Raw genomic sequence first — 288,358 nt, forward strand, 5'->3', positions numbered from 1 at the left:
TGAATGGGGTCATTGGTCAATGTGATTAAGCCATCACTATTTGCTACCTGTGTTTATCTAAATTATAGTCCTATCCTCAGAGACTGGGAGAAAGAGGCTCAATCTAAATAGATGATTACATTTCAAAAGGTCTTTGAAAAATGTAGTCTTGGGTAGTAAAACTGGCAAGAAGCTTGGATAAGATTTAACTACATTTCAAAGGGGCAGAGAAAGAATTTGTAATTACAAGCTATCTAAGGTAAATGCTCTAAGAAGAAGGAGATCAGAAGCCTATAGTCAGCAAGAAACCTGTCTAAAGTTTAGTGAAGCTGAGAGGAACATTAAGGTGATTAAGTCCATCTTGGTCAAGGCCATTCTAGTTTCATATTATAAAACTCTACTAGTATAGTGACAATGATTTATTCCTGGTAGTGCCTTGCACAGTATTTTACAAAAGGAAAAGTTGAATATATATTCATCAAATAGAATTGTTCATTATTGCATTTTCTGTTTTACGAGCAGATTGATTAGAAGGAGCTCTTCCTCAGTTCCTCAAGAATCATGCATTCTGGCCAATGTTTTTAAAAGTTATTATCCACTGGATAATATTATTTGAAATATTATTATTTTTCTGAAAGATTTAAAGCTGTTGCCTATTAGGCTTATTTCCCCCATAGTCTGTGAGTGCTCAGCTGCAGAGTTTGGCCTGTGTGGTGCTGAGGCATGCTCAATCGTGCATACCTCACGATTATGCCTGAGTGCTGTGCTTAGACTGTGGAGTATGGTATGCGCAGTACTGAAGCATAATCAGCTCACAGCATGCAACCCCTGCTCTACCCATAGCCTGCACTTCGAGCAGTATCAGGGAGAGGCACAAGGTGCAGCACCCAGGCCTCCCAGGTCCCACTTTGCTCCCCTTGTGGTGTGAATTGTGGCCATGGCATATCCCCCACAGCTGACTCTCTGGGCCCACTCTCTCCCCTGAGAGGCGGATGTGCCTCCTATTTGATCTCCTCCTGAGAGGCAGAGGTGACCCGCATTTGATCCCCTTGACTGTTGAGATATCGGGAGGAGTGCCCGGAGACCTGAGACTTCCATTGCTAGAGCCATAAAACTGCACAGTCATAAAGCTGAAACTGTAAAGCCCAAACAGCAAACCCCACCCACCAATGTGACTGAGGCCCTGCCAACATCAATACCACAGCAATGTCACAGTGGAGCTCTGTCCAAGAATTTCACAGAGCTAAAACATGCAGCACAGTGACATTCAATGGAAAAGAAAAAGTAACCACTCAAAATTGAAAAAAATTTTCTCATTTTTTTTATTTTTCTGCTTTCTCTTTTTCCCATTTAAATTTAATTATCCTTAGCTTTTATATTTTTTATTCTTATTTTTGTGAGGGTTTTATTTTTGATACTCTTTCTTTTACTCTTTTTTATATTCCCTTTTCTTTTTTTATATGAACTTCATTTTTCTTCAAATTATCATATTTTTCTAATTATTTTTAGAATTTTTATTTTTTCATTATATTTTTTAACTTTAATTTTTCAGTTGTCTCTTGTTAGAGTTATTAATAATACCATTCTCAAATGCCACCAAGGAAGAAGAAATCAAATAGCATGGATACACAAGACAGATTTAGCTCAGATAGGTGATGAAAAATCTCCAGAAAAATATGATATCTCAATAACATGGAAAACTTAAAGTTAAATTACAGAGTATTCAAAATGGAAGTTATAAAAGTACTCAATGAGACACAAGAAAACACAGGCAATTTAGTGAGCTCAAAAAATGAATTAATGAACAAAAAGAGTACTTCACTAAGGAGATTGAAACTATAAAAAAACCAAACAGAAGTGAAGAACTCAACACATGAACTGAAAAATGAGGTAGCTTGCTTAGCTAATAGAATAGGCCAGATAGAGGAGAGAATCAATGACACTAAAGACAGGCAACTAGAGATACTACAGAGAGAAAAAGAGAGAGACTCACATATTTAAAAAAAATGAGAGAGCTCTACAAGAACTGCCTGCCTTCATCAGAAAAAGCAATATAAGAATAATGGGTATATCAGAAGAAGAGTGGGAAATGGGAATGGAGAGCTTATTGAAACAAATAATTGAGAAATTCCCAAGCCTGTGAAGAGTTAGAACCTTGAATCCAAAAAGCAAATAAAACACCAAGTTACCTCAACCCAAACAGACCTACTGCAAGGCACATTGTAATGAAATTGTCACAAATCAATGTCAAAGAAAATTCTCAAGGCAATTAGAGTAAAGAAGAATATAACATATAAAGGAAGGCCCATTAAGTTATCAGATTTCTCAACAGAAACTCTACCAGCCAGAAGAGAGTGGACCCAAACATTTAAAGTGCTGAAAGAGAAGAATTACCAGCCAAGAATACTAGATCCACCAAAGCTGTCCTTCAAATATGAAGAAAAAATAACATTTATAGACATAGAGAAGCTGAGGGAATTTATCATCAGAAAAACACCACTGCAGGAAATGCTAAAGGGGGTTATCTGACCAGATACAAAAAACAAAACAAAACTACAAGTAAAAGCTCCAACAATGTTACAATAAAAACAAGAATAATCTGTGACAATAACAAATGTGGAGAGGATAAAGATCAGCAGTAGAAAGAAGGATGGAGTGCAGAAGCACTCATGAAATAATGAACTCTTGTAAATATGACAATTTTTCTTTTGATAACCTAATGGTAACCATCCATGAATATGCCACTACTAAAATACGTAGCTTTAAAAGAGAAGAAATGGGGAAGAAGTATGTAATATCACCAAACAAAACAACTGACAAAAAACAATAGAGAAGAACCAAATGAGACACAGAGCTATCAGAAAGCAATATACAAAATGGCTAGAGGAAATCTTCAAGTGTCAATAATTACTCTAAATGTAAATAGATTGAACTCACCATTAAAGAGACGTAGAGAAGAAGATTGGATCAAAAAGCAAAACTTAACCAAATTCTACCTTTAAGAGACACATCTAAGCTGCAAGGACGAAAATAGATTCAAAGTAAAGAGTTAGAAAATGATTCTCCAAGCAAATAATATACAAAGAAAAGCAGGTGTAGCCATACTCGTATCTTCCAATGCTGACTTTAACACAGCAAAAGTAACCAGAGACAAAAATGGTCATTTTATAATGTTAAAGGGGAAATTGTATCAAGAAGACATAACAATTCTTAATATATATGCATCAAACCAGGGAGCACCAAAATATATAAGACATGTACTAACTGATTTACAAATAGAAACAGACAGAAACACAATCCTACTTGGAGATCTCAATACACCATTGATGGTTCTAGACCATTCATCCAAACAGAAAATCGATAAAGAAATAGCCTTAAGGGAAACACTAGACAAATGAACATAATAGACATTTATAGGAAATTTCATCCAAGAACTTCAGAGTATACATTTTCTTCAGTGTCCATGGAATATTCTAAAAAATTGAACATAATATTGGGCCACAAAACTAACATCAACAAATTCAGAATGATTGAAATTATACCAAGCATATTCTCTGACCATAAGGCTATGAAATTAGAAATCAACTGCAAAAAAGAAGTAAAATACCCCACAAAAATATAGAAATTAATCAACATACTTCTAAAAAACGAGGTCAGCCTGACCAGGCAGTGGCACAGTGGATGGGACATTGGACTGGGACATAAAGAACCCAGGTTCAGAACCTTGAGGTCGCCAGCTTGAGCATGGGCTCATCTGGTTTGAGCAAGGCTCACCAGCTTGAGCCCAAGGTCACTTGCTTTGCTGTAACCACCCGCCCTGCCCCCCCATCAAGGCACATATGAGAAAAATCAATGAACAACTAAGGTGCCGCAATGAAGAATTGATGTTTCTCATCTCTTTCCCTTCCTGTCTGTCTGTCCCTATCTGTCCCTCTCTCTGACTCTCTGTCTCTGTTTGAGAGAGAGTCAAAATAAATAAATAAAATAAAAAATGACTGTGTCAATGAGGAAATAAAAACAGAGATCTAAAGATATATACAAACAAAATTTACAACATGGCATATCAAAATTTCTGGGATGCAGCAAAAGCAATAGTAAAAGGGGAGTTCATATCATTACAAACTAATATCAAGAAATAAGAGAGAGCCCAAATAAACAACATCACATCTTAAGAAACTAGAAAAAGAAGAATAAAGGAAACCCAATACCAGCAGAAGAAAGGAAATTGTAAAAATTAGAGTAGAAATAAATGAAAAAGATAACAGAAAAAGTATAGAAAAATTAATACAACAAAGAGCTGTTTCTTTGAAAAGATTAGTAAAATTGACAAGCTCCTGATAAGACTAACTAAGGAAAATAGAAGAAGGACTAAAATAAATCCAAAATGAAAGAGGAGAAATTACCACAGATACCATAGATATACAAAGGATCATTGTAGAGTACTGAAAAATGTATGAAAAATAATATGCCACCAAATTTAATAATCTAGAAGAAATGGATAAATTTATATAACTGTACAATGTTCCTAGACTGAGTCACAAAGAAGTGGAAAACCTAAATAGACCCATAAACAGGAAGGAAATAGAAACAACTGTCAAAAACCTCCCCCAAAATAAAAGTCCAGTATCAGATGGCTACACTAGTGAATTCTACCAAACATTCATAGAAGATTTGGTTTCTGTCATTCTCGAAGTCTTTCAAAAAATTGAAGAAGAAGCAATACTTCTGAACACATTTTATTAGAGCAACACAATTCTCATGCCAAAAACTGAAAAGGACAATATTTTAAAAAAAGCTACAGACCAACACATTAAAAAAATAACACATCATGATCAATTGGAATTCATCTCAGGAACACAAAGATGGTTCACCATACACAAATTGATTAACATAATCATATTAACAAAACAAAGAATAAAAATCATATAATACTATCAATAGATGCAGAGAAGGCATTCAATAAGATATAACATCCCTTTATGTTCAAAACACTCAATAAAATGGGTATAGAAGGAAAATAACAATAAAGGCCATATATGACAAACTGTCAACTAATGTCATACTAAATGGTGAAAAACTAAAATCTTTTCCTCTAAAATTAGGAATAAGATGAGGTTGGCCACTCTAGCCATTCCTATTCAACATAGTGCTGAAAGTTTTAGCCAGAGCAATCATGCAGGAGAAAGGAATAAAAGACATCCACTTTGGGAAAGAAGAAGTAAAGGTTTCACTTTTTACAGATGACATGGTCCTGTGTATAGTAAACCCCAAAGACTCCACAGGAAGACTATTAGAAACAATAAACCAATACAGTAAGGTCACAAGATACAAAATTAATATACAGAATTCTTTTGCTTTTATATATGCCAAAAATGAAACTTTGGAATATAAACTCAAAAAAAATTCTTCTTACAGTTGCAAAAAACCCGAAACAAACCTAGGAATAAACGTCAGAAAAAAATATAAGAGATCTATATACTGAAAAGTACAAAGCATTATTAAAGAAAATCGAAAAATACAATGAAGTGGAAAAATATCTCATGTTCTTAGATAGGAAGAATATAGTTAAAATGTCCATATTACCCAAAGCAGTGTATAAATTTAATGCAATTCTCATCAAAATTCCAATATCATTTAAAAAAAAAATGGAACAGAAAATCACCAGATTTGTATGGAACCATAAAAAACCTCAAATAGCCAAAGAAATCCTGAGGAAAAAGAATAAAACTGGATGCATTACAATACCTGACTTCAAATCATACTACAGAGCCACAATAATCAAAATAGCATGGTTTTGGCAGAAAAATAGACACTGACCAATGGAACAGAATAGAGAGCCCAGAAATAAAACCATGTATATATGGGCAAATCATCTTTGACAAAGGAGCCAAAAACACACAATGGACAAAAGAAAGCCTCTTTAATAAATGGTACTGGGAAATTTAGAAAGCCACATGCAAAAGAATGAAACTTGACTACAGTTGGTTTCCTTGCACAGAAATTAATTCAAAATGAATCAAAGACCTAAATATAAGATCTGATACAATAAATTACATAGATGAAAAAATAGGTGCTAAGCTCATGGACCTTGGCTGTAGAGAATATTTTATGAATTTGACCCCAAAGGCAAGAGAATCAAAGGCAAAAATAAATGAATGAGACTATATCAAACTAAGGACCTTCTGCACAGGAAAGGAAACTGACAACAAAACAAATAGGCAGTCAACTAAATGGGAGATGGTATCTGAAAACAACATCTCCTCTAAGGGGTTAATATCCAAAATATATAAAGAACTCACAAAGCTCAACAACAAACAAACAAACAATTCAAGTAAAAAAATGGGAAGAGGACATGAACAGACATGTCTCCCAAGAAGAAATACATATGGTCAACAGATATATTAAAAAATGCTCAATGCCTTGACCAGCTAGCTCAGTGGGAGAGCGTTGGTCTGGTGTGTGGAAGTCCCAGGTTTGGTTTTCAGCCAGGGCACACAGGAGAAGGACCCATCTACTTCTCTACCTTTTCCCCTCTCCTTTCTATCTGTCTCTTCCTCTCCTGCAGCCAAGGCTCCACTAGAGCAAGGTTGGCCCCAGGTACTGAGGATGACTCCATGGCCTCTGCCTCAGGCGCTAGAATGGGTCTGGTCGCAATAGAGCAACGCCCCAGATGGGCAGAGCATCGCCCCCTGGTGGGCATGCTGGATGGATCCCGGTTGGGCGCATGTGGTAGTCTGTCTGACTGCCTCCCCATTTCCAACGTCAGAAAAATAAAGTTTGGTAAGATATCATAATATATGCCTTCCCAACATAAAGAAATCCAGGGCTCTGGCCGGTTGGCCCAGTGGTAGAGCGTCGGCCTGGCATGCAGAAGTCCTGAGTTCGATTCCCGGCCAGGGCACACAGGAGAAGCACCCATTTGCTTCTCCACTCCTCCCCCTCTCCTTCCTCTCTGTCCCTCTCTTCCCCTTCCGCAGCCGAGGCTCCATTGGAGCAAAGATGGCCCGGGCGCTGGGGATGGCTCCTTGGCCTCTGCCCCAGGCGCTAGAGTGGCTCTGGTCGCAACAGAGCGACGCCTCAGAAGGGCAGAGCATCGCTCCCTGGTGGGCAGAGCGTCGCCCCTGGTGGGCGTGCCGGGTGGATCCCGGTCGGGCGCATGCGGGAGTCTGTCTGACTGTCTCTCCCCGTTTCCAGCTTCAGAAAAATACAAAAAAAAAAAAAAGAAAAAAAAGAAATCCGGTAATCCAGGTGTAGGATGTGATAATATTTTCCATTATCACTGATGAAAAAAGAACTAAAATCCAGAAATCATAAGGAGAGATGAAAGGAACATTTATTTAGAAGTTTTCTTACCTCCTGATGAGTCATAGTGCTCAAGGCAGAATCCATTCTTAGAATATGAAATAGAGATTCTTAGAATCTCATTTATCCAAAGAGAATTTATAAAACTTCAAAACCATAAAACCAGCTGCCAATGAATGAACAATTTCAGTTAGGAGAGAAATATGTAATTGGAAATTTTCTCATTTCTATATTTATATAAGGACTTGAGAAAGAAGAGTTAGTTAAGAAAAGGAAATTGCATTTACTTTAGAAAATAGAGACATTAGAATTTGATAATAATTGGCCCTGTCTGGTTGGCTCAGTGGTAGAGAGTCATCCCAGCATGTGTATATCCCCGGTTTGATTCCCAGTCAAGGCACACAGCAGAAACGCCCATCTGCTTGTTCATCCTCTCCCCTCTTCTCTCTCTCTCTCTCTCTCCCCTCCTGTAGCCATGGCTCAATTGGAGTGAGTTAGCCCTCGGTGCTGAGGATGCCTCCATGGCCTCTACCTCAGGTGGTAGAAAGAGCTCAGTTGCTGAGCAACAGAGCAATTCCTCAGATGGGCAAGGTATTACCCCCTCTTGGGCTTGCTGGTGGGTCCCTGTTAAGATGCATGTGTCTGTCTCACTGTCTCCCCTCTTTTCACTGAATTAAAAAAAAATTGGATAATTATGGTGGCTAATGAAGCTAAAATATATCACCAATTATTTGTAACAATTATGAGATCTCAATATTATTTTATGATACTGGGGTTAAAAAATATTATTGAACCGTTTTCAACGTAAATATTAGATATGGAATGAAGATCAAAAAAGATTTTTAAGTTTTTTCTCTTGTCATTCTATATAAGTACACAGATGATTTATGCATACTCATTCTCATGGTATTTATTAGGTTGCTGGAAATCCTCTGGTTTATATACATATTGTGGCGGAAGAGCTATTTTCACCTGTTTTTATTCTTACTAAACAACTATACTTAAGTAAACAGGCAAGATTATATGAAAGACAATTTTGTTGTTGTTATTGAAGTTTGATAGTAGAGGAAAATAAACTGGTAGTAAAATATAAGAGATATAAAAACACAACACTGAATACAAAAGAGATAGTAATTTTAGACCCTTTTGCAAATATCTCTTCTGAAAATTAGGAATTTGAATTGTCATGTTTATTACATGCTTTATATGCTAAGTGTGAATTTTAAATTGTGACTTTAAGAATCAGTGTAATTATTTTTATGTTTACCTAACTTTACATTATAGAATTTGCTAAAATCTAATTATCCAGATATTTTTCAGGATTTATATAATTTACTTTCTTAAGAGTTTAAATTCTGGCCCTGGCCAGTTGGCTCAGTGGTAGAGCATCAGCCTGGCGTGCAGGAGTCCCGGTTTCGATTCCCGGCCAGGGCACACAGGAGAAGCGCCCATCTGCTTCTCCACCCCTCCCCCTCTCCTTCTTCTCTGTCTCTCTCTTCACCTCCCGCAGCCAAGGCTCCATTGGAGCAAAGTTGGCCCGGGTGCTGAGGATGGCTCTGTGGCCTCTGCCTCAAGCACTAGAATGGCTCTGATTGTGGCAGAGCGACGCCCCAAGATGGGCAGAGCATCGCCCCCTGGTGGGCATGCCGGGTGGATCCCAGTCGGGCGCATGCAGGAGTCTGTCTGACTGCCTCCCCATTTCCAACTTTGGAAAATACAAACAAACAAACAAAAAAGAGTTTAAATTCTGTACTTTGTATGGTTTCTGTCCTTAATTTTGTTTGTTTGTTTTATAAGCAGAATATGGTTTGTCTTGGTCAGTTTTTCCATGAACTTGGAAGCAAAATGTGTATTCTGAGGTTCTTAGACAAAAGGTACATAACATTTAAGTTTGGTCAAGTTGATTGACAGTGCAGGTCTTCTAAATTACTGATTTTTCTCTCTTCCTATCTTGATTACTAAATGAGAAGTCACCAAGAATACTTGTGGATTTTTCTAGTTCTCCTTTTAGTTTAACAATATTTATTTCATGTTAATTTGATGTGCTGTTGAAAGGTGATATGTATTAGAACTGTTGTGTTTTTTTAATGATTCGAATACTTTAAAATTATTTGATGTTCCTTTGTACCTTTAGCAGTATTTCTAATTCTGAAATATATATTTTTCTGGTATTATACCAGCTTTTTTTGATTAATGTTGCATGGCGTATTTCCTCCAAATCTTTTACATTTAACTACTTAAAGTTGGTTTCTTATATATATGATATAATTTGGTCTTTTAATTTGATAATATGTTTTTTAAATTGGAGTGTTTTAATCATTTATATTTAATCATTAATATGGTTTGATTTAAATACTATCTTGTTAGATTTTTTTGTGTCTCATATATTTTATGCTCTTTGTTTTTTGTTTGTTCTTCATATTGAATATTTTTTTATTCCAATTTTTATTGGGAAGTTTTTTATATCTTTCTTTAATTATTTTAGTTAATTGGCCTAGATTTTATAAAATGCATCTTTAACACCATAATCTTTCAAATAATATTACACTAGTCTATATAATGTATGTGAAACTTAGAACAGTATGCTCCCAAATTTTTCCTCTTATTTTTGTATTATTTTTTTAATTTTTTAATTTTTAATTTTTAATTTTTGTATTTTTCTGAAGCTGGAAACAGGGAGAGACAGTCAGACAGACTCCCGCATGCGCCTGGCCGGGATCCACCCGGCACGCCCACCAGGGGCCATGCTCTGCCCACCAGGGGGTGATGCTCTGCCCCTCCGGGGCGTCACTCTGTTGCAACCAGAGCCACTCTAGCGCCTGGGGCAGAGGCCAAGGGCCATCTTCGCTCCAATGGAGCCTCGGCTGCGGGAGGGGAAGAGAGAGACAGGGAGGAAGGAGAGGGGGAGGGGTGGAGAAGCAGATGGGCGCTTCTCCTGTGTGCCCTGGCTGGGACTTGAACCCAGGACTTCTGCATGCCAGGCCAACGCTCTACCACTGAGCCAACCGGCCAGGGCCTATTTTTGTATTATTTTTAAAGTACTTTTTTTTTTACTATAGTTTATAAATCTCAATTTATAGTATTAGTAATTTTTTCTTGGTTAGTTATCTTATAAAGTGATATAAAATAATACAAAATTGTTTATATTTACCTCCAGTTTTGCAATTTCTGTTTTTTGTATTTGGTTTTGTGATAACAAACTTCTATCATCATAGAACTTCCTATTCTACTTATTGTAAAGCAAGTCTCCTGGCAATAAATTCTTAGCCTTTGTTTTCTGAAATGCTGTTCATTTTTTGAAATATAACTCAGTGAATGTAGAATTCTCAGTTTGTTTTTTCCCCAGTGTTTTTAATTGTTTCTCAGAAGTATGCTTTAAGTATTCTTTTTTCTCTTTATGTATTTTTTGGCTGCCTTCAAGTTTTTTTTTTTTTTTTTTTTTTTAGTTAAAATTTTTTTTTACAATGTGTGCTTTTCTTGTGGTTGCTGTCTTGGTAGGGTTTCTGAGTGCTACTGTTACCTGTATTTTGTTGTCTGTATCTTTTAGAAAGTTCTCAGCCATAATCTCCTCAAATATTTCTTCTGTCCCTTTTTTCTTCTTTCCACATTCTAGAATATCATTTATATGTGATTCAGCCCATTTGATTAATTTTGCAGCTCCTGGATGCTTTTATATTTTCATTTTGAATCACTATCCTTATTATGTTGAGTTTGGATGAAATCTATTGACTGAGTACATCAAAGGAGTTATCACTGATGTTTCATTTCTAACAATTTTCATATAGATACAATTGTCCACTGTATTTCTTTCATATAGATACAACTATTCACTAAAATCTGTTAATGTATATTAATCAAACTTTTCCTCTCAAATCTTTCATATATTAATTATAGTTGGTTTTCATTTCCTGTTTGATGACTATAGTATTGGGATCACTTCTGAGGCTGGGTCTGTTTATTGTTTTCTCTCTTTAAAAAGGGTTATTTTCCCCCACCCTCTTCCTTTTCTTTATGTGACTTGCAACTTTTAATTTAATAACAGAAATTTTGTGTAGAATAATAGTGGAGACTGAGGTAAATTCTACTTCACTGAGAAAACACTTGTGCCTCTTTTTCTCTCAGGCCTGCATATAGGTGATTGATTCAGTTTATTTAGGAGTTGGGCTGTGTTTGGCTTTAGTTGTTGCTAGTATTATCTTCTTGGCACTGTATTCCTCATATTCCTCTAGGAGAGAAATCTAGATATCTTGTGTTTTAATATAGGACCTGGGGAGCTACAGGGTTTTTCTTAGTGTTTTTACTCTTCCCTAAGCTTTCTGTTATCCTGACTAACTTGCTCTGCAGAGTGAGTCTCTATCCATGTTTTTTGCTCCCCCAACAGTACACTACTGCTGTTTGTTATTTGTTTGTAGCTTTATGATAAAGGTGGGGGCAGATCTCTGTTGCCTTTGCATACTTAAATCTTAGACAAACCATGTGTTACTGGGCATCAGGATGAGGTATTCTTAGGAAACTGCCATTATTTCTTATATCTTAGATAGAAGAAAATTTAACAATTCTGTCCTGAGGTTATAAACTTCCACTTGCAACCAGTCTAAGATCCTATGCCCAGCATGCTTCCCTGACCCTCTACCTGGGCCAGAAAGTTTTTTAGTCTATTTCACACCTAGCACCAAGGTGGTAGGGCTAGAGTCTAGGACATGAGTCGTTGCCCTATATCTTCCTCTGGGGTATAAATTAAAAATATAAATAAATCAAAAATATAATTTTTATTGACTGAAAGACTCAATATTATCTTGATGTCATTTCTTTCTAAATTAATCTGTAGATTTGACAATAACTATAATGTATAATAAACAAGTTTTTGAGGGAATTGATAAACTAATTCTAAACTTTGTGTAAAAATTCAAAAAACTTGGAGGAGCCAAAACAATCCTACTGTTGTAGGCTACATATTTTTCCCCTACCACCTCCCAAAAAATTCATATGGTGAAATCCTAGTCTGCAATGAGATGGTATTTAGAGGTAAGAATTTTTTTTTAAGATAATTGGTGTCTAGCCCTCATAATGGGATTAATCTTATTACAAAAAGAGGAAGAAAAGAACAGCTTTCTTTTCTCTCTGTATGTAGGGACTCAGTGAGAAGGTAGCTGTCTGTAAACTAGAAAGAGACCCCTTACCAAGAACTTGACTATATTGGTACCTTGATCTCAGACATCTAGCCTCTGGAACTTGGAGAAATAAATGTTTGTTATTTTAGCCACTCAGTCTAATGTATTTTATTATGGCAGTCCAAATTAAGATAAATAAAAAGGAAAAAATTTGGAGAGTTTATATTATTTGATTTTTTTTTTTTTGTATTCTTCCAAAGTGAGAAGCGGCGTGGCGTGGGGTGGGGTTGGGAGGCAGACAGACAAGACTCCCACATGCACCCTACCAGGACCCAGCATGCCCACCATGGGGTGATTCTTAGGCCCTCTGGGGCGTTGCTCAGCTGCAAACAGAGCCATTCTAGCACCTGAGGCAGAGGCCATAGAGCCATCCTCAGTGCCCAGGCCAACTTTGTTTCAATGGAGCTTTGGCTGTGTGAGGGGAACAGAGAAGCAGAGAGAAAGGAGAGGGGGAAGGGTAGAGAAGCAGATGGGTGGTTCTCCTGTGTGGCTGGAAATCAAACCCGGGACTTCCATATGCTGGGCCAATACTCTATATTATTTGATTTTGAGACAACACAAAATCTAAACTATTCAGGAAAATGCAGAACTGGTATGAGTATTGGTGAATATATCAATAAAACACCGTAAAGAATCCTGAAAAACCCAATACTATAAAATAATTTTTAAATTTATTGATTGATTCTAGAGAGACAGAGGAAGGGAAAGAGCGAGGAGGCAGTATTCATTTGTTGTTCCATTTAGTTCTTCATCCATTGGTTGCTTCTATTCTGTGCCTTGATCAGAGATCAAACCCACAACTTTGGTGTTTCTTGTGATACTTTGACTGAGGCAATTGACCAGAGCCCCTGTAAAATTATTTTTGACAAAGGTGCCAAGTTAATACAATGGGATAAGTCTTTTACAAAATTATAACAGAACAACTGGATATCTATATAAATACAAAAAATTAAAAGTAAGCAAACAATGTCAACAAAAATTGAAGATCATTCTTAGACACAAACATAGAAACTAGAACCATAAAACTTTAGAAGACAATATAGAATTTGGATTTCATCTAAACCTATAATTCTTATCATTAAAAGAAACCAATTAAAAAATATATAGGCAAGCCCTAGTCTAGGACTTGTTTTTGCCATACATATATTTCACAAAGCATTATATTCCAATGCTGTAGAAATCAAAATAAAACTGGAGCATTAAGAAATAGGGAAAAGAGTAAAACAGCTGCCATCATGGCCAACTTTTGGCATTTGTAGTGAGAAGGGGTTGGGAAAAATACCTAATCCTCACCCATCCCTTAGGCCAGTGGATCTCAAACATTTTGAAGTCGGGGAGCTTTAAAATCCTACAAATAGATCGAGAAGACAAGATGGCGATAGAGTAGGTGGACATACCAACCTCCACCTCCCAGAAACAAAGTGGACTACAAACTAATTTTAGGAACCATCAACTGGAAAAACCAACTTTGGATTAACTAAGAGGACTCTTCAACCAAGGAATACTGAAGAAGCCACACTGAGACTGGTAGGAAAAGTGAAAATGCAGAGAGGGCTGCCCAGCTCCCTGGAGCGAACGGCAACCGGGAGAGACTCGCATGGTGGGAAGTGAGTTTAGCAGAGAGGGGAGGGTCCTGAGTCCCAGGAACAAAGCCTCAGCCATTTTGAGAGACAGCCACCCTAACTCCTGGGATGAGTCACTCCCTAAATCTGAAGTGAATATTTCCCCTGGAAACAACAATACCAGCAAAGGGAAGCAGGACACCAGCCAAACAAGCTCTCCCACAGCACTCAAAGCAGAGTCGCTTAGAAGGAGGGAGCTTTTGGGACTACAGTAGTGAGTGTTCGGGTCTGAGCTGCAGCGCCCCCACCCACACGTCTGAGGGCTCACCTGAGGGCAGGTGGTGGTGGGACACATAAGGACTGTTCTCTCAGCAAAGGAGGAGGCCAGGTGGCCATCACTGAGGCCCAGGTGTGAGCTCAGACTTACCTGGCTGGGGAGGAGGGGATATGCAAAAGTGGTCAAGCCCAGCTGCGGGCCGCCTGCAGTCCAGCCTACGGAGGAAGGAAAGGAGCCCCAGATGGGGCGGAGACCCGCCCTTGAGAAAGGGCGCAGGAGCACAGCCTTGCCCCACCTGAGGAAACGAGGCTTGTGGCCTAACTTGGGAGCCAGCTCCTCCCGCGGGGGTAGAGCCAAAAGCCCAGAACAGGTGGAGTCCTGCTACTGAGTGTGGGCATGCAGTCCCATTTGGCCCATGGAGCCAAGGCTTGCAGCCATCTCATGAGCAGGCTCCTCCTGCAGGGGCGGGGCAAAAGCCCAAAATCAGGTGGAGACCCACAGCTGAGCAAAGTGCTCACCTCTACCCTCAGGGCCAAGCATAACACCACCTGCGAGGGCGGGGCAAAGGCCAAGGCCACCAAGGCTTGTACACTCGAGCAGGTGACCACAGCCACTTCCATGAAGGAGAGGCAGAAACCACAGGAACAGCCCTAGTGGGCAGGCACTGGCAACGCCCATACCCAAACGCCCTAAGCAGCAACAGCAGAAGGGGTGCAGGGCCTGCAGACAGACCACACCTTGGGAACACAGAGGCCACACCTAGTGGACTCCAGTGGCCAAAACCGTCTTTTACACAGACAAAATGAGAAATCAGAGAAATGCAACACAAATGAATCAAGAGAAATCCCCAGAAAAGGACCTGAATGAGTCGGATATAACCAAATTACCAGATGCAGAGTTTAAAATAATGATTGTTAGGATGCTCGAAGATTTTAGAACAACAATAGATGGTCATTACAAACACCTACATAAAGAGATAGCAAATATAAAAAAAGACATTGAAATAATAAACCTCGGGTAGCAATACTTATATCAAACAAAATGGACTTTAAAACAAAGAGATAAAGAAGGTCACTACATAAAGATAAAAGGAGCAATCCAACAGAAAGATATAACCATTATAAATATCTCCGCACCAAATATAGGAGCACCTAAATATATAAAGCAGACTTTGATGGATTTAAAGGGCTAGATCAACAGTAATACTATAATAGTAGGAGATTTCAATACCACACTAACATCACTAGATAGATCTTCAAGAAAAAAAATTAACAAAGAAACAGCAGACTTAAAGGACATACTAGATCAACTTGATTTAATAGATATCTTCAGAACATTTCACCCTAAACCAGCAGAATATACATTCTTTTCAAGTGTTCATGGTACATTCTCTAGGATAGACCACATGTTAGGGCACAAAAGTGGTCTCAACATATTTAAAAAGATTGAAATCATATCGAGCACTTTCTCTGATTACAATGGCATGAAACTAGAAATCAACCACAAAAGAAAAACTGAAAAATACTCAAACACTTGGAAACTAAATAGCATGTTATTAAATAACAAATGGGTTAACAATGAGATCAAAGAAGAAATTTAAAAATTCCTAGAAATGAATAATAACGAGCATACATCAACTCAAAATTTATGGAACACAGCAAAAACAGTCCTGAGAGGGAACTTCATAGCATTACAAGCATACCTTAGAAAACTCAAATAAACAAGCTCAAATAAACAACTTGACCCTGCATCTAAAAGAACTAGAAAAAGAGCAGCAAGTAAAGTCCAGAGGTAGTAGAAGGAAGGAAATAATAAAGATCAAAGCAGAAATAAATGACATAGAGGCTAAAGAAACAATACAGAGGATCAATGAAACCAGGAGCTGGTTCTTTGAAAAGGTGAACAAGATCGATGAACCTTTAACCAGACTCACCAAGAAAAAAAGAGAGAGGACTCAAATAAATAAAATTAGAAATGAGATTGGAGAAATAACTGACACAACAGAAATACAAAATATTTTAAGAAAATACTATGAAGAACTGTATGCCAAAAAACTAGACAACCTAGATGAAATGGACAAATTCCTTGAAACATATAATCTTCCAAAAATTAATTTGGAAGAATCAGAAAATCTAAACAGACCAATTACAACAAATGAGATTGAAACAGTTATCCAAAAACTCCCCAAAAAGAAAAGTCCTTGGCCTGATGGCTTCACAAGTGAATTCTACCAAATATTCAAAGAAGAACTAACTCCTATCCTTCTCAAGCTACTTCAAAAAATTCAAGATGAAGGAAGACTTCCAAGCTCCTTTTATATGAGGCGAGTATAATTCTGATTCCAAAACCAGGCAAAGACAACACAAAGAAAGAAAATTATAGGCCAATATCCCTGATGAATTTAGATGCTAAAATCCTCAACAAAATATTAGCAAACCAGATCCAGCAATAAAAAAAAAAAAATCATACACCATGATCAAGTGGGATTTATTCTGGGGAGACAAGGCTAGTAGAATATTCGCAAATCAATCAATGTGATTCATCACATAAACAAATGGAAGGAGAAAATCCACATGATAAATTCAATAGATGCAGAAAAAGCATTTGATAAAATCCAGCACCCATTCATGATCAAAACTCTCAGCAAAGTGGGAATACATGGAACATACCTCAACATGATAAAGGCCATCTATGACAAACCCACAGCCAACATCATACTCAATGGGCAAAAATTAAAAGCAATTCCCTTAAGATCAAGAACAAGGCAGGGGTGCCCCCTTTCACCACTCATATTCAACATAGTTCTGGAAATCCTAGCCACAGCAATCATACAAGAAAAAGAAATAAAAGGTATCCAAATTAGAAAAGAAGAAGTTAAACTATCATTATTTACAGATGATATAATGGTCTATATAGAAAACCCTAAAGTCTCAGTCAAAAAACTGCTGGACCTGATAAATGAATTCAGCAAGGTGGCAGGATATAAAATTAATAATCAGAAATCAGAGGCATTTTTATACACTAACAATGAACTGTCAGAAAGAGAAATTAAGGAAGCAATCCCCTTCACCATTGCAACCAAAAAAAATAAAGTACCTAGGAATCTATATTTTTTTCTTTTACAGGGGCAGAGAGAGAGTCAGAGAGAGGAATAGACAGGGACAGACAGACAGTAACAAAGAGAGATGAGAAGCATCAATCATCAGTTTTTTGTTGCAAGACCTGAGTTGTTCACTGATTGCTTTTTCATATGTGCCTTGACCACGGGCCTTCAGTAGACAAAGTAACCCTTTGCTCAAGCCAGTGACCTTGGTCCAAGCTGATGAGCTTTTGCTCAAATTAGATTAGCCCACGCTCAAGCTGGCAACCTCAGGGTCTTGAACCTGGGTCCTCTGCATCCCAATTTGACACTCTATCCACTGCGCCACCGTCTGGTCAGGCCCTTGGAATAATTTTAACCAGGAATATTAAAGACTTGTACTCGGAAAATTATAAAATATTGATAAAAGAAATCAGGGAAGATACAAACAAGTGGAAGCATGTATCGTGCTCATGGTTAGGAAGAATAAACATCATTAAAATGTCTATATTACCTAAAGCAATTTATAAATTCAATGCAATACTGATTAAAATACCAATGACATACTTCAAAGATATAGAACACATATTCCAAAATTTTATGTGGAACCAAAAGAGAACACGAATAGCCTCAACAATCTTGAGAAGGAGGAATAAAGTGGGAGGTATCACACTTCCCAATATCAAGATATACTATAATGCCATTGTACTCAAAACAGCCTGGTATTGGCATAAGAACAGGCATATAGATCAATGGAACAGAACTGAGAACCCAGAAATAAACCCACAGTTCTATGGACAACTGATATTTGACAAAGGAGATAAAAGCATACATTGGAGTAAAGACAGCCTCTTCAACAAATGGAGTTTGGAAAATTGGACAACTACCTGCAAAAAAATGAATCTGAACCACCAACTTACACCATTCACAAAAATATACTCAAAATGGATAAAAGACTTAAATGTAAGCCTTAAAACTGTGAGCATCTTAGAAGAAAACATAGGCAGTAAGCTCTCCGACATCTCTCGCAGCAATATATTTGCTGATTTATCTCCACGGGCAAGTGAAATAAAAGACAGGATAAACAAATGGGACTATATCAAACTAAAAAGCTTTTGCACAACTAAAGACAAATAAGAACAGAATTAAAAGACAAACTATGCAATGGGAGAATATATTTGACAATTTGTCTGATAAGGGGTTAATAACCAAAATTTATAAAGAACTTGTAAAACTCAATACCAGGAAGACAAACAATCCAATCAAAAATGGGCGATAGAAATGAATAGATACTTTTCCAAAGAGGCATACAGATGGCCAATATGAAAAAATGCTAAACATCACTAGTCATTAGAGATATGCAAATTAAAACCACAATGAGGTATCACCTCACACCAGTCAGAATGACACTCATCAACAAAACAACAGAGAATAAGTGCTGGCGAGGATGTGGAGAAAAGGGAACCCTCCTGCACTGCCAGTGGGAATGCAGACTGGTGCAGCCACTGTGGAAAACAGTATGGAGATTCCTCAAGAAATTAAAAATCGAACTGCCTTTTGACTCAGCTATACCAGTTTTAGGAATATACCCCAAGAACACCATAGCACGGTTTGAAAAGAAGAAATGCACCCCCATGTTATGGCAGCATTGTTCACAATAGTGAAGATCTGGAAACAGCCCAAGTGTCTGTCAGTGGACGAGTTGATTAAAAAGTTTTGGGTACATATATACTATGGAATACTACTCAGCCATAAGAAATGATGACATTGGATCATTTACAATAATTTGGATGGCTCTTGATAACATTATACTGTGCGAAATAAGTAAATAAATAAACTAAGAACTATGATTTCATACATAGGTGGGACATAAAAATGAGACTCAGAGACATGAACAAGAGTGTGGGGGTTACGGGGTGGGGGGAGAGAGGAAGGGGGTTGGGGGAGGGGAGGGACACAAAGAAAACCAGTTAGAAGGTGATGGAAAACAATTGGACTTTGGGTGATGGGAATGCAGCATAATCAAATGTTAAAATACCTAGTGATATTTTCTCTGAACATATGTACCCTGATTTATCAATGTCACCCCATTAAAAGTAATTTAAAAAATGGGGAAAAAATTTTGTACACTTAAATGAAAATAAAAATAGTTAATAAATGACTTCTAATGTGTTCAACATTCTTTGTCTTCAGGATAATGCAAATTAGAACTGTAATAAGATATAATTTTATAGAAAATTGATGAAACCACAGAGATTATTCATCGATAATACCAAATATTGGCAATATTTTTGAGCAACAGAGAATTCTCATACATGTTGATAGAAATATAAAATGGTACAATCCGCTTGCAAAATCTTTTGTTTCTTGGAAGGTTAATTGTGCATCTATCCTATGACCCAAAGTTCCATTCTTACTAATGAGAGATATGAAGACTTAAGTCCACAAAGTGACTTATATAAGGATATTTATACAAGCCATTTTGATAGATTTTCAATATTGGAGATCATGAAACTGTCCACTAAAAGAAAAGTGGATGAGCAAATTGTGCTTTAGTCAAACAATGAAATATTCTAAATGAAAGAGGAATGAGCTACTAACATACACATGAAATATGCATGAATCTCAAAATGTGATATGTTGAGCAAAAAGAAAACATGCTCTGTAGAATGATATTTATATGAATTATAACTATAAGAATAATTAGTCTAATAATAGAAATCAAGAGTGGTTGCCTCTGGTTGGGTTGGGATTGAATAGAAAAAGGCATGAGGTAACTTTCTGGGGAGATGGAAATCTTATATATCTTACTCTGAGGACAGCCACATGTAATTGCAGGAAGTCATCACATCAAACACTTTAGCTTTGTTTATTATAAGGTGTATAAATTTTAGCTCAATTTTTAAAAAAGAAGCTTAAAAAGATTTTGTGAAAATTATATTAATTTTTTATTATTACAGAAAACATTAAAATTTAGTAAGCATATTTCCACATTTGTAAACAAAAGTATACATGCAAATAATCATAGAAAAATAGTAAAGCAATAAACCCAAAATAAAGGTATAAATTTTCTTTGGATAGTGGAATTAACAGTTTTATATATATTTTTTGCTTTTCTATGTTTTTAATCTTTTCTATAATATAACAGTATTGAATTGCTAAGATTTTTTTCTGTAATTTGTCAGAATTTTCTTTATATATGAGGATGCTTTCATTCAGGAAAAGTTTGCATTTGCTGCTACCTACATGAAAATGGACCTACTAAATTAATAGCACTTTAGCCTTTTTCTGTTACCTGGCTTTGCAAAGAAGTCTTTAAGTATCTTAATCTGCTGCTGGCCCAAATCATCTCCTGAACTGACTTGCTTGGTGAAGGAGTAGAAACAGTTTTTTCCCATGGACCATATACTTAAGAGAACAATCTAATGACTCAGCAAATGATTGAAGTGTCCTGACTTTATGTTATAAACTTTCTCTGGCGCAAAAATGGTGGCCGACGATAGTGTACTCACAATCTCCTCATGGTCTAAATCCATTAAATCCTCACAATGTTAGAGTCTCTTCTGACTTGAGACAAAGAAGCAATATTCTTCTAAATAGATTAGATAGGTTGACCTACTGAAAGAATTACTGAGAGGGTTCTAGAAGTAGAACTTTATATAAATTATGCATTTTTTCTTTTTAATGTGTGTTCAGTCTTAAAAGAAAAAGGTGCAGTGGCTTTGAGTTCCTTTGATTAAAAAAGCAAGGGTCATAATATGTAAATCTCATTCTGACTAAAAGGAAAAATAAATATTGTGGTTTCAGTTTCATGATTCTTTTCAAGTTTTCTCTTACCAGATTTGTGGGCCTGAATGCACACATTCCTCCCATAATTTATTTTTAAAGTTACACAAGTAATATATGAATACATTTTCATGTGTAACCTTAAAAAACCCCAGATAACCTCCGACCTCTGTTTCTCCACCATTATCCAATCTCGCTCCTCTCATCAGGAAGGAACACTGTTTTGAATTTAAAATACAAACCTAAGCCATTGCCTTTCCCCCCACCTACCTTTATACTTATTGTAATTTTATTGAGTTATATGTGTCTTGGCATTTGCTATAATTCCTTTGTAATTTTTTAAATATAAAAGACATTATACTGAAATTTTTGTTCTCCAAATTTTATCTTTTCTAAAAATCTTCTTTGACTGTCATTTCTGGCTCACCAACTTGCTCTTCAGTGATAATCATTCTGTTACATAATTTAGTCCTTCTTTAGAGATGTACGTTTTAATAATATTTCTAAATTATCAAATTTTTTTTTTTCATTTTTCTGAAGCTGGAAACGGGGAGAGACAGTCAGACTCCCGCATGCGCCCGACCGGGATCCACCTGGCACGCCCACCATGGGGCGACGCTCTGCCCACCAGGGGGCGATGCTCTGCCCCTCCGGGGCGTCGCTCTGCCATGACCAGAGCCACTCTAGTGCCTGGGGTAGAGGCCAAGGAGCCATCCCCAGCGCCCGGGCCATCTTTGCTCCAATGGAGCCTTGGCTGCGGGAGGAGAAGAGAGAGACAGAGAGGAAGGAGGAGGGGGTGGAGAAGCAAATGTGCGCTTCTCCTATGTGCCCTGGCCGGGAATCGAACCCGGGTCCCCCGCACGCCCGGCCGATGCTCTACCGCTGAGCCAACTGGCCAGGGCCTAAATTATCTATTATATAAATCTAAATTCTAGACCAATATCTTTTTGCTCACTATTTGTATAAAAACTTTTATATACATACAAGCCATTCTTTACTAGCAACACACTATTGGTCAGCATAAACCCTGTGTTGGGCAACCTTAACCACCCTGAATATTTTGCAAGATCTCAGGCAGAAGCTGACAGAGAACCTATAATAAGTGTAGGAACTTGTGAGAATGCAGAGTGAGAGATTTTCTTCCAAAATGTCTCAACCACTGTAACTCAGTTCACAAACTAACAAAATCCTCAGCTCTCTAAATGGATGTTTGATATGTGAGGAAAAATGAAATAATATTAAAAGTGCTGCATTGTTTTTTTAACATTATTTCTTATCATTTTTAATTTTCATTATTTTTATTGTTATAGTTTTTAAGAATTTCCAATAGATGGAAGTGGAGATCCAGAATATCCATTAAGAAACTTCTTTTTCTGAAATGAAAACCATCTGCGTAGTGAACAGATCTGACTTTTTACACTATTTGCAAGCACAGATGGTCCCACTACGACTACAACCACTGATACTCTGTAGTTTTTTCTTCCTGGGCATGTTATGGCAAGTACAGTATTAGCAGGTGCCTTGCAACTCAATTACAGTAATGAGGATGTGTTCAGTGTAATCTGCCAGGAAAGTAGAATTTTCCAAAGTTGGATACTGATTTACGGGTTATCAAATACTTTTCTCTTTTAGGTTTAAAAATGTTTCAGTTTTTACATTTTATGATTAAATTTTCTGTTCCTTCTCTGCCAACCAGTTTTCTAGAAATACAAAAAATATAAAAATATTTGGCAAGGCAGGTGATGAAATCAGGGTCTGGTTGCTAATACTGTTATTGTGTTGTGTTACATCATATGAAAGAATTTGTTCAACTGCTACAGAGAGATAAACTATCCTTTTAGGGTCTGGCCCAATTTCTGCATTCTTTAATTGCTGACATTTAAGCACTCACATTTTCAATTTTAGCAAAATCCCTATCATGTCAAATTTCTAAGCTATGTAATATAATTATGGATTTGGATCACGGGGGGCCAAACAAATTCTATTATCTGGATTCAGAATTTAAGGGAATATGTACTAATGATTCTGTGCTGCTTTCTTTCTTATTCCCTAGTTTTTGTTGTATTTGAACTGATGTCACATATACTGGACTTCTTTTTTTTATCACATGAATTAAGGGTCCTGCAATTTTTATTTTTAATATCTCACACTTTTACTGCTAGTGATATAGTATGTTGCTCATAGTTTTTAATGCTCATTGGACTTTTCCTATCTATTCAGACTACCATTCCTGCTATTTCTTACTTGTCCTTTTCTGTCATCTGTCAATATGTAAAGGTGAAATTAGAGAAACAACTAGAATAAAAAAAGGAAAAAGAAGCAAGATTTAGAACTCACAAGAGGAAATGATGGACTGGTAAATGTTGTCAAACACCAAGGTTTACTTTTCAGATAAACCTTATGTTTAGTCATTCCAGAGCCAAAGAAGACAACAGGGAGTATCTCAAATGAGTTTTGTCTGAACAGTTAAGATTTAAAGAAAATTTCCCACAGATTTCTTATGTTAGTAATACTGCCCCAGAATATTACTTTGGAAATACCATGAGATAATCAGCCATGCTTAACAGCCTCAGTGGTGTTCAGGTAGGGTTCCCCCAGTCAGCCCCTCGTGCAGCCATTTGGATGTAAGTCATTTACTGGGAGCAGCTCTCAGGAAGCACTAACAGCCTCAGTGGTGTTCAGGTAGGGTTCCCCCAGTCAGCCCCTCGTGCAGCTATTTGGATGTAAGTCATTTACTGGGAGCAGCTCTCAGGAAGCACTAAGAGACAGTGACAGCAGAGTGAACACAGTGTGTTACTGAGTGGGCAGCTGAGGTCAGTCTTCTCTGAAACTTTGAAAGAATATGTGGGAAAAAAGCTTTAGAATTGTCCTAATGAGGGATGACTAACTTACAGTCAAGAGTTACGTCCCTCACTGTGTGAGGACTATTTTGGGGCATTATTTTGGTATGTCTGACCTGCTTCATGGGCAGAAATGCTACTAAATCCAGAGAACAGAGGTTGTTTCTGTGTGGTATTTGGGGACAGGTAAAGAGCTGTGAGCAGGGTACCAAGAGCATTTGCTTCATAGCATATATACAAAAATAGTTTTATTATGCATTTAGGTGCTCCCTTTTCTTCCATGAAAATAAAAATCTTGGAATCTTTTAAAATTAGTAGACAAAATTTAACCAATTTTTAAAAATAAGTATCAATCCTAAAATCAATCTAGCTGGCTTATTAAGGTAGTTTATAATATTATTACACTCACTGTACAGTGATGTTCACATACCTTTTTGCAGAGAAAAAGGCACTAGAAAGGTCACTCTTTTAGTGTGATGGCTTGAGACATCTCTTTTATAATTTTCAGGCAATGATTAGCACTAACTGACTAGACATAAAAGGTTCTATTAAAATATTATCAAGAAAAAGTGATCTATATGGTCCAACACTACTATTTCTAACCCTAGAATCAATGTTTGTGAAGATTTTGGGAGTACTTGTAAACAAATTGCCCTTCTATTTTTCAAATTTGTATAGTCCTATTGCTATAACTAAAAGAAGGGAAGGTTTGGTCCTAACTAGGAAAAAACAATCTTTGTACATGCGGTATACCTGCTAGGTGGCTTTTCTGCCACATCAAAACATTTCTGAAACTCTCCTTATCTTTTCAAGTATTGTTATTAGGCTCAGAAGGAAAGCATGACCTCTCCAACCATTTCCTGTGTTATGGATAGTAGCCAGTTGGGGTAAGAAAATTCCTTCATCAGGCATTTGTGAGTTATTGGTCAAACTTGAACTAGCACAGGATTTTCTGATTTGACTCATCATTTCAATATTTACAGAAATTAAGATGGGGTCATGCCTAAGTAGAACAAAACCACAGTTGCTTCTTTTGCCTTTGCTTTCAGAGTCATTTCTGGGAAAAAATCCAAACTTCTACCATCTGTGGTTCTTTAGCAATATGGAAAAGAAGAGGATCTGATTAATAATTGAGCTAGAGGGAGAAGCCCACCAGAGATTTGCATTCCAATAACCACCCATGGGACCAATTGGCTTCCTTGTTTTATCCCTGGTGAAGAAGGAGCCTGAATTGTTTAACTATTTCAGACTATTCAATTGCCTTTCCTCTAGTAATCACAGTGGCTATAAACTTACAGTGCAGCACAGAATCTTACTAAGTGGAATTTCACATGATTATGAGTTTTGTTGTTTTGCTTTTTGGCAAGGCAGATAATGAGATCAAGTTAACTTAGAGTTCAGCAATTCAACAAGAAAATAGGAACATACATTACACTCTATTCTCAGACAGCTGCATTAATGATGTATAACATTAATTTGATTCCTAGCCATTAAGGAAAAAAAAATTGTAGATAAATATAACATGATCCATTCTCAGGAAACTGCACATGACCAAACTGCTGTTTTAAACTACTGTCTTCAGTGAACATAAATAATTTTTTGAATTCTTCTTTTTGAATAATTTATTTGAAAAATTGAGGTTTTCAAATAATTCCTTAGTCTTTTCTTTTTGATGCTAACCCCTATTTTACACTTGTTCATAATGTATTTTGTATTGTGGTTGTTCTGTTATGAGTTTGTATTTTTTCTTTATAAGACTTTTACCAAATACATTTTCTATTTATGTAGAGGTTAAAATAAGGTAAATAAGTCTAATCCTTGAAGTCAAGTTTGTTATTGTAAAGGTTTTGAAATAGGAAATATTATCAAAATCTAAATATTTTTATCAGGTTACATGCAGTATAATATATACAATTCTATTAATTTTACTTCTTATCATCTTGACCTACAAAAATGCTTTTTATGTTTTCCATGTGTGATATAGTCTCATAAATAGATTATAAATTAATTTTTGGACGTGATTCTCTTTGCATACTGCAAGCTGCTCTTCTCTCTTCCTTTGTCTCTCTGTGTTTCTGTCTGCTCAGGGCCCTCCATGTTCTTGTCTCGGCATCATCTCCAGACTTGTCCTTGCCTTCTCTACCCTCTTGCAGAGCTTTGAATATAGCTTGCTCTTTTTGCTGCTGGGCTTCTAATGCTTTTCAAAATGGCCTTTCCCCATCATTTTCTAGTTAAATGTTATTAATTCTGTAAATTTCATCATAAACATTTCCTTTCTTTGAGTTTTCCCTGACTCTAAAGTACATTCCCATTGCACCTACCATTGTCATTTGCTTTTTTATTTTTAATGCTAATTATACTGGTAGTAACTTATGTGTTGTTCGTCTTTCCCACTAGTTGGTAAGTTTCACAGGGCAGGGATCATGTCTTTCTTACTCACTGATGAATCTTGAGTGTCTAGCAAAAATTCTCTGGCGCATAGTAGCTGCTGAATAAAAATTCATTGAATTATGTTGTTTGACTTTTACTGACATTAGGAAGAATTTCATCCTAGGAGGGAAGACTAATGGACAGTGCAAACAATGAGAAAAACATAGCTTCTACATTTGCAGTGCAATATAATACAAACTTGCACACCTTGGTTTGTAGACATGAACCTGTAAACAAAAGGACTTACACATCTTCTTTCAAGATCCAGCTGTGAGTTCTATTTGATCACTTTCTGGCTATCCAGTAAAATATGGAAGTGGATTGAGTGAGTGTGGTATTTGTAGGTAGAATGGAGCAAATAATGTATTTTCATAAATTATGATTAACATACAAAGAATAAGTTATTTCCAGATGCAGAAGAGCCCATAAGTCACATGTAGTTTAAATTATTTTAATATGAAATGTAATTTGAATATTTTGTATAAATTTACTGCTTAGAAATGTCTGTATTTTATATTGTTAAAAAATATTTCCAGCATTTTCTAATGACCTCTAAATTTTGAAGGCCTCATTTCCTATTAAACATATATTTCAAACATTGCAAAATTCTTTGAATGTCTAAGAGGTTAATGAAGTGGATGAGCTTTTATTTTTCTTCTGAAATATCATTACTATCATCATTAGTTATCTACTATAATTATTTGTTGCTTAAAAAGTAATTCTATCAAGGAGAGCATGAAAAAAAAAATGACCAGGAATAAATAAAGGAAGGTGGGTGATTTTTATGCAATTGTAAGATTTGAAACTGTGGCAAATATATTAATTTATTATGTAAAAAGATATCACTGTAATTAATTTGATATATTATCAAAAAATATGTCGGTAAACTATTTAAAAGTTTGATTGCTCTAGCATATAAACTGCTCCCAGACAGTAAATTTGGGGCTTCTATAACTGTACTAACTCTTTAAGATCACATAGAATATACTGGAGCAGTTACTCATCAGTGTGCCTCCAGTATTAAAAAATGACTTTTAATCTTTTCCTCAAAATGTGTTTCAAAATCAGAGTCACATTCATTAAATTGTAAGTTTTTCTTGGACATTTAGTAATAACAATACTTCTTAAAGATTTTAAGAGTTATATCATATTTAAAATTGTTTTTTTTACTGATATATTGGGACAGTTACTTCCTATATACAAATCCATATTCTATCACTTTATTTATTTTTACAGACACAGAGAGAGAGTTGGAGATAGGGATGGATAGGGACAGACAGTCAGGAATGGAGAGAGATGAGAAGCATCAATCATCAGTTTTTCATTGCGACACTTTAGTTGTTCATTGATTGCTTTCTCACATGTGCCTTGACCGTGGGCCTTCAGCAGACCGAGTAACCCCTTGCTCAAGCCAGCGACCTTGGGTTCAAGCTGGTGAGCTTTGCTCAAACCAAATGAGTCCGCACTCAAGCTGGCAACCTCAGGGTCTCATACCTGGGTCCTCGGCATCCCAGTCCAACGCTCTATCCACTGCACCACCGCCTGGTCAGGCCATCACTTTATTTTCATCCTTTTGCCATTATACATATATTTAAAGGATAGATGATAAAAAGTGCCTTAGTTCAGAATACTATTTCCCACCCATCAGAGACCACACCTGCTGTTAGAACAGGACCATGCAAAGGGGTTTTCATCAATCTCTGTCTTGGAGTCTTAAGATTGTTTATGTCCATAAAAACTGTGAATTTAATTATTTTATTAGACTAAATCAAAGAAATTGGGCCCATTCCTAATTCTTCCAGTATCTCTGCAGTACTGTGTAACTCCCTGAACTTAGCCCAGTCTTATTTTTACTTTAAATTAGTCAATTTTATTTGCTTTGTACTGTGCTAGGTCTGGACTATCCATTGGTTCTTTTCACAAGTATTTGTTGAGCATCTACAGTGTGAAGGCTCTGGGAATATAGTGGTAAATAGGTCATAAATAGTTTCTGCCCTCATGAGTATTAAAGTCTAATTGGAAATATGATATTTGATCTATTTTCCATTTTCTTTATTCTTTCTATACATATTACATATTTATTATTATAACATTGATTTTATAAAAGTAGTGCTTGCTCTTTGTAAGTAACTCAAATTTTAGGAAAGTTTAAGCCACTATTTCTGGCTTAATTATTGAGAAGAACCTCCCAGATATTTTGTGTACTTGTGGGCATACTTTTTCATAAATATAACACAGTAATGCTATTTTTTCAATGTTTTTCTCCTCAGGGAATAACTTTTTAAATATATTGCTTAAGATTTTATATAAAAATCTCATACATTATTATTTTCTAATATATCTATATCTTGACACTCCAAAATTTCCTTGTAATCTGAGGTACTGCAGGTTAAAATAGGATTCAGGCAGTTCCCGGGTTATGAATGAGATAGGTTCTGTAGGTTTGTGCTTAAGTTGAATTTGTGTGTAAGTTGGAACATGTGCATTTACCTATTAAATGCAATTTAGAAAGATGCTTGACTTAACATAGACTCTATTTCTACCTTTCTGTACATATAAGTACTTAAACATTTTCAAATATAACTTTAAACAGTCTTGGATGATGCAGAAGATGATGGACTTATTGGAGAGGATGAGACTGGTGTGAGAGAGACTTCAACTCATCTTAATAACCTCCTTAAAGGCATATCTCTAAATACAGTCAAGCACTGCATAATAACATTTTGGTCAAGTATGGAATGCCTATATGACAGTGCTCCCATAAGATTACAATAAAACTGAAAAATTCCTGTCTCCTAGTGATGTAGCTGTGATGACTTTCTAGGTGCAGGGCATTATTCACTTGTTTGTGGTAATGCTGGTGTAAACAATCCTCCTGTTGTGCTGCCATGTGTGCTAAAAGTATAGCACGTGCAATTATGGACATTACACCATACTTGACAAGACAACAAATGACTATGTTCCTACTTAGTTTACTAACTCTACCTTTGTCGTTAGTCTGGAGTATACTCTTTGCACTGAGAAAGAAGTTAACTATATAACAGTATGCCATGTTACACCTTTAGTAGTGTCTTACATCTCCTATTGACCTTTGTCTCTGGTTCACATCATTTTCTCTGGTGCCTGGTTTAATCGCCATGGCCCCTGAGTGTTTGCACGATGATAAAATCATCTAACAAGACATTTATCAGATTGAATACCCATTATTATGAGACTCATGCCTATACAGTCAGTCACATTTGGGAGGGGACACAGCTCAGTCCATACCAATAAATTATAAGGCACGGCAGCATATTCTCTCAACAGCAGTAAGAGGGATGTGATAGGAATCGCGGAGTCTGTGGTAAAGCCATGCCTCAACTAAGGGGATACCCACATAATCAGTTATTGACAAGAAGAAATGCCAGCTCTTTGTTTTTATGCAAAATTATGTGCTTTTTTTAAAGTTTGGCAAATCTAAAGTTTTCCAAACAATATGCCACCTAAGCACCCTGTGGACCAATTTTGGTCCTTAGCCTGTCAAATTATGAACACTGATAGAGTAAAAGGAGCATAATTGTGTCACTGTATAAAACTAGGTTCGAATGCTGGTTCAGCCAGTCATTTATAATATAATGTAGCAAATGCTCCCCTTTTGCACCCCACCCCCAAAATCTATTTCTAATGACTATTATGATACTAAAATTATGTGTATATTTACAAATTATTGGATGATGTTGCATTTCTCTGGTCCCTAAGATGTCTTGTATTCTCTGAATCAAATTTTCTTTTTTCTTTTAAGTGGGAATCATGGAGGCAGAGAAACAAACTTTTGCATGCACCCCAACTGGGATCTACTCCGCAAGCCCTCTATGAGGCGATGCTCTGCCCACCTGGTGCATTACTCCATTGCTTGGCAACAGAGCTATTTTAGGTCTATTGGATGTGACACTATGGAGACATCGCCAGCACCTAGGGCTAACTTGCTTGGTTCATTTGAGCCATGGCTGCAGGGTTGGGGGGGGGGAGAGGGAGATAGAGAGAGAGAAGGGGGAGAGATGGAGAAGCAGATGTTCACTTCTCCTGTGTGCCCTGACCAGGAATCAATCCAAACCCAGGACTTTCACATGCCAGGCCAATACTCTACTGCTGAGCCAACCAGTAAGGGCCTAGAATTTTCTAATTGAACAATTTAATTCTCCATAAATAAAAACAGAGTTGCCAACCCTTCCCTTTTCTGAAACATATTATCTCTGTAAATATATAAAGAGCAGTCATGCTTTGTTATTAAATCAGCTGTTTCTCAAAACTTCTATGGAAACTAAACAGGAAATACCATTTCTTCTCCTTATTTCCATAGCAGCTTTGCTGCTTTGTTACTCAAAGGTTATGACAAGCCAGTATAGCAGCTGCAAATATTTTTATTTTCAAGGCAATAATAAGCCCTTTTCTCAACCTAGACCCTGTTGAAAATAATAATCTATTCTGAGCATACAACTTAGTCTGATGAAAACTTAATAACATTTGGATGAAAGCAAGGATGAAGTATTTTAATTGTGATGTGAAAACTGGCATGCATGGGTTTAACTACTCCTGAATCCTTCAGAAGATTTACAAACTGAAGACAGACCTATTTTATGCAGTGGTATTTTATTCTTACAATTACTTATGCTGAATAGATCATTATTAGGAGTCAACTTTTTACTTTCAAGAACTAATTCAATGAAACTACTATCATACTCTGAATTTCTCTGTCAGTTATTGAGTTAACATAGTTCCTGAGGTCACAGCTATGGTGGCTTTCTGTTTGTAGTAAAATTAAACTGCTTTGCTATGAGAAAACAAGTCAGATAATTTATTTCAAAAAGAGTCAGAAATTCTGCACACATTTTTTTAATCATTAATATAGTCCATTTGATTAGTTACAGTGAAATTGTTTTTATATTCAATTTAGTGATAATTTTCATGAATAAATACATTTATATTTTTGAAAATACTTATGAGTAAAAATTCAGATTAAAGCAGGACTCTGTACCCTTCTGAACTGGTAAAGATTTTGTCTTAAAAAGTTTGTCTGAATACAGTACTAAATTGCTAGCATTCTGTGAGCTTACAAAGATGACCATAGAATTCAACAGGCATGGTAATTACCAGGGGCTGGGGGAAAGGAAGAATGGGGAGTTGTTGCTCAATGGGTATAAGTTTCATTTTGGCAAGATGAGGAAGTTCTAGAGATTTGTTGCATGATAATGTGAATATAATTAACAGTACTGAACTGTACACTTAAAAGCTAAGATGGTAAATGTAAAGCCAGTAGCCACGGTCATCATCACAACTGCCTGGCCCGTGCAGGTTCGCATTTGATTAGGACAGATGGTAATGAAACAACGGAGCCAAGAACTGGTGGGCCATTACCTTTAATCCTAGCTTGCACCCAATGGGCAAGAAATACACACAGTGGGAAAACACTTCCCTTTCCATTCAGGGCTCCCAAAGCCACTGACTCATCCAAGTTTCCTAGAATCAAAGGATTCTACCTCACCAACCTTATTCACCTCTGTTCCCCATCTCCTTCTCTCTGCACAAACTGGCTTCTTCAGCATTCCTCCATCTTGGCTGCCTCTCTTCTCCACGTGGCCTTACTCTCTGCTCTCCTCCCTGCTCTCTGCCCTCCTCCTAGAACATAATCACTCTTCTCTTAGAATGTAATCCCTCTTCTTCACGAACAATGTGATCTCTCTTCCTTTTACAACCTTTTGGTGCGAAAGCCCTCTCCCAACACATATTAACATAACCACGCCCATCCCAAGCAATCACCTGGGCGATGGGCTTCCACGCGGGCAGCACCATCTTTAACAAAGTGAGCATAATATATTTTATCTGCCCAACAGTAAATTTTATAGTATGTTATAGATTTATTTTATTTTGTTTACTATGATTGGAAAAAAAATAAAGATCTTGACTCGGTACGTGGGGCAAGAGTAGACACAAATTTATTGTTAATATTTAAATTTTGTAATTTTAAGTATAAATGTTATTTTCTGAGAGTCTTGCAAACTTATTCTGGGAGAAAAGAATGGAGGTAGAGAGAAATGGAGGAGAGGACTATAGAGTAAGGTCTTTTTTTTTTTTTTAATATCTTTTAATCCAGGTCATGAGTCAAGGAAAAGATTTGGATTAAAATTTTGAAAATTATTTACTGTGTTAAATTGGATTATATTATAGAATTTAGTCAAACTAGTTTATGAAAACATAAAACAAGAAACAATTGATCAGATTAGACAAGAAAAGAAAACACAAGGCAGAATGGTTGCTACAAAGCAAGTATATATCGAACTTTAAGAATGAGTAATTTAGGGCTTTTGTTCAGATGTTTTTTTCTCTTTTCAGCCCAGAAAAAGATTTCCATGAATAGTTCAAAGCTTTTAATTAACAATCTATAAGAAGAAATAGCCAGCATAAAAATAGTTAGAATTGCTTGGAGTTGTGCTATTTACAGTACAGACCTTAAATATTCCGTTAACCAAAGTGATTACAATGCACTCTATGTAAAGTGGTGTGCAAACACCGTTTGAGTTTGATCTTTTCCTTGATATTCAGTAGGAAATGGCTACTATGTGGTGGGCATAGGCCCAAGAGGGGGAATTGAAATGGTGAGGGCAAGCTCACTGGCAACATCATGCATTTTTCCAAAAGTGAGCACAGCTTAGTTTAGGGGCAGACACCAAAGTGATGATCTAATAATATATTAAATTTACATTTATAGTTTATTTTGTTCTTATAAAAATTGTTAGATTTTTGTTGGTGAGAAGCATCTTGTAAAACCAGTTGGGAACACTTAGAAACATTGATGTTGAAATTCACAGGAAAAAGGTAAGAAATTATTTCTCACTGGAATTAAGTCAAAGTATTATACTAACCTCTCTGGATTGGAGCTTCTAGGAGCAATATATTCTGATCCATGTCATACAGTGGGTATATATTTTTTCTAGTTTTGCAGTTGCCTATTTTGAAAATCATAGATATTCAGATATGTACTTCATAGGATGTTAAAACAGTATTAAATACAGTGTGTCCATAAAGTCATGGTGCACTTTTGACCGGTCACAGGAAAGCAACAAAAGACAATAGAAATGTGAAATCTGTACCAAATAAAAGAAAAACCCTCCCACTTTCTGTAGGATGATGTGGTAGCATGTGCACATGCGCAGATGATGACGTAACACCGTGTTTACAGTGGAGCAGCCCACGGCCATGCCAGTCGAGATGTGGACGGTACAGAGGAACGTTCAGTGTGTTTTGTGGCTTGATAAATTCGAATCTGTGACCAAAGTGCAATGTAAATATCGGCATGTTTATAACGAAGTGCCACCACATAGGAATAACATTACTCGGTGGGATAAGCAGTTGAAGGAAACCGGCAGTTTGGTGGAGAAACCCCGTTCTGGTAGGCCATCAGTCAGTGACGAGTCTGTAGAGGCTATACGGGATAGCTACCTAAGGAGCCCTAAAGAATCTGTGCATAAGCCCACATCAAACTGCACTGAAAAGGTATGAAACTGGGAGAGTTTTCCTTTTATTTGGTGCAGATTTCACATTTCTATCATCTTTTGTTGCTTTCCTGTGACCGGTCAAAAGTGCACCATGACTTTACGGACACCCTGTATAAAGTAATAGTGGGCCAGCAAATCAAACGATTCTTTTATATGGTGGAGTTTGTATCACTGAGGTGAAGTGACTGATTCTCTGGAGAGCCATCTCTAACAGGAATATGGAAAGCTAAAGGCAGGTGTTAGGATCCTTGGGGAAGGGGGTGAATAAACAGTCCAAAGAAAGCCTCTGCTTTCCTCTCTTTAAACTTTGTCTAGCTCCCCTACCATACATCCCTCACACTGGCAGATTTTTATAATAGTAGGTAGTAAAAACTGTGTGAAATAAAGATTTTAGGTGTGTGGTAAGTTTGAAAGTAAAAATTAACATAAAATGAAGGATATAAAGATGATTTAGAAGATAACATTTCACACATACAAAAGCAACTAAACCAAAACATTGTTTTATTTATATTTTTGGAGGGAGGGAGAGAGGGAGAGAGAGAGAGAAAGAGAGAGAGAGAAGCATCAACTCATTGTTTCACTTAATTGTGCATCCATTGATTGCTTCTCATACCTGCTGTGACTGGAGCTCCAGCCAGCAACCTTGGTGTCGAGCTGGTAACCCCAGGATCGAACCAGTGACCCTGGAGCTCTGGGACAATGCTCTATCTCAGGGGTTGGGAACCATTTTGGCTGAGAGAGCCATGAATGCCACATATTTTAAAATGTAATTCCTGAGAGCCATACAACGACCCGTGTACGTTATGCATTATCCAATAAAAATTTGGTGTTGTCCTGGAGGACAGCTGTGATTGGCTCCAGCCACCCGCAACCATGAACATGAGCGGTAGGAAATGAATGGACTGTAATACATGAGAATGTTTTATATTTTTTTTTTATTAAAGATTTGTCTGCTAGCCAGATACAGCCATCAAAAGAACCACATCTGGCTCACGAGCCATAGGTTCCCAACCCCTGCTCTATCTACTAGGCCACCAGCCGGGGCCAAAAAAGCATTGTTTTAGAATGAGAGAAGACTTATGATAGAAGATATTTAAAAACAAATACTGACTGAATCTAACAAAGGGGGGAAATTTAAAAACGTTATTTAAATAATGGAAAATAAGGGGAAAAGAGTTATTTGAAACTAACAAATGAAGTACATGACTTAAAGTAAAAAAATAGCATACATCCCCTGGTAACTTGTCAGAAATACAAATGTGGGGACCTACCAAGTCAGAAGCTCTGAAGGTGCAGCCCAGCAACGTGTGTCTGAACCGTCTCAGGGAGACTGGGATGCCAGCTACAGACGCAGCGAACTCTCCGAGGATGAGCAGCACGTGGATCTTGCTCCCCACCGGCACAGAGCCCAGTACTGTGCTTGGTGTACCGCCAGGACATGGCAATTTATAAATATATGCTTACATAAACACAATTCCATTAAAATATAGGTTTAGTAGTTAGGAATTAAAGGTCCCCAGGGTTTTTCTTGAAGTTAGTCTTATGTCCCTGTAAATCCCGCACTGCTGAGAAAGCAGGAATTTCTTTATCTGTAAGAAAACTGAAAAACAAAAAGGTGTAAACTGTTATTTTTCTACTTCTATTTGAGACCTGAAGCTCATGCCATTTTGGAGTCATTTTTGCCCCACTACCATAGAAAACCAAACGCATAGGACTTTCATTGCTTATACCCTTGCTGGTACTGCAAGTGCGATACTGACCACAGAGAGGGTGGTCAGTGTTGGGAGTCTTTCTCTGGTATTTCAAGATACAGTACTACTTATTATGGAATCAAAGTTTTTTCTAAAAGTTGAAAGAAGTCTTTAACATACAATAAAACTACAAAAAAATAATAGAATGAATACTCATGTAACACTAGTCATATTAATGTTTTATCATGTTTGCTGGTTGAAATACCTATTCCCTGTGCTTTTTCCATGAAAATTGTTTATCATCTAAATTAACAAAGAGATTGGAAAATATTGCTAATAATTTAAAAGTTTTCAAAATGCTAAGTATTCTTTAGTGATTGATGTCTCTTTAATAACAAAAATAACTTTAATTACTCAATTGCAACATTAAATACATAGGAGTGATGTTGATCATATAATTTCTTTCTTCCTTAACAACGCTCCACTTTGAGTCCTAGTGTAAAAGATTACTCTAGTCCATGACAAAGTTATGAACAGTGTTTCCTATAGTAATTAGTCTCAGAATTATAGCTTGACTTCATGTATCCCCCTTTTTCCCATCATGAAAAGACCCAGAAATACACAATAAAAAAAAAGTTATCTCCTAATAAGATATTGGCATATTGAAAGGGATTACCAGCTCTTCTTGGAAGGAGAGTTTAAATTTCAAGATAGTTCTACAACGAGGTAATATTGACTGCTAGAAAATGAACTTTGTTTTTGCCTTTGCCTTATTCCCAATGGAAATAAAATATATAGAAAGTATATATTTATATACATGGGAGGGTAGGTTTACTGTTATATGTGAAACACAGAGTTTAATAAATAAATAATAATGCAAAAACATTGTATTATTTTCCATAGGAATAACTATAAACCTACTTTTGCCACACCCTGTATATAATTTTTCAAATTCTATAGGCTTACTTCAGGATATCTCAAACCTCTACTTTCATATAATTTTTCTGTTTGCTAAATCATAACTGGTCTCTCCTTTTACATTTTTGAATTGATAATATAGTTGGATAGTCTGCTAGATGTATTTTTCCATTTCTCACCAGATTCCTCCTTTTCTCACACCATATGAGAGGCCACTCTTGATGTGTTCAGGGTTGTGCCAAATCACTCAGAACACAATCCCAGCCTGGCCCAGCATTCTGTCTTTCTTTTTCCTATAGGGTGACATTTATCTGGAAGAAAGAACATGACATAGATGAGATTAGTCTTTGTGGTGGGAAGAAATTATTTTAAATGTGAGGTTGAAAAAAAATTCTCTATGTAATTAAGGAAATTGAAATCTAAGTCTTGGGGAACCAGGACTCAGAAGTAGTTGTTTTTGATCAAAAGAAGTCTGAACTGTGCCATATCCTAGCAGAGTAGAAAGATTATTATAATAGGAGAAGGGAGACCGTCTATACCATCTAAAGCAAATAAAAAGGGCTCAGAATAAGAAAGTTCATAAAATTTGAGGAAAAAGATACTGGCTTTTCAGAGACATAATTATATGAATAATTAAAAATGTGTGTTCCACTTTGATTTCAACAGAAAATATCATAACATTTTTACATAATTTGCACCTTTCTTATCCCTTAACTCAGGCTCTGTCTTTTTAGCTACTCTAGACAAGGAAGACAGATTCATAGTTATAGGAAGGAGAAGGATATCTACTATCAGGGACAGGTGTGGGGAAGAGTGGGGGCGAGGGCTAATTTCAGGTGGACTGCTGCTTGTGTAACTATCTAGCTGTCTGAAGGACACTGAATGATTATGTCAGAAAAGCACTGTGATAAGAGAGCCCTGCAGAGAGGGAGGATCCTAGAATGGAGGTGAAAGATGGATGGGGAGAAGCAAGAGAGGAGATGAAGTAGAGAATGGGGGAAAGAATGCACCATTTACTGTTTAGAGCTAAGAGAATATGGCTTTAGTGTTTTGTTCTGTTTTGGTATCTTCTTTTTGCTGTGATAAAAAAGGAAGGCATTTACCAAGCAAACTTAAGATTTCTAACTGAACATTTCAGGTACATGACTCAGAGAGGCTATGTACTACAAAAAAAAAAAACAAAAAAAAAAAACAAAAAAACAAAAAAACTCTAACCACTTGGGAGATAGTCAGAAATATATATTTATATTCTTGTTTACATACTGTTCTTTTATCATTTTGGTTAGCCTTACTTAACACCTGAGAGCCTAGTGGAAATGAATATAAATATCGAATTGAAATGTTGGACCATAAAAGCTGAGGGTCCAGCAATGACTATAGCAGTCATTCCCAAGGCAGACCATCCTGTAAGTCTTCCATCTGGGTGTGCAGTGTTACTGCAGCGGATGTTATTTAGTCTCCTTTTCTAGTATGTTTTATGCTGTCACTCTTTAACTGCATGAGCCTGTGGGCTGCAAAAATATAAAAACAATTATTGCAGCAGGGCTGCTTTAATCTGATTATATCCTATATCTAAAAAAAGCAAAAATCAATGTATATGTAGATATTCAAACTATGAATGAATTAATGTGCATATATCAGCGGTTCTCAACCTGTGGGTCACGACCCCGGCTTTGGGCGACCCCTGTGTTTTGGTCGTTTGACCCCTGCCGGGGATGCGACCCACAGGTTGAGAACCACTGGCATATATGCTTAATTTAATGCTGTGTTGTAAGTTAATACTGGTTGTTTAAAACCTCACAACTTGATAATCATTTTTCCAATGTGAGCTAATATATTCACATTGTACTATTTACAAGCAGCTGCCTCATTACAGAAGTGCTGACCTCCCCTTACTGTATTGATGCTGATTAGTGGGTAGGAACTAGCTCACTGCATTCCATAATATAGGAAGTTAGTTATTCCTAATGGTATTGTGTCACTACACGCAAACTTAACATTCTTTTAAAATGAGGGGTTCAACTACTAATATATCCTCTCCATCAGACTTTAAATTTTGAAGCCTTAGGGAGAAATATTACAATGAAATAAAATTTGAACCTATTCTCAAGAATGCTTTTCACATTAAAGAATTGCTATAAATTTCAAATCCACTTTTGGAAATGCATCCATCATGTCCTCTATTCCATATGTAACCAGTTTGATGAGCATTGTTGTATTCTAAGCACTCAGCTCATAGCTGAAGCCATAGTGATGAAATATGTAATATTTTTCCTTAATAACCCATAACAGGAAAACACATCTGTAAACAGACAGTTATAACTGTGTGCTAAATATTCAGTAACAGAAAGCTGGAACTAAGTAGAAAGTTGTAGAACTAGTAAAAAGCACAGAGTAATTGCGCATTTGGAGGGAAGAATGGAAGACCTTTCTAGAGGAGGTACCATGTGAAAAAACTTGCAAGATTGATTAGGAGTTTATTAAATAGACAAGGATGGAGAAACATTCCCACCAGTGTATATTGCCCCTGCAGTCCATTCCTACAGAGGCCACAACTATGGGCAACTCAGAGCTATTCAGTAAGATTGGATTAGGAATGTTGAGAGCAAGTGTTGGGAGCTGAGGCTGGAGAGGTAAGAAGTTACCAGCTTATAAAGAGTGTTTTCTGCCTTGCTAAGGAACTTAGACTTCATCCTATAATTAATGAGAAACCACTAATTGGTTTGAAGCAGGGTGATGCTATCTTTATGTTTCTGTTGTGGCAAAATCACTCTAATGGCAGGTCTGGCAGTGAACGAGGGAGAGAAAGCTTGGAGCCAGGAAGCAACAGTCCATGCGTGTGATGATGAGGGTATATATTTAGATAGTAGCCGTGCATAAGAAGAGAATTTAAAAGTTATTTTGGAGGTAAAAATATACAGGAAACTATGAAAGTTCTACAAGCAGAATTGCAAATAAGACTCACATTTAGAGCATGGATAGAAAAAAAGAACCAGCATAGGAGACTGAGCTCTGTTGAAAAGGAAAACAAGGAGCATAAATCCATTGTCTTCTCCTCTTCAGATTATTTTCCTATTTTCTTACTGTTGCTCATTTTCACTCAATTGACCTGAAGTAATTTCTAATTATTCATGTTGCAACACAGTCCCAGGTCATGTCATATTTGGGCAACCTATTTTCTGTCACTTGTACATTAGCCTGAATATATTCTTATTGAGTTCTTTCTTTATCTTCTGTTTTTTAATTATAATATATTAAGGCATAATTTTATTTAGTAAAGGATATGGGAGACTCTGGCAAGATATAAAACCTCTTAATAAAATATTTCACCTTTGAATTATTGCTAACGTGAACCATAGTTTCTTATGTATTAATGGTTTTGACTTAGAACTGCTTTCTATAACTGAATATTAAAACTCAATTTATCATAATTGGCACAAATAAAGAAGTCTGAAAAAATCAAGTATTAACTCTAGCCAACCCTTTGGTGAGGATGTAGATCCAAGTAGAACTTTTGAAAAGCATTTGTGAGAGTGAGATTCCCACTGAAGTTAAAATTGTTTTTAATTACAGACATGAGGAGAGAAAATTAAGTAAAACATTAAATAATAATATTCAAAGAAAAAACTTTAAAAACATGAAATAAATTGTATGTTTGGTCATATTACTATAAAAAACAATGGTTGCATGAAGGCATATTTTAGTCTGCTCAAATATAATTAGTTAATGGTTCAAAGACAAATTTCCCAATTTTTTTGTTTCTTGTCTTTTGTCCTAGATCAAACGGGAATTACAATCAGTAAATACCCATTTTGCAAGAGTGAAAAATTTTTCATTTTTTTCAGATGAGAGAATTTTTAGAAAAGGCTTAATTTTTCTTAATATATTGGAAATTTTCCCACTGTAGGGTTTTTTAACTCTAACTGTTGTTGCTTTGTCAATGTGTTTATAGAAAGAAAGTTCTGGTAAGTTACTACATATCTCTGATGTGTAGAGGAATAGCAGCCATAGGGCACTGGGACATTAACCACTTATAATTACTCATCGATAAAAGAGCTGGTTCCTTAAGAGTAGCCAATTCTTCATCATTGCCTTATAGACTATAAAATTCATTCCAGCATTGACATATATTATTTATCGATGGTTTTATTCCTGATTTGGCAGGAAATACTTCATAAATGTTGGAGATTGTTGCTCCTACTCCATATTCAAGGTATTCTTTTTATTGCTTATGTTTCTTAAAGTGGCCCTCTTTTTAAAGTAAATTTGCAGAACCCAGAGATAAAATTAGATTTTAAAAACACAGGTGTTCATAGTTTATAATATTAGTAATATTTATCAAATTTTAGTAGATACTGTTGCTTTCTATTAATAAACCATATTTATGGTTAAGAAAGAATTTCAATATATATTCTTTTAGGCAAAAGAGATATTATATATTAAAACTATTTTAGTAGGAACAGTTTTTCAGGTACTGTACATTATTTATTCTAAGACAAATATTTTATTCTAATTTTTGTATCTCTGTTACATCAGAATGCAACTTATCTTGCTTACACTTACTGTAATATGTCATCTAATATACCAGTCATGACTTCTCAGGTTATCAGAAAGTGAGAGAAAGGGAATGTGATTCATGTTATGGGAAGCCACGTTTTTCAGTGTACGTACTGCCTGAGTTGGGGCACTCTGGGGATCCTCATATGGTAATCAACATTTTGCTTTTTAAGAACAAAACTTACAATCATTTTTTAAAAGCCTGTACCATCTATCTTTGCCTTTTATTTATAATAGGCAGGCATCATTATTCTCCTAGTAAAATGGGCTATAGGCATTATGTATGGTATGACAGTATGTGTTTTAAATTTCACTAATCAGCCGAACATCTTTTACCTATTTCTGGATGTAAGTATCTGCTGGTTTCTTATGTCTTGTTTCTGCAATGAAGTCTCTCATTTACATATCAGACTTATTATTCATCTTTACACAGTATATATACTAACCCTCCCATCAAAAAATATAGCTTCTGCAAGTGCTAAGATGTTAATTCTGTGGATCAGAAACAGGTGGTTTCCAGGAAGTTTTCTGACTCTGGAACATGGAGAGTTTTCAGCTGTCCTCCACCATACCCATCTGACATTTGAGAAAAACAGGGCGCAGGATGATTAATTAACTTGTCTATGATTGCACAGCTAGTGAATCACAAATATTCTGTTGAAAACCCATGCTCTTAATCATAAGTATTTATTTTAATTCTTTAATATTTAACCAAAATAACATATGTATTCTATATAATTAAAATGACTTCCCATTTACTAGTTTTTTAAATAAAACCTCAATTTTTGTCTTAAGAACACTGTCATATTACTTATTTTCCACACATGGTAATTGTTAGCTCTTATTAAAATGCTAAGAATTTTAAATATAATAATGAAATGGCAAACCCCTCATACATTAAAATATTATCAAAGACCAATTTTGGTATGTTGCACATGTAGAGCATATCCATTCATTGAACTCCTACACCTTTTATTTTTCATTTAAAAAGTAACTCTGATTTCACTTTGCCTCATATACTTCCTTGAGAATTAAGTTCAATCAGCTAATAGCTTGAGCAAAGAAACTGATAAATCAGAATTGCAATTACTAGAGACAGATAAAACCAAGCAGGGGAAAAAATGTATAAAGTTGCCATCTCCTGAGAAATAAGTGGCAATTTTCCTTGGAAAAGTAAAGCTCCATTCATTTGAGGAAAAGGATTAGAGAAGTTCCTTTAATTAGAAAGTTCACATGCGCAAAGCAAGGAGAATGATTTTCCCTCAGCTGAAGGATGTTCAGAGGTGCAAAGATTCAAACTGTTAATCCAGCTCCTCTTATGTGTTGATCTAGAGTCAAGGCTGTCATCGTGTGATGGGTAGCACCTATAAGGTCCTCAGTCTGTGCGCCAGTCCTGTGTGCAATGAGGAGACATATGCATAAATCCTAATAGAGAGGGTGGATGGTAGATTGGTTCTTAAGGCAGTCAGTAGCTAACAAATTACCATCCCTGGGTGAAAAATGAGGTCATGAAGATTTAAATGTGGCAAGAAAGAAGAAGGTGCTGTCTGTGCAGGAAAGATACTTAGTGTGAACCCATCTGTGGTAATAGATTAATTGCCTTCATTAGCAAAGATGTATATCTTACACCAACCATCAATAAATGTTTCAGGTCTACTCAGGAGTGATTGCTCTGTTGATAAAAAAGATAAAACTTATCACCCTCTAAAAATTCTCAAAAAATTTTATAATCTGAAAGAGTTTTATAACAAAGAATATTATATATCAAATAAAAAATAAGGGTGAGAGAAGAAGTGCTTTAATAAATTTCATTACTTCTGATGAATAGTTTTATAAAACTTGATAATAGTTTTCTCTAGTCAGAAATACCTCTCAGACTATCTTTACTGGGCTTGTTTTTGTTTTGGTCTTTAAGATAATTAGACTATTTCAGAAATCATTTAATTTAGTTATGTTTTCTCTTAGCTCATTGTTGTGTATGATGTACAGTGGAGAAAAATGCCAGTTAGAAAATATTCAGAATTATTCATTTCTTTAAAAGATAGGTTATATGAAAGGAGAATTAAAAAAATCTTAGACGTGTTACTTCATTCTTTTTTTTTTTTTTTTTTTTTTTTTTTTTTTTACATTGACAGAGAGAGAGTAAGAGAGAGATAGATAGGGACAGACAGACAGGAACAGAGAGAGATGAGAAGCATCAATCATCAATTTTTCATTGTGGCACTTTAGTTGTTCATTGATTGCTTTCTTATATGTGCCTTGACCATGGGGCTACAGCAGACCGAATAACCCCTTGCTCAAGTACCAGCGACCTTGGGTCCAAGCTGGTGAGCTTTGCTCAAACCAGATGAGCCCGTGCTCAAGCCGGTGACCTCAGGGTCTCGAACCTGAGTCCTCCGTATCCCAGTCCCACTCTCTATCCACTGTGCCACCGCCTGGTTAGGCTTAACTTCATTCTTAACATTAATATTTTCTTATGAATTAAGTAAAATTTGATTTTTATGGGCTGCTTTTATAGCTCTACAAACTGCATTTTGCATGGATGTTTCTAACCAGCTAGATAATAAGCACCTGGATTTCTAAGAGTTTACTGGAAATATCTGAATTTTTAATGGTTGTCCCCCAACCGTAAAGACAAGTTGTTACTAAATAAATATTAGTTGAACTAATAAACAAAAACATAACTGAACAAATGAATATGTGCTGTTAGTGGGCACATACCTTTATACCAGGGGTCTCAAACTCGCGGCCCGCCCACCAATTTTGTGCGGCCGCAGACTAATCAAACTTCATGGATTAGTCTGTGGGACACTCTGCAGGCCGCACAAAATTGGTGGGCGGGCCGCGAGTTTGAGACCCCTGCTTTATACTATCTACCTTAAGTGTTGGCAAGGATGTGAAGTAAAGGAAATCCGCATGCACTGTTTCAGGGAATGCAGATTGGTACAGCTGATAGAGGTTCTGAAGCATGTTCTGGTGGAGTCATGTACACTGTTATATATAAAGAATTTTATAAAACACATACTTGGAGAAGCTTAGACTTTTGCAGCAAGATTCATTTGGAGCTGGCATAGGCATTGAGAACCTGTGAGCAACTTTATTTTTCCTTGGCAAGACAGAAGGAAATATGTCCAATCTAGTCTTCAGTTAGCCCAGTATAAAAATCCAGGTATTCTATGCCATGGTTTAGCCCGTATCAAAGCTTGATTTCCCAAGTACAGGCTTTGAGCAGTGCCTGGACTGGACTGTCGGCTGCCAGCCCACACAGCATAGCTGCAGACGTGGTGAGCACATTTCTCTCAGCGGGAGGCAGAGAAGAGACGTGCAAAAAACACAAAAAGGCAAAAGAGGCAGATCTCTCTGATAAGCTAGTCCTACCCAGACAAAAAATCTAAACACAAGCTTTCCTCCAAGCTAACTGATCAGTTTCTGGACCTCCCAGTGTTTTATGTCCCTTGTCCGATTTGACTTCCATTGTGCATGTTCTAAAATGGAAGAATTTCCCCCTTGCCTCCCCGAGCTCTGGACCAGCAGTGCCTTGGGGAGATCCTTCCCAAACCTGAGTCTGGAGGGCTGGCACAATGGTCTCTGAAGACACAGTGGATTCCCAAAATGTACTATTAGACCTATGAATACTTTTAACTTTCTAGCAATTTAAGCTAAACGGAGATGTTGCAGTTTCCCACTGAAGCAGGCTTTCTAAACTTTAATTAATATAATGTCCAATTCCCTTTGTGCTCTTTTTCCTGCTAATATCTAGCAACCTGCCTATGCTAACACAGCCACTGTGGAAAGCAATATAGAGTTACGTCAAAAAATTAAAAATGGAACTGCCTTATAACCCAGTGATTCCACATCTGGGAATATATCCAAAGAAACCTGAAACACTAATTCGAAAGAATATATGCACCCCTGTGCTCATTGCAGCATTATTTACAATTGGATGCAGCCCAAGTGCCCACCAGTAGATGAGTGTATAAAAAAACTGTGGTACGTTTACACAGTGGAGCACTACTTAGCCATATGTAAGGTCAGTGGCTGCCACCATGGCCATACAGATTCCCATTGGATTCAGGCAGACGGTAACAGATCTGTGGAGCCAGAAAATGGTGGGCCATTTAAAGTCTTGTAATGGCAGATGAGCAAGCAGGCAGGGAAAACTGTTTCCCTTTTTCTTTCCAGACTCTCCTGGACTCACAACACAAAACAGGCCCCCACCAGCCTCAGTACACCCCAGCCAAACAGGCTCAGGGCTCACACGCCCCTCAGCATTCCCCTATTCCTCTGGATTCTTCAGTCAGAACAGGTTGGAGAAAAAAACTCTTCTCCTCCAAACAATAGCAAATAATCGCCCCTCTCCAAAAGCAATCTGCAATTTGCAATCTGCCGCCCTGAGGGCAAGCACCGCAGCCTTTCACAGACTGCACACACATGGCACTACCCGTGCCAATGCAACAATTAGGTAATATATAAAGCAAGCAAACCTGTTACAAACTTGTTTGCTCAACACCATATAAAAGAAGGAAACATTACCCTTTGTAATAGCATGGATGGACCTGGAGAGCATTATGCTAAGTGAAATAAGCCAATCAGAGAAAGGTAAGTACCATATAATCTCACTCATATGTGGAATCTATTTCTATTTTGTTTATTAGTTTATTTTGTTCATTAGAATCATAGGTAGAGAACAGACTGACAGCTGTCCTAGGGTCATGGATATTGGGGGGCTGGGTAAAAAAATGAAGTGATTAAGCAAAAACCAAAACTATGGACACAGACAACAGCATAGTCATTACCATAGGGAAGGGGGTGGGAGAAGGTAGAAGAGGGTAAAGGGGCAATAAATGGTGATGGAAGGACCTTGAGTTGGGAGGGAAACACACACTAATACAGTGGTCCCCAACCCCTGGGCCATGGACTGGTAACAGTCCATGGGCCATTTGGTACCAGTCCGCAGAGAAAGAATAAATAACTTACATTATTTCCATTTTATTTATATTTAAGTCTGAACGATGTTTTATTTTTTAAAAAATGACCAGATTCCCTCTGTTACATCCGTCTAAGACTCACTCTTGACACTTGTCTCATAAATTCGACAATTATATTTAAAAATACCACAGTTTTTACGCCAGTCGCATAATTTTATTTTGTGCATTTATCGGTCCCACCCTAAAGACCAGTCCGTGAAAATATTTTCTGACATTAAACTGGTCCGTGGCCCAAAAAGGTTGGGGACCACTACACTAACAGATGATATATTATAGAATTGTATATCAATGTCACCCCAGTAAATTCAATAAAAATAAATACATATCATCTACCTTAAGTGTCCTTCTTAGAATTAGGATATTTTAAAGAAATAATTGTTTTCCATTGTACTAAAGCAGACATGCTGATCAATAAAAATGTTTCCACTGTATATTTAAATGCAGAAAACATGACTTTCTCAGGAACATTCATTTGTGAAACCTCAAAATTACATCTAAAGTTATTATAACTTGCTCAGGTTTTATAGTCATACCCACAGTGTAGCAGTTGGAAGAACACTCAATCATCTAGGTTCAGACTGTGACTAAAAAGTCTGGTCCATTTACCAAGCAACAAGTCAATTAAGCCTTTAATGATTGAGAAGATCTGTACAAAAGATAAGTCAGTCTTGCAAATTAATCAAGGATTGGTAATAGGCACTTAAATTCTTCAAGATAAAAGCTCAGCCATTAGAACACAAGCTATTCTCTCTCACAGTAAACAAGTTAACATTAATTCAAGTTTTGTCTATGAAGCATATATAACCCTAACTGAGTTCAAGTAATCATTCAACAAGAAGAGATGATGTAGACAAAAAATATATACTTTCTCTCCCAGATAATCAGCTTTTCTTTTTTTTTTAATTAATGGAATTGTAAAAGAGAAAGATAGTGATGCATTTATGTACCTTTGGCCAGATCACACTGTAGTTATACAATTCTAAAGTTACTTGGTGACAGGCTGCTAGAGAGCAAGGTGGAGGGGAGAGGAGTTTTTATATATTTCCCAGGAGTCACAAGCCACTAGATTTTCTTTCCTTTTTTTTAAAAAAATTTTTTTTTATTAATTTGAGGGGGTGAAGGAAGGGAAAGAGAGAGAGAGAGAGAGAGAGAGAGAGAGAAGCATCAACTTATCGTTCCACTTAGCTGTATATTCATTGATTGCTTCTCATCAGTGCCCTGAACAGGGGTTAAAACCATGACCTCTGGTGAGCAGGGTTGATGCTTTATCCACTGCGCCACACAGCCAGGGCCACCACTTGATTTTCTGTACTTACCATGGAGGGTCCAAAATATCTCAACAATGGTTTTCTGAAGAACAAACCACTATTGAGAATGTATTTAAACTACTTAGTTCCTTCAAAATAAATAAAATAATTATTATTTGAATAATTGTGTATGCATAAATTTTAGTTCACCTTGAGATTTCTTGACGGTTTTAAAACTTTTTCATCTAATGCAATAGCAGTTACTTGGTAAATATATTTTTAGCTTTAATCAACAATAAGAACTAGAAAATATATTTAAACATTAAACAGAAATCTTTCTCCATGTTGGATACTAAGTCTTTTCTTATGCTATAGACTATTATTTTATCAAAGCCTGATGGATTGAACACAAGCAGGAGCGAATAAGTTTGCATCTGTAATATACATGTAACCTCAGGTTATATCAGAAGATACATTTTTATCCTCACTAATATTTAATATTCAACATATAAAGTACTAAAAAACCTTATTTTTAAGTTAGTTATTTTAAATATTGTATGCAAGGGTTGGACTTAGGCAGGCTCAGTGAAATTATGTCTTCTGATTTTACTGTTTCCAGTGAATTGAATGATATTATTATAGAGTGCTTCTGCACTGGAGGCCAGCTGTGCGGTTTGGGAGCTTTCCCATGTCAGGCGACCTCCTGTCTTGAAATTTTTTCTGCACGAGTCTAGGTGAAAGTGAGAGTAAGTGTTTCAAATCTTGAGACAGTGAGGCAAAGGAAGGGCCCCAGAGGGTAAGCCCCCAATGAGCTGCAACTGCCCATGGCTCCCCTGGGTGCAATCGTGTCAGGACCTAGAGCTTAGGATAGAAGAAGCAAAGTAGAGGCCTATAAAAGGGAGTCTGGCCATGCTCACAGAAGAGTGCAAGCTGGGGTTCTCTGTCCTGAAGGTTTGACCTATATTCTTCAGGTGAGAATTTTAGGGGAAGTCCCAGGGGAGGATGTCAACAGAATATTCATTAGATTTCTTGGTGTGTCAGTGAGTATGCTGATATATTAAAATGAGCATATAATGGGGTCTAGGAGCATTCTCTGGTTGGTTTCACCTCTATCTTTGATTAGTCTGGCTCTAATTGTTTTGTTGTTGTTGTTTTTATCTATGTTCCTAACTAAGGTGATTTAAACGGCTTGCTCTTAGATACCTTTGGTTAGGGAGGATAGGGGCTTGTAATTGTTTTTAGCTGGCTGTTAACTACTCAGTTGTTCTGTCCATTTGTTCAACCATTTGTCTCAGTTTCCTCATTCCATTTGCAAGGGAATTTTCCTGTGTCCTAATAAGCTGCCTCAATATTAGTTTCCAAAGTGCTTACAAAAATGATTTAATTAAAACATAATTGAACCATAGCTGTGCTATATATCCCAATCAAAATTAAATCTAGTATTTTAATGGAAAATGGTCCAAGGGATAGTTTTTTAGCTTAGATTGATAGGAACCAGGGTTCCTTGTCCACGACTTTCCTGGGACACAGGAGCAGAACTTTCACTCTTTACAGACAACAGAGAGGGTCTGGAGAGAGCGGAGAGTTCCTGGGTGCTTCAAAATTATCACAGAAAGGATGGTATGTGGCTACTCAGTTATGCAACATTGTACGTGGGTCTACTATAGCTGGCCATGTGTTTTGGTTTTGTTCCATTTTGTTTTTTTATCACTTCCCAGGACTTATTAAAATCAGGTTACATTTTAATTATGTACTTTTTATTATATTGCTTTTGAGAAGATTAAATTTTATGGAAATACAGTGTACATATAGAAAAGATGACAAATCCTAAAACATAGCTTGATAAATATTTAGCAGGTCAAGCCACCATCTTACCAAATAGTCATTCATTCATGCAGCAGATACTTGAGTACCTACCAGGTACCTGACACTGTGCTACATATTAGACATAACACTAGTGTGGTAAACAAGAAAGTCATTACATTCTGTCTCTTTAACTTGAATATAAATGCCACAAATGGCAGAGCAAAACATACAAACAAATTATTACTGATAATAATAAATAACAGTCCGGATACTGTGATAACGATTGACTACAAATATTTAAAGTGTAAGTCTTGTCAGTTAAAGAAGAGAAACCTGCCTGTGAGGAGTATGGAAAGACAAAGAAAATGAGAGCACTGGTATCCTTCTCAATTCCTACCATACCCACTCCCTTTGACCACTATGTGCCAGCCGCACTGGCTCCTTGCTAACTCTCAATCCCATACATCCCAAGCAAGCCCCAGGGAAGGACTTTGCATTTGGTTTTCCTTCTTCTGAGAAGGCTCCAGAGACCTGTATGGTTCAGCTCATTCACTTCCTTAGGGTTTTAATAATTATTATCTACATAATAATGATTTATTCTTTAAAATTTCTATTGATAAAGTTCATTTTTTTTTACTTCCTATACCATGCTTTAACAAGATGGCTTTATTATTCCACATCATAAACATGGTCACAACTCAGTAAAATTCATGATTTCATGGCCAAAAGGCTATAAATGTCCTACTATGCAATCATAAATTGGGTATTGTAAATGTGCATCAAAGTCATCAATAGGATTTTGTTTTTAATATGGAAGAATAAACCTAACCCTATACATCCATAGTTGTTTTGATTTCTTAGGAGTTTATAAAAGACTTTTAAAAGACATATCACTTCTTCACATCAGTATTGTTTTAGCAAATAATATATGATCAATAATTGATGAAAATCACTCTAATCACATGAAGAGTTAATTATATTTCCAAAATAGCTTTTATTTAAAGCAGTTTATAAAAATGTACTGAGGCATTGCAAAGGATAAGAAAGAAAGAGTTGTCATATTCTTTGGGAAAATATAGTCTTTAAACATCTGAAAAAGCTAGAGTTTCTTTAATTTCTTCAGAGGCTCAAGTTCAAAATATTTTTGTAATACTTTAAGTTTAGAGGACAATTTTGTAAAAGTTCTAACTCTCATAAGGAAAAGTCCCATATGTGTTCTCTAACTAATTATGTACTAAATTGTATATTCTTAACTGAAATGAAAGATACAGTTGGAAGAAATTCAATAAAAAGTCACTACTAATTGATAGTACCTTCAGCCACTTTGGTGAAATACAGCATGTATATTAAATTATTTCATCCTTTTCTGAAATATTAGCCAGAATCAAGCCCACAGGAATAACAATATATTTCATTTTGAAGGCCAATTTAATCAACTATATTTTGTTTTTAAAGGAAAGATGCTTGAATTTGCTAATAACAAGAAAAGGGAATAAAAGGGGTGCCTCTATCTTTACCTAAAGTCCTATCATGGGCCAGAAATTATACTAGGCAGTTTAAATATGCAACCTCATTTAATCATGAAGAGGAAAAACTCTCCCATGTCTCCCTTTAACTCTGTTCTCAATACTTCACTTCTGATTACCAAATGTGTGGGGTGTGTCTCACACCCACCCAATCTCCAACACCAGCTGGGTGTCAGACCATTCCATTCAATTCTGATTAAGAGCTCAGTTCCATAAAACTGTTTTTTCCTCCTCCCACTTTGGAGGTGGACCACAAGTCCAGATTGTCATCTATACTTCTGAATGACCAACTATTCAGACTCTCATAATTTGCTAGAGCAGCTCACTGAATTGAGGAAGTAACTATATTGCTGATATATTATAGAAGAAAATAGTAGAAATGGCTATAGAGAATAGATACATAGGTCAAGGTGTGTGGGAAGGGGTGTGGAGTGTCCATGTCCTCTCCAAGTATACCACTCTTCCAGGACTTCTAGGTGTTGGTTGATCAAGTCAGAAGCTCTCCAAACCTGGATTTCCATGGAAGCTTCATTATATAATTGATTGATTGGCTTGACTAAATCATTGGTCAGCAGTGATTAATTTAACCTTCAGTCCCTCTCTGCTTCATGGAGGTCAGAGAGTGAGTAGGATGAAGTTTCAACCCGCTAGTCACAGGTCAGTTTTCCTAATACCCAGCCCATATCCTGTGGTTATCTAAAGCTATCCAAAAATTACCTCATTGACATGTATTTGGTTGTGGTTGAAAGAGTTATTTGTGAATAATGATACTTTTTTTTCCAATTTTATAACTGAGGGACTGATGAGAAAAAGCCAAATACTATAATAGACGCTCCCATCACTTTGGAAATTACAAGGATTTTAGGAGGATTGTGCCAGAAATGGGACAAATAGCAAATATGTATTTCTTTTTATAAATCACAATATCTTAATCATATCAAGATGAGGTATATAATATTATCTGTATTTTACAGGTAAGAAACTGATCAGACTTATAACCTTAGCAAAATAACACTGATATAGTTCATGTTGTTTTATTATAAAAATGTTATCTTCTGGATTCCTTTTACTGAAAGTCTGATAGCCATCCTACAAAATAAAACTTGTTGTAATTAACACATTTGAAAAATTTTAAAGAGAGTGAATAATCTTTATACTATTAGAGCCCTGTTCTCCTTTCACAGAAATATTAAGAAAATTATTTTATTTGGCTTTCTCCGGCCTTTGCAGAATGACTTGTTTTGAAAAAGTATAAGATGGAGGGAGAGGATTGAAGCAGGGAAGGCCATTTCTGGACCATTAATCAGCTTATGGTGAACTGCAGAAGCCTAACAACCATACTAAGAGAAAAATGCTATAGAAAAATCTACATCTATGCTAAAGAGCTGGGGTGGAATTAGTTTTATTGATCTTCTATCTCCATATTTTTATGTAGGAGAGAGGTGTTTATAATTTTTCTATTAATAGTATTTTAGTCTATTCTTTTTATATAAAAATGATTTTTTTCTGTTTGATTCTTTTTTTCAAATTAGAAATATGTACAGTATGAATAAATAGAAAACTGAACTTTCAGTGTTATAAAGAAACATGGTTTTAGTGACTTCAGGTTTATAGAGTAAATGTTTCAGATGGCTGGAATCCATAAAATCTCCCTTTCAAAAGAAATTTTATGTGAAGACGAAATGTAAAGTTGAAAATTCAGGAGTTCCCAACCATGTATTCTATTTGTCCCAATCCTCTCAACCTTACACATGAATCTCTACAGAAGTATTCAACTCCACAATGTATAAAAAATGATCAAAGTATTGTTATTTTGAAAGCATCCATTTCCCCTGATAGCTGCAAGAAGAAGCTAAAAGAAACAGGATACTGTAACCAGGGAACATTGTTACAATGGGCATCACAGTGAGTCTTTAGCCAATTGAGCAAGAAAAATCAATGAGTACATCCATGGCAGAGGACATAAGTTACATAGCAACCATCCATTAAAAAGGACTGTTCTCCATGCTCTATACAAAGGACTTTGTTCTACCAGTAGTTTCCTTGCTTAGATGCCACAGAAACTTAGTGCTCATTTTTCCACAGAAATCCCATCTGAAATCCTGCCAACTCAGGGATACTGTGCAGGAAGTTCTTTCAGCTTTATTCCACTTCTGTGATATTATAAACTTTCCTACTCTTTATATGAGTGGACCTAGCTACAGAAGCTACTGCCCTCATCATCTAGAAATGTAAGTCTTCATCATCATCTCCCCTTTTTTCATTGTCCTAGTCCTCCCAAATCAAAGGCTTATTAATAGCATGATTTTCAGGGTGCCTCATCCCTAGTTGTAACAACTCTTATTCAGAAAGAAAGAATGTCACCTCCTTTTTCTCTTTAGCAAAGGGAATACCAGAAACTCTAAATAAGAAAGGCTTGGACAAATATATGTCTCAATAGTTTTCTCCCAAAATAATGTCACTGTTAAATGTTTCTGTGTGTATTATTTTCTTCTTAATATCACAGCCAAAGCATCTGAACAAGTTGAGATACTATAGTTTTAGTTGCTGTACCAACTGACTTTCCTCCCCAGATCTCTTGGGTATAAACCCACAGGTCTGTCGGCTTAAAGATGCTCCAGTTGTCAGAACTGTGCTATTACGGGCCCTGCTAGCAGAGCGAATGCCTGAAAAATATGTTTCCACTAGGCTGGGCTGCCATGGACTCTGGCAAGTCATGTGATAACAACAGTTATTTATCCTCTCCCACCCAAGAAATGCTGTAATTCCTGAAAATCAATGTACATTATTTGGGTTTGTAGCCAGTTTCTTGCCCAGTTCTCATGAGAATGGGCATATAGGTAATTCACTAAGAAATTCTGATGAAGCTCAGAATTACTGAATGCCATTTTCTAGTTTATGTATGACTAAGAACAGCTTTCTCTAAAGCAAAGATGAAGATGTATATCACTGGGTACATGGAAAATATTTAAGGGCCTTTTTTTTCACCTAAGTACTACATGTTCAAGAACTAGAAATTTTGCTCTATTTTTGGTTGTGGTCAACATTTGACTTTTTAAAAAAGTTTTAAAATTTGAGTTTAGAGAGACAGAAGAAAGGGGATGGGGGTGAAAGAGAAGTAGAGGAAGGAAAAGGAAACATTCATTTGTTGTTCCACTTTAGTTGTGCATTCATTGGTTGCTTCCTTATGTGCCCTGACGGAGGATTGAACTTGCAACCTTGGTGTTCAGGACGATGCTCCAACAGACTGAGCTAACTGGCAGGGCCTCTACCTTTGACTTTTATCTCAGTTCTATAAATTAGACCTCTATCTTAATATGTCACATATTGGTCCTTACCTTGTTTTCTGACTATTTTAGAGCCTCGGGAAATCAAAGTTTTCTTTTGTTTATGGAATTTGTCAATGTAATTCTCCATGGGGACTAGAATACAATCTCTGAACTTTATTTCCTGTGACTAGAATAATTCTAGACCTTCCAGGTATGGAAGCTCTAGCTTTGTTTCCTGACCTGGCTGACAGATTTTCGTTTGATAGAGATCTATACCATGGACATGAAAAATTTAGCTCGGTTCTCTGTCTTTCCTGGTTTAGACTGTACTAATATCAGCCAGGTGCCATTTCTGATGATCTGGATGAAACATGAGACCTATACATCTCTGTTGGCAGGAACCTCTGTTCAGAAGAATCTAAATCTTCAAGTTGAGGATAGGAAAAGAGATGGGAGCTAATATAGGGGCTCTTTTTATGTATTGGGTTTATGCTAGGTAGTGTGTATGTGCTATCCCTTGGACCAAATTCTTTGGAAGCTGGAAATATCCTTTTTTAAACACAGAGTCTAGCAGAGAGCCTGGCACATCATGAAGAAATACTTTATAATAAATTATCACTTTTCTTTTCACATAAGGCTTATAAAAGAGATAGTCCAGCATGAGGTTAGAGGGGGGAATAGAGGGTGATGGAGGGAGACTGGGCAACTTTCCCAATGACATTTTCATTGACAGTTTTTATAATTGTGACCATATTACAGATAATAAATTTGACACTAAGAAAAAAAATTAACAAATCTGTGCTTTTTACCCTATTTGTCTATAACTATCTGTTTTTACTTTGTATATAAATTATAAAAACTTTCAAAAACAAGTTGAGGCAACTTAAATATTAACAGATATATAACAAGTAGATTTTTTTAATTTCAGAAACTTTCTAGGATAAAGGAGATAACTAGTTTTATATTAAAGAAAACTTAAAATAAGCTATGTGTTTCCATTAAGTGATACAGTAAGACATGAGCTCTCTAGGAGACCAGGAAAGGTAACACAAAATGGGTTATAGTGTATGGCTTATTTTCTAACAAATGAAAAATTCAAGTGCTTTTGCTAGCACAAATTTTCTTTACAATAAACATAAAATGAAACAAGTTAGACTTAACTGTCCCTAAAACTAGAAGGAAGACTAAAACTAATGAAAATGATTAGAAAATTATGAGAAAAAAAAAGGTTGGGTTAGTTTTAGCTTATGATTCCTTTGATAAACCAATAGAATTATCCAAGTATACCAATAACAATGCTGAGACCTCATTTGACCTCTGAATCTGTATAGTTTGTGATATGTATATCATAAATTTATATATATAAAATCTTCAGTGATACTTTGGTGTGTGGGTTCCTGATGATAGTGATCAATGTGGGGGTGGTTCTTTGCAACTTTGAATTTATGTGTTTGATTTTCTCCAGACATTATTTGATGGTATTAGTGTAAATAAGTTCATCAAATTTTTAAAAAACTCAAGATCCTAAAATGTTATGAACAGCTGTTTAAAGTAATATCAGATGTGAAAAATACCCAGTAAAGTAATAATTGTCGCAAACACATAGAGTGTCTACTTAGTGTTATATATATACTGCAAATGCTAAATACTTCATGGTAATACATTCTGTGAATCTCACAACAACCTGATGAATTAAGTACTATTATTATCCTCACTTTCCACATGAGTAAACTTATATAATAGATTCAGTAATTTTCCCAGAATCATAGCTGTTAGTTCGTAGAACTAGGGTTTGAATGCAGGGAATCCACAAAGAGTTTACAAACTTAACTACTCTACCATCTTGAAAGAATCTAAATCTTTGTTTGAAGAAGAGAAAGGAGAAGTACTAATTTTGCAAGTATTTACTGAACATCTACAATGAAGCAAGCACTAATCTAGCATTTGGAATAAATCAGAGAATAAAACAGATACTATTATGTCTGTGGGATTTTTTTTTAATATTCAATTTCTTTATTAATTATTATTCTCATATAACCTCACTGGTAAATTTTTCTGAATGATAGGGCATGACTATAAAGACTATACAATATTTATCCTCCCTAATACTTAGTGTTATGTTCCTGAAAACCTTCACCTAAAATTTTCACCTTAAAAAAATTTCTTATAAGGTTTTTATGTTGGCCTGACCTGTGGTGGTGCAGTGGGATAAAGCGTCGAGCTGGAACACTGAGGTCGCCGGTTCGAAACCTTGGGCTTGCCTGGTCAAGGCACATATGGGAGTTGATGCTTCCTGCTCCTCCCCCTTCTCTCTCTCTGTCTCTCTCTCTCACTCCTCTCTCTCTAAAAAATCAATAAATAAAATATTTTTTTTAAAAAAGGTTTTTATGTTAGTCAAGTGAGAAGTTATAAGGCTTTTATGTTTGTCACATGAAAAGTAAGTTAAAATGCTTAAGGTCAGAAGTGAATTTTAAAACCCTGCATTAAAATAAAACAAAAATTCACTTAACTTTTATTTATAATCTCTTGAGATATTTGTTCTCCACAATATTAATAAGGTGCTTGAGAATATGTTTTGCCTTGTTTAAATAATATGCATATGAGAGACTTTTATCCCCTATGCATAATCCTCATGAATTTAGTTTTGATTTTACAGCTTAAAACTTTTGACTTTGATTTCAGAACACCCAAATGAGGATTTTGGAGTTCAGAATATCTTCATAGCTAAACAATAATGGTCAGAAACTTTAACAGCGGCTCAAATCAACAGAACCAAGAAATTATGTTGAAACTCTCCTCCCATATGCACAATAACAGAGCCTTATTTTTATCCATTTTAACTTAATTCCAGCACACAATAGTCTGAAGATGCACTTAATCACTCTGACTTGACTTTTTCCAATAACTATTTCATTCATTTATTTGTTTGTTTATATAAAATTTCACAAACTGAACACTCGCATTTAAACAGTGCCTAGATGAAGAAATGGAATAATACCAACACCCTGGATCTCCTCCTCCTCCCCCCATCCCCTACAAGAGGAACCAGATCCAGATTTCTTACTCTGGAGATTAGCTTTACCTACTTGGTGCTTTAGATAAATGGAATCACATGGTACTTAACTTTCTCTCTGTCTTCTTTCTCTCAGCAAATCATGTATATATTCAATTTCAATTGATATTGTCACATACTTTTTTAAAGTGACTACCAATTTTCAATATCAAAGGTAGTTTAGGAAAAGTTTTATTGCTTTAAGTCCTCACCAATGCTTTGTATTTTTGGTCTTTTAAAATGTGTTTTTACCATGTACTTCTCTGATGACTAAGTTGCTCAATTTTATGTATTTTCTGATAATTTGCATATCTTTTGTTGTTGTTGTTAAGTATTTGCTACACTCTGCCAATTCCTTTATTAAAATATATATATACATATATATATATGAGAAAGGATTCATGTCCAGAATATAAGTATTGCAAATACATTCTCTCTATTCGTTGCTTTTTCATTATTTTAATGTCATCTTTTGATGAGTATAAGTCCCTAGTTTTAATGTATTCAATTTATTTATTTTATTTCTGTGGTTAGTATTTTATTTGTGTCTTGTTTTTTAAAAAATGTGTCTAGCTCAAGATCATTCTCTTTATTTTCTCCCAAAAGCTTTTTTGCTTTGCCTGTAACACATTTATATCTTCAATTCATCTGAGATTGATTTTTATACCTGGTATAAGTAGGGGTCAAAATAAAATTTTATTTTCATTGTAGATAGAAATAACTGGCCCAGTACCATTTATTGAAAATACTGTCCTTTCCCCACTGACACTGTGACTTAGCTAGATCTTTTCTTTTCTTCCTGGCAAACAAGCCTTTCCATTTTATATACTTATTCTTTCCTCAGACTTTCCTTTCTTTGTTTCATTACAAATACATGTGGCTTAAAACCAATTTATCTCCAGTTTTAAGAAAAATATATACACACATAAATCTTGCATAAACACTTGACTTTTTAAAAAATGGAACTTTATTGTCAGAGAGGAAGAGCGCTATGTTAATAATGACCATGATTATTGGACAATTGGCTCACAACTCCCAGCATGGGCAGGTCTGTAATAGGTAGGTGGGGGGTGGCAAATAGGCAATCATGTCTGTTCAGTTCTCCTCTTTGCATGCTTTCCTGTATTGAGGAGTCTGGAAGTGTAGGCACTAAATAAAACAACAACTTTTTCCCCTAGTCCCCTTAGAGCTTGGATTCTACATGTTAATTAGCTGTGCTCGCACAAGATTTGAAAGACTGAAGACAGCAGAGCACATCTTCCTATAGCTTTAGCTATTTCTATTCCTAAATTCCAATGTGCAGAAGCTCACAACAGCTAAAGCAGTGCTCAGCATTCTGTCTCAATTTGAGGTATTGTGAAGTAATTATGTCTATTTTCTGATTCCTAAATCGAAGCTCTATCAGTTGTCTTTACAGACTGAAGTTCTGTTTTCCATTTTGCATTTGTGACAGTGGTTTTAGTTTCTTGAAATGACTACATGCAACTTATTCTGGGGGCTTTGACTGGAAATCTAGTCTAAAGCCCACCTTTTCAATATTTCTAACACTTATATAAGAATCTGATTGCCTATAATACATCCTTTGTTCCCTAAATAATGAGAGCAGCTTATTTCTTGCAGTTGTATCCTATTGAATAAAGAAGGGATTGCAAAATTTAACTGAAGCATGATGTCCATGGAGAGCAAATTGCAAGCTACCAACAACCAACGCCAAAATGGAGTTCAGACTCAGAAGTAGGGTTAAATAATTGAAACATGTATTGAGGGTTCTCTAGGCAACGCTACAACAGTGCTGGTAGTAGAGAAATGGTGCCATTAAAACAAAATATGCTCATTGATTAATCATGTAATATGATTTGTTAAAGGTTTTCAATGAAGAGAAGCAAGCTTTAGCTGACTGTCAACTTCATTCATGTATTTACTAATTGCTTTTTCCTATTTGTCATTGACCAATTCAGGATTAGCTCATAATAAATTGAGAACTCTGATTATCATCTTTGCTGTATGACCAGTTTTATTGACCCAAATTTCCAGTTTTTATTATTTGTAGTAAGGATTTCCTGGAGGAAGCAAAAAGAAGTAAGTAGATCCCTTTCCTTTGTTATTATTCATAACTCACCTAAATACATGAAGGATCTGAAGTACTTTATATAAGAAATTATCAAACTAAAGCTAACAATGAGGATTCATATCAAATCAAATATAATACTTGTGCAAAACAGGCTAGAAACAGCAACTGAGTATAGAATTTGATTTTAAGTTTCCTAGAAGCTAAGATAAAATAGAAAATACTTTTTCTATTTTCAAAGCTTATTATCTAAGAAAAGACACAATTGTAGGCTACCAGAGTAAAGATTTTTCAGATATAAACTATGAGAAAAATTTAGAGAAAGAGTTGCCAAACTCTGTGAAAAATATAGCAAATTTTAAAATTGTAATACAGTTTGATTAAGCTTTATTTTATTACTTTTTAAACGCATATCACTATTTGAGAAAGATTAATGATATACACACAATATTTCATATAGTAAATGCCATTCTGGTTTTCCAATCATATTCACTATTAATCATTATTTAAAATATAGTAGACTATAAGAACTAAACTCAATATTTAAAAAAAATTAAGTTATAATATGTCCAGAAACTTAATAAAATGTGATTTATTCAATTTTTTCATAAGGAATCTTGTCATTTTACTGACATACAGTGATTTATGTGAAAACAAATATGTTTTGAAAATACAAAATGCAGAGATAAAGTGAGAAATAAGTATAAACAAATTCTTCATTAGTTTTTAATTTTCTTAGCTATTCCTTAATCCTTACTGAGGACCTTTTTTGTTTGGGGGCAATAGAAGATATGACTAATATCAAGACATGAAAACATGGCAGTTTCAGGATTCAGTTTTTCTTTACATGCTCTGATTACTCTTTCACACGGATGAGCAGAACAAATTAAACACAGTTCTAGCATTTCTATTTCCCTAGTCTGAGCCATCATTTCCCCCCCAGCTTCCAACAGTCATTTGAGCAATGTTTTTGACCTGTATCCTGGGTTTCCTACCAGGTTCTTAGAGTTTACTTTAGGAGACTACTTCCATATTGATAGAGCTCTGAGAACATAAAACATAAAATTGATAAGTTAGATTCCAGCTCTAGACACGTTCTCTCTATTCTTATCAGTACCTGTTGTCTAGGTCTTGCGACTTCTTTGATGTATACTTTCTCTTTTTTCACTGTGAAACTGAGCTGAATTTAGTGGTATTTACCCCTTATTATTTGTTGGATTGTCAGGAGGTGGTTATTTTATTAAGTGTCTGTCTCACACGAGGCCTTGGGTTTGTCTTCAGGGATGAGGAATTATATATCATATAATCTGGTGACACCAGAGATTAAAGGGCCACATCAGCAAACCCAGTGGGTTCAGGGGAATGTAGGATTTCAGGTGTCAGAACTGTACTTAACCAGACTTCCTCATCTCAACATGAGGTTCCTAGTTCTTTCCTGTTGTGACCTTGCCCTTGGCGTAGAAGACCTTCTGAGAATGAGAATTCAACATTTTCTGAAGCTTCTCTACTATAATTGAATTCTAAACCTGGTCCTCTGCTCAGTCTGCCTTTTAGATAAATATGATTAGGGTTTCCATAAATGTTGCCAAGGAGACACTGGGTTTTCACATTGTGCCTTGAATTGGTGATTAATCATCCTAACCCTGTCATTACCTATCTTCTACAAATCAATGGAAGTCACAGCAATACTTAATTCTATGGCATTTATGATTGATTAACTGCCCTGTCATACTTCTCTAGTAGCAAAGATATTATCCTAGCCAGTTACCCTTCAGTGCTATCCAATTCCAGTTAATCTTTGGTGGAGTTTTTAAGAATTGCATTGTCATAACAGAGACTATTCATACTCCACTTACTACCAATTATGGCTTCTCAGTGCAAGCTAGCTGGCAAGTGACCATTTCAAAAAACCTATGTTAGAGTGTGCTTTCTAGAACTACCTTTGCCAGTGGCTGTCTGAAACTGTGTTCTTAGATAAAATTCTCAGACAGAGAGTTGTACCAGAAGATTACTGAAGAGTAGTCTTGGGTGAAAACACTTGTAAGAAACTGTGGAAGACACAATCAGAGAAAGAGCCTAGTTATCCCACAATGTGGTTGGAAGTAAGCTTTCAACCACTTTTAAGGGGAGCTCTGGAGCTGGTTGGTCTTTCAAAATTATCCTGAATTAAGGCAATGGAGCTGGAACTTGTATCCCTGTATAGGCCAATCACTGGCTTCAGCCTGAATATTGTGCAAGGCATTAATTTTAGGTAAGGATGTTTCCTGTGGCCAGTGGTAATTCCCAGTGAAGGGCACAAAATATGAGCCATCTGGGAGATAGATGGGTGCATTTATCTTGGGGGAGGGGAGAGATCTAGGCATTCATTGCAACCTGAAAAAGTATATAACACAATTTACTGTCCCCAGGAGATTTATAAGCCATTGGAGAGAGGAAGCTAACATTTTTGAAACAATGAAAATGACATTTATGTGTTTAATTATGTTATGAGGTATTTTCTGTAAGTCTATCAATCTATACACGTGGAACCAATTGTGGAAGATTCTAGCAAATAAATATAAGCTGATGTTCATTGGACCTTGCATTTTCTTAATGCTTGTACTCATAAATAGGAACTCTGCCATTTCTGCCCTCTCTTAGAAGTACTGGTAACACCATTTCTACCATTGTCTTAAGGTCTTTTTTTCACTTGTTCTTATGGATAAATGATGTATTTTCTGATTGAGAACTTGGCATCAATTGGGTTCTGGCAGCCTATTGGGCATGATGGGTTTTGCTTCTGCCAACCAGGACTCTTGTCACTTGTGTTTTCTTTCACAGCTCTCTGTCTCAGATAGGTATGATCTATTCACTTCCTTCCTTACTCATCAGCTCCTTGAGAGAGCCGAAGCAAATAGCATATACCTCACAGAAGCCATCATTGGGTGTTCCAAGTTCTAATCTGGCTGCCGACAGCCTTCTGTTTCTTCTCACACAGATGATCACATTTTCTTCTTGCTTCCATAGTACTTTATGTATAGCTCTTACCTCCTTGCATTAAAATGATTAATTTTCCTGTCTTATACCAGTTGTTTTCCTCTTCCGTGCCACATGCATCCTGAAGAATGATGACCACATCTTACTCATTTTTTTCATTCATTCATCAAATGATCATTATACTGAAAAACCACTAAGAGATACTCAGATACTCAAGACAAACCACTACTCTCAGTGATATCACAATCTATTAAAGGAAACCCAACTACAACAAATAATTTATGATCTTGAATTATAAAATTCTTTTTCACTTTTATATCTTTACATGTTAAGTACTGAGTCTGATACATTTTGAACTTTTTAGTGATCCCTAAACCTTTACTTATATGCACATGCCATTCCTTATGCCGGAATCTCTCCTACATATAACTAAATCCTGTTCTGCCTTCAATATTCAACTAAAGTGGGTGATCCTACTTTGAGAGGGTCTCAAGGGACTCAACCCAATATCTTTAAGTCTGGTCTGACTGGACCTCCTCTATAATTACCTATCAAAAATAAAATTCTATTATACCCCTTATTAACTAATGCTATTGGAATAATAGTTGCTATTATTTATTAATAGCTACTATTTATTGACCATCTACTATGTGCTAGCCTCCATCCTACATTCTTTGTATTTTTACATTAATTTTCCATACAGTATGAGAAAGTAAACTACATGATAATAAAATTATTGTGACTCAAAAGCAGCTCCTTGTAGCCTCAGAATGATATAACTATTGTTTAAACCCATGAAATTATTTTTTTCTTCCTCCTGAGAAAAACTGAAAATTTCTTACACCTTATCTCTTGATACACATTTCCTGTGGAAGTTGGATATATTATTATTTTTCTAGGACACCCTTAGATTCTCAGAGAGAGTGCTATTTTTCCAAACAGTAACCTTATATCCCTGGCCACTTAGATTGTCTCACTTTTTGATGTTGATTTTTACAGGAACATTGTCAATTTCACAGAAGTAGTCATTAGGACAGAGATGGTATTGCAAGATTTTAGAAACATAGCTTTAGAGAAAAAAATGCAGTAAGCCTGAGTAAATAATTCCCTCTTATTTATAAATCACTTTCTAAACTATTTCCATCTTATCTTTCTGGAAGTATCATCCTTAGCCCTGAGGTAATTTCAGTCTCTTACAGATGTCCACCTGCCTTATTTAATTTACTGACAAAGATAGAAAATAAAAGTTGCCTAAGGGTTAAGCTTCTTCTGACAAGATGAAAATATTTTGTTAAAATTCTGTGATTTATTATTCAGATTTATAGAACATCAAATATGCCTATAAATATCAAATATGAATCCAAACAAGATAAAATGTGTCTATATACATGTGCACACACACACATATATAATAGAAAATGTATAGCATATGGAAGATATACATGTATGGTAAACAAATGTTTTTTAAGTTTACTTGCTTGTATTGGGGCAGTAACTTGCGTGCATAGTCTTGGGTACTTGCACTCAGGAGGGTAGTTTGCAAATTGCAGACTGCCTTTCTGCTTAGGAGGGGTGATTGTTGCTATTGTTTGCTGGAGAAGGTTTTTTTCCCCTGCCAGCCTGTTTTTCTAGAGAAAGCAGAGAAACAGTCTGGAGGGTGAGTCCAGAGGGTCAGTCTGGGTTATGGAATTGGAGACCGAGTCTGGCTTGGGAGCCCTGATTTCCGCCCGGCCTTTTTGGCCGGGGACTGCTGAGACTGGTGGGGTCCTGAGATGGGAGAAGGGGAAGCGGTCTTCCCTGCCTATTTGCTCATCTGCCGTTAGGAGACTTTATTAAATGACATGGCCCAACATTTTCTGGCTCTGCTGTTCCTTTACCATCTGCCCAAATCTAATGAGAACCTGAACCTGTTTGGCCACGGCGGTGCCCGCTGGCCTTAGAATATACTACAAATCTTTTGTGTGTACATATATGCTTATATGTATGTGTGTGTATATCTGTGTGTATGAGTGTGTATACACATGTGAAAAATAACCTGGAAATGGATGGCTGTCAAACAAGAGGTACTCTATTTTAAAGCAATGTTTGCAAAATGCAGGCCTTAAAATGTTTCTCCAGTTAAGACATAAAAATTCAGATTCAAGATCTAAAAGTTTCTTATCTCATTTCCTTTTATGATCATTTTTGTAGCTGTTCTTTTTAAAAAATATTATATTTGTGTATGTATGTATTTATATATAAAGGTTTTCATCATAGTGACTAATATAAATAATTTCATGATCACTCTAACAGACCAAATGCATTGCTCTCATTACAGTCTTTTAATAGCACAAGGTTCTTTTTCCCAAATTTTAAATAAATATGGCTATTAGGTGATGGAAATGATTTCATGGTCAATGAAAAGCAAAATACACTTAATGCTCAAAGAAGTCAAAAGAACTACTGAAAATAGATCTCAATTTGCCATTACAGCATCCATTTTTCTTTGTGAGTCAAAGAAATCACACTGGGAGAGAAACAGGTGCTGGAAGGCTGCTCTTATAGGAGAACATTAGCCTCGAGAAATGATAAGTCTTGAGAAACATTTTCTTTTCCCCGATTTATATTCAGGTGCAAGTTTCTCTCCATTTAGTTTGTCACATCCTATCTCTCTTCCTGATTTCTTGTAATTGAAAGACTGATAACGAAAGGCTAGTATGCTATGTGCTATAGTTCAAGATTTTTTAAGAAAGAAAACTTGAGGTTGGTATGCTACTTTACTTCTGAAGCATTATAATTTTGTGAAAAGCAAATATGTTTTTACAAGTCATTAGTTTTAAGTAACATAGTATTTAACATAACGATCACTTCTTTGTAAAATTAGAACAAATACTGTGTTAAATCATTGCTTAGTTTGAAGAGACATGAACAGAACTTTGTTGAAACTTTTTTTTATAAGAATAGTAGAGAAAGAATGAAGAAAGTATATATGGTTTTCCTATCATATTTTTGTCACACTAATCTTAAAGTGGCATTTTTATAGGGAAAGGTCAATCTGCCTATAAATATCAAATATCCCATGAAGCCATAATTATATATCATATAGGTATATTTAAAATATAAAAAACTCTAGTGATGTAAACCCAAGAAAAATCTGTCATTAAAAAGAATATTTTTTTTATCTTTTTACCAGAAATCAAAGAGCTTTTTGAAACAATATATATGTATGCCTCCAGCTTTAAAACAGAGCAAAGAAAGGCTCTCAGATCATTTGTCCAGCAGATATTTTCTTGTTCCTGACTCTGTTTGAAGGAGCTGAACAGCACTAGCTGGTGGGGAAAAAACCCAAAAACCTATTATAGAGTTGCAACTCTTTTGGATAGTTCTTCAAAACCCATTTTATTTTTAAAATATTTCCATTTTAGGTTGATGATTCATAATAATGTATGGAAAATAATGTTTGTAGCTTATTTGTTCTATAATGTGCCAATTTTCCAAAAGAACTGCCTCTAAGTGTGCCATCAGGTCTGATTTACTAAGTTGTGACTGCTTATAAAACCTGTAATTGGATCTAAAGAGCTAAACAGTCATGTACATAGAACAACTAGATTTAAAGATCAAGCTCCTGTCTCTATCTGCCTTGCATTAGCTTCTCCACTATAAATACATAATCCATGCCTAAACTAATATTTGTAATTATTGTTACTTTTAGTACTTTATTCTTTACTCCTAATAATTATGTTTACTGTAGAGAGATTATTTTAATCTCCCTCCATTTCACTCAAAATATCAGGGCAAAGAAAGATGTTGGATTAGTTGTTATAAAACCTATACTCAAGGTTAGTCACAATAATCTGTCTTTTAATCTCTTTGGGGTTCAGTTTTTCTCTTGTGGAACCAAAGAAATATCCAGTGTTACTCATTTTCAGTCTAGGTGTAAAACAAGTGATTGAGGTTTTAATGCTTATATTTCATCCTATTTAGTAATGTTAAAATAAAACAGAGAGACTATCTTTTTTACTCTCTCCCCATAATTTTGGTTTTCTTTAAAGGCAGTTCATTTAACTTCAATTGGAAGTCTCCAAATCCACTTGTTTTCTATAATTTCCAAAATAATATAATAACAACAACAATAATAATAATAATAATAAATTCTGCCTCTCACTGAGGATCTTGGGAATTTAAGGAAGCAAAAATAAAAGTAATATAATCATTCAACAGAGCAAATTTAACCTAGACAGATAGATGTTTCTTAAGTAAGTATGCCTTTCCCTTAACTGCCAGGTTGTTACTTTATATAATTAATAAATAATAATAATCAATAATCATTGAGTTCTTTGTTATAGAAAGTAGACATTATTGTAATAATAAAAAGTCTCTGAAGAAATTGATTTTTGACTGTTTTATTTTGCAAAAACAATTGCTCATCTTTATGAAATGTTAAAACTTTTTTATACTTATTTATTTGGTTTTTAAAAAGTAATATGTTTATTATTTTTAAATTTAAATAATTATTGACTCATCATCTTGGGCAATAATATTTGCAAAATCATGTATTTTATAGTTAAAGTTTTTCTAGTAAACGGTAACATAAATTTAAAACTTTTGAAATAAAAAATGACCATATTAACTATGGACAGTCTTCTGAGATGATCCCAGAGGTGCATGTACCACACTGAAGAAACTCTGTAATGATACTTAAAAATATCAAACTCTGTAATGATACTTAAAAATATATCAGGATATTTTTTTTAATTTTTGGTAATAAAAATGAGCTCTGTCACAAAGGATGAGAACTTTATGTCCTTTTAACTTTCAGAGATTCTGTATTGTATTTTTTAATCACATTGAAAAACAAATCTTTCCTCACTTCCATGGGTGTGAAATTTAGTAGGCTTCCCTACCCTGACTTAGACATGCATTAAAAAAATGTGACAGAAAATATTAAGTACTATAAATATTTCAATTCCAGAAAGAATTGAAAAGAGGAGATAAATATTATTTCAAGCAAATGAAAAAGATTTCAGAGTTATCTCAATTGGAACATACTGAAGAGCTAAATGGAGAACAAGGAGTATTTTATGCACAGAGTAGAGTTTACTTATCAGACAAATACACCCACAGAAACCAAAGCTCTTTCTCAGTAGAAAGAATACTTCCCAAGCAAGATATTGAGTTATGATATTGAACAAAAAATATAACCAATGCCCAAGAAAAATTTATCAGAATAGGCTGATAATTCTAACTACTAAGTTTCATGTTTTTTTTTTTTAAATTTAGCCTTCAAAATATACCTTTCAATTCAAAGCATCAACTTTAATTATTCTTATTTTTGTCCCGCTATTTTCAGATTTGTATTAAATTTCTAATTCTAGAAGCAGTGATTTTATTATGTTTATAACAATTAAAACAATATAAGCAGTCCTTATTGAATTTTATATCTTCTATAAATTTACCTACCAGACACATTTATTCATATTTTTTAGAAAAATAATATATTCAGGTTTCCAAATAGTTTGGAATATTTGCATGGTATAGGCAAATGTAATCTGATTTTCTATGTTTATTATTTGTAATTAAAATTGTAATATCTGCTTATGAAATACAAGAAGAGAATTCTTAATGAAATAGATATGCCTCCCAGTTCTTGTGCTTCCCTCTGAGAGTCTAACTCATCAAACTCTCTTATTATAAGTATCACAATTTATAGAACATTGAAATTTTATTTCCTCTTTGTTACATTCATTTTTTTTTACTTGTACTCTGATAATTATTGGTTTCCTCTGCTCCTATTTCTTCATATTATATTCATAGCCTCTTCCAGAATCATTTTAAACCTTTGTAAACCTTATCCTACCCATGAATGTAGAAGCTATTGTTGGTTTTCCTTGTCTTATGTTGCCATAAAATTATGTTCATATCCAGCAATTGCAATTATTTTGTGTTATGACTTTTCTGTTTACATTTCTGGGTCTCTTGCTTGTGCAGACTGAGGTTGAGATAACATCCTATTTACCTTGTATCATCTGTGTCTCTCATAATTTCTAGCTTTTAATATGCATTATTCAAATGTGTTGAAAGGATAATCAAGTAGTTCATATCTACATGATACTTCAGAGAGCAGTCACCATATTCACTGAAAACGGAAGTTAGACATATGGTGTTGATTAAATGTTTGCTTTGCAGTTTAATATTTGGACACCTTAAAGAAACTGCATTTGAGAAAAGAAATTACCGGGTCCAGTGAAATGTTTTATTGTTTTTTTTTTTTTTTTTTTTTTTTTTTTTTTTTTTTTTTTTTTCTTTTTTCATTTTTCTGAAGCTGGAAACAGGGAGAGACAGTCAGACAGACTCCCGCATGCGCCCGACCGGGATCCACCCGGCACGCCCACCATGGGGCGACGCTCTGCCCACCAGGGGGCGATGCTCTGCCCATCCTGGGCGTCGCCATGTTGCGACCAGAGCCACTCTAGCGCCTGAGGCAGAGGCCACAGAGCCATCCCCAGCGCCCGGGCCATCTTTGCTCCAATGGAGCCTTGGCTGCGGGAGGGGAAGAGAGAGACAGAGAGGAAAGCGCGGCGGAGGGGTGGAGAAGCAAATGGGCGCTTCTCCTGTGTGCCCTGGCCGGGAATCGAACCCGGGTCCTCCGCACGCTAGGCCGACGCTCTACCGCTGAGCCAACCGGCCAGGGCCAAAATGTTTTATTGTTTAGAAAGATTTATCTTGCAGTACTATGAAGAATAAACTAGAAGGAAAGGATTGACATAAAAAACAAGCAAAGAATTTATTACAATAATACAATTACCAAATGATGCTGAAGAGCTGAACTTAGGCAAAGACAGAGTTAAGAAAATACAAAATCTTTTAGAGATAAAAAAAGTTTGTCAATAATTGGCTATGTTCAAAATTGTGATATAGAGAGAGGGTGACTCAGTTACAAGGTTATTGTTTGAATGACATTCATAAAAATATGAAATGAAAGAGAATAAATTTTTTTTATCCTGTTTATAGTTTGGGAGATGAAAGTGAGAAATATCTTAGTTTCAATCTTTAATCTTAGTTTTAAATATATTTTCATTGGAATACTAAAGGGTAGTTTAGGTAGAGATTTCTTGATGGTAAAAATAATGTCTAGGGATTAAGAAAGATTACTGAACAAAAGATAAGGTCTTGGAGATCATAATCAGAAAGATGACTGTTTAAAGCAACATTTACCCATGAGATCATGCAGAATTAATGTTCTCTGTTCATTTCTCATATAAGGAGAGAGAAGGAGGATAAATTTATACAAAGGGAACTGAGAAGAAAAAAAATCCAGTAGAGAATTGCTGGTATCAAAAAGCAAAGGAGACAATGCTTTTGAGGAAGAGAAATGACAAAGTGGAAAGATAGAGCAAAAATGGACAAAAAACCCTCGTGGACACACACAACAGGGTGGTGATTGCCAGGAGAAGGGAAGGTGAAAGTGGGCATAAGGGGGATAAATGGTGATGGATGAAGACTTGACTTAGGGGATGAACACACCATATGGTGTACAGAGATGTGTTGTAGAATTGGGTACCGGAAACCTGTATAAAGTGTCACCCTAATAATTTTAATAAAAAAAGTAATGGGGATCAGCAGCAAATCTATGCAGATTAGAATAAGCTAAAATTAATTTTTAGAAATATTAGTCTTTTATCAGAAATTTCAGATTATACCCCCCAAAAAGATATATTTGGTGTGTATTTTGTGTTGTGAAAAATTAACAATAAACAGCAAAAAGCATTTCATATACAAAAACACATGTAAAAAGAACATTCATTCAAATTATGAATAATAAATTGTTACCCATCCTAACAAGAGGAATAGAAAACAGCTACTGTGAAATGATAAAAAATTCTAATGTCAAAATCAAAGAATGTACTAAGAAAACTAAGTGATACATTCTCATGGAGGGGTGTGGTCAGTATACCCAAGAGAAAGATGTACTTCGTGTTTAATGTAAAATTACATTGATGTGCTGTTACATATTTAGTATTATACTACTTGAAATTCAAAGCTTAAAAATACATTCTACCAAACTTAAAATATGAAAAATATTGTTGAAATTCTAAATTCTACACCAACTAGGTTTTAAAATAAACTGATTAATTCACAAATTCTCAAGACATAATAAAACCTATAGGCTCATTTGGTATGTGACAAATAAGTTGTGATGTATTAGCAACCATTATGAAGAAAAAAAATAAATTTACTCCCTACACCAAATAGACCAATAAGATTCCAGATGAGTTAGATATTTCAAATTGTTGTTTAGTCTCATTTTAAAGATGCTAAGAGTAAATCTAAGAAAGAATGTGCAGTGCCAATAAAAGTGTAAATGGATTGTATTTTTCTTGCAAAGAATTTTACTTATTCAATCATTCATTCCATAACTCTTCTTGGTAGCCTACTATGTGACAGGAGTTTGGTTAAGAGATGGGGATATAATAATAAAACTCATAATGTCCATAATTCTCTAGGAGTACAGAAGATACCTATTACATATTGGAAAACTTTGGGAAGGTAGAGAATAATAGATTATATTCCAGAGAAAGTAATTCATTAGATGAGGCTTGTAAGATGATTTATTAGAGAAGTAGGGTAAATTGAAGGGAATAAAACTTTAGAAATATCAGAAACAACATGTGGAATGTTACAGATGTAAAAGGCATATTGGAGGAAATTAAAGTTCTTGAGTATAGTTGAATGAGAAGGTAATAAGAATATGTTAGAAGAATTAAGGGCTTTGAATAACTTGCTAAGGAGCTTGGACTACATTTTAAGGCTAACAAGAATTACTGATTGATTAAAGTAGAGGAGCAATACAATCATAAATAAGAAATTATATCAATGAAGATGAATAGATGAGGATGGATGAAAACTATTTTGATGTTGAATTAGATGACTCGATGATTTACTGGGTGGGGAGGATAAAGGAAAGGGAAGAATGACAATAACATATTTGGGCTTGAGATGTGGCAGACCTGCAGTATAACATATTTGGGGGGGGGGTACAGCGTGTTAACTTGATACATTTATTTATTATGATTTGATTATTTATTATTATGATTGCCATTGTAGATTAGTACCTTCATTATAATTGGCATCTCTATCAACTTACATAGTTATCTTTTTTTTAATGGCTGAAATAATTAATTTCTAATCTCTTAGGAAGTTTAATGATTATAATGCAATCCTGTTGTCTATATTCACTATACTGTGCATTAGCTCCCTAAACTTATTTACTATTGGTTGTAAGTTTGTACCCTCTTACTCCCTAATGATACCTTTTTACTCTCTGCATTTACAAGTTTGGCCTTTTTAGATATCATGTATAGGAGATATTTATATATTGCTTTCCACTCTCTGACTTATCTTACTTAGCATAATGTACTCAAGTTTCATTCATTTTGAATGTCATAAGGTGAGAAACAGAATGTTTTTTTCTCACTGCTGAATCATATTCCATTGTATGTATACATACTACATCTTCTTTGTTTATTCATCCCTTAGTGAGCATTTGGGTTGTGTCCATATCTTGGCTATTACAAATAATGCTGCAATGAACATGGGAGTGCATGTTGATATTCCATTTAAATTACTTTTGAGTATACAGCCAGAGGTAGAATTGCTGGATCATGTGATAGATCTATTTTTAATTTTTATAAGAACCTCCATATTATTTTCCATAATGGCTGAACCAATTTACATTACCACCAACAGTATACAATTATTTCTTTTTCTCCATATTCTTGCTAATACTTTTATTTTTTTAGTTTTGCTAATACTTATCTGGTTTTTTTTTTTTTGATGATAGCCATTCCAATAGGTATATGGTAATGTTTCATTGTGCTTTTAATTTCCATTTTCCTGATGATTAGTGTTGAGCATCTTTTCATGGTGGCCCTATGGATATCCTTTCTTTCTTTTATTTCCAAAATGTTTATTTTTCTTAAAGTATTTAAATATGTTTATTGTCTTTATTTAAAATAATTTCTTTATTGATTTTAATTTATTGTGTTTATATAGATTCCAGTGTTGCCCCAAATGCATTCATCCCTCACCCATATTCCCCTCAACATCTCCTTTGTCCCCCTCCCCATAGTGCACTCCTCCCTTCCCTCCAGGATTATCCCATCCTATCATCCCCCTTCACTCTGTTCTCTTTTCTTCTGGTCCCTTTGATCCCTCCTCTGTCTCAATTCCGTTCCTCAGTTCACATTGTTCATTGGATTCTTCAAATGAGTGAGGTCATATGATACTTTTCTTTTTCTGCCTGGCTTATTTCACTTAACATAATAGTTTCTAGGTCCATCCAAGTTGTCGCAAAAGGTAAGATTTCCTTCCTTTCCATGGCCCAATAGTATTCCATTGTGTATATGTACCACTGCTTTTTAATCCATTCATCCACTGACAGACACTTGGGCTGTTTACAGATCTTTGCTATTGTGAAAAATGCTGCAATAAACATGGTGGTGCATTTCTCCTTTTGAATCAGTGATATGGTGTCCTTGGGATATATTTCTAAAAGTAGGATGGCTGGGTCAAAAAATGTTCCATTTTTAATTTTTAGAGGAATCTCCATACTGTTTTCCACAGAGGCTGCACCAGTCTACATTCCCACCAGCAGTGCAGGAGGGTTTCCTTGTCTCCACATCCTCACCAGCACTTACTCTGTGTTGTTTTGTTGATGAGTGCCATTCTGACTGGTGTGAGGTGATATCTCATTGCAGCTTTATTTTGTATTTCTCTAAATGCAAAATAGTGATGTTGAGCATTTTTTCATATGCCTATTGGCCATCGGTATGCCCTCTTTGGAGAAGTGTCTATTCATTTCTTTTGCCCATTTTTGATTGGATTATTTGACTTCCTGGTGTTGAGTTTTACAAATTCTTTATAAAATTTGGTTATTAACTCCTTATCAAGACGTATTGTAGAATATGTTCTTGCACAGTGTAGCTTCTCTTTTTATTCTGTTCTTATTGTCTTTTGCTATGCAAAAGCTTTTTAGTTTGATATAGTCCCATTTGTTTATTCTGTCTTTTATTATACTTTCCCATAGAGATAAATAACCAAATATATTGCTGTGAGAGATGTCAGTGAGCTTACTGCCTATGTTTTCTTCTAAGATGCTTATGGTTTCACGGCTTACATTCAAGTCTTTTATACATTTTGAGTATATTTTTGTGAATTGTGTAAGTTGATGGTCTAGTTTCAGTTTTTTGCAGGTAGCTGTCCAATTTTCCCAACACCTTTTGTTGAGGAGGCTGTCTTTACCCATTGTATGCTCTTACCTCCTTTGTCAAATATCAGTTGTCCATAAAGGTGTGAGTTTATTTCTGGGTTCTCTGTTCTGTTCCATTGATCTATATGCCTGTTCTTATGCCAGTACCAAGCTATTTTGAGTACAATGGCCTTGTAGTATAACTTGACGTCTGTAAGTGTGATACCACCCATTTTATTCTTGTTTTTCAAGATTGCTGAGGCTATTTGTGTTCCTTTTGGTTCCATATTAATTTTTGGAATATGTATTCTATATCTTTGAAGTATGTCATTGGTATTTTAATTGGTATTGCATTGAACTTATAAATTACTTTGGGTAATATAGACATTTTAATGATATTTATTCTTCTTAACCATGAACACGTTATATGCCTCCATTTGTTTGTATCTTCCTTGATTTTTTTTTATCAATGTTTTATTATTTTCTGAGTACAAGTCTTTAACCTTCTTGGTTAAATTTACTCTTAGGTACTTTATTATTTTTGTTGCAATAGTGAAGGGGATTGTTTTCTTAATTTCTCTTTCTGACAATTCATTGTTGGTATATAAAAATGCCTCTGATTTCTGTGTATCAATTTTATACAGTATCATATCATAAGCAAATACTGATAATTTTAATTTCTCTTTTCCAATTTGGATGCCTTTTATTTCTTCTTGTCTGATTGCTGTGGCTAGGTCTTCCAGTACTATGTTGAAGAAGAGTGGTGAAAGGGGGCACCCCTGCCTTGTTCCTGATCTTAAGGGGATTGCTTTTAATATTTGCCCATTAATTATGATGTTGGCTGTGGGTTTGTCATAGATGGCCTTTATTATGTTGAGGTATGTTCCCTGTATTCCCATTTTGCTGAGAGTTTTGATCATATATGGGTGCTGATATTTATCAAATGCTTTTTCTGCATCTATTAAAATTATCATGTGGTTTTTCTCCTTCCTCTTTTTTTTATGTGATGAATCACATTGATTGATTTGTGAATAGTGTACAATCCTTGCCTCCCCAGAATAAATCCCACTTGATCATTATGTATGATTTTTTTGTATTTTGCTAGATCCAGTTTGCTAATAGTTTGTTGAGGATTTTAGCATCTAAATTCATTAGGTATATTGGCCTATAATTTTCTTTCTTTGTGTTGTCTTTGCCGGGTTTTGGAATCAGAATTATGCTTGCCCCATAAAAGGAGCTTGGAAGTCCTCCTTCCTCTTGAATTTTTTGAAATAACTTGAGAAGGATAGGAGTTAGTTCTTCTTGAATATTTGGTAGAATTCACCAGAGAAGCCATCTGACACAGGGCTCTTGTTTGTTGGGAGTTTTTTAATAACTGTTTTGATCATATTTGTTGTAATTGGTTTGTTTAGATTTTCTGATTCTTCTCAATTGATATTTGGAAGATTATATGTTTCAAGGAATTTGTCCATTTCACCTAGGTTGTTTAATTTTTTGGCATACAGTTCTTTATATTGTTTTCTTACAATATTTTGTATTTCTGTTGTGTCTGTTGTTTTTCTCCACTCTCACTTTTAATTTTATTTATTTGAGTCCTCTCTGTTTTTTTATTGGTGAGTATGGTTAAAGGTTCATCAATCTTGTTTACCCTTTCAAAGAACCAGCTCTTGTTTTCATTGATCCTCTATATTGTTTCTTTAGCCTCTATATCATTTATTTCCACTCTAATCTTTATTATTTCCTTCCTTCTACTACCTCTAAGCTTTACTTGCTGTTCTTTTTCTAGTTCTTTTAGATGTAGGGTCAAGTTATTTATTTGAGCTTTTTCTAGCTTCTTGAGGTATGCCTGTAATGTTATGAACTTCCCTCTCAGGACTGCTTTTGCTGTGTCCATAAATTGTGAGTTGTTGTATGCTCATTATCATTCATTTCTAGGAATTTTTAAGAATTTCTTCTTTGATCTCATTATTAACCATTTGTTATTTAATAACATGCTATTTAGTTTCCAAGTGTTTGAGTATTTTTCAGTTTTTCTCTTGTGGTTGATTTCTAGTTTCATGCCATTGTGATCAGAAAAAATGCTTGATATGATTTCAATCTTATTAAATTTGTTGAGACCACTTTTGTGCCCTAACATGTGGTTTATCCTAGAGAATGTACCATGAGCACTTGAAAAGAATGTATATTCTGCTGCTTTAGGGTGAAAGGTTCTGAAGTTATTTATTAAATCCAGTTGATCTAGTGTGTCCTTTAAGTCTGCTATTTCTTTGTTAATTTTCTTTCCTGAGGATCTATCCCATGATGTTAGTGGGATATTGAAATCCCCTACTAATATAGTATTGCTGTTGATCTCACCCTTTATATCCATCAAAGTCTGCTTTATATATTTAGGTGCTCCTATATTTGGTGCATAGATATTTATAATGGTTATATCTTCCTTTTGGATTGCTCCTTTTATCATTATATAGTGACCTTCTTTATGTCTTATGATAGCCTTTGTTTTAAAGTCCATTTTGTTAGATATAAGTATTGCTATACCAGCTTTTTTTTCATTTCCATTTGTGTAAAATATTTTTTTCCATCTTTTTACCTTTAGTCTATGTGTATATATTTTTTTGAAGTGTGTCTCTTGCAGACAGCATATGTATGGGTCCTGTTTTCTTATCCACACAGCTACTCTATGTGTTTTGGTGGGATCATTTAATCCATTTACATTTATGGTTATTATTGATATGTAGTTGTTTATTGCTATTTTATTATTTAAATCTATATTCCTCTTTACTATATTCTTTCCCCCTTTGATCTGTTTACAACAGGCCCCTTAACATTTCTTTCAGCATTTGTTTGGTTGTAATGAATTCCTTGAGTTTTGTTTTGTTTTTTGTCCAGGATGTTTTTTATTTCTCCTTCAATTTTAAGCTTTTTTTTTTTTTTCAGAGACAGAGAGAGAGTCAGAGAGAGGGATAGATAGGGACAGACAGACAGGAATGGAGAGAGATGAGAAGCATCAATCATTAGTTTTTCGTTGCGACACCTTAGTTGTTCATTGATTGCTTTCTCATATGTGCCTTGACCGTGGGCCTTCAGCAGACCGAGTAACCCCTTGCTCGAGCCAGCGACCTTGGGTCCAAGCTGGTGAGCTGTGTTCAAACTAGATGAGCCTGCGCTCAAGCTGGCGACCTCGGGGTCTCAAACCTGGGTCCTCCGCATCCCAGTCCGACGCTCTATCCACTGCACCACCACCTGGTCAGGCTCTCCTTCAATTTTAAACAATAGCCTTCCTGGATAAATTAGTCTTGGTTGTACGCTGTTGTTCTGCATTACTTTGGGTATTTCTTGCCATTCCCCTCTGGCCTCAAGAGTTTCTGTTGAGAAGTCGGATGTCATCTTTATGGGGGCTCCTTTGTAAGTGATAGCCTTTTTTCTCTAGCAGCTTTTAATATTCTCTTTTTATCTTTTAGCTTTTGTATTTTAATTATGTGTATCGGTGTAGATTTCTTTTTAATGGAATTCTCTGTGTTTCTTGAACTTTTGTAAATTTTCCTGCATCAGTTTAGGGAATTTTTCAGCTATGATTTGATTGGACAAGGTCTCTATTTCTTGTTCTTTCTCTTCTTCTTCAGAAACCCCTATGATGCAGATGTTATTTCTGTTCATGTTGTCACAGAGCTTTCTTAGAATTCCTCAGAGTTTTTGAGTCTCTTTTCTTTTTGCTACTCTTCTTCTGTGCCTTCATTTATTTTGTCTTCTAACTTGTTGATTTGATCCTCAGCTTCATTCATCCTGCTTTTTATTTCTTCTATTGTGGTCTTCATTTCTGATATTGTATTTGTCATTCGTGACTGATTCTTTTTTATTTCAATGTTTTTTTTTATACCTGCTCTCTCTTTATTTAGGTGTTTGTTATGTCCATCTATTGTTGTTCTAAGATCTTTAAGCATCCTAACAATCATTATTTTAAACTCTGTATCTGGTAATTTGGTTATACCTGACTCATTCAAGTTCTTTTCTGTGGATTTCTCTTGATTCATTTGGGTTGCATTTCTCTGCCTTCTCATTTTGTCTGTGTATAAGAAGGGTGTGGCCACTGGAATCCAATGGATGTGGCCTTTGTACTCCCTAGGTGTGGTTTGTCTGCAGGCCTGCCACATCCTTAGCTGCTGCCTCAGGTGTTTGGTTATGGGCATTGCTGGCACAGGCACACTGTAGTTTCCGTCTGTCCTCCACCGGAGGAGCTGTGTTCATGTGCTGGGTCTACAAGCCCCTGCCAGCCTTGCCCTTTGCCCCACCCCCACAGGTGGGGCTGCATGCCATGCCAGGGGCTGCAAGCCTTGGCACCATTGATAGGGCTGCACACCTTTGTTCAGCAGGGAGTCTCTGCCTGTTCCCCAGCTTTCACCTTTCTTTGTGGGTGGGATTGCAGGTGGGATCACTCTTGCTCACCTGGCCCTGCAGCCAGGTTGAACCACTTTCCTGCACCCCTTCTGCTTCCATCAGTCAGAACTGAGCTCACACTGGGCCTCAGTCGTGGCCAGCCTGGCTTCCACCCCTGCTGACGTGACTGCGCATCCATGTTCTGCAGTTCCCCCTCCAGGGAGCCCTCAGAGGTGTAGGTGGGGGCAATGCACTTCAGACCTTAGCACTCAATACTGTATTCCTGAAGGCTCCCTCCTTCTAAGCTACTGTGCTCTGAGTGCCGTTGGAGAGCTTGTTCAGCTGCTGTCCTGCTTCTCTTTGCTGGTATTGCTGGTTACAAGGGAAATATTCACTTTAGATTTGGGTGGTGACTCAGCCCAGGTGTTAGGGTGGTATCCCTCAAAGTGTTTCTCTCTGTGCCTCCTAGATTACACTCTCTTCCTGCCACTCTGCTCCTCTCAATTCTCCCAGTTTCCCAGAGTCCCAGGTGAATGGTTGTGAAAGAGGTTTTCTGCGCGGTCCCTTTAAGAAGAATCCTGGGTCTGAGACATCAGTCTTTTCCTCACAAACAGTATCCTGGCTTGTTTTGCAGCTAAATACTGTCCACACACCTCTTCTAGGCTCTGGGGCTGCAGGTTGAGACTTTGTTCCTGGGGACCAGGACCCTCCCCTCTCTGCTAAACTCACTTCCCGCCACGCGAGTCCTTCCAGGCAGCTGTTCGCTCCTGGGAGCTGTACAGCCCTCTCCCCATTTCTGCTTTTCCTACCAGTCTCAGTGTGGCTTCTTCAGTGTTCCTTGGTTAAAGAGTACTCTTAGTTTAGTCCAAAGTTCTGGATATCCTTTTTGAGATATATTGAATTAGTTTCTCTGTCCATTTTTAATTGAATTTTTTTTTTGTTATTGAGATGTATGAGTTATCTATATATTTCATATATTAAACCAGTGGTTCTCAAACTTTTTGAAGTTGGGGCGCATTTAAAACCCTACAAATAATTGTAGGCACACTATATACAAATTTCTGAGAAATATGTTATAATAAATAAGTCAAATATTCAAGGAAAAAATATAAAGTCCAAGCATGCTTTTATGGTAATTAAATGAAATAAATATGACAAAATTAAATTTATTCTGACATTCAAAAGCATTTTTGTGTTACATTTTTTGTTATGCTTTTAGAATTCATAAAAAAGGGGGTTAAAAATAAAAAAACAATAAAAAAGTTATCTTTTTATATATATAGATACATTTATAGTAAGATTTAGTAAATTTGGCAGGTCCCGGCATGAATGTGTTAAGAGTTTTCATTCTTGTGTTTATGAGAAACATGAGCCTGATGTGTCCTAGTGATTTCCTCAATGTTTGGGCATATATTTGAAAGGCTAATTCTCATTTTCTCGTCAATACATTGAAGAATTTCTCTTTATTCTTAATTCTGTTGAGTGCAGAAAACCCTCACCATACATATCATCTTAACATTACACCAAACAAAGAATAGAAGAAACTTGCCTCCAGACTTTCTGGGGGAACATGGGGGGTAGTATAAACAATCCAGCACCACAGCTTAACAGCCTTTTGCAACCTAATCAGGCAAGTGAGGTGGGGGTTGGGCAGCCTGTCAGTTTACCGCCAATTCCTCACACCTCTGTCCCCCAAAAATCTAAACTCCAAAAACCCTGTTGGTGTTTTGGTCCCCAACAGGCACATATTTCTCTGGAATACCATAGGGCACACCTGGAAATCTTCTAGAGTGCACCAGTGTACCCTGTCGCACACTTTGAGAACCACTGTATTAAACCATTATCTGAGATATGCTATAGAGTTATTTTCTCCCATTTTGTAGATTGCATTTTCATTTTGTTGAATGTCTCTGCAGAGCAAAAACAAACAACTAAGTTTGATATATAGTCCAACTTGTCTAACTTTGCTTTTGTTGTCTGTGCTTTTGAAGTTATATTCATAAAATCATTGGTAAGGCCAATGTCATGAAGTGTTACCTACATTTTCTTTTAGGAATTTTACAGTTTCAAGTAATACCTTGAACTTTTAATTCATATTTAGTTGATTTCTGTGCATGGTAAAAAATAGGTGTCAAGTTTTATTCTTCAGCATGTCGATAAGCAGTTTTCCTAGCACCATTCCTCACTGTGCATTCTTGGTACCCTGTGAAGATTAGATGACTGTGTACATGTGGGGTTTCTTTTTGGGCTTCCTATTCTGTTCCACCACTCTATGTTTCTTATTTTCATGGTTGTACCATATGTTTTGTATGTATATTTTTTAACTCAGAAAGTATTCCGTCTCTGGCTTTGCTTATCTTTCTCAAGTTTGATATAGCTATTCATGGTTTTATATGGTTCCATATAAATTACATAGTTATTTTTTTATTCTGTAAAATGTGCCATTGGGATTTTGATAAAGATTGCATTAAATCTGTAGATTGCTTTGCATAGTAGGATCATTTAATAATATTAACTCTTCCAACCCATAAACATACTACGTCTATTTGTGTTTTGTTTAATTTCTTTCATAAGTGTTTTGTAGTTTTCAGTATATAAGTCTTTTATGTCGGTAGTTATATTTCTAAGTATTTTATTTTATTGGTACTATTGTAAATGGTTTTTTCTACCTAATTTACTTTACAGAGAGTGCATTATTAATATATAAAAACATAACTAATTTTTGTAGCTTGATTCTGTATCTGGCAAATTTACTGAATTTTTTTTTAGTTCCAACAGTTTATTGATGGAGTTTTTAGGGTTTTCTACATATAAGACCATGTTACTGACAAACAAGGACACTTCCTTTCCAATTTGGATTACTTTTATATCTTGTTCTTGCTTAATTTCTTTGGGTAGGACTTCCTGTACTATGTTGAATAAAAGTGGTGAGCTTAAGAAAATCTTATAGAAAAGCTTTTATTTTATTTTTTTCCATCATTGAGAATAATGTTAGCTGTGCATTTGTTATATATGACCTTTACTTTACTAAGCTATGTTCCATTTAAGATGCATTTTAAAAATCCAAGGCATTATGTCAAATAGGAAGTTGGATACAAGTTAAAAATAAACATTAGAGTTACAAAGTTTGGCAGTATCAGCATATAGTTGAATGAGACTAGATGAGGTCACCCACAAAAGAGAAGTGATAAGAGAAAAAAAAAGGGGTCCACTCCTGATAATGGAGAATTAAGTAATTTAAGTCAAACTGCCTGTTATGATCAATTTGAAAGGGTAGAAAAAATATTTGTAAAATGCTGCTTGAAGTCAGGGGAGAGCTACTAAGTAAATTAAAAATTATGGGGGCATGGTCAAAATTAAATGAAAATGTAAATGCAATAAATCATTAATTGTAAAATATAGCTAAATTGGTACTTGAAAGATAATTTATAACACTAATTTCCTATAATAGAAAAGAAGAAAGGTTTCAAGTTAATTACCTCAACTTCTAATAAAAGAAACTAAAAAAAAAAAAAGAAATAAAATTAAACCTAAAGGAAATAATAAAAATCAAAGTGGAAATTAATAAAACAGGAAACTGTAAAAATGAAATACTCAATTTTTGTGTGTGTGTGTGACAGAGACAGAGAGAGACAGAGAGAGGGACAGATAGGGACAGACAGACAGGAAGGGAGAGATGAGACGCATCAATTCTTCACTGCGGCACCTTAGTTGTTCATTGATTGCTTCCTCATATGTGGCGTGAGCAGACTGAATAACCCCTTGCTGAAGCCAGTGACCTTGAGCTTAAGCCTTGCTCAAACCAGGTGAGCCTGTGCTCAAGCTGGCGACCTCATGGTTTCAAACCTGGGTTCTTCATGTCCCAGTCTGACGCTCTATCTACTATACCACCACCGGGTCAGGCGAAATACTCATTTTTTAAAAAAAATTCTTAAAGCTGACTCTCTGCAAATATATATATATAAATCAATATACAGTACCTGAATGTAACAGGTGACTTCACTGCCAATTCAAGAATTTAAAAGGATAAAAAGGGAAGACACTAACATTGTGCCAATTATTTTGACAACATAGATAAAATTCATAAATGATTTGAATGACAAAACTCATTCAAGAAGAAATAGATAGACTTAATAGTCCCATAATAAATACAATTTTATTTATAGTTAAAATTTTCCCACTATAAAATGTTCTGTCACATTACTAATGCTATATAATGGTGATTTAAAGGAAATATTTGGGTTGTCAACTGATCCTAAGTGGCAGCAAGCTTTGGAAGCAGGCCATTGTGACTAGTATGGAAACTAATCTGTCTCAGGGTAAGTGTGAAAAACAACTTTATCTTTATACACTAAGATACTGCCCTATTCTGTCTGTGACTATGGAATAGAATCTACCTTTTGCAAAAATAGGAAGTATCACAGGTGATAGCAATCCTAAATTGGCTGTATGATGGTAAGGTAAGACACCTAAAGCTATGTCATTGACACAGACTATGGTAGCTTCTGTGATACAGTCAGTTCCCTGCTTCTGCACCAATTTTGGGATTCTTGAATAACCTTGCCGCCAATTGCCAAGAAAATATTTAAGAGGCAATGATAATTTGCTAGTTGAATTTCTCTGTCTGAAAAAACAAAATGGTGGTAGGTGATGGGATTGATTACAGTTTAGCCATTGGAGATGATAGATAACTATTGAAAATTACAATAAAAGGGTAAAATAATTGTATTGCCAATAGAAAACATATTATCAAAATTAGAAGAAACCTTTTCCCATGTCCCTAACTCCAACTGACTTAAGTCTGACAGTTATAACAAATTAAAATAGACTGGGTGTCTTAAGACAAGAAAGATTTACTTTTCATATTCTGGAGGCTGGAAAGTCCAAGATCAAGATTCCTGGGAAAGGCTTTCTGCCTGGTTTGCAGCTGGTTTTGTTCTTGTTGTATCGTCAAAAAGTGGAAAGAAAGAGGAATCAAATTCTTGTGTTCTTATAAGGGCACTAATCCCATCAGTAGGACTCTACTCTCTGATCTAATTACCTCCCAGAGGCCCCGTCTTTAAATACCATTATATTGGGGGTTAAGGTTTCAATGTATGAATTTGAAAGGGATATAAATATTCAGTCCATAATAGTCCACCTATGTCCCCCCCAAATAATACACACTTCTTAAACTGACCCACTAATTTACTTTATATAATCAAACTTATATAAACTTAAATTCTATTTTAAGAATTTTAATTTAGTACAGAAAATACTAGAACATGGTGCTGAATTGGTAAATTTACTCAGTAATTTTATATTCTATTTCTTTATCTGACAGACAGAGGGTTATGACCTGATCACTCAACCTTCAGAAGAGACACAAAGCCTTTCACAATTGCAAGAGCAAGATGCTGTGGAGTAGTGTGTAAAATTTCTTGGGATTACTAGTTAGCAATGATCCCACCTGAAAGAGAGGTAATTTCTACAGGTCTAGTTGTCAAACCTAGATGCAGATAGAGGGTGAAAGGTACATATGACTGAGGTACAGTTAGTAAAATAAGAGTGGAGAATATATTCCAAGATTCTGTTGCCTTTATTTGATTGCAAAATTGTAATTGTAATTATGTGTGAAACAGAAGCTATTTGGTTTTAATCGGGCTTGCTGAATGGGAACCTTTGTATTGCCCAAGCATTTTTTCTAAAGTAAAATGAAAGAATATAGAGTTCTGAAAGTATGAGATCATTGTTCTCATTAAGGAAATGATTGAAGTGGGAGCATTAAATCCCATTCACTCATGGAATTTGACAATAGCCATTTGAGGCTACAGCAAGGTGATTCTCCTCATTACTAAAACCATGAGCAATATAGTAAAGACTCTGCAGAAAGTGTCAGAGGTGATTGGTGTGCCATAAAAGACTTAACTAATGCTTTCTTTTTTTATACCTATTTGGAATCTAGTATAAGACTATTTATATGTTTTTTGTGAAATAATTTTCAGTATATACTTATCATTTTTTCCATCAAGATATTTAAATACATTGGTATACATTATAATTTAATGTAGTGACATGTTTTTCCATAGGGATATTTAAGTATATTGCATATATTATAATTTAAAGTAATGGCATGTGAATTTGATACCCATTAGGAATAAGTTGGTTCCTTGCATTGCTGATATCATAATAACTGCCTCCTTGGAGGAGGAAATGCAGAAGAATTTGTCTTCATGTAAGGTGACCCTCGAAAAATGTCCTCCTACATGTCCTTCTTTTTAATATTGGAAGACTAATCTGTAAATTTCCGTATTTGATTGATGAGGAGTCGATCCACTGTGTGTGATGTGACGTATTTGTATATAAATGAGTACTTTTTTCTTACAATTATTATTGAAAGTTAATAGGCATGTAAGCATAATTATAATATAAAATATTACAAATGTTTTTATTATGCATTCAGCATATTATAGTGTATTATTGTTACAATGAATAAAATGTTTTTTTTTAATTTATGATATTGTTCAATTTATTTTTGTCCTCCTTTTCATTGTAAAAAATTTGGTCACCTTAATAATGACAAGTAGTAGCTGGCTGATAAACATAGCTGAATATATATGGTTGCCCCAGTGTGTTAAATTTTGAGGCATTGTAAAGCCAGTAGCCACGGCCACCATCACAGCCGCCTGGTCCATGCAGGTTCACATTTGATTCAGAGAGATGGTAATGAAACAATGGAGTCAAGAACTGGTGGGCCATTAGCTTTGATCCTAGCTTGCACCCGGCGGGCAAGAAATACACACAGTGGGAAAACACTTCCCTTTCCATTCAGGGCTCCCAAAGCCACTGAGTTATCTGAGTTTCCTAGAATCAAAGGTTTATACCTCATCAGCCTTATTCACCCCTGATCCCCATCTCCTTCTCTCTGCACAAACTGGCTTCTCCTTCAGCACTCCGCCATTTTTGCTGCTCCTCCTCTCCTCCATATGGCCTTTCTCTGCTCTCCTCTAGCATGGGTTCCTCTGCCCCATTTTATAGTGTAGAAAACAAAACCTTTAATCCAATATACAAACAAGGAAGTCTCGATACAAAGTCAGGGTGGAAAAGGCTTAGTCTTAAAACTAAGCCTTAGGCTATAACGACCCTGCCGGCTTACAGCCTGTCCCCCACACTCAATGCAAACTATAAGTGAGCAAACCTGTGTATCATATTTACAAATTTATTTGACCAACAGGCATTATATCACCTGAAGAAACCCAAGATATCCTTCAAACTGTGGGAAATAAATGACTATTTTTACTGACCTTGTCACTAAACAGGAAGTCTAAAGACAGGTGAATCTTTTGGTTTTCTGTGAAATTACATTCCTCTTAAGAATTTTGTTCATCCTAATTCACAAAGACAACAGAAAGAAACAGAATTTGAATAGGTCCCTGTATGGCCAGTGGCCGCCACCATTGTGGTCATGCAGATTCTTATTGGATTTAGGCTGAATGTAAAGAAACAGTGGAACTAAAAAATGGTGGGCCATTTCTTTATTGTCTCATACCGGTTGAGGAACAAACACAAAGGGAGGACCACTTCCCCCTCACTCAGGGCTTCCAAAGCCCTGACACATTCTTAGGTTCTACAACCAGAAGAATCTTTTCTGGTTCCTCCTAGAATCAAAGGCCCCACCAATCTCAGCAAAGCTCGCAAAACCCCTTAGCTCTGGTTCCCCATCTGTACACCCTCTCTCCCTCTGCCAACATGGTATCTTTCTGCCTGTTCTACTTCTATTCTGCACAAACTGGCTGGGCCCACAAAGACCTTTCCTCCAGCAAACATTAGCAAAACAATAGCCCCTCCCAAGTAGGAATGCAATCAATTTCCCCGCTCTAAGGGCAAGCACACACATGGCTGCCCAGTGCCATTTTAACAATAAAAGTGAGCAAACTCAAAAAATACAAATTCTACAAACTCATTTGCCCAACAGTCCCTCAACAAAAACAAGTATAAAAGACCCACTTGAATCTTTTCGCCTGATTGCCAGCTGGTTTAATACTGTCTGCAAGTCATATGTAGTGACTGGAAGCCTTTAGAAGAATTTAATATGGTACTTGATAGAGATCACTGGGAATTTGGACTCAAAAACTGCAGAGCATCTCAAAAGATGCAGAGGCACTTTTTAGACCTGTTGAAAGAAATTGCTAGCTTCTTGTTGAGGGCATGTATGAAAAATAACCAAAACATGAAAGGCATTTCTAGTCCTAGGACTATCTGCTGTCATTTATTGTTAGGGTTAATGTCAGAGAAAGGTCCACAAGCAGTAGTTCAAGAGAAGTCATTGATAAAATGGAAATATTATATTCCACTGCATGTGATAATAAAATTCAGGTGATGTAACCACATACATGAATAGCTTACTACGTCACTCAGTTTAAGGACAATGATGGATCTCTCAGTGGATCTCCCTATCTCTCCATCTACCTTTTACCTGTTACTCTATGCATTGATGCTAAGATGTAGTTTGTTAGTCAACCCTGGATTTGGAAATTCCCATCTAAGCAGTTGGAAATTGTCCAGAATACATCCTACAGATGGTAAAATTCTGGTGAAATTTGCAAAACAGGCAGAACTGAGAACTGTTTAAGACTACAAATGGGTATTGACTGGAAATGAATTATGTATTCTAGGTTTTTTTTCTCAAAAAGAAGTAATTGCAATACAAGGAAAACTTAGAAACAAGTAATTGATCATTTTGTTCTACATGAATATATTTCTTCCGGAAAGGTTTAAAATTCACTGCCACTAACGTTCAAAAATGAAGTAGGAAACACACTGTAACAAAAACACATCACATACCTTCTAACCCTCAGAACAGTATTCATATTGGAAATTGGAATCTACAATTAAAATATCTCCTACTTAAAGGTTAGGATGGAAATTTTGATGTTGATAAGTCTATAGATCAACATAATCTCTCAAAAACCATTGAGGAGTTTTAAATTTGCCCAACTGAAAGAAGAGAAACTAGAAGAGTGCAGAGGAGAGGGGGGCCTGCAATGTTTGGGGTCTTACACTCCAGCCTGTGACCTCAGTGTTCTTGACTGAGGGAACAAGGCCAGACAGAAATGTGAAAAATAACAAACCATGGGTGTAGACCTTGCTGTTATCAGTTCCTTGAAATGAACTGCAGCTCTAGTAAGAAGAATGAGTGATAGGATTATCAAGGACAGACCCTCTGGCTACCTCTCCCCTGCCCCTCCCTAAGACATGAAAGTCAGGTAGGCTTGCAAACAAAGAAGTCATAGAAATCAAGCATTTGTCATGTGAAAGCTAAAGCTGTAAAGGTATATAAGGTGTAAGAAATCTAACTTTGGGGAGCATGTGCTTGGTTGCTTCCTTTGAGGGTCACGCTAATCTGCCAGCTAAATAAATCCTAATTCTTAATCAAGTTGTATGTAAGGTTAAATATCAACATATCCACTGAATCAGGGATATTATTCTAATAGAAGTGCATGCATACATGATACTGTATATGTTAGGTTGTGCATCAGAGTATATTATTCATAAAGTGGAAATCTCCTTTCCTTCCAGTTTTGAACTTACAGTAGAGTGAATAAATAAATTGTATATAGGCATAATTGAATTCAATAAAACATTGAACAAAGACAACTGCAACTCTGTAGGATAAAATAGATGTCTCAAAATATGGAGTGAGGGAAGCCCAAAACAAAATAATACATATTATGTGAAATCTGTGTAAACAAAATTTAGAAAGAGACAAAGCAAATTTGTATTGTTACAATTTATGTTGGGTAAATAAGTTTGTAAAATTCGTGTTATTTAATTATGCTCACTTTTATTGTTAAAAATGGCTGCCCAGATACGTGATCTGTGAAACTGCTAATTACCTTCCTGCTTGGGAAGAGGCTTTGTTATGCTAATGTTTGCTGGAGGAGGGGTTTTCATGCCAAAATGTTTTAAGAAGAAAGGAGAAGGATGATGCCATGTTTTTGCAGAGTGAGAGCAGGGAGGAAGAATGCTGGAGAGAAGGCAGCTGTAAGGCCAGGAGCCACGGCCAGGGCCACCACCACAGCAGCCTGGCTCATGCAGGTTCACATTGGATTCTGACAGTCGGTAAAGAAACAACGGAGCCAAAAACTGGTGGGCCATAGTCTTTAATCCTAGCTTGCACCTGGTGGGCAAGTAAAAAACACACACTGGGCTCCAAAACCCACTCACATTCAGTGCTCACAAAGCTACTGACTTATCCGAGTTTCCTAGAATCAAAGGTTTCTAGCTCACCAGACTTATTCACCTCTGTTCCCCATCTCCTTCCTTCACTCTGCACAAACTGCACAAACTGGCCTCTCACTCAACACCGCCATCTTGGATGCTTCTCCTGGCCTACTCCACGTGGCCTCCTTCTGCTCTCTGCTCTGCTCTCTCCTCTCATGATAATCTCAGGAACCAAGAGCGCAAGCTCTCGTTCTGCCCCCATTTTATAGTGTAGATTCAAAACCTTTAATCCAATATACAAAATAGGGAAGCCTCTAATACAAAGCCACTTTCTGAGGCATGATTGGATTGTACCACCCCACATCAAAAAGGGTGGGAAAGGCTTAATCCCAAAACCAAGCCCCAGGCTACAAGGATTCTGCCTGCTCACAGCCCGCCCCCAACACACATTAATATCACCTGGGCAACGGCCTCCATGTGGGCAGCGCCATCTTTAACAAAGTGTGCATAATATATTTTATCTGCCCAACAGCAGCCAAGATGGCAGGGTGCTGAAAGAGAAGCCAGTTTGTGTGCAGATGAGGAACAGAAGTGAGGGCTCTAGCAAGTTCCACTGAGACTGGTAGGGGCCTTTGATTCTAGGAAAATCCAGATGAATCAGAAAGGCTTTGGGAGCCCTGAATGGAAAGGGAAGTGTTTTCTGTTAGATTCAGGGAGTACTGGGGCTGCCAAAGAGTGTAACTATTGAAGGAACAGTAAGTGCTGATATGGCTCCTGTGAGGCTGGGAACAAGGAAGGTCAGAGACCCTTATCAGAAGTTTAGGTTTGAAATTCGCCACTAAGCTAAAACCGGCCCCTCTTGCTATGCCGGCCCCTGTTGCTATGCTGCGTGTGACCTCCCTAGCCAATAGCTAAACTGCCACATCTGCTTCTGCACTATGCTTGCTCACTTAGGATATATAAGGGCCTGGCTGTAAGCTCCAGGTGCGGCTCCCATTTGCAGCTCCTTGTGGGCACGGTGTCTCCGGACATCTCGGGAGTTTGCCCCTGCGCAGGTTAAACTGGCCAATAAAGTAACATCTTAACTCCTGAAAGTCTCCGACGTTTGTTTTCATACCGGGTGGATGCAACATTTTGGGGGCTCGTCCAGGATTCTCCCTTGGCGGAGTTTTGGGTCGGAGACCGGAAGGACAGCTCGAGCTGAGTAAGTATTCATGGAGGATCCTCATTTGGTTTGGTTTTGGGCTCCGGAGCACACAATCCTGAGGTGGTAGGTGGGATGCTGCCGGTAATCCACCCAGGGCTTTCAGAAGTGAGATGCCGCTCTCTGAAATTTGGATATTTGGATTTGTTAACATTGGGAGTGACCGGTCACATTAGGAATCCGTTTTGCGCTGCGCTGCGTTTTGTCTGAGCTCAAATGACTGAGTTGAGTGTGAGAGAGACAAGTGTGTTCCTTGTGTTAATAGTGTGTGTTGCTTTTTTCATTATTCCTGAGTCATCTAGGATGGGACAACAGGAGTCTGTGCCGGGATCCCTGCTCGAGTGCCTGTTGAAGAATTTTTCTGATTTCCAGAAGAGGGCTCAGGGGTACGGAGGTCCGCAGCCAAGTCCAGGTTTCCTCCGGACCTTGAGCCAGCCGGAATGGCCTGCATTTAATGTAGGACGGCCCACAGAGGGCACTTTTGACCTTCCAATTTTGTTTGCTGTCAGAGCCACAGTCTATAGGGCTCCCCACCCAGACCAATACCTGAATATGGATATGTGGGTAGATACAGCCATTTTGCCTCCTCCTCCGGGAGGCGCAGCCATTTTTGTCTCCTCCTCCGGGAGGCGCAGCCATTTTTCCTCTCCGGGAGGCGCCGCCAGCACCAGATGCTGGCCCATGGGCACCTCGCCTCATCTATGTGCCTTTCTCCACTAGTGATTTATACAATTGGAAACATCAGAATCCCCCATTTTCCAAGAAACCTCAGGGACTAATAGCTCTCCTTGAGACCATTTTTAGGACCCATCAGCCCACATGGGATGATTGTCAGCAGATTTTACAAACCCTCTTCACTTCTGAAGAAAGGGACAGAATGAGAGAAGCTGCTAAGGCGGTATTAGGAAAAGAAAAGGAAACTTGGGAGGGAAGAAAGGAAATAGAAGATGTTCTCCGTCTCAACCTCCTACCTGGGACCCTAATACCGCTAGGGGAAGGGACGCGCTCCTCCAGTATTGCCGGGCTCTGTTGAAGGGGCTCAAGGCAGCAGCTAGAAAGCCAAACAACTTCAGTAAGGTTAGTGAAGTCATCCAGAGAAGAGAGGAATCCCCAGCAGCCTTTCTAGAGAGACTCATAGAGGCTTATAGAGTATATACCCCTCTAGATCCTGAGGCAGAAGAGAACAGGAGACTAGTAAATATAGCCTTTGTGACTCAGGCCGCTTCAGATATTAGGAAAAAGCTTCAGAAGATAGAGGGATTTAAAGGAGAGAATAGAAGCAAGCTATTAGAGATAGTCCAGAAGGTGTATGTCAATAGGGATGATCCGGAGGTTGGCAGGGCGAAGGAAGTTGCCAAAATTCTGATTGCTGCCACTGCCCAGAAACCTCCTCCCAAAGGAAAAGGGGGACAGAGGAAGAGCCAAGGGATCTTTGCCTTTGAATAGAATGATCCAGATAATAGACTGGTAGGGCAGTTCACTTGGACCAGACTACCACAAAGATTTAAGAATTCCCCCACCATTTTTAATGAGGCCCTCAGCAAAGATCTGCAGGCTTTCTGCTCCTCCCATCCATTGATCGTACTGCTCCAGTATGTGGATAACATCCTCATAGCTGCCAAGGACGAAGGAGAGTGTGAGGAAGCCACCTCGGACCTGCTACAAGATCTCGGGCGAATGGGGTATCGAGTCTCCACCAAGAAGGCCCAGATTGTGATGCAAACTGTAAGTTATTTGGGTTATAACTTACAGGGAGGGCAAAGGACATTATCCAGCCAGCGAATTCAGACGGTCTTGCAGATCCCCGAGCCTACTAACAAGAGACAGGTACGAGAATTCCTGGGTGCAGTAGGATATTGCCGATTGTGGATATTAGGCTTTGCAGAACTAGCTAAACCCTTGCACGAACTAACCAGGGGTAAGGAAGAGCAGTTCACATGGACAGATAAGAAGAAGCAAGCGTTCCAAGCGCTGAAAGAGGCCCTGGCGGCTGCCCCATCTTTGGCCCTGCCAGATCTGGCCAAACCCTTTCAGCTATTTATAGCAGAAAAGGGAGGCGTAGCCTTAGGGGTACTGAGCCAGGAACTTGGGCCGTAGAAGAGGCCTGTCACCTATCTGTCCAAGAGACTTGATCCTGTAGCCTCGGGATGGCCAACATGTCTGAGGGCACTTACTGCCACCTCCATACTAGTCAAGGAGGCTAGTAAATTAACTTTAGGGCAGGACATCAAAGTCATTGAGGAACACTACATAGCCGTAGAGCAAGTGCTGCGAGCACCTCCTGACAGGTGGCTATCTAATGTGCGGGTAATGCAGTATCAGGCTCAGCTGCTGAACCCTCCATCTGTTCAGTTCCTCAAAACTGTGGCCCTGAACCCAGCAACTCTGTTACCAATACCGGAGTCCACTTTGGTCCACAGTTGCAAACAAATCCTTGACACAGTGACTGGCTCCCACCCGGACTTAAGGGATCAAGCATACGGGAAGGCAGACCTGACCCTCTTTACTGACGGGAGCAGTTTTATTAAGGATAGACAGTGACATGCAGGGGCAGTAGTGGCCATGAAAAATAAGGTTCTGTAGCAGAAAGCACTGCCCGCAGGAACATCTGCACAAAGGGCAGAGCTAATAGGACTAACCTGAGCCTTACAGATAGCGGAGGGAAAAGTTGCTAGCATCTACATTGACAGCTGGTATGCATTCGCCACTGCCCATGTCCACGGAGCCATATACAAGGAGAGAGGCTTACTGACAGCAGGGGGGAAAGACATTAAAAATTGCAATGAAATTCTTGCTCCCCTAAACGCCATTTGGCTACCTACCAAAGTTGCCATCATCCACTGCAAAGGACACCAGAGAGGGGCAGCCACTAGCCCACAAGAAAGCCTTCTGCCATTGCTGCCTAAGCCAACACTACCTCCGGATCCTAGATATTCCCCAGAAGAAGAGCAGGAAGGGATGCAGTTGAAAGGGAAGAAAAATCAACAGGGACAGATAGAGCTTCCTGACTCCCGGCTCTATTTACCCCAGGGAATAGTAAGAGAAATAGTAGGAGATATTCATACTAGTACCCATCTAGGACAAAACAAGCTAGAACAACTTATCAGGAAGTATTATGTAGGGCCCAACATCAGGGACATTGTCCATTCCATTATCTCGAGGTGCAGCATCTGTGCCAGAGTAAATGCGCAGAATAAGAAGCTACCCCCCTTTGTGAGGTATCGGGGGAAAGCTCCAAGAGAACTGTAGGAAATAGATTTCGCAGAGATGACCCCTAGGAAGTCAGGTTATAAGTATCTATTAATATTATTAGACACCTTCTCAGGATAAGTGAAAGCATTCCCCACGCAAGGAGAGGCTGCTTCCACAGTCTGCAAAGTCTTATTAAGGGAAATCATACCTAGATATGGCATTCCCCTAGCCCTAGGATCAGACAATGGACTTGCATTCATATCCAGGATATCTCAAGAATTAGCCACTAAGTTAGGTATCAATTGGAAATTGCATTGCATTTATAGACCCCACACAGGTAGAAAGAATAAACAGGATTTTGAAGGAAACTATAATTAAGCTGAGAGGGGAGACCGGCGAAAACTAGGTTGAGCTCCTCCCTTTCGCCCTTTTTAGAACCAGATGTACCCCCTATCTCAATAAATAGACCCCCTATGAAATCTTATTTGGGCAACCTGTGCCCCTTGTACCTCGATTGACCAGAGGGGAACTAGAGATTTCTAATCATAATTTCCTCAAGTCCTTGCAGGCCCTGCTCCAGAGTAGAAAGAAAGGTCATTGAACTGAAAGCCTGCCAGGCTTCCCGGCCCCATCAAGGGACACGTCTGTGCTGTGGAAAGTAGGACATGAGAAGGTTTTACAGGTTACTCAGCAAACTGTTCAAAGACTGTCCAAGAGGCACTTCTAGCAGTACACCACCCAAGGACTGACTCCCACGTAGACGGGTCCACACACTATGATCCTGAGCACCCCCACTACTGCCAAGATAGAAGGCATACCCACCTGGGTCCACCGCAGCCGGCTGAAGCTTGCAGTCCCAGCAGAGACACCTTTGCGGACAGCGAAGACTGACCTCGCCAACCCTTGTAAGCTGACCCTGAGAAGGACAGCATGCCCTGCTTCAGCCACAAGCCAGAAGTTAACTGGTCCATGCATGGCTAATGCCTAGAGGAACTAACTAAGGACTCTTTTAGTCAGGCTTTAGGAAAAGGGAAACTAGGATAAAAAGAAAGTCAACTTAATTGTCACTAAAGTTTAAAGATTTTTAAATCAAGAGTTTTGACTAGAAAGGAATTGTATGGTTTTGATAATAGAAAGTACGAAGTGTAGAGGTACTTTTGAAAAGAAAAGGGAAAAGCAAGTTGTTATGAAGGCCAGTTATTTCTAGATAAGAAAGTGCATAAAAGTTGAAGGTTTATGTAAGTTGCAAAAGGTTTGTGTAAGTTGCAGAAGGTTTGTACAAGTTGTAAGAAGTTAGTACAGAGAAGAAAAATACAAGGCAGGACATGTTCCTTGTGTATCAGCCCTGCAGATATTGCAGGAAAGTAGTTTATTATCTTAAAACAGTGTGTGCTTGTGTACTTTTGCAAAGATATTGTACAGATGTGCTGAAAACATTGTAACCTTGTAGGTTTCGCCTATAAATACCCCTCTCCCCCTGAGCTCATCGCTGACCATTGTGAGAGGTGTAATAGGCTAATCACTAGCCAGTGTATAAGACCCAATTAGCTTATAGCTACAGCTAAAGTAGAAATTCTCATGAGCCCCAGCCTTATACCATTCTCCCCAATGATGAAGAATCAAGGGTTTGATTTATGCCCATAAGAGATGGGGGAATGTTAGATTCAGGGAGTACTGGGGCTGCCAAAGAGTGTAACTATTGAAGGAACAGTAAGTGCTGATATGGCTCCTGTGAGGCTGGGAACAAGGAAGGTCAGAGACCCTTATCAGAAGTTTAGGTTTGAAATTCGCCACTAAGCTAAAACCGGCCCCTCTTGCTATGCCGGCCCCTGTTGCTATGCTGCGTGTGACCTCCCTAGCCAATAGCTAAACTGCCACATCTGCTTCTGCACTATGCTTGCTCACTTAGGATATATAAGGGCCTGGCTGTAAGCTCCAGGTGCGGCTCCCATTTGCAGCTCCTTGTGGGCACGGTGTCTCCGGACATCTCGGGAGTTCGCCCCTGCGCAGGTTAAACTGGCCAATAAAGTAACATCTTAACTCCTGAAAGTCTCCGATGTTTGTTCTCATACCCGGTGGATGCTACATTTTCCCTCTGTGTGTGTTTTACTTGCTGGCTGGGTGCGAGCTAAAACAAAGGTCTGGCCCAACAGTTTTCGGCTCTACAGTTTCTTTACCATCTGACTGAATTCAATGGGAACGTGCACCTTCATGGCCGTAATGCCGTGACTACTGGCTATATAGTTTAGGATACTGTTGGGCAAATAAGTTTGTAAAATATTATTTTTATGCTCACTTTGTTTAAAATGGCACTGCCCATGTGAATGATGCTGCCCAGGTGAAACTGCTAATTACCTTCCTGCTTGGGAAGGAGCTATGTTATGCTAATGTGTGCTGGAGGATGGGTTTCATGCCAAAAGGTTTTAAGAGAAGGAGGCCGTGTGTATGGCCAGGAGCTGCCATTGTGGCCATGGCCCACCATCTTGCCAACTATGCCAGATGTATGGGCAGGAGCTGTCATTGTGGCCATTCATATGCAGGTTCCATTGGATTTGGGCAGACAGTAAAGAAATGGCAGAGTCCGAGGATGGTGGGCCATTCTGTTTATTGGTGTCTCACCAAGACAGGCAAGCCACAAGAGAAGACAAGGGAAAAGCAGAAAACCAGCTTTTCCCATGAAGGGCAAGGGATCAGGGAAGCCCCTGCAATGGTGATAGCAGGAACCAAGAGAGCAAGCCCCTGAGTCTGTCCCCATTTTATAGTATAGAAATCAAAACCTTGAATCCAATATACAAATAAGGAAGTCTCTGATACAAAGTCACTTATCTGAGGCATAAATGGGATTCCTCATGAGAGTGCACCACCACCTATTATGCAATCAGTCAAGGTGTGGACAAAAGCTTAGTTTTAAAACTAAGCCTTAGGCTATAACTTTTTCAGCTTACAGCCTGTCTTTCACACCCAAAGCGAGCAAACATACATGTCATATTTTAAAACTTATTTTTTTATATATTTTTTGTTGTTGTTCTTTAATTTTTTTTATTTATTTATTTTAGAGAGGAGAGGGAGAGACAGAGGGAGGGACAGAGAGAGAGAAGGGGGGAGGAGCTGGAAGCATCAACTCCCATATGTGCCTTGACCAGGCAAGCCCAGGGTTTCGAACCGGTGACCTCAGCATTTCCAGGTCGATGCTTTATCCACAGGTCAGACTTTTAAAACTTATTTTACCAACATTAATGTAAAGCCAGTAGCACGGCCAAGATCACAGCTGCCTGGTCCATGTAGGTTCGCATTAGATTTGGACAGACGGTAATGAAACAACGGAGCCAAAAACTGGTGGGCCATTAGCTTTAATCCTATCTTGCACCTGGCGGGCAAGTAAAAACACACATTGGGCTCCAAAACCCACTCATTCAGTGCTCACAAAGCTACTGACATATTCGAGTTTCCTAGAATCAAAGGTTTCTAGCTCACTAGCCTTATTCACCTCTGTTTCCCATCTCATTCTCTCTGCACAAACTCTTTACCAACTGGCTTCTCCTTCAGCACTCACCATCTTGGCTTCTTATCTCCTCCACATGGCCTTTATCTGCTCTCCTCCTAGAACGTAATACCTCTTCTCCAGAACAATGTGATCTCTTTTAAAACCTTTTGGCGCAAAGCCCTTTCCAACACACATTAATATAACCATGCCCATCTTAAGCAAGAAGGGCAACAAATATTATCACCTGGGTGACGGGCTTCCACATGGGCAGCACCATCATTAAAAAAGTGAGCATAATATATTTTATCTGCCCAACTCCATGTTTTTTGCAGAGTGAGACAAGGAAGAAGTGTGCTGAGGAGAAGCAGCCGCTAAGATGTCAGAGTGCTGAAGAAGAAGCCAGTTTGTGCAGAGAGAAAGAGATGGGGAACAAAGGGGACTGAGACTGGCGGGGCACCTTTGATTCTAGGAAAAACCAGAAAAGATTCTCCTAGTTGTGGAACCAGAGAATGTGTGAGTGGGTTTTGGTGCCCTGTGTGTTTTTACTCAGCTGTCGAGTATGAGGCTAGAATAAAGGAATAGCCCATCAGTTTTTGACTCCACTGTTTCTTTACCATCTGTCCATATCTATTGTGAACCTGCATGTGAATGCCATTACGGCCGCAACTACTGGCCATACAGATACGCTTTAACTTTTGATAGACTTGAGGGTATAACTAAGAGAGTGTATGTGTAAAGCCAGTTGCCGCTGCCACCATCACAGCTGCCTGGCCCGTGCAGGTTCCCATTTGACTCTGTTGGGCAGATAAAATATATTATGCTCACTTTGTTAAAGATGATGCTGCCCACATGGAAGCCTGTCACCCAGGTGATATTAATGTGTGTTGGGGGCGGGCTGTGGGCAGGCAGAATCCTTGTAGCCTGGGGCTTGGTTTTATGACTAAGCCTTTCCCACCCTTTTTGATGCGGGTGGTACAATCCCATCATGCCCCAGATAAGTGATTTTGTATTAGAGACTTCCCTATTTTGTATATTGGATTAAAGATTTGATTTCTATACTATAAAATGGGGGCAGAATGGGAACTTGCTCTCTTGGTTCCTGAGATTAGCATTAGAGAGCAGAGAGCAGAAAAAGGCCACATGGAGGAGGCCAGGAGAAGCAGCCAAGATGGCAGAGTGTTGAGTGAGAAGCCAGTTTGTGCAGAGTTTGTGCAGGGAGAAGGAAGGAGATGGGGAACAGAGGTCAATAAGTCTGGTGTGCTAGAAATCTTTGATTCTAGGAAACTTGGATAAGTCCGTAGCTTTGTGAGCATTGAATAAGTGGGTTTTGGAGCCCAGTGTTTGTTTTTACTTGCCCGCCGGGTGCAAGCTAGGATTAAAGATGATGGCCCATCAGTTTTTGGCTCCATTGTTTCTTTACTGACTGTCTGAATCCAATGCGAACCTGCATGAGCCAGGCTGCTGTGATGGTGGCCGCGTATACTGGCTTTACAGACTCCGACAGACGGTAATGAAACAATGGAGCCAAGAACCTTTAATCTTAGCTTGCATTCAGTGGGCAAGAAATATACACAGTGGGAAAACACTTCCCTTTACATTCAGGGCTCCCAAAGCCACTGACTTATTAGAGTTTTCCTAGAATCAAAGGTTTCTACCACACCAGCTTTATTCATCTCTTTTCCCCATCTCCTTCTCTTTGAACAAACTCTGCACAAACTGGCTTCTCCTTCAACACTCCGCTATCTTGGCTGCCTCTCCTTGCAATGCTAATTTCAGGAACCGAGTAAGAGCGAGCCCCCGGTCTGCCCCATTTTATAGTGTAGAGATCAAAACCTTTAAGCCAATATACAAATAAGGAAGTCTCCAATACAAAGTCATTTATCTGAGGCATAAATGGGATTTCTCATAAGAGTGAATGACCTCACATCATGCAATAGTCAAGAGTGTAGGAAAAAACTTAGTTTTGAAAAGATCTTTGTATTAAAAGAGTGGGAAAGGCTTAGTCTTAAAACTAAGCCTTAGGCTATAATGACTTTGCTGGCTTAGAGCCTGTCTCCCACTCCCAATGCAAACTATAAGTGAGCAAACATATACATCAGGGGTAGTTCACCTTTTTATACCTACCGCCCACTTTTGTATCTCTGTTAGTAGTAAAATTTTCTAACTAGCCACCAGTTCCACAATAATGGTGATTTATACAGTAGGGAAGTAACTTTACTTTATAAAATTTATAAAGCAGAGTTATAGCAAGTTAAAGCATATAATAATAATTACTTACTGTTGGGCAGATAAAATGTATTATGCTCACTTTGTAAAAGATAATGTTGCTCACGTGGAGGCCGTTGCCCAGGTGATATTAATGTGTGCTAGGGGCAGGCAGGATCGTTGTAGCCTGGGGCTTGGTTTTGGGATTAAGCCTTTCCTACCCTTTTGATGTGGGGCGGTACAATCCAATCATGCCTCAGAAAAGTGACTTTGAATTAGAGACTTCCCTATTTTTGTATATTGGATTAAGAGTTTGGATTTCTACACTATAAAATGGGGACGGAGCGGGAACTTGCACTCTTGGTTCCTGAGATTATCATTAGAGGAGAGAGCAGAGCAGAGAGGAGAAGGAGCCAAGATGGTGGAGTATTGAGTGAGAGGCCAGTTTGTGCAGTTTGACGCTGGAGAAGGAAGGAGATGGGGAACAGAGGTGAATAAGGCTGGTGAGCTAGAAACCTTTGATTCTAGGAAACTCGGATAAGTCAGTGGCTTTGTGAGCACTGAATGTGATTGGGTTTTGGAGCCCAGTGTGTATTTTTACTTGCCCGCCGGGTGCAAGCTAGAATTAAAGACAATGGCCTATCAGTTTTTGGCTCCATTGTTTCTTTACCGACTGTCCGAATCCAATACGAACCTGCATGGGCTGGGCTGCTCTGATAGTGGCCCTGGCCATGGCTGCTGGCTTTACACTTACCAAGTACTTCATGTCAAATTTTCGCTAAATTTGACAGAATAAATCTTTATAAAACAACTTACTATAGTTAAATCTTTTTATTTATACTTTGGTTGCTCCACTACTGCTCACCATGAAAGCTAGAACGCCCACTAGTGGGCGGTAGGGACCAGGTTGACTACCACTGATATACATCATATTTACAAACTTATTTGACCAACAATATGGATGGATGACTAGATATTAATATATTTTATTTCTCATCCAATTTTAATAGCTGGTGAGTGGCAGAGTGGTGATTTGGACTTGAGTCAACTAATTATAAAAAATACATTTTATCTACTGCACAAAATATTTCCACATTAAAAATCTTTCTTGTATCATTAAATTTGTCAGTTTTATGTTTCCAGACTGCCATATATTCACAACATAAGTAATCTAGTCTTAGATTTTACAGCATTTGGGAGTATTTATATATTTCTTCATTCAGACTCTCAGCCTAGCTAATTTGATCTTCTTGACATTACCACAGTCTGAGAAATAAGGGTCAGGTTGGGTTTCCATAGCTGTACATTTTTTTAAATGTTGCAAAAATTCTGTCCTGATTGAATCTGCCCATTGGTTCTTATTCTGTAGTGAATGATAAGCTAATTTATTTTTTTTCCCAAATTTTGTTAGCCAAAACAAAAGTGTATCCCAGATATATATTTAGTTTAACAAATCATTTTAAAATGTAATGGTATAGCCTGACCAGGCGGTGGTGCAGTGGATAGAGCGTTGGACTGGGATGTGGATGACCCAGGTTTGAGACCCCGAGGTCACCAGCTTGAGTGCCGGTTCATCTGGTTTGAGCAGAGCTCACCATCTTGGACCCAAGGTCACTGGCTTGAGCAAAGGGTTACTTGGTCTGCTGTAGCCCCACGGCCAAGGCACATATGAGAAAGCAATCAATGAACAACTAGGGTGTTGCAGCGAAAAACTAATGATTGATGCTTCTCATCTCTCTCCGTTTCTGTCTGTCCCTATCTTTGACTCTCTCTCTGTATCTGAAAAAAAAAATGTAATGATATAAAGCAAAAATATATCATCATCTCTTATGATTTTGTGGTCTGACTGGGTTCAGGTGAGCTGTGTTTTTGCTGCGAGACCGATGAATGTTTCAGACAAAAGATGAGTGGAGTTGGAATAATCTGAATGTTTAATTAGATAATTGAAATGCTTTCTTTCCTTGTTGGTCTGGTGACCGGGCAGGGAAAATATATACCTTTCTTAATTTATAAAACCCTACATGATACATACAACCCATTTGAAAGGTTTTATTTTACACCAACAGTTAAGTGTAGTATTTTTTTGTTGTTATAGCATAATAATGAAGTATAGTTTGAGTATTTAATCAACTAGCCTTGCAAATTGTAGTTTTAGATGCAAAAGAAAACAAATTATGTTATTTGTAAAAAGTTCACTTACCTTACAGGTTGATTTTCTATTGTTCAGACAATTTCTTTTCCAGCATTGATATGTCTGATCTTTAGATTAAAGGTAACTTTTGGCTTTTTGCCTACTGTTGGTCAAATAAGTTTGTAAATATGATATATAGGTTTGCTTGCTTATAGTTTGCATTGGTTGTGGAAGACAGGCTATAAGCAGGCAGGGTTGTTATACCCTAGGGAAGGTGTCCCCAAACTTTTTACACAGAGGGCCAGTTCACTGTCCCTCAGACCATTGGAGGGCCTGACTATAAAAATAAACAACAACTATGAACAAATCCCTATGCACACTGCACATATCTTATTTAAAAAAAAAAACCAAAATGGGAATAAATACAATATTTAAAATAAAGAACAAGTAAATTTAAATCAACAAACTGACCAGTATTTCAATGGGAATTATGCTCCTCTCCCTGACCATCAATGAAAGAGGTGCCCCTTCCGGAGGGGGCCGGATAAATGGCCTCAGGGGGCCTCATGCGGCCCACAAGCTGTAGTTTGGGGACCCCTGCCCTAAGGCTTAGTTTTAAGACTAAGCCTTTCTCACCCTAAGTGACTTTGTATCAGAGACTTCCTTGTTTGTATATTGGATTACAGGTTTTTATTTCTACACTATAAGAATGGGCAGACCGGGAGCTTGCACTCTCTCGGTTCTGGAGATTAGCATTAGAGGAGAGAGCAGAGAAAGAAGAGCAGAGAGGAGAAGCAGCCAAGATGGTAGAGTGCTGTAGGATAAGCCAGTTTGTGCAGAGAGAAGGAGATGGGGAACAGTGGTGAATAAGGCTCTGTGAGGTAGAAAACTTTGATTCTAGGTAACTCAGATAACTCAGTGGCTTTGGGAGCCCTGAATGGAAAGGAAAGTGTTTTCCTACTGTGTGTATTTCTTGCTCGCCGGGTGCAAGCTAGGATAATGATGATGGCCTGCCAGTTCTTGGCTCTGTTGTTTCATTACCGTCTGTTCGAATCAAATGCGAACCTGCAGGTGCCAGGTGGCTGTGATGGTGGCCATGGCTACTGGCTTTACACCTACATTGTTTCACTAATAGCTTTAAAAGTAAAATAGAAGCATATTGTAGAAGCTGCATTTAGAGAACTGTAGCAATACAAAAGTAATGTACAAAATACAGGAGAAAGAAAAATAGATAATGTACTGCTACAGTTTCTAAATGATTTCTGTTGGCAGAAACATAAAAACAAAGCTTACTGATTGTTTCTTCCTGATCCTTATTTGTGTTCATAATCTTGTGGAATTTTGTTTGTGTGTGGGGTTTTTGCATATGAACTGCAGTGTTTTAAAAACCCTTGAGAGGGAAAGAAAGGCGAGAGGAGAATCTGTGCATAGTTGCTGCTGTATGCAGGTAGTAATTCCTGCCTCATAAGTGTGAGAATCACGTCAGAATTCTAGATAGACACATTTCACAAATCTCAATTTTTATGAAAGGAAGAAGAGCAGTGGCTAACATTTACTAAGAGACAAATGTCAGCACAAATAACAGACACAAAACTAAATAAATAAAACAGGCATTAATGAGTAGATTTTGAACCACTAAAACAAACAAACAAACAGAAAAAGAACACCACACACACACACACACACAACTTTATGAAAGCTTGACCTCTGAAAGAACTAATGAAAGGTTGATATGAAAAAGCAAATATATGGGTTATAAAAGTTTTGGTCTGAAAATACTAGTATCAAAATAAAAAAAATACAAACAAAAGTTGCTTCTTTATTTATAGCCATTGTCTTCAAATCATTATATCTTTATATTGTTGTGTAACAAATTGCCCCCAAACTTAGTATCTTTAAAAAACAAACATCTATTATGTCACACCCTCTGTGAGACAGAAATATGAGAATAGCCTAGCTGAGAACCTGAGATCTAGCTCAGGATCTCTTACAGAGTTTAGTCAGGATTTTGGTCAGGGCTGAAGTCATCTGAAGACTTAACTGGGCTCACTCACATGGTTACTGGCAGAGGTTTTGATTCTTCATCACATGGGCCTCTCCACAGAGTAACAGCACCTGGCCTTTTCCAGAGGAAGTGAGGCAAGGTGGGGGTAGGGGAGGGGAGGAGAAAGAACACATGAAAGGAAAGCTGCAGTGTCTCATATAACCTAATTCAGAAGTGACATACCATCACTTTTGCTATTTCACACTAGTGACACACACAGACCCAAAATAATGCAACGTGGGAGAAGATATGAACAAGAGGAGACTAGGTCATTGGGAGCTCTCTTGAGATTAACTACAACAATCCCAAAAGAGATATTTAAAACAAAATACAGTTATTTCAGGCTTTCTAAAATCCCTATATTATTCAATTTCCGTATAGAAATATAAATAAAGATATCTTGTAATGTTAAGGGTAAACGGAATATATGAATGTTTTATAGGTCTATATAATATATGCATAATATATGTACATATGAGTGTGTGTATTATTTGCTATTTATCTTATTTTTATTATATGTTTTCCTGTTTCATTTTGTTCAGGAACAAAAGGAAAGGGAAGTTGTTGCTGTATAAGCTTTTACATTTCAATAGAAAAACTATTACTTGCTCAATACTTACACTTAGTGATAATTATTCCTTAAAATTAGGTTGTTTTTAAAAAATAATATAATATTATTTTTGAGTAGGTTAAAATAATAAATAGTGGCTTGAATTTTTCTCTGACATGCATAAAAATATTGTAACCAAGTAAAATGACCTGCAGTTTCTGCTGCGTACCATTACACAAAAAGCCAATATTCATGACACAGGAGCTGGTGAAAAGAAAGGTTTATTCAAGTAGTGGCTACCTCAGAAGATGGGGGGACTACTGTCCTCAGAAATCCAGATTATATAGGGGAGGGGGAGAACTTCCAGGGGGAAGGGGACATGCAGTTTCTCTAGAGGCAGGGAGGTTCTCATCTTCATGACTGACTGAACTTCAGTTGTCCTCTTGGCTTTATTGCAAGCGAAAGCGAGGTGGGAGAGGGAAGGGGCCTGAGACTCATTCTTCTCATCCTGAAGTTTACTCTTGATGTGCATCAGCCGGGTGTCTGTGATTCATCACCAGTTTCATCATTCCTATTCCAGGTGGGAGCAGGTTGTATTCTCGATCTTAAGCAAGAATGAGAACTGCAAGCCTCAGTGTGGTGAAAGCAGGAGAAGGAGCGGGAGGCTGAGGACAGGTGACTTCTGCTTATGTTTATTCTTTCTCAGATGTTAACCCTTGATGTAAGTCACCTGGAGGGGAACAGGGCTTTTAACTGAAATGAGAGGTTGTCCAGCAGTGAAAGTTATATGTTTTCCTGTTTCATTTTTTTTTTCTTTGCACTTTTCTGAAGCTGGAAACTGGGAGAGACAGTCAGACAGACTCCCGCATGCACCCGACCGGGATCCACCCGGCACGCCCACCAGGGGCGATGCTTTGCCCACCAGGGGGCGATGCTCTGCCCCTCCGGGGCGTTGCCCTGCCGTGACCAGAGCCACTCCAGCGCCTGGGGCAGAGGCCAAGGAGCCATCCCCAGCGCCCGGGCCATCCTCGCTCCAATGGAGCCCCGGCTGTGGGAGGGGAAGAGAGAGACAGAGAGGAAGGAGGGGGGGAGTAGAGAAGCAAATGGGCGCCCCTCCCATGTGCCCTGGCCGGGAATCGAACCCGGGTCCCCCACACGCCAGGCCGACGCTCCACCGCTGAGCCAACCGGCCAGGGCCTCCTGTTTCATTTTCGAAAGAAAATTATATACCATATGTCCCCATGTATAAGACGCACCTTAATTTTGGGGCCCAAAATTTAAAAGACAACAAGTGCAAAAAAGCGGGAAATGCAAGTAAAAAACCCTACAACCACTGTATAAGACGCACCTGGTTTTTAGACCCCAAATTTTTCAAAAAAAATGTGCATCTTATACATGGGGAAATGTACTTTTGATTTGTTGCAGCCATATTTTGTGATAATTTTCTCATATTAAACCAAACAATGATTGTTCACAGGATATTTGGCATGGACAGACACATGTGATTTTCAGGCCCTCTTCAATAATTAACTATTTAATAATTCCTCTTAATTTAAAAATATCACGGAGTTAAATACACTGAAGCATGATTCTGTGCAACTTTGTTGAATCGAAGGGCATGGCAAATTAATTTTAAGCTAGCATATATCTGTATTGACTAACTTGTACATCATTGATTTTTAAGCATTTTAATAGTCATAAGTTGCCAATAACTCACAGATTTCCTAAATTTTGAGACATTTTTACAGAAATGGTTTTAAATATATCTTTTTTTTTTTTTTTTTTTTTTTTTTTTTTTTTTCTTAAGTGAGAAGCAGGGAGGCAGAGAGACAGACTCCCACATGCACCCGACCAGGATCCACCCAACAAGCCCACCAGGGGGCGATACTCTGCCCATCTGGGGCCGTTGCTCCATTGCATCTGGTGCCATTCTAGTGCCTGAGGCAGATGCAAGGAGCCATCCTCAGCACCCAGGCCAATGTGCTCCAGTGGAGCCTTGGCTGTGGGAGGGGAAGAGAGAGACAGAGAGAAAGAAGAGGGGGAAGGGTAGAGAAATAGATGGTTGCTTCTCCTGTGTGTCCTGACTGGGTAATTAAAACTGGGGTATACATATGCTGGGCCAATGCTCTACCACTGAGCCAAACAGCCAGGGCCTAAAAATATGTTAATGATATTATTATTATTATTATTATTTGCATGAAATCAGTTCATGGGCATTTTTTGTCACATTATCCTATAACTATAATTTAAATATTTAAATTCTAGCAAGAAAATTATGACTTAGCTATATTAAGTATTATTTAGGTTTCATTACACATATTGTCTTTCCTCAAATTTTATTCCTTTTTTATTTTTATTTTTTTATTTTTTTATGAGAGACAGAGAGAAAAGGATGGTGGTAGGAGAGGGAAACATCAACTCATAGTAGCCACTTCCCACATGTGCCCTGACCTGGCAAGCCACAGTTTTCAAATTGGTGACCTCAGCGTTCCAGGTTTCCAGGTCAACACTTGACCAGCACAGATCAGGTACCTTTCCTCAAATTTGATAAGAAATTTTAACTAGGATTAGGTGTTCTCTGTCTTTACTGAGAGAATCATTGCTGAAATAGACTCTGGGATCAGTTTCCATGAGCTGCTTTGTTCTCCTCTCATATTAAGGACAATTTTATGGCAATAAGAAGACATTAGTACTACTGAGTCATAATCTTCATTTGTAATAAAATAGTACTAAGTTTTCTATTTGTGTGTAAATGTATTATGAGTTAGAATTTTACTTAGTTGCATATATTTTCATTTAAGAAATAAAAATTATAGTAAAACTGCATTAAATAAAACCCATTGTCATTTTTAGAATTTTTATTTTCTCCAAAATATTTCTTTAAGAAAATTGATATGTTTACAGAAATACCATTAATCATTTGAATGTTATTGGATGGCACCAAAAAATGTTTAATGATAATTACATAATTTTTCATCAAAATGTATAAAATTCTGTCTGAATAAGCCATATTGAAATGAATTCATTTAAATAAAGAAATGTATTTATTTGAAGAACTTTATTATTAGCCACTTGCAAAATTATCTTTTATCCACTAAAAGAAAATTCTGAGGTAAATAATAAAAATTTTTTTTTCATTGATTCAGAAAGAGGAGGGGGAAGGGAGAGAAAGAGAAAGAAGCATCAACTCTTTGTTTCAGTTATTTGTTCTATTTTGTTGTGTGGTCCTTGATTGTTTCTCATTCATGCCCTGACCCTAGCCCATGACCTAACCCATGAATTCGGTGCAATTCCCCATTCATTGAGACACCTGGCCAGAGCCAAAATATATTTTTTTAATGCATGAGGAAACAAGAATAGACAAATCCAGTGACTTACTCAAGGTCATGCTGGTGCAGAAAACAGAAGCGGACAAAGGTGCTCAGACAGGTGCTAGAGGAAGGGGGTTTATTTTAGCCAGCAGAGCAGCGTGACACAGAAAAGGCAATAAAACACGAGCTCCCTGAAGTCAGTTTTTCTGGGTTTTATATACTTTACAGATTTAGCTTTCACGTGACAAGTGCCTGATTTCTTTGACCTCTTTGTGTGTAGCCCTACCTGAGTTTCAAGTCTCCCCTCCAGGAGGGGAGGGGTAAGAGGGGAGGTTCGAACCGTTTGTCTTTTACTGTTCACATATCCCGTTTTTCTTGCCTGTGTTGCAAGTTATTTCAGGGAGCTGAGAAAGGGCTGTGTAGCTGTGATTTGTTACTTTTCTAACTAACTCAGTCGCCTTTTGAGTCCCCAATGCAAGAAAGGAGTGGTATAGAGATGCAAACGGCTGTTCTAACTTTCAGGAGAGGTTTTAAAACATCTGAAACATTTATTTCAGAATTGTCTCCATTGGGGAAAAATAAATGTATTTCCCAGTTTAAAATTCCTTCCCCTTATACCACCCCATGAAAACCGTTCTCACAAACATCAAATAGGCCTTTCTCAGTCTTTATTTTATCATATATAAGCTTTTGGTCACCAAAGCTGCCTTCCTTTTTGAGACACTCTCTTCTCTTGTCTTCTCTGAAGTCTTTTACCCATCTTACTCAGCTTTGCTTTTACAAGTTGTACTTTTTCTGAGCCAAGGCCTATGTCAGTTTCTCTTATAAGAGAACTGGCTTTTTTGTGAACTTCTAATTTTTCCTTACTGTCCTATTAGTCTTGCTTTCTGATCCTTTCTGCTTAGAAATGAAAAAAAAAAAAAAAAAAAAAAGCTTGCCTCATGCTCTCTCAAATGTAACAGGACTTTAAAGATAATCTATTTTTGGTTATTTTCTAGTTTTTTTGGAGACAGTGATACATACGAGTGAGGCTATGGTAGTCCTGCAAGCGTCTGTCTCCTTCGCTGGTCTCTCCGGGCTGCCCCGTAATCTTCTACCTCTGAGTTTATCAGAGCCCTTACCTCTCTAGGAAGCTCTCATGCACAGAGTACAAGATAACCCTCTGCTGTTTCTCTCCTGTATTCACAGGAAGTGCTCAAGCAGCTTTGCTTCTACCAACTCTGGGAGTGGAATAATTCTCTGGCTGTGGCCTTTTTTCTGATACCACCAGTTGCTTCTTCAGCTAGCACTTTGCCCTTTAGACTCTTCTGTCATGATTTAGACCCCTCTCCAAACAAAGATAAACATATTAAATCCTCCAAGTAATAGGATTAGAGCCCCTTTCTCTTGAATTCTCTGCAGAGGGCAGCACTCCCTTCCCGTTTCCCTAGGAGGCCCAGGCTCATAGTCAAGTTCGCTCTAAAGAAATATTCTTTTTTTTTTTTTTTTTTATAAATTTTTATTAATGTTAATGGGATGACATTAATAATTCAGGGTACATATATTCAAAGAAAAACATGTCTAAGTTATCTTGTCATTAAATTATGTTGCATACCCCTCGCCCAGAGTCAGATTGTCCTCCGTCACCCTCTATCTAGTTTTCTCTGTGCCCCTCCCCCTCCCCCTAAATCTCTCCCTCCCTCCCTCCTGCGTCCTCCCTCCCCCCACCCCTGGTAACCACCACACTCTTGTCCATGTCTCTTAGTCTCGTTTTTATGTTCCACCAATGTATGGAATCATGTAGTTCTTGTTTTTTTCTGATTTACTTATTTCACTCCGTATAATGTTATCAAGATCCCACCATTTTGCTATAAATGATCTAATGTCATCATTTCTTATGGCTGAGTAGTATTCCATAGTGTATATGTGCCACATCTTCTTTATCCAGTCTTCTATTGAAGGGCTTTTTGGTTGTTTCCATGTCTTGGCCACTGTGAACAATGCTGCTATGAACATGGGGCTACATGTGTCTTTATGTATCAATGATTCTGAGGTTTTGGGGTATATACCCAGTAGAGGGATTGCTGGGTCATAAGGTAGTTCTATTTGCAGTTTTTTGAGGAACCACCATACTTTCCTCCATAGTGGTTGTACTACTTTACAGTCCCACCAACAGTGTATGAGGGTTCCTTTTTCTCCACAGCCTCTCCAACATTTGTTATTACCCGACTTGTTGATAATAGCTAATCTAACAGGGGTGAGGTGGTATCTCATTGTAGTTTTGATTTGCATTTCTCTAATAACTAATGAAGCTGAGCATCTTTTCATATATCTGTTGGCCATTTGTATTTCTTCCTGGGAGAAGTGTCTGTTCATGTCCTCTTCCCACCTTTTTATTGGATTGTTTGTTTGTTTGTTGTTGAGTTTTATGAGTTCTTTGTAAATTTTGGATATTAGGCCCTTATCTGAGCTGTCGTTTGAAAATATCAGTTCCCATTTAGTTGGCTGTCTGTTTATTTTGATATCAGTTTCTCTTGCTGAGCAAAAGCTTCTTAGTCTGATGTAGTCCCATTCATTTATCTTTGCCTTCACTTCTCTTGCCATTGGAGTCAAGTTCATAAAATGTTCTTTAAAACCCAGATCCATGAGTTTAGTACCTATGTCTTCTTCTATGTACTTTATTGTTTCAGATCTTATATTTAGGTCTTTGATCCATTTTGAATTAATTTTAGTACACGGGGACAGGCTGTAGTCGAGTTTCATTCTTTTGCATGTGGCTTTCCAGTTTTCCCAACACCATTTGTTGAAGAGGCTTTCTTTTCTCCATTTTGTGTTGTTGGCCCCTTTATCAAAGATTATTTGACCATATATATGTGGTTTTATTTCTGGGCTTTCTATTCTGTTCCATTGGTCTGAGTGTCTATTTTTCTGCCAATACCATGCAGTTTTGATTATTATGGCCCTATAATATAGTTTAAAGTCAGGTATTGTAATGCCCCCAGCTTCATTCTTTTTCCTTAGGATTGCTTTGGCTATTCGGGGTTTTTTATAGTTCCATATAAATCTGATGATTTTTTGTTCCATTTCTTTAAAAAAAGTCATAGGAATTTTGATGGGAATTGCGTTAAATTTATATATTACTTTGGGTAATATGGCCATTTTAATTATATTTATTCTTCCTATCCAAGAACAAGGAATATTTTTCCATCTCATTGTGTCTTTTTCTATTTCTCTTAGCAATGCCTTGTAGTTTTAAAGAAATATTCTTTAAAGATAATCTCTCAGATTCCATTCTCCTATCTCTTTCATACCTTTTGGGAGTAAGAGGTTTCGAGAGTTGTTTACCCTCTAATTTAGCTTCTCTTGGAGATTTTTATATTTTACAATACAAATTGGTTTGGAATATGTATGGTTCATCTGGTATCTCTATTTTAGTATTTGATTATAATAATTGAAAAAAATTATGAATAAAGAAAATTTCTGAGTTTACTTCCTAATTTTTTTCTTTTGTGAATGTTCTTTTAACCTTAATGTTCATGAGGCAATACAGAAAAGGATTTTCTGTTAGTGCTACGGTTTTTCAGAATTTGCTAATCTCCTTTAAATGTAAGACAAAACTGCAGCAGCAAAATTTAAGGAACTCACTGGGAGCAAGGTTTGAAGTGGGGCTGTGTATAAGGAGTGAGGCACCCACCTGTCAAAATTTAGGAATCCCTGAGCTGACATGGAAGGACACAGAATTTATATTCATAGAGTGGCCTATTTTTCACCTTCTCACAATACTAACCTAGTCTGTGAGATAAAAATACTTCAAGAAAATGCAGAAAAAATATTTTTACATGTCAATGAACAATTTTAAAGTCAATGTAAACATTAATGAAGTATATATAACGGTTATAAATAAATATAGGTAATTAAGCAATTAATCTCTGATGTTATTAACATATTATCTTTATCCCAATTTCAATTAGGCATGTAAATATTATAACATATCAGATACAACAATAGAGTTAATGTATCAGGAAAAGACAACTTTTTATTTAGTTCTGACTCTAGTAGCAGTGTTAGAATACTTCAGTTCAATCGTACCTTCCTTTATTCAGTCAGTTTTTTAAAGAAAATATTTTTAACTACTATAATTTGGGTCAATTGCCTTATTAATACAACCATGTGTTTAAATAAAAATAATAAAAAGAAGGGTCCCATTACTGGTCTCATGTCAGTCACTCACCTAAGTGCTTTGTTTGCATAAACTCATGTAATACCAGAAATGTATATGACAGTTACTGGTAATATTTCCATTCTACATGAGAAAACAGACTTAACGAGTTTAGTAAATAGCCAAAAGTCACACGTATAGTCAAGTAGTTAAGCAAGATCTACTGCCTGCTTTATATGATCATAAAGCACACACTCTTAAAGACTCTGATACTCTGAATAAAATAATTTCCTATGACATTTGTGGTTCAAACCCTGCATAGTAATGTCAGGGTACTTTAAGGATATTTTTAAAACTGAGTTTATACTAAGTAATTTTATGAAATAACAGATAATTTTTACTTTTTTAGCATCAGAATTTGTTATCAGCCATCTATCTATATATATCTGTACACAAACATATAGGAAAATATGCCCTGACAGAGAATTTTATTTATTCATTCTTTTAAAAATGCAAGATATTGATTTAGAGACACTGGAGCTGTTCCTTTCAAAAATTATAATACATATATTGATTAATCAAATGCTCAGATGGTCCTGCAATTATGTATACATTGGTTCCATGAACATTAACAAGAAGTGCAAGTCTGGGGAAATGCGATTTGGTGAAGACAGTACAAATGAAAAATTAGGGTCTGTTTCAGTTACTTGGGCTAAAGGAGTTTACCAGAGTTCTAATGTTACCAGCAACATTTACATCTAATCTGAATCATTTTTAGTTCTGATGTCTAATGCTGGGAAGCTGACGTGATATTACAGAGAATAAGTCCATGTAATTAGTGAACAAAGGCCTAAAGGGCTCCTATTATTTGCCTCAGGTTTCATTTTACCTCTCATTTATTTGTAGCAATGAGGTGTGAACATTGTGCTTTGGTTGTCTTAAGTATCAGTAGACTGCATTATACCACACTTCTTTACAATTTAATGGAAATGGGTGAGGTTCACTTTATAATTAATTCCTGCATTTAAATTAATGAGGGAATACCAAAATAGTGTTGTGCTTCCTGCTCAGGTGAGGTTTGCCAGTGACTGATTCATCAGCTCTTTCAAGTCTAGTTAACAACTCCTCTTTTGTAAGATCTTTCTTACATTGATGAACTTTACAAGTCATTACTTTTTTACACAAATTATACTCAATGAAGGATAAATTAGCTAATGAAATATATTTTCACTGGAGTGATAGGTAGCCAGACCTATATCCAGTGATGACATCTGTAATATTTAGTTTAGGGGAATGTTAATTTTTTATCCAACAAAGGACTAAACAAGTGCTATTTTAATGTTTCTATCACTAAATATATTTCAAATCTTTCCCATGTCTAAATCCCTAGAATTTAAAGGTTTTTAAAAATGTGAAATTTATTGACTCTTTCAGTCCAAAGGGGTACATTTAATATATTTTTGCTGAATTATTGAGTCCTTTAATCTAAGGAAGGATTTTAAGCCCCTTATAAGCGGTCAGTGTCCAGGGCTGCATATTGTTCCCATCCCCCAAATTCATTTGTTAAAACCTTAATCCAGCCCTGGCCGGTTGGCTCAGTGGTAGAGCGTCGGCCTGGCATGCGGAAGTCCCGGGTTCGATTCCCGGCCAGGCCACACAGGAGAGGCGCCCATCTGCTTCTCCACCCCTCCCCCTCTCCTTCCTCTCTGTCTCTCTCTTCCCCTCCCGCAGCCAAGGCTCCATTGGAGCAAAAGATGGCCCGGGCGCTGGGGATGGCTCCTTGGCCTCTGCCCCAGGTGCTAGAGTGGCTCTGGTTGCAACAGAGTGACGCCCTGGATGGGCAGAGCATCGCCCCCTGGTGGGCATGCTGGGTGGATCCCGGTCGGGCGCATGCGGGAGTCTGTCTGACTGTCTCCCCATTTCCAGCTTCAGAAAAAATACAAAAACAAACAAAAAAACCTTAATCCTCAATGTGATTGTGTTTTGAGATGGAGTCTATAGAAGGTGGTTAGGTTTAGATGAGATCATGAGGGTAGAACCCCCATAATGGGATTAGTGCCCTAATAAAAATAGGATGAGAATAGAGATTGCACTCTGGCCATGTGAGGATACATCTGTAACAGTCCACAAGCCAGCAAGTGGGCTTTGGACATTGGATCTGCTGATACCTTGATATTGGACTTCCCAGTCTTGAGAACTTTGATAAAGAAATGTTTCTCTATGATATATTTTTGTATAGCAGTTCGAAGTGGCAAAGAGTTCACTTCTTTTTACTCTGTAACTACATTGCTTTCTCAACTTTCTGCTCTTCTGGCAAATATTGAATTAGGCCTTAAAGTCTGCATAATAGCTAATGGGTACTATAATTTCTTTTAAAGAAATTCAAAGATATCAGTGCAGAAGTAATACAGAATATTGTCTCTTTTTCCAAAAAGACCTTTCTGTTTATTCATTCACACAAAAACGTTTTGAAATCATATTTTAACCAGGTGCTGCCTACTCTTTATGACTGAGATGTCCCCCCCAAATTAAATTCTAACCATAAAATGACAACAGCGTTATCCCTACTAGCAGTATTATTAATAATTTCATTTCTATTCTTGCTCCCTTACCTTCTATTCCTCACTGTATGACTAAAGCTAAATATTGCACATTATTTTGTATAATGCTAATAGGGGCATATTGTTTAAGACACAGATTTGCCAGAGGCTGAAACAGGGCTTCTTTTGTAGTCATCTGAGCTTAAAAGTGTAATCAGAAATGTTTATAAGTCTTTAAAGTGATAACATAAACTTAATTGATGCTCTGAAATTTCTGTCTTTTTCCTCCCACTGCTCCAAATCTTCTTGTGATTAGGCCAAAATTAGAACTACTTGGATAAAGAGAATATTTTCCTTGTTAAAGAAGTGGGGCCTTTACTGTGGTATCAAAAAATGAATTATTGGCTCTGGCTAGTTGGCTCAGTGGTAGAGTCCTGGGTTCAATTCCTGACCAGGGCATGCAGGAGAAGCACCCATCTGCTTCTCCACCCTTCCTTCTCTCCTTCCTCTCTATCTGTCTCTTTCCCTCCCACAGCCAAGATTCCATTGGAGTAAAGTTGGCCCGGGCTCTGAGGACAGCTCCATGGCCTCCACCTCAGGCACTAGAATGGTTCTGGCTACAAAGGAGCAACACACCAGATGGGCAGAGCATCGCCTCCTTGTGGGCATGCTGGGTGAATCTCAGTCAGGTGCATGCAGGAGTCTGTCTGACTGCCTCCCCGTTTCTAGCTTTGGAAAAATACAAAAGAAAAAAAGGTGAATTATTTGTAAATTTCCCTCCCCTGCAAGATTTTTTAGTCTCCTAGTCCTAAATTCCATAAAATGTTCTTAATTGTTCTTGCTTTAAACATGTGGGGTCCCATCTTTAAAAAAGCCTGAAGACTCTAACAAAAGAAAAAATATATATTTGAACCATCCTCACTAATACCGACTCATCATATTTTGATTAACTTACTGGCCAAATAAAAAGTCATTATAAACCCAACCCAATGAATAAGGAGTATAATCAGGCTGGTGAGAACTATATGTGGACAGAAATGTGAAATGGTAATAAAAAGTTATTTTTTCTCAATTGCACCATGAAATAAAAAATTGCAGTTCTCAAATGCCATGCAGAATGATTTAGATTTGGTGTGATAAGAAATATAGAAATGTTGAAAGTATAATGGGAATTGGATTTTTAGTGTAATATGCATTTATATATGCTAATGGAGAAGCATTACCCTTCAACCAGCCAGCCAAACATTATTAAATATCACTTATCTTCTGTTTGGCTTTTGGGTTTCCATGGGAGTCTCTGATTCAGTGCATTTCAGATGTTTGCCTGTTCCTCCTGTGTCCTTCTGAACCAGCCTGGAAATTAGGAGGGAGCCTGGTGAACAGTGTGTGATCTACTAGTGTGCTTCCTTGCTTATGGATAATCTTCATTTGCATCCCTACTCCACTTCTGCTGTGGAAACTACCCAACGTTGCTAGTTTTATCATTTATTTAAACTTGATTTTTGCTACTCAACAATTCCATCAGGCAAGTAAGTTACATTTTTGATTAGTAAAGACTCTTGGGAACTCTTCACACTTCACATTCAGAGAAGGAATATTTGAACCTTTTAAATCATGACTATTCTACATGGCTGACAAACCAAGCAGAAGATTTACTTTATTGCAATCTATCTTAGTTTCTATTGCAGACATAATATTTAAGGCACAGATCACTATGGGGTGGTCTGTGCTGGTGGGAGAGGGAAAGAGCCCATACAACAGCCAACCAAGTGTCAGCATGAGGCTTATGCAGGGAATATGACTGAGGGGGAAATTAGGTGCCTATTTCAAAGAAATGTGGATTCTATTATTTTTCATTATATCTATCCTAATATAAAAAATAGTGGTTTTCTTTTTGCAAGTAAAATGCTGTTGTCTTACATCTAAAAGGCAGTGAGTTTCATATGAGGTGGTTCTGCAAAATACTCCTAAGCAATTATTATATAGAAAACTTACCCAAGCGTGTACTCCTTTACAGTATCAAGACCTAAGTTATGTAAACTTCCAGATATTTTTTTGAATTTTAGGTTGGCTCTTGTGTGTATGATTTTCTAGTTTGACTAGAGTGTGACATAATCTTCTTCAATGTCAAATATATTTTGCGAATCCTTTAGGCTATGCCATGCTCGTCACAACTTTTAATAACCTGAGATTCTCATTTATTTGTCTGGGTATATGCTTCAAATGATATGTATATAATCCTGGATCCAGAGCTATATTTAAAAATATGTTTTAGGTAGTATAACATTTTAGAAAGTTGATAAACCATAATAAAAATCTCAAAAATTGGGTATTTCAGGATTCTTTTTCCCTAAAAGTTATAACAATAATAAAATATACATTTCTGAAGTATTTGATAGAAAAAAAATTTGTTAGAAAATTCACTAATTTCATGTAATATTTAATGCTTTAACAAGACTACCAGACAAATTGAAATAGAGGAGTGTGCCACCGACCCTTAGGAGATACATGGCCTATCTCAAAATGTCACACGGGGAGTATGAGGCAGAATGCAGACAGGAGAGGGTGGCAATACCTGGGGCAAATGCCTTTATCAGAGTTTGTGGTTGGAATGCTTTGAGGTTCCTGAGCTAAGGCCAGATTGGTCTATTCAAACAAAAAAAGACTAGGGTTTTGATAAGCTTCTTGGGAGCACAAGGGAAAGTCAGTGGGAGGCATGAGAGACTTACTCACATTAGCTATTGGAAAAACAATTCAGAAACTTATTATTTGCTTGTGATTCTGTAGGTTGTTTTCTAGGGCTTGCAATCATGGTGAGGCTAGTAATACTTCAAGGCCCCAACAAGACAATTGTTCACATGAAATAGATGCTGATGTTGAGACAGCAATATTAAGGAGTAGTTCAGCTAAACCCTTAACACACACACACTAGATTAGTGTAAGTAAAACTGGAATAACTTGAATTTAATTGGTGGTGGAATGTATAGATGTCAATATTTTGTTTGTGATATTACAATATAGTTTCACAAATTTCATTAATGAAACTATGTACATACAAGATATCTTTGTATTACTTCTTACAACTTCATGTAAATCGACAATTGTGACAATAAAAATTTCAATTAAAATATTTTAAAAATACATATTTATGATAAAATACTTAGAAAATATAAATAAACCAAAAAAAGAAACATTTCTCAGTATAGATATTTGTGGCCACTCTTTTTCCACCTCAATTTCTTCATATTTCTAATCAAATTTTGCCTTATTGAAAAGTACTATGTTGGCCATTCTATGTAAAATATAACACCCTCTAACTATCCTGTACTGTGTGACCTAATAACTTGTATCATCTTCATTTATTTCACTTATTATCCACTGACCTAGGATTTTTAAAACTTTTAATTGATATTTTTGTATCATTTTTGAAAGACTCAAGAGGATGGGATCTTTTATTTATTTTTGTATTGCCAATACTAGTAAGATATCTGATATTATAGGAATTTGATAGTATTAGACACTCAAGTATTTCTTAATGGATGTGCACCATCTTTTAGTCCTTGAATTTTATTGATCTTTCCTATGAAATAAATCTCTATAAGAACAATGAAGTGTTAAATTTAGAAATAATACAAAAATAACTTTTAACATTCCATAAAGTCAATAACTTTTCATACTTGCTCTGTCTTCTCCTTCTATGAGTCAAGTGTTCCATGCAGTGCTCGACTAAGTTGTGCTTTCTTTGACAACTCCTCTACAAGATTCAGTGGGCAGAAGGTTTGAAGTCTTCCTCTGGTATTGGCAACTGTCACTCAATGTGCTACTCCCTTGGGATTAATAACTAGTTTATAATACTCTGGTCAACAAAACTGGAATATTTTTCTTTTGAGGAAATGAATGCTTAGAAGAGTAAAGTTTGGTGTAGGGTAAGGTCAACAATTTAGATTTGAGCATGTTGAACTCAAGTATGGAGATGTATATTTCTCAGAGAAGAACCAGGAAAAATCTGACATTTATCAGTAAGCCAAAAGTTTTTAATGTCAGGAGAATGAGATCATGTACAGAACAAGCATGGAGAGACAAGGTGGGGCAAAGACCAAGTTTCATTAAGTGACATTTTGATGTTTGGCTATCATGGAGAATTTGCAGAGCTGAGTGTGAAGTTAGAAGGTGAGAATTAGGTAGTAGTTTAAAATTATTTGTTCTCATAGTATTTAAGAGAAAAGCAATTGATAACGCAGAGAGTCACCTGTTTCAGTGCAGCTATGTTGTTAAATAAAGTAAATATATGGAAGTACAGATTGTCTTTGAAGAAATAAACGTTGTTAGTAACCTCTGTTGAGGCAGATCCATTGATGTGGTCGGAGGAAAGGGGTGAGTGGAAGTCAGGTTGTAGCGGTGTGAGGACTGATGTGATGTCAGAAAGTGGAGGCAAGTAATGTAAGCAATTTCCTGGAGAATTTTGTGGAAAATTTTTGCTGGTTTGGAATATGAAGTCAAAGGACACTACAATTACTGAACCTGAGAAACAAGAGCGTAGCTTTATATGTTGATGAGTATACTCTAATAGGAAGATATTGATAAACCAAGAGAGAAAGACTGAGAAAATAAAATCCTTTGAGGAGTGGAGGAAAATGTTTGCCTGTGATAAAACAAACAAAAGAGCAAAACAAAAAAAAAACATTTGGTTCCTTGGAAAGGAAGAAGTGGAAGCTAAAAGCAGACATTGGTAGGTTGGCAGATGTCATATGGAGATGAATGAGCACTACAAAATCTTGTCTTTTCTAGAAAGCAAAGTTAATGGCAGAAAGTAAGAGGGAGGTAGATTCAGAGAAATGAGATGCTAAGGGAGAGCTCATTAAATAAATTTGAGTTTACAATGACATTAGTCAGATAATGCCCAGTATTATAATATTCTCTAACATTTGTCTGCACAGGTTGTTAGTCATCTTGACCAAATTATCTCATCAAAGTGGATAGTAGATGCATACTTGTTGTAAGGTCAGGGGCCACTGCCATCATGGCCATTCACATGCAGGTTCTCATTAGATTTGGGCAGACCGTAAAGAAACAGTGGAGCCAAAAAACGGTGGGCCATTCCTTTATTCTAGCCTCGCAACGCCCGCGAGTAAAAACATACAGCAGGAAAACACTTTTCTTTACATTCAGGGCTCCCAAAGCCACTGACTCATCCAGTTTTTCCTAGAATCAAAGGTCCTCACCAGTCTCAGTCACCTCTCATTCCCCATCTGCCAACATGGCTTCTTACTCTGCAAAACTGGTTGGCTTCTCTCTCCTTCCTTTCCATCTTGGCTTCTTTTTTCTTCTTCTTCCTCTAAAAATTTTTTTAGAATGAAAAACCTCTCCTCCAGCAACATTAGCATAACAATGGCCATTCCCAAGCAGGAAGGTAATTAGCTGTTTCACCTGGGCAGGGCCATTCATGTATTCTTTACTAAAGCCAGATGGCTCCCATTGCATAGATTCAATATATTCACATATTTGAGAATATAAATTGTGGCATTTCTCCATGAGTTTCCTCTTTTTTCTTTGGGTATTATAACTTGATAGAGAAATGTTGATTCTTAACCTTCCCCTTGACAATCTTATGAACACTTTGTAACTTTTCTATTATCCTACATATGAAGTTTAGAAAATAATCCCAGCTTCCATTTGCCAGAGATGATGTAATAATCACATGGGGACACTTTCACAAAATGTTTAAATTCACCCTAGTTCTTGTGTTCCCCTACTTATGTTCTCCCATAGGCCCTGCTTCTCTGTGCTTGAAAACTTTCTGGGCTCTGCTGAAACTGGAAGCATGTTTCTTCTATCAGTCTGGTCCTAATTGAATTTTATCTTCCAGAAAGTCTATCCCTTTAATCTATTCTACTTAATGCAATAATTATCTTTTTTTTTTACAAATTGGTAGGTAAAGAGAAATTAACATAGTTTTGTAATTATCTATAGATTTCATTTTGATTTTCTAATATGTTTGAAAAGATTGGAGCTACCTTTCAAAATTTGGCTACTAAAAATACCAATAGTTTTTTGTTGTTGTTGTTTAGATTGTACTAGTACACATAAAGTATACTAGCTGAGGTAATGATTATTATATTCTACTTTCGCAGGGATGATATATTTGCAACACTGAGTTTTGTTGGATGTGATTTGTAAAAAGAACATTGACAAATTAGGCTATCTAAAAGTTGTTTTTTGGAACATATAAGATCAGGCTGTCAATACTTGTGAAGAATTAAAGAAAGTGGAAAGATCTGAGCTAGTTATTTGAGTGTGTGATCAGAATAACAACTAGGATGAGAGGCTGAAAATTACTTGGAAGCTGAATTTGTCTTAATAGATGAAAACAGACGATAAACATTAGAACACCCCAACATTAAAAATGGGCTGTCTCAGAATGGTGAGCTACTTGTACTGGAGGAGGCATTCACTCAGGGCTGTATGTGTATTTGTCAAGGATGATGTAGGAGTAATTATTTCCCTAGGAAGGTGATTGGATTGATGTTTCTTCCAAATCTAATAGTCTATGATTTTTTGATGGTCAAAGTGAAAATACTATCTCTTAAAGGATAATCTGATATTTCTGAAATATGTATGAAATATTTTTTCAGTTGGCTCAGTGGTAGAGTGTTGGCCCCACATGCGGAAGTCCTGGGTTTGATTCCCGGCCATGGGACACAGGAGAAGCAACCATCTGCTTCTCCACCCTTCCCCCTCTTCTTTCTCTCTGTCTCTTTCTTCCCCTCCCACAGCCAAGGCTCCATGGGAACAAAGTTGGCCTGAGGATGGCTCCATGGCCTCTGCCTCAGGTGCTAGAATGGCTCTGATTGCAATCGAGCAATGTCCCAGATGGGCAGAGCATTGCCCTCTGGTGGGCATGCCGAGTGGATCCTGGTTGGGCACATTTGGGAGACTGTCTCTCTGCCTCCCCATTTCTCACTTCAGAAAAATACAAAAAAAATTTTTTTTTCAATATTTGCTATTTTATACATAGAAAAATAGAAATATATTGGACCAGAAGAATATGGTAGATAGTAAATATGTAAACTGTGTATTAAAAAAAATAGTATATTCAATAATATGTAATACATAATTTGCTAATATCAGAAGAACTTAATTCACTTCTCTCAATGAATTACAATTTAGGTAGACAAAAAGTAAAAATATAAAAGACATGAATAGTAATGTAACACTAATTACAGGGGGGAACAATTTTTTTTTTATTTTTCTATTGCATGAGGTTTTAGAACTGTTTTGATATATTTCTGCATTGCTGATTCCAAATCTGAAATCCATTTTTTGGTGCATGCTCTAGTTTTTATGCAACTTTTATTTCTTTTTGTTATAGTTAATGGCATGCATTAGTTTTTAAATTGGAGTTAAAGGCCAATGACTCTTGGATTGAACATAATCACAAGGCAATAAATGTTTTATAAACATCACTTTTACATAATTGTAGTTGTTTTTAAATGTAAAAAAGTATTATCTGATAAAAGCACCCTCTTATTTTGTTTTAAGATTGAATCATGGCTTCTTTGAGTAGGCATAAGTGTAAGAATAGTCCTGACACCTTCTGTTATATATGTGGCTGTTACACACTTCAATGTTAAAGGCGCAATATTTCATCATTTGTGATACATGCATATATTGCCTATTTTCAAGTTCCCCTTGGTTATCAAGATAAGAATTGGGCTCCTCATATTGTGTGTCATAATTGTGAGGAAATGCTTTGTGACTAGACAAAATGAAAATGCAATGGAATGCCTTTCAGTATTCCCATGGTTTGGCGTAAACCTAAGGACCATAGCAGTGGCTGTTATTTCTGTCTGATCCATACAAAGGGCATCAGCAAGAAAAAACGGAATATGATTGCATACCCTAATATTCCTTCAGCAATATGACCTATCCCACACTCTGAGACACTCCCTGTTCCAGTTTTCAATGGTTTTATTTCTTCTAAGGATGAAGAAAGTGAACATGGTGATCAAGTATATTTTGATAAGATGCATGAGGAAATGGTTGTAGAATCTGAAGGGTCTTCTGATGCCAAGCAGTCAATAACCCCTCAGAAGTTTAGCCAACCTGAATTTAATGACTTAGTAAAAGATTTGGGCCTATCATAGAAAGCAGCTTGAAGCCTCCAGGCTTCAAGAAAAGAATGTACTTTATTGGTCAGCTAAAGTATCCCATTTCAGGAAGCGTGAACAAATTTTTGTGAACTTTATTCCAAAGACAAACACTTTGTTCACTGTCATGATATCAGTAGTCTTCTCAGCCAGGTAGGTGTTACCACTTACAGTCCAACAGAATGGAGGCTATTTCTTGACAGCTCTAAATGGAGTCTGAAATGTGTTCTCTTACACAACGGTAATGTTTATACAGCAGTTCCAATTGGTTATTCAACTCATATGCAAGAAGATTATAATGACATAAAATTGTCCTCAACTTTCTAAAGTATGAGAAGCATAACTAGATCATTTGTGTGGATCTTAAAGTGGTAAATTTCCTGCTAGGTTAACAGATTTCATGAAGTATCTTTGCTTTCTATATTTGTGGGACAACTGAGCTCGGGAGAAACACTGGACATAGAAAGAGTGGCTGAAACATGAAGCTCTGGAAGTAGGGATGCAAAATGTTGTGAATGAACCTGTAGTTAATTGAGACAGGATCATTTTTTCCCCACTTCACATCAAACTTGACTTAATGAAGCAGTTTGTTCAGGCTTTGAATAGAGAAAGTGAATGCTTTCAACATATTATTTCTGCTTTTCCTGCCTTGTCTTTCAAGAAGATAAAAGCAGGTGTATTCAATGGACCTCAAATTCTAACCCTCATACATGATGAAGAATTTGCCAGGAAGATGAATAAGGAGGAGAAAGCAGCATGGCAGTCTTTTGTGGCAGTTACAAAGAACTTCCTTGGCAACAAAAAAGCAGAAAACTATGAACTTCTGGTTCAAAGGATGCTGTTGGCTTTCCACATCATTGGATGTAACATGAGCATTAAGATTCACTTCCTGAATAGTCACCTGGATAAGTTTTCTGAAAATCTTGGAGCTGTTAGTGATGAGCAGACTACTGCTGGAGCATTAAACGAGATTGTCCTCAACAAATACACAATTCAAGAGCTACAAATGCAAATTTTTGCCTAAATAGAATTTAAATAAGTTTTGCACAAATTTTATGATTAAAGTAAGTGTTTTAATATGTTCTATTTCAAAATTTTAGACAAATTCTGATACAATCATATTTTTAGTGTATTAGTGTATTTACTGCATTATATAAATTATTATATTTTCACAAAGATGATGTCCAAGAAGACATTCTACTTCATTATGTTAAACTAAATGTTGAAAATTTTACAATAAGATGAAAACCTAAAATCTTGAATTGCAAAAAAACTGTAACTTACAGAGAAAAACTGTCAGATTTGAGATCAGCACACTCGAATTAGGTAAAAACAAGTGTTTTTGTGGATACAACAAAAATTTTGTTCCCCAGTGTTTTATATATATATATATATATATATATGAATATATGAATATATATATATTCAATTCTATATTCTGAAGGCAGAGAATAAAACAGATAAAATATTTGAAAAACACATAACTGATACAAGATTGGTATCCAAAAAATATTTAAAAAAACTTTCAACTCAATAAGACAGAAATAACCTAGTAAAAAAAATGAGTTAAAGATTTAAACTTTTTATGAAAACAGAGATATAGATGGTAAACATAGGAAATGTTGCACAGTATTATTTGTCATGGTGTCATTAATGTAATGCAAATCGAAACCAGTTGAGATGCCACTCCATAACTATCAGAAAAGCTTTGAAGAGTAAAATTCACTCTACCAAGTGCTGAAAACAATTAGAAGCAACTGTAACTCTGATTGCTAATAGGCATAAAAAATACTAGAGCCATTTAGAAAAACATTGACATTAAAAAAAAATTAATCATACATTATCATTAATCCAAGAAATCACCCCATTAGGTTTTCAGCCAAAGGAAAATAGTTATGTCTGTCAAATACCTGTATATAAACATTCATAGTAGATTTATTCTTAATCACTAAAAGTAAAAAAAAAAATCTAAATATCCATCAACTGTTTATAAAATGAATAAAAATTATGGTATATCACACAATAAAACAGGAAAAATCAACTAATACATGAAACAGCACAGACATCTTAAAAAAAATCATGCTAGGCCTTGGCTGGTTGGCTTAGTGGTAGAGCGTCGGCCTGGCGTGCGGGGGACCCGGGTTCGATTCCTGGCCAGGGCACATAGGAGAGGCGCCCATTTGCTTCTCCACCCCCCCCTTCCTCTCTGTCTCTCTCTTCCCCTCCCGCAGCCAGGGCTCCATTGGATCAGAGATGGCCCAGGCACTGGGGATGGCTCCTTGGCCTCTGCCCCAGGCACTAGAGTGGCTCTGGTCCCGGCAGAGTGACGCCCTGGAGGGGCAGAGCATCACCTCCTGGTGGGCAGAGCGTTGCCCCTGGTGGGCGTGCTGGGTGGATCCCAGTCGGGCGCATGCGGGAGTCTGTCTGACTGTCTCTCTCCGTTTCCAGCTTCAGAAAAATACAAAAAAAAAAATCATGCTAAATGAAAGACAACAGGCATAAAAGGCTGTCTACTATATGGTTCAGTTTATGACATTCTGGAAAATACAAACTTATAGGAACCAAAATCAGATCAGTAGTTTCCGGGGACTGGTGATGGGGGAGGGGAGTAACTACAAAGTGGCACAAAAAACATTTTGGAGCAATAAAAATGTTTCATATCTTGACTGTAGTGGTGATTATACAACTTTATACATATTAAAAACCCATATAACAGAATCAGAAAATTCAAAGTGTGAATTGTAAGTTAATAAATATGATTTAAAACATTCTCCATCAAATTTAAAAAAATGAAAGTTACTTTTACTTATCAAGTTGGCAGATATCCAATCATTAGATCCTTGTTTGTTGCAAGTGCTTAGAAAAAGCAGTGCTCTCAGAGATACTTAGTTGGTAAAATATAAATTGAAATTACATTTATGTAGAAAAACTTGGTGATTATTATAATGTATATGTCACTTGACCCATCAACTCTCCTTCTAGGAATTTATATTAGAAATATAACTTTGCATATGCACAAATAGTTTGTACAATAATACTCACTGAAGTATATTTGTAAGTTTGAAACAAATTAAATGTCTATTGGTAAAAGACTGGTTAAATAAATTATGAAGCCCTGTCTGGTTGGCTCAGCCGTAGAACATGAGCCCCGTGTGTGGAAGTCCTGGGTTCAATTCCCAGTCAGGGCACACAAGAAAAGTGACCATCTACTTCTCTACTCTGCCTTTCTCTCTCTCTCTTCTTTTCTCTCTCTCTTCCCCTCCCACAGTCATGGCTTGAATGATTCAAGCAAGTTAACCCCGGGTGCTGAGGATGGCTCCATGGCCTCACCTAAGGTGCTAAAATAGCTTGGTTGCCAAGCAACAGAACAGTGGCTCCAGATGGACAGAGCATGTGTGAGTCTGTCACTACCTCCCTGCCTCTCACTTAATTAAAATAACTAACTAACTAACTAACTAAATAAATAAATAAATAAAGGAACATTCATACAATTGGATACGTACTATATAGCTGTTTTAAAAATGGGTCAGTTTTACAGATATGAATGGTAACCTGATACATTAAATAGGAAAAAGTCAAGGGCCTGATAACTGAGAGTGATATACTAAGCGGTTGTGAATCAAAGTTTATACATATGTACTTAGATGAATAGGATGACTCTGGAAGTATAGAACTATTAATAGCATTAGTATGTGATGAGTGTGCTCTGGAGGATGAAGGATATGTGTGGAAGCAAAACATTGTTTCATAGATTATTTTTCACGATCTTTTTGTGATTTTATTTACATGCACCTAAGACTATAGTCACTATTTTAAAAGAAAGGAAATGAAAATTATTTAAGAAAAAATGTACTTTGATCACATCTGATTCTCTCTCTCTTCAATTTTTCTGTGTTGGTGCCAGGTGTTAGATGGTGGAGTCAGATGGGACCTTGGTTCAGCAACCTGGGTACTTGAGTTCTGGCTAAGAAGAATTCAGATCAAAGACTGAAACTATAAGAGAAAGTTTATTTAGAACATCAAGAGGTAGAAGAAGTGAGCTATAGAATAAATGGGCTCAGGATACAAGTTGCAGAGGTAAAAGAAAGGCCCTTAGAGCTCAGAAAAAAGGGAGAAGGTAAACATACCTGATAGAAGGGAGTGGGGAAAGGCGTGGGTGTGCTCTCTAGAGAGAGCTGCACTGGGTCTTCTGTCTTGAAAACATTTATCTGGAGGCCTCAGGGGAGGATCCCAATAGAATATTCATCGGTTTTCCAACTGTGTTCTTTCAGGGTCGTGGTATCTACTGTCTAGTTAGTGCCAGGGCAAGGGGACACTGAGGCTTAGATGTATTTGATGTGAGTCAGAGCCTCATTGTCCTGGGGGATTAATGGTTAAGAGCCATTCTTTGGCCCCCTTGTTTGTTCTACTCTAAAGGGGTCTAACTTGCATGAGTAGCAACATGCCAGGAAGGGAAAGTCAGGAGAGGGTTTGATTCACAAGACCAGTGATATGAAAAGTCGGGACATTTAAACGGCATGACCAGTGATGTGCTAGCAGAGGAAAAGGTACTCTGGGGAGTGTGCCCTTGTTTTCCTAGTTTCACCCATTGCTGGGTACCAGGGAATTTCCACTCTTGCAATCTTCTGTACTTGGCCCATCATCTTTGCTCTGTTCATGCCTAACTGCCTACCATACCTGGAATAAGAATAAATAGCCAGGGCAGGGAAACTAATTCCGGAGCATGCAAGTATCAGATTTAGTTAACTCTTTCCAGATCTGGGAGCTCTTACTCCTTGAAGCTGGAAGAAAGGCAAAATAAAAACAGCCAGCCATTGATAGGACTTGCCTTGCCTCCCTGCTTGAGGTGAAAATCAGCCAACTAACCAAAAAAAAAAAAATGCCTAGACAAAGAAACAAGTAAATGAAACCAAATCATCTTGAAATGCCTCGTTTTTCTCAGTGATAGTCCTGATAGAAGTGGATGGAATTGCAGTGTGGCTGGGTGAGCACTACCACTCGTGGGCTGGGAATCTGGGAGCTCAGATGCCCCCTCCTTGTCCCACAGCACAGAAAGCAGATGGCTGGTTTTTTTCTGTTTTGTTACTACCAACCTTCTAGAGCAGAGACTGATGTACTTTCATGTTCTCTTTCCCACTTCTTGATTATTTTTATTTATTTATTCATTTTAGAGGAGAGAAAGAGAGAGAGAGAGAGAGAGAGAGAGAGAGAGGAGCAGGAAGCTTCAACTCCCATATATGCCTTGACCGGGCAAGTCCAGGGTTTTGAACCAGCAACCTCAGCATTCCAAGTCAACGCTTTTATCCACTGCGCCACCACAAGTCAGGCTTTCCCACTTCCTGAGAAATAAACCAACCTTGTGTTGAAGAAATAAAAAATCATGACAAGAGCATGAAAATAAAAACTCACTTTTCAATGTTATAGCATCATAGGGAAGAAGAGAAAACAAAAATATTGAAGTTGGCTTTTATTTTAGTTAAAGGAGACCTTTGTGATTTCTGCTTTAGGTATCTCAAAGAAAAGCAAATAGAGTAGCAAATAAAGTGCAAAATATTTTCTAATTCTAAGCTAAAAATCTTTGAGGTAAAAATTCAATATATATCCTGTGAGGAAAGATTGCCAAGGATAACCTAGCCAAGTTGTTTCTATTAAGTTTTAAGAAAAATTATTAAATGAATAAAAAATTTAAAATCTGATAAGAAATTGAATTAAGAATAAAATATCGCCAAATTTTCTTAAATTCCGATGGCTTGACAGTGTACTCTACCAAACTGGCAACTTTCAAGATAACCCTATTTAATATAAACACTTCCAGAAAATGGAAATGGAAGGAAATGCTACAAAATCTATTTCTGAATTTAAAGTAATCATCTTTTAAAACCAGATAAAAAGCAGTATAAGTAAAACAGTTATAGGGCCATTTCACCTACAAAAACATTTTGGTTTTTTTTAGAAATATGAAATAAATCCAAACTCACAACAAAATTGCAATGAAAATAATCATACATCATGATCAAGTAGAAGTAAAGATGTTTTAGTATCAGATATTCTGTTGATATAATCTATCATAATGATAGGCTAAAAGAGAAATAAAATCATATTATTTAAGGTAAAACAGAAAAGATAAAAATCAATCATAGTTATGATAAAAAAGTCTCATAATATTAGAAATAAAATAAAAATGTCATAGTTGGTTAAAGTCTGTCTGAACTAAATAGCTAAAATTGGCCCTGGCTGGTTGGTTCTGTGGTAGGGCCTTGGCCTGGCATATGGAAGTCCCACTTCTCCACCCCTCTCCCTGCTCTCTCTCTCCTTCTTTTCTTCTCCTACAGCCAAGGTTTGTGGTTCAAGCATGTTGGCCCTGAGTGCTGAGGATGGCTCCATGGCCTTGCCTCAGATGCTAAAATAGCTTGGTTGCAGAGCAATGGAGCAAGCCCAAGATGGGAAGAGTATGCCTCATAGAGGGCTTGCCAGGTGAATCCCAGTTTGAGCACTAGCGGGAGTCTGTATGCCTCTTCACCTTCCACTTAATAAAAATAAATAAATAGCTAAAATTAACTATCATACTTTTAAGGGAAACATGCTAATTCATTTGGCAGTAAGAAAAGAATACCTGGTATTACTTCTGGTTTATAAGTGAAAAAATTTGAAAGCCCTAATTTTTCAAATAAATAAAGAACAAATAAGAACAAATAAATTTTTGAGATGTGAAAGGATAAGGACAATACTTTTCAATATCTGTGGTTGAAATGAGATGCTACATATAATAGTCACTTTGATGAGGTGCAGCATAGAATAGTCACTGTACCAGAAAAAGTAGACCTAATAAAATTTTACAGCAAGTTTGTCAGATAGAAGAGCAACATAAGAATCAATAATGGCCTGGCCAGGCGGTGGTGCAGTGGATAGAGTGTTGGACTGGGATGTGGAAGACCCAGGTTCGAGACCCTGAAGTTGCCAGCTTGAGCACGAGCTCATCTGGGTTGAGCAAAAAAAGCTCAGCAGCTCGGATCTAAGGTCCCTGAGCAAGGGGTCACTCGGTCTGCTGAAGGCCCATGGTCAAGGCACATATGAGAAAGCAATCAATGAACAACTAAGGTGTCACAACAAGAAACTGATGATTGATGCTTCTCATCTCTCTCCGTTCCTGTCTGTCTGTCCCTCTCTCTGACTCTCTCTCTGTCCCTGTAAAAAAAAAGAATCAATAATGGTCCTAGAAAATAGCAGAGAATAGGATGTATGTTTATAAATCTTGTTAATACACCAGCAATTCGACCCTTGACTACAGACATAGAGCAGATCTAAAATTGATCTATAAAAAGATCTATTAAAGGATAAATGCATATAGTATACAGTAGTCAAAAGTAAAAAACAAAACAAAACTAGGTGTACCTTGGTATGATCAATAAATCTTTTTTTTTAAAATTCAAGGAGAGGAGGGGAAGCAGAGAAACTCCTGCATGTGCCCCAACCGGGATCCACCTGGCAAGCCCATTAGGGTGTGATGCTCTACCCATCTGAGGCATTGCTCTGTTTCTCAGCAACTGAGCTTCTTCTTAGCACCTGAGGCAGAGAACATGGAGCCATCCTCAGTACCCAGGGCCAACTCCCTCCAACTGAGTCATGGCATGGGGTGGGGGGGAGAGGAGCAAAAGGGGGATGGTGGAAAAGCAGATGGTGCTTCTCTTATGTGTACTGATGTTAATCGAACCCAGGACATCCACATGCCAGACCGACACTACTGCTGAGCCAACCGTCCACAGCATCATTAATAAATCTTAAAAAAAAATTCCTATGGGCAAAGTAGTAAGATATAAACCAAGATCAATAGTACAGTATCATTTACAAAAATGCACATTTATAGATTTCTACTATAAAGTGGAGATATTCATGATTTATAGCTGTTCCTGACAAAATAAAAAAATAAATCCCAACCTTATGTTAGAAAAGATTAGAATTCTGCAGAAGTAAGTAAGGCAAATGAGGAGCTTTAAGATTCTAGAGTGTGTTTGACCTGATAATTCATAGCCACTTTTTGCTAGGACATTCCTAATTCCGGAGGCCATCAGGAAACTGAGAGTTTTGCCTTTTTCCTGGGAGATAGGACCACAGTTAAAGTAATAGAAACAAGCAGAGGTTTTGTTGTTGCTTGTTTTCATAGTTTTGCATGTTTGGAGTGAGCCTATGGATGTGAGAGTCATGAAACATGACAGGTTTATTCCTGAGGACATTTGTCAGTGTTTGAAGCTTCCTGGGGAGGGCTTATAGATCACAAACTCGGCAAGAATTTGTAATGGCAGAAATAGAAAATTAAATACAGGATGTTTTATTGATAAATTCTGTGAGAAATCTACATTTGTGCATTCTTTAGAATGACTACATTTCATGTATCTCCTGGATCATGATATTGATAATTTATCTGAATAAGTGACTGCTATGTTGTGTATTAAAAGAAGGTAGAAATGAGTTTGTTTCACAAAAAGTAGGATAGTCAAATTTATGCAGTTTTTATGAAAAAATATATTTTTAACACATTCTTTGTGTCTAAATTGATGCTAATATATGTAGAATACCCTCAATTTCCAAGAACAAAGAATGAAAAAAGTTTTGTGAAAAACAATGTTCCTTATTTTTATATACAAAATTATTGGCAATGATCTATTCTGTGAAAGTACAAAGAATACTTTAATCATGCATAATTTTGATGCCAGTTGTAAATCTGCAAGAATAGCATATACTTTTAATGAGGAAAAAAAGGGAAAAGAGAAATTCTAAACTTTTCATTTTGTATCACTCAGACCCTGAAAAAAGGAAGTTAATTGTTAATCAACACAAATTTAATGCCTATCATGTTGAGTCTGACTAGACAGTTATTTTAATGACTGTCATTATCATTATCACAATATCTCTCTGTAACAGGCAATATCACTCTCTTTAAATTAATGTGATGCTTCAAAGAGTGAGTGCATATATAGATTTAAATTTCTGATGAAATCATTTAAATGGTGGCTCACAGTACTTAATAATGTTTCTTTTTGTATTTAACATGTACTAGAAAGCACCATTCTTATAAAGGTCACTTATTTCTGACTGTATCTATTTTACTTCTTGTCAAACTGTCTCTTCATACCCTATATAGTTCATAATGCTTTACTCCACTGTCTGCACTTAATATACTAAATGCCCTAGTGATCTGAAAGAGTTGATGTGGCTCCCTAAGCACCTAATTTAATTCCTGAGAGCCACATGAATACTGATGATAAGCTAACTCAATATATGTTAAAGATTCAGTCATCCTATGAAAGTAGTGGTTAAATACACTTTAATTGAGATTTTTGTTACAAGTGGGAAATTTTAAAAGTGCTGATGAATTAAAAATTTCACTTAGAGTTAGAGTTCATGTTTGTCTGTAGGGCTAATGTCTAGGGCAGGGGTCCCCAAACTTTTTACACAGGGGGCCAGTTCACTGTCCTTCAGACAGTTGGAGGGCCAGACTATAAAAAAAAACTATGAACAAATCCCTATGCACACTGCACATATCTTATTTTAAAGTAAAAAAACAAAATGGGAACAAATACAATATTTAAAATAAAGAACAAGTAAATTTAAATCAACAAACTGACCAGTATTTCAATGGGAACTATGCTCCCCTCACTGACCACCAATGAAAGAGGTGCCCCTTCTGGAAGTGCGGCGGGGGCCGGATAAATGGCCTCAGGGGGCAGCATGTGGCCCGCGGGCCGTAGTTTGGGGACCCCTGGTCTAGGGTATATTTAAGGCACCATGAGAGCAGATATAGACATAAGTAGGAATAATTCATGCATCTGATGGATGATTGAGCTAGATGACTTTAAGGTCCTTTTTAACTCTGCAAGTGCATGATTCTACGCGTATTAGAAATATAGTCCTGGAACAAATATGCATGAGCAATCATACCATAAAACAGAACATAAAGAGGAAACTATAAAAATAGCCAGAGAGTGGGGGAAGATGGACAGTTAAAACAAGAGCCCTGCTTTGAATTGGCAATTTGAAGTAGCTTTAAAATGCTTCAGTTTGAGTGTCTTTTGAAAAGTGGTTTTTAAGGAAAAATCATGTTTTCAAATGATTGTAGATGCTGTTAATACTTGTGTGTGCTACGTTGTTTCTGTAATCAGCAGACCAGGATGAGTGTACATATGGTTTTATAAAAGTAATCCTGGGCTCCCCAGGGGTCCAGGACCAGAGTTTGCAAATGATTTCTTTAAAATAATAGTTCTTAGAATATGATTTCTTAAGACTTGACAGTGGTTCCTTAGTGGAAATTTAGAAGGTGAGTCTCAAATCCTTAGGGACCACACATGTAATGAACATTATTAAACCAAAAACACCCCCTTCAAGAGGAGAAAGTAACTACTCTGCTATGTTTTTTTTATAACCCATTTGCTAGGAATAGTGTGAAGAGTTTCATACTGAAAGTCACAAAAATATTAATAATAAAAATTATTTTGTGAATGCCAAAAAATAAAACTCAGGTGTTAGATTATTTGTTAAAGATAAAAAAAATTTAAACCTGAGTCTGTTGCTATATACTTGGTTCCTTTCACTAAATGATGCTCATAACATATAGTGCATTATAACTGATATTACTGAAAGTTGCCAAATGAAACTCCATATGTTTGCAAATAAGATTATATCTCAATATATTATGTTGATTTTCTAATATTTCTAGTAATATGAGAGTTTTGACTCTTTCACAGATTCTTCACATAGAATACCAGATGGTGTAAATATTTTCTCTTTTTCTGTCAAGTAGTTTCTATAACACTTTGAATGTGTCACTGGGGATTATACTACACATTTTAACACATTAAATTATCACAGCAACACCCTAAGTTGCATACCAGTTTTATCTTCATTTTATATATGAGGATTCAGAGACATGAGAGGTTAAAGGACATCTCTTAGCTTTATGGGTAGAAAGTAGCAGAACCTAGAATTTGAGCTGACCTAATTCAAGATTCTGTTCTCTTAATTCTTGACTCATTTCTTTAAGTTATCATGACTGTTTGAGCAAATACCAAATATATGCATAAGAAGACACCTGGGAAACAATGGGAGGACCTGGTTTCCAAGAAATTTTATTTACTACCATCTGGCTGAGTGATCAAGGACAACATAAAGATCTTTCATTGGAAGGGAATTTTGTAATTCTCGAGTGATTTAATATATATATTATAACATTTAGTTGCAACTTTTGAGAGTGCTAGAATAGTTATTGTCTCTATTTTAGAAATGTCTAACCATATTTAAAAAAGGCGAAGTCTGACTTTAACGAGTAGCAGACATTTTCTGTGAACAGGATTAGTTTGTTCCTACTCAAGTCCTGTAGAAGTTACCAAATATTACCTTAATTTATTATTCTTTTTGAGATCTCTTGGGCTGGCACTTCTGGCTGTAGAGATATTTGAAAAAGAAAACTTCTGGAAGAATGGATTTGATTAAACATATCTAGACAACAAGAGTCCCAAAGTAAAAATAGAGGGAAAATTAGTGGCTTAAGGAAAAAATATTAACTCAAGTGTAACTACCTCATAAGAACTTGGTCTTCAATCATAAATTTGATGAAATAAAAGACCTTTATGTGTGCATATATATAGAGATATGACAAAAACAAAAACTATATTGTAGTGTAAGTTCTCACATATTTATTTTGCCCCTCTTCTGGCCAATTACACATATATAACTACCTTCTAAGGAAAATTATTTATCTCTCTAATGAGGCTTTGTTTAGTTAATGATATAATGAATGGAGATATGGAGTTAGGGAAGCCAAGATGGGTAATGTGTCTGGAAAAAAAATGAAGCAACCTGAAAGGAAAGAACTTAAGATGGGAGAATACCAGAGACAGGCACTGGAGAGGATGTGAGGGGAGAAAAATTGTTTAGTGGTTTTCAACTGCCAGTCTGTGGACTGGTGCTTGTCTGCCAGAAATTTTGTGCCGGTTCACGAGAGAGTTAGCCGCCCTGATGTATGAAGATTGTAACCCAAAGATTAGAGACTTTATAATCTTCACAAAACATCCGAGTGGTTAACTCTTCCATGGACAGGCATAAAATTTCTGAATAGCAGGCACCTGAAAACCACTGGTCTAGTTGATATAGAGAAAATTTAGAGATACAGGAGAAAAAGAAAAGAAAAGAAGAAATATAAGCTCTCTTTTGAGAAGTAATTTTAAAGAAAGAAAGAGGATTCCAGTCCAGTGAATTTTTCATACTGTTCATCAATGCTTGGAGATTTAAATGTGTGAAAGGCCACACTGTTTCATATGAATTTATGTGCTTGTATAGTATTTGAAAAATTGGCCCTGGCTGTTGGCTCAGTGGTAGAATGTCTCCAGCGTGTGGATGTCTTGGGTTCCATTCCCAGTCAGGGCACACAGGAGAAGTGCCTTTCTGCTTCTCCACCCCTCTGCCTTTTCTGTCTTTCCCTCCCCTCTACCTCTCCCCCTCTTCTCTCTCTCTTTCTCTTTCTCCCTCTCTCTTCCTCACCTGCAGCCATGGCTCAGTTGGAGCAAGTTGGCCCGGGACCTTGAGGATGGCTCCAGGGCTTCACCACAGGGGCTCCAGGGCTTCACCTCAGGGGCTGAAATAGCTCGGTTGCAGAGCAGTGGAGGAATGAACAATTCCAGATGGGCAGAGCATCGCCCCATAGTATAGTGGGCTTGCCAGGTGGATCCCAGTAGGGGCACATTGCAGGGTCTGTCACTCTGCCTCCCTGCTTCTCACAAAATTTTTTTTTTTTAATTAAGGGCTTAGGAGTGATGTCATGGAAATGGCGCCGTGAGCAGCGCGTCCGACAGATCTCCCCAAAATCACAACAAATTTATCAACTAGAAACAGAAAAATTTATCCTCGGAGCATTCCGGAGTTCCACACAAACTGAAAACGAAAGGACTGTTATCACTTGAATCTGAGAGACGAGGGTGTGGAGAAAGCTAACTACCGCAGGGACGTTCATTCAAGCCGCGGAGGGAGTTCGCCTGTGTGTTATCAACAAGACCACCCTCAGATGCCAATAAGAAAGAGGAAATCGAATATTATGGATACAAAAGAAAGAGAGGTAACACAAATAGATGTGGAAAAATCTATGGAGAAAAGACTTAACATATTGGAAGCCTTGGAGCTAAATGACAGAGAATTTAAAATAGAAATCTTAAAAATATTCAGAGATATACAAGAAAACACAGAAAGGCAATTTAGGGAGATCAGAAAACAACTCAATGAACACAAAGAATATATGTCCAAGGAAATTGAAACTATAAAAACAAATCAAACAGAAATGAAAAACTCAATTCATGAGCTGAAAAATGAGGTAACAAGCTTAGTTAACAGAACAGCCCAGATAGAAGATAGGGTTAGTGAAATAGAAGACAAACAACTTGAGGCACAACAGAGAGAAGAAGAAAGAGACTCAAAAATAATAAAAAATGAGAAAGCCCTACAGGAATTGTCTGACTCCATCAGAAAGAATAACATAAGAATAATAGGTATATCAGAGGGAGAAGAGAAAGAAAATGGAATGGAGAATATACTCAAACAAATAATAGACGAGAACTTCCCAAGCCTGTGGAAAGAACTAAAGCCTCAAATTCAAGAAGCAAACAGAACACCAAGTTTTCTTAACCCCAACAAACCCACTCCAAGGCACATCATAATAAAGATGACACAAACCAATGACAAAGAAAAAATTCTCAAGGCAGCCAGGGAAAAGAAGAGTACAAAATATAAAGGAAGGCCTATTAGATTATCATCAGATTTCTCAGCAGAAACTCTACAAGCTAGAAGAGAGTGGACCCCAATATTTAAAGCCCTGAAAGAGACGAACTTTCAGCCAAGAATACTATACCCATCAAAGCTATCCTTCAAGTACGAAGGAGATATAAAAACATTCACAAATACAGAAAAGATGAGAGAATTTATCAGCAGAAAGCCCCCACTCCAGGAAATACTAAAGGGGGTTTTACAACCAGATTCAAAGAACAAAAGAAAACAACACCACAAGTAACAGCTCCACCAAGAACACAATAAAACCAAACTTAAACTGTGACAACAAAGGAAAAAAAGGGGGGAGAAGATGGAGATTAACAGTAGCAAAGGATGATGAAGTGCAGAAATACTCATAAGATAGGGTACTACAATGAATATGGTAGGTACCCTTTTCATTACTTAATGGGAACCACCCTTGAAAAAAACACCACAAAAACACTTGACTTAAAAAAGGTAGCAACAGAAGAAAGAAGTATGGAACACAAACAAACAAAAACAAATGATAGAAAAACAAAAGCGAAGAATCAAACAAGATACAAAACTAACAGAAAGCAATTTATAAAATGGCAGTAGGGAACCAACAAGTGTCAATAATTACACTAAATGTAAATGGATTAAACTTACCAATAAAAAGACACAGAGTAGCAGAATGGATTAAAAAAGAAAATCCAACTATATGCTGCCTACAAGAAACACATCTAAGCAACAAGGATAAAAACAAATTCAAAGTGAAAGGCTGGAAAACAATACTCCAAGCAAACAACACCCAAAAAACAGGTGTAGCAATACTCATATCTAATAATGCTGACTACAAGACAGAAAAAGTACTCAGAGACAAAAATGGTCATTTCATAGTGATTAAGGGGAAGTTGAATCAAGAAGACATAACAATCCTTAATATATATGCACCAAACCAAGGAGCACCAAAATATATAAGACAGCTACTTATTGACCTTAAAACAAAAACTAACAAAAATACAATCATACTTGGAGACCTCAATACACCGCTGACGGCTCTAGATTGGTCATCCAAACAGTGAATCAATAAAGATATAGTGGCCTTAAACGAAATACTAGAACACCTGGATATGATAGACATCTACAGGACACTTCATCCCAAAGCGACAGAGTATACATTTTTCTCTAGTGTACATGGAACATTCTCAAGAATTGACCATATGTTGGGCCACAAAGACAATATCAGCAAATTTAGAAAAATTGAAATTGTACCAAGCATATTTTCTGATCATAAAGCCTTGAAACTAGAATTCAACTGCAAAAAAGAGGGAAAAAACCCACAAAAATGTGGAAACTAAACAACATACTTCTAAAAAATGAATGGGTCAAAGAAGAAATAAGCACAGAGATCAAAAGATATATACAGACAAATGAAAATGAAAATAGGACATATCAGAATCTCTGGGATGCAGCAAAAGCAGTAATAAGAGGAAAGTTCATATCACTTCAGGCCTATATGAACAAACAAGAGAGAGCCGAAGTAAACCACTTAACTTCACACCTTAAGGAACTAGAAAAAGAAGAACAAAGACAACCCAAAACCAGCCGAAGAAAGGAGATAATAAAAATCAGAGCAGAAATAAATGAAATAGAGAACAGAAAAACTATAGAAAAAATCAATAAAACAAGGAGCTGGTTCTTTGAAAAGATCAACAAAATCGACAAACCCTTGGCAAGACTCACCAAGGAAAAAAGACACAGGACTCAAATAAATAAAATCCAAAATGAAAGAGGAGAGATCACCACAGACATCATAGATATACAAAGAATTATTGTAGAATACTATGAAAAATTATATGCCACCAAATACAACAATCTAGAAGAAATGGATAAATTCCTAGAACAATACAACCTTCCTAGACTGAGTCATGAAGAAGCGGAAAGCCTAAACAGACCAATCAGCAGGGAAGAAATAGAAAAAACTATTAAAATCCTCCCCAAAAATAAAAGTCCAGGCCCAGACGGTTATACTAGTGAATTCTATCAAACATTCAAAGAAGACTTGGTTCCTATTCTACTCAAAGTCTTCCAAAAAATTGAAGAAGAAGCAATACTTCCAAACACATTTTATGAGGCCAACATAACCCTCATACCAAAACCTGGCAAGGATGGCACAAAGAAAGAAAACTACAGACCAATATCTCTAATGAATACAGATGCTAAAATTCTAAACAAAATACTGGCAAACCGAATACAACAACATATTAAAAAAATAATACATCATGATCAAGTGGGATTCATCCCAGAATCTCAAGGATGGTTCAACATACGCAAAACGGTTAACGTAATACACCATATCAACAAAACAAAGAACAAAAACCACATGATCTTATCAATAGATGCAGAAAAGGCTTTTGATAAAATACAACACAATTTTATGTTTAAGACTCTCAACAAAATGGGTATAGAAGGAAAATATCTCAACATAATAAAGGCCATATATGATAAACCATCAGCCAACATCATATTAAACGGCATAAAACTGAAGACTTCCTACCTTAAATCAGGAACAAGACAGGGTTGTCCACTCTCTCCACTCTTATTTAACGTGGTGCTAGATAGAAGTTCTGGCCAGAGCAATCAGACAAGACAAAGAAATAAAAGGCATCCATATCGGAAAAGAAGAAGTAAAGGTATCACTTTTTGCTGATGATATGATCCTATACATCGAAAACCCGAAGGACTCCACAAAAAGATTATTAGAAACAATAAACCAATACAGTAAGGGCGCAGGATACAAAATTAACATACAAAAGTCCATAGCCTTTCTATATGCCAACAATGAAATATTAGAAAACGAACTCAAAAAAATAATCCCCTTCACGATTGCAACAAAAAAAATAAAATACCTAGGAATAAACATAACAAAGAATGTAAAGGACCTATATAACGAAAACTACAAGGCATTATTAAGAGAAATAGAAAAAGACACAATGAGATGGAAAAATATTCCTTGTTCTTGGATAGGAAGAATAAATATAATTAAAATGGCCATATTACCCAAAGCAATATATAAATTTAATGCAATTCCCATCAAAATTCCTATGAGATTTTTTAAAGAAATGGAACAAAAAATCATCAGATTTATATGGAACTATAAAAAACCCCGAATAGCCAAAACAATCCTAAGGAAAAAGAATGAAGCTGGGGGCATTACAATACCTGACTTTAAACTATATTATAGGGCCACAATAATCAAAACAGCATGGTATTGGCAGAAAAATAGACACTCAGACCAATGGAACAGAATAGAAAGCCCAGAAATAAAACCACATATATATGGTCAAATAATCTTTGATAAAGGGGCCAACAACACACAATGGAGAAAAGAAAGCCTCTTCAACAAATGGTGTTGGGAAAACTGGAAAGCCACATGCAAAAGAATGAAACTCGACTATAGCCTGTCCCCGTGTACTAAAATTAATTCAAAATGGATCAAAGACCTAAATATAAGACCTGAAACAATAAAGTACATAGAAGAAGACATAGGTACTAAAATCATGGACCTGGGTTTTAAAGAACATTTTATGAACTTGACTCCAATGGCAAGAGAAGTGAAGGCAAAGATAAATGAATGGGACTACATCAGAATAAAAAGTTTTTGCTCAGCAAGAGAAACTGATATCAAAACAGACAGCCAACTAAATGGGAAATGATATTTTCAAACAACAGCTCAGATAAGGGCCTAATATCTAAAATTTACAAAGAACTCATAAAACTCAACAACAAACAAATAAACAATCCAATAAAAAATAGGAAGAGGACATGAACAGACACTTCTCCCAGGAAGAAATACAAAGGGCCAACAGATATATGAAAAGATGCTCAGCTTCATTAGTTATTAGAGAAATGCAAATCAAAACTACAATGAGATACCACCTCACCCCTGTTAGATTAGCTATTATCAACAAGACGGGTAATAGCAAAAGTTGGAGAGGCTGCGGAGAAAAGGGAACTCTCATTCACTGTTGGTGGGACTGTAAAGTAGTACAACCATTATGGAGGAAAGTATGGTGGTTCCTCAAAAAACTGAAAATAGAACTACCTTATGACCCAGCAATCCCTCTACTGGGTATATACCCCAAAACCTCAGAAACATTGATACGTAAAGACACATGTAGCCCCATGTTCATTGCAGCACTGTTCACAGTGGCCAAGACATGGAAACAACCAAAAAGCCCTTCAATAGAAGACTGGATAAAGAAGATGTGGCACATATACACTATGGAATACTACTCAGCTATAAGAAATGATGACATCATATCATTTACAGCAAAATGGTGGGATCTTGATAACATTATAAGGAGTGAAATAAGTAAATCAGAAAAAAACAAGAACTACATGATTCCATACATTGGTGGAATATAAAAACGAGACTAAGAGACATGGACAAGAGTGTGGTGGTTACGAGGGGTGGGGGGAGGGAGGACATAGGAGGGAGGGAGGGAGAGAGTTAGGGGGAGGAGGAGGGGCACAGAGAACTAGATAGAGGAAGGCAGAGGACAATCTGACTTTGGGCGAGGGGTATGCAACATAATTTAATGACAAAATAACCTAGACATGTTTTCTTTGAATATATGTACCCTGATTTATTAATGTCATCCCATTATCATTAATAAAAATTTATTTAAAAAAAATTAAGGGCTTATCTTAAACTGAAATCTAGAAGGGCTTATTTTATTTCAGTTGAAAATAGAATGATTATGACAATAGAAGATATATAAGGCTTGTTCTCACTTTTTCTGTCATCTGTGTCCACGTATCTTTGTGCCTTTGCTTCCCTATTGAATGGTAGAAGAATTACCATCTCTTTCTTTCCTTAATATACCATGGAGATGAATTAATTCCTCTCAAATGATATTCTAGCTTTCAAAGTATATTGCTCTATGATTAGAATACTGCTCCATATTTCCATTCAGCTGAACAATGTATTTTTATCTGCAAGGATTGTTAAAAAAAAGATGCTAACCTGATTCCATTCTCTAGTGACAGAAAGGCAGGGACACGACTTTGTCTCCTTTGGATAAAGAAGATGTAATAGCTTGTGTACAGAGAACAAATTGACCTTGTGAAAACTATAGTTAATTGAATGAATACCATAATTGAATGCCAGTTTGCACTAAAAAATGGTCTGCCACCTTCGGAGATTCATCTAAGAGCAATTGAGACAATCAATGTGTAAGTGTTTATGAGCTCTACACTAGGTCATTGCAAGTGTTCTATTAACAATTATTGCCTTTATTATCATACTTATAAAGAATTTTAAGCTTTTTTTTGCTGAATATGCATAGTATTTAATATCATAGAAGGTATGCTGAGCACTGATTTAAATGTTACTTTGGCTACAAGTGACCTGTGACAACTAAGTGATTGATTTTAGGATGGATTATGAAAAAATCTATGCATCTTACAATTTGGGGCATATTTTTTTTTGGCCACTTGCCATAAGCATTGTTTCCTACTAATAAAATAGTGGTCATTTATAATATAATTGTTTGTCCTAAGGAACATTTGCCAGAGGTTGCTGCAGTTTTGTTTTGAAAGATGTTTATTAACTTCAAATAAGGATAAATAATTTATACTATTTTGTTTAGAAACCTGCTTTCTCTCCCAATGGCATGTACATCTTTATGGTCTATTTAGATAAGAGGACAGCTTTTCATTTCATTTAAAAGCCATTAAACTTGTCCTTGTTTATGGAGATTTTGTCACCAACCACATACAACAGCCTACCATTTGTATCAGTTAGTTGTTACAGTTTTGGAGGTTAGATGGTCTAAAAATTCTGGTACATGTTCAGCTGTGGTTGTTGGTAAGCAAACTCCATACCCAGGTCCCATTATAACCCCAAACATGAGCAATGAGGTAACACTTTGGGTTCCCTGATACTTAGAAATGATATTATCAATTGTTATACAGAGACTGAAAACAATGTCAATATATTTACATCTAATTTGTAAATTGTGGGGATGTCAAAAAGATGTTCAAAATCCTTTGACCAAGTTCTATCATTTGTTTTTTTTTTTACAGCATTTCTATTATGCATCACATTTTAATTAAAATAATCAAAATGTCATCTAGCCTGGGTTGTTAGCTAAAAATGGCTTAGCCTAATCTAACTATCAAATAATCCCTGAAATATTAATGGCGTAAATTAATTTCTGCTGGGGAGCTCCCTTCCAAGTGATTCTTTAAGATCCCTACCTTGTGGTTTTGCAATAAACATAGATTCCGGAGCTGCTGTCATGGTTCAAACAAGCTGGAGAGTAGACCATGTGCTTTTCAATATCTTAGCCAGAAGTGACACCAGGGACTTTTGTTTATATTCCACCAACTGTAACTAGTCACATTACTCTAATTGTAAACAGGCTGGAAATTTTTGTCTTCTGCTGTCGAGAAGGAAAGGAGAAATAGATGGTGATAAGAGTTGGTAATTTTTTACCACACCTAGAAAGGCATCATTTCTGATTATAAATGGATCCCAGTATAACTGCTTATGATTTTTGCTGTTTCCTAAGTTTACTGGTCTTCTGAGCCTTTGGGCCTATAGAACTAAAGTCCATAGAACTGGGACATCTTGGTTGTCTCATGAACTTAGATCTACTTTAGGTCTTGTTACCATATTTCCCCATGTATAAGATGTACTCTTTTTTGAAAAATTTGGGGTCTAAAACTGGATTCGTCTTACACAGTGATTGTAGATTGTTTTTACTTGCATTTTTTTCTTTTTTCATGTGGATGAGGAGTTGTATGAATTTTATGATGAATAAAACTTGAATTCAATAACTTTATGTAATACATTTCTTTTTCAAATTTTGGGCCCCCAAATTAAGGTGCGCCACATACATGGGAGCATCTTATACATGGGGAAATATGGTAATTTCTACTTATTGTAAGGTTGAATCAACCTCTAATAATATTTGTTTTCAATATCACAGTAAACAGGATATGTGGCTTAACAGTTCAGGCAGAAAATTCACAAGATAAATAATTTTAAGTTATTACATAGATAAAGAGAGGTAACAGATGTTTGTTATTATCAATCATCAACCACTCACATTTGATGATCACCTACTGGGTGCTTCTTATTCCAAAAAGCCTTATTCAGAAAAGCCTCTGAGCTGATTGTTTTAGGCCAGGGGTTCTTAACTTGGGTACATGAAACCATGTAGAATCCAGATGGCCTTTGCTGGGATAATTAAAATTTTGTAGATATAGGTATATGAGTATTTCCTCTGCATTCTCAAAAGGATCAGTGTTCCAAAAAAGGGTTAGAAGTGACTGATTAGAACAGAGTATCTTCATTATCTTCATTTTGCATTTAGGGTCACAGGGGAAACAAAGCACAGGATTTGAATAAGAAAAAATAATGCTTTGCAAACATCTTAGGTCACTAACTTTTATGTCTGGCATATTATTATTATTATTATTATTTTTGTATTTCTCCAAAGTTAGAAGTGGAGAGGCAGTCAGACCCCCCCATGCACCCAACTGGGATCCACCCAGCATACCCACCAGGGGGCGATATTTAGCCCATCCGGGGCATTGCTCGTTGCCGCCAGAGCCATTCTAGCGCCTGAGGTGGAGGCCATGGAGCCATCCTCAGTGCCCGGGCCAACTTTGGTCCAGTGGAGCCTTGGCTGCAGGAGGGGAAGAGAGAGACAGAGAGAAAGGAGAGGGGGGGGGGAAGGGTGGAGAAGCAGATGGGCACTTCTCCTGTGTGCCCTGGCCGGAAATCAAATTTGGGACTTCCACATGCGGGGCCGATGCTCTACCACTGAGCCAACTGGCCAGGGCTCTATTTTTTTTTTTTAATTTTAAATAAGATTAATATATACTCAGGATACCATCTTGAAGCTTAAGTCTTGGCATTCTCAATTGTGGCTCTCATTTTTGTTTTTTGAACCCAGTGTAAACTGTTCACTTCTGGATTAAACTATTCCATGGTTTTTACTCTGAGTGGCTGAGTTACATCCTCAGTATTAATGTAGCAGCACTGAGGTTGTGCATACATTTAATAAAATAAGGGAAAATACATTCATAAATATTTTAGGTGCCTTAAAAATAAAATATTTTAATACTTTTTTGGGTACTTTTTAAAATAAAGAGTTCCACATTTCTACTAGCAAGTTGTGAATAAAATATATGTAACGATCCATATGACTTCCTTAGACCTGAATAAGATAACATTTGTGAATCTGTAATAGTGAATTAGCTTTGGGGTCTTCTAAGAACCTAGAAATGGAGTTTAAAAAAATCCTTTGGCTAATAGGTACAAATAGAAATTTGAACACATTTTTTTTTTTCTACCATTGATATCTTTATTATAACTTCTGTATTTTAGTTCTTGCAACTTTATCTCAGTCTAGGATTACTTTTCTGTGACCAGTTCCTTTAAAGAATAGAAAAGCTTGATTTTTATTGTAACATTCATATTTTTGTCTTTAGTGTGCTACTACTTTTAAAATCTTGCCTTTTGCAAAATAAGTATGGCAGTTAGAGATGGCTTTTATTCAAATTGACTAGTTTGTGTAAATCTACATTACATGTGTGAAAAGCAAAGACAATACATTAGGAAACTGTTAAAGGCACAGACTTATTCATGAATAAATAATGAATAAAAATTGAGAGGGAAAATAGAGAAAAAATAAAAATAAAATTTATTTTAATTGAGTTTTTAACTTCTCCCACAGTTGTTATTTCTGAAAAATAAAAACAAAACCCTTACCAATATAAAGATAATATTTAGATATGTGTCTATAATTTTAATTTAGTAATAAGAAAACTAAGCCTTAATGTTGTATTTTAATAAGTTTTTGTTTTCTAATTATAAAACTAGACAATATTTCTTCTGGACATGGGATAGAAGATCTACATCTAAATTAAAAATTAATTCTGATACTGTATACAGTGGTACCTTGAGATACAAACAGACCAACATACAAACTTTTTTTAAGATATGAGCTGTGACTCAGTCTGTATTTTTGTTCGAGATCCGAGGGAAATTCTGAGATACGAGTCGTGATCTGGGAAGCTGCCGCTAGTTGGTGCATTGGCACATGGGTCCAGTATCGGCAGTTTGATATACGAGTTGACTGACTTACAAGCTCAGTTACAGAACAAATTAAATTTGTATCTCCAGGTACCACTGTATTTACATTTAGAATGCTTCCATTGATGACACTTTATATAACATGATGCCCTAAATATCTGTGATAAAAGCCATAATTTTTTATATTACTTGTAAGGTTTTGTTTTTCATGTTTAAAATAGAATTATTTGGGGGAAACAACATTTAGGTTTTATTTAGTAGGCCTTATTCAATATTAGCACCTGGGTAAATTGCAGTATTCATTTCAGCAAAATAATTTTCCGATAGCTTTAGGCGACCCCTGTGTTTTGGTCGTTCGACCCCCGCCGGGTTGCGACCCACAGGTTGAGAACCGCTGATTCATTTACAGTTAGAATCTTCTAGTAGTTTCTTTTTAGTTTCTGTCCTGTGAGAATCATCTTTAGATATTGCATCCAATATCTCTGCTTCTGTTTCCTTTCAACATATTTGTGCCACACATAAGACAGGTTTGACAGCAGCAGCAGTAGATTTGGGACATCCACTTGAAAGAGCTGTTATACATTGAACTTTTCTCTGTAGGATCTTGAAGCACAGAACAGCACATTTTGGGTAGAAATTTCACTTTTTTTTTTCAGTACCCTTACTTTCTTTATGTAGATCTGAGTTTCGGACCAGTTCTTTTCCTTCTCTCTAAAGAACTTCTTTTAACATCTTTTTGCAAGGCTGTCTACTGGTAACAAGTCATCTCAAATTTGGCTTGTCTGAGAAAGTATTTCTCCTCTTCTGAAAGATAATTTTGCAAGATACAGCATTATAGATTTTTTTTCTTTCAACATTTAAATATTTACCTCTAGTCTTTTCGCGCTTGCATGGTTTCTGAGGATAAGTGCAATGTTATTCTTATCTTGGTTTTTCTACAAGTAAGATTTTTCCCCCTCTGGTTTCTTTCCAAAATTTTTTTGTTTTTATCTTTAATTTCTATAGTTTGAAAAGATATTACAAGGTAGGTTTTTTATTTGTTAGTTTTTTGGCATTTATCTTGCTTGCTGTTGTCTGAGCTACCTGGATCTGTGGTTTGGTGTCTAAATTCTCAGTCATTTCTTCTCTTCCTTTCTCAATTTTTTCTTTTGGTAATTCCCATTACATATATATTACACCTTTTATACTTGTCACACTGCCCTTCAATATTGGTCTCTTTTTTCTTTCTTTCTGGTTTTTTATTCTCTTGTTCTGTTTTGGAGCTTTCTATTGAAATAGGTTGCACCTCATAAATTCTTTCCACAGCCATCTACAGTCTACTAGTAAGGGCACTAAAGCATTCCTCATCTGTAGTTTTTGATCTCTAGTATTTCTTTTTGTTTCTTTCTTAGGATTTCTGCTTACATTGCCCATCTGTTCTTGCATGTTCTCTACTTATCCATTAGAGCCATTAGTATATTAATCATAGTTGTTTCAAATTCTTAGTCTAAGAGTTACAACCCAATCATTAATGTTAGTATTCTTTCACTTTGAGTATACAATATTAAGTAAGCACTGAAAACATGTATTCCTTGATTTCTGTACTGTGATTCTTGATCACACTGAATGTAAGTTTCTATATGAAGATACTTAGGAAGAAAAATAAGTAATAAAAAAGTTCAGAAAATATAAGAGAAATTTATTACTTATCACATTAGAAATTTTAGTGAGTAGGAATTGAAGAGGAAAACTATTAAAACTCTTTTGACTAGGCTGCTATAATGGCATTCATTACCCATAGACTTCTCTGTATAAGATCAAGGTATTAACATTTGTAGTAACATTTTAATTTTTATTTTCTTTAAATATATTATTTTAACAGCATCCTGTCTCTACTTTTTAAATTTTTTAATTTATTTAATTTAATAGGTATTAAACTTACAAGTTTCTAAAAACTCAAAATATAAAATTATATAAAATGAAGTTTTCTTGTTACTTAACACTCCTACTGCTGGTTCACAGCATCCCTTATACCAGTGATCCCCAAACTTTTTTGGGCCACAGACCAGTTTAATGTCAGAAACTATTTTCATGACCAGCCTTTAGGGTGGGACGGATAAATGTATCATGTGACCGAGAAAAGCATCAAGAGTGAGTCTTAGATGGATGTAACAGAAGGAATATGGTCATTTTTTAAAAATAAAGCATCATTCAGACTTAAATATAAATAAAACAAAATAATGTAAGTTATTTATTCTTTCTCTGTGGACCAGTACCAAATGGCCCACAGACCGATACTGGTCTGCGGCCCTGGGGTTGGGGACCACTGCCTTATACTATTATTTATTTCTTATATATCATTTCCAGAGGCTTTATGATAGACAATTTTAGGCAGTTTTTATAATAATTTATAAGAAGCTTTAATTCAAAGTATATATTTTTCTCTCAAGTGTGAAAGAAATTTATTGAGTAGATAAAAAAAATAAAATTATTTTCAAAAGTTTTATATTAAACACAACCCAAGATAGAGTACATCAAGGAATTTTAATTTCTGACTCTATCTGTAAATTAAGATGTAACTATCATATATAATCATCAACATTCAACTCAATGCTTCTTAATTAAGAAGAGATTTATTATCTTGACCAGCAAGAAGTCTGGATATAAGAAAATTCCAATGCTATTTAATTCAAGGTTTAATAATATCCTCAGACTTCTAGATTATTTCCATCTTTCTGCTATATTATCTCAATATATCAGTTTTGGCCTAATGTGTGCACAATATACTTGCAAGGAGCTAAAGTAATTCCAGATTTTATAATCCATAGGCAATAATGTCTAGGCCAGGCCAAGGCTACTCATTCACATATTTTCCCTTTAACAATACAACCCTTCTTCTTTTTTTTTTTCCTTTTTTCTGAAGCTGGAAACAGGGAGAGACAGTCAGACAGACTTCCGCATGCGCCCGACCGGGATCCACCCGGCATGCCCACCATGGGGCTATGCTCTGCCCACCAGGGGGCGATGCTCTGCCCATCCTGGGCTTCGCTATGTTGCGACCAGAGCCACTCTGGCGCCTGAGGCAGAGGCCACAGAGCCATCCCCAGCGCCCGGGCCATCTTTGCTCCAATGGAGCCTTAGCTGCGGGAGGGGAAGAGAGAGACAGAGAGGAAAGGGGGTGGGGGTGGAGAAGCAAATGGGCGCTTCTCCTGTGTGCCCTGGCCAGGAATCGAACCCGGGTCCTCCGCACGCTAGGTCGACGCTCTACCGCTGAGCCAACCGGCCAGGGCCAATACAACCCTTTTAGTGGAGTATTTTTCTCCCTAGCACATTTACCATTGTATGTCATTGATCAGATGCCAATAAACCAGTAAGAGTAAAGGTATCATTCTGAGTGGTTTAAAACAAACACAATTTTACCACAGAATAATGTTGTAGGGGAGCAAACAATAGGATAAATTTGAATCTCTTCTAATAAAAAGGAAGTATACAGAATGATAACCAACAGTATTTTCTATGCTGGTTCTGGTCACTCATTTAAGATTTTGGGGAAGACATAAATGTGTAGCAATTGGATATATTTTCATTAACCATTTAGTAGATACATGTATTATATATATCTGCAATAACAAAATACCATAAATCAGGTGGCTGAAACTGCAGAATTATATTTTCTCACAGTTCTGGAAGCTGGAAGTCCAAGATCCATTTGATCTCTGGTGAGGACTCTTTTCCTGGCTTGCAGATGGCTGCCTTCTCCCTAAAGCCTCACACAGCCAGTTTCCTGTGCTCATGCAAGGACTAAAAGAGTGAACTCTCTGGTGGCTCTTTTTATAAGGGCACTAATTCTATTGGATCAGGGTCCAACTCTTATGATCTCATTTAATTTTAATTATCTTCTAATAGGCCCTATCTCCAAATACAGTACCTCTAGCATTTATGGTCTCAACATATGAATTTAGGAATGACATAATTCAATCTATAGCAATATACCCTATTAACAGGAATGTATAATTTTAGCATATAATGATTGACATATAGATTAGTGTATAGAGGAAAGCAATGACTGCAAAACTTATCTTTCCAAAACTTAGGTATAGAAAACTCCACTCTTTTTTTTTTTTTTTTTTTTTTTTTAATAGAGACAGAGAGAATCAGAGAGAGGGATAGACAGGGACAGACAGACAGGAACGGAGAGATGAGAAGCATCAATCATTAGTTTTTCATTGTGCATTGCGACACCTTAGTTGTTCACTGATTGCTTTCTCATATGTGTCTAGACCACAAGCCTTCAGCAGACTGAGTGACCCCTTGCTCTAGTCAGAGACCTTGGGTCCAAGCTGGTGAGCTTTTGCTCAAACCAGATGAGCCTGCGCTCAAGCTGGTGACCTCAGGGTCTCGAACCTGGGTCCTTGGCATCCCAGTTCAACGCTCTATCCACTGTGCCACTGCCTGGTCAGGCAGAAACTCCACTCTTGAATTAATGTCTAAAAGGTGATTTTATAAACCTCCAATGTACAAAGATTACCATAACGTCTTTGATAATGATGATTTGGTGCTTCCAGCACAGTATATGATTTAGATAGTGAATTAGTAATACTTTTAATTTATCCTTTGACTGGTTTTATCACCCACACACAAACAGGGCATGCTGCCCTGGAGCAGAGTTATTTGCTTTTGATTCTATAGACTTTTAATGCTGTAATTCTTAGACACCAGGTCAGGAAGAGAAGAGGCCCTGTGAGGATTTCTAGATTGTTGCCTTTTTCTGCAGGAGCAGGCCTTTAATTTCTGATCAATTCAGTTTAGAAAGAATGACTCCTTTGGGACATAACTCACAATGCTCTTTGCTTTTGTGTTTGATTTGTGTTCTTCTTTAAAATATGTAAGAATAGAAACCATTTTGCCAAAGGCTAAGACAATGACATATGGGGAACCAATTCCCAAGGTAATATTGCTTTTCCATAGTGATTTCAAAATTTGGAGCATTAGAAAGGGCAGTTGGTAGATAATACTATTTTTTTTTTTACAGTGCTTATTTACATTATAGTTTCTAATGAGGTTGTGAAAATGTCATCTTGGAGTTATATACCATGAATCATAATGGGAAAAACATGAGCATTTAAATGTCATAAATAAAATTAAAAAATAAAATTAGGAAAAATGTTATTAAAACAGCTGATGAAAACTCATGCTACTGAAAACATCACTTTTATAACCCTGGCAGAGGTAGAGGCTAAGGCTGGGGCTGGTTAGCAGGTCCTGTGAATCAGAGCTTTTTCATGGCAGGGTGCAGGCTTCAGTTTTAGGAACATAAAGTTTTGGGCATTTAAAGTATAATACATGAGAAACTGAATTCTGACTCACAATATTTGTATTACCATTCAACAGAATTAAATCTTTTTTTTTTTATTTATTCATTTTAGAGAGGGGGGGGGGAGAGACAGAGAGAGAGACAGGGGAGGAGCTGGAAGCATCAACTCCCATATGTGCCTTGACCAGGCAAGCCCAGGGTTTTGAACCAGCGACCTCAGCATTTCCAGGTCGACGCTTTATCCACTGCGCCACCACAGGTCAGGCCCATTCAACAGAATTAAGAACAAAATAAATATTTTGACTGAAAAACAAAAAACCGCAGCCGATTCAAAGGTTACTAATTTTCACTTTTGAAAATGACATAGCATTTTATTTCTTACACTGAAAAAGCCTTGAGTTATTTCCTTATTTTTCCCACTCTCCCTCCCTTCCTTTCTCTCTCTCTCTCTCTTTTTCTTTCTCTTTTCCCATCAGCCTTAACTCTCTCACATTAGGTGAATATCTCAACACAAAGGGGAAAATAATATGAAGCACATATTATTATCACATAATTTATATGAAAATTAGCCTTAGGAATAGGAGATGAATGGAACTTTATTAGATAACAGCCTAAAGAATGTTATTAAAATTCTGGAAAATCTTTGCTTCTTAAGTAAGTAATGTTATGGTTTTCATAAATACAACCTCAAACATTGATAAAAATTAAGAAAATGGAATATTATTTGAAAAATTCATGAACTGCATTTGAATTGTTTCTTTGGAAACTATAGTAACAGGAAATTAGCCCACATCTGGCAAAACAAATGTCCCCTCATATGTAATTTTTAATTTCAGCAAGCAGGCATTTCTGCAAAGCATTGAAATATTATTAGCATATGGTACACTTTCTTGTAGAGATTTGATTGTCATAGTATGATATGATTAGTATGAAAATACATCAACTTTAAAAACCTCAGACATATTAATATTAAGGAACTTTAACAATTTATAGCATATAAATACAACGAGCCGTTACTTAGTTGCTTTAGCCTAAGTAATTTTTATCTAACACTTCTCGCTGTTCCAGTTGCCCATCCAGGATACCACATCACATTTATTTTTCATGTCTCCTTAGGACCATATTGACTGAACAGTTTCTCAGACTTTTCTGTTTTTTTAATGCTCTTTTAGTTTTGAGGAGTGCTGGTCAGATAGTTTTTAGAATGTTTTTCTACTTTCTACTAGAATTTGTCTGCTTTTCTCATGATTAGTTTGTAGCTATGGGTTATTGGTAAGAATAATACCACAAGGCCAAAAGCCACTTTCACTACATCATATCAAGTGTACAGACTATCAACATAATTTGTCACTGTTGTTATTGACGTGGTCACCTGGCTGAGGTAGGTTTGCCAGGTTTCTCCACTGTGAAGTTACTGTTTTGCCCCTTTTCATAATGTGCTCTTTGCAAGAACTCAGTAGGCACAGCTCACTCTTAAGTAACAGTGATTTATACTCCTCCCCCTCAAGGAGAGAGTAGCTACATAAATTATTTGAAATTCTTTAGAAGACATATTTATCTCCTTTCCCCCTTTTGTTTATTTCTTCAACTGCTTATTTATATAATGATGAACTCATAGATATTTGTCTTACACCTTAGATTATAATCTGATATTTCTTTCTTTCTTTATTTTTTTGTTAGAATACATCAAACATTGGCTTTTGGCAACTCTTTCAGTTGGCATCTATGTTCATTTGATACAACCCTATCAAGGTAGGATTCTTTTTTCTTTTTTCAATCATGTTGTTACTGCTGAGAATCATTTCTTTGGCTTACTAATAGTATCAGAAACCAACAACTGAATGCTAGGTGTACTCTTTACTACTAGGGTGTCATTGCTTCTGAGCCCTCTGAATGGCAGAGCAAAGAATATATGTGTTTACACTGACTCATGTAGATACACATATGTATAAATATTCATATATGTAAAGATCTATATATATGTTAAACTAACATGAACTTATACTAATGTCTCTTAACTTTACCATATTCCCTCATCTATCATGGGAGTTAGGTTCTAGAATCCTCCATGATAGGCAAAAATAGGTGAAGTAGAGACCTTATATTTATTTTATTATTTATATATATTTTAAGGCTTTATAAACCCTCCCCACAGTCTTATAAACCTTTCCCACACTCTTATAAATACTTCCTATGCTCTCAAACACTTTCTACACTCTTAAACCTACGTAATTTTAACAACATATAAGATTCTAGCCCTGGCCGGTTGGCTCAGCGGTAGAGCGTCGGCCTAGCGTGCGGAGGACCCGGGTTCGATTCCCGGCCAGGGCACACAGGAGAAGCGCCCATTTGCTTCTCCACCCCTCCGCCGCACTTTCCTCTCTGTCTCTCTCTTCCCCTCCCGCAGCCAAGGCTCCATTGGAGCAAAGATGGCCCGGGCGCTGGGGATGGCTCTGTGGCCTCTGCCCCAGGCGCTAGAGTGGCTCTGGTCGCAATATGGCGACGCCCAGGATGGGCAGAGCATCGCCCCCTGGTGGGCAGAGCGTCGCCCCATGGTGGGCGTGCCGGGTGGATCCCGGTCGGGCGCATGCGGGAGTCTGTCTGACTGTCTCTCCCCGTTTCCAGCTTCAGAAAAAAAAAAAAAAAAAAAAAAAAAAAAAAAAAAAAAAAGATTCTATACGGGTACTCAGCAGTGAATATACTAAAACTTGAATGATGAAGATGATGATGAATTAGCTGTGCAGTACTGATGACGTGGAAGCAGCCATAACTGTGTTTTCCATACGTGTGATTCTTTGTTTACTCATCTGCTGTATGTTATGTGTTTTATTTTGATTTAATATTCTTTTAATGTTTTAATTAATATATTTTATATTTTTTATATTGCTTTCCATTTTTTAGGCTAGAAAATGCTTATTTTACCACAAAAATTAAAATAATAAATATATAAAAATACTTATATACCACAAAATCCAGCAATATAGCAAAAAATCTGTGATACAAAATTAGATATATTGCCTGACCTGTGGTAGCACAGGGGATAAAGCGTCGACCTGGAAATGCTGAGGTTGCCGGTTCGAAACCCTGGGCTTGCCTGGTCAAGGCACATATGGGAGTTGATGCTTCCAGCTCCTCCCCCCTTCTCTCTCTCTCCTCTCTATCCCTCTCTGTCTCTCTCTCTCCCTCTCTCTCCTCTCTAAAAAATGAATAAATAAAATAAAATAAAAAACAAAACAAAAAAACAACAACAAAATTAGATATATACAATTTAAAAATCTGCAATACAGTGAAACCGCAAAAAGTGAACTGCAATATGGTGAGGGACAATTGTAACCCATTTATCACATGAGCCATTCTCGACTTTCTCTCTTATCTGTACATTCCCACTCCAAGCATGAGAAGCCTGATTCATATTATTCATCATTCATTCAATTGTTCACTTGCAATATATTTGTATAGTAGTATTAAATTTTTTACATATTCCACTTTGGAACACAACTTTATCAGCTATAGTACAATGTTTATGTGCAATTCCTTCTGCCTTTAGTTTCAGACTTCATTCATTTCCAAAAGTACTTAGGTAAGTACCTTTTCCCATCCCCTTTCCTGAAGGTATTCTATACATTTGCAGTACAATTAGATTCCCATGTCACAATCTGAATTCTTTCCCAGGATTTGTAACTTCCTAATTGAGATCTTTCTTATTTTTTATACATTAAGGTTCACTGTTTGGGCTATAAATTTTTGAGTTTGAAGAATGTGTGTTGAAGAATATATTATATCAAGTCATTATCCACCATTACAATATTATACAAAACAGTTTCACTGTCCTAAAAATCATCTGTGCTTTATGTGCTTAACACTCCCCCTGTACCCCCAAATCCTTGGCTACTACTGATTGTTTTTCCTGTCTACTGAAAATAATACCATGCATAGTCTTTTCAGATTGGCGCTTTTTTTTTTATGTGAGAGGAGGGGAGACAGTGAGGTAGACAGGGAGATTCCTGCATGTGCCTGACTGGGATCCACCTGGCAAGCCCATCAGGGACCCATGCTCAAGTACTAAGCTATTCTTAGCACCTGAGGCTGATGTACTTCCCCCTGGCTGAGCTATCCTCAGTGCCTGGGCCATGCTCAAACCAATTGAGCCATCAGCTATGGGAGGGTAAGAAGAAAAAAAAGGGGGAAGAGGGAGAGGGGAAAGGCAGCTGGTCACTTCTCCTGTCTGCCCTGAATGGGAATCAAACCCAGGATGTCCATATGTTGGGCCAACAGTAAATCTACTAAGCCACTGGCCAGGGCTGAACTGGCTTCTTTCATTTAGTAATATCCATTTAAGGTTTATATGTATATTTTTAGTGGCATTATAGCTTTTATTTTTCCTGAATGACATTCTGTTGTATGGATGTATCACAGTACCACAGTTTATCTACTAACCTTTTGACAAATATCTTGGTTGATTCTTGTTTGGGAAATTATAAATAGGGATTCTACAAACATTTGTATATGTTTGAACATAAGTTTTCAGATTAGTTGGCTATATACCTAGAAATCCTGTTGGTGGATCTGTGGTGAGATTGTGTTTAGCTTTGTAAGAGACTGCTAAACTTTCTTCCAATGTGGTTGTACTATTTTACTTTCAAACCAGTAAGAGCTACAGAATTTCTGGGCTAATTGCATACCCATTAGTGGATTGTGTAGACAGATTTAGAACATAAGAGGTTACTATATGACTATGAAACAAGACATAAAGGCAAGGTCTAAATAATGAAAGCTTAAGGGTCACATTCAAACTACCGAAGAGGGTAGTAGCATCACTAAAACAATTTTATCAGTTGAGGGATATAATTATAGTCCTATATTAAAATGATCACTTTTGTTGCAGCATTAAAAATAAAAATGTGAGAAGAAAGCTAGAATAAGAAAAACCATGACAGTGTCGGACAAAGATGTATAAGTCATAAATGATTGATAGAAATAGTGATGAAAAATAAAAAATGGAGATGAAAAGGTAGGCATGCTTTCTACACTTATTATGGTAATGTAATTGATAGTGATGTGTTGGATGTGGAATGTAAATGAGGCAAATCTGACTAGGAATTTCAGGTTTCTCATTGGGTTACTGGCACCATTAACTAGGATGCTGAACAGAGGAGTAAAGTTTGGCATAATATTACACAATGAGAGCAGATGGAGATGGAGATATATTGAATTTAAGCAGCCTGTAAGATATCCAGGTATAGATATTATAAAGACAATTCATATAAAGATTTAAAAATTAGAAGACAAATCTGGACTACAGTGACAGATTAGTAAAGTATTTCTTCACAAGTGGTGGCTGGAGTCATGGATTATAAAGGATCCCAAATATGAAGTTAAACGAGGCCAACAGAGTAGCTGTAGCTTTATAAGCAACACATAAGAAGGAAACACATGAAGACAAACACATGTAGATTAAGAAATTGTAACAAATACAAATGAAAATATTCATACTTGAGGACAAGAATTAGAACCACAGCACAGTGCTTATAAAACAAAAACAAAACACCAAACCATTGGGTTCAATTACAGATTTACCAAATCAAAATTTTATTCTGGGGTTTGGGAAAATTGTATTTAAAAATTTCGGTAAAAAAATATAGTCTACTGTGATGGGCTATTGAGACTAGATTATTTTGCAATGAATTAAGGGTGTGTGGAGTGAGGAAATGGGGCATTGAGTAAAATTAACATACTCATTTTAAAATTTGGCAAAGGAAGAAATAGAAATAGTATTAGATGAGTGGAGAATAAATATAAGTTAAACATAAAGAGTGAAAAAATGGAAGAAAACAAAATATATTTCTAATTTTAAAAGTTTAGGAATTGAAATTTAGAAATTGAAAATATCCAATGTCAAAAATGCATTTAATATACCTAACCTACTGAACATTACAGCTTAGCCTAACCAGTTTCTCTTGAATGCAAATCGATTTTACACCATCGTAAAGTAAAAAAATTGTAAGTGAGCCATCATATATTGGGTACCATCTGTATTCATGTTTAATATATATGCATACATACATACACACACATATGTGTGCAAGAGTTTAAGAATGTAGGCTGAAGAGTCATAGTTCTGGGAATCACCAACCACATCCTAAGCAAGTTGCTTTATTTGTCTTTTTCACTGTGTTTATTTGTATAAGAGAGAATTATAAAACCTGCTTTCTGGGAAAGTTTGGAAAAATTAAATAAAATAATCTAGAAAAGATTTGGTGCAGTGTTTGTGACATGAGAAGGACCAAGTAAAAATCAGTTAGTGATATGTCTTCAGTTTCTAAAACAGATCTAGGATAGGGTAAGAAATTCAAAAGTCAACACACATCCTTTGTGTATTTTAAACATACGCTAACTAGAAAGAAAATGCATTTACAAATAAGTAAATCTGTACCTTTATCTTTTTTTCAATAGAAATCTATTCTCAGTAGTACATACTATAAAGGCCTTGAGAACAACAAATCCAACATTTCTCAGCTTGTATTTCCAGAAGAACATCCCTAGCAGTAGTATCAATAGCTCTTAAATTTAGAAGACAAGTTTTACTTACATTTGAAGGAAAACATGCTCTTTTCATATTCTCCAAATATGCCTTGTTGGTAGAAATGTCCCACTTTTCAGTAGTTAACTTTGTAGAGATCAGTTGATTTCTAGAAATGCAAATGTTTAAACATCTGGGTTTGCATTGTTCCATTTTGTTAGTCAGATCTATACAAGCCCCTGTGGGGAAACTCACTGTGAGAGTTTCTCAATTATAATTAAGACAAAGCATGTGAGAGTAGTTATAGTTACCTCTGTGAGTTTACCTCAGTAGACAGATATTTAACTCTTGAGTGAATCAGGGGTAAGATTATGCTTGGAAATTAGTAAACCGATTCCAGTAATAACATTACAAAACTTTTTTTTTCCTTTCCTGATGCTCTGTCTTTGGTTAATACCTGCCTAGCAGGGATATATTTATAAATGCACAGTATGTGCATAACATCCAGGAGTGGCAACAAATCTCTAATCCTTACCAGTGAGCATTCTAGATAAGCACACACTCTAATTTATACTTGGGTTTGTTTACTCTCTCATAAATAATATTTAATGAGTTTTTATGTAAATAAAATATATTAGTTCTTTCCAAACACCTCAGATACATGGTATTCACTTAATGATAAACTCTTGGATGGTTTTAAAATAATATTTGACTGTATTTGCATGGATGTATGTGCTTTAAACACAAATATAACAGCATTGTGCTGTACAATGTTAGTATACAGTTATAAAACAATTCCTTGTGATTTAAATTTAAAAATAGCAACAATAAAGAAGCCTAAACCTTTTACTACAATGAACTATTATGATTACATATTGAGCACATAAGTGATTTTAAAATACTTTGTGATCTCTAACATTTAGGAAAATATACATTTTAAAGAACGTAGTGTGTCAACAAACTTTTACAATTCAACAATCATTTTCAATTTAAGACTAAAATGTAGTCACTTCCCCACAAAATGTCTGTTTTTAATGACAAATGACAAATGAGACTGGATTTGATTATGTTCACAGTATTTACATAGGCAGTACTTTTTCATGTTCTTAGAATGTCTTATACACATTGAAATTCTAGACTTGATATTGTAATTTTAAATAATAGGAGTTCCATAATTCCTCAGACCCAAATAAGCTTGCAGCAGATAATTATCAAGAATTTTAAGAATTGAGACAATTTTAATACTATAGTAATGGAAGCAAGGAACTTAACTAGCTTGGTGTGTGTGTGTCTGTGTTAAAACAAAAATGGTCAAAATGTTGTGTGTAAGAGTAAAATTTAGTGACATTAAGTACATTTACATTATTGTGCTTGGTTGGGTTTTAATATGAAGTCGAACTAACACTACTATTCAAAATTACTTTTTGCTTCTCAGAGCACATATGCTATTAAGAAAGGATAATCTTACTGGGTTAGAGATAAGCATTTTAAAGCTTAAAAAGGATTGTAACAGATATTGCTTGCTAAGCAAGAAGACTTGCTTCTATTACTGCATTGAAAGTAGGGATCCTGTCCACAATGCCATATGTACCCATTAGAAGGCATGCTATTTTAGTTGTCTGTCAATAGTTTTATCTTCTTTCTTAATTGTTTCTAAACTTGGGAAAAACAGGTGTTGCTATTTATTACCATTTCTACTTTCAATATTATAACCCTTATTAAACCTTTTAAAGTGGATAAGGAGTCAATTGTTATATTATCAAATTGAAAACATGCATGGTAACACTGACCTCCATTACTGCTTACATGAAAGTTTGGTCTTCCATCTTCAGCTGTTTCAGAAAAACAATGACGTAGCTAAAATAAATGACAAAAAAGTTTTTTTAATTAGTGAACATTTCTATCAAAGATATTTAAGAATATTCATTATTAATTTTGAAATCCAATCCATGTGCCCACTAAGGATTGATGTAAAATATTACTGTTGATTCTTTTTTTTTTAATTATTAATTTTTTTTTATTTTAGAGGGGAAGAGAGAGAGAGAAGGGAAGAGGGAGAGCAAGAAGCATCCACTCCCATATGTGCCTTTACCAGGCGAGCTCAGGTTTTCGAACCAGCAATCTCAATGTTCCAGGTCAATGTTTTATCCACTGCGCCACCACAGATCAGGTTTTACTGTTGATTCTTTAAAAGAGAAACATTAAAGAGAGTGACATAAGCAGTATGTTTTAGAATACTATATCTACAATCATTGCTTTCTAAAAAAATATTTTACGTATCAGACATATTTTGTAGTTGCAATTCCTGGCAGGATAGAAATCTCATCATATCATGACTTAAATGGTTTTCTCTTTCTTCTATATTCATAGCAATGCATCAAATTAATAATTTGTTTTATTCTTAAAAATGACTATTCATCTACTATTAAGGAAATCAGGTCATACACACACATATACACATGTATATATGTATATAAGGTATGTATATGTATATAAAGTAATGTGATGGGAATTTGTATTACTGTTTAATTTACTGCAGTAGTCCTAGAATTCTTTTAACACAACCGTTCATGGCAGGCTGAACTAAATGCCCATTTTCTCACTGGTCCCTTTGAGATTTTGGCACATACGTTTTTTTTTTTCAGTCTACTAACAACATTTTTTAATTTCCCACTGTGTGAGTAATCTTTAGAAAAATGACTCTATCTTTAGGTAGAACATATTAAAATTGGCAACCATATTAAACATATTAACCGCAGAATGAATTTCTACTGTTACTGCTAAACACATCTGCACATGATATTTCCTTAGAGGGAACTTGTTGAAAGATTGTCTGAATCTGATCCATATTTAGGCTGACATTCTTATTATTCCTATTAGAAAAATGTCAGCAATTATAGTTCAGTCACTGAGTGGCAGGCACTGTTGATATTTATAGATTTTCTTTCTTAGCATCTTTATTGGCTCATCCTTTACAGTTTTCTTTTTGTTGTTGTTGTTATGATTTTAAACAGAGTCTATGTCTGAAACCCAAAAATTTCTATTGTAATTCCTAAGGCCAATAGGAAGCAGTATGGTCAAGAAGGATGACAAGACTTATAAAAGAGGGATATTATTATTATTATTATTATTATTATTACTACTAGTTAGCAGTAATACCACTGATGTCAAAAATAGCTGACATTTTTTTTTAATATTTTCTTTATTGATTTTTAGAGAGAGAGGAGTGAGAAAGAGAGAGAGAGAGAGAGAAGGGGGAGGAGCAGGAAGCTTCAACTCCCATATGTGCCTTGACCAGGCAAGCCCAAGGTTTCGAACCGGCGACCTCAGTGTTCCAGGTCGATGCTTTATCCCACTGTGCCACCACAGGTCAAACCAATAGCTGACATTTGACACTAGGCCTTCTCTTCTCCTTTTATTAAGTTTGTGAGATACAGGGACACTGGACTGCAATGCCATCTCATCTTTTCTGGAGAAAGGTTTTTTACATTCATCTCTTTCCTTGCTCCTTTCAAAAATAATGATAATTATATCCTTACATTTTACTGTGGCTAATCAGCTAATGTGAATTATTTAATGTGGGTGCATTAATTTGAAGTAATACGATTTACCACAGTATGGTGATATTATCATGCTTCTCCCCTCTGGCAAAAGGACTTTCACCCAGACCTTACCAGAAATTGAGTCCAACATATTCATCTGTTGTGTCACTCACTGCTCAGTTCCTTTCTATTTTTAGTGTTGGTGCCTTAGTTCAGATTTGTAATTCTTGCTTGATTTTTGTAATCTTGTAACTTGTCTTGTTGTGTCTGGTATCTACATGCTTCAGCCTTTCAATCAGTTGAGACATTCTAAATGCTGCCTGAAACTTGTCAGTCCACCTTTGCAGCATTCGGTGGCAATTTTAATTAAATTAATTTATTTATTTTAGTGAGGAGAGAGAAAAGGAAGGGAGGAACAGGAAGCATAGACTCCCATATGTGCCTAGACCAGATAAGCCCAGGGTTTCAAACCAGTGACCTGAGCATTCCAGGACAACACTTTATCCACTGTGCCACCACAGGTCAGCATTGGTGGAAATTTTAAAGGCAATATGACTGACTACATAGTAAACAAAATTATTTACAGTATAGCTACTAAAAATACTAAGTAAAGTAATTTTTTGAAGTTATTTATTTATTTATTTATTTTGACAGAGACAGAGAGAGAGTCAGAGAGGGGGACAGATAGGCACAGACAGACAAGAAGGTAGAGAGATGAGAAGCATCAATTCTTTGTTGCAGCTGCTTAGTTGTTCATTGATTGCATTCTCATATATGCCTTGACCTGGGGGCTACAGCAGAGCAGGTAACCCCTGGCTCAAGCCAGCAACTTGACCTTTAAGCCAGTGACCTTTGGGATCAAGCCAGTGACCATGGGGTCATGTCTGTGATCCACCTTGTGCTAAAGCTGATGAGCCCGCGCTCAAGACAGTGACATTGGGGTTTTGAACCTGGGTTCTCTGCATCCCAGTCGATGCTCTATTCACTGTGCCACTGCCTGTGAATAGATAATTTGGTGGTAAAATAATTTTTAAGTAAACTTTATTGATCTATAACTTACCTAATACAAAATGTTCTCAATTTAAATGTATAATTTAATGACTTTTGAATATGTATTTCAATATATACTTATGTAGTATGTTTATATTCATACACACACACACACACACATGTACACACACGCACACCCATAACCCCAAACCACAATTAATATATAGAGAATTCTCATCAAAATCCTTGGCTTTAGGTAACCACTGGTGGATAAATTATTTTTAAACTTATTTTTAATGAATTGTTGAACTGCGTGGGTAAATCAGAAAAATCTTCCCAGTCTATAACAACCAGAAAGTGGAAAACCAGGAAGGTAGAAAAGTACTGGAACAGCACTGCTGTGATGTGGGCAAGGTCCCAGGAGGTCCACAGTCTCAGTTTTTGGTTTTTGTTTTGTTTGTATTTTTCTGAAGTGAGAAGTAGGGAGGTAGAGAGACAGACTCTCGCATGTGCCTGACTAGGATTCACCCGGCATGCCCACTGGGGTGATGCTGTGCCCCTCTGTGCTGTTGCTCCATTGCAACTGGAGCCATTCTAGTGCCTGAGGCAGAGGCCACAGAGCCATCCTCAGCACTCGGGCCAACTTTGCTCCAGTGGAGCCATGGCTGTGGGAGGGGAAGATAGAAATAGAGGGGAAGGAGAAGGGGAAGGGTGGAGAAACAGAAGGGCACTTCTCCTGTGTCCCTGACCGGGAATCAAACCTGGGACTTCCACATGCTGTGCTAATGCTCTACCACTGAGCTAATCGTCCAGGGCCTGTTGGAATATTTGCAAAAATTGCGAGGTCATAAAGGAAGCCTCAATAAATCCCAAATAATAAAACTCCTACAGACCGTGTCCTCTGTATGCAAAGGTAAGTTAGAAATAAATAAAAATGTATTTCTAAGGAACTCAAGGATCAAAGAAGAAATTATAATGAAAATAAAAATATTTAGCATTAAATTATTTGTTTAAAAATCCTCATAATTAAATGAATGGGACATAGTTAAATAATATTAGGGAGGAAGACTATAGTTCTAAATACTCATGTTTAAAAGGAAAAAAGTCTGAATATATAACCTGAATTTCTGAAATTAAGAAATTAAAAAAAGGCCCTAGCTGGTTGGCTCAGTGGTAGAGCATCAACCCAGCATATGGACATCCCAGGTTCGACTCCCACCAGGGCACACAAGAGAAGCAACTATATGCTTCTCTTTCCCTCCCTTTCCCCTTTTCTCCATCTTCCCCTCCTGGAGCCAGTGGCTCCATTAGTTCAAGTGTCCACAGCAGGTTGGGTTTGCCAGGTCGATCCCAGTGGGGGCACATGTGGAAGTCTGTTTCTCTATCTACTCTCCTATGACTAAAAAAAAAAAGGGAAAGGAAATTAGAAAAAGATCAATATATTACTTTGAGCATAGTCTGCCCCAGGTGCTCAAGGTGATGTGACCTTGAGCCAGTTAAGATGTACGTTCCTGAAGGAAGAAGATCAGGGAAGTTCATCATGATATCTACCCATGAACTATCCTAAAAATCCTTTGTAATTTTTTCCTCCATCTTATCTAAGCTTGGGAAAATCCTCTCAATAGCTTTTAACTCTGATAGAGACTGTGACTTAAAATAAACCATGCGGGATTTCTTCCTTTAGTGAATGTCAGCTATAAAGGGCCAGCTGAGCTTTGAGTTTCTATTTGACTTGAGTGGAAGAGAGAAGGTCAGAAAGAAGAGGGAAAGGAGAGAACAATAAAGATGTACAGGAAATTTAGGATAAAGATAGGTTCAATTTGTAATTTAGAGTAATCCAAAATCAACATAGCCTTAAATTTTCCATATTATTTATTTGCCTTGATCAAGGAATCCTTAAGGAGGCAATTTTGCAATCTGAGTTCTTTCTTGCAGTCTTCCTCAGACCAATCAGAAGTTCATGCCATTGAATGTTTGGAAATTTGACTTGTTTATTTTTCTAAGAATACTTTTATTTTCCCCCTAAATTTTGACCACAGAGATTTCCATGTGATGGGTTGGTATTTTTCCCATCAGGATAGTCCCTAGCTGAAGTATTTCTCATAGCATTCTAGTCTGTGACCATGGCCCACTTGGAGGTTCTGGAGAAACTTACATCCCTTTGTGCTTAACTGCTAACGTACATTCTTACATCTATAACTAATATCATAAACAGATGATAGTACTCCAAGAAAAGGGAACTAGAAATGTAAAACGAGAGTCCTCTATAAACTATTTGGGCATATAGACAGTATTCTCAAACAATATGTACTCTTACTGAAATATAATCCGTACACCATACAATTCACTCATTTAAAATTAATGACTCAATGTTTTTCTTAGTATATTCAGAGATATGAAATCATCACCAAAATATAATTTTAGAACATTTTATCACTCCACAAAGAAGCCCTGTCTGAACCCATTAGCAGACATTTTTCATTCCTCCTTTCCTTCCCAGGTATAAGCCACTGCTAATTTGTTTTCTGTATCTATAGATTTGTCTACTATGGACTTCTGTATAAATGGAATCATACAGTATGTGGCCTTTGTGTCTCCACCTGGAGTAGAGCTCTGTCATACTGGGCTCTGGGTAGGGTAGGAAAAAGCCAACTCCCAACTCTCTCACTGTTTTTATTGAGATGTATATTTCTTGAATAAAGTTATTTTTTTCCTTTTGCAGTATAACCTTAGGACAATTTCCGGAGACTTAATACATTTTTATCTATTTTTTAATGTTTTAGCAGTTAAGCAGTTGTGTCACTAAGGAGAAATTCCACTGAGCTCCTCAAACTGCTGTTCCCAATTCTCACTTCTGTAAGAAGCTTTCTAAATGAACTTTTTAAATTTACTGAAAATTCCCTAATGTGAACATTTTATTGTAACTTATACTTTACTATATTTTGCTTTTTAGAAATACAAGTACAAAAATTGGTGCTATAATAAGAGTCATATAACAGGCAAAAGTCTGGTCCAGAAGAGATGTGTACATAGACTGATACAAACTCATGAAAATATATTTGATTAAGTATGTTGTATGACTACTGTGATCTCAGGATCCCAAACATATAATCAGTCCTTTCCAATTGAAATACTGACAAAATGCGGACTCTGGTAATAGAAAGCATGTTGAGCAAACCTTTGCTAAACCCATGCTTCCATGGACAAAAAATGACACTGAGGGAAGCATTCCAACTGTTTCAGTGACGACTCAAAGGAGAGTGTGATCTTTAAGGACATTAGTCTGTTGCATCCTGTCACTTGTTATTCCTTGTTGTTGTCTTAAAAAGACAAACCCAGCAGGTCTGTATTAGTCCTTTGTTCTGTGAACTTCCTTTTATCAACTAACAAAGAAAGAGATGAGGGCAGATGGAAACACAGTGTCATTAATAAGAATACAGAATTTGACAAAGAATGTGAATTTTCAAAATTAATCAGTTTATCAAAAGGATTCTAAAAACATGGATATAAATTCCTAAAACAAACACTGAGTCTGTTGTGTAAGATTTCAGTGAATAGGAGTCTATCTATACTCAACATAGAACACGGCTCACCAGTGTAGAAGGAGGGCTCAAGAGACCCGAGAGGAAAGGTCTGATTCTGAGGGAATGATCTTGTTCTAGGATAGCAAGGTAGTTTCTCAGGGATCTTGTCGTCATCTTCAGAAACTCTGAACCTTCCCCTCTACCACAGTCATCAGGAAAATCTGTTGATCAAGCACAGTTAAATGTATTAAACTTAATACAGCAAAGGAGAACAAGAACTTGGCAGAGCCGTACTTATGCCTCAAAAGAGTGAAGCGAGGGAAGTTATTTAAAGAGGTTTAAGACCTGGATTTGGAGATTTGTCTGAATTTTAAAAGTAAAGAACAGACTGGAATTAAGCAGAGTTTATGATATAATTGCTTTGGTTTGGTGGACACAAAACAGTAGTGGTTCTTAAATAAGTCTTGATGATCTAGATTTAGTTTTGACTGGCAGGCTGATTTTGTTGGTTACACAACTTGTTTTTTGAAAGAAAATATCTCCTAGAGCAACTGATCAGTTATTTTTCTTTGGTCTCAAAATTGTTTAAGGACCTAAAAATATGCCTGGCTTCATTTCACACACAAGGACAGGTAATCCTGTTGGCTTCACTTCTCACCATCTACATCCTATTTTAGAGAAGAAATGTGAAGAAAATACTACCAGAAAAAACCAGCTAGATATTGCACATTTAGAACTTGATTACCTTTGGGTTTTGAACTTTCTATGTGTAATAAATATATCTTAATAAACTCTGCTAAAGCAAGCTCCTTTTCTACTGAAGTTACATATAAGATTTTACTCAGATAAAAAATATAAGGTCATAGATCATCTTAGGTTTCTCTGAAATATGGATCTTTATTTAAAATATATTCTCAATATATTTGTCTAAGTTTATTTTTTGGTTCTAATACTTTGACTTAAGTCTGTGATATTTTTGTACACTCTACTCTTTTTTCCCCTCTATTACTCTTGGTAATGATATTAAAATAAAGTGTGCAAGAGCCAGTTTGTGTCAAATACAAAATGAATAGGATTTGCATTGTAATGACTAAATAAATATTGCTTAATACAGAGCCAAAGGATGTGCTATAATGCATATCTTTCTTCATGCCACAATTGCCTCTACTGTTCTATCTTCAAAATTACTTATCACTGCCTATATTTTTATTTTCTTTTTTATAACATACACTTAAATTGTGTCAATGTCTCAAATTTATTTGTTGATTTATTGGATCTATGCTGAGAAGAGAGGCATAAGCATTTATACCTTCCCCTTCACCCTCCTGTATCTATCCTCACCATTCAGAACTAATAATTTTCAGGTCTTCTGCACAAATGTCATCCTCTAACTTCTCTTTCTCTGTACAACGTTTATTTGTTTTAATCTTCTTAGTTTAATCCCTCATTTTTTTCTGAAGCAATCCTCCAATTACTTCCTAATATATGATATGTGGGCAGTAAAATTTCTGGATGTTTTTATGTCTAAATAGCATTTCTTCTGCTCTCACTTGACAGCTCTGTTGTGTAAAATTTGTACCTGAATTTTTTTCCCTCAGAATATTTTCTTCTAGCAGCTAGTTTGATCTAATCTGATTCACATGCTCTGTGGCTTTGTTTTTTTTTGTTGTTGTTGTTGTTTCCTCTCCTCTCTCTCTCTCTCTTTTTTTTCACAGAGACAGAGAGAGAGTCAGAGAGAGGGATAGATACGGACAGACAGACAGGAATGGAGAGAGATAAGCATCAATCATCAGTTTTTTTTGTTGCGACACCTTAGTTGTTCATTGATTGCTTTCTCATATGTGCCTTGACCGTGGGCCTTCAGCAGACTGAGTAACCCCTTGCTCGAGCCAGCGACCTTGGGTCCAAGCTGGTGAGCTTTTTTATTTTGCTCAAACCAGATGAGCCCATGCTCAAGCTGGTGACCTCGGGGTCTCGAACCTGGGTCCTTCGCATCCCAGTCCGATGCTCTATCCACTGCGCCACTGCCTGGTCAGGATCATCTCTTCTCCTTAGAAATATTAGAATCCTTGCTTTATCCTTAGTGCTCTGAAATTTCACTACAATATGTTGAACTGTACAGTGTGTCCATAAAGTCATGGTGCACTTTTGACCAGTCACAGGAAAGCAACAAAAGACAATAGAAATGTGAAATCTGAACCAAATAAAAGGAAAACTCTCCCAGTTTCTGTAGGGTGATGTGGCAGCATGCGCACATGCACAGATGATGACGTAACACCGTGTTTACAGTGGAGCAGCCCACGGCCATGCCAGTCGAGATGTGGACGGTACAGAGGAAAGTGCAGTGTGTTCTGTGGCTCGCTAAATTCGAATCCGTGACCAAAGTGCAACGTGAATATCAACATGTTTATAACGAAGCGCCACCACATAGGAATAACATTACTCGGTGGGATAAGCTGTTGAAGGAAACCGGCAGTTTGGTGGAGAAATCCCGATATGGTAGGCCATCAGTCAGTGATGCGTCTGTAGAGCAGGGATTCCCAAACATTTTACACAGGGGGCCAGTTCACTGTCCCTCAGACTGTTGGAGGGCTGGACTATAAAAAAAAAACTATGAACAAATCCCTATACACACTGCATATATCTTATTTTAAAGTAAAAAAAACGGGAACAAATATAATATTTAAAATAAAGAACAAGTAAATTTAAATCAGCAAATTGACCAGTATTTCAATGGGAACTATGCTCCTCTCACTGACCACCAATGAAAGAGGTGCCCCTTCTGGAAGTGCGGCGGGGACCGGATAAATGACCTCAGGGGACCGCATGTGGCCCGCAGGCCGTAGTTTGGGGACCCCTGCTGTAGAGGCTATTATGGGATAGCTACCTAAGGAGCCCTAAAAAATATGTGCGTGAGCTCACATTGAACTGCACTGAATAGGTTTGAAACTGGGAGAGTTTTCCTTTTATTTGGTGCAGATTTCACATTTCTATCGTCTTTTGTTGCTTTCCTATGACCGGTCAAAAGTGCACCGTGACTTTACGGACATACTATATTTCCTTTGCAGAGTGAAGGGCAATTTTAAAGAAATCTGTGTCTCTTAAAATCCAAAAATTCATGCAAATATTTTAGTAATCAACCTGTCTGCATTTGAAATTGTTTAAACATTCTACATGTTTGAATTTTTTCCCATTTTGGTTTGTAATCTCTTTGCTGCTTTTTCATTTTTTTGCAGTTATATTTTTAATTTCCAAGAGATCTTCTAATTTCAAACAGATAACTCCTATTTCATAGTGTTTCTTGTTCTTATTTTATTATTATAATAGCTTCTGTAATTTATCCAAGACTGCTAAATTAAAGTTGAGCTTTAAATGTTTTATTGATTATCTCTACTTAGCCTAAGAGCAGATTATGTATTTTACTATTTTATATTTTTTCTTTCCTGCTGCAATTTTCCTCAAACTTTGAGTGACTTTTGTATTTCCTTTGATATTTAAGAAAAAGACAGAAATACTCAGAAGCTCTGTATACATAGCTTCTCTTCTCAACATATTCAATACCAAGCTGCATATTTAATCTGTTGTTAAAAAAAATGTTTAAAAACTGTATTTACCTGTGATTGGAAAATTCATGCATGGTGATGGTTTTTGCAGGAAGGACTAGAAAAGTATACAGGGAAGTTTGACTTTTTTCTACTTAGCCTTTTAATTAATGGCTACCTCTCTTGTTCCTGCCCTCCATAGATGGTACATTCATTGAATCCATGTCTCTCAAATATACAATAAGCCAATTACTCAGCTCACTTCTCTAGCCACCTTTTGTGTGGCATACCAGTCCACTATTCCCTCTGTTGTCCATCTTTTGAGAAATGTGTAAACATCTGGAATGCTGAGGGCATGGTAAGAATTTCTGTTCCATTTTCCTTGTGCTTTAGGTTTATGCACTTTGAAAAATACTTTTTCATATTATTCTGTTGGGTTTTTAAAAAGACAGAAAATGCTCACCTTGACATGCTTAACCTTATGTTTTAATAATAGTGTGTGTATTCCTCTATTTCAACGCATTTGAAACCACTTTTCACCGATTACATAAGCTAAGGTTAGAATGAGTAAATTGTATTGCTGTTGAGAGAGCCAAGTTCATAGACTTCTCAGAGCAATCTACATTGGTGTAACATTTCTGGAAAGATATTTGCCTATGTGCATGGAGATACTAAAAGATGTAATACCTGGTACATGAAACAATCTGTCCTAAGGAAAAACCTAGAGACTTATTTGAAGAACTCTACACAGGGCTGTCCATAGCCGTTTAAATTAATGAGAAATTTGAAATAACTGAAATGCTAAAAGATTAATAAATTTCAAAATAAGTCATGCTATCATTCATGCAAAGAATATTTAAGGAAGGGAAAATGAGATTATATTTAAATGATAATATATTAAATGAGAAAGCACAATAGAATACTATGTTTTAAGTATAATACAGATTTTTTTTCTTCTTTTCCAAGTGAGAGGAGAGGACACAAAGAGACAGACTCCCACATATGCCTCAACCGGGATCCACCCCGAAACCCCCATCTGGGGCCATGCTTGCAACTGAGCTATTTCTAGTGCCTGAGGCAGAGGCTCCACAGAGCCATCCTTAGTGCTCGGGCCAATCTGCTCGAACCAATCAAGCTATGGCTGTGGGAGGGGAAGAGTGAAAGAGAAGGAGGAGCGAGAAGGGTAGTAAAACAGATGGTCACTTCTCCTGTATGCCCTGACTGGGAATCAAACCCAGGACATCCACATGCTGGGCTGTCACTCTACCACTGAGCCAATCAGCCAGGGCCAATATACAGATTTTAACTCAAACCATACAGAATTATCATTTTTATTAGTAGAAACAATACAATTTTAGAAATTTTAAAGTATTCATATTAAGTAATTAAATTAATTTAATTATATACATTATATAATTAAATAAGTTAAAATAAATTATATATAGTATAAATAGTTAAAGAAAAAATAATCACATTGTAAACAAATTTTAAATTCTAAAATGCCTTGATTACTAAATATTTACTGGAATGAGTAATAGAGGTAGAAAAAAATATTCTAGCTCTGTTCATTATAGTGTTCCTTTAATTTGCATGAACTTTATCATTCAATATTCTGGATATTTATGCTGCTATATCAGTCTATGTAGAACAAGTGTATTGCTCTAAGGCAGAATTTAAATTTAATATTACAGATTCATGAATAGCTGAGTCCCTATCCTAATGAGACAATTTGACTTTACTGTTATTTGGCTTATTTTTTGCTACTGTAGGCACTTTTTATCTTCTGCATAGAAAGCACCTTTTCTCTGTTAAAGTTCAGTGCCATTCACAAAGATACTGGTTTAGAAGGGTTTGGGAAAGCAAGATAAGAGCCTTTTAAATTAATCCATTAGCAAACAAGTCTGCACTAACCCATCTTATATGCTTGCTGAAGAAAAAATTCAAGTGACTAAATGTTTCTACTCATTGGTTGTATAAGAAGCTGCATTCATCTTCAATTGGTCTAAATTTTGATGGATCTATAGTTTGTGTGTTTTTAAAACATGTAAGAAGGTGAAAGGATTAAGCAAAAATAAACATATGTATATAAAACGTAGACACAGACAACAATTGATCATAGCCAGAGGGAAAGGGAATGGGGAACGGTGGAGGCGGGCAAAGGTGTGGGGTGGGGGGGGCGCGGTGGAGGCGGGCAGAGGTGTGGGGTGGGGGGCGGAGGGGGGTCGGCGGAGGCGGGCAGAGGTGTGGGGTGGGGGGCGGAGGGGGGTCCGCGGAGGCGGGCAGAGGTGTGGGGTGGGGGGCGGAGGGGGGTCGGCGGAGGCGGGCAGAGGTGTGGGTGGGGGGCGGCGGAGGCGGGCAGAGGTGTGGGTGGGGGGCGGAGGCGGGCAGAGGTGTGGGTGGGGGGCGGCGGAGGCGGGCAGAGGTGTGGGTGGGGGGCGGGGGGGGGGTCGGCAGAGGCGGGCAGAGGTGTGGGGCGGGGGGGGGGGGCGGCGGAGGCGGGCAGAGGTGTGGGGGGGCGGGGGGGGGGCGGGGGGGGGCGGGGGGGGCGGCGGAGGCGGGCAGAGGTGTGGGTGGGGGGTGGGGGCGGCGGTGGAGGAGGGCAGAGGTGTGGGTGGGGGGCGGGGGGGGCGGTGGAGGCGGGCAGAGGTGTGGGTGGGGGGCGGTGGGGGGCGGTGGAGGCGGGCAGAGGTGTGGGTGGGGGTGGGGGGCGGTGGAGGAGGGCAGAGGTGTGGGTGGGGGTGGGGTATGGGGAGCAAGAGACTGGGGAGATGTGCACATGCAGTATGCAGATGATGATGTCTTATTGACTTTCACAGCTGACCCTATACCTCAATAAATTAAATTTAAAAAGTAAACTAAAAATATATTAAAAAATAAAACATGTAAGATATTTTATCATTCTCAGAAAACTTATTTTTGTAATGAGTGTCTATTAAATTTTCAGGCCCTGCCCACTCTGTCTGTGTTATGACACTACTTGTGGATTTAAAGCACACTTTATGTCAATCAGTTGCAGAAAATAATTTTAGGCAGTAATACAGGAAGATCTATTCTGAAGTTTTTATAACAACTTTATAAATTCTTAGCTAGGAGACTGTAATTCTAACCTTTAAAATTAATTGCTATTCAGTACAGCTGGCTAAGTTTGTCCACATGCATATGTCTCTTAATTCTGAATTTAAATTACATCAGGTTTTTCTCTATAGAGCCCGAATGTTGTGCTAAGTTTTCCAAGTTAGCATTACGTTTTGCAAAATCCCCTTAAAAAAAGTCAGACTTTTTTGCATTCAAGTTGATAGGATTCAGATAAATATAAAGAGAGACATCTCTGTTTGACTTAATAAGAGGATTACCTCATTTTCAATATACATGATCCAAACAGAAACCAAATGGCTAAACACAACAATTCATTTTTATTAATTAGATTTATTTTTTTGTTTTTCAATGAATATCTCAATTTGCAGTTATATATGTTTAAAACCTAGGGCAACAACTTTAACCATGGTATAAAAAGAGAAGAAGGATGGGGAGTGTCTCATATGTTGTGGGCAATGTACAACTTTCACTATTACAAATAATAATGTGTTACCCAGTATATCTCACAGACTGTTTTCCTTTAAATAAATAAATAAATTACCTGGCCGGGCGGTGGCACAGTGAATGGAGCATCGGACTGGGATGCGGAGCACTCAGGTTCGAGACCCCGAAGTTGCCAGCTTGAGTGCGGGCTCATTTGGTTTGAGCAAAGCTCACCAGCTTGAGCCCAAGGTCCCTGGCTTGAGCAAAGGGTTACTCGGTCTGCTGAAGGCCCACGGTCAAGATGCATATGAGGAAGCAATCAATGAACAACTAAGGTGTCGCAACAAAAAACTGATGGTTGATGCTTCTCTTCTTTCTCTGTTTCTGTCTGTCTGTCCCTGTCTCTCCCTCTCTCTCTCTCCCTGTTTCTGTAAAAAACAAAACAAAAATAAATAAATAAATTCCTCTTTGGATTCGCTACATTCAGGAAGACCAAAAATAAACAAAACAGAAACCCCAAAGAAACAAAAAACAAGACTCATTATATTTGATAAATATATGTCAAAGAGAAGGGAAATAAAAGAATATAAAGAAAGATAAAATAAAAGCCAGCAAGAGACTAGCTCTTTCCTATATATAATTTCATATAGTTATTCTACCTCCTGTTTCAAAGAATAAAATGCAATTTGTATTACATTTGAGATTCAGTATTATTTTATCATGCCAATATATTTAAATTTTTAATACAAACCTCAGCACATAGCTTGAAACACTGAAAGAAAAGTATACTATTAACTCCAAAGCAAAGCATTCTATTCCTATTTTTAACTCTTGTATAAGAGCTAAATGGAAGAAATTGCATTAAACAAAATTACATATTTCCCCTTTTTATTAAAAATTTCAACACATGGGGCAAAAATGTCTGTGTTCCAAATGCATCCAATGTCATGATGTGAAAACTAACAGAGCAACACTAGCTTGCAAAATCCATCAAGGAAAAACTTCACACTGACCTGGATAAGGCTGCTAATTTAATTTTATCGTTTCAAGTGAAAGTGACTTGAAACCAAGGGAGACTAATCTGAACAGTAAACCTAATTGCACATGCCTCAGTACATTATGCAGATAATAACAGCTCCCATGTGGATAATAGAAGTTAGACAAGTACTGAAAATTACACTTTCTTTTGCCATAGTGAAAATGAACTAATATTGCATCTTATCTCTTGATCCACATACTAAAATGAAAACTGCTTTCTAGGTTTTACTAATTTTACTGACAGGATATTATGTGAAGCTCTTTTTTTTTTAATACATTTATTCTGATTAAATGTAAAATACACTCTGTAGCAATACTTGAAAATGACAAACAAATCAGAAAAGGGAAATTCTAGTCCTCTGTGTGTCTATGATTTCATATGGCTTTATCATCAGCGTTCATTCCAATATCTAAAATAAACTGAGATGATTTATGTTTCAAATCAGTCCACATTAAGCACATTCTGCTGTCTATGTGTCTATAAATCTGAATGTATCTCAAATTAGCACGAGTTGCTAAACCATGCACACAAGCCTTACACTATTTACTTATACACCAGAAATGCCATGATAAATCAACATTGAGATGTTTATTATTGGCATATAAATTTAAGTAATTTCAGTAAATTATTTCACAAATAAAAATAATTTTCATACCTCCATTATAGGGATTCGAACCTGAGTCAGGCACTGGGAGGATTATAGAGGGGTGGGACCCTGAGATCAGTCCTGCAGCACAGACCTCATACAGACAGTGCAATGAGAAGAGATTCAGCCAGACGGCTCGAGATTCAGCCAGATTCAGCCTCCGACGGCTCGAGTTCCCCTCCTAATCAGGCTAGGAGTGCTGTATAGATGCAACATTAAATAACGGGCCCACTAATTCTACATTGGTCTTTGTTGAGATGTGTCATGCTCTCAATAATATACACTCATGAGTACACATATGCCCATAGAGGTGCTGATAGTAAAAATATCCCTAAACAGCAAATTTATTATTATCAAGTTAGTTATAATTCAGGTCATGCACACCGTGTTTAAGCATTTTTTCTATAGTGCAGTGCTATGTGATGTGGTTTCTTTTGCATCAAGCTTTTAATACTTGTTTACTTTAAGCAATTTAATGCAGCACTACATTTTTTAAGTAACACAAAATGATACTCTTGTCTGTTTTAAAGTTCAGTTGATCCTCAAAATGGTGTTTATTGAAATGTAAAGTTTCTGAAGTTTGAGAAATTCTGGGCAATTTTAAGGGATGTACTAAATTGGTCTATTAAACTTCATTCTGGTAATTCATTCACTGTCACACATCTACTAACAGGCACTAAAGATTTAAAAGAAACTTAATAAATTGGCATAACAAAAAGCTTAGCAGGAACCGGAGAATAAAAAAATTCACACCAACACACTTGGGTTTTATTTAAGGGATCCATGAAATTAAATTAATTTATAATACTTTATTTCAAAAGAGATATGATAAACTCAGAGTAAGTTATATTTATGCAATAAATAACAATATTCTCGATTGATTATTTAGTTCATTTTCTAAAAGTCATCTTGAGGCCACAAAATGCTTGAAGCATTATTATACACTTATCACCCCATTATATTATATAATTAAATGGGGTGGAATATTTTACCATAACTGTAATATATCCTTATACATAATGTAAAAAATATTTGGCTGAAATACAATTTAGTTAGATATCTCACTCAAAAAAGTGTACTCTTATTAGTAGTTTCACACATAATGTATGAAAGATATGGTACTACAGTCATCCCTTGCCATGTTGCATTTCACTTTGTGTGGTCTCACTGAATTGTGAATTTTTAAATTGTATATATCTAATTTTGTATTGCAGATTTTTTGTTATATCATGGGATTTTGTGGTATATAGGTATTTTTATATGTTTATTTTAATATTTTTGTGGTAAAATTAGCATTTTCTAGCCTAAAAAATAAAAACAATATAAATATATACAAAATATTAATTAAAACAATATTAAAAGAATATTAAATTGAAATAAAATATGTAGCGTACAGCAGATGAGGAGACAAAGACACACAAATATGAAAAATGTGCAGTAGATTCATCTCATCATCATCACCATGATTGTCATCAATACTGCACGGTTGATTCATCATCATCTTCATCATTCAAGTTGTAGTATATTTACTGTTGAGTACCTGTATAAAATTTTATATGTTGTTAAAATTACGTAGGTTTAAGAGTGTAGAAAAGGGCCCTGGTTGGTTGGCTCAGCTGTAGAGCATTGGCCAGGCATGTAGAAGTCCAGGGTTTGATTCCTGGCCAGGGCACATAGGAGAAGCACCCATCTGCTTCTCCACCCTTCCTCCTCTCCTTTAAGGGCTCCATGGCCTCCTTCTCAGGAGCTACAATGGCTCCAATTGCAGTGGAGCAATGCCACAGATGGGCTGAGCATCGCCCCCTAGTGGGCATACCAGGTGGATCCCTGTCAGGTGCATGTGGGAGTCTGTCTACCTTTCCCCCTTCTCACTTTGGAAAAAAATAAAAGAGTGTAGAAAGTGTTTAAGAACATAGGAAGTGTTTATAAGAGTGTGGGAAAGGTTAATAACAGTGTGGGAAAGGTTTATAAGAGTGTAGGGAGGGATTATAAAAAGCTTTAAAATATATATAAATAATAAAATAAATATAAGGTTGCTACTTGGTGGATTTTTGCCTATCACGGGGTTCTGGAACCTAACTCCTGTGATAGATGACAAACCACTCTGTAAGTACTGGGAATGGTGATCCCCAACTTCATGCAGTCCAGCAAAATAATTATACAATTATGCAAAGAAATGTAAATGTATAACTTCTTAACTGCTATGAGAATGACATGGTGCTACAAGAGCATATTGGCTTTGACATAGGCTGTGAGACGAAAGATGACTTGTTAAGAAAGTGTAATCACGGCCCTGGCCAGTTGGCTCAGTGGTAGAGTGTTGGCCTGGCGTGCGGGAGTCCCAGGTTCGAATTCTGGCCAGGGCACACAGGAGAAGCACCCATCTGCTTCTCCACACCTCCCCCTCTCCTTCCTCTCTGTCTCTCTCTTCCCCTCCTGCAGCCAAGGCTCCACTGGAGCAAAGTTGGCCCAGGCTCTGAGGATGGCTCCATGGCCTCTGCCTCAGGTGCTAGAATAGCCCTGGTTGCAACAGAGCAATGCCCCCTGGTGGGCATGCCGGGTGGATCCCGGTTGGGTGCATGAGGGAGTCTGTCTGACTGCCTCCCCGTTTTCCAACTTCAGAAAAAAAAAAAAAAGACAGTGTAATCATGACAATGTTTAGATAGATCTGAGTCTATAGTTGTAATGTGAGAACTATTCTTGCTGTAGCAATAATTTTCAATTACATATATCACTAGAACCATTTTTCACAGCACTGTGACCATCAAAAACTTCAACTTTTAGGCAATTTTGTCTTATCATTTTTTGAGGACATTAAATAATAGAATATTATGTCCATAATGAAAATTGATCTTACATTGCTAATATACATACACCTAAGATCTTGTCTTCTGTAAATCCTTTCCTTGTAAGAAAATATTTAAAGAGTTTTTTCAGTGTAGCTATTTGTAGTCTATACATTGGAAAATCTTAAGATAATATTGAGAAGTGAATTTTATTTTTGGTTGATTTACTGAAGATGAAATCTTTTCATGTGTTCTACTATCTTTTAGAAAAAAATGTGTTTTTTTCCATTGAAACAAGAAAGAGCAAAAGAAGAGAGAGAAGGAGAGAGAGAGAGAGACAGACAGAGAGAGAGAGAGAGAAGCATCTATTCATTGTTCCACTTAGTTGTTCCATTTAGTTGTATGTACATGCATTGGGTGCTTCTCATATATGCCCTGACTGGGGATGAAACCAATGACCTTCATGTGCTGGGATAACAAACACTTTATCCACTGAGTCACCTGGCCAGGGTAAAAAATATATATTTTTTTGGGGGGAAAAACCCCCTACTAAACTGTTTTAAATAAAAATTGCAGCTTTGTAGTAGAATGCTGGAAATTCAAACACAACTCTCATTTTTATAGTCATATTTAACTTTTGGCCTTGCTTTCTTCATCAGTAAAAAAATAATATAAGTAATTACCTAGCTATAAGAATCTTGTAAAAATTACAGAATTAATGTATTTACATTATTTGAGTCTAAGATAAAAGGTTACAGATGACTGCAAAATATAATTCAGGACAAATGCTATAGTTAATCTCACATTCAGCTTAATTAATGTCACTTTAGATCAAAGATTTATTATGTACATTTCTGCAGAAATATAAAGGAAATTATTTATCTTTAATATACTGCTGACAAGAATTTTTAAAAATGTCATAAACTGTTACTAAGGACTGAAAGAAATAGTGCCACAAATATAGAGTCAGAAAATGTCAGACTATCTACAATAGTTATATTGTGCAAATGGCTTTCAAAATTAAAAGCAGCATTTCTAGATCAGAAGAAAAGATAAAAGTACCTATTGAGACATAAACAATTTAAGCAATGAAAATTTAAAATGAGGTAATACAGATTAAAGAGAGCAGAAAAAATAGAAGCACTGAAAAGATTATAATACAAATTTTTTAATTGCTGTGTATCTATTAAAGTTTATTTTAAATATCAGATTCAAATGAAAATTATTTAAGATTAATGAAAATTAGCAATGAGAATTACTAATTTTAAGCAAAGATTGATATCTCATATAAAATGTTGTGCCTAACACTAATTTTTACTAGATGGGACACATGATCTTACCATGTTTTCTTTATATGATTTAAAAATGTGACTTTATAAAAACAGATATAGTAGAACCATAAATACTGCATAAGATTAACAGACATAATTTAAGGTATTTTCAGAAATTTCTGACTTGAAGGCTGTAAAATGTAGTATATACTTTATTAATAGTTATTTATATTTTTGGCTTTTGGGAAGAATGAAATTTAGTGGTCAGATAAAAATATCTGTTTTTGTTCCTCCACTGACCTGAATGAATATAGTTAAGAAATGTGTTTCCCATTTATTTGTGTAATTTTGCCACTGGATCAAAAATAATTTCTTAGTTTATCCCACACATACATTACAATCATGAACCTATTATAAGATTTGTTAAACTGCAAAATTATGTTATAAATGAGTTTTTCCTATTAGTGATATTTTTTCTTCCTTTTAGGCATCATAAGAATTATAAATAATCAGAAATGGGTCATGATTTTTGAGTCTCAGAAAACAGTTCTAGGAAATAGTAAATTAATTTGCAAAACAGTGGTTGGGAGAAATTCTGAAATAATCATAATATACATAATTTAAATATGCAGTTAGGATTTTTTTTAACTTAGTGACAAAAATAAATATCTTTCAAGGCTGACTTATTTTTTGTGACAGGGTACATGTTTGTTGAGGGGGGGGGTCTAGGATTGATGGTTAGTTAATTTCTCAATTTATGACATGTCATTTACTCTGTGGAGAACTTTAATACCTATAGAACCATAGATATGGGCAGGATAATAATGATCATTTACTCTTGTCATTAAAAAATGTTTCTAAGTATGAGCCTCTGGACTGCTCGAAGGGGGATAAAGGAGAGGCTGGGCATGGCCCCTCCTCCTATCACTCAATTAGATCCGTTCTGAGTTTGCTTTTTTATGTAGCAATTCCAGAAAATAGTTTATTGGAAGAAATATCTTAGCTGCTTAAGACAGTTTGAAATATACTGCTTTACACTACCTTTCAATTTAGAGATGAGGAATTGAGAGCCAGAGGGTCAAAGTGATTTTTATGTGTTAAACTTTGAAATCATTCAATGACTTTTTCTCCAGACCTCCAGACTTCAGTGACATATGTCCTAGGACTCTCTGCCTTGCTCACTCTGCTATGACTGCAGTCACGGCCTGTCTTTTAATAATGTAAGCATCCTCCTGTTTCTGAGACTTTGCCCTGATGGTCAGCACAACTGGAATGATCTTTCCCAATGTAACTTCATAGCTCTTCCCTACTTTATATTTTTACTTAAATGTCAACTTTTTTTTTTTTTGTGTGAGATTTCTGGTTTTATTATAGCATAATAGATTGATTGCAAAAATGGTCATGATTCTTTCCCTCTTTCTGAAAATGTTCCTTGCAATTTGACTTTAGCTGCCTCCACGATGACAGAGATTAGCTAGGTTTTTACCCTTTGACTTTGAGATGACCCTTGACTTGCTCTGAGAAATAGAATTGGAGCCTATCAGTTCCACAGCAGGCTAAATGCAGGTTTTAAGGGAGCTAGCACACTCATGCTTATACTATTGGAGCCTTGCCACCACCAAGAACATAAGCCTAGGCCAGGAAGATGAAAGACCATGTACATTAGACCCAGATTATTCCAGCTGATGTTAACCTAAATTAGCAACCTTCAATCTACCAACCACAGATATAAGTGAACCTGGCTGAGATCAGCCAAGACTGGCCCAGATTGCTAGAACTACCCTGGCATCCCATGGACTCATAAAATAACAAATTGTTATTGTTTTAATCCACTAATTTGGGGGGAAGTTTGTTATGCAACAAGAATTAAGTAATATGTCTGAGTTTCCTAGCAAACAGGTCTTGAGACAAAGCTTAGGTGAGACTATGTAAAAACAGGGAATGAATTAGTACTATAAGGTAGTAAACTGATTCTATTGAGCTGATGATGGCCTCACAAGAAATATCACTGTTTCTGTCACTCAAGCCATTTCCACTGCTTCTTGGAACCAACCATCAGGGAAGGGAAGAGCAAACAATTGATATAATCTATTGCAGCTTGTATTTCTCACTCATCAGGGTTTATCTAATGCTATATAAATTCAATAGTCTTAGTCAGCATTGTACAGTTTTTCCAGGTAGTCAGTAATAAAGACAGAACCTCCACTGGTCAGTTAAGCTGGCCCAAGGCCCTAGGGATGTGGAGGCTCTGTCTGAGCTGGGCACACTGGAGACCTCCCCCATTCCTCAGAAAGTCTAAGAGCAATCAGTGATATTAAGAGATGAGGCTACAGTGGGAATGTCTGCATTCGTATGATTGCAGGACTGTCATGATTTAGACAAACCACCCTTGTGGCCAGTGCAGCTAGAAAGTAGATCAAAGAGATGAAGATCAGGGTTCAGTGGGTTCTATAGGACTGTAGAATCTATATACACCAGTTACAGTATGTATGACTGGCCAAATTCCAGACCCCTTTCACATTGAGCTTGCATGCTTCTTTCATGCTCTGTTTTTCTCCTTAGTTTTTACACATTTATCATTTAATTTTATATTGTGTATTATTTGTTTTTCTCCACTGTGATTTCAACTCCAATATAGAAAGGAAATCTTATATGATTTGATCACCTGGGTTCTCTAAAACCCAGGACAGTGCTTGAAACATAGTGGATTCTCAATAAACTTTCATTATTGGTAGAAAAGAAGAAATTTTAAATAAATACTTTACTAGATAAATGTTCAAATAGTATTGAACTATTTGCATTCCTTTAAAGAATTAAACAATTCTTTAAAAAACTAAAATATTTTTGAGTCAATTATACATCAGCCATATTTACATTAAATTCTACTGATAAAAATTATTTTTAAAGAGAACATCTGTCCCCCTTTTTCATTAATATATGTGGATCTAATTGGAGAGAAAGCCTAAGTGATTTTTTTAGACACAAAATTTGGGCATCACCATCTTACAAGATTACTTTTTTGATTATTATGTAATCAGTTATTCACTTAGCTCACAAATTTAGGCAAAAATATCTTGATTAAAATTACCACTGTTATTTTAAAATAATGTAATTCTGCTTCTTACCCCGAACCAGAGACTCATTCTGTCATATACATCTGGAGGACTTTTTGATTAAAACATTGAGTTATCTAATCACTTCTGTTCCCTATAAATGTATAGCTTATGCTGAAAATATAGCACCATGTGGCTCTTTAAAATAGACTTTCTACTTATCCTTCCTTCTCAAAGTTTTAACCAGTATTCCTTATCTTTATTCAAGCATTAAAGTTGTCCAATAAAATGCATTATTTGTGTTTCCTGTATTATGCTCATTTCCATTTTTGGAAATACTGTTAACCTTCCCTGCATTTGCTTGTAACACTAATAACAGAACAGTTTATAATCTCCATAGAATAACTGGTTATCTCAATTGTACTTTGCTCCCTTAATTTCAAAAATATTTTTTTCAATTACAGGGAGTTTTAGAGTCAAGAAAAATTATAATTTATCAAAATACGTAAAATATTACTCATGAAATAATTAATCTTAATCACCTACATGAATCCTCATTGCTTAGATTATATGTACTCCTCCACAGAATTTCTCAATAATTGTGTTTTTCTCTTTTCTAGACTATAAAACTTACCATATATTCTCTAAAACATCTCCATTACATTTTCATTGCAGGCGGGTATTTGTGAGCGCACGTGAGTATGTGAGAAAGAGCGATGCAGAGAGATAGAAAAAGAATGAGATAGAGAAAGAGAGAGAGATTTCTGTGTGAGAGTAAATGTGTTAAACTGCAATTTAGGAATGATGTTCAGATATGTATACTTAACTGAGATTCGATTTCACTCTGGAGCAAAATAGACTTTTTGGAAGCAATCATTCTAAGGGGAAAGGATATCAGAACCAATGGACTATTGTATATGAATTTCCCATTTAGCCAAACTATTAAGCTCAATTATTATTTTTAAAAATTTGTAGTTTGTTTTGAATTTTCTATTTTTATGTTCATATAATCTGCAAAACAACAACAAAAAGAAATGTGTACTTTTTCCTTTCTAATGCTCATGGCTTCAAAATTTGGGGGATTTTTTCTTTTTTTGGTTTTATACTTTTACTAAAGACTACAGTATTAAATAAAATTGGTATATATTGTGACTTTTAAAGAAATTAGCATTTGTTAGAAGTTTATTACTGGTCAGTCCTGAGGTAAAGGGCATGTGTAGAACGTCTACAGGAGGAAGTCCAGGAAGTGTGCAGGCAAAGAGAGCACCGGCTGGACCTGAGTCATGTTGAAGTGCTTTGGGGTTCCTGGCTAAGTCCAGGTTGGTCAATGCAAACCAAAAGTGCAGAATTTTGTTAAGCTTCATGGGGGTCTTATTAAGGGATACACAGAAGAAGGCCCAGGGAAATGGTGGGGAAGACTGCTCACAGAGGCCTTTTAGGGAGTCATACCAGGAACTTACATTTACTTGTGACTCTGTGTGGAATGTTATCTAGGACAGGGGGTAGGGAGGGGCTAGTGTCAGTCAAAGGCCCCTCCAGGCCACTTGGCCATCATTTTGGGTGGCCAAGTGATATGAAATAGTTTAGCTAAACTACCAACAACATAGTTATTATTTCTTATCCCTGAGTCTAAAGGAAACATTTATAAAGTTTCTATATTTAGAGAACAGTTAGTTTAGGTTCTCTAGCTTGCTTGATTTTATAGGAATTTGTTTACAAGGTGAAGAAATATCCCTTCTTAACTTAGGACCTCTTTATAAAAAAATAATTACTTGATGGGGAGCTTAACCAAATACTATAAGATCATAATATAGTTTCTGTTTTAATTTTTTAAGGTGGCGATTCATATTTATGGTTTGTTTCCTAACCAACCAGAGTATCTTAGATAAACCCAAATTGGTTGGGCCTATAATTTGTATTATTCTCATAGTATTTACTAAGTTTTCCATATAGAAAAAAATTAAATTTCATCTCTACACACACTATATACAATAAATAACTATAGACTTTTTTATATTTTACATACTCAAATTTCTAGAATATATTAAGAATAGAGGTGAATGAATATCTTTTATTTCTTAGATTGAAAGATTTCTCAAGACACAAAAAATATTATTAAGGATGTATATATTTTAAATAAAAATAACTTGATTATCAAGATATTTAAAGCAATTGAAAAGACATACACCTTTGAGGATTATGTTATTAGTAGATAAAATTGAAAAATAACTAGAAACATGATTATCTAAAAACTCCTATAAATTAACAAGAAAAGCATAAACAACTCAATAAAACAATGAGAAAAAAGGAGTAATCATAAGAAGAAATAGTCAGTAAACACAAAGAGTTGCAGAAAATTATTAGTGATCAAGAATGAGGAGAGCAAATTGAAAACAACATAGGATAAAATTTTATGATTATTTGAAGTCAAAATGTTAAAATTTCTATTTGTTTACATCAAGTGATGAAGAATATATAAGTTCACTGGATCTTTTACTTCTAATAGGTATGTTGAAATCAAGAAAAAAGATTGGCATTATCTCCTGTGAACATTTATAAACAGAATGACCCAGCAATTCTACTCCTAGATTACACTGCAAGATAAATTTGCACATGCTTATTACCAGACATGTACAATGTACAAGAATATTTACTGTAACATTTTTCACAGAAAAAAAAATAGATAAAGTGAAAAATTGTCATATACCCATTGTATGGCCAGTAGCCACGGCCACCATCATAGCTGCCTGACCCATGCAGGTTCACATTTGATTCTGACAGATGGTAATGAAACAATGGAGCCAAGAACTAGTGGGCCATTACCTTTAATCCTAGCTCATACCCAGTGGGCAAGAAATACATACAGTAACAAAACACTTCCCGTTCCATTCAGGGCTCCCAAAGCCACTGACTTTATCTGAGTTTTCCTAGGATCAAAGGTTCCTATCTCACCAGCCTTATTCACTTCTGTTCTCCATCTCCTTCTCTCTGCACAAACTCTGCACAAACTGGCTTCTCCTTCAGCACTCCACCATCTTAGCTGCTTCTCCTTTCTTCCACGTGGCCTTTCTCTGCCCTTCTGCAACATGGGCTCCTCTGCCCCATTTATAATGTAGAAATCAAAACCTTAATGCCAATATACAAACAAAGAAGTCTCTGATAAAAAGTCAGTTAGGGTGGGAAAGGCTTAGTCTTAAAACTAAGCCTTAGGCTATAACGACCCTACCTGCTTACAGCCTGTCCCCTACACTCAATGCAAACTATAAGGGATCAAACATATACGTCATATTTGCAAACTTATTTGACCCACACCCATGTAAGAAATATTGTATAGTAGTTACATCTGACCTATAGTGACACATGGAATTATAGATAAATGTCATTAATACTAGTTATAAAAGTATGTCCCAAACACAACATAAGGCATCATATAACTTATATAGAGCTTAAGAGGTCCTAAAATTAAATAAATGCTCTTTTCTAAAATACATACATATGTATAGTCATAAGATTATATATTTATGAAAAGGACTCCAGGGATTAAAGTTGAAGGGGTAGTTAACTCAGACTGAGAAAGACCACACACAGTACATGGGTTGGAGGATTACCATATGGTTTAATGAAGGTTTTTTTTGTTCAATTTCCTAACCTTGTTTTAGATGATTGGTTTGTGGGTGCTTGCTTGATATTTTAAAATAGCTAACAATCAGTAAAAGTGGGTCATACATTTAGCAATATTATTATGCTTGTGTTACGAAACAAGGATAATCATTAAGCCAGTTCTGTATATGTATAATATCTTCAAGGCCCAATTTGCTTTCTTCCTAAAGCTCTCTCTTGGCTTAATGTTATTAAAGTGTGATTAGGTACTGTATTGATGGAGTTTGTGGGGAATATAGTTTCTGGAAAGGCTGAATCCTGAGTCCTGATGGAGGTAGAATGATTTGGATTTATTTCAAAATCATTCCTTGGAGAGCTCCTCTCACTACATTCAACAATAGTGTGAATAGAGGGTGTGACTACATGACATTGGCTTTCAGCTTTCTTCCCAGTTTTCTTTTTTTTGATGTGAGGTTCTTAAAGGGAGCCCTTCACCAAAAACATTAGCATTATTTTGCCTGGGGAACTTGTTAGAAATATAAATTCTTTGGCCCTATTCCAGATCTTCTGGATTGGAAATCCTGGGAGTGGACTAAGCAATTTGTGTTATACCAAGTCTTTCAAGTGATTCTGACACAGGCTAATGTTAGAAAGGCACTGCTCTTGATTTTTATTCCTGTACATGTTTTCTCTACCGTTATTATTTACTCTTACCCTCCCATTTCAGGTTAAAATTCAATTTTAACCAAACAAATGATAGCAGTGTGTTGGGCAGAAAAAATATATTATGCTCATTTTGTTGAAGATGGTGCTGCCCACGTGAAAGCCCGTTGCCCAGGTGATAACATTAGTTGCCCTTCCTGCTTGGGATGGATGTGATTGTATTAATGTGTGTTGGGGGAGGGCTTTCGCGTCAAAAGGAAGAGAGATCACATTGTTCTGAGAGAAGAGGGATTACATTCTAGGAGGAGCCCATGCTGGAGGAGAGCAGAGAAAGGCTACGTGGAGGAGAGGAGAAGCAGCCAAGATAGTGGAGTGCTAAAGGAGAAGCCAGTTTGTGCAGTTTGTGCAGAGAAAAGAAGATGGGGAACAGAGGTAAATAAGACCAATGAGCCAGAAACCTTTGATTCTAGGAAACTCAGATAAGTCAGTAGCTTTGTGAGCACTGAATGAGTGGGTTTTGGAGCCCAGTGTATGTTTTTACTTGCCCACTGGGTGCAAGCTAGGATTAAAGATAACGGCCCACCAGTTTGTGGTTCTGTTGTTTCATTACTGTCTGTCTGAATCCAATGCGAACCTGCATGGGCTGGGTGGCTCTGATGGTGGTCATGGCTACTGGCCCTACACAGTGATTTTCCACTAGAGTTCTATGAATTCAAAGCTGTGCATCTTCTAATGCTTTCCCATTTGGAGCAAGAGTGGGCCTTTTAAAATGTAAAACTATTGTGTTTAAAAAGTTTCAATGCCTAAGAACTACTAAATCGTGGAAAAATATGTACTTTGTGATAAGGAGTTTAGATGTTATGCTAAGGTCAATGTCTCTCCCTTAAGATTCATCTTCTTTTATACCATTAGATTTGTTTACAGACATACTAAACTCCTTTCAGTTACATATGCTTTTCCATTTCTAGTGTCTGGCACATGCTGAAACCTTTCTCACATCTTCCTTCCCTTTTTCCTCATCGCTCTGGTAACCTCTAGTCTTGATGTAATTCTCACTATAAATTTCCTTATCTCTTAGAACTCTTCTTCATACTCTAAGGTTGACCAGTTACCCTTGTTATCCACCCCTCCCCATTATTATTAGCAGTAATTACACTTAGTTGATTTTTTAAATTATTTGTCTGTTGGGAAGATAAAATATATTATGCTCACTTGTTAGAGATGGCACTGCCCACGTGGAAGCCAGTCACCCAGGTGATGGTATTAGTGGCCCTTCCTGCTTGAGATGGGCGTGATTATATTAATGTGTGTTGGGGGAGGGCTTTCGCGACAAAATGTTTTAAAAAGAAGAGAGATCATGTTGTTCCAGAGAAGAGTGATTACATTCTAGGAGGAGCTCATGCTGGGAGAGAGCAGAGATAGGAGAGAGCAGAGTAAGGCCATGTGGAGGAGAGGATGTAGCCAAGATGGTGGGGTGCTGAAGGAGAAGCCAATTTGTGCAGAGAGAAGGAGATGGGATCAGAGGTGAATAAGGCTGGTGAGCTAGAAACTTTTGATTCTAGAAAACTCAGATAAGTCAGTGGCTTTGGGAGCCCTGAATGGAAAGAGAAGTGTTTTGCCACTGTATGTATTTCTTACCCACTGGGGACAAGCTAGGATTAAAGCTAATGGCCCACCAGTTCTTGGTTCCATTGTTTCATAACTGTCTCTTCGAATCAAATGCGAACCTGCACAGGCCCGGCAGCTGATACGGTGCCCGTGGCTACTGGCTTTATAGTGTCCTTATAAATCTCAGGTTAGGTTTTGTCTGCTTAAATCTCCAGAATCAGAACTTGGTTCTCTTATCATTAAAGATATAATTGTATTACAGAAATTGGGAAAATGACCTGCCTATCACCATAAAAAGCCAGATTCATAAGACAATTACTGATGAGAAAAATAGAATAATGTATATTAAGATTGTTCACTTTATCTCTGTACATAATATGTAGGGCAACTGACATGTGGGCTTCACAGAAAAGTTCATTGGGTATTACAGTATCTTTAAAAAAAATCTGTCTGCTGGTAGAACACCAAGAAAAAAGCATGATGCAGTGACAACCAGTCACAGTAATGCTTAATTTGGCATTGCAATCACAGATTCTTGGATAATTAGTCTAGCTACTTTTCTTAATGAGGTTCTGGTCTTGGAATCACTCCTAAATTTTATTTAGAAAAATCTTAGAACTGGAATCTCTCATAATTAATGGGCACTAAGTGGCTGGCTGTTGGGCAAATAAGTTTGTAAAATTTGTGTTCTCTGATTTTGCTCGCTTTTATTGTTAAAAAAGGCCACTGCCCATCTGAAATGCCTAATTACCTTCCTGCTAGAGAAGGGGTTTTGTTATACTAATGTGTAATGGAGGAGGGATTTTGCACCAAAATACTTTTAAGAAGAAGGAGAAAGGAAGTAGGAGGGGGCTGTGTTGTTGCCGAGAAGCAGCCAAGGTGGCAGGGTGCTGAAGGAGAAGCCAGTTTGTGCAGAAATGAAACTGGAGAAGGTGTGCAGATGGGGAAAAAGAGGTGACTGAGGCTATTGGGACCTTTGATTCTAGGAAAACCCGGATGTGTCAGTAGCTTTGTGAGCGCTGAATGAATGGGTTTTGGAGCCCAGTGTGTTTGTGTTTACTCGCCAGGCAGGTGCGAGTCTAGAATAAAAGGTATGGCCCACCAGTTTTTATCCATCCTTCCCCATTACTATTAGCAGTAATTACACTTAGTTGATTTTTTAAATTATGTGTCTGTTCGGCAGGTAAAATATATTATGCTCACTTTGTTAAAGATGGCGCTGCCCACGTGGAAGCCCGTCACCCAGGTGATGGTATTAGTGGCCCTTCCTGCTTGAGATGGGCATGATTATATTAATGTGTGTTGGGGGAGGGCTTTCGTGACAAAACATTTTAAAAAGAAGAGAGATCACGTTGTTCCAGAGAAAACAGCTCTGCAGTTTTATTACCTACCTTCTGAATCTAATGTAAACCTGCCAGGTGGCTGTGATGGCCGCGACTATTGGCCATACATCGGCATTGAATCTTTGGAAAATCAAGGTAAACTTGATGGGTAAATATTGGAATATGCTATATTTGATGTACTGGTCTTAAACTAAACTAGCCAACATTTGAATCTGCAAGAAATAAATTATATATATATATATATATATATATATATATATATATATATATTACATATATACACTATATATAAATATATAATCAAGGAGGTTACCTTTAAACAATATTCTTGTTAAAATGATGAAAATGTCTAGCAGTATGGTGGTGAACATTAAATAACCAGGAGAAATGTTTTATTTTCCTTTCTCTCATGAAAGTTTTTAAATAGTGCAGTGCCTTTTACACTGTCTGTTCTGGAACTTTATCATTTAAAATGTGTCATGTTATGATAAATCGTTTGGTGTTGAATCAATTGGGTTTTGTTTTGCTTTTGCACTAAGCCAGTATAGAAGTGGCTGATGAAATCTAGCATGACAAATTACAAGAGATGAGTCACCTGGGGTTGACAAAAATCAGTATTCATTTGTTTACTTTAGAAGACAGACTGTTAAAATGAACAATATGCAGCATTAGCTGGAAAGTGCTGTATAATAAGGGAGAGAGTATGGGGAGGGAAAACAAAGGCTACTCATAGTACAATAGCTACCATAGCTAGTAAAAAAATATGGCTAAGTTACCACATATAACTTAAGGCATTTGCAATTTGTTATATATACATTCTTTATAAACAACTCAAAGATTGGTGTGCAAATCACCCCCTATATGAGCAATTCGAATACAGTGACATTCTCTATTCCGTGCTGAAAATGCAAATACTCAAAACCTGAGATTTTCATCTGTATTACCAGAATTAGTTGAAAGATGGAGCTTCACATTCTTATATTTAAATATATCTATAGTAGAGGACTCTTGAAAACACAGGGTTTGGTATTGCATTAAGCTGTTCTATCTTCAAGTTGCTGAGCAGAAAGTTGTTTGAAGGAAAACCCCTAAGGCCTCATGATTTAGCCTTTTATTCTGGAAGGCAGGTTAGCTCTCCCTGGAGGTTATCATCCTGACTCTTATCCTATGTCTTAGAATTCTTTTCCTGTCTTTGGATATATTTTACTCAAACTGACAATCCATACAGGGGTGAAGGGACATCTAAAATTAACCTTGAAAGGTTCTGGTCAAATATGTTTTTTCTTCTTCTTGTTCTAACTTTATCCTCAAAATCTTTATTATTATTATTGTCAGAGAAAATGTTGGGTCATTATTCTGCAGAAGATCTATCAGGGCTGGTTATATAGTTCTTTATAGAAGGTTCATGTTTGAGCTCTACCTCTTTCTTCTGGACAATTAGTAACTCAAATTTCCTGTTAACTAACTCTAGAGCAGTGGTCCCCAACCCCCAGGTCATGGACCAGTACCGGTCTATGGGCCATTTGGTACGGGTCTGCAGAGAAAGAATAAATAACACATTATTTCCATTTTATTTATATTTAAGTCTGAATGATGTTTTATTTTTAAAAAATGACCCAGATTCTTTCTGTTAAATCTGTCTAAGACTCACTCTTGATGCTTGTCTTGGTCACGTGATACATTTATCTGTCCCACCCTAAAGGCCGGTCAGTGAAAATATTTTCTGACATTAAACCAGTCTGTGGCCCAAAAAAGGTTGTGGACCACTGCTTTAGAGGACTGCTTAAGCACCTCTGTCATACTGAAAAACTGCTATGTCTGTGATTTTGGAAATGTACACAGAATTTAACTATTTACCATCATTCTAAGATCCCAGGCTAGTCTATGGCTCCATAATTTATTTCCAAAATTATTACAATAGAATTTTAACTACCTATGTGCTTCTGTCTTGACCACTCTTCTGTTGTTTGTAAAAAACAAAAAAAACCCAGCATAATACTGTTATGAGTTCATGTCACCCTTCTGCCTAAGCCTTGCCATTACTTGCAACTTGGTCAGAGTAAAAAAAGCCAAAAATATGATATTTGAGAGTCTAAATGATCTAGTTCCCCTGACACCTCTTCCACTTTTCTTCTCATTGACTCAGGGGCATTGACTTCCTTTCTGTTTCTCTAAACAACAGGACTGCCCTCAACTCAGAGTCTTGACTTTTGCTAATCCCTCTACAGGGAATGCTCCCTGTAGATGTACATAAGCCTCACTCCCTCACTCCCTTTAGGTCTTTACTAAAAAATTAGGTTTTCAGTGAAATCTTCCCTAATGACCCTACTTAAAATGATAACCATGTCCCTGACACTATTGTACTTCTCAGGCTTATTTTCTCCTTTGTTATTATCATTGTCTAAGTTTTCACAACTTACCTGGTTTATTACCTGTTTTTTCCACTACAATGTATGTTCTATCAGGGCAGAGAATAGTTTTCTTTCTATGCTTCCCTAGAAGGAATATTATAATCACTTAATATTTTTTCTTTCTTTCTTTTTTATTAAGTGAGAGGCAGGGAGGCAGAGATAGACTCCCACATGCTCCCTGAACTGGGATCCACCCAGCAAGCCCCTACCAGGCGATACTCTGTCTGGCTGGGCTGCAGCTCCATTGCTCAGCAACCAAACTATTTTAGTGCCTGAGGCAAGACCATGGAGCCATCCTCAGCACCCAGAGCCAGGTTTGCTCAAACCATTAGAGCCATGGCTGGGGAGTGGAAGAGAGAGAAAAAGAGAAGGGGAGGGGTGGAGAAGCAGAAGGTTGCTTCTCCTGTGTGCCCTGACTGGGAATCAAAACCTGGACTTCACATGCCAGGTCAACGCTCTACCCCTGAGCCAACTGGCCAGGGCCAATATTTATTTAATGATTGAAAAGATATATAAGGATTTCAATATATGGCCATTTCCTGAGAAACTGTACCAATTTTGCTGTATAGAATTCACTACACACACACACACACACACACACACACACACACACACACACACACTCAGAAATTGGATTTATTTTATAGTCCCTTATCCTTATATGGAGAGACCCAGGTTTGCATGGCTATTGTACACATAGATTTTAGTTACTATGGATTAGTTAAAATAACACTATTCCCACACCAACAAAATTCAAATTTAAGTTTCAAGGCAGCAAAAAGCACAAACTTTGCTTTTAATTCTGTCTAAGAATCACTATGTAAATAATAGGTTTGCATCATGTTCAGTACCAATCACATTGCTTCTTTCAAAGTCCTTTGTAGACTGGTCACTACACACATATGATTCAGTTCATGCAGCTACTAAGCATGTATTTATATTGACTCATTGTCCCCACTGATAAACCCATGTGACATTTTGCAAAAATAGGTCATTGAAAGAGAAAATTGGCTAACAGCTGAAAATGTCGCAAAGAAGTTAAGTGATAATAGTACAAATGAAATTTAACTATGTTCTTCTGTTTCTTCTTTATAAAGAAGACTTGTTAACATTTCTTGTAATACTGCTTTGGTGGTAACACACTCCTTTAGCATTTGTGTGTGTGTCTGGGAAGCTCACTATTTCTCCTTCAATTTTAAATGGGTAGAGTAGTCTTGGTTGTAAGCCAGAGGGATGGTAGTGGGTGGAGATGGAGGAGGATATGGGCGACAGATGTTCATGGAAGGAGACCTGACTTGGAGTAGTGAACACTCAATACAGTGTACACATGATGTGTTGTGAAATTGTGCACCTGAAACTTGTATAATTTTGTTAACTAGTATCGCCCCCAATAAATTTAATAAAAAGGAAAAAAATAAAAAGTGGTAATAGTACAAGTGAAATTTAAATCATTGAAAGCAGAATTGTAGAACTGTTGACCATGGCATTGCTGACACAGCTGCAATTGGAGAGACTTGCTATCACCGTGGAACTGAGAGGTGGACTTAGCGATATAAAAGAAGAAAGTGGTTGTGAAGAAAAAGATAGAAAAGTCCCAGAGGAAGTGATACTGGCAAAATATCATTCACACTAAAAGAACACTTGGTGACATTTCATATCACCAAAGGCAGAGGATAAAATGTTATCACTGATCAAATTTAGAAAAGATTGTGATAATTTGCCAAGATTTATGAAAGATGCTCTTCTTTCTGTGTATGATAAATTATATGATGAGAAAGTACTGTATAAACTACTGTTGATAATTCTTTATAAAGAAATAAACACTCTAATATCAATATTTCTAATGTTTTTAAATGCAATGCATTAAATAAATATTAGTTGCATTCTTAAAATTTCCTTACACATTTGTAACTGGCAATACAAGAATTTTTAATGTTTTGACAAAAATTCTTAAAGGTCACAAAAACAATTATTAAGATTGAAAATTGCATAGTAATTGTTATTTTTCCACATTACCGTGCAGAGTAAAAACTGACTATAGTTGAGAATTTTGCAGTTTATAAAGATTTACTATTTATTAGTATATCACTTAATACAAATTGGCAGAAAGAATTTGGAAGGACATTTTAATAGCTAGGGTCACAGTTACAGAGTTGAGAACACAGAGTCTCCATCGACCTCATATTTTTATGCTTGTCCAGAAATCAAATATTTCAGACATCTTTTTTAATGCATATTTTTCATCAGTAGAACTATATTATTAGACTCCTGAATCTTTTGACTTGTGAAGCTTTAAACTAGTTCACAGACACCCAAGTCATGGTGTCTTGATAATATTTTGATTTATATATAATGTTTCCTAAACTGATCTTTAACCTCTATCATTTGCCTGCAAATGCAGGAACATGGGTGGTCTGTATAGAGAAATGAAAGAAAATGGCATTTATATAAGATTTCTTTATTTATAGTACTTTACAAACATTCTTTATTTTGGTTCTGTAAAGTAGTTATAATCATTTCTGTTTTTGAAATGTAACTGAAATTGGGGAGGTTCGGTGCCATCTGATCAACTAAGTATGCTGCACTTTAGTAATTTCAGGCTTTTAAAATTGAGATGTATATACTTTGTCTGAGATTCTTACTTTGTTGTTGTTATTATTTTTTTTAACATTTTGTATGACTTCAGATATGCCCTCAGTCATTTTACTTTTTGTAATGATTTTTTACCAGCCTGACTTATGTGCCCATTTGTAGAGAAGAGATTTGTTTTATGGTATCAATTATCCCTTACAGATTTCTTCTCCATTTACAATATCTCTACAAATTCTAATCCAACCCCATCCAGGTTTCAAACTATAGTAATCAGGCATTAAATTATATATATATTAAATATATATATATATTTATATATATATTATATATATATTAAATTATATATATATATATATATTTTTTTTTTTTTTTAAGTGAGAGGAGGGGAGATAATGGGACAGACTCTTGCATGCACCATCACTGGGATCCACCCAACAACACATGTCTGAAGCTGATATTTGGACCAACCAAGCTATCCTCAGAGCCCAGGGCCATGCTTGAACCAATCAAGCTACTGGCTGTGGGAGGAGATAAGAGAGAACTGGGGGAAAGGGAGGGGGAAAGAAACAGATAGTCACTTCTCCTGTGTGCCCTGACTGGGAATCAAACCTGGGACATCCATACACTAGGCCGATGCTTTATCCACTGAGCCAGCCAGCCAGGGCCAATAACATATGATTAAATCAGATACTAAACAATACATGTATTTCCAGCACAAAGAAGTTTGTATTGAATTTCCAAAATCACCATGATTTCTATTATTTGTTGTTGTTTTTAAATAAACTTAATTTTAGACTTGATTTAATTTACAGAAAGGTTGTAAAATAATAGTTTCTGTTAGCCTTATATCTAGTTATCGTTATTATTAATGTCTTGTCTTAGAGTACATTTGTCACAGTTAACAAACTGATATTGATACTATTATTAACTAAAGTTCATGTTTTATTCAGATTACATACATGTATATTTTTTCACCTAATCTCTTTTTTTGTTTGTTTGTTTCAATATCCCAGTCAGAATACCTCATCACACTTAATTGTCATATCAAATTAGGTTCCTCAGACTATGACAGTTTCTCAGATTTCCCTTGTCTTTGATGACCATGACAGAATTGAGGAATATCAGGTAGTTTGTACAATGTCCCTCAAGTGGCATATGTCTAAACTTTTCTCATGATCATATTGGGATTATGGGTTTTTGGTACAAAGGTACAAAGACAATAGGGTAAAGTACCACTTTTATAACATCTGATCTATGGTAAATGCTATTTTCATGATCATAATGTTAATGTTTCCATGATCATAAAACCAAGGTTGCGTTTGCTATGTTTCTCACTCTGAAGTTACTCTGCTTGCTCCTTTCCACAATGTACTGTTTGGAAGGGGACACTATGTACAGCCCATACTTGGGAAACAGGGATTTACACTCTACCTCAGTGATTTTCAACTTTTTACATATCATGGCACACAAACTAAATGACTAAATAACCAACAAATGTTATATTTTTTGCCTATCTGACCAAAAATAAGTATAATTTTGATTAATTTACATACAAAACAATAATAATAATTACCTAACTTCTTTGTTCCAAAGTGGCTTTTTAACAAATCAGGTGCTTATGTTTGTATATAAGAATTCTAGTACCAATAATTAACCAATCAGACACAACCTTATTATTCAACATGACCAATAAGATACACCTCTATAATGTGACTTTTATATTTATGGTTCAAGATAATACAGTCTCACCAGATGGCTATTATTGTATTGGCTGTTGTCATTTTTTTATTTGACAGTCTAAGGGAAAAGATGTTAGTACTCCTGACTAAATAGTCAGGTATTGAATATTTTAAAAATTCTTGTGGCACACCATTTGAAAATTGCTACCCTACCTCCTTGAGGGTGGAACATCAATATAGATTATTTGGAATTTTTTAGGATGAGAGATTTGTCTATTCTCCTTGACTTTCAAAAATTTAATCTTTTCTTTATTTCACTGTGGACTAGTAGATATGTATATTACACTTTTGGTAGGTTATAATCAAATGTTTTGTTTTTAAATTTATTGCTTAATTTTGTCCAGCCTTGGTCGTTGGAGTTCTTATAGCTGGCATCCATGCCCTTCTGACATACTCTTTTTTTTTTAAAACACCTCTTTGCTTCCTGGCATTACATGCTGCTCAAAGTGCATCTTGTGTACTCTGTGACCTCCAGGCCTAGAATCAACCATTCCTCATAAATGCCCAGTTCCTTTGTGGAGAATGGTTTAGAAACCAAGATCTGGGTAATAGGTATGATCATAGCTGGTGGGTGTTGTTTCTCTCAGGTGACAGAGCAAGGAAATACATGTATTTACACTAACTCAGGCACAAATACAAATCAAATATTTCTGTGTGTATATCCATCTGTGTTTATATTAAATTAAACATGAGTTTATAATGATGACTAGTCCATCACTACGTGGATCGTTCTTCTATCCTTGTCCCAGTGGTTGTCTCTAGCCTTTCACTCTAACAGTGGAAACCTGGTTTTCACTCTGTTGATTTCACCCTCTTGCTTAATTTTTCAATTGCAGTATTTATGTACAGCAGGTCCTCCATGTCATTTCATTATAAAGTTCATAATATACTGAAGGAACTTAACCCTTGTTTATATCAATTAACCTGTGGTAAAATTGGTTTCATTACACATTTCACTTAGAGTCGAAGAAAATCAATGATATGAAGAGAGAACTTAATTCTGTACAGCAGCTGCCAAATTGTTAGGCAATAACCCCAAGGAAAATAGCTTCATCAACTAGCATATTGTACTTATGTTCAGTTCCCTTTGCCTTTATTCTCATAGTCTCCATTTATTTCTTAAATTACCTGTATCCAGGGCATTTTCCTTACCCCTTTCACTAACTTGCTTCACACATTTGTAATAATACAGTTAGATATTTGTTACAGTTTGCATTCTATGCTGAGACCTCCCAACTTCCTAAAATATTTTTTTCATCCTCATATATTAAGATTTGTTTTTGTCCTGAAAATTCTATAATTTTTGACAAACATATAGTTGCATATATCTACCATTACAGTATCAAAGAAATCATTTTATCACTTTATATATCTCTTTCTTCATCTATTCAACTCTCCTCTTAAACCCCTAGCAACCACTGATGTGTTTCTCTCTGTAGTTTTGTCTTTTCCAGAAAGTAATATGAAATTGAAAAATATGGTAGTATTTTCAGACTTCTTTTCCATAGAAATAAGCATTTATAATTTATTCATGCCTTTGCATTGTTTGATAGCTGATACCTTATTTAAACTAAACAATATTCCATTGTGTGGATGTGCCATAGTTTATTTATTATTTCCAAAAACTAAAAGCAATCAAGATGTACTTTCAGATAGACAAAGTCTGTACAAAGATTTGTGTGTACGTTTGTGTGTGAACATAAATTTTCAAGTAAGTTAGGTAAATACTGAGGAGTAGGATTGCTAGATCATATGAAAAAGTGTGGTTAGTTTTTAAATAATCTGTCAAAAAAGCTATGAGCAAGGGTTCTCATTGCTCTGCCTCATTCCAGTAGATTATATTGCCAGTTTTTAATTTTATTTTTATCTATTCTAATAGATGTATTGTAATATCACATTATGGTTTTAATTTGCATTTTTCTAATGCTAATTGATGAGCATCTTTTCATAAGCTTATTTTACATCAGTATATCTTCTTGGTCAAAGTAGTTATATTGATCTTTTCTACATTTATAGTTGAATTATTTTTTTTTCTTGTTGGATTTTAAGATTTGTTTATTTTGCATAAACATATTTTATTAACAATTTTACAAATATATTTTCTAATCTGAAATTTAATATTTTCATCTTTTGTTCTTTCTCTCTAATGCTCCCCAATGTAACCATTTGGAAATATGACTTAATTTTAGGAACTGGAAAAGCAAAGGTGAACAAATCATATCTTTACTTTTTGGCTGTCAATTATATGAATATTCTCAACTTACTTTCAGTCATTCTGGTTGTGATAGTATTCTGTAATAACTGCTGGAATAAGTGATTTATTTTTACTGTTACACTCTTAAGAATACATATATCTATAGACTTTTATTTAGGAGGATAATGACTAATAGCATATATGATTACATCTGTAGTTGAAGAACTGCATATATATTTATAATTAAATGTGAGTGGAACTAGAATACTGCTTTTGGGAAACACTGAACTGGGAGTTTGAATTTCTAGATTAAAATCTTTGATCTTTTATTAATAACATATGATACCTTAGATGTATTACTCTACTTTTCTTAATCTTAGTTTCCTCAGATTCAACTTTACTAGGGTACTAGGGCCTGACCAGGCGGTGGTGCAGAGGATAGAGCACTGGACTGGGAAGCAGAGGATCTAGGTTTGAAACCCCAAGGTTGCCTGCTTGAGTGAGGGCTCATCTGGTTTGAGCAAGGCTCACCAGCTTGAGCCCAAGATTGCTGGCTTGAGCAAGGGATCACTTGCTCTGCTGTAGCCACCCAGTCAAGGCGCATATGAGTAAGCAATCAATGAACAACTAAGGTGCCACAGTGAAGAACTGATGCTTCTCATTTCTCTCCCTTCCTGTCTGTTTGTCCCTATCAGTCCCTCTCTCTGTCTCTCCCTGTCTCTGTCCCTCCCACCCCCAAAAATGAGTAATTTACTAGGTTATCTCAGAATGACAGTCCTATACCAAGGTGTTTTATATCTTTTCCAGAAATTAAAACTGGCAATATTTGCTATGCTGCTGTCCATATTTTTTATATGAAAGAGGTTGACATAGAGGGAGAATAAGTAAGGGGTATATTTGGGATTTGGAAAGACATTATTATAATTCTTAAGAATATTGGATACTATAGAAGTTTTTCTTAATATTATCTTGATTTGACTTACTAAAATTAAATATAAGTCCAGATGTTTTTGTTTTATTTGAGATTACCAACTAATATTTTAAATATATTTATCTTACATAGTTGATTTGGATTTATATTTAGCTTCTTTTTTATGATGTGTGTAAAGATATCTTGATTTATCCTCAAGGCTGATGGGAGAACTACTCCTAGTATTAATGAAACCATTTACTTTTTTGTTGTCCTTATATCTTAGTAAGCAATATTAGTAATAACCAATTCTTGAAGTTTTATTATGTTATTTCTAGAAACTTTTTTTAGTAAATCCTCACAATACTCTTTGAAACTGACATTGCCACTATTTTAAGATACAGAAACAGAAGATTATAAAGGTAAATTAATTAAAATTAGCTTTATATGTTCTGTTTTAATAATCTTTCTGTTAATCTCTACACAATGATATTACTACAGAAATTATAAGCACCAATGCCTACTGGGGCAGGCAGAATATGTAAGTGATGCTGATTGGGTGAGAAAAAGACAGCAAAAGCCTCATAACAATCAGCCAATAATAAAATGTTAGGACATTTTTACCCATTCACAAGTAGAATCTTTTTCAAATGCACCAGAAAGCCTTCTCTTTTTCTTCTCCTTTTTCTTATGAGAGAATAAAAATAAACCAAAAATCCAGATATGTAACTGAAATATTCAAATTATTCAATGTTTGCAACTAATAGAAAATTTTTATGACATATTGGTGGACCAAAAAAAATATGATGTGTTGTCTGAATGCAGCTGGTGTGCTAGTATTTTCTGATGTGTGCTTTCAAGCGGTAACAGATAGAATTGTATTATTGCTTTGCATCAACTAGCATATATATACTGGACAGGTGCCTTTAACAAAGCATTCATTATGCCATTCTATGGATATACCTCCATTGTGTTCATACTTTGTCACTTAATTTACAGTACCTATATTTTAATCCATTTGAACTCTTTACAAAATAGAGGTTCCCAATTCCCATAATAGATACTAGGACAGAAAAAATCATTGAAAATATCACCTTTCAATAACCAAAATGAAAGACATTTAGAAATTACATTATTTTATTTATAAAGCCTTTTCTGAACTTGCCATGAAAGATAAATGAAAGGAAAAACAATAGAATACAGTCTTCCTGATTGGTCTTTCTTACCAACAACATTATTAAAAATAAAACCTCAGATACCAAATGCATTATACTGAATATCTTAGTTGGACATGCTCTCCTCCAGAACCCTTAGCCCCTTGGATTAATTTTAATGTTAGTCCACAGCTTCCTTTCAGATAAGGCCACATGGTATCTTATTTTACTGATAAGGAATTTGTAGCCAGAGAAATAAAATAACTTCCCAAAGGTATACAGAATTAAAAAAAAATTAACATATACCTAGTGATTATTGTTATTATGAAATAATAATTCTAAGTTTAATGATTTAAATATCACAGAAACATTAAAGTAATTGCCTCTTCAAAAATGAGATCATGGATAAACTACATTAACATAAAGATTATAGACATTTCCAGGCGAGTTCTCCATTTTAAATACAGAAAGGAAAATCATAGTATTTGGGAAGCTAAGTGTCCAAGAAGACACAGCAATCAGGATTCTCTCAAAACACTAGTGCTGTGTGTGTGTGTATTTTGGTGTCATATGGGTAACAGGGCTTCCATTGGACAGCATACAACTCTCTCTGATTGAGAAGCTCATCTAGATTTCCTGATTTATTTTCTCATTATCTACCTGATCTTGTAGCTTCTTGTTTTAAATGGCTTCTGTAATTTTGCCAGGCTGTCAAGTCTGAATTCAATTGAAAAAGTAATTCTACTGAATGATTTCTTTCTTTTTCATTTATCAATCTAACTAGTTTCTGATTTTTGAATTATTGCAGTATGAACTACTTTACCATATAATTTCATGTCAAGGCCTGGAGAGATTGAAGGCTCGTTAAATTACATTTTTAACATTAAAATCTTTCTGGTCACTTCTTTCCCTCTGGATGCAATCTTTTCCTAGGTAAGCCATTCACATACCCAGCTATTGCATATATCCATCAGGATATATATTTATGAAAGTAACAATATAATTGTGAATACTGTGATCTTTAAATAGTCTGAATTGAATGTGTTATGAATTGGAAAATTAGCATGTATTTATTTCTCTTTGTGATTTGGCAAACTCTGGCAACTTTTAAGTCATCTAGTTTATTTAAATAATGTTAAAAGATTAACCTCAAAGCATTTTGAGATATCTTTAATAGTTGGAAACCTGCTTAGATTTTGATTATCAAAGAAATTCCTGAAAAGATAAATGCTGCATAATAACTTATTCCACTCGATATTCTATACAGTGACATAATATTTTGATTAGCAACCAAGGGTTTTAATATCAGAATATCCTAGGGAGAAAAAAAGAGCTACCTCTAACCTCTATGAAACCTTTGTTAAATTAAATAAATCTGCACTTCCCAAGGATACGTTAATCCCTTCTGTCGGAAAATTATAATAGTATATTGGATTTGTAAGAATAAAACAAGTTATTGCCATCTGCTGGAAAACTAATATTGGAGATATTAGATGGTAAAGATTGTCCCCAGATGTGTACAGAATACACTCGTATATCTGCAGGTGGAAGTTTGGGTCTGGAAGGGGCATCTTTCCAGAGGACAGTAGCAATAAGGTCAGGGGCCTAGAAAGATGCCTCTTACAAATGGCTTGTAGACATCAGTAAGAAGTCCAGAGTGGAAAACATAAATTTGTTTTTCCTGTGCTTGAGTCTGACCCTTGTTGAATTCCAGAAACAAGCTAGGGAGATTTTAAAGGAAATTATAAAAGAAGTTAATTTAACAATTAAAATTAAGTTTTTATAATACTCTACTCTGATTATAATTTTTGCCAGGTACTTTAGATATTCTTTCTTTTGCACAGGAAGATTTAAGTCAACTTTCATGGTGTGTTCCATTCATAAATCTTTTGTTTTTTCTTTTTTTTCCAAATGAGAGGAGGGGAGATAGAGAGTCAGACGCCTGCATGTGCCCCAACTGTGATCTACCTCGCAACCCCTGTCTGGGGTTGATGCTCTCTGCCCATCTGGGACCATGCTCACAAACAAGCATTTCTAGCATCTGAGGTAGAAGATCCACTAGGGCTGATATACTTGAACAAGTCTAGCATTGGCTGTAGGAGGGAAGAGAGAGAGAGAGAGAGAGAGAGAGAGAGAGAGAGAGAGAGAGAGAGAGAGAGGGAGGGAGGGAGAAATGGGGGGAGGAGAAGCAGATGGTCTCTTTTACTGTGTGCCCTAACTGGGAATCAAACCAGGGACAAGCACATGCCGGTCTGACACTCTATCACTGAGCCAACCGGCCAGGGCCCACAAATCTTTTATTATGAGATTATTGGGGGAAAAAATGAGACTGTATGTTTTACTTATAATCTAAATCAAGCCCTTGTTTATTTATTTCCAACCATTCAACTCCTCCAAGTGATTCCTGTCATGCTATTTTAAGTGTTACATTAATTATTTACACATAGATAATTATTAGAAAACTATACAAGATAGAATTTTTCATAAATTTTTTTGTACTTGATTTCCATGGAACCATTTACTTGTTTTTCCCTCTAAACATTTAAGCCCCTTTTCTCCAAATAAACCTAGATTTGAGAAGCACTATGTTTTTCATAAACATTTATAGGCAGGGATGCAGATGTGGTTTGGAGAAATTGGACAGAATGTGCAGTGGTCTTGCAGTGACTGGCAAAGTGCCTGAGACAGGCAGCCTCGTCCTTTCTTTCCAGGGCCTACTCAAACAAATTTTCCAAACTTTTAATTTAAAGATGGAGAAATTCACATATCTTCGTTTGCTCTAGCCTGCTTCCTCAGCAGGGTATTTTGCTACTAGAATTACTTGGAAACCACAGAAATGCCCTTATGAAAAGCTGCCATGGCAATCCTCAGCATTCTGCAAAGTCTTACTTGTGAAATTCATTAGGGCTGAATTATCATTTGAGTTCATCTTTTTTCAAACATTGTCATTATTTCCTTATTTCCTACACAGGGTGAAAACCCAAGAATTTTGCCATCTGAGAGATAATAGTTTTTCCAATACCTGGCTCACTAATTGGAAGCACACTTTGATATTTCTGACCCTTACAAGCTGTGAAACTCAGGATTGCTGGCTCTCTCTTCAATACTATATGTGTTACAGACTGCAAGGCAGTCACAAATTCTAGTGACACTGTGGACCATTATGTGCTCCATGGTAACTTTCACATCACAGGGCTAATGCATTGCAGAGGCTGCCATAGAGACCCCATCTTTTGACACCAGGATGAGGCTTTGTGAGGATTCTGTGTGTGTGTCATTTGTTGTGTTCATATCCTGTTGATTATTGTCATTTATACCGTGCAATTTAAGGTGTTTCTAAGATGATCTATGTATTCTACTCAACTCATTTATAGTTTCATTTTGCAACTTCCTGAGTTTAGCACATAACGCTTACTTGTCACATACTTTATTTTTTAAAGACAGCAAACAAGCTTTCTCAATTATCTAAGATCTTGTTTCTTTAATTTACTTTCTACTCACCTTACATTTGTTCTTTTTATGGCATTTAGTCATATTGTTAAACTTTATAGCAGGAGGATCTTTATAATTCTTACATTTTCTTCTACCTATCACAGTTCAAGCCACAGGTAACAACTCAGTGCAAATAAAATTTCTCTCCCCGTCTGTCTCTCTCTTTCTCTTTCTTTCCTTCTAACATATTTTTTACATATGATTTGATTAACTACATAGATTTAAATAATTATTAGGCTGAAATTATTATATAATCCACTGATACTTAGCAAGATATGAAAATCCACAAGAATTACTTAGAAGATACATTACCAACTGTTTGAAGAACTATCATTAATTTATTCACATGATTTTCAAATGGTGTTCCTAGATTCACAGTGTCAGCAGCACCTAAAAAGCTTGTTTGAAATGTGAATTTCTGAGTTCCCTTCAAAACCTGCTGAATTAGAAACTCTGGGCTAGGGACCAATAATCCAGCTTCTAACAAGCTGTCTTGGTGATTGTGAGGCATGATAATGGTTGAAAATCACTGAATTCCTTACCCCTACATTTACCCACAGGAAACAGAGGACAGAGAAATTATGTGACGATTCAGGTCAGATAGTAAGTTAGCCTAAGCATGCTTACTTACATTGCAGGTTCTCTTTTACCATACCAACAGAGAACTACTTCCAAGGTTACTTGTGATTCTGCATGCCAACTATTGCTCTTTCCTGAATTCAACATACCCATAATACTTAATTTTGGTTACAGCAATTATTAAGCATGTACAATAAACATATACACAGTACTGACGAATTTTTATTGGCTGAATGAGTTCTGAATATTCAGCTCTCAATCCTCTATTATGCTTCATTTGTCAATTTGATTTTTAAAACCTAAAATTTTCTTACATTTATAGTTAATGTAAAATTAAAGCAGAGCTACTCAAATTATATTTTCTTTTATTAAAACATCTTGATTCTTTTTTGATAGTATCCTATATTGTCACAAATCCCATACTTTTATTCTTGCATGGCAGCACCACAAAAAATTATACTCCCTTTGCGCACATCTTTCTATGATAGGAACTTTTCTGATTTTATTTATACCATTTTGCCTACTGGTTATGTTTATATTTACTTAAAATATTTGGTAGGACAGTGCCTACATGAATACTCTATATGTGAACGTGAAAAAAAAATAAAGCCCTAATGATTGTTTCCATAGAAATAACACTTTATTGAGGCTGAAAATTGCACTATAATCTACCTGCTGTGCATAACTATATGAACATCTTTCCCTCCTCCTATTTTTTATACCCATAAGGAGAAAATAAAAAGTATTTGGTTTGTGTATAAGGTTTCCAACGAAAGAGGTATACTGACAATGGCTAAAATCTATCTGAAGATAACTTATAAGCAGGAAGTGACTCTTATATTTTCTAGTATCTTTAATATTCTTTGGGATCATTTCATAAGTGTCACCATAGCCACATACAGTCTAGGTCATGAAGCATTCTATATAATGGTTAAGAGTATGGTTTGAGAAATGTGCTAGGCAGAATAATTTCCCACTCCCCAAAATATCCAATTCTTAGGAACCTAGGAATATATTAAATTACCTAGCAAGGGAAAATGAAGTTTGCAGATGGAATTAAGGCTAATTAGCTGGCACTAAAATAGGGCGATTACCCTGGATTGTCCTCCTGGGCCAGTGCAATCACAAGGGTTCTTACAAGTGAGAGAGAAAGAGTAGTGGAGTTAAGAGGGAGTTGTGACAACTGAGGAAAAGTCAGAAATGTGATATTGCTGGCTTTGAAAATGGAGGAAAGAGGCAGTGTGCCAAGGAATGTATTAGGCAGTCTAAACTGAAAAAGACAAGATAACAGAAAGGAGCTCTCCTGGTGCTTCCAGTGATTTCAGACAGTGATACCTATGTAGGATTTTTAACTTACAGAACTGGAAGATAAATTTGTGTTGTTTTAATCCACTGAATTGGTGACAATTTGTTATAGCAGCAATGGAAAATTAATACAAGAAATCACACAGATGTGTATTTGACTTTCAGCTCTACCTCTAACTAGGTGTGTCCTTGAGCAACGAGCAACTTTCTTAAACTCTGAGCTTTAGTTCATTTATCAACAGAATGAGCATACAATAAATGCCTATAAAGAATATTGCTTTAGAAATTTAAGAAAATGTTTACAAATGTTTGTAATCGACTCTAGAATATATAAATATATTATGTATAAGAAATTTTTTTTGATATGTGATTAAGAGACAAACATTTCTGAAAAAATGGGTCCTCTTATTGAATTGGAAGTATACATCTAGAGCAGGCCATTTAGCAAATAAACTTCTCTGCAAAATTGTATAAATGGATTACTGAAAATAGTTTATCATGAAGCTATACCATTAAATTAGTTTTATTGAAAACCTATATCTTTTTAAGGGAAAAAGGGAATTTAGAATTTATATAGTCCATTTAACTAGTCTCATCTCAGTTTGAGTAATTCTAGCTGCTGTCACAAATAAAACATCACATTTAATCAATTTATAATTTAAAAAATTCCTTTAGGTAATAGACCAGTGCACATGTTCAATTTTCATTAGTGGCTTTATTTCAGTTGCTGATTCAAGGACACAGAATCTTTACCTTTGTATCTATGTTAAAGCTTTGGCTTCCCCTGAATCCTGCTGGCCTTGCAAAAGAGGACTTAGGTATTTTCACTTTCTAACCCATTTTCTCTAGAAGTTACACATCTCATTTGTGATCATAGTTTCTTTAGAGAATTATTCATAAAGACCTACTCAGATGTAAGAGAAGCAGCAGAATATGGTCCCCAGCTGGTGAGGACTATGTAACTATGAAAAAAGAGGCCTGTCGTTTGATGAGCAGTTAAGCCATATCAACTTCCTTACTGTGGAGAACTAAGACCTAAAAGAGGGCTCAGAATACTTCTACCAAAGACCTAAATCTGTTTATTGATTAGATTCTCTCACTCTCTAAAAGGTTAGGCCACGTGTTCTCCATTAGTAAACATCTTAGTGTGCCGTAATTTTAAAATATTATAATTTCTAAAATAGTGAACAACCAACATATATAAAATCAAGCCTTTTCCCTCATGTTTGCCAATTTGTAATTATGTAATATATGTTTACAGAATCTAAATCTTTGTTTAGTGCCACTAGAATAGAGAATATTCCTCTAACTTTTACTTAGGAGTGATATTTAGGGCCAATAAACAATATGTTATTCTAAAAAAGGGTAAATGTTTTCTTTTCAACAACTTTCAAATAAATGATTAACAGATACATTTTCAATCTATATTAATATCACAGCTTATGAGGTTTACCTAAAGCATAATTATTGCTGGTAAACAAGAAACACAAGATTTAAGTTTTTCAGAAAAATTTTATTGCTCATAAATGTAATGTAATCTGTTGTTTACTCTTCATCAAACATGTTGTTTTGGTTAATTCACAATGACAACTCAATCTAAAACACCTTTATTTGCCAAATCATATGTGTGTGTGTGTGTGTGTGTATGTGTGTGTATACACACACATACAAGAAGTCCTTGGGTTATGACACTGTTTCCTTTCTATGAGAGTGACATAACCTAAATTTTGGTGTAAGTGGAAACACACCCTAGCCTAAGTCACCTGTCCTAACACAGTTGTAAAATCACAATCTAGAACATAAAACCACAACTATGATAGCAAAAAAAGAAAAAGAAGATAAATTACTGTACTGTAGTAACAGAAAAATGCAAAAAATGAGTATAAAAAATTCCTTGCCTTTATTCCTATGGTTGCTTTGCACACTGGAACGGTCATTGCAAGGTGGGAGAGAGTGACCTATTGGAAGGAGGAAGCTGGAGAGGCACCTGCAGAAGGTGCTGGAGATTCTGGGTCAGGTGAATCAGGATTGTCTGAGGAACATGCAGGTGACGCTAGAGATGATTCTACCTGTACTACAGGTGTTTCATCTCAAGAAGCAGCTGATGTAGAGGGTACAGGATCTGTTGCAGGCCTCTCTACCTTCTTAAAGAATTGTTCCAGGCTAGTCTGGAAGGTTGATGACCTCTTCCAAAATCTGCCTATAGTATTGCAAAGCATCCATAACAGCTCTGTAGACCTTACTGAATCTGTCATCGCTGGGGTCCTCAACCTGCATTATTGGCAACCCATCCTCTACCATAGAAAAACCTTCTTCCAAACCCTTGGGAGTAAATCTCTTGGGTTCTGGGGTTTCTATCTCTTCCTCTTCAATCAGCTGCTTCTCCAGCACTCCTTTAACTGATCTCTTTACAATGTCTAATTTCACTTCCTTTGTGCTGGCTTTTCTCTTCTTTGAAACACTACCATCTGAAGACTCGGACTTTTGTTTAGGAGCCATGATAAAGGGTAAAAAGTTGCCATACAAAACAACACAAATGGCATACTTGCATTTTTAACATTTCAAAATGGTGTAGGTAAGCATACTGAGAGATGCTGACTCCCTCACTCATATGCAGTATTACTGCATATTCTACCACGTGCAACCAAACTAGTCTGCCCATGTAGTCTGCAAGTACCATGTTAATGGTGTAAACCAAATCACTCATGTCTCAACTTTCAAAAGTTTTTATGGGAGTGAGCATCATAAACTCAAAACATCTTACGTCGAGACTATTGTAACCCAAGGACCCCGTATGTGTGTGTGTGTGTGTGTGTGTGTGTATGTGTGTATGTGTGTGTGTATGTGTGTGTGTGTGTTATTGTATCGTGACATGTATTTGTATAAGCTCCTTGTAGCTTATTTTAAGAATATGTATGAATGCCTTAAGCAACTTTATATACTGTATATTTCCTTATTTCTTTCACGGATCTTTTGTTTAAGGCAAGAAGTAACATACTATTAAGTATTTAACAAGAGGAAATCATAAGATAATATCCATTAAAGGACGTTTATCATGATAGTTTTTATCGAGATTTCTCATTTACATGGGACTCTTTAAAGATGCATTCATATGTGTTTTTTAAAAAATAAATTTCCAAAAGTAATTTAACTGCAATAAATTATGATTACTGTACCTTCCAACTCTGTTACCCTTTGTCATGCTCCCCTTTCTAGCCCCAGATACACATAAGTTTGCTTTGAGTCTATTTCTTTTCCAATATTTAAATTTTTTAAAAATGTCTAAGTTTTTAAAAAGTAATTGCATTATTTCAGGAAATACTGAAGTTTGCATGCATTAAATCCCAGGACTACAATTATGCCTCCAGCCTTCAATGGAGATACCTTGTTCTTATTTGCTTGTAGATAAACCATAAGTTGTTAGTCCCTACAGATCTGTATGCCCTGTAATCGTTGTTATAATACTGTATACATTTCCTTTTAAACATTTAGATGTCTTTCCACATGGACATGGCACTAGAGATTTTTCTATATAGCAGATGCTTTTAAGTTTTATACAGACAAAAAGAAATATAATTGAACTTGACAGAAATTCTCATTCAATGGAATGTTTTGCACACTTCCTTCCTAAAACTTAGGGTCTGCCTAGTGTTATATGAAATAAGAAATGAGATTGAGAAGAGACTAGTAGCCTTTTTTAATTTTTCAAGTCCATTCCACTTTTATAAATATATGGTAGGTGTCTATGCACTTTGTTCCTGAACATTAGATGAGCTTAATGCTGTACCTATGGGTGAAAGCAGGGCTGGGTTAGGGGAGAATATTTGTAATAAAAGAAACATCTTTGTAGATCCAAACTCATCCGAAGGAAATGATTGCTGAAGGATTTTCTGGAAATCACTGATTTGCTAGATTCTACTCTTCTTTAGAGAGTTGCTTTCCGCTGCTTTCATGGTTCCTCATCCTCTTTTTACTTGCTATCAGGGCGGTACATAGTCATGATTCTCAGATCTCAATCTGAGATAGTCATCTCAGTATAGAGCTAGATGAAATTGTAATATAAATATACAATAAGTAACTGAAACGGTCACATTGCTCTCATTTTTAAAATTTTATTCATCACAAATATGTATAGAAAATAATATTAAGATATCTTAATGTGTAACTGTCTTTTTAGAGCATCCACTTGCTTTTAAGTGGGGTAATCAGCATGGATAGGGACAAGAATAAGTAGATGGTGTAATGCTTTTAGTGGTCAAATGAGTATGAGATGGTATCTCACTGACGTTTTCATGAACATTTTCCTTATTACTGATAATCTTGAATATCTTTTCATGTGTTTATTGGATCAGCTATTCCTGCATTTTCTGTTGTAAACAGTCTCTTCTAGTCTTTTTCCATGTTAAAATTGGTTGTTTTCTTTGTTGGTTGTTGTTTAGTTGTGAGGTTTTATTATATATTCTGAATAAGAATCCATATGCATTGCAAAAATTTTCCCAGTCTGTGATTTGCCTTTCATTTTCTTAACAGGGCCTTTTGATGAGTAGAAGTTTTAAATTTGAAGTCCAATATACTACTTTTTATAGTTAATGCTTTTTTTAAACTTCTCTTTTGCTCATATTAGATGAGCCCGCACTCAAGCTGGCAACCTCGGGGTCTCGAACCTGGGTCCTTGGCATCCCAGTCTGACGCTCTATCCACTGCGCCACCGCCTGGTCAGGCCCTTTTAAACTTCTCTTAAGAAATATTTGCCTATTTCAAGCTCTTGATAATATTTACTATATTTTCTTCCAGAAGCTTTATTTATTTTTAACTTTTAAGTTCCAGTGTATAATCCTTCTTAAATTATTTTTGGTGTAAGGTATGGTTAGGGTTGAGATTAAACTTTTTTGTGTATTTATTCAAACAGTGTATCATATACAGATTTTAAAATTTTTTTCTGGACTCTATTCTGTTTAATATTTCAAAATATCTAGCCTTAGACCAGATCATACTTTCTACTTTTTTATATTTTTCAAAGATAGTTCACATTTAATACTATATTAGTTTAAGGTTTACAGCATGGTGATTAGACATCTACATGACTTATAAAGTGATTATACCAGTACGTCTAGGTACACATAACTCCATAAAGAGTCATTACAATATTATTGACCATATTCCCTATGCTGTCTTACATCCCTATGACTATGTTTATAACTGGTTGCTTGTACTTCTTAATCCTTTCAACTTTTTCACTCGTCTCTCCAGCCTTCTTTTTTCTGGCAACCATTAGTTTGTCCTCTGTATCTAGGAGTTCTGTTCTGTTTTGTTAGTTCACTTATTTATTTTTTAGATTCTTCACATAAATAAAATTATATAATAATTTTATTTCTCTATCTGACTTATTTCACTCGGTATAATACTCTCTTGGTCCATCCACATTGTTGTAAGTGGCAAGATTTCATTCTTTTTTATGGACAGTAATATTCCAATGTTATATGTACAACTTACACTGTATTCATTCATCTGTCAATTAACATTTAGGTTGCTTTCATATCTTGGCTATTGTAAATAATGCTGCAGTAAACATAGGGGTGCATATATCTTATTGAATGTTTTGAATTTCTGTGGATAAATACCCAGAAATGGAATTGCTGGTCATATGGTAGTTTTATTTTTAATTTTTTGAGGAATTTCATACTGTTTTCAATAGTGGCTGCACCAATTTATAGTCCCACCAACAGTATATGAGGATTCCCTTTTCTTCATATCTTTGCCAAACAAGTGATTTATTAATGATAGACATTCTGACAGGTATAAGGTGATATCTCATTATGGTTTTAATTTTTATTTCCCTGCTAATTAGTGATGCTGGGCATCTTTTTGTTTGTCTGCTGTCCATCTCATCTGTATGTCCTTTTAGGGATATATCTATTAAGCTCTTCTGTTCATTTTTAAATGAGATTTATTTATTTTTGTTTGTTCGGTGTAGTTGTTTGTGTTACTTACACATTTTGGATATTATTATTATTATTCAGAGAGACAGAGAAAGGGGGAAGGATAGAGGGGAAAAGGAAGCATTCATTTGTTGTTCCACTCAGTTGTGTACTCATCGGCTGCTTCTCATATGTGCCCTGACAGGTGATTGAACCTACAACCTTGTTGTTTGGGGATGACGTTCTCAACTGACTGAGCTAATCGGCCAGGGCACATATTTTGGATATTAATCCCATGTCAGATGTAGCATTTGCGAATATCTTTCATTGAGTAGCTTGTCTTTCATTTTATTGCTGATTTTCTTTTCTGTGCAAAAACTTTTCATTTTGATGTAGTCTCATTTGTTTTTCTTTTGCAATTCTTGCTCAAGAAGATGTATCCAGAAAGACATTATTAAGAGCTATGTCAAAAAATTTAGTGCCTATATTTTCTTATAAAATTTTTATGGTTTTGGGTCTTACATTTTAGTCTTTAATCCATTTTTGGTTAATTCTTATATATGGTATAAGAAAGTGATCCAGTTTCTCTTTTTCATATCTGTCCAGTTTTCCTAACATCATTTAATAAAGAGATTGTCTTTATCCCATTGTATATTCTTGCTTCCTTTGTCAGAGATTAATTGATCATATAGACATGAGTTTATTTCTGGATTTTCTTTTCCATTGATCTATGTGTCTGTCTGTTTGTTTGTTTGTATTTTTCTGAATTGAGAAGCAGGGAGGCACAGAGACAGACCCCTGCATATGCCTGACAAGAATCCACCATGCAAGCCCATTAAGGGGCGATGCTCTGCCCATCTAAGGCATTGCTCTGTTGCATCCAGAGCCATTCTAGCACCTGAGGTGGAGGCCATGGAACCATCCTCAGCCCCCAGGCCAACTTTGCTCCAATGGAGCCTTGGCTGTGAAAGGAGAAGAGAGAGACAGAGAGAAAGGAGAGGGGGAAGGGTGGAGAAGCAGATGGGTGCTTTTGCTGTGTGCCCTGGCCAGCATTTGAATCCAGGACTTCCACAAGCCAGGCCGACACTCTACCGCTGAGCCAACTGGCCCAGGCCTTTGTGTCTGTTTTTATCTGTATGTTTTGACTACTATTGCCTTGAAGTGTAGTTAGAAAGGAGCAGCATGCTACCTCCAACTTTGTTATTTTTTCTCAAGATTTCTTTGGCTCTTGGGGTCTTTTGTGGTTCCATGTAAATTTTAGAATTATTTGTTCTGGTTTTGTGGAAAAAATGACATTGGTTTGATAGAAAAAATGATATTTTGATACGGACTGCATTGAATCTGTGATTCTGTTATGTAGTACTAGAAAGCCCGGCAGTCATACGAAATGACCGCTGTTCTAGATATTATAAATTGTAATTAAAATGATTTGTGCAAAGGTGTCTGCTAATTCAAACTGAATTATCCAGGGCAGGCGGCGAGGATGCCCCTTTGCTTAGTGCCCCACGGGGTTTCCCCCTTCTACTTGCTTAATTTGCGTTTCGGTCAGCATTACTCTGTCTTTTTTTGCATTTCTCTCCTGCCTTTGTTCAAGGAACTCATTTTGTCGAGACAGCCTTTTTTGTCTTGCATCTGAGGCAAGCCTTGTTTCTCTATGCTCATCAGTCTCATTTTGCCAAGAAAGACGCATTTGCTCTGTGACTGAAGCAAGTCTTGTCGTTCTCTGCTCAGTGGTTTCTTTTGTCGAGAAAGCCGTTTTTCTGCAGCTTTAGCTCCTTTTCTCTCCTCTTCAGTGCTATATTTTCTAGGAGGCATTCTTAAAAAGAAATTACGTTAAGACATAGTTTTTATGTAAAAACAGATGATTGCCAATGCAAACAAATGTTCACCTTCCCCCTGACACACTCAATTTGCGTTCAGCCTTAAATTGTTTCAAAAGCAGATGATTGCCAATGCAAACAAATGTTCACCTTCCCCCTGACCCGCTCAATTTGCGTTCAGCCGTGGCAACTTCACCCCATTGGCTAGTACAGTTATGCAAGCAACCAATAAGCTATCAGTGACAGACACTTAAGCCGCATATAATAAAGATGAACATTTTAATAATCTTAATTCCATGCCTGACCGGGCAGTGGTGCAGTGGATAGAGCATCAGACTGGGATGTGGAGAACCTAGGTTCAAGATCCCCAAGCTTGCCAGCTTGAGCACGGGCTCATCTGGTTTGAGCAAAAGCTCACCAGCTTGGACCTAGGGTTGCTTGCTCGAGCAACGGGTTACTTAGTCTGCTGAAGGCCCACAGCAAGGCACATATGAGAAAGCAATCAATGAATAACTAAGGTGTCACAATAAAAAACTTATGATTGATGCTTCTCATTTCTCTCCATTCCTGTCTGTCTGTCCCTATCTATTCCTCTCTCTGACTCTCTCTCTCTGTCACTGTAAGAAGAAAATAAAAATTCTTCCTATCCATGAGCACAGTATATTCTTCCATGTATTTGTATCTTCTTCTATCTCTTTCTCCAATGTCTTAAAATATTCTAAGTAACAGTGGTCCCTCATCTATTGCAGGGATTAGATTCCAGAACCCCCCACAATAGGCAAATATCCACAAAGAAACAACCTTATATTTATTTTATTATTTATATATATTTTAAGGCTTTATATTTTTTATAGGGTATTCATTTTTTAGGCTAGAAAGTGCTTATTTTATAAAAATAAAATATTTATTTATAAAAATAACTTCAAAAATAATTAAAATAATAAAAATATAAAATACCTATATACTGAAAAACCCCACAATATAGCAAAAAGTCTGCAATACAAAATTAGATATTTACAATTTTAAAGTCCATGATACAGTGATATCACAAAAAGTGAACTGTGATATGGCAAAGGATGACTATACAGCTTTTTTACCTCTTGGTTAAATTTATTGCTAGATATTGTATTCTTTTTGATGCTATTGTAAATGGAATTGTTTTCTTAAAATTTATTTCTGATAGTTTGTTATTGATGTATAAAAATGTAACTTATTTCTAAATATTAATTTTGAATATTCTACTGACTTTATTTATTTTAATAGTTATTTTGGTGGAGTCTTTAGGTTTTTCTATATATAGTATTATGTCATCTATAAATAATGGTTGTTTGACTTCTTTCTAATTCAGATGTCTTTTATTTATTTTTCTCATCTAATTGCTGTGGCTAGGACCTCTAATACTATGTTGAATAAAAGTTGTGAAAGTACACATCTTTATCTGTTTCTGATCTTGAAGGGAAAGCTTTCAGCTTTTTATCATTGAGTACTACATTAGTTGTGGCTTTGTCACATATGGCTTTTATTATGTTGAATTATGTTCCCTCTATTCCCACTTTGCTGGGATTTTTTTTTTTTCTGAAGTTGGAAACAGGGAGGCAGTCAGACAGACTCCCGCATGTGCCTGACCGGGATCCACCTGGCACGCCCACCAGGGAGCGATGCTCTGCCATCTGGGGCATTGCTCTGTTGCAACCAGAGCCATTCTAGCATCTGAGGCAGAGGCCACAGAGCCATCGTCAGCACCTGGGGCCAACCTTGCTCCAGTGGAGCCTTGGCTGCAGGAGGGGAAGAGAGAGACAGAGAGGAAGGAGAGGGGGAGGGGTGGAGAAGCAGATGGGCGCTTCTCCTGTGTGCCCTGGCTGGGAATCAAACCCAGGACTCCTGTAGACCAGGCTGATGCTCTACCACTGAGCCAACCGGCCTGGGCCTTTGCTGGGATTTTTATCATAAATGGATATTGAATTTTTTAAATGCCTTTTCTGCATGTATTGATAAGATCATATGAGTTGTATCCTTCATTTTATCTATGTTAATTGATTTGTGGATTTTGAACTAAACTTGCATCCCAGGAATAAATACCACTTGATCATGATGTATGATATTTTTATTGCAACACTGCACCTTCTTGATTGTGTAGATTTATAATAATCTTTTTTTATAAGTTATCTTTAATCTCCAACTTTGTTCTTTCTTAAATATTGTTGTGGCCATTCTAGTTCCTCAATACATTGTGTCAGTTATTAAGTACTTGCATTTCAATTAAAACTCAACCCCTCTCTTTCCTTTTTTGTAATGCTAAAGTTTTGATTCTGCAAACTACATTTCTCCTTTGCCTGTCACATCCCTGTTAAACTCTGCCTGTAGGGTACATTAGGAAGAAAATGCAAGGTGAGAGGAGCTTTGTATTACTTTTCTTCTTCTTTTTTTTTCTCCTGAAAAACTCTTTGAAAGCTTGCAGTTCCTACAAACAACTCTGGAGTCTCCATCATGGCAGAACCCAGGCTCACACCCTGTTTGTTATGTTCCTCATATCTAAACTTTATTTATATCCCTCTATGTGGCCACCCCTCAAAAATAGATGCACCCTCATTTGTGGTTCAGTATATCTATGGTATGGTCCAGAAAACAGACCCACATAGACCTTGAAAGTGGGTCTGGGACCATTTGGACAGGGAACATAAGGGTGACAGATAGTCAGTATGGTTTAGAAGGGGATTCAAGCTCAGGTCCAGTAGCTAATGTTATCACATGGATTCCTTACCCTGGAAAGGATATCATTGAAAGAGGGCAATATTGAGTCCCCTAGCACGGAGCCCTGGGTATAAAAACTCTTGCCTATCCCTAAAGGTGATTGTGCTTGTAATTCATCTTAATATATGCCAAATGTGTAGTATGGATTACATATTTTATGCCTGATTTCAAATAATATGCTAAATATCCAACAAGGAACAATAGCCTATTTTTTGGTATATTCAAGAAGAGACAATTACTTCAACTCACATGGCTCTATTGTTTAAATTTGTTATGAGTATATGCAAGCTGTATAAAAATAGACCGAGAAAAGATATTTACAATGTTTAAAACTGATGATGGAATAATAGAGAAGATCCTCTCCTCTAAAATCATATAGTTTAATATGGAATGAGAAATACCACAAAAGAACTTGGCAAAGATATGGGCAATTTTGAAAAAAAAAAATCAAAGGGCTAACAAACATAAGGTGAAAATCTCAAATGCTTCTGTATTCAAATCAGTACAAATGAAACAAAATTAGCTATTACTGCTTATTACTAGATCTACAAAATTTAGAAGTCTAAATAATCTATACTAGATAATAAAAATATCTCTGACTCACAAACTTTGGGCAACACTAGGAAAATGACCATAAAATCATCAAATATAATTTTAGACAAAATGTTTTCAGTTCTGCATGGAACATAAAAAAAAGGCAACATATGGGACATACCCTGTAGGTTTTTCAGATTTATTAAAGATAAATTTGGCATGAGTCTAATAAGGATGTAGAAGAACTAATGGGCTAAGGGAAAAATGTATGATATTTTTTTCCCAAAGTTGGAAACGGGGAGACAGACAGACTCCCGCATGCACCCGACTGGGATCCGCCCGACTGGGATCCACCCGGCATGCCCACCAGGGGGCGATGCTCTGCCCATCTGGGGGGTTGCTCTGCCGCAATCAGAGCCATTCTAGCGCCTAAGGCAGAGGCCACAGAGCCATCCTCAGCACCCGGGCAAACTTTTGCTCCAGTGAAGCCTTGGCTGTGGGAGGGGAAGAGAGAGACAGAGAGGAAGGAGAAGGGGAGGGGTGGAGAAGCAGATGGGCGCTTCTCCTGTGTGCCCTGGCCGGGAATCGAACCCAGGACTCCCGCACGCCAGGCCGACGCTCTACCACTGAGACAACCGGCCAGGGCCTAAAATGTATGATTTTAATTTAAGTTGTAACTTGAAGAAACTTAAGGGGAAGGGTAAACAATCTAGTAAGAAAAAACAACCAGAAGTCAAGAAAGGAGGAGCAGGTGAGTCCAGAGGGAGATTAATGATTCAAATTAAAGAGTGAATAAGTGGTATAAAATATTAATATATTTGCAATTCTAGGAGTTCTATAGTTTTTAAGGGAATGGAGGATTAACTTCAGGCATAAAGTGTTGTATTTTCCAAGAAGACTGTGGATGTCCATTGGCTAATTATAGTCATTTGTTTGCCCAGATATTTGGAATCTTTTAATTCTTTAAACACTCCATTGTTTATCTCTTGCTTTGTTCATGCTTGAAGCTGCATTGGCAGCTGGAGTATCAGGGGACAGACACAAAACTTCAGGAAGAAAAAAATAATACACGCTCCAATATGCAAATCCTAAGCAGCTAGGTTTTATTTTGTCTTTCTATGCTTATTCTTCATATTCTTTTGCTTTACATAATTGTTTTATTCATAAAACATTTTACACAAACACACACACTTTCTATACAAGTGTAGTAGATAAGCCATTTAAAAGTTAACTTTCTGGAATGCATTAATTTCAAGTCTGTTGATTACACACTTTCTATGGGAAAAGTTTTAGAAAGTCACTTTACATATATTGTTGGCTCTAGTCTTTTAGCTTAGTACCAGGACTCTGAGTCCATTTGATAACATCTTAGTATGTTGCTTTAGGAATAAGATGAATAGCATCTTTTATGCTTCTAGAACTTATCTGATGCATTCTAGAGTATGTATAAATTAGTTTTGTATGGATTTATCTCAATTTTAAGATGCATACATGTCAAAATGAGAGAACTTGTCTATTTGAGGACTTACTGTCTGACAAATGCATTTTTCATGTAAGGGTTGTTGCTTCAGGGTTTTACTAAATTGGAATTGGCTTTACATGTACTATATCACATATATCCACTTGCAGAATATATCAGAGATGCCTGCAGAGAATGAAGGCTGGAGTCATTTACAGGAATTGATTTGAGTGAATTATTAATCACACAGAGTAAAGGGTGATTTTTATGGTGGTTTTGCTTTTGTGTAATTAATAATAAGAGATCAAAATAGGAAGTTATTTTACAAAAAAAAGAGTATAAACAAACCATGTGTAGTGTCAGTCAACAAATATTGACTGTATGCTGTGTATCCCTGTGTATCCCAACAATGTTTTGCTTACCAAGGCTTGTGCTGCAAATGCATATTTTTCCAAATACTGTGTTTTCAAGTTACTGGATTTAAGATATAGGCAAAACTCTTGACATTACTCAGTACTTATAGTAGCATTCGCAATATTTAACTTAAATAATTAATGCTATATTAACATTCCCAATTGACCTGGAAAATATCTTTTATCCATACCTATTTCATTTAAAGCTATTTAGATTCATATACTTACAAAATACATTTATTTTATTCTACTTTATAAAGTATTTTAAAAATTCAAATATTTGTGTGTTAAAATGTTTTATTACATTCGCTCACAAAATAATAACATCCTTTGGTTAGAAAAGTCAGTTCACATTTATTGCATTCACTGTGGTCCCTATGATTACATCTTAACTGAAACATTTTGGGGTGCTCCAGGCTAGATCACTGAGAATGGGGAAAGTGCCCCTGCTGATTTCTTTCTCCTTTGTGTAACTAGAAAAATATCTAGTGAGATTCTCATTTCTCTGTATGCGTGGGAAAAGCCATAATGGGGTCTTTTTTTTGCCTAGGAGTCAGTTATCGGTATCAAGTATATTGACTATATGATAATACCAACATTAGCCTAGTCATTAATATATTCTATTTTTTTTCAAAACTAAAAGATGTACATTCTACATTTTCTTTATTAGTTTCTAGTCTTATAGTTCTTTTACTGAAAGAAAGGACCACTAAGTTGAAACTTGTAGAGTTAGTCCTGTCCCAAATGGTATAATCAACCCAGGTCTTGAGTAGGAGTGATTCAAGGAATTGTAGTGCAGAACTCTGGATATCAGCAACATATGGATCCCGTTGATGATCTGTTTCTATCTTGTGCTGCAGTAATAATAATGGTCCGCTCCCTCCATTTTTCTATTTCTTTTTCTTGGTAACCATTGTGGAAACTTATTGCTTTGGCCTACTAAGTACTATTCTTCTGCTGGAAGTACCTCAGCTTTATTTTGTAAAACTACATTTCCCTGTTGTTTGCAGTCTTGGTCTATTTATTCATCTCCCTTTTCCAATCCATAAGCAAATCCTGTTGGCCTAATGTTTAAATTATGTCCAACTGGCCCCTTCTCATTCTCTACAGCTACCATTGCCTCTTCCCTAAATCAGTTCAAGAGCTTCATAACTGGTCTTCCTGCTTCCCAAACTTAATTCTCAACAATCTGTTCTCAACATAACAGTCAACATGATTTTATTAAAAAGTAAAATTAATCCATATTACTCCTCTTTAAAATTCTTTATTCTTTCCCTATCTTATGGTAAAAATCAAAATCCCTGCTGGGACTTATGTGCTTATGACCCTTACTATTTCTTCAAGCTTGACTCCTACTATACTGGTTACCTGCACTTCACTTATGTGCACTTTTGTTTCCTCTGTCTACAAAAAAGTACTGCAACCCTGGTATATTCCTAAATTTCTCCCTTACTTTTTTCAAGTATTTATTCAAATATTTGAATAATAATCCATATAGACTAGGCAATCATTAAATATTTGTTGAATGTCTGTCAACCAAAGTTTTTCTCTGCCTTGCTCTGACAAGTCACATATCCTAAGAATATATTTATGAATCTCACATCTCTTTCTCTCTAAGAAAATTGATTATTGAATACAGTGGATAGGTTAAAAAAAAAAAAAGAGGTAAACTCCTTTTCAGTTGGTGGCAGATTTTGAAATTGCCACTTACTTGCCTTCAGTATCACCTCCTCTCTATTGCCAGTTACTCCCCACCTGTGTGAACAACTCCTGTATTAGAATCCTTCTTCCACATTCCAGTGCTGACTGCTCTTTGGGCTTCCTCTAATCTTTAAGGACTATTACTACAGCCAGTAGCAGATACTAACAACATTACATAAAGATGCTGTTCACATTAGGACAAACATTTCAGCATGAGTTGCATCACAGAGACTATATGGAGCACTGATAGACAATAAAGAGTAAAAACATAAAAAATATACAAGTTGTGGTTAGAAAATGTGCCACGTACTTTTATTATAAATTTATATGGAATTTTAAACTGAACATATATTCTTCTAATTAATATTTTTTCTAACATAAATTGATAGGCAAAGCAGAGCAGTTATATTTATAAGGTGTTTCTTCTCTTTGCCCGCTTCAAAACCCCACATTATAAAATATGAACCTTTTTTTTACTTCACCATTTTAGATAATCCAACAAATCTATAAATAATCTTTTAACCTCTGTCAAGTGAAATCTGACTATGAGTATAGACATGATATTTCAACTAGGAAAAGACATATATTCATAAATCATTAATTTATCAAATATCTATTAATACTCTACTATATATCAAATATTCTTACAGGCACTGAGTTGCAATGGTGATCAAGACAGAAATGATCTGTGCTACCGTATTGCTTGATACACATTTGCCCATTTGAAATAAAATACTCTACCAATTTTCTCTGGCAAGAGTCTGTAAAAGAGATTTCATATTATTCATATGATTATTTTTACCTCTAAATTAATTATTATTTTAAAATTTATTGTTTTTTTAATTTTCCCAATTCTATTAGAAATAATTAAAGCAATTGTGTTCCCTTTTAACCTATGTCTTTGATAAAAAAGTTACTTATGAACCCTATTCCTTTTTTCTCCGACATAAATATCTGTAACTACTTAAGGAATATAGGCAAGTTGAACAAATATATACTACTTTAAAAATTCGATGCTTAATCTAGTGGAGAATAATTAAACTAAAATAAATATATTTTTAAAAGACAGTTAATATTTTTAATTTTAATAATTTTATTTTTTAATGGGGTGACATCAATAAATCAGGATACATATATTCAAAGATAACATGTCCAGGTTATCTTGTCATTCAATTATGTTGCATACCCATCATCCAAAGTCAGATTGTCCTCTGTCACCTTCTATCTAGTTTTCTTTGTGCCCCTCCCCCTCCCCCTTCCCCTCTCCTTCTCCTCCCTCCCCCCGTAACCACCACACTCTTATCAATGTCTCTTAGTCTCACTTTTATGTCCCACCTACGTATGGAATAATGCATTTCCTGGTTTTTTCTGATTTACTTATTTCACTTTGTATAATGTTATCAAGATCCCACCATTTTGCTGTAAATGATCTGATGTCATCATTTCTTATGGCTGAGTAGTATTCCATAGTGTATATGTGCCACATCTTCTTTATCCAGTCATCTATTGATGGGCTTTTTGGTTGTTTCCATGTCCTGGCCACTGTGAACAATGCTGCAGTGAATATGGGGCTGCATGTGTCTTTACGTATCAATGTTTCTGAGTTTTTGGGGTATATACTCAGTAGAGGGATTGCTGGGTCATAAGGTAGTTCTATTTTCAGTTTTTTGAGGAACCACCATACTTTCTTCCATAATGGTTGTACTACTTTACATTCCCACCAACTGTGTATGAGGGTTCCTTTTTCTCCACAGCCTCTCCAACATTTGCTATTACCTGTCTTGTTAATAATAGCCAATCTAACAGGTGTGAGGTGGTATCTCATTGCAGTTTTGATTTGCATTTCTCTAATAACTAAAGAAGATGAGCATCTTTTCATATATCTGTTGGCCATTTGTATTTCTTCCTGGGAGAAGTAAGACAGTTAATTTTAAGGACAATGATGTATTATCTGAATTTGTTTAACAGAAATGTATTTAGATACTATTCATGATGAAATATGTTACATATAAATTATGTAATAATACATTAAATTTAAATTTTATGCTACATAAGTTACTACATAGAAAACTTATTTAACTACTTGATTGATATTAAAACTATAGTACTTAGTAATTAAAAAATATAACAGCAATATTTTTTTATTTTTTATTGTTTTGTGACAGAGACAGAGAGAGAGACAGAGAGAGAGACAGAGAGAGGGACAGACAGGGACAGACAGGCAGGAAGTGAGGGAGATGAGAAGCACCATTTCTTCATTGTGGCACTTTAGTTGTTCATTGATTGCTTTCTTATATGTGCCTTGACCAGGGGCTACAGCAGAGTAAGTGACCCCTTGCTCAAGCCAGAGACCTTGGGCTCAAGCCAGCGACCTTTGGGCTTAAGCCAGTGATCCCATGCTATGATTCCATGCTCAGACTGGTGAGCCCATGCTCAAGTCAGATGAACCCGTTCTCAAGCCGGCGACCTCAAGGTTTTGAACCTGGTCCTCTGCATCCCAGACTGATGCTCTATCCACTGTGCTACTGCCTGGTCAGGCAACAGCAATATTATATTACTTATTATTCCTTTAATTTAATATAATACTTATTTAATGTTTCCAAAATTTATAATTTAATGTACTCTGAATATCAGTAAATATAATTTGCTTTCTGGAGTCCATTATCATAAAAAATAGAAAACTATTTTTTCCAAATTGACTTTTCTCATTTCTAACTAAATAATTTACTCTTGAGTCAGTACAAGATTTTCCAGTATAACAATTTTAAATCACCCTACTGACAGCACGGAACTTGAATAGATTCAATAGAAGAACTATAAGCAATCAGGCATAAGTGTCATCATGGTCAATATCATGCCAAAATAATTCATTTCCAAGTGATTTAAAAGTATATATTGATTCAAAAATTCTTTCATCTCAGAGAAAATAATCACATTTATTTATCTTAGAATACTTTAAAACTGGCCTGGCCAGTTGGCTCAGTAGTAGAGCATTTTCCCAGCATGTGGAAGTCCTAGGTTCAATTCCTGGTCAGGGCACACAGGAAAAGTGACCATCTGCTTCTCTACCCCTGCCCCTTTTCTTTCTCTCTCTCTTTCTTCCACCCACAGCCATGGCTCAATTGAGCAAGCTGGTTCTGGGCGCTGAGAATGGCACCATGGCCCCATTTTAGGAGCTATTCAATAAAAATGCTTGGTTGCCGAGCAATGAAGCAATGACTCCAGATGGGCAGAGCATTGCCCCATAGGGGGTTGCCTGGTGGATCCTGGTCCAGGCGCATGCAGGAGTCTGTCTCTCTGCTTCCTCACCTCTCACTTAAAACAACAAACAAACAAACAAACAAACAAAAAACCTTTAAAACTGTTTCTTCAGAAATAGATTTCCCAAATGAAAGTTATTTTAAATGTCAAAAATCTTGAAAATACTTTCTATGGTTTCAGTTATGATAAATTGAAAGATGAATTTAGTGAATTACACAGTAAATGAAGAATAAATTAATTTCAGTGTTTTCCAAAGAGCCTAGGTTGATGTCTAATTCAAATGATGGATTTTCATTCTTCTGCTGTCCACATTTTGCAACATGTAGTGATTTGGAATTTTACCTGAACATCAGTCTCAACAACTTGGCCCCACTTTGCCAATGCAGAAATATTCCTAATTCTGAAATCTTCAGCATTTTCATTATATGAGTTTAGGCTGAATCTAACTACGACTTTTTAAGGGGAGCCAGGCTAGTCCAGCAGCCAATATACTGTGTGAAACTTACCATTCATTAATTTTTACAGGTATCATGAGCCCCTGTAATTTCTGATAAAAAATCAAAACTCTTATCACATGTTTATTTGTGTCTTTAAAAGTTCATGGAACATAAAGAAACAAAAGCTAAGATTACACATTTGGCTCCACTATTAGTTTCTCTATTACTTTCAGTAACTGGTTTATCTGGTTTTCAATATATTTCTTGAATTAAAAAATCATATAAATGGGGCCTGGATGATTCTTTAATTTTGAGAATTTGTTAAAGAATCACTTTTTATTATATTATATTTGGGTGTTTTTTTTCTTTGTGTTTTTTTTTTCGGATTTACTTTAATCTTTATTTTTCTTAAAAAAGTTTTTTATTGCCTTCAGTCCCCAGTTGGTATTTCTTTTTTTTTTTATAATAAATTTTTATTAATGATAATGGGATGACATTAATAAATCAGGGTACATATATTCAAAGAAGACATGTCTAGGTTATTTTGTCATTAAATTATGTTGCATACCTCTCGCCCAAAGTCAGATTGTCCTCCGCCTCCCTCTATCTAGTTCTCTGTGCCCCTCCCCCTCCCCCTAACTCTCTCCCTCCCTCCCTCCCATGTCCTCCCTCCCCCCACCCCTGGTAACCACCACACTCTTGTCCATGTCTCTTAGTCTCGTTTTTATGTTCCACCAATGTATGGAATCATGTAGTTCTTGGTTTTTTCTGATTTACTTATTTCACTCCGTATAATGTTATCAAGATCCCACCATTTTGCTGTAAATGATCTGATGTCATCATTTCTTATGGCTGAGTAGTATTCCATAGTGTTTAATTCCAAATTAGATAAGTATATAGCTCATACCAAGTAATATCTGATATTCTCATCTCTGTCATTCTTTTTAGTTCTCAAAAATAAGTTTTTAATATTTTTAGTTTTAAAGCTTCTTTAAAAGTTATATTATTCTTTTAAATTGTTTATTTGGATTGATTTTTAGAGCCTACTATGTTTCTTTAATTAGTATCATATAGCTTTCATATATTTTCTATTCTTAATTTTAGCCCATATTATTACATATTCTGAATATCACATATTTCAATGAATGCTGAATAATGTCTGCTTGCAAATTTCACAGATTGAATACAAAAGACATTTGTGATTTATAGAAGATACACTATGAAAATCAATAATATCATTCATGGAAGGTTAAAAATTTATAAAGAATGTCAGTATTATAGGCATAATATTGGGGGAATTGTGCTGCTTTTATTTTGCCTGAGTACATATAGAAACTTGTAAAAGCTGAGATGAAACCAAATAATTGAAAGACCAGGATTCTCCAAGCATAAGACATCCATTCCCATCCATACTTTTAGGGACTCTGTGGAAATACATATCACAGAGCTACTCTTGACAGTTTGGACGGTGTGGATTTCCTCCAGCTGGCACTTGACAGGCATCTCAAAGGGAGCATGTGGTGGGTTTTCAAGGGCCCCGGTGTCCATTCTCTGTCAACCATCCTCTCTCATCTCTGATTTGGGTTCACTTCACTTCATCTCTGGAACACAGACACCACATCCCATGACATCTGACAGAAACAACAACTGATTGAAAAGTATTTTTACAGCTAACTTTTCAAATTATGCTGTGTTTCTTTGGAGAAATTGCCATTTCTGTTAAAAAATTTTTTTTAGTAAGTTACAGATGTGCTGGCTGATTTTCAAAAGGGAGTTACCACTCAGTGCTTCTAAACAAATTGAGTAAGTGACATTTCACTCACTATTCCTCAAATTGTGTTGCTTTGCTTTATTAATCTGCTTTGATAATCCACTCCTTTAACACTATGAACAACCATGTCTAAGGTGTAGCTCTTTTAAACTAAGAGTATTTATCTTATGACTACATGACAGATGACAGATAATGACCAACAACTGCATAGACATAAAATTCCATTGTCAGATTTTACCTGGTTTTGTTTTAATTTCATCTATATATACATTGGTTTAGGGAAGGTCCTTTGTATCCTGTGTTATCCTGCAATGGGCAAAACATAACGCTTTTCAATATAAGAGCAGAATGTATATAACCACATAACTCTTAAGAAAACTATTTTCACTCCTCTTTTCCCAACATTGTGTGTTACACTGGATTACACAATACTGTCTATAAAATAGTATGAAATGGAGATTTGAATTCTCTTAATGTAGTTTTACTATTATAAAGAATGTTTCTTGGACATTTTCCCCCTTTCTCTACCTTCTATCATGGCATGATCTAAGCTTTATTGCTTATTTGCTGTTGCATATAGACTGCCATATTTTAAAAAGGATTTGAGGTTGTTTTCATAGTATATGATTTAAAACTAGTATTTTCCTGTCATTTTGTTAAAGTCGTTCAGTTAGTCATCCATTAACACTGATTAGTATACATTAATATTCTATATCATAGTTCTCTGTCTGGCATCTGATCTTATAAATTACCTACATTTCACATTATTGTGATGCTCAGTTAAATACATATCTAGCAGTAAACTAATTTTGTACTCTCCTAGTCTATTTTTTAAAATGAAAGTGGTACTTTTATCTCAATGAATAATGTGAATCATCTTTAAAACCAATTCTGAGCACCATGTGGTCCACACCTAAGTAAAAACATGTTTTCTTGCCTTCATCACTCTAGGTGACAAAGCACAAATAAAAGGAATCAACAAAGAAATAGGCAGAGAACAAATCAAGACAAAATGATCAAAGAGAGATGGAAACAAATGCTAGGAGTTACAGAGAACAGATTCCTATGGAGAGAATTTGGAGTGAGAGTACAGGTGGAATGCTGAGAGAAAGGGTAGATACAACTAAACTTTAAAAGTTTATATTGGCAGTTGAACTAAAATATGGGAGGTTGCTTCCAAATGGTGAATGGTTAGAAGGCTATGCAAAAAGGTATGCAAAATGCACAAAGCAAGAAAGAAGATAGAATTTGTGAAAAAAACACATTTAGATCATTTTGCTTAATGGTGATGTTTTGTCTCTATATAATAGGATGTAAAAACCAATGAAAAGGATTTTTTTGTTTTTTTGTTGTTTTTTTAAATTAATTTTAATGGGGTGACATTGATAAATCAGGGTACATATGTTCAGAGAAAACATCTCTAGGTTATTTTGACATTTGATTATGCTGCATTCCCATCACCCAAAGTCCAATTGTCTTCTGTCACCTTCTAACTGGTTTTCTTTGTGCCCCTCCCCTCCCCCAACACCCTCCTTATCCTCCCCCCCCCCCCGTAAACCCCACACTCTTGTCCATGTATCTGAGTCTCATTTTTATGTCCCACCTCTGTATGGAATCATACAGTTCTTAGTTTTTTCTGATTTACTTATTTCACTCAGTATAATGTTATCAAGGTCCATCCATGTTGTTATAAATGATCTAATGTCATCATTTCTTATGGCTGAGTAGTATTCCATAGTATATATGTACCAAAGTTTTTTAATCCACGCATCCATTGACAGACACCTGGGCTGTTTCCAGATCTTTGCTATTGTGAACAGTGCTGCCATAAACATGGGGGTGCATTTCTTCTTTTCAAACAGTGCTATGGTGTTCTTGGGGTATATTCCTAAAAGTGGGATAGCTGGGTCAAAAGGCAATTCGATTTTTAATTTCTTGAGAAACCTCCATACTGTTATCCACAGTGGCTGCACCAGACTGCATTCCCACCAGCAGTGCAGGAGGGTTCCCTTTTCTCCACATCCTTGCCAGCACGTATTCTGTGTTGTTTTGTTGATGAGCGCCATTCTGACTGGTGTGAGGTGATATCTCCTTGTGGTTTTAATTTGCATTTCACTAATGATTAGTGATGTTGAGCATTTTCTTCATATGCCTATTAGCCATCTGTATGTTCTCTTTGGAGAAGTGTCTATTCATTTCTTTTCCCCATGTTTTGATTGGATTGTTTGTCTTCCAGGTATTGAGTTTTATAAGTTCTTTATAAATTTTGGTTATTAACCCCTTATCAGATGTATTGTCAAATATAGTCTCCTATTGTGTAGTTTGTCTTTTTATTCTGTTCTTATTGTCTTTAGCTGTGCACAAGCTTTTTAGTTTGATATAGTCCCATTTGTTTATCCTGTCTTTTATTTCACTTGCCCGTGGAAATAAATCGGTAAATATATTGCTGTGAGAGATGTCAGAGAGCTTACTGCCTATGTTTTCTTCTAAGATACTTATGGTTTCACTGCTTCCATTTAAGTCTTTTATTCATTTTGAGTTTATTTTTGTGAATGGTGCAAGTTGGTGGTCTAGTTTCATTTTTTTGCAGGTAGCTGTCCAATTTTCCCAACACCACTTATTAAGGAAGCTGTCTTTACTTCATTGTATGCTCTTACCTCCTTTGTCAAATATCAGTTGTCCATAGAGCTGTGGGTTTATTTCTGGGTTCTTGTTCTGTTCCATTGATCTATATGCCTGTTCTTATGCCACTACCAACCTTTTTTTTTTTTATTACAATGGCCTTGTAGTATAACTTGATATCCGGAAGTGTGATACCTCCCACTTTATTCTTCCTTTTCAAGATTGCTGAGGCTATTCCTGTTCTCCTTTGGTTTCATATAAAGTTTTGGAATATGTGTTCTATATCTTTGAAGTAAGTCATTGGTATTTTAATCTGTATTGCATTGAATTTATAAATTACTTAGGGTAATATAGACATTTTAATGATGTTTATTCTTTCTAACCATGAGCACGGTATATGCTTCCACTTGTTTGTATCTTCCCTGATTTCTTTTATCAATGTTTTATAATTTTCTGAGTACAAGTCTTTAATCTTCCTGGTTAAATTTATTCCTAGGTACTTTATTATTTTGGTTGCAATAAAAAAGGTGATTGCTTCCTTAATTTCTCTTTCTGACAGTTAATTGTTAGTGTATAAAAATGCCTCTGATTTCTGAGTATTAATTTTATATCCTGCCACCTTGCTGAATTTATTTATCAGGTCTAGTAGTTTTTTGACTGAGACTTTAGGGTTTTCTATATATAATGTCATATCATCTGCAAATAATGATAGTATTAGTTCTTCTTTTCCAATTTGGATGCCTTTTTTCCCTAGTTCTTGTCTGATTACTGTGGCTAGGACTTCCAGAACTATGTTGAATAAGAGTAGTGGAAGGTGGCAACCCTGCCTTTTTCCTGATCTTAAGAGGATTGCTTTTAATTTTTGCCCATTGAGTATGATGTTGGCTGTGGGTTTGTCATAGATGGCCTTTATCATGTTGAGGTATGTTCCCTGTATTCCTGCTTTGCTGAGAGTTTTGATCATGAATGGGTGCTGGATTTTATCAAATGCTTTTTCTGCATCTATTGAAATTATCATGTGGTTTTTCTCCTTCCTTTTGTTTATGTGATGAATCAATTTGATTGATTTGCAAATATTGTACCAGCCTAGCCTCCCAAGAATAAATCCCACTTATTCATGGTATATGATTTTTTTTATATATTGCTGGATTCGGATTGCTAATATTTTGTTGAGGATTTTAGCATCTAAATTCATCAAGGATATTGGCCTATAATTTTCTTTCTTTGTGTTGTCTTTGCCTGGTTTTGGAATCAGAATTATACATGCCTCATAAAAGGAGCTTGGAAGTCTTCCCTACTCTTGAATTTTTTGAAATAGTTTAAGAAGGATAGGAGTTAGTTCTTCTTTGAATATTTGGTAGAATTCACTTGTGAAGCCATCAGGACCAGGACTTTTCTTTTTTGGGAATTTTTTGATAACTCTTTCAATCTCATTTTTTGTAATTGAGTCTGTTTAGGTTTTCTGATTCTTCCAGATTAATTTTTGGAAGATTATATGTTACAAGGAATTTGTCCATTTTAACCAAGGTTGTCTAGTTTTTTGGCATACAGTTCTTCATAGTATTTTCTTACAATATTTTGTATTTCTGTTGTGTTAGTTGTTATTTCTCCACTCTCATTTCTCATTTTATTTATTTGAGTCCTCTCTCTTTTTTTCTTTGTGAGTCTGGTTAAAGGTTCATTGATCTTGTTTACCTTTTCAAAGAACCAACTCCTGGTTGCATTGATCCTCTGTATTGTTTCTTTAGCCTCTATGTGATTTATTTCTGCTCTGATCTTTATTATTTCCTTCCTTCTACTACCTCTGGGCTTTACTTGCTGTTCTTTTTCTATTTCTTTTAGATGTAGGGTCAAGTTGTTCATTTGAGCATTTTCTAGCTTCTTAACGTATGCCTGTAATGCTATGAATTTCGCTCTCAGGACTGCTTTTGTTGTGTCTCATAAATTTTGAGTTGATGTATGCTCATTATTGTTCGTTTCTAGGATTTTTTTAATTTCTTCTTTGATCTTATTGTTAACACTTTTATTATTTAATAACATGCTATTTAGTTTCCAAGTATTTGAGTATTTTTGAGTTTTTCTGTTGTGGTTGATTTCTAGTTATATGACATTGTGATCAGAGAAAGTGCTTGATATGATTTCAATCTTCTTAAATTTTTTGAGACCGCTTTTGTGCCCTAATATGTGGTCTATTCTAGAGAATGTACTATGAGCACTTGAAAAGAATGTATATTCTGCTGCTTTAGGGTGAAAGGTTCTGAAGATATCTATTAAATTGAGTTGATCTAGTATGTCCTTTAAATCTGCTGTTTGTTAATTTTCTTTCTTGAGAATTTATCTAGTGATGTTAGTGGGGTATTGAAATCCCCTACTATTATAGTATTGCTGTTGATCTCGCACTTTAAATCCATCAAATTCTGCTTTATATATTTAGGTGCTCCTATATAAGGTGCGTAAATATTTATAACGGTTATATCTTCCTGTTGGATTGCTATTTTTATCATTATATTGTGACATTCTTTATCTCTTACTATAGCCTTTGTTTTAATATCCATTTTGTCTGATATAAGTATTGCTACTTCAACTTTTTTTCATTTTTATTTGCGTGAAATAATTTTTTCCATCCTTTTATCTTCAGTCTTTGTGCATCTTTTGTTTTAAGGCATGTGTCTTGTAGACAGCATATGTATGGGTCCTGTTTTCTTATCCACACAGCTACCCTATGTCTTTTGATTGGGTCATTTAATCCACTTACAATTAAGGTTATTATTGATATGTAGTTGTTTATTGCCATTGTATTCTTTAAGACTGTATTTCTCTTTTACTATGTATTTTTTTCTCTTTTGATCTGTTTACAACAGGCCCCATGGCATTTCTTGCAGCATTGGTTTTGTTGTAGTGAATTTCTTTTGTTTTTGTTTTTTTTCTCTGGAAAGCTTTTCATTTTTCCTTCAATTTTAAATGATAACCTTGCTGGATAAAGTAATCTTGGTTGTAGGCTCTTGTTCTGCATTACTTTGAATATTTCTTGCCATTTCCTTCTGGCCTCAAGTGTTTCTGTTGAGAAGTCGAAAGTCATCCTTATGGGGGCTCCTTTGTAGGTGATAGCCTTTTTTTCTCTAGCAGCTTTTAATATTTTCTCTTTATCACTTAGCTTTGGTATTTTAATTATGATGTGTCTTGGTGTAGATTTCTTTGGGTTTCTTTTTAATGGAGTTCTCTGTGCTTCTTGAACTTGTGAGATGTTTCCCTGCCTTAATTTAGGGAAGTTTTCAGCTATGATATGATTGAACACAGTCTCTATCTCTTGTTCTTTCACTTCTTCTTCAGGATCCCCTATGATGCGGGTGTTATTTCTCTTCATGTTGTCCACAGAGCTTTCTTAGAATTTCCTCAGATTTTCTGAGTCTCTTTTCTTTTTTCTGCTCTGCTTCCATGCCTTCATTTATCTTGTCCTATAACTGGCTGATTTGATTCTCAGCCTCATCCATCCTGCTTTTAATTCTTTCCATTGTGTTCTTCATTTCTGATATTGTATTTGTCATTTCTGACTGATTCTTTGTTATGATTTCAATGTCCTTTTTTATATCTGCTATCTCTTTGTTTAGGTTTTTGTAATGACCATCTATTGTTCTAATATCTTTGAGCATCCTAACAATCATTATTTTAAACTCTGCGTCTGGTAATTTAGTTATATCTGACTTATTCAGGTCCTTTTCTGGGGATTTCTTTTGATTCATTTGTGTTGCATTTCTCTGCCTTCTCATTTTGTCTGTGTAAAAGAAGGTTTGGCCACTGGAGTTCACTGGGTGTGGCCTCTGTGTTCCCTAGGTGTGTTTTGTCTGCAGACCTGCCACCCCCTCTGCTGTTGCTGCCTATGGCATTCAGTTATGGGTGTTGCTGGTGCCTGCACACGCACACTGTGGCTGTTGCTGTGGTTTCTGCCTCTCCTTTACGGGAGTGGCTGTGATCATGTGCTCAGGTGTAGAAGCCTCCGTGGCCTTGTCTTTCGCCCCGCCCCTGTGTATGGTGTTATGCTCGGCCCTGAGGGCAAGGGTTAGCACTTTTGCTCAGTTGCTAGTCTCCACCTGATTCCAGGCTTTTACCCCACCCCTGAAGAAGGAGCCTGCTCATGGGATGGCTGCAAGCCTTGGCTCCACAGGCCGGGTGGGACTGCATGCCCATGCTCAGTAGCAGGACTCCACCTGTTCTGGGCTTTTGGCTCCACCCCCGTGGGAGGAGCTGGCTCCCACATCAAGCCTCAAGCCTCAGTTCCACAAGCGGGGCAAGGCTGTGCTCCTATGCCCTTGCTCAAGGGCGGGTCTCCACCCCTTCCAGGGCTTCTGCCCTTCCCCCAAAGGCTGGATTGCAGGTGGCCAGCAGCTGGACTTGACCACTTTTGCACGTCCCCTCCTCCCCAGCTGGACAAGACTGAGCTCACACCTGGGCCTCAGTGGTGGCCAGCCTGCTTCCGCCCTTGCCAACTGAACTGCGCCTTCTATCCCACCACCTCCCACCCTCCGGCGAGCCCTCAGCCATATGGGTGGGGGAGCTGCAGCTCAGACCCTAAGACTCTCTACTGTAGTCCCGAAATCTCACTCCTTCTAAGCGACTCTGTTCTGAGTACTGCAGGAGAGCTTGTTTGGCTGGTGTTCGGCTTCCCTTTGCTGATATTGCTGTTTCCAGGGGAAATATTCACTTCAGATTTGGGGAATGACTCGTCCCAGAGGTTAGGGTGGCTTTCTCTCAAAATGTTTCTCCCTGTGCCTCCTAGATTACACTCTCTTCCTGCTACTCTGGTCCTCTCCTCTCTCCCTGTCCCCTGGAGCCCTGGCTGAGTGGTTGTGAGAGAGGTTTTCTGTGTGGTCTCTTTAAGAAGAATCCTGGGTCTGAGAAATCAATCTTTTTCTCAAAGACAGTATTCTGTCTTGCTTCCAGCTAAATTCTGTCCATACTCCTCTTATAGGTTCTGGGGCTGCAGGCTGGGGCTTTGTTCCTCGCACTCAGGAGCCTTCCCTCTCTGCTAAACTCACTTCCCGCCACATGAGTCTCTCCTGGCTGTGGTTTGCTCCAGGGAGCTGGGCAGCCCTCTCCGCGTTTCCGCTTTTCCTACCAGTCTCAATGTGGCTTCTTCAGTATTCCTCGGTTGAAGAGTCCTCTTAGTTTAGTTCAAAGTTTGTTTTTCCAGATGATTGTTCTTAAAATTAGTTTGTAATCCACTTTGGTTCTGGGAGGTGGAAGTTGGTATGTCCGCCTATTCTATCACCATTTCCTCACACCCCTTGAAAAGTTTTAATTCTGAATGTGACAGTATTATATTCCTGCTTAGTAGTCTGGGTCTAGTAGGGTGGTTGTATGAAACTCATATGATAAAAAAAAAATATTTCCAAAAACACAGTAGGCAGTATGCAAGTAAATCCTAAAAACCAAGTTGGAAGCAGGAAAGAAAATTAGATTTCCAGCTGGTACACAAGAGCCTATAGTATACAGTGTTCTCTATAAGAATAGAAAGAATGAAATGGCTAAGAGTGAAGTAACAAAGAAACTAAAAAGTAGATAATTAAGCTAAGCCTAAAATTGTATTTTTTATCAGGGAAATTATAAATTTATTTTTCAAAATGCTAAATTTCTGATGAATATTGGACATCTCAGTGTAGACGTTCAGTTATTTTTATTACAACATTAGATTCTAGGGAGATAAAAAACAAGGGATAAAGTCTTGAGAGATGACCTTTGAGATTTCCATGAGATTTTGAAAGCAAGGCTCAGTTAATAATCACCAGGGAGGTTTCCTGTGATGTTAAATCCTTTCATAAGGAAAATCTAGTTTTCCTGGCCGAAGGCTAGATTCCAAAATTCCAGGCTCCTAAGAAATGTATGCCATAGCTCACAAATTCATAACCATCATTGTAAAATAAAGTGAAAATACCCATACTACTAATAACTGGAATATAGGCAGGAACTTTATGAATTTCTGTTTGTAATAACATATTCATATATGAACTTATTTCTTTTTCAGTATTTATCTTAATGTCACACACCATTTATATACTTTATATGTTCTTTATATACTTTATGTGTGATTATTAAGAATTAATTCTCATAAGTACATCATTTACTCATGATACATTATCAGGACAAGTATTTCAACTGCTCATTTCATTTCTTGTTAAATACCCTATCATTTATTTATTCAATTCTTAAAGGAGTAGGTGTACTAGTTATTTATAGTAAAAGCACCCAAAATACTAAAGAATAGGTAAATGTATAATGAAATATATCTCATTTGGTTTTAGAATTTATGAAATTAAAATGCTAGAGGGAACTATTGTTATTTGACATTTCTTTGTCTTTTAAGTTGTAACATTTATTAATATTATTAATATTAATTATCAGTGATACCAGATACATTCCAGAGCTTTTAAATGCAAAGGCTTTATTCTTCTCAAGGTCCCTAAAGCAAATTAAAACTATTCTATAGCCCATCATGGACCAGGGAGGCCCAATTTGACTGTAGTCATTTGTAAAGTTGATAGTTTCGTTTTTGGTCTTGAGGTTGCTAGGGGGCCTGGACCCATGCCAGACTGTAAGGGTGATTGACATAAACTTTGTTACTCCTAATGTCAAGAAATAGTCTATTTTCTTTGAAACTGGGCTGGCCTTGTGACCTGACTGAATCAATAGAATGTGGTAGGTGACTTTGTATAACTGCTAAGGCTGCTCCATAAAAGATCAACAGCTTTTGCCTTTCTGCATTGACATGTTTTCTTTTAGTAGCCTGTCACAATGCAACATATCTGACTACTCTGAAAGAACAATAGGGCTAAACAGGGGACTCACTTAGATCATGTGCTAATAGCTTGACCACCGAGGCTGCTTGGGATCATCACTGGTCATTTTATTCCTCCCTCTACCGATAATGCAGGCAATTTGCACAACTAGGAGAGATGACATTGCTTGGGTTTAAAAAAAAAATTCAGGTAAAGAACTGAAATTGGAGGAAAAATAAACACTGGAGGATATTTGTCTATTGGAAAGGATCCTAGTAGTATTTTATTTAAAATTCACATTTTTAAATTTTCTTATATACACTGGAGTTATTTTCTTTTGTCAGTATTTGACCTAAAGAACTGTGGGTTCAGCATACTTTAGGATACTATACTGTGAGATTTAGAAATATAGAAATTTAAATAAACAAACTTGAAAAAGCAGTTCATCTCTGGCCAGGACTATGCTAGCATATGCAATACTAAGTCTAAATTAACATTATTCATAAATAACAGAAACCAACTTGAGTATAAAGAGAAAAAAGGCTTGACTTTGAGGATTCAAAGCAAAGACCACCTATAAGCCAGGAATGAGAAAACAACTAAGATATAAAACAGAAGTACATTAGATACTCAACATATCTTCATTTATGGTTCTTTTTATTTACATTATTATTACTCTTTTGTAATCTGAATTTTGGTTGTCGTTATTTGTGATTTTTGTTTTGACATGAATTTTGTCCAAATACTGGATGGAGTCAAATAGTACTTCAGCACCAAAGTTTTTAAATCCTTACCCTGCCCCCCTTTTAAAAGAGGCTAACCCATATTAAAAATCTAATCTCTTAGAAAGAAATCACCTAGTACTAATTTCAAATCTTGGAGAATGAATTCTGATTGTCCTGGGTTAGGTCAGTATTTCTTGTGTAGGTATTTGTGGCCATGGGTATTTGATCCATTGTCTACCCTTGTAAATAGAAGGAAAAGGCATGGATTTGATATAAAAAAATTGTCATTACTGGCTTGGGCTAGGCAGTCAATCTAAAGGTGCCTATACCGTCACTATTAGTGGGGCCAAAACTCATCTTGCTTTTTCCTGTTTCAGGATCTGCTTTTGGCTATCATTATTCTAATAATATTTCTGATGCCTTTTTTTTCTCTGTCATTAAGTTTTCATTCAGAAAAAAGTGACCTGTTTGATTTTTAGCTGAGAAAGCATGTGATTAAATAATACCCTTGAGCTCATTCTATTTCCTGCCTTATCATGAAACAAGAAAAGAAGGTCTCCTAAAGGAGAATTAAAGAAAATGCTGATACACAGAAAATGATAGTTTAGTTTTTCCTACAAGGACAGTCCTTTTTCTATATATAAAAAAAGTGAATATACTGTATTGAAGAAATTGGATAAAAAAAATACCTAAGCATTGTAAGTGCTGTAATGTAAGATTTTTGTTGTTGTCTGTTCCAAAAGAAAAAGAAGGATTCTGGGTTATCTTTTATTTTCCTGGCTTTGTTATCATTAGCAACAGCATTTGTATCTTCAATGAAGGTAATGCTTATAAGCTAAATACATACTACATTCTTAGAAGTATCTAAAAAAATAAAAACTTTTAAAAACAGACTTAATTTAAACTTCTAAGAGGGAATTGTAGCATTTAAACAAAAAATAAAAACAAAAGATTTGAATATAAAGTGAAAATTCAGTTTATGTTATTCTTACCTTACACCAAATAAAAACAGTATTTTAATTTTGGTCTTTTTCATATTTCCTTACCTAATGTATTTGAGAGGGATGTACAAAATTGAAGAGTTTATCATAGAGAAATAAAGAATGAAAAAATTATCACCTCCATGGACTTTAGTTATAAACAGGAGATTTATAAAAGTATATCATGAAATTAAAGCCACCTAAGGTAAGACCCACTAGGATTATATCAATAAACATAACAATTTCTGTTTGTACAAATTATCATATACATATTTTAAAGACACAATAAGCCAGTTAGTTTAAATATATAAGCACATAGAGATTCAAAACATTAAAAATTAAATTTAAGAAAAAAAGCAAAACAAACAAGCAAAAAACTACAAAAAAAAACCCCTAAGAGTATATACTTGGAGATATTTGGAAAGTAAAAGCATGGAATTAAAGTTAAAATTAGGAGTGATTGTACTGTTCATCCTATCAAATAAATAGGTAAGTGGTCAATTAGTCTTAGGAAATGGCTTCATTTCAGTTCTATTTCTATATATATGGTATGAAAGTTGTATATTTGTATATTCAGTTTCCCATCACTTAGGCAAGACATATATAAAAACACGATTAATAGTTATGATAAGTATCCAAAATAACTAACTTTAATATTATAAATGAGATCAATTATTTGTTGTTTGGGTTGCTGGATTTTCAGAGATAAACATCTGTTTTATGGGAGGGGAATAAAGTTAATTTAAAATATATTGATTTGAATATATTTAAAATTAAATATCTACAGATCACTTGGAATTATAAGAAAATAAAAGAATGTAGAGAAAATTGATAGAATCTTGGAATGGTTTGCCTCCTTTAGATCACAAAATGAGATTAGTCAATGATAGTATAAATATTTAATTATTATAGTACTAGAACTATGATATAAGAAAATATCAAACATGTTATATCCCCTGATCATTTACCTTTATTATCCTCAGAAGAGGAGGAGGGCAATGAAGTACCAAGAATATATAGTTGGAATAATTTTACATCTTTCCACCTTTGTAGAAGTTCTAGAGAAAATTTTGGGATACTATTAGGATAAGAATTGGTGATATAACAAAGAAATTAAGTTAAGGATATATATGAAATTACCTTGAGTAATCATGTTTGTGAGCACTTCTGGATTTTGAGAATCTATTCTTTTTTCCACATTTTCTGATCAAGTTAATGTAAAATAATCATTGAATTGAGAAATAGGGGAGGCTAATGGTCCTAGTTTACTATGTAACTTGGCCAGGACCTAGAAAATTTAAGTAACCAATTCTTTAGATTGTCCCTTTAGCCTTTGTATCACCCAGGTTTCAATACAGAAGGGCATGGTAGTAGAATGAGTCAATATTTACTGTTTAATATTTGTTAAATCTATATGGTATTAAGTGCTTCTATGATATTTTAACACAATAGTGTTTTTTTTAGAAGTTTAAAAAAAAACCTTTAAGATTTTATTTATTCATTTTACAGAGGGGAGAGAAAGAGCGAAGTAGAAGGAGGAGCAGGAAGCACTTCCATATGTGCCTTGACCAGTCAAGCCTAGGGTTTCAAACTGGCAACCTCAGTATTCCAGGTCAGTGCTTTATCTACTGCATTACCACAGGTCAGGCTACAACAGTGTTTTCCAACTGCTGATCTGCAAACTGGTTTGCCAGAAATTTCATGCCAGAACACAAAAGAGTTAACCACCCTGATGTATCAAGATTATAGTCCAGTGATCTTTGTCAAATTTACTTATGCTTAGGGTAATTTCTGCCTTAGTGGTCCCCCAAATAATTTTCCTATCCTTAATGGTCCCCAAGTTCAAAAAAGTTGAAAACCACTGTTCCACAAGATTTTAGGACTTCTTGTGGAAGTCCTGCTCTCATGATACATAAGACCTAATCCCTGCACTCAAGTATGTGCTTATTATGAAAAAGAAGACATGTGCACATATATGCACATAATATTACACACTTTTAATCTCTTGTGAGTTATAACAGGTACCATAAAGTCATATAAGTTTTCTTAGTACACAGAGTGTGTTTTCACTTGAAGTAAAAGCTTTCATGGATCAAAGATAGCTTTGGGGAAGTGTTAAGACTGAACTGAAAGTAAAAGGATAGAATAAATTTACATTTTGGAAAATATGGGAAGGGGTTGTGGGAGAATATCTTTTTCTTTAGAAGAAAACCATGTGATAAAAACTTAGATGCTAGAAACTTCTTTGGCTGGAATTTAGATTTTTCCGGGGTACAATAATAATATACTTGAAAAGATGAAGACTGAAACCTGAATGACCTAAAAAAATAACTTCAGATAGTTTCTGAATTATTAAAATGACCCGAGTTTTTACAATTTTTTCTGGGTAGGAAGAGATTTACAAGATGTCCTTCCTCTACCTGTCTAAAGTTTAAATTGAGGGATAATAAAGTACACAGATAACCATGCAACATAATATGTATGCTAACCTACCTAAGAAACACACTTTACTGATTATATCCATGCTTTTGCTGTAACAAAGCCATTGGAAACTAATCCTTTCCTACCCTGGATTTAAAATAGAATAACAAATCCTATTTTCTATAGTGTAATTTTCTAGCTTAGTGGATTTAACACTGCTTTAAATGTTTATTGTTTCATAGTATAACTGGCAAAAATACAAAGTTTCAAATCCTTGATGACCACGTTCTATGCACTGTCTTATCCCTAGAAGACAAATAGTAGAAAGTACTTTCTGCTGTTATGAAGTAATTATGTTTTTGGAGATATAGCAGTCAAGGTATGGTTGTCCAGAAATATTTTGCTAGGTTCTCATTTTGGGTGAGTCAATTTAATAAACATCATTATAGAAGCCAAGTATAATTACAAATAATGATTGTTTTAGAAACAGAGATAGGTAATGGCCAGCTTCCATTCAACTTGTAGGCTATGGTCGCACTTCTCGTTTTATAACAAAATGCCACAGGAAATGGGATGAAAGCAAGCATTGCACTTTTACAATTTTATATTTTTATTTTTTTTATTTTATTTATTCATTTTAGAAAGGAGAGAGGGAGAGAGAGAGAAGGAGGGAGGAGCAGGAAGCATCAACTCCCATATGTGCCTTGACCAGGCAAGCCTAGGGTTTCGAACCGGCGACCTCAGCATTTCCAGGTCGATGCTTTATCCACTGTGCCACCACAGGTCAGGCGAATTTTATATTTTTAAAAAATAAAAAAATTTTAAACCTCCTGAATGAGATTTTTAAAACTGGTTATAGCCACTGAAAAGGATGCACATACACGAAGATATATTTTGTCTGAAGTGTTACAAGGGACAAGAATATTTGCAACTTTGGCATATAAGACTGTCTAAATTATTCTTAAGATGTCATGTTACAACTATAATTAATTGAGGAAAATAACATTAACGTTTTGACTAACAAGTACCTGCTCTTTGCCTTTCATTAGCTCTGAATGTCTGCTTCCCTGCATAACTCCCTGTCCATGTGCCATTTCTATTTTGAAGCAATCCTGCCAACTCTCCACACTTCATATGCTATGGCTAATATTTCTGTCTGGAAAATATTAAATCTTTGCATATCTTGCTTCATTTACCATTAGCTCTGCAACACTGTGGAGGTAGGACCTGAAGGTGTCAACAGTTTGGAGGGTGTAATATCAGTGGTCGAGGGAGAAATCTTTCATGTAGATTTGTTGAAAGGGTCAACACAGCTCATGCTTTTCTCCTCCTTTATCTCTATTTTTAACTAAGTTTTTTTAACATTCTCAATTATTTCTCCTAATACTATTTGCTCTGAAATGCTGAGGTAAAAATGAGCTTATTTGATAATTTTTCATTGTCTCCTAATTTAAGAATAGGAAAAACACTTGCCTGGCTCATATTCCATACATTAACTTTTTTTGTTTTTGTATTATGTCTGTCAAAGTATACTTTGCAATAGCATTACTATAGTGTTAAAATCTACATTTTTTTTAGAGAGTACAAATGCTCATACTAACTTTAAAATCTGTATACTTTGATTTTATTGTAGTAAAATATACATAACATAAAATTTACCATTTATACTATTTTAAGAGATTAGTGCTGTGTTATGTATATATAATTTCACTATAGAGAATAGCACAGCAAATCCTGGAGGGAAGGGGGGAAGGCATTGGGGGAAGAGAGCATGGGGGAATAAAGGGGTGGGGGGAGATATATTTGATGGGACACTTGAATCTATGTAAACACAAATTAAAATCATAAAAAAAGCATAGAACAGTGTTTTTAAAGAATACCTGTGATGAGAGCTAGGGGAAGTGAATCATCTAAATATCCCATTGTCAGCAGTTATCAAAAGAAGAATCTTAAACAAATAATTTGCTTGGTTTTTCTGTAGACTTTTTAAAAATTGTGTATACTTTTTCCCTACCATTACCAAAATCTTATGGCATAGATAGGTATATATGACTATCCCATATTTGCTTATAGTTGTAAGTTCCTGTAAAGTTAGAAATACAGGCTTTCTTTGGTTCTGTTTTAGCTTATGAAGCACCTACCCTCTATACTGCATCTGTCGATGGAGTGTCTTTTTAAAAGGGAATGGAGAATGTCCTGCTTCAAATTTTGTAGCACTCCACCTTCTGGTATTTGTGAGAAATATTGGTAAGGCCATAAAGTTATTAATTAACCATCTTTAGGTTTAGAAGTGATGCATATTTAAATTCTGGCATTTACTAGCTGTGTGACATTTGACATGCTACTATTTTCACTGCCTGAATTCTCTCACCTACAAAATGAGCATAATTATGATGAGTCTCACTTTATAAAGAAGGTAATTAATCTCTGCCAGTTCTCTGGTTCCTCAATTCTGCCTACCAGTTATGCCACATTTCTCTGATCAAACATCCAACAAACACCTTTTTACTCATCCCCAGACTCAACTTTTTTTACTTTGTATTTTTCTGAAATGAGAAGCAGGAGGCACAGAGACAGATCCTATATGTGTCTGACCAGGATCCACCCAGCATGCCCACCAGGGGATGATGCTCTGCCCATCCGGGGCATTATGCTGTTGCAACTGGAGCCATTTTAGCACCTGAGGCAGAGGCCATGGAGCCATCCTCAGTGTCTAGGCCAACTTTGCTCCAATTGAGCCTTGACTGTAAGAGGGGGAGAGATAGAGAGAGAAAAGAGAGGGGAAAGGGTGGAGAAGCAGACAGGCGCTTCTCCTGTGTGCCCTAGTTGGGAATTGAACCTAGGACTTCCACACACCAGGCCGATTCTCTACTGCGGAACCAATTGGCCAGGGCCTCAGACCCAATCCTTGATCTTGCTTCTTAGTTTGCCAAGAAAGAATAAAACATGAGAAGAAAATTTTATCAAGCTCCAACCATCACACACATTTCCACTTGTATGTATCCTTTGGCACTCTGTCTGCTCTTCTATAAATATGAATGAGTTCTCTACTCTTAACAGAGGCCAATTGCTTCATTTGTGTACTAGATGCATTCTCTCTCCTCCATACTAAAATATCATGCCAAGTTTCACCCTTCTTTCTTGCATAATCATGTATTTATGTACCCCCTCTCTACCTGAACTTTCCCATCAATAGATACACAGGCTGTATTTCTTCTACCTTAATTAAGGAAATCCTCTTCTGACCTATTGTCTCCCTCCAGCTACTACTCTGTTTCTTTCCTTCCCTTTAGAGTTTTCTACTATTTCTGTCTCTATCAATCATCTCCTATTTCTTGAGCCTCTCTACTAAAATTATTTTCTTAAAGAGAGCAATAAACTTTGATTGGCTAAGTCCCTTGGTCAAATTCTCCTTCTTAAAATATTTATTCACTAGGTCCCTGGCCAGTGAGCTCAGCTGTAGAGCATCAGCTCAGTGTGTGAAAGTCTCGGGTTTGATTCCCGGCCAGGGCACACATGAGAAGCACCCATCTGCATCTCCCCTCTCCTTCCTCTCTGTCACTCTCTCTTCCCTTCCAGCCAGGGCTCCATGGGAGCAAAGATGGCCTGGGCACAGAGAACCGTTCCATGGTCTCCACCTCAGACCCTAGAAGGGCTCCGTCCTCAAAGGAGCAACACCCTAGATGGGCAGAGCATCGCCCCCTGGTGGACATGTTGGGTGGATTGCAGTCAGGCTCATGCTGGAGTCTGTCTGATTGCCTCCCACTTCTAACTTCAGAAAAATACAAAAAAAATTTATTCACTAGCATTCTTAATTCTACATCCTCTTGTTTTTCTACTGGCTACCTTCGGTGAGTGTTTTGCTGATTCCTCTTTATCTTCCTATCCTTCAAACATCCTTCAAAAAACTCTCAATCCTTGGACCCTTTTTCCTTTTATATATATAAGCAATCATTTTTGCTCTCATCGAGTCTCATGGTTCATTAAGTACCATCTATAAGGTCTACCAGAAAGTTCTGTCCGTTTTTGGAATAAAACAAAATACAAATTTTTCTTACTGTCAATAATCTTTATTAAATAATATAATTGCCATTATTATTAATGATTTCTTTCCAGTGTGAGGGCAATTTGTATATCCCATTTTTAAAAAATGTTTTATCTTTTGATGCGAAAAATTGAACCAGTACTTGCTTGATATCTTCTTCATTTTTGAATTTTTGCCCTTCAAAAAATTTTGTGCTCTCTTGGTTCCTGAGATTAGCACTATAGGAGAGAGCAGAAAAAGGAGAGCAGAGAAAAGCCACGTGGAGGAGGCCAGTGGAAGCAGCCAAGATGGTGGAGTGTTGAAGGAGAAGCCAGTTTGTGCAGAGTTTATGCAGGGAGAAGGAGATGGAGAATAGAGGTTAAAAAAGCTAGTGAACTAGAAACCTTTGATTCTAGAAAACTCAAATAAGTCAGTAGCTGTGAGCACTGAATGTGAGTGGGTTTTGGAGCCCTGTGTGTGTTTTTACTTGCCTGCCAGGTGCAAGCTAGGATTAAAAATGATGGCCCACCAGTTTTTGGCTTCATTGTTTCTTTACCAACTATTGGGCAGATAAAATATATTATGCTCACTTTGTTAAAGATGGTGCTACCCATGTGGAAGCCGTCACTCAGGTGATATTAATGTGTGTTGGGGGCAGTCTGTGGGCAGGCAGGAATCTTGTAGCCTGGGGCGGGCTTGGTTTTAGGACTAAGCCTTTCCCACCCTTTTTGATGTGGTGTAGTACAATCCCATCATGCCTCTGATAAGTGACTTTGTATCAGAGACTTCTCTATTTTGTATATTGGATTAAAGGTTTTGATTTCTACACTATAAAATGGGGACAGAACAGGAGCTCGCTCTCTCGGTTCCTGAAATTAGCATTAGAGAGCAGAGCAGAGAAGGCCACGTGGAGGAGGCCAGAAGAAGCAGCCAAGATGGCAGAGTGTTGAGTGAGAGGCCAGTTTGTGCAGAGTTTGTGCAGGGAGAAGGAAGAAGATGGGGAACAGAGGTGAATAAGTCTGGTGATCTAGAAACCTTTGATTCTAGGAAACTTGGATAAGTCAGTAGCTTTGTGAGCACTTAATGTGAGTGGGTTTTGGAGCTCAGTGTGTGTTTTTACTTGCCTGCCGGGTGCAAGCTAGGATTAAAGATGATGGCCCACCAAAAAAAAAAATTTTGTAAGGACAAAAACAAGTGATAGTTGGAGGGTGCTAAGTCTGGGGAATATGGTGGATGCAACAGACATGCTTCTGTAGCATTTTTTTTTCTTTTTTTTTTTTTGTTTTTTTTTTTTGTTTTTTTTGCATTTTTCTGAAGCTGGAAACAGGGAGAGACAGTCAGACAGACTCCCGCATGCGCCCGACCGGGATCCACCCGGCACGCCCACCAGGGGCGACGCTCTGCCCACCAGGGGGCGATGCTCTGCCCATCCTGGGCGTCGCCATGTTGCGACCAGAGCCACTCTAGCGCCTGGGGCAGAGGCCACAGAGCCATCCCCAGCACCCGGGCCATCTTTGCTCCAGTGGAGCCTTGGCTGCGGGAGGGGAAGAGAGAGACAGAGAGGAAGGCGCGGCGGAGGGGTGGAGAAGCAAATGGGCGCTTCTCCTGTGTGCCCTGGCCGGGAATCGAACCTGGGTCCTCCGCACGCTAGGCCGACTCTGTAGCATTTCTTCCTTGAGAAATTTGTAAAAATTACAGTGGTGTAAATGAACTTTATCAGTAGCCATGAGTACACTATCGCTTCACACATAAGACTAACATGAATCAACTTTGTTTTAATTAATTTGCTACGTCAGTATGTATACATTTAGTGATAAAAATAGGCACACATGCACCAAATAAACCTGTGCTTATTTGTCAAAACTTGTTGTGATAGAAACGAACAGAACTTTTCACTAGACCTTATATTTACTAACAACACCCAAATTTATATCTTTAACCTTGATCTTCTCCTGAAATCAAGGCTTATGTCTGCAGCTGCTTACTTGATATTATACCTGGCTACTTAATTGGAATCTCAAACTTAACACATCAAAAAAAAAACAAACACCTAAAACAAACAAACAAAAAAAAAAAAACACAACTTCTGATAGTCTCACTTCAGTCTTTCCCAAGTCAATGATTATAACTCCCTCTTTTCCGGTATGCAGGTTAAATTCTTCAACTTGCCTTCTTTCCTCATGTCTGCTATCCAAACCTTCAACAGAATCTGACACTGCCTTTTATCCAGACTACTTAACACTCTCATCAGTCCTACAGTCATAAACCACTGCTCCAAGTCTTCATCAGCCTTCAAATGAGTTATCAAAATAGCTTCCTATTTGATCTCCCTGCTTCTCTTCTCTCTTCAGTCATTCTTATCATGGAGCCAAAGTATTTTTCAGTAGATGTGTGTCGTTCTTTTTCTAAAATCATTTCAAACACCCTTCATCTCACTCACAGTGAAAACCAAAGTCTTTACAAATACCCCAAATATTTTGGTATCTGATACTGTTTTGCCATTCTCTCTTCATTATTTAAAACTCTTCTTCAAACTCCCTCTCCTTAGCCACAGTTTTTCTTGCTATTCCTAAACATGCCATATATTCTTTCTCCAAGAGCTTTGTCCTATTTTTCTTCTATGTGGCATAGCCTTCTCCAGATATTTACATTGCTCAATCTCTTATTTACTTTAAATTTTTATTTAAATACAATTTTTCTAAGGAAGACTTGCTCTGATTAACCAATCTATAATAGCACTTCCACTATCTACCCCTTTTGTATGCTTTTCCCCTGTATTTTAAAAGTAACAACTCTCTCCATATAACATTTTTTATTTTAATAATTTGTTATATTAATTTTCTGAGTCCACCTTCTCTACCCTCCCATTAGAATATAAGACCCATGAGGGTAGAAACTTCATACTTTTAAAAAAAGATTTATATTGCCAGAATTGAAAAGTATCTGGGAGAGACCAGAAGATGGCAGTAGAGTAGGCAGATACACAGACTCCCAGATCACACCACCAGAATGGATTACAAATTAATTTAGGAACAATCAGTGTGAAAAACCACCTCTGGACTATAAGAACACCTCTCAAAAACCAAGGAGCAAAGAAGAAGCCACACTGAGCCTGATAGGGAGTGCTAGGAGCAGTAGATATTCCCTGCTTACAGGAATGGAGGGAGGGTGAAGCTGAGAGTCCAGAGGGCTCTCACTCCAAGAAAAAGAGCAGAAAATATTGCTCACAGCCACTTGCCTGGGGACCTGGGAACGAAGTATGTTGAAAGGGCTGGCTTGCTTTCCAAAAGGAAAGGGGAAGGAGAGAGAGACTGATGGTGATGGGCAGAGGAATGCATGAGATGACCTGCGAAGCAGACTCATCCAGTGCTAGAGGCAGCCATAGCTGGCGGAGGGGTTGGTCCTTCCATACAATACAAGAATAAAGTACTTTCAGGTGACTCATGTCCAGACATCTCTCCAGCTCCAATTAACGCAACAAGACACAGCTGAAAAAAAGAAGTAGGGAGGAGGGGCAGTAACTCAGGTCTCCATGGAGATCTGAGATACACCTTCCCCTACTGAAGCTGAGAAAACACCATGCCCCTGGAAAGAGGAACTGGCACATCAGGCCATCAGTCTCAGGTTACACCCAACCCATTCCTGGATACAGTTTCAGATAAGCCCCCTGCTGAGATCAGTAAACAAGACTACCACCTGTTAAGAAAACTAAGAAAAAAACAAATAAATCAAGACTTCAAAGTGGCTCTACTAGAAAAGCCAAATTCCATAGTGGATTACAAATAACATCTCATGTCAACCCAAGAAGACCTAGAAATAACACAATTGAAAACAAGAGGCAGACAACACCAAGCCTAGACTCAACCAGCTCTACAAATAATACACCCAAACACACAGACATAATGAGAAGACAGAGAAGTGCAATTCAATGAAACTACAAAAGAAACCTCCAGGAAATGAACTGAGTGATATGGAAATAACCAAACTTCCAAATGCAGAGTTTAAAATAATGATTGTTAGGATGCTTAGGGATCTTAGAACAACAATGGATGGTCATTACAAACACCTAAATAAAGAGATAGTAAGTATAAAAAAGGACATTGAAATATTAAAAAAGAATCAGTTGGAGATGACAAATATAATATCAGAAATGAGGACCAAATGAAAGGAATTAAAAACAGGATAGATGAAGCTGAGAATTGAATGAGCGAGTTGGAGGACAAGTTGAATGAAGGCATGGAAGCAGAGCAGAAAAAAGAAAGACTCAAAAAGTCTGAGAAAACTCTTAGAGAGCTCTGTGACAACATGAAGAGAAATAGTATCTGCATCATAGGGGTTCTTGATGAAGAAGAGAAAGAACAAGGGATAGAGACTTTGTTCAATCATATCATAGCTGAAAACTTCCCTCCATTAAGGAAGGAAAAACTTACAAGTTCAAGAAGCACAGAGAACTCCATTAAAGAGAAACCCAAAGAAATAAACACCAAGACACATTATAATTAAAATACCAAAGCTAAGTGATAAAGAGAAAATATTAAAAGCTGCTAAAGAAAAAAAGGCTATCACCTACAAAGGGGCCTCTATAAGGATGACTTCCAACTTCTCAAAAGAAAAACTTGAGGCCAGAAGTAAATGGCAAGAAATATTCAAGTAATGCAGAACAAGAACCTACAACCAAGACTACTTTATCTAGCAAGGCTAGCATTTAAAATTGAAGGAGAAATAAAAAGCTTCTCAGACAAAAAAAATTCAAGGAATATATTACAACCAAACCATTACAATGCTGCAGGAAATGTTAAGGGGCCTGTTGTAAACAGATTAAAGTGGGAAAAGAATATAGAAAAAGAGAAATACAGCTTTAAAGAATAAAATGGCAATAAACAACTATATATCAATAATGACCTTAAATGGATTAACTGGTGAAATCAAAAGACATAGGGTAGCTGCATGGATAAGAAAACAGGACCCGTACATATGCTGTCTACAAGAGACACACCATAGAACAAAAGATGCATATAGACTGAAGGTAAAAGGATGGAAAAAGTATTTCATGCAAATGGAAATGAAAACAAACCTGGGGTAGCAATACTTATATCAGACAAATTGGACTTTAAAACAAAGGCTACAGTAAGAGATAAAGAATTTCACTACATAATGATAAAGGGAGCAATCCAACAGGAAGACATAACTATTATAAATATCTATGCACCTAATATCAGAGCATGCAAATATATAATGCAGACTTTGATGGATAAAGGGAGAGATCAACAGCAATATTGTAATAGTAGGGAATTTTAATACCCCACTAACATCACTAGATAGATCCTCAAGAAAAAAACAAAGAAACAGCAGACTTACAGGATACACTAGCTCAACTGGATTTAATAGATATCTTCAGAACATTTTGCCCTAAGGCAGCAGAATATACATTCTTTCCAAGTGCTGGTGGTACATTCTCTAGGATAGACCACATGTTAGGGCACAAAAGTGGTCTCAAAAAATTTAAGACGATTGAAATTATATGAAGCATTTCCTCTGATCACAATTGCATGAAACTAAAATCAACCACAACAGAAAAACTCAAAAATTCTCAAACACATGAAAACTAAATAACAGGCTGTTAAATAATGATTGATTAAAATGATATCTAAGAAGAAATAAAAAAATTCCTAGAAATAAATGATAATGAGCATATAGCAACTCAAAATTTATGGGACAGAGCAAAAGCAGTACTGAGAGGGAACTTCATAGCACTATAGGCATACCTTAAATAGCTAGAAAAAGCTCAAATAAACAATTTAACCCTGCATCTAAAAGAATTAGAAAAAGAACAGCAAGTAAAGCCCAGATGTAGTAGAAGGAAGAAAATAATAAAGATCAGAGAGAAAATAAATGAAATAGAGGCTAAAGAAAAAATACAGAGGATCAGTGAAACCAGGAGCTGGTTTTTTGAAAAGGTAAACAAGATTGATGAACCCTTAACTAGACTCACCAAGAAAAAAAGAGAGACGACTCAAATAAATAAAATGAGAAATGGGAGTGGAGAAGTAACAACAGACACAACAGAAATACAAAATATTGTAAGAAAATACTATGAAGAACTATATGCCAAAAAACTAGACAACTTAGATGAAATGAACAAATTCTTTGAAACATATAATCTTCCAAAAATAAATCTGGAAGAATCAGAAAACTTAGACTGATTACAACAAATGAGATCGAAACAGTTATCCAAAAACTCCCAACAAAGAAAAGTCCTGGGCCTGATGGCTTCACAAGTGAATTCTACCAAATATTCAAAGAAGAACTAACTTTTATTCTTCTCAAGCTATTTCAAAAAATTCAAGAGGAAAAAAGACTTCCAAACTCCTTTTACAAGGTGAGCATAATTCTGATTCCAAAATCAGGCAAAGACAACACAAAGAAGGAAAATTATAGGCCAGTATCCGTGATGAATATAGATGCTAAAATCCTCAACAAAATATTAGCAAACTGGATCCAGCAATATATGAAAAATCTTATACACCATGATCAAGTGGGATTTATTCTGGGGAGGCAAGGCTGGTAAAATATTCACAAATCAATCAATGTGATTCATCACATAAACAAAAGGAAGGAGAAAAACCACATGATAATTTCAATAGATGCAGAAAAAGCATTTGATAAAATCCAGCACCCATGCATGATTAAAATTCTCAGCAAAGTGGGAATACAGGGAACATACCTCATCATGATAAAGGCCATCTATGACAAAACCACAGCCAACATCATACTCAATGGGCAAAAATTAAATGCAATCCCCTTAAGATCAGGAACAAGGTAGGGGAGCGCCCCTTCACTACTCTTATTCAACATAGTCCTGGAAGTCCTAGCCACAGCATTCAGAGAAGAAAAAGGAAAAAAACGGCATCCAAATTGGAAAAGAAGAAGTAAAACTATCATTATTTGCAAATGATATGATATTGTAAATAGAAAACCCTAAAGTCTCAGTCAAAAACTACTGGACCTGATTAAGGAATTCAGCAAGGTGGCAGGATATAAAATTAATATTCAGAAATCAGAGGCAATTTTATAAACCAACAATGAACTGTGAGAAAGATAAATTAAGGAAACAATCCCCTTCACTACTGCAACCAAAAAAATAAAGTACCTAGGTGTAAATTTAACCAAGGAGATTAAAGATTTGTACTCAGAAAATTATAAAACATTGATAAAAAAAATCAAGGAAGATACAAACAAATGCAAGCATATACTATGCTCATGGTTAGGAAGAATAAACATCATTAAAATATTTATATTATCAAAGCAATTTATAAATTCATTGCAATACCAATTAAAATACCAATGGCATACTTCAAAGATATAGAACACATATTCCAAAAATTTATATGGAACCAGAAAAGAACACAAATAGCCTCAGCAATCTTGAAAAGGAAGAATAAAATGGGAGGTTTTACACTTCCCGATATCAAGTTATACTACAAGACCATTGTACTCAAAACAGCTTGGTACTGGCATAAGAACAGGCATGTAGATCAATAAAAGAGAACAGAGAACCTAGAAATAAACCCACACCTTTATGGACAACTGATATTTGATAAAGGAGGTAAGAACATACAATGGAGTAAAGACAGCCTCTTTAATAAATGGTGTTGGGAAAATTGGACAGCTACCTGTAAAAAAAATGAAACTAGGCCACCAACTTATACCATTCACAAAAATAAACTTAAAATGGATAAAACACTTAAATGTAAGACATGAATCCATAAGCATCTTAGAAGAAAACATAGGCAGTAAGCTCTCCGACATCTCTCGGAGCAATATATTTGCCGATTTATCTCCACGGGCAAGTGAAATAAAAGACAAGATAAACAAATGGGACTATATCAAACTAAAAAGCTTGTGCACAGCTAAAGACAATAAGAACGGAATAAAAGGAGAAACGTCACTGTGGGAGAACATATTATACAATACATCTGATTAGGAGTTAATAACCAAAATATATAAAGAACTTGTAAAACTCAACACCAGGAAGACAAACAATCCAATAAAAAAATGGGCAAAAGAGATGAATAGACACTTCCCCAAAGAGGACATACAGATGGCCAGTAGGCATATGAAAAAATGCTCAACAACACTAATCATTAGAGAAATGCAAATTAAAACCACAATGAGATATCACCTCACACCAGTCAGAATGGCGCTCATCAACAAAACAACACAGAATAAGTGCTGGTGAGGATGTGGAGAAAAGGGAACCCTCCTGCACTGCGGGTGGGAATGCAGACTGGTGCAGCCTCTGTGGAAAACAGTATGGAGATTCCTCAAAAAATTAAAAATGGAACTGCTTTTTGACCCAGCTATCCCACTTTTAGGAATATACTCTAAGAACACCTTATCACTGATTCAAAGAAAAAAATGATCCCCCATGTTTATGGCAGCATTGTTCATAATAGCGAAGATCTGGAAACAGCCCAAGGGTCCGTCAGTGGACGAGTGGATTAAAAAGCAGTGGTACATATACACAATGGAATACTATGTAGCCATGAAAAATAAGGAAATATTACCTTTTGCAACAACATGGATGGTCCTGGAAACTATTATGTTAAGTAAATAAGCCAGGCAGAGAAAGAAAATATCATATGACCTCACTCATTTGAGGAATCCAAGGAACAATGTGAACTGAGGAACTGAATTAAACCTGAAGGGAAGAGGGGAGGGAGCTGTTGTGAGTGGGGCAAAGGATAAGTTTAGGGGAATATAGGGGGGGAGGAATGTAATTGGAGCAACACTAGAATCTATGTAAACACAATAAATTAAAGAAAGTAATACTTTAAAAGAAAGATTGAAGGATAAATGCCAATGTTCAGATTTTATATCAATTTCAAATAAAGTATACTTTAAAATAAAAGAGAAAAGTATCTGAAACATTGCAGTTACATATATATTATATGAATTAATACCTATGTCAAAATTATTGAAAAAATTAAATGATATGATATACACAATCTATGAATGCATTTGATTCATAGTAGACCCTCAGTAACTGCTTTTTATTATCAATGAGATAAGACAATTTATTATACACCTAAATGTGTAGTAAAATTATAAAACATAAATGAAGAGGAAATTCATCAGTTAAACAGTAATGGTTACTTCTGGGTAAAAGAGGTAAAAACGGAATTAGGCAGTCAAAGAAAGGAGACACGAAAGAATTAAGTAACATGATCAAAGATATATAGAATTGTATCAGACTAACAGTGATGATAGAGAATATATCACCTTTTCAAATGCTTATCATTTAAAAAATGATAGGTTAAGATAATTTTTGTGAAATAAACACCTGTCATTCTCTGATAACAAAGCAATTACACTAAAATTCACCAATAAAATAAAACACAGGAAATAAAGTTTCTTTCACTAGAAAATTAACGAAAACCTTTTATTTAGAAATCACTGGGTTGAGGAGAAAAACACATATAAAAATCCCAAAAAAGATAGTTATAATGTTCATATTTTAAACATGCAGAACATGAGATATTTTGAAGCACAGGCAACCATAATAAGTAAGCTCTTCAGAGCTTTTGCTTTCTCTGAGATCTTGTACATTCAATTCCTAAATGGTCCTAAACTCTAACATTTGTCTTTTTAGCTCTTACTACATAAAACCGTTATATTTCTCACTTTTTAGATACAACTATATACTCAGCTCTTCATCATATTGACCAGTGTCACTTATGATATGGCAAATTCTAAGAAAAAATAGCAAAATATTTGAGCTTCATCTCATTTTGTTTCCTCCTAACCACTAGGACATCTACTGATCACTTTTAAATTTTATCAGGATATTTTCTTCTATAGCATAAATGTTGGTCCTATAATGTAATGTAGTCTAATATAACTAGAAATGGAAAGCTTCTAATTACCTTGTTTATAAGATTCATAGCATTATATTTAATATTTTCTTCTTGATACTGTGTATGTATGTATATAGAAATTGGTGTGGAATCTGTGTGTATACTGTATACATATTCACAGTATAAAAAATACATACATGTGTTTATTTTTAAGGCCTTTGTTCCTAATATTTTAAAATTGTATTTAAATATTGGTGAGGGAGAACTTGATATCTGACTACTTTCTACATCGTTTATCAATAATTCTTTATCAAGTTTTTACCTTCTAAATCATTTTGGATCTATTTCCTCATCTAGGGACTTTCATTGCAAATCTAATTAGTCATTTTTTTTTCTCTGTTGAAACACATTGAAAAGTTTCATTTTTCTTACTTGTTCTTGAATTGTTAATTGTTGTTGTATTGTTTTTGTACTGTTTGAGATTTAAAAAGATTATAATTGTCCTCAATGCAATGAGATGACAATTATTACCTTTTGGATTAGAAAAAAATTATAATAATCTACCTTTTAATTTACTATCTAGTTACAGCATTGAATATTGATATTAATATACCTTTACTTATAATGACAACACTTTTAGTTGCAAGTAGAACTACATGGGTATTGGCTTTATAATTTTGATGATATTAATATTATCAGATTCTCAATTTATATCCACCTTTGAAAAATTTTTAAAGAGACATATAAATTTTAAAGTAAGTACATAGTTAAAATTTTGAGTTATGTGTTAGAACAGAACAATTTGTTGGATGCCATTATCTTTATATATATTTCTTTCTAAATATACAGACTGAAAAATATGTAAGAGTGTAAAAATATAACTGCAATTTAGCTACATGATTATTTCCAGCCTATTTTAAATACTGATATGTTTGGATTCTATAAACACAGCCTTTTCTTTTATAATAACAGTACTTGAATTTTTGCTTGGGTTCAGTTTATCCAGAGCAGAATTTTTTATTTAATCATATGACTGCTCCTTCAAGCTTAGTGAACTAACAGAGAAGCACTTCCTTTCTGTAATACTTTAATGGATACAGTTTGGCAAGTGTTTTTCAACAAGGTTCACCTTATTCCCAAAAGAATCAGGTGTTCGCTAGGCAGGCAAAAGCTAGTAAATCATCTCTAGTGTTAATCAATAAAAGTAATCAGCTTCTGAAGCAAAACCTGTCTATTATGATATGTAACAGCTCTTGGGTGGACATTAAAACACAGCTTAAGGAGTAAACACAGAGTTGTTCTGCTACACTGTTTTTCTACTTTATTCTGAGTTATATTAGGATTTTAGATGAGACTGGTTTAAACAGAGTTTTTGAGAGTATATGCACTGAGGGGTAAGAAAAGAATGAAAATTGGTGTGAAAATAATTTCTCTGCAATGTAATATATTAATGAGTATTAGCTCTGGTGTATAATTCTAAATATGACTGACTGGAAAATAAAAGTTTATTTTTGTTGTTTATGTGCCATTCACAGTTTTTGTTCAATGTCCAGTTAAGTTTCTTTTGTGTAATTTCTGACCTTTCAAACAACTGTAGCATTAACGATATAATTCTATTTTTTTAAAAAATTACTTCGTTGAATCTTCTGCACTTTGTTTTGCTGACATTGTTTTTTAAATTAATTGATTATATAAAGAACTTAAAGTAGGAAAAAACCTAGAATATTAAATCAAGTGAACGAAGCACTGAGGCAACTGTAAAACTAAGTAAATCATTAAATTAAAAAATTAAATAGATAAATAGTTAAGTAAGGTTTAGAACAGATATGTTTGGGGGCTCTTCTAGGCAAATAAATGAAACCCAAAATAGCAATGTCTACACTGAACTATAATAGAAAATGATGGAAAATGTCACTGGGCATATGTTATTTTTATCGTTTTTTTTAAATTTATTTATTTTTTAGAGAGGAGAGAGAGAGAGAGAGAGAGAAGAGGGAGGAGGAGCAGGAAGCATCAACTCCCATATGTGCCTTGACCAGACAAGTGCAGGGTTTCGAACCAGCGACCACAGCGTTCCAGGTCGACGCTTTATCCACTGCGCCACCACAGGTCAGGCCAGTTTTTTTTAAAAATCCATTACCATTAAAAGAAATACAATTAATTTTATCAATATATGATAAAATGAGCTTTTCCAATTTTATTAAACATAAAATATTAATGAAAAGTGATTTATAACTTTTAAAGTCAGTGATAAATAATACTTATGATTATCAGAAATTTCTAATAACATTCACTTTATAAAAATATCATTAAGTAATGTGCAAAGATTTCTAAATGTGAAATCTTTATCTATAGAGAAGTCAGCATGGAACAATAAAATAATAACTGACAAAATTCCCTAACAACAATCATTTTTTATGATATATAACTAGCATATATTTTTGACAGATGGTCTGTCGTGTATATAGTATATAGTGTGTAGGAGTAGCTCTCATATATTTGAGAAACAGAATATAAAAACTTTAAATTAGGGCATATTTGGCCATGTTTCCACATCTGAGCTTTACCTTAAATATCTATAACTCACAAGGAACTCCAAATAAGTTTCCAACTAAAGTACTCATCTGAGCAACTGTCAATGTGGGGAACAGAAAGATGTGAAGTACAAAGAGCTGTGACGATCCCCTTATGTTTTTAGTTGCCAAAAGAGCAGGCCAGGAGAAGCCCTGGGAGAAGCAAATACACTAGTTTTGATCTGCATGGTTGGTTTGCACAGGAGAGCTAGGGTTGCATGGCTCACCTGCTGGGAACTCATTACCAACCTCATTATGGATTTATGCCAGAGTTAAGCTGCTAAACTGTATTATCTTCAACCAGCAAGGACACTGGAGTATCAGGGGCAAAATCCTGTATGTGACATGTCAGATTAAGGCCTGATGATAGCTAAAGCTAGAGAGTTGTTCTGGAGAATTAATTTTCAGTTGCTATAATATTTCTCAAGTAAGAGTTTTGTCAAGTCACTTATTTTTGTAATCAAACGATATATGTAAATTTGATGGCCAGTGTATATAGACTTTTGTGTTCAATGTTTAACAATTGATATTTATTCCAGTTTCCCAAGGGGTTCATTTACTTTGTCTTTTGTCCATTACATATAACAGCCCCCAGACTTCTAGAAAAAATGGTCTGTAAACACATTCTTCAAGAGAAACTAAAGTTTGTCAAGAAAGTGTTTACAAGTCAGATTGCCAACTGTTTGTTTAATGATTTTATGCTTCTCAAAAACAAGCTCTTTTAAAGCATAATTTTAAAGTAAGTTCACTCACTCCTTAATGTGACATAAAGCCTTTTTGAAACAAAGCTAATGGTATTTCATTCTCCATTTCTACTGAAGTGATTGTAAACTTGCATTTAATATCACTTCTGCTTTTTCTGGCAATCCCCATGGGTAAAGAAATGGGCTCAGAGAATGGTCTAATCACAATCATTTTCCTTACTAAAAATCTTTCTTTTCATACATTTAACCATTTAGAATAGCTATAAATCTTTTATTTACTAAAACAAGCAGCCATTTAGCAGTTTTCATTATAACAGTCTACTTACTCCCTGTCACCTGGAACATAGAAATCAGTAGCAGCTTTCAATATCAATCGGACAATCGGCATCTGTTGGGCAAATGAGACTGTAAAATCTGTATTTTTTTAGTTTGCTCACTTTTATTGTTACAAAATGGTGCTGAACAGCACCAGGTATATGTGTCTGTGAAATTGCAAATTACCTTCCTGCTTGGGAAGGGCTATTATTTTGCTAATATTTGCTGGAGGAGAGGTTTTAGAGCCAGAACGTTTTGAAAAGAAGAGAAGAAAGAGGCAGAGAAGCCATGTTTTGCAGGGAGAGCAGAGAGAATGCAGAGTGCTGAAGAAGAAGCCAGTTTGTGCAGAGAGGAGGTGTGCAGTTGGGAAACTGGAGGTGAGGGGTTTTGTAAGCTCTGCTAAGACTGGTGAGGCCTTTGATTCTAGGAGAAACCAGAGAAGATTCTCCTGGTTGTGGAACCAGATAACGTGTCAGTGTCTTTGGGAGCCCTGTGTGTTTGCTTGTCAGCTGGTGCAAGACTTTAATAAAGGAATGGCCCACCATTTTTTGGCTCCACTGTTTCTTTACCATCTGTATGGCCAGTATTTTCGGGCACTATTATAGCCGTCTGGCCAACGCAGGTTCAGGTTTAATTTGGACTGATTGTAATGAAGCAACAGAACCAAAAACTGGTGGTCCATTTTCCTTTATTCTAGCTTGTACCTGGCAGGTGAGAAAATATACATAGCAGGAAATACTTTTCTTTCTATTCAGGACTCCCAAAGCCACTGACTTATCCAAGTTATCCTAGAATCAAAAGCTTCCCCCTCACCAGTCTTATTCACCTCTGTTTCCCATTTCCTTCTTCTTCCCCATTCCGCCATTTTGACTGCCTCCTCCACATGGCTTCTCTTCCCTGCTTTAGCACGTGCTGCTCCTCTCTACAAGAACATGCCATTCTCCCCAAATGGTCTCCTAGATCCATCTTTTAAAAGCTTTTGACGCAAAAGCTTTAGCATAACCACACCCATCCCAAGCAAGAAGGGAAACTAGCTGTATCACATTAGAACATTACCACATGAGAGCAGCGGCCATCTTTAACAGTAAAGGTGAGAAAAAATTATTTGCCCAACAACCCATTCTTTTTTTTTTAATTTTATAATTCATAATTCACATTACTGGCATTCCTGTGCAAGGGAATTAGGCATATTATATAAATTATAATAATAGTATAAATTATACAATTTTAACAATTACAAAGATACATTTCACCAGTCTCTGAGTAATTTGCCCAAAACGCAAAAAGTCCTTGGAGCAAAGCCGCCCCCTGCCCTTATCAGGGTATTTCACATTGTTCAAAATCCGTAAATCTTTTAACAAAAGAACCAGTGCCCACTCCAGTTGTAGTCCAGGAATCAGTGTACATACATGGGTGGGGCCTGTCTTCTTCCTCATTTCTAAAATTTTGGCAGCTTTTAAGCTCTCCCAAGGAGGAGCACATGGCAATGGCGGCCTGTTTGTTCTACCCCTTTGTCGCAAAATCTTAGCAAACCCACCAGCAGCTTAGGAGGTACTCCCCGCTGTTCCAGCAGCCACTCAGCAATGCAAGCCTGGCTCCGAGGCCACCTGTTCACCCTCCCACCACCGCTGCTGCCATTATTTGCTAGAAACTGTGGATTGCAACTCTGGCCTGATTTTCCTTATTTTCTAGATGGGAGCTGGAAATGCCAGCTCCTGCTGCAGGGCTTGAGCCCTGGGCCACTGCTGCCTTCTGTTCCATGGGATTTGCAGCCCCACCACTGGCCTCAGCCCCAGCCTCCTGCTGCAGCTGGCTTTTGGCAATTTTTAGGGCAATTTGCACCTTACACAGCTGTGCTTTCTTCTCTGGCATTTGTTTCAGCTTCTTTCACCACTTGGTTTGCAGGCCTCGGGCAACTTTTTCCACAGAGTTCTTGGTTTCCTCATGCATGGCTGTAAACATCAGCCAGCCTACATTTCCTAAAAGGACAGCCAGGAATAACCACAATGGCAGTCAGTTTTTTATTTTACCACTCAAGGGGGTGGAGGCTTTATACTGATTTGATCCGAATCCTGCCAACTATGCCAAATGTATGGCCAGTATCCGTGGGCACCATCACAGCCGCCGGCCAGCGCAGGTTCAGGTTTAGTTCGGGCCGATGGTAATGAGCCAAAATCTGGCAGTCCATTTTCCTTTATTCTAGCTCGCACCTGGTGGGTGAGAATATATACACAGCAGGAAATACTTTCCTTTCCATTCAGGGCTCCCAAAGCCACTGACTTATCCGAGTTATGCTAGAATCAAAGGCTTCCACCTTACCAGTCTTATTCACTTCTGTTTCCGATTTCCTTCTCCTCAATGAACTGGTTTCTCCTTCCCCATTCCGCCATTTTGACTACCTCCATGTGGCTTCCCTGCCCTGCTCCAGCCTGAGCTGCTCCTTCCTATGAGTACGAGGCCATTCTCCCCAAATGGCCTCCTAGCTCCACCTTTTAAAAGCTTTTGGTGCGAAAACCCTCCCCCAACACACATTAACATAACCATGCCCATCCCAAGCAAGGGCAGTTAGCTGTGTCACATGAGAACATCACCACATGAAAGCAGCGGCCATCTATAACAGTAAGAGTAAAAAAAATAACTATATTTGCCTGACACCATCTGTCTGAATTTAGTGAGAACCTGCATGTGTATGGCTACAATATTGGTAGCCCCTGTCCTTACAGCATCTAAAATCACAGCTTAATTATAGGACTTACATTTCTATCATGAGACCTATAACTTTATGTTGATTGTTGAACTCTACAAAAATAACCCATCTTTTCTCTCCCAGATATTGTGTTAGCTATTTACGACCTCAACTTGCCTAAATGACTGACAAACCCTGGGGGCTTCTCCAAAATCTGTTGTACAAGATTAATAACCACATTTTAAACCCTAAAAAGGAGTGTAAAATGCCTGTAATGATGATAGGTTTCAGTGTGTGCAATATGACCAATTTTTAGTGTCATAGCACAGTCTCTAAGGCTGAATCTGTCATGTATTTAAATATCAAAGCTCTCAAAATTCCAGTGTGTAAAATAGAAATTAAAAGAATGTTTTATAAATAATGCAAATCCCCCTGAAACTTGTGAAAATTATTTACCTCTTTAATTTTTACCCCTTGGTTGGTTTTGCAGTAGCATTTAAAGCAACTTGAGTAAACACAGTAAAATTTGCTAATACTTTTGTTGGTCAAATAAGTTTTTAAATATGATATATATGTTTCCTCGCTTATAGTTTGCATCGGGTGTGGGGGACAAGCTGTAAGCAGGCAGGGTTGTTATACCCTAAGGCTTAGTTTTAAGACTAAGCCTTTTCCACCCTGAGTTGGTGCACTCTCATGAGGAATCCCATTATACCTCAGATAAGTGACTTTGTATCAGAGACTTCCTTGGTTGTATATTGGTTAAAGGTTTTGATTTCTACACTATAAAGTGGGGCAGACTGGGACCTTGCTCTCTCGGTTCCTGAGATTAGCATTAGAGGAGAGAGCAGAGAAAGGCCCATGGGGAGGAGGCCAGGAGAAGCAGCCAAGATGGCAGAATGCTGAAAGAGAAGCCAGTTAGTGCAGGGTTTTTGCAGAGAGAAGGAGATGGGGAACAAAGGCGAATGAGGCTAGCTCACTAGAAACCTTTGATTCAAGGAAACTCAGATAAGTCAGTAACTTTGTGAGCACTGAATGACTGGGTTTTGGAGCCCAGTGTGTGTTTTTACTTGCCCACTGGGTACAAGCTAGGATTAAAGATAATGGCCCACCAGTTCGTGGCTTTGTTGTTTCATTACCATCTGTCCAAATCCAATGCAAACCTGCATGGGCCAGGCAGCTGTGATGGTGGCCGTGGCTACTGGCTTTACAACTTTCATATCAGTTTTGTTAGAAATCTCTTCCCAATTTCTAACTGATATGAAAGTGTCTGATATCTATATTCTTTAGCCACAGTATTATTTAATTACTACAGTTTTTATTCATATGTAGCTGGAGTAACTTGAACATAAATTACAAACAATAAAGAAGATAAACTAGAACAGAAAACTAGTTGTAGTGTTTAGTCTTTTTTTCATAATATTCCATTTTCTGATTTAAGCAATATAAGTAAAATAAAAATGAACTTAAGAAAATAAAAAAAAATAAAATTGAAAAACTCTTTAAATTAAAATTCTTTCTAAATAACTTTGTTTTAATATAGTAACTGTGCTAATTAAATAGATTAGGTTAGTATACTTAGAATATGATGAATGTTGGTCAAATAAGTTTTTAAATATGATATATTAATATATGTTTGCCAGCTTATAGTTTGCATTGTGTGTGGAGACAGGCTGTAAGCTGGCAATGTTGTTATAGCCTAAGCCTTAGGTCCTAAGGCTTAGTTTTAAAACTAAGCTTTTCCCCACACCCTTGACTGATTGCATGATGTGGGGTGGTGCACTCTCATAAGGAATCCCATCATGCCTCAGATAAGTGACTTTGTATTGACTTTCCTATTTGTATATTGGATTAAAGGTTTTGATTTCTACACTATAAAGTGGGGCAGACCAGGAGATTGCTCTTTCTCAGTTCCTGAGATTAGAATTAGAGGGGAGAGCAGAGAAAGGCCACATGGAGGAGGCCAGGAGAAGCAGTGAAGATGATGGAGTGCTGAGGGAGAAGCCAGTTTGTACAGAGTACGTGCAGGGAGAAGGAAGGAGATGAGGAACAGAAGTGAATAAGTCTGGTTCTAGGAAACTCTGATAAGTCAATAGCTTTGTGAGAAGTGAATGTGAGTGGGTTTTGGAGCCCAGTGTGTGTTTTTACTTGCCCGCCGGGTGCAAGCTAGGATTAAAGGTGATGGCCCACCAGTTTTTGGCTCCGTTGTTTCTTTACCGACTATCAGAATCCAATGCAAACCTGCATGGGCCAGGCTGCTGTGATGGTGGCTGTGCCTACTGGCCTTACATAGAGATACTTGTCATGGATTTCGTGCTTGTCAAGTAATTTAAAACAGTGATTCTCAACCTTTTTAATTTCATGGTACACACACTTACTAAAATTCTGCAGCCCACCAAAAAATGTTATATTTTTTGCCAATCTGGTAAAAAAAAAAAAAGGGTATAATTTTGATTCATTCATACCAGAAGGCTATTGTGTTGGCTGTGATTGTTTTTTTTAATATGACAATCTAAGGGACAACAGTCAGTGTCCCTGAACAGTCAGATATTGCATGTTTTAGAAGTTATTTCCAGCATACCAATTGAAAATTACTAATTTAGAATGATTTCCTTATCCCATATTTAATTTGTTTGTATCTTTAAACATTTTTAACCAAATGTGTTATATTCACAGATATATAGATAATATTTACTGATTCCAGGGATTAAGAGTTAAATATATCTTGTGGGTGTCCTTTATTCAGCCCCTTCTAGTACTAAAAAATTATTTCTGGTAATGTTAAGAACCAAATGCAAGTAATTATTGATTGGAGCCCAAACTGATTATAAATTTAAAGAGCCTTTATTAGCCAGCCAGTGACTGCTAGCTGAGAAACAGCTAACAGCCCTGAGCCTAGGGAGAGAGCGTATTTAAGGGGATAAACCACAAAGTCATAGCTATTACAACAGGTATGCACAACATTCTTGACATTTCAGTAGAAAGTATTTTTTGTTCTAAAGCTGATTACAGTTCTTTCTCTAATTGCTACAAGGCTAAAAGCGTAAAACTATATTCTGCTTCTGTAGGCAAGATTTAAGTCAATATATCTAACTAGTTGGGCTTGTAAAAATTTTTCACTCTAAGCTATTGCCACAGGCAAGCTCCATTTAATGCTTAACTTCCTTGTACAGACTATTGGGGATTTTCAACTCTAATTACCTATCAAAATCAAGTTTAAAGTTCCTCTTTATGTCCAACTCTCTATATACAATATTGAGGTCCCATACACAACACGAGGCCTCTATCTCAGTAATACTGTATAAGGATTATTCACATAAAATTACAAATCTTTTCCCATTTCCCAACTCTCCTAAGAACAGGATTTAACAATAGAATTCTTCCAGTCATGAACATTATTTCAGATTTGTGGTTAGGAGAGATAAGGATATGTTCATAGCTTTGGTTATATTTTGTAGAAATGATAAGATTAAGATTTTAAGTGATCTAATTATAAAGTATACTTCTCAACAGTAAATTCACCATCATTGGAGGTAAAACTGAGTGTACCATCTTCAGCTATATGTTCGATTTTCACCCCTTCATATGCACATATACAACCTCCAGTAACATTTAACAAAGAAATAAATTACACAATAAACCAATAAGCATCTACAAACAGATTAAAATATATGAAATGTGCACTCATCTGAGAATCACCAAACTTTAAGAATAGTGAACAGCATGATATAGTAATAAAATGACAGACTTAACTAACCATTTCATACCTCAAAACAAAGATTTAGTAGAGAAAACAGGAAAAAAAGGTGTTGAAATAAACATTATAATAACCTCACAAAAATGTAAAACTAAACACCCACTACTAATATTAATGAAACTTAGGTTGAAAAATTAAAAAACAAGGGAAATAAAAGAAAATAAACAAATGGAACTACATCAAACTAAAAAGTTTTTCACAGCAAAGAAAATAAACAAAATCAAACGAACCGCCTAACCAGGTGGTGGCATAGTGAATAGAGCATCAAACTGGGATGTAGAGGACCCAGGTTTGAAACCCTGAGGTCGCCAGCTTGAGCATGGGCTCATCTGCTTTGAGCAAAGCTCACCAGCTTGGACCCAAGGTTGCTGGCTTGAGCGAGGGGTTACTCGGTCTGCTGTAGCCCCACGGTCAAGGCACATATGAGAAAGCAATCAATGAACAACTATGGTGTCGCAATGGAAAACTAATGTCGCAATGAAAAACTAATGATGCTTCTCATCTCCATTCCTATCTGTCTGTCTCTCTGACTCTCTCTCTCTCTCTGTCTCTGTAAAAAAAAAAATCAAACCACAAAAGACAACCCACTGAATGGGAGAACATATTTTCTGATTCATCTGCTAAAATCTTAATATCTAAAATTTACAAGGAACTTAGAAAACTCAACAAGAAAAAACAATTCAATTTAAAAATGAGCAACAGGCCTGAATAGACACTTTGTTAAAAAAGACTTAGAGATGGTAAATAAACATAGGAAAAGATGCTCAATGTCACTAATCATTAGAGAAATGCAAATTAAAAACAATAAAATATCGTTTCACACCTGTCAGAAAGAATATCATCAATAAACAGCAAGTGTTGGCGAGCATATGGAGAAAAGGAAATCCTCATGCACTGTTGGTAGAATGCAGAGTGGTGCAGAAACTGTGGAAAGCAGTATGAAGTTACTTCAAAAAGTTGAAAATGGAACTTCTTTATGACCCCACAATTCCACTTCTGGAAATATATCCAAAGAAACCAAAACTCTAATTTGAAAGAATATATGCAACCCTATCTTTAATGCAACATTATTTATAATAGTCAAGATTTGAAATCAGCCCAAGTACCCATCAGTTGATGAATGAATAAAAAAAAAAGTGGTACATTTACATAATGGAATACTACTTAGCCATAAACATGAAGAAAATCTTGGATTCCAAGATGGTGACAGAGTAAGCAGACATTCCAACTGCCACTTCCCAGGATTATATTGGATTAAGAAAAATCACCTTGAAAAACCAACACTGGACTAAATGAAAAGGAGTCTATAACCAAAGGATCACAGAAGAAGTCACATCAAGACTGGTAGGAGGGGCAGAGACAGACAAGTCTGCCCCACTCGCAGGAGTAAGCAGTGGCTGAGGGTCTGGAGGGACTCTCACTGCAGGGAGTGTTGCCTGAGAGGGGAGGGGCCTAAGCCCCAGGTCAGGTGCACTATCCTGGAGCCCCAGAGCTTAGAAAAGGTGCCCACGTAGCATTTGGCTGTAAAAAGAGGTGAGATTTTTGTGTGTGAGAAAGAGATGGGAAATCTCAAAAATGCAAGCTTTGTCTTAAAGGGCCAGTGCAGAAAACCTCATTCACAGCCACTTACCCAGGTCACTGTAGAGGAGGGCTGAGAGGACTAGAGTTGTGTGAGGAAAGTGTGAAGTTGGTGGCCCAAGGAGAGACACTGCGGGGTATGGCCATTGAAACCCCTGAGCTGTCATTCTCCAATACTGCAGTGCCATTTTTCTTGGGTGGAGGAGGACCTCTGTGAGGTATTAGCCTGGGGGAAAGCAAGAGCCCCACCTTCTGAAATCCCTCTTGCCCCACCCTACGAAGACTGGGCCATTCTGAGAAGGAAGCCAGGAAGCAGGGGCGCATCAGGGACTCAGTTTTCTGGTGTTGAGGCTGGTGCTTTTCCCTGCACCCACCTAAGACTATGACTGGTGCTTCTGCCCTATAGATGATTCAGTAGAAACCATCTGGACTGTGGGCATACCACATCTTTAGGACTCAGAGACCACACCCACTAGAGTCCTGGTGCCTACACCCTAATGAGGACTAAAAAATATCTGGACCTATAGATATCTAGGGCTGAGCCACACCTACCTTTCTTTCTAATCCCTGAATTGCCCCAGGCTTTAGACACTACGAGAGGTTTTTTCAGTGGCTGAGCCCAACAAGCAGCCAGCACACAAAGGCTGTAGGCCATGTATTTTAGGGAATGTTGGCCTTTTGCTGAACTTTCCCCAGGTCCAGTGTGGGAAAAAGCCACCCTAGGTGTGTGGCTGGTGTTTCCATGGACACCTAGGCCTAGAAGAAGCAACCAAAAGTTATAGATTGCTTATAGCTCCAAGAAGGTTGCTGAGGGCCAGTCACAGGCAGTGTCCCTCACTGGTCTATACCGGGTTCTCTCCAGGAAGGCCCAGTGGCATGTCCTAAGGGAGGGCTCATCAGACAACAGGCTCAGCTGAAGTGAGTTCCACTCTCAGTAACCAGCACCAGCACAGTGGCTCACACAGGATGGACAGCATGGAACTTCACAGTCAGCTAGCCTAGGTTCTGGATATCCTGCCTCATTGGGCTAGGTTCCACAGGGAGGTGAGAGAGAGGTTTGAAGCATGAACAAAGTGTGGGTCCCTGTGAACCTATTGTTGGGCCTGATGGAGGGACTTATCTACTTTCCAGGAAGGCAAGTCAGCCCCAGGGGAGGACTCTTTCGGTCTTCCTCCCTGAGACCAGGGGCTAAGAAGCTGAAAGAACTTCTGCAGAGTAGATTGTCAGCCCCATCCTGCAGCTCACCTCACTGGTAGGAAAATAGTGGAGTATTGTTGGGCAGATAAAATATATTATGCTCACTTTGTTAAAGATGTCGCTGCCTACATGGAAGCCCGTCACCCAGATGATATTAGTTGCCCTTCTTGCTTGGAATGGGAATGATTATATTAATGTGTGTTCGGGCAGGCTGTGGGCAGGCAGGATCCTTGTATCCTGGGGCTTGGTTTTAGGAATAAGCCTTTCCCACCCTTTTTGGTGTAGGGTGGTGCACTCTCATGAGGAATCTCATTATGCCTCAGATAACTGACTTTGTATCAGAGACTTCCTTATTTGTATATTGGATTAAAGGTTTTGATTTCTACACTATAAAATGGGGGCAGACCCAGAGCTTGCACTCTTGGTTCCTGAGACTATCATTAGAGCAGAGAGCAGAGAAAGGCCACATGGAGGAGGCCAGGAGAAGCAGCCAAGATGGCGGAGTGCTGAGGAAGAAGCCAGTTTGTGCAGAGTTTGTGCAGAGAGAAGGAAGGAGATGGGGAACAGAGAGCTAAAATAAATAATAAATCTGGTGAGCTAGAAACCTTTGATTGTAGGAAACTCAGATAAGTCAATAGCTTTGTGAGCACTGAATGAGTGGGTTTGAGCCTAGTGTGTATTTTACTTGCCCGCTGGGTGCAAGCTAGGATTAAAGATGATAGCCCATCAGTTTTCAGCTCTGTTGTTTCATTACCGTTTGTCCGAATCTAATGCGAACCTGCATGGGCCAGGCTGCTGTGATGGTGGCCCTGGCTACTGGCTTTACAAGTATCAAGCAGCATCTGAGGGATTAGGCTCTGGATTAGGGGCCACTTTTCCCAAACAGAGCCCTAAATAAGTGATCCCTGAAGTTTGGGGTCCCACTAACATTGTATTCCCAACATCAGCTGACCTAATCCACCAAACTTTCAACCTGTAGAGGGGTTGGTGGAGTGAGGCTAGTCTGAGTTCACACTACAGTCTTTTTTCTGTGGGAAGACCACCTAGCTGCAAGAGGAGGTGGAGCAGCTAAAAAGTAAAGACAAATCTTACAGAGCTTGTGGCTTTTACAGAGCTGCTGTCATCTCTAAACAGGAGGAACTTGGATCCTCCCACAAAACCAAGACAATAGAAACACAGACACAAACAATGAACAGAGCAGTAGCTCCATACAGGTAGCCCATGACAGGTTATAAATAATGGCTGATGCCTGCTCAAGAAGACCCAGAACCAGCACTACCAGTAGTGGGTGGCAGATAGCACCAACACTAGACTCAGCTAACTAGACAAGCATCACATTCAAAGGAGGAGTCCAGCAGGCACCAGACATACTGCACAGTGTCTAATACACATGATCAGGGTTGTCCCTTCGAGCCAGCCAGCCTGAAGGGATAACTGCACTCATGAAAAGACCAACTGAATTAAATATTTACATACAACATGAGGGTAAATACTATCCTCAAGAAGCATTCCTAGAACAAGGAACTCAGGTGGCCTGGAGGTCAGTACCACTGAGCTTATCTTCCTCATAAAGACAATACAACAAATTTACAATCAGCCCAGAGCTACCAAATACAGAGACAAAATGGGCAGATAAAGAAATATAACCTAAATGAATAAACAAGAGAAACCCTTGGAAAAAAAAAAACTAAGTGAAATGAGGTAACTATACTACCAGATAGAGTTTAGAATAATGATTATTAGAATGCTTAAGGATACTAGAGCAACAATGGATGGTTGTAATGAGAACCTAAAGAGATAGCAAGCATCAAAAAGGACATTGAAATCATAAAAAAGAACCAGTCAGAAATGACAAATACAATATCAGAAATGAAGACTACAGTAGAAGAAATCAACAGCAAGATGGATGAAGTGGAGGATAGAATCAGCAATTTAGAAGACAAGATAAATATAAGCATAGAAGCAGAATAGCAAAAAGAAAAGAGGCTCAAAGAAAAAAGAACTGAGGAAACTCTAAGAGAGCTCTGTGACAACATGAAGAGAAACAACATCTGAATCATTGGTGTTGGGCAAATAAAATATATTATGCTTACTTTGTTAAAGATGGCACTGCCCACCCAGATTGAAGCCCATCACCCAGGTGATGATATTAGTTGCCCTTCTTGCTTGATGGGCGTGATTATGTTAATATGTGTTGGGGGAGGGCTTTTGTGCCAAAAAGTTTTAAAAGAAAGAGAGATCACGTTTTTCCAGGAGAAGAGTGATTACGTTCTAGGAGGAGCCTGTGCTAAAGGAAAGCAGAGAAAGACCACGTGGAGGAGAGGAGAGGAAGCCAAGATGGTGGAGTGCTGAAGGGGAAGCCAGTTTGTGCAGAGTTTATATAGTGAGAAGGAGATGGGAAACAGAGGTGAATAAGGCTGGTGAGCTAGAACCCTTTGATTCTAGGACTTGGATAAGTTAGTGGCTTTGGAATCCCTGAATGGAAAGGGAGGTGTCTTCCTACTATGTGTATTTCTTGTCTGCCAGGTGCAAACTAGGATTAAAGCTAATAGCCCACCAGTTTTTGGCTTCGTTGTTTTATTACCATCTGTCCAAATCAAATGTGAACCTGCATGGACCAGGTGGCTGTGATGGTGGCCGTGTCTACTGGCTTTAAATAAGGATTCTTGAAGGAGAAGAGAACAAAGAAGGGATAAGGAACCTGTTTGAATGAATCATAACTAAAAATTTTCTGAAATTGATGAATGAAAAAGTCACACAAGGTCAAGAAGCACAGGGTGTCCATTAAAGTTGAACTCAAGGAGGCCCACAGCAAGACACATCATAATTAAAGTGTAAAAGTTAAGAGACAAAGAGAGAATACTAAAAGTTACAAAAGAAAAGCAGTTAATTACCTACAGACGAGCCCCCACAAGAATGACATCTGAGTTCTCAACAGAAACACTTGAGGCCAGAAGGTATTGGCAAGAAATATTCAAAGTGATGCAGAAGGAGAACCTACTGCCGAGACTTCTTTATCCAGCATGGCTAGTATTTAAAATTGAAGGAGAAATTAAATTCTTCCCAGAAAAGAATGACTCAACAAATTCATTACAACTAAATGAGCACTGCAAGAAATATTAAAGGGCCTGCTTTAAAAGAGAAAAGAAAAAAGATATTGAGAGAAAGAGGATTACTGGTTTAAAGAAAAAAATGGCAATAAATTAGTACATATCAATAATAACTTTCAATATAAATGGATTAAATGTTTCAATCAAAAGTCATAGAGTAGGTGCATGGATAAAAAAACAGGACCCATATGTATGCTGTCTACAAGAGACCCATCTCAGAACAAAATATATACATAGACTAAAAGTGAAGGGATAAATAAAAGTATTTCATGCAAATGGAAATTTTAAAAAAAGCTAGGGTAACAATACTTATATCTGACAAAATAGCCTTTAAAACAAAGGTTACAGTAAGGGACAAAGAAGGTTATTACATAATGATAAAAGAGCAAATCAACAAGAGATATAACCATTGTAAATATTTATGTACCCAATATAGGAGCAACTAAATATATAAAGATTTTGATGTACATGAAGGAAGACATTGACAGCAATTCTATAGTAGGATGGGAGTTCACTATAAATTAGTTGATAGACCTTCCAGACAGAAAATTAACAAAGAAACAATGGCCTTAAATGACAAACTAGATCAGCTGGATTTAATTGTTATCTTCAGAACATTTCACCCCAAAGCAGTGGAAGGTACATTTTTTTTCAAGTGCTCACGGTACATTTTCTATGATAGACCACATGTTAGGAAAGAAAACAGTTCTCAATAAATTTAGGAAAATTGAAATCATATCAAGCATCTTATCTGATCACAATAGCATGAAACTAGAAATCAACTACAATAGAAAAAATAAAAAACATGCAAACATTTGGAGACTAACTGGCATGTTATCAAATAACAAATAAGTTAACAGTGAGATCAAAGAGGAAATAAAAAATTTCCTTGAAACAAATGAAAGTGAGCATACAACAACCCAAAACCTACGAGAAAAGTTCACAGCATTACAAGTATACCTTAAGAAGCAAGAAAAAGTTCAAATAAACAACCTAACCCTGCACCTAAAAGTACTAGAAAAAAGAACAACAAATAAAGCCCAGAGGAAGTAGACGGAAGGAAATAATTAAGATCAGAGCAGAAATAAGTAACATAGAGGCTAAAAAAATAATACAAAAAAATCAATGAAACCATGAGCTAGTTCTTTTAAAAGGTAAACAAGATTGACAGACTTTTAATCAGACTCATCAAAAAAAAAAAAAAAAAAAAAAAAAAAGAGAGAACCCAAATAAATAAATTTAGAAATGAAAATGGAGAAGTAAGAACTGACACCACAGAAATACAAAGGATTGTAAGAAAATACTAGGAAGATCTATATGCCAAAAATTGGACAACCTAGGCAAAATGGATAAATTCCTAGAAACATATTATCTTCCAAAACTCAATCTGGAAGAATCAGAAAACCTAAACAGACCAATTACAACAAATGAAATTGAAACAGTTTTTAAAAAACTCCCAGCAAATAAAAATCCCAGACCAGATGGCTTCATAGGTGAATTTTACCAATCATTCAAAGAAGAACAAACACCTATATTTCTCAAGCTATTCCAAAAACCTCAAGAGGTGGGAAGACTTCTAAGCTCATTTTATGAGGTAAGCATTATCCTCATTCCAAAATCAGGTAAAGACACTACAAAGAAAGAAAACTGCCTGATCAGGAGGTGGTGCAGTGAATAAAGCGTTGGACTGGGATGTGGAAGACCCAGGTTCGAGATCCCGAGGTTGTCAGCTTGAGCATGGCTCATCTGGTTTGAGCAAAAGCTCACCAGCTTGAGCCCAAGGTCACTGGCTCGAGCAAGGGGTTCCTTGGTCTGCTGAAGGCCCGCGGTCAAGGCACATATAAGAAAGCAATCAATGAACAACTAAGGTGTTGCAACACACAACGAAAATCTAATGATTGATGCCTCTCATCTCTCTGTTCCTGTCTGTCCCTGTATATCCCTCTCTCTGACTCTCTCTCTGTCTCTGTAAATAAATAAATAAATAAATAAAAAAAAAATAAAACAATTAATAAAAAAAGAAAGAAAGAAAACTATAGGCCAATATCTCTGATGAACATAGATGCTAAAATTCTCAACAAAATATTAGCAAGCCAGATCAAGCAATACATTAAAAAAGTCATACATCATGACCAAGTGGGATTTATTCTGGGGAGACAAGGCTGGTACAATATTTGCAAATTAATATGATTCATCACATAAACAAAAAGAAGGGTAAAAATCACATAATTATATCAATAGATGCAGAAAAAGTATTTGATAAATCCAGCCCCCATTTATGATCAAAGCTCTCAGCGAAGTGGGAATACAGGGAACATACCTCAACATAATAAAGGCCATCTATGACAAACCCGCAGCCAACATCATACTCAATGGGCAAATGTTAAAAGCAATCCCCTTAAGATCAGGAACAAGATAGGTTTTTCCACTTTTATCACTCTTGTTCAACATAGTTCTGGAAGTTCTAGCTACAGAAATCGGACAAGATGTAGAAATAAAAGGCATCCAAATTGGAAAAGAATAAGTAAAACTATTATTATTTGTTGAGGATATGTTACTGTACGTAGAAATTTCTAAAGTTTCATCAAAAAACTTTCTGACCTGATAAGTGAATTGGGCAAGGTGGCAGGATATAAAATTAATATTCACAAATTAGTGGCATTTTTCTATACCAACAATAAACTGTCAGAGTAATTAAGGAAACAATCCCCTTCAATATTGCAACAACAATAAAATAAAGTACCTAGGAATAAATTTAACCAAGGAGGTAAAAAACTTTTACTTAGAAAATTATAAAACATTGAAAAAAGAATCAAGGATGATTTAATAAGTGGAAACATATACTGTATTTGTAGATAGGATAATTAACATTAAAATGTCTATACTCCTCAAAGCAATCTATAGATTCAATGCAATTCTATTAAAATACCAATGACATACTTCACAGATCTAGAACTTATATTGCACATTTTATATGGATCCAAAAAACCCCCCCAAAACAAAAAACCCAAATAGCCTCAACAATCTTGAAAATGAAGAACAAAATGGGAAGTATCATCCTTCCTGATATCAAATTATACTACAAGGACATTGTAATAAAAAAAAAGCTTGGTAGTGGCATAAGAACAGGCATACAGATTAATGGAACAGAACAGAGAACCCAGAAATAAGCCTATGCCTTTATGGTTAATTGATATTTGACAAAGGAGGCAAGAATATACATTGGAGTTAAGACAGTCTCTTTTATAAATGGTGTTGTGAAAACTGGACAGGTACAAGCAAAAAAATGAAACTAGACCACCAACTTACACCATTCACAAAAATAAACTCAAAATGCAGAAAAGACTTATATGTAAGTCATAAAACCATAAGAATCTTGGAAGAAAACATAAGCATTAAAATCTCTGATACCTTTCGTAGCAAAATTTTTGCCAATTTATCCCCATGGGCAAGTGAAATAAAGGACAAAATAGACAAATGGGACTATATCAAAATAAAAGCTTTTGTACAGCTAAAGACACCATGAACAAAATAAAAAAGACAACCCACACAATGGGAGAACAAAGTCATCAATTCATCTGATAAGGGGTTAATAACAAAAATTTATAAACAACTTCTAAAACTCAACACCAGAAAGGTGAACAATCCCATCAAAAAATGGGCTAAGGAACTGAATAGACACTTCTCCAAAGAGGACATACAGATGGCCAATGGGCATATGAAAAAATGTTCAACATCATTAGTCATCAGAGAAGTGCAAATTAAAACCACAATGAGATATCATATCATAGTTGTCAGAATGGTGTTCATTAAGGGAACCCTCCTGCACACTCCTGGGAATGCAGACTGGTGCATCCACTGTTGAAACAGTATGGCATTTCCTCAAAAAATTAAAAATAGAGCTGGCTTTTGACCCAGCTATCCCACTTTTAGGAAAATATCCTAAGAATGCCAAAACACTAATTCAAAGGAAGACATACACCCCCATGTTCATTACAGCATTGTTTACAATAACCAAGATCTGGAAACAGCCCATGTATAATACTACCTGGCCATGAAAAAGAAGGAAATCTTATCTTTTTCAATGGCATGGATGGACCTGAAGATTATTATGCTAAGTGAAATAAGCCAGGTAGAAAAAGACAAATATCTTATAATCTCACTTATATGTGGAATCTAAGGAACAAAGTGAACAGAGTAATGGAATAGAGGCAGGGTGGGTTCTCAGGGACCAGGGGACAGCGGTCAGAGGGAAGGGGGATGAAGGGATGCGATCAGAGAACGTGAAAGGATTAGTGAAATTATATATTGCTCACAAAAAATAGGGGATATTTCAGAATGAATATGAAGCATAAAAAAGCATTTAAAAAATTTTTTAAACAAGAACATCAGAAAAACAAATGACAAGTCAAAGGAAGTTGTTTGATTATGCAACTGAGGTACAAAACCAACTTTTATTTCATTGGTGATAATGCACTATATAAAAGGCTGAAAGTACTAGAGTATCTGCACGTTCCCTGATCCCCTAATTTTTGTAAGCATAATATTTAGATATAGATAACAGGACAGCAAAACCCAAAGGGAATGGGGGGAGTTAGAGGGACGGGAAAAGAGGGTATAAGGGGGGAGCATTGTTGGGGAGTGAGGGGGATACTTGCATCCATGTTAACACAATAAATATAAAAACTTAATAAAAAATTAAAAAAATAAAAATACATGATTTGTGGGGAAAAAAGACAAAAGAAAAATATGAAGGAAATCTTACTTTTTATGACAGCATGAGTGGACCTAGAAATTATTATGCTAAGTGAAATAAGCCAATTAGAACAAGACAAGTACTATATGATTTCACTTATGTGTAAACTCTAATGAACAAAATAAACTAAACAAAATAGAAACAGACTCATAGATATGGAGAATAATAGACTGACAGCTATCAGAGGGTATGGGGGTAAAGGAACTTGGTTAAAAAGTGAAGGGATTATGAAAAAAACATATAGGTACAGATAACAATGTGGTGATTGCAGGAGGGAAAGGGGGTTAGAGGAGGTGGAGAAGAATGGAGGGGGATAGATAGTGACTTGGGGTGGTGACCACACAATGCAATATGCAGATGCTGTTATAGAATTGTATGCCTGAAACCTGTATAATTTTATTAACCAATATCATCACCCAAAAAGTCAATAAAAATTTGAAAAATAAATTAAAATAGCAAATAAATAAGTAAATGAAAACAGCTGTTTGAAGTTATCAGAAAACATCAAAGCCAGCCAGAAATCAAGAGCCTGATCTCAGAGAACAAATAAGGACACTGAAGCCCCAGATTATCCAATGTTATTACTCCTTGAAGGATTCAATCATTTGCTGATTCCTAAAAAATATTTAGTTTGAAGAAAAAGTAGTAACCTAGAGCCTCCTGAGTTCTCGCCAGGCTAAGGAAAAAACAAATATATACAGTTTTTGTACTACCAAGCTGCCAGAACTTGACACATTATAATCATAAAGAAAAAGCAGGAACTATAAAAACATGCAATTATAAGCAATATGCCCATACAGCATTGGACAAACTCCCAAAGGCTAGTGTAGAATGCAAGAAGCAGACAAAGCAGAAAGCAGCTGTTCCGTGGCTAAAAACTAATTAGCAAATTCTTGTTTTGTTTTTTTTTGTTTTTGAGACAGAGAGAGAGACAGATGGGGACAGACAGACAGGAAGGGAGAGAGATGAAAAGCATCAATTCTTTCTTGTGGCCCCTTAGTTGTTCATTGACTGCTTTCTCATGTGTGCCTTGAACTGGAGGCTACAGCATGCCAGGTGACCCCTTGCTCAAGCCAGCGGCCTTGGGCTCAAGCTGGTGAGCCTTGCTCAAACCATATGAGCCCATGGTCAAGCTGGTGACCTCAGGGTTTTGAACCTGGGTCCTCCACATCCCAGTCCTATGCTCTGTCTACTGCACCACCACCTGGTCAGGCCAGAAAATTTATGTTGAGGTATTGCACACACACTATATTGGTTGTTTCTGTGGAGAATCCTGAGTAAATACAGTATTCAACCTTTGTTAGCCTGGTGTTGAGAGAGCTTGTGCTTTGTCTTTCTGATGTAACTTTAGTCTTAGACAAGCACCACATCCCAGAGTCTCTAAAGTCTAAACTCTAATGAATAGCTGTTATTCTTTTCAGTGTCCCTGCCCTCCCTCATTGTATTTCACAGTCCACCTGGCATTTGCGCCAGTCCTCCAGGACAGTTTTTTATTACTATATTCTGTTCCTCTCCTTCAGGTATATTTAGTATCTCAATGCCCAATGGTGCCAGTGTCTGTTGTTCTTACGTCCAGAGATTAAGACTTTTATTTCACAGGGGAGTGTGAAGAAAGGGACATGGGGATTGCACACTGTCCTCATCACAGCCATCATTCTCCTTCTCTGGTCTGTTACACAGAGAACATTTTTTTTTAAATAACTTTATCCAATAATTTCCGTGAGCATTCCATAGGGCTCAAGGGGAAAACACCGAGGAGAGTATAAACTCCCCCAATTTCTGTGATGCCCAGGGGCTTCGCACAGCTGCCCCAGTGTGCTGCTGGTGCCCACCCATCCTTGCACCATGCTAAATAAGCTCTTCCTGGTGTACAGCTCTCATAAGCCATTGCTGGGATCCAGTCTCTCCCTGCAGGCTTCTTAGTTTGTACCCTGCAACTCAGTCCTTAAACAAGTTCAAGGAAAGTTATCAATCTATAGTTTGTCCGGCTTTTATTTCTCCTTAAGACTGGAAGCAACACTTTGTAGGAATCTCATTCCTAAGCAGGTGCCACAATTTAATAGTAGCTTAAAAAAGAATCTAATAGTGTTCTTTTCTTCCCTATTTTGCTTTTCCCCAGGCGAATAGGAAACTATTAAGCAGCAAGTGCAATATAAAACTTTTAACTTATTTAACACATCAAACATACTAAATATTTATTAATTACATGTTAAAATTTAAAAATAAGTATGCTGCTTTAATAAAATCTCCATATTTTTAAAATTGTATCTGAAATGTTCCAACATTTTAATCATGTTCCAGGTTATGGGGGACTTAGATTTATTCTTTTTTTATTTTATATACAATGGTACCTTGAGATATGAACAGATCAACATACAAATTTTTTTAATATGCAAGCTGTGACTTGGTCCATATTTTTGTTCGAGATCCGAGTGAAATTCCGAGATATGAGTCGTGATTCAGGAAGCTGCCGCTAGCTGGCGCACAGGTCCAGTATCAGCAGTTTGAACACAAGTAGACTGACTTATGAGCTCGGTTACAGAACAAATTAAATTCGTATCTCAAGGAACCACTGTATTTTTTATTCATTTTAGAGAGGAGAGAGACTGAGAATGAAAGAGAAAGACAGAGAGAGAGAGAAAAAGGGAGGAGGAGCAGGAAGCATCAACTCCCATATGTTCCTTGACCAGAAAAGTGCAGGTTTTCGAACTGGCGACCTCAGCATTCCAGGCTGACGCTTTATCCACTGTGCCACCACAGGTCAGGCAGATTTATTTTTTATATTTTTCTTTTAGATGAAACAAATACATGTATTTGAAAAGAGGTCCATGTTCTCACTATTTGTAATTTTAAAATATTGACATTTTTCCATAGTTCCTTTATAATTTTCCTTTTGTTTGGAAACCAAATAACTGGTAACACAGAATAACTTTCTTCTTGTTTCCCCGCTTAAACATATTAATTTGCTTTCTATTAAGACAGTCTCCTGAATTTTATCAGTATCTCTCCAGTTGTATGTATTTGTATTTGCTACTTACATATGTGTACATCAGCAGCATAAAGCAAAAGCTCTATTCACTGACCACTGGCTACCGATTAGCATATTCACTAGGCAGTTGTCCTTTGTAAAATACACGATTTCCGTAGGATATTTAATGTTCACAGTTCACAAGCTCCTAATGTTCATAGCTCCCTACTAAAGCTACTTTATTTGAACTTCTGTAATTTATGCAATGCAGAAAATACAAAAAAATAGTAAATATTATTCTATAATTAATTTTCACATTTTAATAATTCCTCCCAAACCCATTAACATGAGTAAAACAACTTCATAAATTTGGGAGACCCTTTGCAAATCTAGAAGGATCTTATACTTAGGTTGATGTGGAAATGTTTTTAAATTCTTGCTTTAACTAAAATATACTGGACATTGTCTATAATGCTATGTATTATAAAATAGAAAATAAATCTATATAAAATTACAAACAGTGGACTCACACTCAAAGGAAAAAAAAAACAGGAAAACACTAAGCCCTAAGGTAAACTATTAATGAATATATAAACATTCATATCTTTTGAAAAAAAAAGTATAATTTTTAATGATGTAGCAAATTATGGAAAAATCATTTTGAGTCAGAGGGCTAATACTCAATTTATTTGATATGTTGATTCACAACAAATGTTTTAACTATTTTTGCTATTATGCTTTTAGCATCTATTCATATTGTAGTATACAATTTTATCTTATCAAGTCCATACATCGTTCTCCTTATTCTTCCTATATATTGTTTAGCCATACATCTATGAAAATGTATTTAAAAATTTATGACTATAGTCACATGCAAGATTTTCTCAGGAGCTGGCATTTTTGTGCTGATTTGAATATTAATGAATTGGCTTTTAGAATTTCTAAATTAGGTATTTTATTTGCTGAAGATTGTGATGGACTTAGAGAAGGGTTTAATATATTCCCTTCTGGCCCTGGCCATTTCGCTCAGTGATAGAGCCTTGGCCCAATGTGGACATCCAGGGTTAGATTCCTGGTCAGGACACACAGGAAAAGCACCCATCTGCTTCTCCACCCCTCCCCCTCTTCTCTCTTTCTCTTCCCTTCCTGCAGCCATGTCTTTTTTTTTAACTTATGATTTTAATTTATTGTGCTTACATAGATTCAAGTGTCCCACCAAATATATTTCCTCCACCCCCTGTTCAACTCAGCACACCCCTTTGTTCCCTTCCCCCAATGCTTTCCCCCCTTCCCTCCAGGATGTGCTGTCCTGTTCTCTATAATGCTGTGTTATGTATATATAATTTCACTAATCTCTTTCCCTTCTCTGGTCCCATCTTCTCTTCCACTTTCCCTCTGACCACTTTCCCTCTGGTTCCTTTGATCCTGCCTCTGCCTCTATTCTGTTCCTCAGTTCACATTGTTCATTGGATTCCTCCAATGAGTTGAGGTCATATGATATCTTCCTTTCTCTGCCTGCTTACTTCACTTAGCATGATAGTTTCCAGGTCCATCCATGTTGTCGCAAAAGGTAAGATTTCCTTCTTCCTCACGGCTGCATAGTACTCCATTGTGCATATGTACCACTGCTTTTTAATCCACTCATCCACTGATGGACACCTGGGCTATTTCCAGATTTTGGCTATTGTAAACAATGCTGCAATAAACATGGGGGTACATTTCTTCTTTTGAATCAGTGATTTGGTATTCATAGGATATATTACTAAATGTGGGATAGCTGGGTCAAAGGGCAGTTCCATTTTTAATTTTTTGAGGAATCTCCATACTGTTTTCCACAGTGGCTGAACCAGTCTGTGTTCCCACCAGCAGTGCAGGAGGGTTCCCTTTTCTCCACACCCTCTCCAACACTTATGTGTTTTTTTGTTAATAAGTACCATTCTGACAGGTATGAGGTGGTATCTCATTGTGATTTTAATTTGCATTTAACCACAAACATTTTTTCATATGCCTATTGGCCATCTGTATGTCCTCTTTGGAGAAGTGTCTATTCATTTCTTTTGCCCATTTTTTGATTGAATTGTTTTCCTTCCTGGTGGTGTTTTACAAGTTCTTTATAAATTTTGGTTATTAACACCTTATCAGATGTATTGGCAAATATATTATCCCATTGTGTGGGTTGTCTTTTTATTTTGTTAATGGTGTCTTTTGTTGTGCAAAAGCTTTTTAGTTTCATATAGTTCCATTTGTTCATTCTGTCCTTTATTTTACTTGCCCGTGGAGATAAATCAGCAAAAATATTGCTATGAGAGATATCGGAGAGTTTACTGCCTATGTTTTCTTCTAAGATGCTTATGATTTCACGCCTTACATTTAAGTCTTTTATCCCTTTTGTGAATGATGTAAGTTGGTGATCCAGTTTAATTTTTTTGCAAGTACCCATCTAATTTTCCCAACACTATATGATAAAGAGACTGCCTTTACTTCATTGTATGCTCTTATCTCCTTTGTCAAATATCAATTGTCCATAAAGGTGTGGGTTTATTTCTGGGTTCTCTGTTCTGCTCCATGATCTGTATGCCTGTTCTAATGCCAGTACCAAGCTGTTTTGTGTATAATAGCCTTGTAGTGTGATCCCCCACACACTTTATTCTAGGAAGTGTGGTACCTCCCACTTTATTCTTCTTTTTCAAGATTGCTGAGGCTATTCGTGTTGGTTTTTTTTTTTTTTTTTTGGTTCCATATAAATTATTGGAATATTTGTTCTATATCTTTGAAGTATGTCATTAGTATTTTAACAGGAATTGCATTGAATTTATAGATTGCTTTGGGTAATACAGGCATTTTAATGATGTTTATTCTTCCTATCCATGAAACGGTATATGCTTCCACTTGTTTGAATCTTCCTTGATTTCTTTTATCAATGTTTTATAATTTTCCGAGTAAAAATCTCTAACCTCTTTGGTTAAATTTACTCCTAGGTACTTTTTTTGTTGTTATTGTAATAGTGAAGGGGATTGTTTTCTTAATTTCTCCTTCAGACAGTTCATTGTTGGTGTATAAAAATGCCACTGATTTCTGAATATTAATTTTATATCGTGCCACCTTGCTGAATTCATTTATCAGGTCCAGTAGTTTTTTGACTGAGACTTTAGGGTTTTCTATGTACAGTATCATATCTTCAGCAAATAATGATAGTTTTGCTTCTTCCTTTCCAATTTGGATGCCTTTTATTTCTCCTTCATGTCTGCTGTGGCTAGGAGTTCTAGAACTATGTTGAATAAGAGTGATAAAAAGGGGGCCCCCCTGCCTTGTTCCTGATTTTAAGGGGATTTTTAAAAATTTTTGCCCATTGATTATGATGTTGGTTTAGGTTTGTCATAGATGGCCTTTATCATATTGAGGTATGATCCCTGTATCCCCACTTTGCTAAAAGTTTTGATTATAAATGGGTGCTGGGTTTTATCAAATGCTTTTTCTGCATCTATGATATTATCATGAGATTTTTATCTTTCCTTTTATTTATGTGTTGAATCACATTGATTGATTTGCAGATATTGTACCAGGCTTGTCTCTCCAGAATAAATCCCACTTGATCATGATGTATGAGTTTTTTTCATGTATTGCTAAATCTGGTTTGCTAATATTTTGTTGAGAATTTTAGAATCTAAGTTCATCAGGGATATTGGTCTATAGTTTTCTTTCTTTGTGTTGTTTTTGCCTGGTTTTGAAATCAGTATTATGCTTGCTCATAAAAAGAGTTTGGAAGTCTTTTTTCCTCTTGAATTTTTTGAAATAGCTTGAGAAAGATAGGAGTTAGTTCTTTAAATATTTGGTAAAATTCGCCTGTGAAGCCATCTGGCCCAGGACTTTTGTTTGTTGGGAGTTTTTTGATAATTGTTTCAATCTCATTTGATGAAATCAGTCTGGTTAGGTTTTCTGATTCTTATATATTGATTTCTGAAAGATTATATTTTTTGAGGAATTTGTCCATTTTGCCTAGATTTTCTAATTTATGGCATATAGTTCTTCATAGTATTTTCTTGCAATCCTTTGTATTTCTGCTGTGTCAGTTGTTACTTCTCCTCTTCTCATTTCTACTTTTATTTATTTGAGTCCTCTCTCTTTCTTTCTTGGTGAGTCTGGTTTAAGATTCATCTATCTTGTTTACATTTTCAGAGAACCAGTTTTGGTTTCATTGATCCTCTGCATTGTTTCTTTAGCCTCTATGTCATTTATTTCCACTCGAATCTTTATTATTTTCTTCCTTCTACTTCATCCAGGTTTTCTTTCTGTTCTTTTTCTAGTTCTTTTAGATTTAGAGTTAGGTTGTTTATTTAATTTTTTGTAGCTTTTTAAGGTATACCAGCAGTGCTATGAACTTCCCTCTCAGTACTACTTTTGCTCTGATCCATAAATTTTGAGTTGTTGTATGCTCATTATCATTCATTTCTAGGAATTGTTTTATTTCCTCTTTGATCTCATCATTACCCCATTCATTTTTTAATAACATTCTATTTATTTTCCAAGTGTTTGAGTATTTTTCAGTTTTTTGTTGTAGTTGATTTCTAGTTTCATGCTATTGTGATCAGAGAAAATGCTTGATATGATTTCAATCTTCTTAAATTTGTTGAGACTGCTTTTGTGCCCTAACATGTGGTATTTGCTAGAGAACGTTCCATGAACACTTGAAAAGAATGTATATTCTGGTGCTTTAGGGTGAAAGGTTCTGAAGATATCTATTAAATCCAGTAGATCTAGAGTGTCCTTTAAGTCTGCTGTTTCTTTGTTAATTTTCTTTGTTGAAGATCTATCCAGTGATGTTAGTGGGGTATTAAAATCCCCTACTATTATAGTATTGCTATTGATCTTGCTCTTTATGTCCATCAAAATCTGCTTTATATATTTAGGTGCTCCTATATTAGGTGCATAGATATTTATAGTGGTTATATCTTTCTGTTGAATTGTTCCCTTTATCATTATGTAGTAACCTTCTATATCCCTTTGTTTTATTTATTTTTTTTTTGTTTTCTTTTTGTTTTTGGTATTTTTCTGAAGTTGGAAACGGGGAGGCAGTCAGACAGACTCCCGCATGCGCCTGATCAGGATCTACCTGGCATGCCCACCAGGGGGTGATGCTCTGCCCATCTGGGGCATTAATCTGTTGTGACGAGAGCCATTTTAGCACCTGAAGCAGAGGCCATGGAGCCATCCTCAGTTCCCAGGCCAACTTTGCTCCAAGGGAGCCCCAGCTGCGGGAGGGGAAGAGAGAGACAGAGAAGAAGGAGAGGGGGAGGGGTGGAGAAGCAGATGGGCACTTCTGTGTGCCCTGGCCAGGAATCAAACCCGGGACTCCTGCACACCAGGCCAATGCTCTACCACTGAGCCAACCGGCCAGGGCCTATATCCCTTTGTTTTAAAGTCTATTTTGTCAGATATAAGTATTGCTACCCTAGCCTTTTTTTCATTTCCATTTGCATGAAATATTTTTTTCCATCCTTTTACTTTCAATCAGTGTGTATCTTTTGTTTTGAGGTGTGTCTGTTGTAGACAGCATCTGTTCGGGTCTTGTTTTATTATCCATTCAGCTACCTTATGTCTTTTGATTGGAGCATTTCATCCATTTATATTTAAGGTTATTATTAATATGTAGTTTATTGCCATTTTATTCTTTAAATCTACATTCCTCTTTTACTAGGTATTTTCCCCCTTTATTAACTGTTTACAACAGGCCCCTTAACATTTCTTTTATCATTGGTGTTTTAGTAATGAATTCCTTGAGTTTTTTTGTCTGGGAAGCTTCTTATTTCTCCTTCAATTTTAAATGATAGCCTTTTTGGATAGAGTAGTATTGGTTGTAGGCTTTTGTTTTGCATTACTTTGAATATTTCTTGCCATTCTCTTCTGGCCTCTAGTGTTTTGGTTGAGAAGTCAGATGTCATCCTTCTGGTGGCTCCTCTGTATGTAATTGACTGCTTTCCTCTGACAACTTTTAGTATTCTTTCTTTATCTCTTAATTTTTGTGTTTTAATTATAATATATCTCACAGTAGGCCTCTTTAGGTTCATCCTTAATGAAACTCTTTGTACTTCTTGAACTTGTGTGACTTTTTCATTCATCAATTTAGGGAATTTTTCAGCTATGATATTTCTATAATGAGATTCTCTATGCCTCTATTCTCTTTGCCTTCAGGAACCCCTATGATCCATATGTTGTTTCTATTCATGTTGTCACATAGGTTTTTTGGAATTTCCTCAGACTTTTTGAGCCTCTTTTCTTTACGCTGCTTGGCTTCTGTGCTTTCATTTATCTTGTCCTATAAATCGCTGATTTGATCCTCAGCTTCATCCATCCTGCTTTTCATTCCTTCTAGTGTGGTCTTCATTTCTGATATTGTATTTGTCATTTCTGACTGGTCTTTTTTTATTATTTCAGTGTCCTTTTTGATACTTGCTATCTCTTTATTTAGGTGCTCATTATGTCCATCCATTGTTGCTCTAAGATCTTTGAGCATCCTAACAATCACTATTTAAAACTCTGCATCTGGTAATTTGGTTATTTCCATCTCATTCACATCTCTTTTCTGGGGATTTCTCTTGTTGATTTATTTGGGTTGCATTTCTCTGCCTTCTCATTTTTTCTGTGTATAAGAAGGGTATGGTCACAGGAGACCAATGGTTGTGGCCTCTGTGTTCCCTAGGTGTAGTCTGTCTGCAGGCCCACCAGCCCCTCTGCCACTGCCTTGGGCGTTTGGGCACAGGTGTTTCCAGTGCTGGCCCACCACTCTGGTTCCACCTCACCTCCATTGGCAGAATTGTGTTCATGTGCCCAGGCTACAAGCCTTGGTTGGCCCCCAACCTTCACCACCCCTATGGGTGGGACTGTGTTTGCGCACCTGGGCTGCAAGCCCTGGCCAGCCCTTGGCCTCCACCCCGCCCCCATGGTTGAGACTGCATTCACACATTTGAGTTGCAAGTACTAGCCAGCCCCTGACCTCCACCTGGCCCCTGTGGGAGGACTGCGCTTGCGTGCCAGGGCTGCAATCATTGGCCCTATGGGTGGGGCTGTGCTCCTGTACCCAGCTGATAGCCGCTAGCATCAGCCTGTTCCCTGGCTTCTGCCTTGCCTTTGAGGGCAGGCCTGCAGTCTGGACCTCTCTCGCATGCCCAGCTGGCAGCCATGGGTTGGACCATTTTCCTGCTCCCTGTCACCAGCTGCAGCCGGCTCCCAGCTTCCGCTCCCATGGACCAGACTGCACTCACATGCCCAGGCCTCAGTTGCAGCCAGGCCCCAGTTTCCACCTCCGCTGACGGGACCATGCTCCTGTGTCCCACTGCTGCTAGCCCTTGGGTGAGCACACAGCTATGGGGTGGTGATGCAGCTCAGACCTCAGCACTCAATACTGTATTCCTGATGGCTCCCTGCTTCTAAGTAACTCTGCTCTGATTGTAGCAGGAGAGCTTTTGTTTGGCTGGTGACCTGCTTCCCTTTGCTCATATTGCTGGTTCCAGGAAAAATGTTCACTTTAGATTTGGGGCGTGACTCAGCCCAGGAGTTAGGGTGGCTGTCCTTCAATGTGTTTCTCCCTGTGCCTCCTAAATTACTTTCTCTTCCTGCTACTCTGGTCCTCTCAACTCTCCCCATCCCCCAGAGCCCCGGGTGAGTGGTTGTGAAAGAGGTTTTCTGCACGGTTCCTTTAAGACAAATCTTGGGTCTGAAAAATCTGTCTCTTTCTCACAAACAGTATCCTGGCTTGTTTTGCAGCTAAATACTTTCCATATGTCTCTTCAAGGCTCCAGGGCTGCAGGCTCCAGGTCTGGGGCCCAGGACCCTCCCCTCTCTGGGAAACTTCCCTCATGCCACACAAGTCTCTTCAGAGTGCTGCTCGCTCCCAGAAGCTGGTCAGCCCTCTCCATGTTTCCGCTTTTCCTACCAGTCTCAGTTTGGCTTCTTTGGTAATCTTTGGTTACAGATTCCTTTTAGCTTAGCCCAAAGTTGGTTTTTCCAGAAGACTGTTCTTAAAATTAAGTTGTAATCCACTTTAGTTCTGGGAGGTGGAAGTTGGAACATCCACCTACTCCATCGCTGTCTTGCCACCCCAGCCATGTCTTCATTGGAGTAAACTGGCCCCAGGCACTGAGGATGGCTCCATATTCTTGCCTCAGGTACTGAGAAGAGCTCAGTTTCTGCGCAACAGAGCAAGGCACCTGATAGAGCATTGCTTCCTAGTGGGCTTGCTGGGTGGATCTTCGTTGGGGCGCATGTAGAGGTCTGCCTCCCTTCTTCTCACTGAATAATAATAATAATAATAATAAATGTCCCTTACCATTTCTAGCTTGTTAAACATTTCTATTATGAATGAAAATGGACTTTTCTAATTTTCTGATTGAATGACATTTTTCTTTGTAAACCTTTCTTTTTTTTAAATGAGTTAAGGACCTCTGCATTTCTGAACTAATATTACTTGGAAGGAATTGTTTTTATTTTAGATGACTGGATTTTTGTGAGGGGAAAGTATATATTATTTTTGATTTACAATCAATTGTATTAAATGACCCTATATTTTTTCTTATATTGCAAGCTACTACTTTATGATAGTCATATCAGCCTCATAAAATGTCTTTGGTACCTTTATGTCTATTTATGTTGTGCCATATGGAGATACTTATTTTCATGTATTTTGTAAATTTATCTTGAATTGAGATAAATTTTTTGTTGTTTGTCAAAAGTTTTATACTATGTGTCTTTCTGTTCTGTCTTTTGGCATAGTCAAGTTTTTTGTTCTTTAATAAATTAATACATTTTGAAAATATCTCTTCCTTCTGTTTTCAGAAAAGCTATTGGTATAAATTGTGCACTGTATTCGTCTTTTTTAGTAATTTATATTGTTTCTCTATGTTTTTATTATCATTCATAAAATCACATTTAAACAGTCTTCCTCAATTTTATTTATTTTGTTTGTAAGTTTACCTATTTTATTAATATTGCAGAGAAATAGTTATGATTCTGTTTCATCCACTTTCACTTTACTCACTTTAATATATTCTAGATTATTTTAATGCTTAAAATTTATTTTTAGTCTATTTCTATTATATGTATATATGTAGCAAGATGACATTCTTTTTTTTTTTTTTTTTTTTTTTTTTTCTTTTTTTTTTCTTCATTTTTCTGAAGCTGGAAACGGGGAGAGACAGTCAGACAGACTCCCGCATGCGCCCGACCGGGATCCACCCGGCAAGCCCCTGCCCACCAGGGGGCGATTATCTGCCCATCCTGGGCGTCGCCATGTTGCGACCAGAGCCACTCTAGCGCCTGAGGCAGAGGCCACAGAGCCATCCCCAGCGCCCGGGCCATCTTTGCTCCAATGGAGCCTTGGCTGCGGGAGGGGAAGAGAGAGACAGAGAGGAAAGTGCAGCGGAGGGGTGGAGAAGCAAATGGGCGCTTCTCCTGTGTGCCCTGGCCGGGAATCGAACCCGGGTCCTCCGCACGCTAGGCCGACGCTCTACCGCTGAGCCAACCGGCCAGGGCAAGATGACATTCTAAATACAATTAACAATGTCCTTCTATTTGACTAGCAGTACTTTTATTAATTTATTTAAATTTATATATTTATTAAAAAATATATATAGTACATATATACAATGGACTATTTCTCAGCCATAAAAAAGAATAAAAACCTGTCATTTGAAACAACGTGGATGGACCTAGAGAATATTATGCTAAGTGAAATAAGTCAGAAACAGGAAGATAGATACTGTACGATTTCTCTATATGTGTAATTAAAAAAATAAACAAAACAAAACAGAAACATTCTTACTGCTATAGTAAACAAGCTGATAGTTACCAAAAAGGAGGGTCTTAAGTGGGTGGGAATACTATACATAGTATTCTATTGTTATAGATGTTTGACCAAGTAAGTGAGGCTTTGAGATCTCTATTCTAACACATTGATATACATATCTGTTTTTATTCTCATATCATACCATTGTGGTAGTTTTATATCAGTGGTATATACCTCCCTTTTTGTACTTTTTCAAAAATTCTTTGGCTATTTGAGGCCTTTTGCGGTTCCATATGAATTTTAGTATTAGTAATTCTAATTCTTCTCAGAATTAGATATTTTAATAGCAATGGATTGAATCTGTATATTGCTTTAGGTAATAAGGACATTTTAACATTATAAATCCTTCCAATTTATCAGCAAGGTATATCCTCCCATTTATCTACATCTTTTTAAATTTCTTTCTTCAGTGCTTACAATTTTCAGAGTACATGTTTTTCAGGACTTTGGTTAAACTTTTTCCTAGGTAATTTATGGCTTTTCACACATTTGTAAATGGGATTGTTTTCTTAATTTGATCTAAATATATACAGGTTTCTGGCTTTTTTCAAGAAATTGGGAGATTTGATAGCACTGGTCTAACCTCTTGAAAAATCTGAGACTCAGTTGCCCCATCTATAAAATTACCTCCCCCACCAGCTGATCATTCTTAAAGCCTCACCCCCAAACCACTTCACTCCTTCACACCTGCCTTTGTTCATTCTGACACATTGTTAGTGTCTGCTATTATAGGCACTGTTTTGGGAGCTGGTGATGCAGCAGGAACAAGACAGGCAACAGCTCCTGTCCTTGTGAGGTGAGCATTAAGGTGGAGAAACATGAAGCAGGGGGAGAAGAAAGAGAGTGCTGAGGAGGAAGCTTTTCAATTCAAAGTGCAGGATCTTGAAGGTAAAAAATATATACTATATAGCATCTAAGAAGACTTAAGAAGGTAAAAGATTAGCCAAGGGGATATTTGACCTAGATGAATAGATAATAGATGAGTTGTTAAATACAGAGTAAACTGACATAGGGAAGAATCAGAGATATTTTGAGAGACAAGGTTGTCTTTGAGCAGGTGGTAGCAATAATAAGATTAAACATATTTTGTATATATATTTAAAGTAGAGATATAGGAATTTTTAATGTATTGGATAATATATAACAGAAGAAAAAGGGTGCACAATTATGATTCCAAAATATTTGACCAGATCAAATGAAAAAATGATTAGACATCAATGGAGAAATAGTGAGCTCTAAGCAGAGAAAGGAATATTTTGAATTCAGATTTTCATGTGTTGAGTATGAGAAATGCTGTACACGGCTAACTTGAAATATGGACTAGGAAGATATATATATTTGTTTAGAGTTCCAGGGAGGTCTGGGCTAGAGAAATAAATCTGGAATTTGTCAATATAAAGAAGGTATTATAATTGTTAGATTGAGTGGATCACCAGAAAATTCAAGATAGATAGAAAAGAGTGCCAAAGACAGAGCCCTAAAAATTTTCAATAGTAGAAATTTAGGTTAAAGGGTTTCCTTGAACCACCAAAAAGAAAAAGAAATAGTTGAAAAGAATAACTAGTGAGATAAGAGGAAAACAAACAAGAGAGTCTGGTGTCCTGGAAATAAAATGAAGAAAGTACACCAGGAAGAAGGAGTGGTCAGTTATATTAAATGTCATTAAAAAAATTTGTGATATGAGATGTGTAAATGTGAAATGACCATTGGGTTAGCAATGAGAGATCTCTGTCAACAAGGACCATTTTTGGAGTGATAACCTAGTACAAGTCAGAGATCAAACTTATCAAAGGTTTGAAGAAAAGGGGAAAATTGGGGGGGGGGGAATCAGAGGTTACTACAGACGTACTACAGTTGAAGAATTGTAGTCAGTGGGACACTAGAGTAAGTGAGCTAGCAGAGAGGAGCTGATGATCACAGAGTAGAATACATAAAATTTAACAGTGATTTAAGAACTCTGAGAAAAGTAAAAATAAAGCCACCTCTGAGAAAAATAAGGTCATTATTGAGAGGCACTGCAAGAGAATTCATGCACTAATTAGTGTTTCAAGTGATAGCTGGGTTTCCAATTTGAGTAAAATCATTGAAAGGCCTATTCAGATAATATGTTGACAGTATAGAGAATTTTATGCATATGGGATTTTATATATGACTTATGCATAACAGTGAATTCAGGGAACAGAGTAAAAAAATTTAAGGAGTTGAGAAAAGACTTAGAAAAGGAAATATAATAGGATATACAGAATTTAACTGTATTAAAATGTGGAAGTAAAAAGGTGACCTGGAAGTCTAGGAAGTCTTTTTCTGACTGACATAAACAAAGATATGAGATTAGTCCCAATGCATTTATTGCAGATAGTGGTAGGAAGGCTTTGGGTAGTATAGGCTATAATGAGGTGAGTTTCTGGAGTTTCCTCTCTTTCTCTGCATAGGTACAGGGCTAAGGAAAAGGACATTTTTAGCCACTGTACTCAGGTTTCTCCTAGACACAGAGCTAGAAGTTTTGGGGAGTTGTGGTCTTAATCCCAATGATTTTAGCAGAAGATAATAAATTTATTCTGTTGCATCCCTTGGAAAAAGGCTGCTCTGTTGGGTGTCACAACAATATGTGGGCCTTTTCCTCAACCTTGAAAATAGGGCTAGAGGGCTTAGCGGAAAAAAACATGGTATTATTTCCATTTTGCATATTTCCAGTTTTTTTGTAATTCACATTGTAGTTTCATTTTCATTGGAAGGGCTTTTTAGATGTATTTATTTTTAAGTTCTCAGAATATAAGATGATAGGGTAGAGTACTTATTTATTACTTACTTTTAAATGTGTATAAAGATGATTTTCATCTTGGTGACTACTGTATAGTGATGACATATTATTTCTTAAAAATTTGTCATTTTGTGGTCTAAAACATGATCCAATTATGAAATGGAGTCATGTGTTTGGTGGTTGTAATGGACTATTACTAACACATTGAACTATGTCTATATATATGTGTGTCGTACATTATGTTGATATAAAATATGGAATGTATATATATTTATATATATACATATACACTGCTCACAAAAATTAGGAGATATTTAAAAAAATATGAAGTGATAAAATATCCCCCATTTTTTGTGAGCAGTGTATATATGTACATATATATACATTCCATATTTTATATGTTATAATATATAAAATAATATATTCTGTATATAAACTGCATAATTTACTGTTTAATGATTTTCTTAACATTTATTTTTCTACTGGCTGATTTATTTTGAGAAAAATTAAAATGTTACTATACTTTTATTATTTGAATTTTAAAAATTCATGCTCTATATATGTTTAGTCTATTGTAAAAGGTCTGTAGCTGCACATAATTTTTATGTCTTGGTGAATTATTCTTATTATATAGATACTCCTCTTTATTCTTGTTTATGCTAGTCTTTTTAATATAATATTAATACATCACATTTTTTTAGAAATATCTTGTATTTTGTTTTGCCCATTGCTTAATTTTCCACCTTCTTGAATTATTATGATTGAGATATTTTGAAAGAGTATATAGCTTTAATTTTTAAAATACATCTTAAGACTGTTTCAATAAGCAATTTTGGAAGTTTTATGTTGATTATAATCATATGCACTTGAAGTTATTTCTATGATGTATATTGTTTTTCTTATTGACTATATTTTTCTTTTTCTTCTTTCTACTTTGTTTTAGATCATTGATTCACAAACAAAGTTAGTTTTAGCTGTCACAGCCAGCAGGGGGTTGCTTACAGGCATTCAGTGGGTTAATTTAGGTATGATGCTAAACATCCTACAGTGCAAAGGACAGTCTCACGTAAGAAATATGTGGCCCAGAATGTCTATGGGCTAAGATTGAGAATACCTGCTTCATATTATGTGTTCTTTATTCTACTCATGTTTCTTTTACTTCTGTCAATTTGGGTTAGATTTTTTTATTTTTTATTTTAGTTTTTACTTTAAAACAATTTTCAGAAGAGGTGAAATTAATAAATGGCTTTATTCTCCTATAGAGCCAGAAAAGTCTTTTAGAATGATTTAAACTGATCCAGCTACTTCTTTCATCTTCACATTATTCTTAACATTTTAGTTCAACCATATTTTGAAATCACTCCACAGTGAGTTCTTTTTAATATTTATTCCCAGTAATTTTATACACATACACACTCACCCATATGTTTTACCATTTTCTTTTCTCCTTCCTTCCTTCCTTCCTTCCTTCCTTCCTTCCTTCCTTCCTTCCTTCCTCCCTCCCTCCCTCCCTCCCTCCCTCCCTCCCTCTTTCTTTCTTTCTTTCTTTCTTTCTTTCTTTCTTTCTTTCTTTCTTTCTTTCTTTCTTTCTTTCTTTCTTTCTTTCTCTTTTTTTTTTGTGAGAGAGGATGGACAGATAGGGACAGACAGGAAG

Source organism: Saccopteryx leptura, chromosome 4 (assembly GCF_036850995.1).
Source record: "Saccopteryx leptura isolate mSacLep1 chromosome 4, mSacLep1_pri_phased_curated, whole genome shotgun sequence".
Lineage (NCBI taxonomy): Eukaryota > Metazoa > Chordata > Mammalia > Chiroptera > Emballonuridae > Saccopteryx > Saccopteryx leptura.